Source organism: Anopheles moucheti, chromosome 3 (assembly GCF_943734755.1).
Source record: "Anopheles moucheti chromosome 3, idAnoMoucSN_F20_07, whole genome shotgun sequence".
Classification (NCBI taxonomy): domain Eukaryota; kingdom Metazoa; phylum Arthropoda; class Insecta; order Diptera; family Culicidae; genus Anopheles; species Anopheles moucheti.
In genome coordinates this window covers 85,521,838-85,786,163 of record NC_069141.1, presented here as the reverse complement: position 1 = coordinate 85,786,163, position 264,326 = coordinate 85,521,838, and the positions used below count along the sequence as shown (strand labels likewise).

General features: G+C 46.5%; 8 protein-coding genes across 11 annotated transcripts; 5 read left to right on the top strand and 3 right to left on the bottom strand.

The window, feature by feature from the left end:
- Positions 1 to 68,531: 68,531 nt before the first annotated feature.
- On the top strand, positions 68,532 to 157,871 carry LOC128301868 (putative mediator of RNA polymerase II transcription subunit 12). 4 transcript variants are annotated; one of them, XM_053038524.1, is made up of 10 exons: positions 68,532 to 68,604; positions 69,041 to 69,141; positions 75,966 to 76,305; positions 89,614 to 89,717; positions 119,965 to 120,230; positions 137,382 to 137,729; positions 137,802 to 137,894; positions 141,619 to 141,874; positions 148,577 to 148,704; positions 156,787 to 157,871. In XM_053038524.1, exons 3-10 carry the CDS (start codon positions 76,181 to 76,183, stop codon positions 156,871 to 156,873), a joined length of 1,407 nt encoding a protein of 468 aa, XP_052894484.1. In that variant the 5' UTR covers positions 68,532 to 68,604; positions 69,041 to 69,141; positions 75,966 to 76,180; the 3' UTR covers positions 156,874 to 157,871. The 4 variants fall into 4 exon arrangements, with proteins under 4 accessions (XP_052894484.1, XP_052894483.1, XP_052894482.1 ...); XM_053038523.1 differs by having other exon boundaries at positions 137,799 to 137,894; XM_053038522.1 differs by having other exon boundaries at positions 137,382 to 137,894.
- An 8,849-nt stretch (positions 157,872 to 166,720) lies between these two features.
- LOC128303359 (protein phosphatase inhibitor 2) lies at positions 166,721 to 168,537 on the bottom strand. Its single transcript, XM_053040290.1, has 4 exons — positions 168,204 to 168,537; positions 167,689 to 167,913; positions 167,459 to 167,620; positions 166,721 to 167,388 (listed from the first exon to the last, which is right to left on the bottom strand). Exons 2-4 carry the CDS (start codon positions 167,784 to 167,786, stop codon positions 166,953 to 166,955), a joined length of 696 nt encoding a protein of 231 aa, XP_052896250.1. The 5' UTR covers positions 167,787 to 167,913; positions 168,204 to 168,537; the 3' UTR covers positions 166,721 to 166,952.
- Positions 168,538 to 169,524: 987 nt separating this feature from the next.
- LOC128303073 (xylosyltransferase oxt-like) lies at positions 169,525 to 172,309 on the top strand. Its single transcript, XM_053039927.1, has 5 exons — positions 169,525 to 169,601; positions 169,671 to 169,813; positions 169,865 to 170,025; positions 170,096 to 171,472; positions 172,271 to 172,309. The coding sequence occupies exons 1-5, from the start codon at positions 169,525 to 169,527 to the stop codon at positions 172,307 to 172,309; spliced, it is 1,797 nt and encodes a 598-aa protein (XP_052895887.1).
- LOC128300403 (xylosyltransferase oxt) lies at positions 172,185 to 175,718 on the top strand. Its single transcript, XM_053036441.1, has 5 exons — positions 172,185 to 172,266; positions 172,373 to 173,257; positions 173,324 to 173,466; positions 173,522 to 173,682; positions 173,752 to 175,718. The coding sequence occupies exons 2-5, from the start codon at positions 172,626 to 172,628 to the stop codon at positions 175,624 to 175,626; spliced, it is 2,811 nt and encodes a 936-aa protein (XP_052892401.1). The 5' UTR covers positions 172,185 to 172,266; positions 172,373 to 172,625; the 3' UTR covers positions 175,627 to 175,718.
- Positions 175,719 to 175,749: 31 nt separating this feature from the next.
- On the bottom strand, positions 175,750 to 177,162 carry LOC128300404 (elongator complex protein 5). The gene is made up of 3 exons (XM_053036443.1): positions 176,927 to 177,162; positions 176,319 to 176,871; positions 175,750 to 176,249 (listed from the first exon to the last, which is right to left on the bottom strand). The coding sequence occupies exons 1-3, from the start codon at positions 177,027 to 177,029 to the stop codon at positions 176,153 to 176,155; spliced, it is 753 nt and encodes a 250-aa protein (XP_052892403.1). The 5' UTR covers positions 177,030 to 177,162; the 3' UTR covers positions 175,750 to 176,152.
- Positions 177,163 to 177,425: 263 nt separating this feature from the next.
- LOC128303700 (iron-sulfur cluster assembly scaffold protein IscU) lies at positions 177,426 to 178,181 on the top strand. Its single transcript, XM_053040749.1, has one exon. The coding sequence runs from the start codon at positions 177,543 to 177,545 to the stop codon at positions 177,993 to 177,995; it is 453 nt and encodes a 150-aa protein (XP_052896709.1). The 5' UTR covers positions 177,426 to 177,542; the 3' UTR covers positions 177,996 to 178,181.
- Positions 178,182 to 178,833: 652 nt separating this feature from the next.
- LOC128301242 (protein ecdysoneless) lies at positions 178,834 to 182,532 on the top strand. The gene is made up of 2 exons (XM_053037623.1): positions 178,834 to 179,438; positions 179,505 to 182,532. Exons 1-2 carry the CDS (start codon positions 179,168 to 179,170, stop codon positions 181,370 to 181,372), a joined length of 2,139 nt encoding a protein of 712 aa, XP_052893583.1. The 5' UTR covers positions 178,834 to 179,167; the 3' UTR covers positions 181,373 to 182,532.
- Positions 182,533 to 182,582: 50 nt separating this feature from the next.
- On the bottom strand, positions 182,583 to 261,825 carry LOC128302208 (uncharacterized). Its single transcript, XM_053038968.1, has 8 exons — positions 261,664 to 261,825; positions 243,849 to 244,000; positions 221,006 to 221,025; positions 204,866 to 204,893; positions 184,566 to 185,504; positions 184,134 to 184,493; positions 183,571 to 183,819; positions 182,583 to 183,505 (listed from the first exon to the last, which is right to left on the bottom strand). The coding sequence occupies exons 5-8, from the start codon at positions 184,598 to 184,600 to the stop codon at positions 183,232 to 183,234; spliced, it is 918 nt and encodes a 305-aa protein (XP_052894928.1). The 5' UTR covers positions 184,601 to 185,504; positions 204,866 to 204,893; positions 221,006 to 221,025; positions 243,849 to 244,000; positions 261,664 to 261,825; the 3' UTR covers positions 182,583 to 183,231.
- Between the last annotated feature and the right edge of the window lie 2,501 nt (positions 261,826 to 264,326).

Sequence of the window (264,326 nt, the reverse complement as noted above, 5' to 3'; positions counted from 1 at the left end):
AAGAATATTTCATTTCCATTCCCCTAACGAATGAACTTCATTCGTTAATTATTTCGTGCAATTATCTTCCTCACTTTAAATAAGCGACTAGAATAGGAGAATTATTTCACAAGATATGTCAACAATGCTCTTTGAAAGAAGTACGTATCTTCTTCAAGTTAGTTTGAGTGTATAATGAAGTCTTTAGTGCTGTTAAGTTCCCATTTCACATGCTTTGTTACATACCAGCTCGAAAGGATTAAGCATTTAATCACACTTGCACTTGCTTTGTTAATCTCCTGATGCTGATTTTCCCATAAGATTCTCTTGCAGCATTTTTTTCCATCTCCTACGCTATCTGCTTTTCCATCACCGGAAGCGTTTGTTGGAGTAATTAATTTTAATATCAGTTCTTTCGCCATTTCTCGGTTACCCGCTCCAGCTTTTCACCGTTTCGTTTCGTTTGACTTCGCGCTACTTGTTCGTGAGCATAATTTTTAAAATAAACTTTCTCTACACATAATCTTTCATCTGCATGGAAAAGGATCTTTAGCGAGCTTTGTATGAGCTGTTGGTTGAACATTCCACCGGTTGTAACTCTCGTGTCGAAGTAATTTCCTTATTAAAATATTAATGGTTCTTTCTACGACCCTGTGCTCTTTCATTTCACACCAGCATGCATTCCAGAGTTCAAATCGATGTGCACAATGTGCACTAAACCGATAGTGAACGGTGTTGAAGGTGTGAAAGATCGTTTCACCGCGACCATATTGCTCCGTTTAATTATCTGCTCGCGTGAACATCTTGAGCTTCAGCGCGACTGCGTTCAAAGAGAATGGTAAAACGTGTGCGGAAGGTTGAAACTTTTCAAGTATTTTTACTCATCCTGTGCTTCTGTATATTGACTTTTCCAAATGCCAAACCGCAACATCGCGAGCGGGAAGTTGCGTACGGTTAGATGCAAATGAAGTATTTCCAGATGGCATACGCTGAGGTTCCGACAGACGGTGAGGGTACTGTGTGCGACAAGAAACTTTTCCCATCATCACGTTTGATTGCCCCTTCTGCGAATTCGGCCGATGCATGTCTCCTGGCGAAACTCTCGGCAAAAGGATTGCCCGTACCCGGATCCAGCGCAAATACCTCGAATTTCAAATTATAGGAATCATACCTTCCCGTAGCATGGTAAGCAGCACCATTTCCCTTTTGTGGCCTCGCGCGGATGCGGCAGCAGTTAATAATAATTGTTGAAATTTAAAGTGACATCGAAGAAATTGCGTGGCTTGAACGGAGTGGAGGGGCACGCGGTACGCGGTGCGGAAGCTCATTTAAATTTTCCACTGGCAGCCAATGCTTGCTAACGTGTTAGAATGGTTAGTTTCCGGATCGTTGCTACTTCATTCGCACTCCTGTCGCAACCGTGTGTGAGTTAGTGGAAAATTAGAGGATTTTCCGCAAGCAGATAAGAAGAACGGACATTCTCCGTAAGCCAGTGGTGCAACGATAGGAACATTTTCCTACTCGTTTAGCGGAAATTGCCGAGTATGTCTAATGCAGTTATCGTAAACTTTCCTATTCGCACCATCGATGTGCTAACGTCCGTTATGAGTTTGTACGAGCAGATTATTAGTTATAGAGTGTGTGGAAAAGTTTCGGCAAATTAACTCTGTGACAATGAGCGCTTCATGAGTAAGTTTGCGCTGGAACGAGTATTGCGAATAAATAGTACAACTTTTCCGCTTCATAAGATTGTCCTAAAAATTGGCATAATAAGAAAATAAAACGCTTTGATCGATTATGTTCATACTCCAAAAACATTGTGAGAATTAATAACCGTAACAGAAATTAAAATTGATTTTTCACTAAACATTGTCCAAATAATAATATCGGAAAACAATATCTACTCCAGTGATAAAAAGGATCTTCTTCTTGCCACTCGATAACAAAGGCACTTCTGGTTCAAACTCAACAACGCTACTTTCGCTGAACAATAAGTTACAATGGAGCGGATCTTGAATTAAAAATCATTTCAGCACAGTCCCGGTCAAAGTCTCGAGCTTATGGCAACAGTTTCGGTATGCCGTTTAAAAATAGCTTCCTATCTCATTTTGCCCACACCTCTACTCATCGCGACTCATCCGGCGCAAGCACTCATTATCGTAGAATTTTACAACGTCGAAATTGAGTCATCAAAAAGTGTTCAAACAGCGCGCTTCGGCATCGTAGTAGGTCGGAACGGTTGGTTAGCTGGGCGCCTCCATCGTGCTCCATGGGTCAAGTCATAACGGGCAGACGGAAAGACGATGGCTACTGTTCTTTTTAAGCTGCGCTCTTGATGTGGTTTGCTTTAAAGCTTGAACGGAGAACGCGAACCACGAGAACACTTAGTGTCTGCCTGGTGTGCGAATTATGATGGAGAGCATATGGCTTTAAGGTTCACCTTTACCAAAATACTTAGCGTTTTCGTGAGTTTTGCGTGCATTTTTTGAAAAGAAAAAAGATAGCGAACCGCAAGCAAAAGACGTTCTTGTAACTGTTTTGGATTCCTAGGGAACGCTTGGTAAAAGCGGACTTTCTTTTACCGTCGTGCATTTCAGTGTAAGCTGCCACTGTTACTGAAAACGAATGGTGTCGAGTTTTGCACAGGTTCAGGGCAGTGCCAGTGAATGGAACTATGTCCAAGACGAATACTCTTTCACGTTTGATTACTGCAGATAAGTCGTAAGATGGTCATACTACCGGCTCATTGAAAGTGTACCTGCAAAGGAGCAGTAAACGAAGCGTAAAAATGCAGAAAACGATTGCTCATTCTGAGTGGTTCTTAGCATTTGGAATGGTAATGGATTGTACAGTGAACATGGGACAAATATCACCACAGTGGAACTTTTCATTTCCAATTGGCCAAATGTGACAGATATTTATTTTTTTTTAGGAAACAAGACGTTAAAACCGGAAGGAAATAATGAATTACTCTTAATTTAATGTTTGATCTGTGCTTGTATGTCCAAGGCGAAAATTGGAGCGACAACCCAACCTAACGAACATACATTTTACACAGCGGCGGATCAAACGGTAGGCGAAATATGCCTCGCCGTGTTGGGGGTGCCGATTTGCCCAACAAATTGGTGCCGATTTAGCGATTGTTGGAAATTTAACAGCAGAGTTAATTTAGCAATAAATGTAATTCAAAAGGTCAAAAATAAGATTAAAAATATCTTCTTTCGGTATATATAACATTTGTTTCTATGTGATAATTTAAATCCAGAGCAGAATATCGACTTTGAGACTTTAAAGTGTAAACGAAATTGCACCCGGATTTCCGAATGTATAGTACCAGGAGAGCATCCACGGAAGAGGTAAAAATTCCACTTTAAAAATTCCTCCCTGGGCCTCCAAGGGGATTGATACTCCACTGGTTTTACACGATGAAAACACACCGGAGTGCAGACAAGAATTCTTCAAGTGACTGTAAAGAAGTTTCAATGGTAAGGTTAAACATCATATTGTAAGTGGGGTTTGCGTTACAAGTTTTCAACACATCTTTAAACTCAAATAACCCGTCTCAAATTCAACACAAAGAAATGCACAACTCAACAACGACCCATCCACATTAGAGGAAAAATGCCCGATTCCGCTTACACTGCGGAACATTTTCATAAACAGCGTAATAAAATTATTGCACGCTTCATTTGATCCCTCGCCGCAGATAATTTCCAATCAAATTATGCTCGTTATCCTTACAGTTTTACCCGGCAGGAATTAAGCGAAAGATAATTTGTTCAACATTCGCGTCCCAGCACTTTGACAACGTTCGTTGGCAGAGTTTTATTTTTCTACCGATTTCTCAAAACCAAACCAAACCAAAAGAGGCATGGAAGGCAAAAAAAAAAAGGATAAGCCGCTAATGGGAGGGACAAAATTAAATTATTGGCCTATTTTCTTCGCGTCCGCCGTTCCCGGATTTGCTTGGTCGTTGCATGGCGTCTGCTTAAACTTTGATTATGGTTTATTATTTGATTCTTCCCCTCGGCTGCCGATGGTGTCGATGCAACGGGTGTCTATAACCGGAAGGCGTACTATTCCTGCACATTCTCCAACGGGCAGTTGGGAATTGATTCAATGTGTGTTGAGCTGATGTGAAAAATGTGACGGGTTACTGTACGGTATCAGAAATTATTTCCTTGCGATTTTCTTGCTCGTATTTAATCACCGAGTAATGGTTTCACTTCTTCGCTCCTTTGTGCCAGAAATCGGCGTACTGTTCAATGCCCCCAACTGCTGGCTGGTAGCGGCCCACCGGTATTGGTTTGGGTCGTAAAAATAAACTTTAACAGCTCTCCGGATAATTTCCCACATTTTGCCGTACGGCGCCTGCAAAACCATCCATTTCTTCTCGGGTGCTGGGATTTCGGAAGTCGGTCGGAAACTCTCGCAGGAATGTTCCCGAGGTGAGTGAGTGCAGGCTTACAGGGATGGACTAAAATTGAAAGCTGACGACAAGCTGCCCCGTGGGAAAATCACACCGAAAAGCTAGCAGCATTTTCGATCCAAGCAGGCGCACAGCTCCCGAAATCTGTAAAGCCACCCAGTCTTACAAGCATCCCTCGCCCAAAGGAAGCGTAAAAATTTGTCTGTTTTCAATTTTCCACCAGTGTCTGCGATTTGGAGAAAAGTTTAAGCAGGCCGTAGTAGAGGAAACCCAGAAAAGAAACACGGGAAACGGGAAAAATACACTGCCCTCGCTTCCGTTCGAGTTGGCGCATTCTTTGGTTCATTCTGCAAGGATATTATCCTCCTGCTGCCACGAAGCCGGGACGATCGTCTGGCTGTGTGCAATTTTCAAGATCACCGACAGCGGTTATGGGCGGAAGCACTTCCACCGTGGATTAAATCCATTTACAATGATAATAAAAATTTATTCCTCTCCTTCAGCCAGAGCCAGGTCGAAGAATTTTATGCTTTTCCTTTCGATTGTTTTCTCGCCCGGGACCAGCGGCAACACACATTAAGCCAATTTCTGTGTGCCGTGGATGGAAAATTGACGTTGAAATGCGAGCAACCGGAAGGAAACAGTAATCAGTGTGTAAGCTTTGATGGTGGGTGGACACGAAAAACCTACCTTCGTTTGGGTCAAAATTTGAAAAGCTCCCGTTGGTAGTAGGGTAAGTCGAAATGTTGAGCAATATTTATTCCGGATTTTTTTGTTGGTTGCACATGGGTAATCGTACAAGAATGATGATTAATTTGACTTTTAAACATTGCTGAGAAGGGTTATTATTGAAATAAAAAGTTGTAGCATCAATATCATTTCACTACTTCGTTAATCACAAAAGGTCGGCAAAATACCTAGTCTCAATTGGTCAAAAGTATAAAACACAATGTGTTGAAATTCTTGTTAAGAATTTTAAACAACTTATCATACCGCTTTGTCTTATCGATTGTAAATTATTTTTAATGTCGCAACTTTTTCTACGTATTATCTAAGTGGATTATGTCAAACTATTATTATTGTTTGCATGTCTCACAAAGAAAACATTGTTTTCTTAACCGTAAGTCCTGTAAACAAAAGAAAGCTCTTACAATAAACAAGCAACCTACTAGATTATAACTTACCATTTGATGGAGAGCTTTGTAAACTATATACAATCTAGACCGAGCATGTGCAAGTATCTGGTCGGATTTATTGTGGTTTTATCCGGAGTTCTTTTCCCTCCTTTCCCGTGCTTTCCAGAGCCATCATTTATTCCCTCACGGGAGCAACCCTTCCGGGTGTAAATCGAGAATTATGTATTTTCTTCACTCGCCGCTCCTCCGTTGGTGGACCGGAATTTGTGGCAAGCGCTTTCCGCTTTCCACAACCGAACGTATCATGGGTGGATTTGTGTTGTGTTTGCTTTTGTTTCGACCAACCAAACGGCTAAATCTCCTGCCCATTCGCCCTCCTACAAGTGCATTGTGAGATGGTGGACTAAAAACTTACAGCTCTTGTAAAAGCGGCGTCTGCACATGGTGGGTTATTGTATCTAGTGGAACCGCTTCATTTCTGTCCACTCGACCAACACTATAAACACACACACGAACACTCATGCACGAGCGAAGGACGGAAAAGGAGAAAAAAGTCCAGCTCAGTTAGTAAGCGTTAACAGTTTTAGGTTACCTATGGGATACATAAATAATACTTTCAGCAAACTTTTCCTGCCATCCTTCCATTTTCCCGGTAGGGGGTTGCGAGTGGGCTGGCTGGTGACGAACTCTTGTTGTTGTCTGGTGTATGAGAGCTCTCGTGTGCTCAAGAATTCAACGCAACGCTGTACGAGTGTGTAGGTACATGATTATGCATGACGATTTCCTAATTCTGTTTCACCAAAGCTACAGCTTAAACTTGCTGAACATTTTTTGTACAACCTACGTGTAAGAATTGGTGATATGGTTATGATAAGTGATTTTTCGCGTAAGAAAGAGCGTAAGAAAAAAGCTTCTGATCGTGGGATTTCTGACAATCCATGTGGTCATCACGAATACAACATAGTTGCTTAAAATTATAATACTTCAAGTGTGTTAAAACCAAACAACAAGTAAAATTGAACTGAATCTCTTCTACTCCCAATGGCACCCCCATAAATTATAGTTAAAATAATATCACTCCATCAACATCGTACACATCAAGAAGATCGTCTCCTCCATTTCGCCCTCAATCACCATATTTATGCATGTAAACCCACATTTACCAATTGAAATGGGAGGTTTTTCTTTCGCTTGGGAAAAAACACGCTTTCGTTACGTCAACCGACAGCCGCTGCATACCGTGCTTCCATCACGCGGATACGAAAGGCTACCGGGAACGGAGATGAAAATGCTACTGATGACGATGATTATGATGAAGAAACCATCATCTGCTGGGCCATTCGGTGCCTTTGCCCAGGCGCCGATGATGAGCGCCACGAAACGTAATGATGAGGTGATGAGATTGTGGTAAGTAGTGGCTATATACCGCACAACATAATGCTGGGTTTTTGTTTTATTTCTTTACCCATCGTCTCGACGTACCCCGACAAGGCACGGGCGGACATCATAAAAAAGAAGAAACTTTCTCTTACTCGCCTGGCCTCGCGGTAGTGCTGCTGCTGGCGTGGCCCAACGGATGCATGGTTCTACTCCGGGAGAATATTTTACCGCTGGGAACCATAATCCGCCAAGCAAGCACTCAACCCCGGTGGAGGTCGTTTTGTGTGTGCGTGTTTTTTTTTCCTTTTCCTGCGAAAATCACAAGCAAAGCTGCATGGTGTAGGAAACCTGCAGGTTAAGGCGGGATAACATGCAAATAAACTATCTACTCCCGGATACACGGTGAGTCTCCGGCATACGATTCAATGCGCGATAAGGTAGACGATGCTGGGGAATAATATCCACTCCGTGTAGTTTTTCGTGTTCTTGTGCATTCGTTTTGCATGCCGAGCAATTGATACAAAAAATGAAATTATTCTTAAACCACAATCAGCGACCGTGATAAGTGAATTGCTTTGAATTGGCTACTTTCCACCAGCTAGGACAATAGATCGTTTTGGCGTTAAGCGAAGGGATAATGAAAGCAGATAGGAGTAATAATTGAGATGAATTAATAGAACCAGGAGATTTTTCGATGGTGTAAAAGCTAATATGAAAGATGAACAACTGAACTGCTGCTTAGTTCTATGGAATGATAATCTATTTCATATTATTAATAATCTCTGCTCATTGAATATCAGTTTCATTGAAATACCTTTTCGTTTAATTTGCTCGACGCATCTTGACTATTTCTCCTAAAATAACCGAACATTCTTCTTCTCATTTGTGAATGAATATAAATTGGATTTTTCCCAACATGCAGATATGCAAATCTCTACCACTTACAGAATAAAACTTTTCGAAGCACTTGTCATTAGACCATATGCATTACATAGAAGATCTCTTAACATAATGGTTCATTCCAACGGCAATTCAAGTTGAATTGTAGTATGTAAAGTCTTGAGACATTTAACATAATGTACTTCGATACGTGTTTGCCTTCCGAGAAAAGCTGGGCTGACCTAAATGGCATGATATCTCCATGGTGAGCTTCTACGAAACTGAATCTATCAACAATTCAGTTCATCAAATGGGGTCCCATAATATTCACTAGCATATTATGGAACTCCCATGGCCGCAAAATATTGCGAGAAAACCCAAAAGGGAATTGAAGCACATTGTGAAAATTAATCAAATTTAATTAATTGTATGCTTATATACTTCATAACGTGCTTTAGACATTTTAACAGACACTATCATTACCTTATGACACTTACCAAACTGGTAAAACATTAAAGACTCCTCAACAATACTCGAAAGCATTAAACATATTTCATATTCATCTTCCAGATCTTCCAGGTCCAACTGCTAATCCATCCCCTTTTCATGGTTTCCCACAGTATATTTTTAAGTTTATTCACTGTTCTCTCAATATCTCCTTCGGTGGTGCATCGGTCTGGTGCATCTTAACTCTGGTGTTTAATAATGTTCATGTCTTTCTCCTTAAAACAAATTTTGATGATACTATCGTCATACAATACAATAGAAAACATTTTAGATATTAGTTATTTTAAATTCATACTTATACATTGTCATATCATATCGATCTTTCTGCTGAAAGCCATCTGACGTTATATGAATAAATTTAGTTCATTTCGTTCGTTTTCTCAAAAGAAGTAGTTAGTTTTACAGTACAGGAATTTCTTTACTACAAGCAACTCAATTTCCATTCAGCAATTTCAATAACATGAACGCAAATATGCGCTCAATTTTGAATTTATCCAAACGTCCCAACCGCTGCACAATGCAAATCGGTGCTAACACACATACACCCAGTACTGTGCACAAGGTCCAGGGATGGGAAATTTTACATATCACTTCAGCAACGAATTACATTTCACTCAATTGATTTCATTAAATGTCGCAAATAATTCACTTTACGTTGAATAAATTTCCATTCATCCATCCATCCGCATGGTTTGTATGCAGCCGCTGCTTTCGTTCGGGTAGGGTGCATCGATGCATTCGGAAATGGTGGTCCAGATCGTGGTGTAAATCATCATACAAAGGCGAAACGGTGTGTGACAGCGCAGAGAGCAAAAAGCGACCGAATAGCGAACCTTTAGCCTGGCCGTTGTGCTAATATTGGCGATTATGAATTTCAATGGGACCGTCCGTTTTATGGTCGAGAACGAGCAAACGGTACGGATGGTGATCTCTTACCATAATCAGATCATTCATTCCGCACGATTTTCATCTACACCAATGTCGGACCCGTTTTTGTGCGGCCTCAAGGCTTGGGCACAGCCATTCGCCATTGTAACGATTGGCTTTTGGCTGGAGATGTGTACAGGAAAGCGATTTAAACTATGTGCACAGGAATGTGCTGTTAAATGGTGTACAAAATAATGCGTGTATGTGGGTTAACCAGTGGTCTGTCCTACACGAGAGCTTTACTGGAAAAGCAAAATAAAATCCGAAATATGTTGGTTGTAAAATATAATTTTATTATGTAAAAATTCATTTAATCTTTACTATAAATTATCGTTTCCTTTGAAAGATGTCCCGAACCAAATCGTACAACTGCTACACAACACAGCAGCAACATTACCGACCCACAAGCTTAACGTTCACCCTCTAAGCCTTTTGTGTAAACGTCTCAGCAGGGACGAGAATCCGACAAGTGGACAGCTAAACACACGAATGCAATCGAGCATCACCTGATAACGGAGAGAGAATGGGGCCTATGGAAACAACTTAAATTACCTTTGTTAGCACAAATATACATTCGTCCAGAAATGCGTTCTGCGTTCCGATGCATGTCAAGTGTTCCCGATTGCAAGACAAACTCCCTGCGACGACGGACCATTACGTTTCTTGGTTCTGCTGATACCATTTTGCTGACACTTGAGGACATGCGACAAATGTCAATAGATGCTGCCGCAGTATCATCGTGCGTGTCTTGGGCGCGACCGTTAGGAAATTTGTCATAATTCCCCTTCAAACAAGAACCGTACCGACCGGTTGCGTTGGCAAGATAACGACCTGGCCACCGACAAAGTCTCGGAAAGTCTCGGTGCGCAAAGGGAAACCTTCGTCTTTGATGCTTACCCTGCCAACCAAAAGGAAACGACCAATTGAATGGGCCGGCAAGTGTTGACCAACGGTGGCAGACACATACCGGGACACATTCGTCGGCCTGACAGGCATCTACCCCCTTAATTGTAACAATGGTTGCATTTCTGTGTAAATTGTAGTATCGTACACTCGATAACATTGAGCGAAGACATAAGTGCAATTATGGCGAAAGTATTAAGAGTGGTCAGCATGTACGGTGAGTTGCACGGGACAGAAGTCACTCGTGTCACTACCGGACCGTGCGTTGTCGGGCAGAAAGCTACCGGAGGTCGACAGTACATGCAATTACAATAACACAAATCCAGCAACAGACGAACAAGGAAGGCCGCCCTCTGGTGGTCATGGTGCGAAGCGTTACTCTTGTGCGGGGAAAGTGTGACTTCCGACCCCAATGCAAGGTCCAGATGGGGGGTTTTGAGTTTGAACCGGACGAGCTGACAACCGACAATGCCGTCGTCACCCATGCAACGGGATGTCAGGCATCGTGCATCATCACGCCATCTGGGCGAGCGATAAGAGACTGCTACTGACTGCGCCTGCACCTGTAATAGGCTGTTAATCGAGGTGTCTGGTGCATTGTCAACTCTTCAGATTGTACCATCTTTTGCCGTGCCAAGACAAGCGCCCCATCCAAGGGATGGTTTTATTTACCTGCATTCACTTAATGTCACCCACAAGACATTGCGTTCGCTGTACGTCGTCAGTTGGGTGCGAACCTTTGCGTGTTGTGGGATTGTAGCCATGGGTCCGTCTCTGCGGTTGGAAGCTAAGTACACAGCCACAACTTAAAACAACATACCAAACCGAAGAGGATGCATCAATGGAACAATCTGCTTCTCCGCACGGTGCGGTCTGTGTGCGTATCAATGTTTACGAGCCATTTGGTTAGGGCGGGAGAGTGTGTACGAGAGGCAAAAAAGTACGCACTGTCTGTCGCAACCAGACTGTAAAAACAAAACCCATTAAAAGCACCCAGAAAAAGCACGACCCAGAACGACCGGGGCAAGTTAAAGGCCGTCGGAGTGTGTTGTGAAACTAGAAATAGTCTTAAACAAAACATGACCGTTCTCCTCCGTTACAGTGTGCGCGTCCCGAGGTGCGAACAGCAATACTTAATTCCTTGGCTATCAAACTGGAGCTACACAGTGCAATGATTTATTGTTGTACATAAAAACACCATTAACAAGACAGTGCGATGAATATTTGTAGTTGGGTGTGATTTTATGCTGCCACTGGATCTGCCTCTATTATTGTTCGAGTGTGCTTGGTTTATTTATTCAAATGGTGTATGAAAGTAAGTAGCAGAAAAAAATGAGTTTATGTTTTCAAAGTTTTCAAAAATAAGGACATTTTTTCATCATTATGCAAGTGCATTTGATCCGTGTCATTCAGCGGCGGATCAAACGGTAGGCGGAGTAGGCGGTCGCCTAGGGCCTCGCCGTGTTGGGGGCCCCAAATAACTTGTGCCGATTGTGCGATTTTTGGAAATTGAGCGGCAGAGTTAATTTATAGCACAAAATCTAATTGAAAGATAGAAAATTGATCGAAAATATCCTTGGATTTTTTTAAACTCCTTCTTCTTTATCGGCTCGACATCTTCAGAATGTTTAAGCCTACCATTTCTACTTTTTTTTTACTTTATTAACCCGTAGGATAGTCAGTGCTGCGTACGGAGGTTTGGTGGTCCAAATGAAATTTTTCCGTGGTCCTGTCTTGTGCTACCAATACACCTTCTGGCCGCCCCGTGAACCCTTATATGCCCTTTTACTTCAACCTATTCACGTATTCTATTTCTTGAACGGGATTTTTTCATCTGTTCGTAAACGATCCTACCGTTAGTTGCTAGAATAGACACCATGCTTGCTTTCACTTCCGCAATATTCGCCATCTATTGCCATTGCGATACTCGTGGTGTGGTATTGTTTTCTCTCACCGATTGAACCGTGAAAATGTCCAGCCTGCATGTTTCGAAACAGTATTGTGGTGGAGTATTGTGTTTAGTATTTCGATTGTCACAATTTCTGCAAGTTTGCAAGCCGGTAATGATGTTATAACCGACACAATCTGCCAGTGTATTACGAAATAGCTAGCATTGTCATAGAATATGAATAAAATCATATTGCAATCATTAGAACCCTCTTTTCCGTTTGATATTTCATACCTCATGGTTCTTGGAATACCATTTCTGTCTTTCTTGATTATTACTTATTCGAAGCTGGATTGTAGGTCCAGCTTATGTCCACCCATCCCAAACTGTCCAAACACTTCATCATATCCCCTTGTTGAATACTGTTCAAACTACATTGTTGTAATCTCGGTAACATTTGCATCGTTGTTAGACTGAAATTGTTCTAAATTCTAAATTCTAAATCCATACGGTTGAAGATCACCACCGCGAAATCGTAAATAGAAATAAAAAATAAACACGAAAAAAGATACTTGAAGAAATCAAGTATGCATTTATATAAAAATAATGTATTCAGTGAAGAACCTATCATAGTAGTCTTGCTAAAACATTGTCGTACGTGCTGAAAGCGGTCTGGTTTTTTTTGCATTGAAAACTCAGTTTGTTTGAGAAAAATTAGTGAGAGCTTTGTGGTGTTGCAAACCTATAATTTGCTACTGACTATCAAATACTGACTAACAACCGACCTAAACTTGGAGCATCAACCTTATTACTCGAAAATCAATCGAACGATCGAAATTCACATTAATATGTGCAGGGCCACGATAATTGACAAAATGCTGACAAATTTTTCCAATAACCAAATCAACTGGTCAACTGTGAAAACCACTATACCGTTGCCGCGCACACAATTGTTTTCAGGTTTCCGATACCAGGAGAGCATGGTTTTCCAGAGGTGTCATCTGCAGCTTGGGACAAACTTGCCCATCACAATTGCTATTACATACTATCAAACACGTGAGAACGATCGCTAATAAGTAATATCAATAAAACGGAAAACATACTTCATTTCGCTCAAACTTTCCGTCGGCTGGTACGAAATTCCATGCAAAACCAGCTGTTTTCAAATTTCTGATACCAGGAAAGCATCCATGGAAGAGGTAGCACCTTGTACAGCAATTTTGGTCGAAAAAGCCGAAAGGTATGCAATTTTTAAACACTAACTTTCCCGTTGGTCGAGTAAAATTTTGCAGCAATTTTGCTCAAAAACCGCCGAAAAGTATGCAATGTTTAAACACTAACCTTCCCGTTGGTCGTGAAAAATTTCTTCGAAAACTACCAGTTTTTGAATGTATCGTACCAGGAGAGCATCCACGGAAGAGGTAGCTCCTGGTACTGCGCCGAAAGGTATGCAATGTTAATACACTTACTTTGCAACCAATTTTCCGCCGTAAGGTATGCAATGTTTATACACTATCTTTGCAACCAATTTCCGCCGTAGGGTATGCAATGTTTATACACTAACTTTTCATACAAACCAGCTGTTTTCAGATTTCCGATACCAGGAGAGCATATTGCTCAAGAGGTAACATCTTCCATCCCCCTCCCCCCTTCCCCACAAAAATGGCGCCCAAGATGGCGGACAAGATGGCGGCCAAGATGGCGGCCAAGATGGCGGACAAGATGGCGGACAAGATGGCGGCCAAGATGGCGGCCAAGATGGCGGCCAAGATGGCGGACAAGATGGCGGACAAGATGGCGGACAAGATGGCGGACAAGATGGCGGACAAGATGGCGGACAAGATGGAGGACACAAGATGGCGGCCAAGATGGCGGACAAGATGGCGGACACAAGATGGCGGCCAAGATGGCGGACAAGATGGCGGACAAGATGGCGGACAAGATGGCGGACAAGATGGCGGCCAAGATGGTGGACATATGATGGCGGCCACGATGGCGGCCGAGATGGCGGCCAAGATGGCGGCCAAGATGGCAGCCAAGATGGCGGCCAAGATGGCGGACAAGATGGCGGACAAGATGGCGGAAACAAGATGGCGGCCAAGATGGCGGCCAAGATGGCGGCCAAGATGGCGGACAAGATGGCGGCCAAGATGGTGGACAAGATGGCAGACAAGATGGCGGACAAGATGGCGGCCAAGATGGCGGACACAAGATGGCGGCCAAGATGGCGGCCAAGATGGCGGACAAGATGGCGGACTAGGTGGCGGACACAAGATGGCGGACAAGATGGCGGACAAGATGGCGGACAAGATGGCGGACAAGATGACGGACAAGATGGCGGACAAGATGGCGGACAAGATGGCGGACAAGATGGCGGCCAAGATGGCGGACACAAGATGGCGGCCAAGATGGAGGACAAGATGGCGGACAAGATGGCGGACAAGATGACGGACAAGATGGCGGACAAGATGGCGGACAAGATGGCGGACAAGATGACGGACAAGATGGCGGACAAGATGGCGGAAACAAGATGGCGGCCAAGATGGCGGCCAAGATGGCGGCCAAGATGGCGGACAAGATGGCGGCCAAGATGGCGGCCAAGATGGCGGCCAAGATGGCGGACAAGATGGCGGCCAAGATGGCGGACAAGATGGCGGACAAGATGGCGGACAAGATGGCGGACTAGGTGGCGGACTAGGTGGCGGACACAAGATGGCGGACAAGATGGCGGACAAGATGGCGGACAAGATGGCGGCCAAGATGGCGGCCAAGATGGCGGACAAGATGGCGGACAAGATGGCGGACAAGATGGCGGACAAGATGGCGGACAAGATGGCGGCCAAGATGGCGGACACAAGATGGCGGCCAAGATGGAGGACAAGATGGCGGACAAGATGGCGGACAAGATGACGGACAAGATGGCGGACAAGATGGCGGACAAGATGGCGGACAAGATGGCGGACAAGATGGCGGACAAGATGGCGGACAAGATGGCGGACAAGATGGCGGTCAAGATGGCGGACAAGATGGCGGACAAGATGGCGGACAAGATGGAGGACACAAGATGGCGGCCAAGATGGCGGACAAGATGGCGGACACAAGATGGCGGCCAAGATGGCGGACAAGATGGCGGCCAAGATGGCGGCCAAGATGGCAGCCAAGATGGCGGCCAAGATGGCGGACAAGATGGCGGACTAGGTGGCGGACACAAGATGACGGACAAGATGGCAGCCAAGATGGCGGACAAGATGGCGGACAAGATGGAGGACACAAGATGGCGGCCAAGATGGCGGACAAGATGGCGGACTAGGTGGCGGACACAAGATGGCGGACAAGATGGCGGACAAGATGGCGGACAAGATGGCGGCCAAGATGGCGGCCAAGATGGCGGACAAGATGGCGGACAAGATGGCGGACAAGATGGCGGACAAGATGGCGGACAAGATGGCGGCCAAGATGGCGGACACAAGATGGCGGCCAAGATGGAGGACAAGATGGCGGACAAGATGGCGGACAAGATGACGGACAAGATGGCGGACAAGATGGCGGACAAGATGGCGGACAAGATGGCGGACAAGATGGCGGACAAGATGGCGGACAAGATGGCGGACAAGATGGCGGTCAAGATGGCGGACAAGATGGCGGACAAGATGGCGGACAAGATGGAGGACACAAGATGGCGGCCAAGATGGCGGACAAGATGGCGGACACAAGATGGCGGCCAAGATGGCGGACAAGATGGCGGCCAAGATGGCGGCCAAGATGGCAGCCAAGATGGCGGCCAAGATGGCGGACAAGATGGCGGACTAGGTGGCGGACACAAGATGACGGACAAGATGGCAGCCAAGATGGCGGACAAGATGGCGGACAAGATGGAGGACACAAGATGGCGGCCAAGATGGCGGACAAGATGGCGGACACAAGATGGCGGCCAAGATGGCGGACAAGATGGCGGCCAAGATGGCGGCCAAGATGGCAGCCAAGATGGCGGACAAGATGGCGGACAAGATGGCGGACTAGGTGGCGGACACAAGATGACGGACAAGATGGCAGACACAAGATGGCGGCCAAGATGGCGGACAAGATGGCGGACAAGATGGCGGACAAGATGGCGGACAAGATGGCGGACAAGATGGCGGACAAGATGGCGGTCAAGATGGCGGACAAGATGGCGGACAAGATGGCGGACAAGATGGAGGACACAAGATGGCGGCCAAGATGGCGGACAAGATGGCGGACACAAGATGGCGGCCAAGATGGCGGACAAGATGGCGGCCAAGATGGCGGCCAAGATGGCAGCCAAGATGGCGGCCAAGATGGCGGACAAGATGGCGGACAAGATGGCGGAAACAAGATGGCGGCCAAGATGGCGGCCAAGATGGCGGCCAAGATGGCGGACAAGATGGCGGCCAAGATGGTGGACAAGATGGCAGACAAGATGGTGGACAAGATGGCGGCCAAGATGGCGGACAAGATGGCGGACAAGATGGCGGACAAGATGGCGGACTAGGTGGCGGACACAAGATGGCGGACAAGATGGCGGACAAGATGGCAGACACAAGATGGCGGCCAAGATGGCGGACAAGATGGCGGACAAGATGGCGGACAAGATGGCGGACAAGATGGCGGACAAGATGGCGGCCAAGATGGCGGACACAAGATGGCAGCCAAGATGGAGGACAAGATGGCGGACAAGATGGCGGACAAGATGACGGACAAGATGGCGGACAAGATGGCGGACAAGATGGCGGACAAGATGACGGACAAGATGGCGGACAAGATGGCGGACGAGATGGTGGACACAAGATGGCGGACGAGATGGTGGACAAGATGGCGGCCAAGATGGCGGACACAAGATGGCGGCCAAGATGGCGGCCAAGATGGCGGACAAGATGGCGGACAAGATGGCGGACAAGATGGCGGCCAAGATGGTGGACACAAGATGGCGGACAAGATGGCGGACAAGATGGCGGACAAGATGGCGGCCAAGATGGCGGACACAAGATGGCGGCCAAGATGGCGGACAAGATGGCGGACAAGATGGCGGACAAGATGGCGGACAAGATGGCGGACAAGATGGCGGACAAGATGACGGACAAGATGGCGGACAAGATGGCGGACAAGATGGCGGACAAAATGGCGGACAAGATGGCGGACAAAATGGCGGCCAAGATGGCGGACAAGATGGCGGACAAGATGGCGGACAAGATGGCGGACACAAGATGGCGGCCAAGATGGCGGACAAGATGGCGGACAAGATGGCGGACAAGATGGCGGACAAAATGGCGGCCAAGATGGCGGACAAGATGGCGGACAAGATGGCGGACAAGATGGCGGCCAAGATGGCAGACAAGATGGCGGACACAAGATGGCGGCCAAGATGGCGGACAAGATGGCGGACAAGATGACGGACAAGATGGCGGACAAGATGGCGGCCAAGATGGCGGACACAAGATGGCGGCCAAGATGGCGGACAAGATGGCGGACAAGATGGCGGACAAGATGGCGGACAAGATGGCGGACAAAATGGCGGCCAAGATGGCGGACAAGATGGCGGACAAGATGGCGGCCAAGATGGCGGCCAAGATGGCGGACATGATGGCGGACAAGATGTCGGACAAGATGGCGGACAAGATGGCGGACAAGATGGCGGACAAGATGGCGGCCAAGATGGCGGCCAAGATGGCGGACGAAATGGCGGACAAGATGGCAGACACAAGATGGCGGCCAAGATGGCAGACACAAGATGGCGGACAAGATGGCGGACAAGATGGCGGACAAGATGGCGGACAAGATGGTGGACACAAGATGGCGGACAAGATGGCGGACAAGATGGCGGCCAAGATGGCGGCCAAGATGGCGAACAAGATGGCGAACAAGATGGCGGCCAAGATGGCGGCCAAGATGGCGGACAAGATGGCGGACAAGATGGCGGACAAGATGGCGGACAAGATGGCGGCCAAGATGGCGGACACAAGATGGCGGCCAAGATGGCGAACAAGATGGCGGACAAGATGGCGGACAAGATGGCGGACAAGATGGCGGACGAGATGGTGGACACAAGATGGCGGACAAGATGGCGGACAAGATGGCGGACAAGATGGCGGACAAAATGGCGGACAAGATGGCGGCCAAGATGGCGGACAAGATGGCGGCCAAGATGGCGGACAAGATGGCGGACAAGATGGCGGACACAAGATGGCGGACAAGATGGTGGACAAGATGGCGGACAAGATGGCGGACAAGATGGCGGACAAGATGGCGGACAAGATGGTGGACACAAGATGGCGGACAAGATGGCGGCCAAGATGGCGGACATGATGGCGGACAAGATGGCGGACAAGATGGCGGACAAGATGGCGGACAAGATGGCGGACAAGATGGCGGACAAGATGACGGACAAGATGGCGGACAAGATGGCGGACGAGATGGTGGACACAAGATGGCGGACAAGATGGCGGACAAGATGGCGGACAAAATGGCGGACAAGATGGCGGCCAGGATGGCGGACAAGATGGCGGACAAGATGGCGGACAAGATGGCGGACAAGATGGCGGACACAAGATGGCGGACAAGATGGTGGACAAGATGGCGGACAAGATGGCGGCCAAGATGGCGGACAAGATGGCGGACAAGATGGTGGACACAAGATGGCGGACAAGATGGCGGCCAAGATGGCGGACATGATGGCGGACAAGATGGCGGACAAGATGGCGGACAAGATGGCGGACAAGATGGCGGACAAGATGACGGACAAGATGGCGGACAAGATGGCGGACGAGATGGTGGACACAAGATGGCGGACAAGATGGCGGACAAGATGGCGGACAAGATGGCGGACAAAATGGCGGCCAAGATGGCGGACAAGATGGCGGACAAGATGGCGGACAAGATGGCGGACAAGATGGCGGACAAGATGGCGGCCAAGATGGCGGACAAGATGGCGGACGAGATGGCGGCCAAGATGGCGGACACAAGATGGCGGACAAGATGGTGGATAAGATGGCGGACAAGATGGCGGCCAAGATGGCGGACACAAGATGGCGGCCAAGATGGCGGCCAAGATGGCGTACAAAATGGCGGACAAGATGGCGGACAAAATGGCGGACAAGATGGCGGACAAGATGACGGACAAGATGGCGGACAAGATGGCGGACAAGATGGTGGACACAAGATGGTGGACAAGATGGCGGACAAGATGGCGGCCAAGATGGCGGCCAAGATGGCGGACAAGATGGCGGACAAGATGGCGGACAAGATGGCGGACAAGATGGCGGACAAGATGGCGGACAAGATGGCGGACAAGATGACGGACAAGATGGCGGACAAGATGGCGGACGAGATGGTGGACACAAGATGGCGGACAAGATGGCGGACAAAATGGCGGCCAAGATGGCGGACAAGATGGCGGACAAGATGGCGGACAAGATGGCGGACAAGATGGCGGACAAGATGGCGGACAAGATGGCGGACAAGATGGCGGACAAGATGGCGGACAAGATGGCGGCCAAGATGGCGGACAAGATGGCGGACGAGATGGCGGCCAAGATGGCGGACACAAGATGGCGGACAAGATGGTGGACAAGATGGCGGACAAGATGGCGAACAAGATGGCGGCCAAGATGGCGGACACAAGATGGCGGCCAAGATGGCGGACAAGATGGCGGCCAAGATGGCGGACAAGATGGCGGCCAAGATGGCGGACAAGATGGCGGACAAGATGGCGGACAAGATGGCGGACAAGATGGTGGACACAAGATGGCGGACAAGATGGCGGACAAGATGACGGACAAGATGGCGGACAAAATGGCGGACAAGATGGCGGCCAAGATGGCGGACAAGATGGCGGACAAGATGGCGGACAAGATGGCGAACAAGATGGCGGACAAGATGGCGGACAAGATGGCGGACGAGATGGCGGACAAGATGGCGGACAAGATGGTGGACACAAGATGGCGGACAAGATGGCGGACAAGATGGCGGACAAAATGGCGGACAAGATGGCGGACAAAATGGCGGCCAAGATGGCGGACAAGATGGCGGACAAAATGGCGGACAAGATGGCAGACACAAGATGGCGGCCAAGATGGCGGACAAGATGGCGGACAAGATGGCGGACAAGATGGCGGACAAGATGGCGGACGAGATGGCGGACAAGATGGTGGACACAAGATGGCGGACAAGATGGCGGACAAAATGGCGGACAAGATGGCGGACAAGATGGCGAACAAGATGGCGGACAAGATGGCGGACAAGATGGCGGACAAGATGGCGGACACAAGATGGCGGACAAGATGGCGGACAAGATGGCGGACAAGATGGCGGCCAAGATGGCGGACACAAGATGGCGGCCAAGATGGCGGACAAGATGGCGGACAAGATGGCGGACAAGATGGCGGACAAGATGGTGGACACAAGATGGCGGACAAGATGGCGGACAAGATGGCGGACAAAATGGCGGACAAGATGGCGGACAAAATGGCGGCCAAGATGGCGGACAAGATGGCGGACGAGATGGCGGACAAGATGGCAGACACAAGATGGCGGCCAAGATGGCGGACAAGATGGCGGACAAGATGGCGGCCAAGATGGCGGACATGATGGCGGACAAGATGGCGGACAAGATGGCGGACAAGATGGCGGACAAGATGGCGGACAAGATGGTGGACACAAGATGGTGGACACAAGATGGCGGACAAGATGGCGGCCAATATGGCGGCCAAGATGGCGGCCAAGATGGCGGACAAGATGGCGGACAAGATGGCGGACAAGATGGCGGACAAGATGGCGGACAAGATGGCGGACAAGATGGCGGACAAGATGGCGGACAAGATGGCGGACAAGATGGCGGACAAGATGACGGACAAGATGGCGGACAAGATGGCGGCCAAGATGGCGGACACAAGATGGCGGCCAAGATGGCGGACAAGATGGCGGACAAGATGGCGGACAAGATGGCGGACAAGATGGCGGACAAAATGGCGGCCAAGATGGCGGCCAAGATGGCGGACAAGATGGCGGACAAGATGGCGGACAAGATGGCGGCCAAGATGGCGGACACAAGATGGCGGCCAAGATGGCGGACAAGATGGCGGACAAGATGGCGGACAAGATGGCGGACAAGATGGCGGACAAAATGGCGGCCAAGATGGCGGACAAGATGGCGGACAAGATGACGGACAAGATGGCGGACAAGATGGCGGACAAAATGGCGGACAAGATGGCGGACAAAATGGCGGCCAAGATGGCGGACAAGATGGCGGACGAGATGGCGGACAAGATGGCAGACACAAGATGGCGGCCAAGATGGCGGACAAGATGGCGGAAAAGATGGCGGACAAGATGGCGGACAAGATGGCGGACAAGATGGTGGACACAAGATGGCGGACAAGATGGCGGACAAGATGACGGACAAGATGGCGGACAAAATGGCGGACAAGATGGCGGACGAGATGGCGGACAAAATGGCGGACAAGATGGCGGACAAGATGGCGGCCAAGATGGCGTCCAAGATGATGGCCAAGATGGCGGACGAGATGGCGGACAAGATGGCAGACACAAGATGGCGGCCAAGATGGCGGACAAGGTGGCGGACAAGATGGCGGACAAGATGGCGGACAAGATGGCGGACAAGATGGCGGACAAGATGGTGGACACAAGATGGCGGACAAGATGGCGGACAAGATGGCGGCCAAGATGGCGGACAAGATGGCGGACAAGATGGCGGACAAGATGGCGGACTAGGTGGCGGACTAGGAGGCGGACACAAGATGGCGGACAAGATGGCAGACAAGATGGCAGACACAAGATGGCGGCCAAGATGGCGGACAAGATGGCGGACAAGATGGCGGACAAGATGGCGGACAAGATGGCGGCCAAGATGGCGGACACAAGATGGCGGCCAAGATGGAGGACAAGATGGCGGACAAGATGGCGGACAAGATGACGGACAAGATGGCGGACAAGATGGCGGACAAGATGGCGGACAAGATGGCGGACAAGATGGCGGACAAGATGGCGGACAAGATGGCGGACAAGATGGCGGTCAAGATGGCGGACAAGATGGCGGACAAGATGGCGGACAAGATGGAGGACACAAGATGGCGGCCAAGATGGCGGACAAGATGGCGGACACAAGATGGCGGCCAAGATGGCAGCCAAGATGGCGGCCAAGATGGCGGACAAGATGGCGGACTAGGTGGCGGACACAAGATGACGGACAAGATGGCAGCCAAGATGGCGGACAAGATGGCGGACAAGATGGAGGACACAAGATGGCGGCCAAGATGGCGGACAAGATGGCGGACACAAGATGGCGGCCAAGATGGCGGACAAGATGGCGGCCAAGATGGCGGCCAAGATGGCAGCCAAGATGGCGGACAAGATGGCGGACAAGATGGCGGACTAGGTGGCGGACACAAGATGACGGACAAGATGGCAGACACAAGATGGCGGCCAAGATGGCGGACAAGATGGCGGACAAGATGGCGGACAAGATGGCGGACAAGATGGCGGACAAGATGGCGGACAAGATGGCGGTCAAGATGGCGGACAAGATGGCGGACAAGATGGCGGACAAGATGGAGGACACAAGATGGCGGCCAAGATGGCGGACAAGATGGCGGACACAAGATGGCGGACAAGATGGCGGCCAAGATGGCGGCCAAGATGGCAGCCAAGATGGCGGCCAAGATGGCGGACAAGATGGCGGACAAGATGGCGGAAACAAGATGGCGGCCAAGATGGCGGCCAAGATGGCGGACAAGATGGCGGCCAAGATGGTGGACAAGATGGCAGACAAGATGGCGGACAAGATGGCGGCCAAGATGGCGGACAAGATGGCGGACAAGATGGCGGACAAGATGGCGGACTAGGTGGCGGACACAAGATGGCGGACAAGATGACGGACAAGAGGGCAGACACAAGATGGCGGCCAAGATGGCGGACAAGATGGCGGACAAGATGGCGGACAAGATGGCGGACAAGATGGCGGACAAGATGGCGGCCAAGATGGCGGACACAAGATGGCGGCCAAGATGGAGGACAAGATGGCGGACAAGATGGCGGACAAGATGACGGACAAGATGGCGGACAAGATGGCGGACAAGATGGCGGACAAGATGACGGACAAGATGGCGGACAAGATGGCGGACGAGATGGTGGACACAAGATGGCGGACGAGATGGTGGACAAGATGGCGGCCAAGATGGCGGACACAAGATGGCGGCCAAGATGGCGGCCAAGATAGCGGACAAGATGGCGGACAAGATGGCGGACAAGATGGCGGCCAAGATGGTGGACACAGGATGGCGGACAAGATGGCGGACAAGATGGCGGACAAGATGGCGGCCAAGATGGCGGCCAAGATGGCGGACACAAGATGGCGGCCAAGATGGCGGTCAAGATGGCGGACAAGATGGCGGACAAGATGGCGGACAAGATGGCGGACAAGATGGCGGACAAGACGACGGACAAGATGGCGGACAAGATGGCGGACAAGATGGCGGACAAAATGGCGGACAAGATGGCGGACAAAATGGCGGCCAAGATGGCGGACAAGATGGCGGACAAGATGGCGGACAAGATGGCGGGCAAGATGACGGACAAGATGGCGGACAAGATGGCGGACGAGATGGCGGACAAGATGGCGGACAAGATGACGGACAAGATGGCGGACAAAATGGCGGACAAGATGGCGGACGAGATGGCGGACAAGATGGCAGACACAAGATGGCGGCCAAGATGGCGGACAAGATGGCGGACAAGATGGCGGACAAGATGGCGGACAAGATGGTGGACACAAGATGGCGGACAAGATGGCGGACAAGATGACGGACAAGATGGCGGACAAGATGGCGGCCAAGATGGCGGACAAGATGGCGGACAAGATGGTGGACACAAGATGGCGGACAAGATGGCGGACAAGATGGCGAACAAGATGGCGGCCAAGATGGCGGCCAAGATGGCGGACAAGATGGCGGACAAGATGGCGGACAAGATGGCGGACAAGATGGCGGCCAAGATGGCGGACACAAGATGGCGGCCAAGATGGCGGACAAGATGGCGGACAAGATGGCGGACAAGATGGAGGACACAAGATGGCGGCCAAGATGGCGGCCAAGATGGCGGACACAAGATGGCGGACAAGATGGCGGCCAAGATGGCGGACAAGATGGCGGACAAGATGGCGGACAAGATGGCGGCCAAGATGGCGGACACAAGATGGCGGCCAAGATGGCGGACAAGATGGCGGACAAGATGGCGGACAAGATGGCGGACAAGATGGCGGACAAGATGGCGGACAAGATGACGGACAAGATGGCGGACAAGATGGCGGACGAGATGGTGGACACAAGATGGCGGACAAGATGGCGGACAAGATGGCGGACAAGATGGCGGACAAAATGGCGGCCAAGATGGCGGACAAGATGGCGGACAAGATGGCGGACAAGATGGCGGACAAGATGGTGGACAAGATGGCGGACAAGATGGCGGACAAGATGACGGACAAGATGGCGGACGAGATGGCGGACAAGATGGCGGCCAAGATGGCGGACACAACATGGCGGCCAAGATGGCGGACATGATGGCGGACAAGATGGCGGACAAGATGGCGGACAAGATGACGGACAAGATGACGGACAAGATGGCGGACAAGATGGCGGACGAGATGGTGGACACAAGATGGCGGACAAGATGGCGGACAAGATGGCGGACAAAATGGCGGCCAAGATGGCGGACAAGATGGCGGACAAGATGGCGGACAAGATGGCGGACAAGATGGTGGACAAGATGGCGGACAAGATGGCGGACAAGATGGCGGACAAGATGGCGGACAAGATGGCGGACAAGATGGTGGCCAAGATGGCGGCCAAGATGGCGGCCAAGATGGCGGACAAGATGGCGGACAAGATGGCGGACAAGATGGCGGACAAGATGGCGGACAAGATGGCGGCCAAGATGGCGGACACAAGATGGCGGACAAGATGGCGGACAAGATGGCGGACAAGATGGCGGACAAGATGACGGACAAGATGGCGGACGAGATGGTGGACACAAGATGGCGGACAAGATGGCGGACAAGATGGCGGCCAAGATGGCGGACAAGATGGCGGACAAGATGGCGGACAAGATGGCGGACAAGATGGTGGACACAAGATGGTGGACAAGATGGCGGCCAAGCTGGCGGCCAAGATGGCGGACAAGATGGCGAACAAGATGGCGGCCAAGATGGCGGACAAGATGGCGGACAAGATGGCGGACAAGATGGCGGACAAGATGGCGGCCAAGATGGCGGACACAAGATGGCGCCCAAGATGGCGGACAAGATGGCGGACAAGATGGCGGACAAGATGGCGGACAAGATGGCGGACAAGATGGCGGACAAGATGGCGGACAAGATGGCGGACAAAATGGCGGACAAGATGGCGGACGAGATGGTGGACACAAGATGGCGGACAAGATGGCGGACAAGATGGCGGACAAAATGGCGGCCAAGATGGCGGACAAGATGGCGGACAAGATGGCGGACAAGATGGCGGACAAGATGGTGGACAAGATGGCGGACAAGATGGCGGACAAGATGGCGGCCAAGATGGCGGACAAGATGGCGGACAAGATGGTGGACACAAGATGGCGGACAAGATGGCGGACAAGATGGCGGACAAGATGGCGGACAAGATGGCGGACAAGATGGCGGACAAGATGGCGGACACAAGATGGCGGACAAGATGGCGGACAAGATGGCGGCCAAGATGGCGGACACAAGATGGCGGCCAAGATGGCGGACAAGATGGCGGACAAGATGGCGGACAAGATGGCGGACAAAATATGGCGGCCAAGATGGCGGACAAGATGGCGGACAAGATGGTGGCCAAGATGGCAGACACAAGATGGCGGCCAAGATGGCGGACAAGATGGCGGACAAGATGGCGGACAAGATGGCGGACAAGATGGTGGACAAGATGGTGGCCAAGATGGCAGACACAAGATGGCGGCCAAGATGGCGGACAAGATGGCGGACAAGATGGCGGACAAGATGGCGGACAAGATGGTGGACACAAGATGGTGGACAAGATGGCGGACAAGATGGCGGCCAAGATGGCGGCCAAGATGGCGGACAAGATGGCGGACAAGATGGCGGACAAGATGGCGGACAAGATGGCGGCCAAGATGACGGACAAGATGGCGGACAAGATGGCGGACAAGATGGCGGACACAAGATGGCGGCCAAGATGGCGGACAAGATGGCGGCCAAGATGGCGGACACAAGATGGCGGCCAAGATGGCGGACAAGATGGCGGACAAGATGGCGGACACAAGATGGCGGCCAAGATGGCGGCCAAGATGGCGGACAAGATGGCGGACAAGATGGTGGCCAAGATGGTGGACACAAGATGGCGGACAAGATGGCGGACAAGATGGCGGACAAGATGGCGGACACAAGATGGCAGACACAAGATGGCGGCCAAGATGGCGGACAAGATGGCGGACAAGATGGCGGACAAGATGGCGGCCAAGATGGCGGCCAAGATGGCGGACAAGATGGCGGACAAGATGGCGGACAAGATGGCGGCCAAGATGGCGGCCAAGATGGCGGACAAGATGGCGGACAAGATGGCGGACAAGATGGCGGACACAAGATGGCGGACAAGATGGCGGACAAGATGGCGGACAAGATGACGGACAAGATGGCGGACAAGATGGCGGACGAGATGGTGGACACAAGATGGCGGACAAGATGGCGGACAAGATGGCGGACAAAATATGGCGGCCAAGATGGCGGACAAAATGGCGGACACAAGATGGCGGACACAAGATGGCGGACACAAGATGGCGGCCAAGATGGCGGACAAGATGGCGGACAAGATGGCGGACAAGATGGCGGACAAGATGGCGGACTAGGTGGAGGACACAAGATGGCGGACAAGATGGCGGACAAGATGGCAGACACAAGATGGCGGCCAAGATGGCGGACAAGATGGCGGCCAAGATGGCGGCCAAGATGGCGGCCAAGATGGCGGACAAGATGGCGGACAAGATGGCGGACAAAATATGGCGGCCAAGATGGCGGACAAGATGGCGGACACAAGATGGCGGACACAAGATGGCGGCCAAGATGGCGGACAAGATGGCGGACAAGATGGCGGACAAGATGGCGGACAAGATGGCGGACAAGATGGCGGACTAAGTGGAGGACACAAGATGGCGGACAAGATGGCGGACAAGATGGCAGACACAAGATGGCGGCCAAGATGGCGGACAAGATGGCGGACAAGATGGCGGCCAAGATGGCGGCCAAGATGGCGGACAAGATGGCGGACAAGATGGCGGACAAGATGGCGGACAAGATGACGGACAAGATGGCGGACAAGATGGCGGACGAGATGGTGGACACAAGATGGCGGACAAGATGGCGGACAAGATGGCGGTCAAGATGGCGGACAAGATGGCGGCCAAGATGGTGGACAAGATGGCAGACAAGATGGCGGACAAGATGGCGGCCAAGATGGCGGACAAGATGGCGGACAAGATGGCGGACAAGATGGCGGACTAGGTGGAGGACACAAGATGGCGGACAAGATGGCGGACAAGATGGCAGACACAAGATGGCGGCCAAGATGGCGGACAAGATGGCGGACAAGATGGCGGACAAGATGGTGGACACAAGATGGCGGACAAGATGGCGGACAAGATGGTCTGCCATCTTGTCCGCCATCTCGTCCGCCATCTTGGCCGCCATCTTGTCCGCCATCTTGTCCGCCATCTTGGCCGCCATCTTGTGTCTGCCATCTTGTCCGCCATCTTGTGTCCGCCATCTTGTCCGCCATCTTGAGTCCGCCATCTTGGCCGCCATCTTGTCCGCCATCTTGTGTCCGCCATCTTGGCCGCCATCTTGTCCGCCATCTTGGCCGCCATCTAGTCCGCCATCTTGTCCGCCATCTTGTCCGCCATCTTGTTCGCCATCTTGTCCGCCATCTTGTCCGCCATTATGTCCGCCATCTTGGCCGCCATCTTGTCCGCCATCTTGTCCGCCATCTTGTGTCCACCATCTTGTCCGCCATCTTGTCCGCCATCTTGTCCGCCATCTTGTCCGCCATCTTGTCCGCCATCTTGGCCGCCATCTTGTCCGCCATCTTGTCCGCCATCTTGGCTGCCATCTTGGCCGCCATCTTGGCCGCCATCTTGTCCGCCATCTTGGCCGCCATCTTGTGTCCGCCATCTTGTCCGCCATCTTGTCCGCCATCTTGTCCACCATCTTGTCCGCCATCTTGTGTCCGCCATCTTGTCCGCCATCTTGTCCGCCATCTTGTCCGCCATCTTGGCCGCCATTTTGTCCGCCATCTTGTCCGCCATCTTGTCCGCCATCTTGTCCGCCATCTTGTCCGCCATCTTGTCCGCCATCTTGTCCGCCATCTTGTCCGCCATCTTGTCCGCCATCTTGGCCGCCATCTTGTGTCCGCCATCTTGGCCGCCATCTTGTCCGCCATCTTGTCCGCCATCTTGTCCGCCATCTTGTCCGCCATCTTGTCCACCATCTTGTCCGCCATCTTGTGTCCGCCATCTTGGCCGCCATCTCGTCCGCCATCTTGTCCGCCATCTTGGCCGCCATCTTGTCCGCCATCTTGTCCGCCATCTTGTCCACCATCTTGTCCGCCATCTTGTCCGCCATCTTGTCCGCCATCTTGTCCGCCATCTTGTCCGCCATCTTGGCCGCCATTTTGTCCGCCATCTTGTCCGCCATCTTGTCCGCCATCTTGTGTCCACCATCTCGTCCGCCATCTTGTCCGCCATCTTGTCCGTCATCTTGTCCGCCATCTTGTCCGCCATCTTGTCCGCCATCTTGTCCGCCATCTTGGCCGCCATCTTGGCCGCCATCTTGTCCGCCATCTTGTCCACCATCTTGTGTCCGCCATCTTGTCCGCCATCTTGTCCGCCATCTTGTCCGCCATCTTGTCCGTCATCTTGTCCGCCATTTTGTCCGCCATCTTGTCCGCCATCTTGTACGCCATCTTGGCCGCCATCTTGGCCGCCATCTTGTGTCCGCCATCTTGGCCGCCATCTTGTCCGCCATCTTGTTCGCCAAATTGTCCGCCATCTTGTCCACCATCTTGTCCGCCATCTTGTGTCCGCCATCTTGGCCGCCATCTCGTCCGCCATCTTGTCCGCCATCTTGGCCGCCATCTTGTCCGCCATCTTGTCCGCCATCTTGTCCGCCATCTTGTCCGCCATCTTGTCCGCCATCTTGTCCGCCATCTTGTCCGCCATCTTGGCCGCCATCTTGTGTCCGCCATCTTGTCTGCCATCTTGTCCGCCATCTTGTCCGCCATCTTGTCCGCCATCTTGTCCGCCATCTTGTCCGCCATCTTGTCCGTCATCTTGTCCGCCATCTTGTCCGCCATCTTGTCCGCCATCTTGTCCGCCATCTTGTCCGCCATCTTGTCCGCCATCATGTCCGCCATCTTGGCCGCCATCTTGTCCGCCATCTTGTGTCCACCATCTTGTCCGCCATCTTGTCCGCAATCTTGGCCGCCATCTTGTCCGCCATCTTGTCCACCATCTTGTCCGCCATCTTGTGTCCGCCATCTTGTCCGCCATCTTGTCCGCCATCTTGTCCGCCATCTTGTCCGCCATCTTGGCCGCCATCTTGTCCGCCATCTTGTCCGCCATCTTGTCCGTCATCTTGTCCGCCATTTTGTCCGCCATCTTGTCCGCCATCTTGTACGCCATCTTGGCCGCCATCTTGGCCGCCATCTTGTGTCCGCCATCTTGGCCGCCATCTAGTCCGCCATCTTGTCCGCCATCTTGTCCGCCATCTTGTTCGCCATCTTGTCCGCCATCTTGTCCGCCATTATGTCCGCCATCTTGGCCGCCATCTTGTCCGCCATCTTGTCCGCCATCTTGTGTCCACCATCTTGTCCGCCATCTTGTCCGCAATCTTGGCCGCCATCTTGTCCGCCATCTTGTCCACCATCTTGTCCGCCATCTTGTCCGTCATCTTGTCCGCCATCTTGTCCGCCATCTTGTCCGCCATCTTGGCCGCCATCTTGGCCGTCATCTTGTCCGCCATCTTGTCCGCCATCTTGTCCGCCATCTTGTCCGTCATCTTGTCCGCCATTTTGTCCGCCATCTTGTCCGCCATCTTGTACGCCATCTTGGCCGCCATCTTGGCCGCCATCTTGTGTCCGCCATCTTGGCCGCCATCTTGTCCGCCATCTTGTCCGCCATCTTGTCCGCCATCTTGTCCACCATCTTGTCCGCCATCATGTCCGCCATCTTGGCCGCCATCTTGGCCGCCATCTTGGCCGCCATCTTGTCCGCCATCTTGTCCGCCATCTTGGCCGCCATTTTGTCCGCCATCTTGTCCGCCATCTTGTCCGCCATCTTGGCCGCCATCTTGTGTCCGCCATCTTGGCCGCCATCTTGTCCGCCATCTTGTCCGTCATCTTGTCCGCCATCTTGTCCGCCATCTTGGCCGCCATCTTGTGTCCGCCATCTTGTCCGCCATCTTGGCCGCCATCTTGTCCGCCATCTTGTCCGTCATCTTGTCCGCCATCTTGGCCGCCATTTTGTCCGCCATCTTGTCCGCCATCTTGTCCGCCATCTTGTCCGCCATCTTGTCCGTCATCTTGTCCGCCATCTTGTCCGCCATCTTGTGTCCACCATCTTGTCCGCCATCTTGTCCGCCATCTTGTCCGCCATCTTGTCCGCCATCTCGTCCGCCATCTTGTCCGCCATTTTGTCCGCCATCTTGTCCGCCATCTTGTCCGCCATCTTGTCCGCCATCTCGTCCGCCATCTTGTCCGCCATCTTGTCCGTCATCTTGTCCGCCATTTTGTCCGCCATCTTGGCCGCCATCTTGTCCGCCATCTTGTCCGCCATCTTGTCCGTCATCTTGTCCGCCATCTTGTCCGCCATCTTGTGTCCACCATCTTGTCCGCCATCTTGTCCGCCATCTTGTCCGCCATCTTGTCCGCCATCTTGGCCGCCATCTTGTGTCTGCCATCTTGTCCGCCATCTCGTCCGCCATCTTGTCCGCCATCTTGGCCGCCATTTTGTCCGCCATCTTGTCCGCCATTTTGTCCGCCATCTTGTCCGCCATCTTGTCCGCCATCTTGTCCGTCATCTTGTCCGCCATCTTGTCCGTCATCTTGTCCGCCATCTTGTCCGCCATCTTGTTCGCCATCTTGTCCGCCATCTTGGCCGCCATCTTGTGTCCGCCATCTTGGCCGCCATCTTGTCCGCCATCTTGTCCGCCATCTTGTCCGCCATCTTGTGTCCACCATCTTGGCCGCCATCTTGTCCGCCATCTTGTCCGCCATCTTGTCCGCCATCTTGGCCGCCATCTTGTGTCCGCCATCTTGGCCGCCATCTTGTCCACCATCTCGTCCGCCATCTTGTGTCCACCATCTCGTCCGCCATCTTGTCCGCCATCTTGTCCGTCATCTTGTCCGCCATCTTGTCCGCCATCTTGTCCGCCATCTTGTCCGTCATCTTGTCCGCCATCTTTTCCGCCATCTTGTCCTCCATCTTGGCCGCCATCTTGTGTCCGCCATCTTGGCCGCCATTTTGTCCGCCATCTTGTCCGCCATTTTGTCCGCCATCTTGTCCGCCATCTTGTCCGCCATCTTGGCCGCCATCTTGTGTCTGCCATCTTGTCCGCCATCTTGTCCGCCATCTTGTGTCCGCCACCTAGTCCGCCATCTTGTCCGCCATCTTGTCCGCCATCTTGTCCGCCATCTTGGCCGCCATCTTGTCCGCCATCTTGTCTGCTATCTTGTCCACCATCTTGGCCGCCATCTTGTCCGCCATCTTGGCCGCCATCTTGGCCGCCATCTTGGCCGCCATCTTGTTTCCGCCATCTTGTCCGCCATCTTGTCCGCCATCTTGGCCTCCATCTTGGCTGCCATCTTGGCCGCCATCTTGGCCACCATCTCGGCCGCCATCGTGGCCGCCATCATGTGTCCACCATCTTGGCCGCCATCTTGTCCGCCATCTTGTCCGCCATCTTGTCCGCCATCTTGTCCGCCATCTTGTCCGCCATCTTGTCCGCCATCTTGGCCATCATCTTGGACGCCATCTTGGCCGCCATCTTGTCCGCCATCTTGGCCGCCATCTTGTGTCTGCCATCTTGTCCGCCATCTTGGCCGCCATCTTGTGTCCTCCATCTTGTCCGCCATCTTGGCCGCCATCTTGTCCGCCATCTTGGCCGCCATCTTGTCCGCCATCTTGTCCGCCATCTTGTCCGCCATCTTGTCCGCCATCTTGTCCGCCATCTTGTTCGCCATCTTGTCCGCCATCTTGGCCATCATCTTGGACGCCATCTTGTCCGCCATCTTGGCCGCCATCTTGTGTCTGCCATCTTGTCCGCCATCTCGTCCGCCATCTTGTCCGCCATCTTGGCCGCCATTTTGTCCGCCATCTTGTCCGCCATTTTGTCCGCCATCTTGTCCGCCATCTTGTCCGCCATCTTGTCCGTCATCTTGCCCGCCATCTTGTCCGCCATCTTGTGTCCACCATCTTGTCCGCCATCTTGTCCGCCATCTTGTCCGCCATCTTGTCCGCCATCTTGTCCGCCATCTTGGCCGCCATCTTGTGTCTGCCATCTTGTCCGCCATCTCGTCCGCCATCTTGTCCGCCATCTTGGCCGCCATTTTGTCCGCCATCTTGTCCGCCATTTTGTCCGCCATCTTGTCCGCCATCTTGTCCGCCATCTTGTCCGTCATCTTGTCCGCCATCTTGTCCGCCATCTTGTCCGCCATCTTGGCCGCCATTTTGGCCGCCATCTTGTCCGCCATCTTGTCCGCCATCTTGTCCGCCATCTTGTCCGCCATCTTGGCCGCCATCTTGTGTCCGCCATCTTGGCCGCCATCTTGTCCGCCATCTTGTCCGTCATCTTGTCCGCCATCTTGTCCGCCATCTTGTGTCCACCATCTTGTCCGCCATCTTGTCCGCCATCTTGTCCGCCATCTTGTCCGCCATCTTGTCCGCCATCTTGGCCGCCATCTTGTGTCTGCCATCTTGTCCGCCATCTCGTCCGCCATCTTGTCCGCCATTTTGTCCGCCATCTCGTCCGCCATCTTGTCCGCCATCTTGTCCGCCATCTTGTCCGTCATCTTGTCCGCCATCTTGTCCGCCATCTTGTCCGCCATCTTGTCCGCCATCTTGTCCGCCATCTTGTCCGCCATCTTGTCCGCCATCTTGTCCGCCATCTTGGCCGCCATCTTGTGTCTGCCATCTTGTCCGCCATCTCGTCCGCCATCTTGTCCGCCATCTTGGCCGCCATTTTGTCCGCCATCTTGTCCGCCATTTTGTCCGCCATCTTGTCCGTCATCTTGTCCGCCATCTTGTCCGCCATCTTGTCCGCCATCTTGTGTCCACCATCTTGTCCGCCATCTTGTCCGCCATCTTGTCCGCCATCTTGTCCGCCATCTTGGCCGCCATCTTGTGTCCGCCATCTTGTCCGCCATCTTGTCCGCCATCTTGTCCGCCATCTTGTGTCCGCCATCTTGTCCGCCATCTTGTCCGCCATCTTGTCCGCCATCTTGTTCGCCATCTTGGCCGCCATCTTGTCCGCCATTTTGTCCGCCATCTTGTCCGCCATCTTGTGTCCACCATCTTGTCCGCCATCTTGTCCGCCATCTTGTCCGCCATCTTGTCCGCCATCTTGTCCGCCATCTTTTCCGCCATCTTGTCCGCCATCTTGTCCGCCATCTCGTCCGCCATCTTGTCCGCCATTTTGTCCGCCATCTCGTCCGCCATCTTGTCCGCCATCTTGTCCGCCATCTTGTCCGTCATCTTGTCCGCCATCTTGTCCGCCATCTTGTGTCCACCATCTTGTCCGCCATCTTGTCCGTCATCTTGTCCGCCATTTTGTCCGCCATCTTGTCCGCCATCTTGTACGCCATCTTGGCCGCCATCTTGGCCGCCATCTTGTGTCCGCCATCTTGGCCGCCATCTTGTCCGCCATCTTGTTCGCCAAATTGTCCGCCATCTTGTCCACCATCTTGTCCGCCATCTTGTGTCCGCCATCTTGGCCGCCATCTCGTCCGCCATCTTGTCCGCCATCTTGGCCGCCATCTTGTCCGCCATCTTGTCCGCCATCTTGTCCGCCATCTTGTCCGCCATCTTGTCCGCCATCTTGTCCGCCATCTTGGCCGCCATCTTGTGTCCGCCATCTTGTCTGCCATCTTGTCCGCCATCTTGTCCGCCATCTTGTCCGCCATCTTGTCCGCCATCTTGTCCGCCATCTTGTCCGTCATCTTGTCCGCCATCTTGTCCGCCATCTTGTCCGCCATCTTGTCCGCCATCTTGTCCGCCATCTTGTCCGCCATCATGTCCGCCATCTTGGCCGCCATCTTGTCCGCCATCTTGTGTCCACCATCTTGTCCGCCATCTTGTCCGCAATCTTGGCCGCCATCTTGTCCGCCATCTTGTCCACCATCTTGTCCGCCATCTTGTGTCCGCCATCTTGTCCGCCATCTTGTCCGCCATCTTGTCCGCCATCTTGTCCGCCATCTTGGCCGCCATCTTGTCCGCCATCTTGTCCGCCATCTTGTCCGTCATCTTGTCCGCCATTTTGTCCGCCATCTTGTCCGCCATCTTGTACGCCATCTTGGCCGCCATCTTGGCCGCCATCTTGTGTCCGCCATCTTGGCCGCCATCTAGTCCGCCATCTTGTCCGCCATCTTGTCCGCCATCTTGTTCGCCATCTTGTCCGCCATCTTGTCCGCCATTATGTCCGCCATCTTGGCCGCCATCTTGTCCGCCATCTTGTCCGCCATCTTGTGTCCACCATCTTGTCCGCCATCTTGTCCGCAATCTTGGCCGCCATCTTGTCCGCCATCTTGTCCACCATCTTGTCCGCCATCTTGTCCGTCATCTTGTCCGCCATCTTGTCCGCCATCTTGTCCGCCATCTTGGCCGCCATCTTGGCCGCCATCTTGTCCGCCATCTTGTCCGCCATCTTGTCCGCCATCTTGTCCGTCATCTTGTCCGCCATTTTGTCCGCCATCTTGTCCGCCATCTTGTACGCCATCTTGGCCGCCATCTTGGCCGCCATCTTGTGTCCGCCATCTTGGCCGCCATCTTGTCCGCCATCTTGTCCGCCATCTTGTCCGCCATCTTGTCCACCATCTTGTCCGCCATCATGTCCGCCATCTTGGCCGCCATCTTGGCCGCCATCTTGGCCGCCATCTTGGCCGCCATCTTGTCCGCCATCTTGTCCGCCATCTTGGCCGCCATTTTGTCCGCCATCTTGTCCGCCATCTTGTCCGCCATCTTGGCCGCCATCTTGTGTCCGCCATCTTGGCCGCCATCTTGTCCGCCATCTTGTCCGTCATCTTGTCCGCCATCTTGTCCGCCATCTTGGCCGCCATCTTGTGTCCGCCATCTTGTCCGCCATCTTGGCCGCCATCTTGTCCGCCATCTTGTCCGTCATCTTGTCCGCCATCTTGGCCGCCATTTTGTCCGCCATCTTGTCCGCCATCTTGTCCGCCATCTTGTCCGCCATCTTGTCCGTCATCTTGTCCGCCATCTTGTCCGCCATCTTGTGTCCACCATCTTGTCCGCCATCTTGTCCGCCATCTTGTCCGCCATCTTGTCCGCCATCTCGTCCGCCATCTTGTCCGCCATTTTGTCCGCCATCTTGTCCGCCATCTTGTCCGCCATCTTGTCCGCCATCTCGTCCGCCATCTTGTCCGCCATCTTGTCCGTCATCTTGCCCGCCATCTTGTCCGCCATCTTGTCCGCCATCTTGGCCGCCATCTTGTGTCTGCCATCTTGTCCGCCATCTCGTCCGCCATCTTGTCCGCCATCTTGGCCGCCATTTTGTCCGCCATCTTGTCCGCCATTTTGTCCGCCATCTTGTCCGCCATCTTGTCCACCATCTTGGCCGCCATCTTGTCCGCCATCTTGTCCGCCATCTTGTCCGCCATCTTGTCCGCCATCTTGGCCGCCATTTTGTCCGCCATCTTGTCCGCCATCTTGTCCGCCATCTTGTCCGCCATCTTGTCCGCCATCTTGTCCGCCATCTTGGCCGCCATCTTGTGTCCGCCATCTTGTCCGCCATCTTGTCCGCCATCTTGTCCGTCATCTTGTCCGCCATCTTGTCCGCCATCTTGTGTCCACCATCTTGTCCGCCATCTTGTCCGCCATCTTGTCCGCCATCTTGTCCGCCATCTTGTCCGCCATCTTGGCCGCCATCTTGTGTCTGCCATTTTGTCCGCCATCTCGTCCGCCATCTTGTCCGCCATTTTGTCCGCCATCTTGGCCGCCATCTTGTCCGCCATCTTGTCCGCCATCTTGTCCGTCATCTTGTCCGCCATCTTGTCCGCCATCTTGTGTCCACCATCTTGTCCGCCATCTTGTCCGCCATCTTGTCCGCCATCTTGTCCGCCATCTTGTCCGCCATCTTGGCCGCCATCTTGTGTCTGCCATCTTGTCCGCCATCTCGTCCGCCATCTTGTCCGCCATCTTGGCCGCCATTTTGTCCGCCATCTTGTCCGCCATTTTGTCCGCCATCTTGTCCGCCATCTTGTCCGCCATCTTGTCCGTCATCTTGTCCGCCATCTTGTCCGTCATCTTGTCCGCCATCTTGTCCGCCATCTTGTCCGCCATCTTGTCCGCCATCTTGGCCGCCATCTTGTGTCCGCCATCTTGGCCGCCATCTTGTCCGCCATCTTGTCCGCCATCTTGTCCGCCATCTTGTGTCCACCATCTTGGCCGCCATCTTGTCCGCCATCTTGTCCGCCATCTTGTCCGCCATCTTGGCCGCCATCTTGTGTCCGCCATCTTGGCCGCCATCTTGTCCACCATCTCGTCCGCCATCTTGTGTCCACCATCTCGTCCGCCATCTTGTCCGCCATCTTGTCCGTCATCTTGTCCGCCATCTTGTCCGCCATCTTGTCCGCCATCTTGTCCGTCATCTTGTCCGCCATCTTTTCCGCCATCTTGTCCTCCATCTTGGCCGCCATCTTGTGTCCGCCATCTTGGCCGCCATTTTGTCCGCCATCTTGTCCGCCATTTTGTCCGCCATCTTGTCCGCCATCTTGTCCGCCATCTTGGCCGCCATCTTGTGTCTGCCATCTTGTCCGCCATCTTGTCCGCCATCTTGTGTCCGCCACCTAGTCCGCCATCTTGTCCGCCATCTTGTCCGCCATCTTGTCCGCCATCTTGGCCGCCATCTTGTCCGCCATCTTGGCCGCCATCTTGTCCACCATCTTGGCCGCCATCTTGTCCGCCATCTTGGCCGCCATCTTGGCCGCCATCTTGGCCGCCATCTTGTTTCCGCCATCTTGTCCGCCATCTTGTCCGCCATCTTGGCCGCCATCTTGGCTGCCATCTTGGCCGCCATCTTGGCCACCATCTCGGCCGCCATCGTGGCCGCCATCATGTGTCCACCATCTTGGCCGCCATCTTGTCCGCCATCTTGTCCGCCATCTTGTCCGCCATCTTGTCCGCCATCTTGTCCGCCATCTTGTCCGCCATCTTGGCCATCATCTTGGACGCCATCTTGGCCGCCATCTTGTCCGCCATCTTGGCCGCCATCTTGTGTCTGCCATCTTGTCCGCCATCTTGGCCGCCATCTTGTGTCCTCCATCTTGTCCGCCATCTTGGCCGCCATCTTGTCCGCCATCTTGGCCGCCATCTTGTCCGCCATCTTGTCCGCCATCTTGTCCGCCATCTTGTCCGCCATCTTGTCCGCCATCTTGTTCGCCATCTTGTCCGCCATCTTGGCCATCATCTTGGACGCCATCTTGTCCGCCATCTTGGCCGCCATCTTGTGTCTGCCATCTTGTCCGCCATCTCGTCCGCCATCTTGTCCGCCATCTTGGCCGCCATTTTGTCCGCCATCTTGTCCGCCATTTTGTCCGCCATCTTGTCCGCCATCTTGTCCGCCATCTTGTCCGTCATCTTGCCCGCCATCTTGTCCGCCATCTTGTGTCCACCATCTTGTCCGCCATCTTGTCCGCCATCTTGTCCGCCATCTTGTCCGCCATCTTGTCCGCCATCTTGGCCGCCATCTTGTGTCTGCCATCTTGTCCGCCATCTCGTCCGCCATCTTGTCCGCCATCTTGGCCGCCATTTTGTCCGCCATCTTGTCCGCCATTTTGTCCGCCATCTTGTCCGCCATCTTGTCCGCCATCTTGTCCGTCATCTTGTCCGCCATCTTGTCCGCCATCTTGTCCGCCATCTTGGCCGCCATTTTGGCCGCCATCTTGTCCGCCATCTTGTCCGCCATCTTGTCCGCCATCTTGTCCGCCATCTTGGCCGCCATCTTGTGTCCGCCATCTTGGCCGCCATCTTGTCCGCCATCTTGTCCGTCATCTTGTCCGCCATCTTGTCCGCCATCTTGTGTCCACCATCTTGGCCGCCATCTTGGCCGCCATCTTGTTTCCGCCATCTTGTCCGCCATCTTGTCCGCCATCTTGGCCGCCATCTTGGCTGCCATCTTGGCCGCCATCTTGGCCACCATCTCGGCCGCCATCGTGGCCGCCATCATGTGTCCACCATCTTGGCCGCCATCTTGTCCGCCATCTTGTCCGCCATCTTGTCCGCCATCTTGTCCGCCATCTTGTGTCCACCATCTTGTCCGCCATCTTGTCCGCCATCTTGTCCGCCATCTTGTCCGCCATCTTGTCCGCCATCTTGTCCGCCATCTTGGCCGCCATCTTGTGTCTGCCATCTTGTCCGCCATCTCGTCCGCCATCTTGTCCGCCATCTTGGCCGCCATTTTGTCCGCCATCTTGTCCGCCATTTTGTCCGCCATCTTGTCCGTCATCTTGTCCGCCATCTTGTCCGCCATCTTGTCCGCCATCTTGTGTCCACCATCTTGTCCGCCATCTTGTCCGCCATCTTGTCCGCCATCTTGTCCGCCATCTTGGCCGCCATCTTGTGTCCGCCATCTTGTCCGCCATCTTGTCCGCCATCTTGTCCGCCATCTTGTGTCCGCCATCTTGTCCGCCATCTTGTCCGCCATCTTGTCCGCCATCTTGTTCGCCATCTTGGCCGCCATCTTGTCCGCCATTTTGTCCGCCATCTTGTCCGCCATCTTGTGTCCACCATCTTGTCCGCCATCTTGTCCGCCATCTTGTCCGCCATCTTGTCCGCCATCTTGTCCGCCATCTTGTGTCCGCCATCTTGTCCGCCATCTTGTCCGCCATCTCGTCCGCCATCTTGTCCGCCATTTTGTCCGCCATCTCGTCCGCCATCTTGTCCGCCATCTTGTCCGCCATCTTGTCCGTCATCTTGTCCGCCATCTTGTCCGCCATCTTGTGTCCACCATCTTGTCCGCCATCTTGTCCGCCATCTTGTCCGCCATCTTGTCCGCCATCTTGTGTCTGCCATCTTGTCCGCCATCTCGTCCGCCATCTTGTCCGCCATCTTGGCCGCCATTTTGTCCGCCATCTTGTCCGCCATCTTGTCCGCCATCTTGTCCGTCATCTTGTCCGCCATCTTGTCCGCCATCTTGTGTCCACCATCTTGTCCGCCATCTTGTCCGCCATCTTGTCCGCCATCTTGTCCGCCATCTTGGCCGCCATCTTGTCCGCCATCTTGGCCGCCATCTTGTCCGCCATCTCGTCCGCCATCTTGGCCGCCATCTTGGCCGCCATCTTGGCCGCCATCTTGTCCGCCATCTTGTCCGCCATCTTGTCCGCCATCTTGTCCGCCATCTTGTCCGCCATCATGTCCGCCATCTTGGCCGCCATCTTGTCCGCCATCTTGTGTCCACCATCTTGTCCGCCATCTTGTCCGCCATCTTGGCCGCCATCTTGTCCGCCATCTTGTCCACCATCTTGTCCGCCATCTTGTGTCCGCCATCTTGTCCGCCATCTTGTCCGCCATCTTGTCCGCCATCTTGTCCGCCATCTTGTCCGCCATCTTGTCCGCCATCTTGTGTCCACCATCTCGTCCGCCATCTTGTCCGCCATCTTGTCCGTCATCTTGTCCGCCATCTTGTCCGCCATCTTGTCCGCCATCTTGTCCGCCATCTTGGCCGCCATCTTGGCCGCCATCTTGTGTCCGCCATCTTGGCCGCCATCTTGTCCGCCATCTTGTCCGCCATCTTGTCCGCCATCTTGTCCGCCATCTTGGCCGCCATCTTGTGTCCACCATCTTGTCCGCCATCTTGTCCGCCATCTTGTCCGCCATCTTGGCCGCCATCTTGTGTCTGCCATCTTGTCCGCCATCTCGTCCGCCATCTTGGCCGCCATCTTGGCCGCCATCTTGTCCGCCATCTTGTCCGCCATCTTGTCCGCCATCTTGTCCGCCATCTTGGCCGCCATCTTGTGTCCGCCATCTTGGCCGCCATCTTGTCCGCCATCTTGTCCGCCATCTTGTCCGCCATCTTGTCCGCCATCTTGGCCGCCATCTTGTCCGCCATCTTGTCCGCCATCTTGGCCGCCATCTTGTGTCCACCATCTTGTCCGCCATCTTGTCCGCCATCTTGTCCGCCATCTTGGCCGCCATCTTGTGTCTGCCATCTTGTCCGCCATCTCGTCCGCCATCTTGGCCGCCATCTTGGCCGCCATCTTGTCCGCCATCTTGTCCGCCATCTTGTCCGCCATCTTGTCCGCCATCTTGTCCGCCATCATGTCCGCCATCTTGGCCGCCATCTTATCCGCCATTTTGCGTCCGCCATGTTGTGTCCGCCATCTTGTGTCCACCATCTTGTCCGCCATCTTGTCCGCCATCTTGGCCGCCATCTTGGCCGCCATCTTGTCCACCATCTTGTCCGCCATCTTGTGTCCGCTATCTTGTCCGCCATCTTGTCCGCCATCTTGTCCGCCATCTTGTCCGCCATCTTGGCCGCCATCTTGTCCGCCATCTTGTCCGCCATCTTGTGTCCACCATCTTGTCCGCCATCTTGTCCGCCATCTTGTCCGCCATCTTGGCCGCCATCTTGTGTCTGCCATCTTGTCCGCCATCTCGTCCGCCATCTTGGCCGCCATCTTGGCCGCCATCTTGTCCGCCATCTTGTCCGCCATCTTGTCCGCCATCTTGTCCGCCATCTTGTCCGCCATCATGTCCGCCATCTTGGCCGCCATCTTATCCGCCATTTTGCGTCCGCCATGTTGTGTCCGCCATCTTGTGTCCACCATCTTGTCCGCCATCTTGTCCGCCATCTTGGCCGCCATCTTGGCCGCCATCTTGTCCACCATCTTGTCCGCCATCTTGTGTCCGCTATCTTGTCCGCCATCTTGTCCGCCATCTTGTCCGCCATCTTGTCCGCCATCTTGTCCGCCATCTTGTCCGCCATCTTGTCCGCCATCTTGGCCGCCATCTTGGCCGCCATCTTGTGTCCGCCATCTTGGCCGCCATCTTGGCCGCCATCTTGTCCGCCATCTTGTCCGCCATCTTGTCCGCCATCTTGTCCGCCATCTTGGCCGCCATCTTGTCCACCATCTTGTCCACCATCTTGTCCGCCATCTTGTGTCCGCCATCTTGTCCGCCATCTTGTCCGCCATCTTGGCCGCCATCTTGGCCGCCATCTTGTCCGCCATCTTGTGTCCACCATGTTGTCCGCCATCTTGTCCGCCATCTTGGCCGCCATCTTGTCCGCCATCTTGTCCACCATCTTGTCCGCCATCTTGTGTCCGCCATCTTGTCCGCCATCTTGTCCGCCATCTTGGCCGCCATCTTGTCCGCCATCTTGTCCGCCATCTTGTCCGCCATCTTGTCCGCCATCTTGTCCGCCATCTTGTGTCCACCATCTCGTCCGCCATCTTGTCCGCCATCTTGTCCGTCATCTTGTCCGCCATCTTGTCCGCCATCATGTCCGCCATCTTGGCCGCCATCTTGTCCGCCATCTTGTGTCCGCCATCTTGGCCGCCATCTTGTCCGCCATCTTGTCCGCCATCTTGTCCGCCATCTTGTCCGCCATCTTGTCCGCCATCTTGGCCGCCATTTTGTCCGCCATCTTGTCCGCCATCTTGTCCGCCATCTTGTGTCCACCATCTCGTCCGCCATCTTGTCCGCCATCTTGTCCGTCATCTTGTCCGCCATCTTGTCCGCCATCTTGTCCGCCATCTTGTCCGCCATCTTGGCCGCCATCTTGGCCGCCATCTTGTCCGCCATCTTGTCCACCATCTTGTGTCCGCCATCTTGTCCGCCATCTTGTCCGCCATCTTGTCCGCCATCTTGTCCGTCATCTTGTCCGCCATTTTGTCCGCCATCTTGTCCGCCATCTTGTACGCCATCTTGGCCGCCATCTTGGCCGCCATCTTGTGTCCGCCATCTTGGCCGCCATCTTGTCCGCCATCTTGTTCGCCATCTTGTCCGCCATCTTGTCCACCATCTTGTCCGCCATCTTGTGTCCGCCATCTTGGCCGCCATCTCGTCCGCCATCTTGTCCGCCATCTTGGCCGCCATCTTGTCCGCCATCTTGTCCGCCATCTTGTCCGCCATCTTGTCCGCCATCTTGTCCGCCATCTTGTCCGCCATCTTGGCCGCCATCTTGTGTCCGCCATCTTGTCTGCCATCTTGTCCGCCATCTTGTCCGCCATCTTGTCCGCCATCTTGTCCGCCATCTTGTCCGTCATCTTGTCCGCCATCTTGTCCGCCATCTTGTCCGCCATCTTGTCCGCCATCTTGTCCGCCATCTTGTCCGCCATCATGTCCGCCATCTTGGCCGCCATCTTGTCCGCCATCTTGTGTCCACCATCTTGTCCGCCATCTTGTCCGCAATCTTGGCCGCCATCTTGTCCGCCATCTTGTCCACCATCTTGTCCGCCATCTTGTGTCCGCCATCTTGTCCGCCATCTTGTCCGCCATCTTGTCCGCCATCTTGGCCGCCATCTTGGCCGCCATCTTGTCCGCCATCTTGTCCGCCATCTTGTCCGTCATCTTGTCCGCCATTTTGTCCGCCATCTTGTCCGCCATCTTGTACGCCATCTTGGCCGCCATCTTGGCCGCCATCTTGTGTCCGCCATCTTGGCCGCCATCTAGTCCGCCATCTTGTCCGCCATCTTGTCCGCCATCTTGTTCGCCATCTTGTCCGCCATCTTGTCCGCCATTATGTCCGCCATCTTGGCCGCCATCTTGTCCGCCATCTTGTCCGCCATCTTGTGTCCACCATCTTGTCCGCCATCTTGTCCGCAATCTTGGCCGCCATCTTGTCCGCCATCTTGTCCACCATCTTGTCCGCCATCTTGTCCGTCATCTTGTCCGCCATCTTGTCCGCCATCTTGTCCGCCATCTTGGCCGCCATCTTGGCCGCCATCTTGTCCGCCATCTTGTCCGCCATCTTGTCCGTCATCTTGTCCGCCATCTTGTCCGCCATCTTGTACGCCATCTTGGCCGCAATCTTGGCCGCCATCTTGTGTCCGCCATCTTGGCCGCCATCTTGTCCGCCATCTTGTCCGCCATCTTGTCCGCCATCTTGTCCACCATCTTGTCCGCCATCATGTCCGCCATCTTGGCCGCCATCTTGGCCGCCATCTTGTCCGCCATCTTGTCCGCCATCTTGGCCGCCATTTTGTCCGCCATCTTGTCCGCCATCTTGTCCGCCATCTTGTCCGCCATCTTGGCCGCCATCTTGTGTCCGCCATCTTGGCCGCCATCTTGTCCGCCATCTTGTCCGTCATCTTGTCCGCCATCTTGTCCGCCATCTTGGCCGCCATCTTGTGTCCGCCATCTTGTCCGCCATCTTGGCCGCCATCTTGTCCGCCATCTTGTCCGTCATCTTGTCCGCCATCTTGGCCGCCATTTTGTCCGCCATCTTGTCCGCCATCTTGTCCGCCATCTTGTCCGCCATCTTGTCCGTCATCTTGTCCGCCATCTTGTCCGCCATCTTGTGTCCACCATCTTGTCCGCCATCTTGTCCGCCATCTTGTCCGCCATCTTGTCCGCCATCTTGTCCGCCATCTTGTGTCTGCCATCTTGTCCGCCATCTCGTCCGCCATCTTGTCCGCCATTTTAACCGCCATCTTGTCCGCCATCTTGTCCGCCATCTTGTCCGCCATCTCGTCCGCCATCTTGTCCGCCATCTTGTCCGTCATCTTGCCCGCCATCTTGTCCGCCATCTTGTCCGCCATCTTGGCCGCCATCTTGTGTCTGCCATCTTGTCCGCCATCTCGTCCGCCATCTTGTCCGCCATCTTGGCCGCCATTTTGTCCGCCATCTTGTCCGCCATTTTGTCCGCCATCTTGTCCGCCATCTTGTCCACCATCTTGGCCGCCATCTTGTCCGCCATCTTGTCCGCCATCTTGTCCGCCATCTTGTCCGCCATCTTGGCCGCCATTTTTTCCGCCATCTTGTCCGCCATCTTGGCCGCCATCTTGTCCGCCATCTTGTCCGCCATCTTGGCCGCCATCTTGTGTCCGCCATCTTGTCCGCCATCTTGTCCGCCATCTTGTCCGTCATCTTGTCCGCCATCTTGTCCGCCATCTTGTGTCCACCATCTTGTCCGCCATCTTGTCCGCCATCTTGTCCGCCATCTTGTCCGCCATCTTGTCCGCCATCTTGGCCGCCATCTTGTGTCTGCCATCTTGTCCGCCATCTCGTCCGCCATCTTGTCCGCCATTTTGTCCGCCATCTTGGCCGCCATCTTGTCCGCCATCTTGTCCGCCATCTTGTCCGTCATCTTGTCCGCCATCTTGTCCGCCATCTTGTGTCCACCATCTTGTCCGCCATCTTGTCCGCCATCTTGTCCGCCATCTTGTCCGCCATCTTGTCCGCCATCTTGGCCGCCATCTTGTGTCTGCCATCTTGTCCGCCATCTCGTCCGCCATCTTGTCCGCCATCTTGGCCGCCATTTTGTCCGCCATCTTGTCCGCCATTTTGTCCGCCATCTTGTCCGCCATCTTGTCCGCCATCTTGTCCGTCATCTTGTCCGCCATCTTGTCCGTCATCTTGTCCGCCATCTTGTCCGCCATCTTGTCCGCCATCTTGTCCGCCATCTTGGCCGCCATCTTGTGTCCGCCATCTTGGCCGCCATCTTGTCCGCCATCTTGTCCGCCATCTTGTCCGCCATCTTGTGTCCACCATCTTGGCCGCCATCTTGTCCGCCATCTTGTCCGCCATCTTGTCCGCCATCTTGTCCGCCATCTTGGCCGCCATCTTGGCCGCCATCTTGGCCGCCATCTTGGCCGCCATCTTGTCCACCATCTCGTCCGCCATCTTGTGTCCACCATCTCGTCCGCCATCTTGTCCGCCATCTTGTCCGTCATCTTGTCCGCCATCTTGTCCGCCATCTTGTCCGCCATCTTGTCCGTCATCTTGTCCGCCATCTTGTCCGCCATCTTGTCCTCCATCTTGGCCGCCATCTTGTGTCCGCCATCTTGGCCGCCATTTTGTCCGCCATCTTGTCCGCCATTTTGTCCGCCATCTTGTCCGCCATCTTGTCCGCCATCTTGGCCGCCATCTTGTGTCTGCCATCTTGTCCGCCATCTTGTCCGCCATCTTGTGTCCGCCACCTAGTCCGCCATCTTGTCCGCCATCTTGTCCGCCATCTTGTCCGCCATCTTGGCCGCCATCTTGTCCGCCATCTTGTCTGCTATCTTGTCCACCATCTTGGCCGCCATCTTGTCCGCCATCTTGGCCGCCATCTTGGCCGCCATCTTGGCCGCCATCTTGTTTCCGCCATCTTGTCCGCCATCTTGTCCGCCATCTTGGCCGCCATCTTGGCTGCCATCTTGGCCGCCATCTTGGCCACCATCTCGGCCGCCATCGTGGCCGCCATCATGTGTCCACCATCTTGGCCGCCATCTTGTCCGCCATCTTGTCCGCCATCTTGTCCGCCATCTTGTCCGCCATCTTGTCCGCCATCTTGGCCATCATCTTGGACGCCATCTTGGCCGCCATCTTGTCCGCCATCTTGGCCGCCATCTTGTGTCTGCCATCTTGTCCGCCATCTTGGCCGCCATCTTGTGTCCTCCATCTTGTCCGCCATCTTGGCCGCCATCTTGTCCGCCATCTTGTCCGCCATCTTGACCGCCATCTTGTCCGCCATCTTGTCCGCCATCTTGTTCGCCATCTTGTCCGCCATCTTGGCCATCATCTTGGACGCCATCTTGTCCGCCATCTTGGCCGCCATCTTGTGTCTGCCATCTTGTCCGCCATCTCGTCCGCCATCTTGTCCGCCATCTTGGCCGCCATTTTGTCCGCCATCTTGTCCGCCATTTTGTCCGCCATCTTGTCCGCCATCTTGCCCGCCATCTTGTCCGTCATCTTGCCCGCCATCTTGTCCGCCATCTTGTGTCCACCATCTTGTCCGCCATCTTGTCCGCCATCTTGTCCGCCATCTTGTCCGCCATCTTGTCCGCCATCTTGGCCGCCATCTTGTGTCTGCCATCTTGTCCGCCATCTCGTCCGCCATCTTGTCCGCCATCTTGGCCGCCATTTTGTCCGCCATCTTGTCCGCCATTTTGTCCGCCATCTTGTCCGCCATCTTGTCCGCCATCTTGTCCGTCATCTTGTCCGCCATCTTGTCCGCCATCTTGTCCGCCATCTTGTCCGCCATCTTGGCCGCCATTTTGGCCGCCATCTTGTCCGCCATCTTGTCCGCCATCTTGTCCGCCATCTTGTCCGCCATCTTGGCCGCCATCTTGTGTCCGCCATCTTGGCCGCCATCTTGTCCGCCATCTTGTCCGTCATCTTGTCCGCCATCTTGTCCGCCATCTTGTGTCCACCATCTTGTCCGCCATCTTGTCCGCCATCTTGTCCGCCATCTTGTCCGCCATCTTGTCCGCCATCTTGGCCGCCATCTTGTGTCTGCCATCTTGTCCGCCATCTCGTCCGCCATCTTGTCCGCCATTTTGTCCGCCATCTCGTCCGCCATCTTGTCCGCCATCTTGTCCGCCATCTTGTCCGTCATCTTGTCCGCCATCTTGTCCGCCATCTTGTGTCCACCATCTTGTCCGCCATCTTGTCCGCCATCTTGTCCGCCATCTTGTCCGCCATCTTGTCCGCCATCTTGTCCGCCATCTTGGCCGCCATCTTGTGTCTGCCATCTTGTCCGCCATCTCGTCCGCCATCTTGTCCGCCATCTTGGCCGCCATTTTGTCCGCCATCTTGTCCGCCATTTTGTCCGCCATCTTGTCCGTCATCTTGTCCGCCATCTTGTCCGCCATCTTGTCCGCCATCTTGTGTCCACCATCTTGTCCGCCATCTTGTCCGCCATCTTGTCCGCCATCTTGTCCGCCATCTTGGCCGCCATCTTGTGTCCGCCATCTTGTCCGCCATCTTGTCCGCCATCTTGTCCGCCATCTTGTGTCCGCCATCTTGTCCGCCATCTTGTCCGCCATCTTGTCCGCCATCTTGTTCGCCATCTTGTCCGCCATCTTGTCCGCCATCTTGTCCGCCATCTTGTCCGCCATCTTTTCCGCCATCTTGTCCGCCATCTTGTCCGCCATCTCGTCCGCCATCTTGTCCGCCATTTTGTCCGCCATCTCGTCCGCCATCTTGTCCGCCATCTTGTCCGCCATCTTGTCCGTCATCTTGTCCGCCATCTTGTCCGCCATCTTGTGTCCACCATCTTGTCCGCCATCTTGTCCGCCATCTTGTCCGCCATCTTGTCCGCCATCTTGTGTCTGCCATCTTGTCCGCCATCTCGTCCGCCATCTTGTCCGCCATCTTGGCCGCCATTTTGTCCGCCATCTTGTCCGCCATCTTGTCCGCCATCTTGTCCGTCATCTTGTCCGCCATCTTGTCCGCCATCTTGTGTCCACCATCTTGTCCGCCATCTTGTCCGCCATCTTGTCCGCCATCTTGGCCGCCATCTTGTCCGCCATCTTGGCCGCCATCTTGTCCGCCATCTCGTCCGCCATCTTGGCCGCCATCTTGGCCGCCATCTTGGCCGCCATCTTGTCCGCCATCTTGTCCGCCATCTTGTCCGCCATCTTGTCCGCCATCTTGTCCGCCATCATGTCCGCCATCTTGGCCGCCATCTTGTCCGCCATCTTGTGTCCACCATCTTGTCCGCCATCTTGTCCGCCATCTTGGCCGCCATCTTGTCCGCCATCTTGTCCACCATCTTGTCCGCCATCTTGTGTCCGCCATCTTGTCCGCCATCTTGTCCGCCATCTTGTCCGCCATCTTGTCCGCCATCTTGTCCGCCATCTTGTCCGCCATCTTGTGTCCACCATCTCGTCCGCCATCTTGTCCGCCATCTTGTCCGTCATCTTGTCCGCCATCTTGTCCGCCATCTTGTCCGCCATCTTGTCCGCCATCTTGGCCGCCATCTTGTGTCCGCCATCTTGGCCGCCATCTTGTCCGCCATCTTGTCCGCCATCTTGTCCGCCATCTTGGCCGCCATCTTGTGTCCACCATCTTGTCCGCCATCTTGTCCGCCATCTTGTCCGCCATCTTGGCCGCCATCTTGTGTCTGCCATCTTGTCCGCCATCTCGTCCGCCATCTTGGCCGCCATCTTGTCCGCCATCTTGTCCGCCATCTTGTCCGCCATCTTGTCCGCCATCTTGTCCGCCATCTTGGCCGCCATCTTGTGTCCGCCATCTTGGCCGCCATCTTGTCCGCCATCTTGTCCGCCATCTTGTCCGCCATCTTGTCCGCCATCTTGGCCGCCATCTTGTGTCCACCATCTTGTCCGCCATCTTGTCCGCCATCTTGTCCGCCATCTTGGCCGCCATCTTGTGTCTGCCATCTTGTCCGCCATCTCGTCCGCCATCTTGGCCGCCATCTTGGCCGCCATCTTGTCCGCCATCTTGTCCGCCATCTTGTCCGCCATCTTGTCCGCCATCTTGTCCGCCATCATGTCCGCCATCTTGGCCGCCATCTTATCCGCCATTTTGCGTCCGCCATGTTGTGTCCGCCATCTTGTGTCCACCATCTTGTCCGCCATCTTGTCCGCCATCTTGGCCGCCATCTTGGCCGCCATCTTGTCCACCATCTTGTCCGCCATCTTGTGTCCGCTATCTTGTCCGCCATCTTGTCCGCCATCTTGTCCGCCATCTTGTCCGCCATCTTGGCCGCCATCTTGTCCGCCATCTTGTCCGCCATCTTGTGTCCACCATCTTGTCCGCCATCTTGTCCGCCATCTTGTCCGCCATCTTGTGTCTGCCATCTTGTCCGCCATCTCGTCCGCCATCTTGGCCGCCATCTTGGCCGCCATCTTGTCCGCCATCTTGTCCGCCATCTTGTCCGCCATCTTGTCCGCCATCTTGTCCGCCATCATGTCCGCCATCTTGGCCGCCATCTTATCCGCCATTTTGCGTCCGCCATGTTGTGTCCGCCATCTTGTGTCCACCATCTTGTCCGCCATCTTGTCCGCCATCTTGGCCGCCATCTTGGCCGCCATCTTGTCCACCATCTTGTCCGCCATCTTGTGTCCGCTATCTTGTCCGCCATCTTGTCCGCCATCTTGTCCGCCATCTTGTCCGCCATCTTGTCCGCCATCTTGTCCGCCATCTTGGCCGCCATCTTGGCCGCCATCTTGTGTCCGCCATCTTGGCCGCCATCTTGTCCGCCATCTTGTCCGCCATCTTGTCCGCCATCTTGTCCGCCATCTTGGCCGCCATCTTGTCCACCATCTTGTCCACCATCTTGTCCGCCATCTTGTGTCCGCCATCTTGTCCGCCATCTTGTCCGCCATCTTGGCCGCCATCTTGGCCGCCATCTTGTCCGCCATCTTGTGTCCACCATGTTGTCCGCCATCTTGTCCGCCATCTTGGCCGCCATCTTGTCCGCCATCTTGTCCACCATCTTGTCCGCCATCTTGTGTCCGCCATCTTGTCTGCCATCTTGTCCGCCATCTTGGCCGCCATCTTGTCCGCCATCTTGTCCGCCATCTTGTCCGCCATCTTGTCCGCCATCTTGTCCGCCATCTTGTGTCCACCATCTCGTCCGCCATCTTGTCCGCCATCTTGTCCGTCATCTTGTCCGCCATCTTGTCCGCCATCTTGTCCGCCATCATGTCCGCCATCTTGGCCGCCATCTTGTCCGCCATCTTGTGTCCGCCATCTTGGCCGCCATCTTGTCCGCCATCTTGTCCGCCATCTTGGCCGCCATCTTGGCCGCCATATTGGCCGCCATCTTGTCCGCCATCTTGTGTCCACCATCTTGTGTCCACCATCTTGTCCGCCATCTTGTCCGCCATCTTGTCCGCCATCTTGTCCGCCACCTTGTCCGCCATCATGTCCGCCATCTTGGCCGCCATCTTGGCCGCCATCTTGTCCGCCATCTTGTCCGCCATCTTGTGTCCACCATCTTGTCCGCCATCTTGTCCGCCATCTTGGCCGCCATCTTGGCCGCCATCTTGTCCACCATCTCGTCCGCCATCTTGTCCGCCATTTTGTCCGCCATCTTGTCCGCCATCTTGTCCGCCATCTTGGCCGCCATCTTGTCCGCCATCTTGTCCGCCATCTTGTCCGCCATCATGTCCGCCATCTTGGCCGCCATCTTGGCCGCCATCTTGGCCGCCATCTTGTCCGCCATCTTGTGTCCACCATCTTGTCCGCCATCTTGTCCGCCATCTTGGCCGCCATCTTGTCCGCCATCTTGTCCGCCATCTTGTCCGCCATCTTGTGTCCACCATCTTGTCCGCCATCTTGGCCGCCATCTTGTGTCCGCCATCTTGTCCGCCATTTTGTCCGCCATCTTGTCCGCCATCTTGTCCGCCATCTTGTCCGCCATCTTGTGTCCACCATCTCGTCCGCCATCTTGTCCGCCATCTTGTCCGCCATCTTGTCCGCCATCTTGTCCGCCATCATGTCCGCCATCTTGGCCGCCATCTTGGCCGCCATCTTGTGTCCGCCATCTTGGCCGCCATCTTGTCCGCCATCTTGTCCGCCATCTTGTCCGCCATCTTGGCCGCCATCTTGGCCGCCATCTTGTCCGCCATCTTGTGTCCACCATCTCGTCCGCCATCTTGTCCGCCATCTTGTCCGCCATCTTGTCCGCCATCTTGTCCGCCATCTCGTCCGCCATCTTGTTCGCCATCTTGGCCGCCATCTTGTCCGCCATCTTGTCCGCCATCTTGTCCGCCATCTTGTCCGCCATCTTGTCCGCCATCTTGTCCGCCATCATGTCCGCCATCTTGGCCGCCATCTTGGCCGCCATCTTGTCCGCCATCTTGTGTCCACCATCTTGTCCGCCATCTTGTCCGCCATCTTGGCCGCCATCTTGTCCGCCATCTTGTCCACCATCTTGTCCGCCATCTTGTGTCCGCCATCTTGTCCGCCATCTTGTCCGCCATCTTGTCCGCCATCTTGTCCGCCATCTTGTGTCCACCATCTTGTCCGCCATCTTGTCCGCCATCTTGGCCGCCATCTTGTCCGCCATCTTGTCCACCATCTTGTCCGCCATCTTGGCCGCCATCTTGTCCGCCATCTTGTCCACCATCTTGTCCGCCATCTTGGCCGCCATCTTGTGTCCACCATCATGTCCGCCATCTTGGCCGCCATCTTGGCCGCCATCTTGTCCACCATCTTGTCCGCCATCTTGTGTCCGCCATCTTGTCCGCCATTTTGTCCGCCATCATGTCCGCCATCTTGTCCGCCATCTTGGCCGCCATCTTGTGTCTGCCATCTTGTCCGCCATCTCGTCCGCCATCTTGGCCGCCATCTTGGCCGCCATCTTGTCCGCCATCTTGTCCGCCATCTTGTCCGCCATCTTGTGTCCGCCATCTTGTCCGCCATCTTGTCCGCCATCTTGGCCGCCATCTTGTCCGCCATTTTGTCCGCCATCATGTCCGCCATCTTGGCCGCCATCTTGGCCGCCATCTTGTCCGCCATCTTGGCCGCCATCTTGGCCGCCATCTTGTGTCCGCCATCTTGTCCGCCATCTTGTCCGCCATCTTGTGTCCACCATCTCGTCCGCCATCTCGTCCGCCATCTTGTCCGTCATCTTGTCCGCCATCTTGTCCGCCATCTTGTCCGCCATCTTGTCCGCCATCATGTCCGCCATCTTGGCCGCCATCTTGTCCGCCATCTTGTGTCCGCCATCTTGGCCGCCATCTTGTCCGCCATCTTGTCCGCCATCTTGTCCGCCATCTTGGCCGCCATCTTGGCCGCCATCTTGGCCGCCATCTTGTCCGCCATCTTGTGTCCACCATCTTGTGTCCACCATCTTGTCCGCCATCTTGTCCGCCATCTTGTCCGCCATCTTGGCCGCCATCTTGTCCGCCATCTTGTGTCCACCATCTTGTCCGCCATCTTGTCCGCCATCTTGGCCGCCATCTTGTCCGCCATCTTGTCCGCCATCTTGTCCACCATCTTGTCCGCCATCTTGTGTCCGCCATCTTGGCCGCCATCTTGTCCGCCATCTTGGCCGCCATCTTGTCCGCCATTTTGTCCGCCATCTTGTCCGCCATCTTGTCCGGCATCTTGTGTCCACCATCTCGTCCGCCATCTTGTCCGCCATCTTGTCCGTCATCTTGTCCGCCATCTTGTCCGCCATCTTGGCCGCCATCTTGTGTCCGCCATCTTGGCCGCCATCTTGTCCGCCATCTTGTCCGCCATCTTGTCCGCCATCTTGTCCGCCATCTTGTCCGCCATCTTGGCCGCCATCTTGGCCGCCATCTTGTCCGCCATCTTGTCCGCCATCTTGTCCGCCATCTTGTCCGCCATCTTGTGTCCACCATCTTGTCCGCCATCTTGTCCGCCATCTTGTCCGCCATCTTGGCCGCCATCTTGGCCGCCATCTTGTCCGCCATCTTGTCCGCCATCTTGTGTCCACCATCTTGTCCGCCATCTTGTCCGCCATCTTGGCCGCCATCTTGGCCGCCATCTTGTCCACCATCTTGTCCGCCATCTTGTGTCCGCCATCTTGTCCGCCATCTTGTCCGCCATCTTGTCCGCCATCTTGTCCGCCATCTTGTCCGCCATCTTGGCCGCCATCTTGTGTCCGCCATCTTGTCCGCCATCTTGTCCGCCATCTTGTCCGCCATCTTGTCCGCCATCTTGTCCGCCATCTTGGCCGCCATCTTGTCCGCCATCTTGTCCGCCATCTTGTCCGCCATCTTGGCCGCCATCTTGTGTCCGCCATCTTGGCCGCCATCTTGGCCGCCATCTTGGCCGCCATCTTGTGTCCGCCATCTTGGCCGCCATCTTGTCCGCCATCTTGTCCACCATCTTGTGTCCGTCATCTTGTCCGCCATCTTGTCCGCCATCTTGTGTCTGCCATCTTGTCCGCCATCTTGGCCGCCATCTTGTGTCTGCCATCTTGTCCGCCATCTCGTCCGCCATCTTGGCCGCCATCTTGGCCGCCATCTTGTCCGCCATCTTGTCCGCCATCTTGTCCGCCATCTTGTCCGCCATCTTGTCCGCCATCATGTCCGCCATCTTGGCCGCTATCTTGTCCGCCATCTTGTCCGCCATCTTGTATCCACCATGTTGTCCGCCATCTTGTCCGCCATCTTGGCCGCCATCTTGGCCGCCATCTTGTCCACCATCTTGTCCGCCATCTTGTGTCCGCCATCTTGTCCGCCATCTTGTCCGCCATCTTGGCCGCCATCTTGTCCGCCATCTTGTCCGCCATCTTGTCCGCCATCTTGTGTCCACCATCTTGTCCGCCATCTTGTCCGCCATCTTGTCCGCCATCTTGGCCGCCATCTTGGCCGCCATCTTGTCCGCCATCTTGTCCGCCATCTTGTGTCCACCATCTTGTCCGCCATCTTGGCCGCCATCTTGGCCGCCATCTTGTCCACCATCTTGTCCGCCATCTTGTGTCCGCCATCTTGTCCGCCATCTTGTCCGCCATCTTGTCCGCCATCTTGTCCGCCATCTTGTCCGCCATCTTGGCCGCCATCTTGTGTCCGCCATCTTGTCCGCCATCTTGTCCGCCATCTTGTCCGCCATCTTGTCCGCCATCTTGTCCGCCATCTTGGCCGCCATCTTGTCCGCCATCTTGTCCGCCATCTTGTCCGCCATCTTGGCCGCCATCTTGTGTCCGCCATCTTGGCCGCCATCTTGGCCGCCATCTTGGCCGCCATCTTGTGTCCGCCATCTTGGCCGCCATCTTGTCCGCCATCTTGTCCACCATCTTGTGTCCGCCATCTTGTCCGCCATCTTGTCCGCCATCTTGTCCGCCATCTTGTCCGCCATCTTGGCCGCCATCTTGTGTCTGCCATCTTGTCCGCCATCTCGTCCGCCATCTTGGCCGCCATCTTGGCCGCCATCTTGTCCGCCATCTTGTCCGCCATCTTGTCCGCCATCTTGTCCGCCATCTTGTCCGCCATCATGTCCGCCATCTTGGCCGCTATCTTGTCCGCCATCTTGTCCGCCATCTTGTATCCACCATGTTGTCCGCCATCTTGTCCGCCATCTTGGCCGCCATCTTGGCCGCCATCTTGTCCACCATCTTGTCCGCCATCTTGTGTCCGCCATCTTGTCCGCCATCTTGTCCGCCATCTTGGCCGCCATCTTGTCCGCCATTTTGTCCGCCATCATGTCCGCCATCTTGGCCGCCATCTTGGCCGCCATCTTGTCCGCCATCTTGTCCGCCATCTTGTGTCCACCATCTTGTCCGCCATCTTGTCCGCCATCTTGGCCGCCATCTTGTCCGTCATCTTGTCCGCCATCTTGTCCGCCATCTTGTCCGCCATCTTGTCCGCCATCTTGTCCGCCATCTTGGCCGCCATCTTGTGTCCGCCATCTTGGCCGCCATCTTGGCCGCCATCTTGGCCGCCATCTTGTCCGCCATCTTGGCCGCCATCTTGGCCGCCATCTTGTCCACCATCTTGTCCGCCATCTTGTGTCCGCCATCTTGTCCGCCATCTTGGCCGCCATCTTGTGTCCGCCATCTTGGCCGCCATCTTGTCCGCCATCTTGTCCACCATCTTGTGTCCGCCATCTTGTCCGCCATCTTGTCCGCCATCTTGTCCGCCATCTTGTCCGCCATCTTGGCCGCCATCTTGTGTCTGCCATCTTGTCCGCCATCTCGTCCGCCATCTTGGCCGCCATCTTGGCCGCCATCTTGTCCGCCATCTTGTCCGCCATCTTGTCCGCCATCATGTCCGCCATCTTGGCCGCTATCTTGTCCGCCATCTTGTCCGCCATCTTGTATCCACCATGTTGTCCGCCATCTTGTCCGCCATCTTGGCCGCCATCTTGGCCGCCATCTTGTCCACCATCTTGTCCGCCATCTTGTGTCCGCCATCTTGTCCGCCATCTTGTCCGCCATCTTGGCCGCCATCTTGTCCGCCATTTTGTCCGCCATCATGTCCGCCATCTTGGCCGCCATCTTGGCCGCCATCTTGGCCGCCATCTTGTGTCCGCCATCTTGGCCGCCATCTTGTCCGCCATCTTGTCCACCATCTTGTGTCCGCCATCTTGTCCGCCATCTTGTCCGCCATCTTGTCCGCCATCTTGTCCGCCATCTTTTCCGCCATCTTGTGTCTGCCATCTTGTCCGCCATCTCGTCCGCCATCTTGGCCGCCATCTTGTCCGCCATCTTGTCCGCCATCTTGTCCGCCATCTTGTCCGCCATCTTGTCCGCCATCTTGTCCGCCATCATGTCCGCCATCTTGGCCGCTATCTTGTCCGCCATCTTGTCCGCCATCTTGTATCCACCATGTTGTCCGCCATCTTGTCCGCCATCTTGGCCGCCATCTTGGCCGCCATCTTGTCCACCATCTTGTCCGCCATCTTGTGTCCGCCATCTTGTCCGCCATCTTGTCCGCCATCTTGTCCGCCATCTTGTCCGCCATCTTGTCCGCCATCTTGTCCGCCATCTTGGCCGCCATCTTGTCCGCCATCTTGTCCGCCATCTTGTCCGCCATCTTGGCCGCCATCTTGTGTCCGCCATCTTGGCCGCCATCTTGGCCGCCATCTTGGCCGCCATCTTGGCCGCCATCTTGTGTCCGCCATCTTGGCCGCCATCTTGTCCGCCATCTTGTCCACCATCTTGTGTCCGCCATCTTGTCCGCCATCTTGTCCGCCATCTTGTCCGCCATCTTGTCCGCCATCTTGGCCGCCATCTTGTGTCTGCCATCTTGTCCGCCATCTCGTCCGCCATCTTGGCCGCCATCTTGGCCGCCATCTTGTCCGCCATCTTGTCCGCCATCTTGTCCGCCATCTTGTCCGCCATCTTGTCCGCCATCATGTCCGCCATCTTGGCCGCTATCTTGTCCGCCATCTTGTCCGCCATCTTGTATCCACCATGTTGTCCGCCATCTTGTCCGCCATCTTGGCCGCCATCTTGGCCGCCATCTTGTCCACCATCTTGTCCGCCATCTTGTGTCCGCCATCTTGTCCGCCATCTTGTCCGCCATCTTGGCCGCCATCTTGTCCGCCATCTTGTCCGCCATCTTGTCCGCCATCTTGTGTCCACCATCTTGTCCGCCATCTTGTCCGCCATCTTGTCCGCCATCTTGGCCGCCATCTTGGCCGCCATCTTGTCCGCCATCTTGTCCGCCATCTTGTGTCCACCATCTTGTCCGCCATCTTGTCCGCCATCTTGGCCGCCATCTTGGCCGCCATGTTGTCCACCATCTTGTCCGCCATCTTGTGTCCGCCATCTTGTCCGCCATCTTGTCCGCCATCTTGTCCGCCATCTTGTCCGCCATCTTGTCCGCCATCTTGGCCGCCATCTTGTGTCCGCCATCTTGTCCGCCATCTTGTCCGCCATCTTGTCCGCCATCTTGTCCGCCATCTTGTCCGCCATCTTGGCCGCCATCTTGTCCGCCATCTTGTCCGCCATCTTGTCCGCCATCTTGGCCGCCATCTTGTGTCCGCCATCTTGGCCGCCATCTTGGCCGCCATCTTGGCCGCCATCTTGTGTCCGCCATCTTGGCCGCCATCTTGTCCGCCATCTTGTCCACCATCTTGTGTCCGCCATCTTGTCCGCCATCTTGTCCGCCATCTTGTCCGCCATCTTGTCCGCCATCTTGGCCGCCATCTTGTGTCTGCCATCTTGTCCGCCATCTCGTCCGCCATCTTGGCCGCCATCTTGGCCGCCATCTTGTCCGCCATCTTGTCCGCCATCTTGTCCGCCATCTTGTCCGCCATCTTGTCCGCCATCATGTCCGCCATCTTGGCCGCTATCTTGTCCGCCATCTTGTCCGCCATCTTGTATCCACCATGTTGTCCGCCATCTTGTCCGCCATCTTGGCCGCCATCTTGGCCGCCATCTTGTCCACCATCTTGTCCGCCATCTTGTGTCCGCCATCTTGTCCGCCATCTTGTCCGCCATCTTGGCCGCCATCTTGTCCGCCATTTTGTCCGCCATCATGTCCGCCATCTTGGCCGCCATCTTGGCCGCCATCTTGTCCGCCATCTTGTCCGCCATCTTGTGTCCACCATCTTGTCCGCCATCTTGTCCGCCATCTTGGCCGCCATCTTGTCCGTCATCTTGTCCGCCATCTTGTCCGCCATCTTGTCCGCCATCTTGTCCGCCATCTTGTCCGCCATCTTGGCCGCCATCTTGTGTCCGCCATCTTGGCCGCCATCTTGGCCGCCATCTTGGCCGCCATCTTGTCCGCCATCTTGGCCGCCATCTTGGCCGCCATCTTGTGTCCGCTATCTTGGCCGCCATCTTGTCCGCCATCTTGTCCACCATCTTGTGTCCACCATCTTGTCCGCCATCTTGTCCGCCATCTTGTCCGCCATCTTGTCCGCCATCTTGGCCGCCATCTTGTGTCTGCCATCTTGTCCGCCATCTCGTCCGCCATCTTGGCCGCCATCTTGTCCGCCATCTTGTCCGCCATCTTGTCCGCCATCTTGTCCGCCATCATGTCCGCCATCTTGGCCGCTATCTTGTCCGCCATCTTGTCCGCCATCTTGTCCGCCATCTTGTCCGCCATCTTGGCCGCCATCTTGTGTCTGCCATCTTGTCCGCCATCTCGTCCGCCATCTTGGCCGCCATCTTGGCCGCCATCTTGTCCGCCATCTTGTCCGCCATCTTGTCCGCCATCTTGTGTCCGCCATCTTGTCCGCCATCATGTCCGCCATCTTGGCCGCCATCTTGGCCGCCATTTTGTCCGCCATCTTGTCCGCCATCTTGTGTCCACCATCTTGTCCGCCATCTTGTCCGCCATCTTGGCCGCCATCTTGTCCGCCATCTTGTCCGCCATCTTGTGTCCGCCATCTTGTGTCCGCCATCTTGTCCGCCATCTTGTCCGCCATCTTGGCCGCCATCTTGTCCGCCATCTTGTCCGCCATCTTGTCCGCCATCTTGGCCGCCATCTTGTCCGCCATTTTGTCCGCCATCTTGTCCGTCATCTTGTCCGCCATCTTGTCCGCCATCTTGTGTCCGCCATCTTGGCCACCATCTTGTCCGCAATCTTGGCCGCCATCTTGGCCGCCATCTTGTGTCCGCCATCTTGTCCGCCATCTTGTCCGCCATCTTGGCCGCCATCTTGTGTCCGCCATCTTGGCCGCCATCTTGTCCGCCATCTTGGCCGCCATCTTGTGTCTGCCATCTTGTCCGCCATCTTGTCCGCCATCTTGTCCGCCATCTTGTCCGTCATCTTAGCCGCCATCTTGTCCGCCATCTTGTCCGCCATCTTGTCCGCCATCTTGTCCGCCATCTTGTCCGCCATCTTGTGTCCGCCATCTTGTCCGCCATCTTGTCCGCCATCTTGTCCGCCATCTTGTCCGCCATCTTGGCCGCCATCTTGTCCGCCATCTTGTCCGCCATCATGTCCGCCATCTTGGCCGCCATCTTGTCCGCCATCTTGTGTCCACCATCTTGTCCGCCATCTTGTCCGCCATCTTGGCCGCCATCTTGTCCGCCATCTTGTCCACCATCTTGTCCGCCATCTTGTGTCCGCCATCTTGTCCGCCATCTTGTCCGCCATCTTGTCCGCCATCTTGTCCGCCATCTTGTCCGCCATCTTGTGTCCACCATCTTGTCCGCCATCTTGTCCGCCATCTTGGCCGCCATCTTGGCCGCCATCTTGTGTCCGCCATCTTGTCCGCCATCTTGGCCGCCATCTTGTGTCCGCCATCTTGGCCGCCATCTTATCCGCCATTTTGTGTCCGCCATGTTGTGTCCGCCATCTTGTCCGCCATCTTGGCCGCCATCTTGGCCGCCATCTTGGCCGCCATCTTGGCCGCCATCTTGTCCGCCATCTTGTCCGCCATCTTGTCCGCCATCTTGTCCGCCATCTTGTCCGCCATCTTGTCCGCCATCTTGGCCGCCACCTTGTCCGCCATCTTGTGTCCACCATCTTGTCCGCCATCTTGGCCGCCATCTTGTGTCCGCCATCTTGTCCGCCATCTTGTCCGCCATCTTGTCCGCCATCTTGGCCGCCATCTTGTCCGCCATCTTGTCCGCCATCTTCACCGCCATCTTGGCCGCCATCTTGGCCGCCATTTTGTCCGCCATCTTGGTCGCCATCTTGGCCGCCATTTTGTCCGCCATCTTGGTCGCCATCTTGGCCGCCATCTTGTCCGCAATCTTGACCGCCATCTTGGCCGCCATCTTGTCCGCCATCTTGGCCGCCATCTTGGTCACCATTTTTTAGGGGAAGGGGGGAGGGGAATGGAAGATGTTACCTCTTGAGCAACATGCTCTCCTGGTATCGGAAATCTGAAAACAGCTGGTTTGTATGAAACGTTAGTGTATAAACATTGCATACCTTACGGCGGAAAATTGGTTGAAAAGTAAGTGTATACACATTGCATACCTTACGGCGCAATACCAGGAGCTACCTCTTCCGTGCATGCTCTTCTGGTACTATACATTCGAAAATTGGTAGTTTTTGAAGAAATTTTTCACGACCAACGGAAAAGTTAGTGTTTAAACATTGCATAACTTTCGGCGGTTTTTGAGTAATATTGCTGCAAAATTTGACTCGACCAACGGGAAAGTTAGTGTTTAAATATTGCATACTTTTCGGCGGTTTTCGACCAAAATTGCTGTACAAGGTGCGAGATGAAGGATGCTTTCCGTTTTTTTTTTATTATCGTTAGAACGGCCAGGCCGTATATCTAACGCTTATCGTTTATCTAAGCAATAGTGATGGGCAAATTTGTCCCAAGCTGCAGATGTCCGCTCTTGAAAAAAAATGATCTGCTGGTATCGGAAATCTGAAAACAATTGTGTGCGCGGCAACGGTATAGTGGTTTTCACAGTTGACCAGTTGATTTGGTCATTGGAAAAATTTGTCAGCATTTTGTCAACTCTCGTGGCCCTGCACCTAATGGATCAAAGAATGCTGTAAAACATGATCAATTGTTGAAAAAGTTTAGTAGGTAGGAGCTCATCACAGAAATCAACCGTTAATTTTTGTTCATCGCCTAAAACATCTACATGAGCGGAACAGGTTGCTAAGAAATTTCGCTGATTGTTACCGAAAAAGTAAACCGATTGGAAACTGTACCTTGGGCGAAAAAATCGTAGAAGGCGTTGGACTAATCAGGAATCATAAATGTACGTAAATCGTAGAAAATCTGATCCAAGTAGCGAATCCAAGGAGCGAATGTAAGTAGATACATACTTTCAGGCGTTTAAAAGCCAAATCATTCAAAACAAAAATGTAATACCGAAAAGCTTTTCAAAGCTGTTACCTTTGTGCAATTTCGTCACCTTTTAGTCGACAGTTTTAAGGTTGAACATTTTCAGGTTCTTTCTGAGCCGTATGGCTGTGAATAGTCGTATAATACATGCTGGGGATGAACACCATTTAGAGGCAGCTTTAATTATTATATTTTTTGGGCGATGAAATTATGGTAAATGGTGTTTTCCTTTAAAACTAATACTTAAATAAACAATCGATTAAAATGCTGCACCTTCGTACTCACCCCCGGGGGCAAACGAAAGGGAAAAAGGCTCTCAAATACATGCCTCGGAATATTTTTTACTGCTCCTGTCTACACTTCCGTACAAACTATACCTTTTTCTTCGATAATGAGTCTGCTTCAGGGCGATAACTCACTCTTCTCCACACAAAAAAGTCTATCCCCAAAGGTACCCATTACCATTTCACATTCATCAAAAACGCATAAGCGATCCGGCACGGTGCAACACACCAGCACACACATACAGAGCCATCGGTGAATGTGACACACAGTACGGGGTATTGCCCATGTGTTCACGGTACACCACGGCGTACCGTTTTCCCGACTATTGTATTTACTGCATATGTAATCAATCTCCTCATCAAACCCCAACGAGGTCACTGGATGATGACGGGTTGGCCCAACCGTTGAACGCTGACTTGTTCTTTCTTTAACCAGTTCAACCGACGGGTACCAAAGGACGTAAGGACAGCCTTTTCCACGGGAGTTTTCCGTTCGTGCATTCAATACTCCACTTTTGGTCGGTGTCGTTATTCGCTGTGCACGGACGGGTTGGTCAGATTATGCGGTGCGTTTTGGTTGGCATGTCGTCGTGCCATATAATTGAGTCATTTGAGATAACAAATGCTGTTAATGCACACTTGCAATTATTTTCTAAATAATGCATCGTTCGGTTCACCACCCCAGGCACGGTATCGGTCAACAGTTCGTTAGGGTACCGGATGACACGGGTGTCGGGTGTAAAGCTGACCGTCGAAAATGAGGAAACGAGCATAAAATTTACAAGAAACAAGTTCAACATGCATGCACCCGGACCCGCCTGCCAAAAGTTATTTATATTTCCTACCCTTTCGCGCTCGTTCTTTACTGGAAAATGTTCCGTACATTTTTCCACGAAAACTGGCAAGTATTTGCTATGCTCGCTATGTTCATCGCGCGTCAAATTTAACCAGCACATAAGTGGAATGAAAAACCACCATCGCCAAGTGGATAAGTGGATAATGTATTTAACCCTGAAACACGGAATGATTAACTTCTTCACGACGGTACTGACAGTAATGGAGGCATGTGGATGGTTATTAAAAGCGAATAAAAAGGCGCGATGACTCGTTGTCCGCTTCTAGACACATATATCTGAAGGGTTGTAAAAATTCAAGAACAAAAACACAACACAACAAAAAAGCACAAAAATGATATCCGTGTGCTCGGTTTGTATCATTTCAACTTCAACGGTTTGTAAGGAACCTTCAACATTTCGAGAATTACTCGAAACAACTAGGTATAATACATTTAAGCCACGATCATCATAGCTAAACATGGGGTATTCCATGTAGTTAAGAAAATTTACTTTAAAAACACTCATTTAATGTCAGCTTACCCGTTCCTTGGATCTGGCAAGCACTTCTACACCCGTTAATCCGTTCATTCACACTCACACATGCCATGGTCACACACACACACAAACCAAAGAACTAACCGCCATCCATTACGGAACGCTCGACCGGAAGCTTAGTGGAAAACCTCGGCTATCCAAACCCGCAGGCCCAAGAAAAGCCTTACATACCGGGCCGGGAAAGTGCAAAGTTTTCGTCTAAGCGGCACTTTCAACACGCTCCTTGAACCCAGGACAAAACAAGAAAGCCGCAAGAAAGTGTGAAGTTTCATCTCACCAAACTTCACTTTATCCTATCGCACCCGATCCGCGCAAACTCTCGGTCGCTTAAGCATGCGAAAGTTGTGTCTGTTCGCCCCTTACTTACAGCCTTGCGAATGACAACCGTCGGATGATTAGGTGTTAGTTTTTGCATCGCTGCATCCGTGCGCTGGGCATAATCTCGGCTGTGATGCACTCCCGAGCTCGTATAGGCGGCTTATCCACAGGAATGTTCCGAAGGCGGGAACTAAGTTTAACTTCTATTTTGCGTACACTAATTACCATCGTTGCGAGTGGGTGGCTGCATGGATAATGTGTGCCATTAAAAGCTTTTCGTTTGATGGAAAACACACCAAACAGCTCAGCAGTTGACGTTAAGCTGTTACGCGCGCTGCATAACTTCGGGCGGAATTTAATTGAACGGCGTTTAAGCGTTGTGCAGAAAATGAAGCGTTTCCGAGAATACGGCAAACTGCTGCAACGGAACCGAGCCGAGCGATGCCACCTAAAAGCAGTGTAATGGTTCATATTATGCTCATAATAAAAAATACAGCAAAAGCTTTCATTTTACACTTGAAGCGGCGCCTGAAGCACGGTGGGCCATGATTCTATTTCACTATATTTTAAGGAACTATAATAACTGAAACTGATGTATGTGACTTTAAACAAAATCAAAAAAAGATATGGCATTTTGAGATAGTATGTTTAAGATGTTCTCAACACTTTCGCATACGCATACTAAAGCTAGCAAACTTCAATAAACAACACATTAAATGTGAAAGCACGTGTACAATATCTCAATAGTAATGGATCATTATTTCCATTATCCCAATGCATATTGATGCACCATATTAAAAACGTTTCTGTGCAAACACTTTCCCATCAGTGCCAAACGTCGAACATGTTTCGTGAGCTCACGGTCAAAACAGCAAGCGTTAGCCTAACAACAATAATAATCGTTACATTATTATTTTCCCCGCTGCTCCGCACATTAATTATGCAAATTTTAATTTGTTTTCAGATTTATTATTGTACAAATGAAATGGCAGACTAACAACAATGCCCTCCCATTCCCTTTTCGGGCAGGATTTCATTGGAGCAAGACTATGAGGATGGTCACCCATCACCGGCAGATTTGGTGCGTTTGTTTTGATGCTGTTGACCGGTTATGAAGAGAATTGGGGTGGAAAAATCGTTGTTGGTTGCGAAAAGCGCAAAGTGAGGTGTGCCGAATTGTTTGTATGCTATTGATAAACGAACTCAAATGTATCGATTCCTATTTTTGCTATAATGATTTTAGTTAATCTAGATGTTTCTCGCCAGTTTGAATCAGACTATTATTTGAAGCTGACAAAAGCTTGATTATAACAATCATTCTCTAGAATGAAATAATATTCAAATTTTGATTCTACATATGGTACATTTTGGTTCGGAAAATGGGCCTTCATCATTGCACACATTTCAACAAAGAGCAGCGGTAGAAAAGGAACACGAAACATGCGACCAACTGTATGCCACTTTTTCCCTACTTATGAAACATACAATACGCACCACATTCTCATTATCGTCACTGTAATCACACTCACGACAAAAAGGATTTAACGGAACGTTCAGCTACAGAATGCAAAATGGCAGCTTATCAAATGACAACCATGTGCGGAACGGCGGAGAAAGGGCAATCACGGTGCTCCTTCTCGCAAACAACAAGCGCTCTGATTTCATCTCCATTTACTCGATTTTAATATTATTCTTCCTGCATCCCTGCCCACGTAACCCACCAATCTGGGTCGGTGCATGGAGTTGAATATCCTTTTTGCATAAAGTACTTTTAAAGTTCGGGGGACAGCTGGGATGGAACGAATGGTATGACATCAGATTTCGGCACAGCATATGGATCACAGGCACGGCATAAAGGAAGGAAAAGTGTAACGAATTACATCTCCCTTCCCACACACACACACACATAACCGTTCACACAAACGTTCTACAAAGGATCAGAACCTAAGTAAATATTTAACTTCTACGCTCGAAACAAAGCCAATGCCGTGCGCTTCGATGCACTCTGCGATGAAACCGCACGGGATCGGAACGTTCCCTAAAACGCTCGTTTTTCCTACCCCGACCGTGCACCCATTTCATCGAGGGTAGGGCAGCTTTCTTTTTTTTTCTTTGTTCAACACTTTAACACCAAGAAACGCTATAAGAGCATCCATTTTCCCCGTAGCCTTTTTGTTGAAAGGTTGGGGAGCCTGCTCTTGCTGGGATAAGTGAGCTCTTGTTTGGATTGTTCCTTTTTAGTTTTTTTTTGCCATAAAGTGTGTTAATTGATCTTTGATGGTAGGAAAGAAAAATAAATCAATTTTGTTTGATGCATAATTAAACAAGCATCACAAATTGACACCTTTCGGGTTGTTTGTGCACTGGACTGCGGAATAAATTAAAGGATTAAAATGTTTTATTCGCTGTTAATTCCTTAAAGAATACATCAAATCAACGCAGAACTTACTGATCGTGTCTCGTTTCAACAAGACCGATGACACTGAAATTTCGTTCTATTCTTGTTTCGTAACGACCCATTTTCTTCACCGTCTCCGCAACTACGCGGCTCTCTATATGCGTTTACCGTTTATTTTGGTTTCGAATTGAATGAGCTATTTTTACCCATTCTGTCCTGTACTGTCTGATGAACGTGCGCTAATTACGGCCGATGTCACTTCTCCCGAAGAGGATCGCACGATGAAACGTTCACTTGGTAAAACGTCATCATCGCTGAAGAATTCTACCCTTGAGACGGACGAAAATAATTAATAAAAATTGCTGCAAATTGTGCTTGTTACAACAGGCACGCTTCACCTCCGTCACGAACAGCTGAGGTGAACTCTTTCTTATGGTTCAAATTTCATGTACTGTACATACATTTTACGACCGTTTATTTGGTGTGTAAATATAGCTTGATTATAATTCCTTGGCAAACAAAACTTGTTGTTTGAGGAATGAGTGTCAGGAAAAGTTATACGTCTTTCAAAGGGGGTTTCCAGGCATTAGCACTTAATAGACAATTTTCTTTAATTTCCATCAAATGCAAATGTAGTTTGAAGAGGATATAACAATAACAATATGGCAGTCAACTGAAGACATTTCCCTGAGAATAGACAACAAAGCCCTTGAATTTGTACTAACAAAAAAAAAATATATGGATGGCTTTGTAAAACAATAATATAAACATTGTTTTAGCAATATCGATGATCAGAACAAGCGATATAATATTGTGGTCACATTAGAGTTATTTCTCACTGAAAACCCATTCACAAAAAAAACAAGTTTCGTACTCTGTAGTCTAAATAGTAATGAATTAGAAAAGTTTTAATGGAACCCACCAGCCGCTAATAATATTCCAACGAACTTTCCCACTTCAAATCCCACCACACTAACTTTCCAAGACGCTACGATAACGATGATGCCCGAGATAAGAGATGATGTAATGTGGGGTACGGCTTAATCAACAGGTTTTTAAACAGGGCGAGATTGCTTTATAAAACTCGTCATCGTACATGCTGACACGCATAGCCACCGAGGCAGCAGCAATGGATTTGCATTAGGAAAGTTTTTGGCAAACAAATATTTCCGAAAACCCGAAATAATCATTTCCTTGCTCGCTTGTGTCGTATCGAGCCCGGGCTGGCGCACCGTAACCGCAACGGAACCGTACGCTATCCGGCACGCTGGAAGAAAGTTTTGGCTCCATCGACGATGCCGGACGAACGGTTAAGCAGATCATAATAAACTGCCGATGGTCGATGATGTGGTGAAAGTTGCCGAGCTACAACTGCTGCTGCTTTGCCGCTTCGTACGGCCACGGGCCCCGAAGAAACAGATAGCATTTTGCGTACCATTTTCCACAGATCGAACTCATTTCCGAACGTTCCGTAACGGAAGTCAGCTGCAGATGCGATGGTAAACGTTTATTTTCACAAATGCGCTGGACGCAAACAATCGCAACTTTTCTCATTATCCAAAACCCGGTGGCGCTGTGGATCACGCTGTGGATCGGGCTCACAGCTGAGTTGCTTTTGGTTATTTTTATATTTGTGCAATTTTCGTCTCATTACGCATCCGCTGTGGAAGGACTGTATTGTTATTGACACTCTCACATTGCCGAGAAGAAAGAATTGTTTACAAATCTAACTTTATTATCCCTCCAGTTTTGTTCTGTACTGTAAACAAACTATCACGCGCAACAAGTTTGGGTAACAAGACTTCAAAAGATTTTTCATCATTGAAAATGCAAATTTTAAAGGCACATTAGGTGCAGTTCCTGATATAATAAACCGTCTCAATTTTCCAATCCAAATAGTGTAAATAAAATTAAAACATAGCTGTGCACAATTTTTCTTTGAAGAATCGTTTCAAAATTATCATCTTCTATCGCCTTCTCTTGCTTTCCCTTGGGAAACCACACTCATTACTCAATGGGCAACGTTTGTTGTTACCGCAGGCTGGTGAAAGGGTGGCATCAAAAACACCTGTTGTATTACGCGAGTTATTTTACCTTCGTTTCGAAATTCCATTCGGAACACCGTCCGAAACCACCGGCGAAAAATACATTTTCTCCGCCGTGCACCCCGTGTTGTGTTTGTTTAACACATCTCCCTTTCATGCGCAACGCGCTGGAGGAATGGTAGGAATGGAAGGTTGAAACAATTCACCGCTGTGCCAAAGAAAGTTCACGACCATTTTTCACCTTCCGTTCCCGTGCACACAACTACGCTCCAAAATGATCCGCATTTGACACGCATACAGACAAAAGTGGGTTTTTACTAAATATTGGCTCAAAGACTAATTCAAGTTGTGTATTTTCGCTGGTGAAACTGATCGAAAGTGACAGAGAATCTTGGATGGCAATTCTTCCTTACCGTCATCAACGCTGGTGTTTTTCGGGATTTGATTTGCTAAATATACGCATTTGATCGGTGGACACAAACGGAGAACAATTTCATTACGGAAGAAATCTATTTGCAATGATGATTCTGCTAGGTTTTATGTAAAGTGTGGAAGATTATTGATAAGTAAATCCAAAATAAGGATATGACGGCATCTCCGGAACGATGGAATAAAGGAATGGATTGTTATAACACCTTAGTTTCGTTTCATAATTAAAATAGTAAACGGTAAAACGCTTAGAAAAATAGAATAGAAAATAGAAGTAAATGCTTGTTCGTTTCACAATAATATTTTATTTATACCAGGGTTACATCTCGTCGCCGTTTGATACACATTTTACTACTATTCCTGACAGAAACACTTTTTACCAAAATTTCCTGCGATCAGAACATTTCTTCCAACAATCATAATTCACGGCCACGTCACCGTTATGTGATGCGATATGGCGCAAGTTCAAACGGCTCTACCAACACATACGATTTCGGAATCCATAGGAAAACTATCTGTCTGTAAATGCATGTTAATTTATGCTGGTGGACAAGCATTGCTGTTGGGTGATTCAATAAGTGAGGATTGCTTGTAGAATGTTAAAACTGGTATCATACTCAGAATGGTTGTCGTTCTGAGACAGTATTGAATACTCATTGCATGCCAAAACGCTTTATCTTATAACAAAAAAATATTCTCGCAAGACTTCTTACATCACCCAACATTTGGCAGCAACCGCACGATCCACAGCGCGACTGTGACGAAAGTAGTGTTGATCATTCGACCTCACCAACGCCCACATTCCCCCATTCAGAGCAAAACATCCACCACAAAAACACACACTGTAAGGTCTGGCATGATCGAAAGACGAACATATAGATTGTAACGAGCGGAAAGCAAAACCGCAAAGAAGCAACCGATCGTACAAATCCTGCCTCAACGCGATCTCGTACGCACTCTCCAAACCATTAAGGGACGCAGCGTAACGAACACACATGAGTTTGTATTGAGTGACTGCGCATGAATATTTGTATCATAATTATTTCAACCGTCGCCTGTTGGGTTGGATTGCCACACTACGATGGGGAGTAAAATAAGGGGATGCGGAAAACCCCGAGACGAACTAATTTATAGCCAAGCAGGACAGCGCTTTACGCCGTTGGTGGACCAAAGCGAGAGCAAACAATCATGCACCAACAGTGGAAAATTGTGCCATACTAGTTTGCCAGGGTTATGGTTGATGTCGGCCCGTTGTCCATCGGTAGAGCTGAAGCGTTTGTCTGGGTGGTTTGGTGATTTCCATCCGCTTTTCTTGAAGGTGCGCTGCCTGCTTATCAATCGGGTGTTTGCATGGGTAATTGAAATGGTGGAAATAAGTTCACCCGGTTCGTATTTTTTGCTTTGCAAACAGTGGTAGAAGAGGTTGGGTTGTTTTTTGCAAACAAGTGTCCGTGGAAAATGGCACATGCAAGTGTAGACCGAGCACCAGTTGAGCATGATGATGCGCGAAATTGTTCCATTTTCCAGCTTGTGCGTGTTTAAGTGTATCCCAGTGAGTGTGTTGGAATGTGCACGTGTGTGGGTGTGTGTGTGTGCGGGTGTGTGCGGTTTTGGGGAAAATTTTCCGGTCGAAAATTTTCTCCACTTGATGGTGGATACTTGAACCATCAGAGGGTAGAGCTCTTATCGCTAATAGCTCGAGAGGATTTCGTCAACGGCTAGAAGAGGATTCACAGTGAATGTTGGTGAAGTGACGAAATTTGTGTGATTCAAATATTTTCTATTTCCAGCTCAATTTTGATTGCGCTGCGGTGTGAAGTGGTGAAGATACATTATTATAAATCGTATTTGAGTGAACTGCAGCTTTTTTGCAATTACCTATAAGCAAAAGGTAAGTACGAACGAACTTTCCCCTATACAATCTGTCGCTCTTTTGTGCACTGTTCCTCACTTACTGTAGCTAACAAGACTTGTGTGCTGTCAATTTTTTCACATTCTATTCAAAATTGCGCTTAACAACCGATGGAAAGCATATCAATCTATTTATAACGGATTTCGCTCTCGAACCTACGCGCGCTAACACTGATGACCGACATGGATTCTTCTTGTCCGTGACGGCCGCACCTGCTACACCTTTTTATCCAAACTTATGTGTGCTACTGACACCAGCCGTTGCCAAAATCTCGCTCAACTCGAAGCACCAGCAACCAGCACATATTCGCGTGTGGGCCGCCTGCCGTGCTGCAGCCAACATTGGAACTCGATGGATGGACTTGCGATGCGCGTAGGTGGACAGACGACTGTTTGGTGAACTAAATTTAGTCTAACCCTACGGCCAGCACTGTCCGGGATGGGGTACAATGGAAAATCTTCACAAACTCGCTGCGGGTGAGTGAAGAAAACGAAACGATATTTAGATGTTTTGTGCTAAACATCGATCGGTATGGGGGGTAGATTGACAGATAGAAGCCAAACAATGGGGTTTGCGAGTTAGGGTGCTTTGGTATCCTAAAATAATTCCCTCATTGTTAAAATAGCTGTTGGCATATCTCCGAATTCCGATTAACTTCCATCTAGTTTCCATCAGATTTTTCGAGTTTTTGTATACGAGGGTTGATCAAATATTGATCATGTTCTCAAAGGTACTTACGATTCATTTAAAACCGACAAACTTAAGTGGAAACTTCGTTCGAATAAAGGATTTTCCTTTACCCTTAAAGCTCACAAAAACCAACAAGTATTTGTGAAACAACCAACATTGTAGTTTTTCGCCGCTGCAACTAATAATCCCTCACTCTATTAGGTTTTCACTCGCAGTGCTCCACACTCTCCCTACAAAGAACTACAAAACTTGATCACTAACATGCTTCAAATCAGGCACGAGGGACCGTACAAAACGAAGGGGAAAAACTCCATCTACCCAATTCTATCCATTTTTGTTCCGTTGCTCGCCCATCTTTGCTGCTGTTGCATCACGGGATGGCAGCGACGGCAGTTTGCCGCACGGGGAAAAAGAGCCGTACTACGAATTGAATTTAAAATCTACTTTGTCAGCGCATAAATTTCGAAATTGAACATGCTTATCCTGCACCCATGCTTCTTATCCGATCCATCATTCGGTTGGTGTCGTTGCAATTTTGCTCTTCCGGCGTTCACCGTCAGACAGGGCCGTAGAGTATTGTTAACGGTTGCGGCTCGATCTGTCCCAGCCAGCTGCATCAGTTATGAACCGTGCATTGTGTGGCTACACAGCAAGCAAAATCGTTTCAAACCTAATTTCAAAGATGCACATTGTTTGCGGAATCAGAATCCAGAAAGACGACATCTTTTATATGACAATATCAAGGCCAAAAGTATAATGTATTGTAAATTGATACAATAACGCAAGTCCTTTTGCGAATTTTAAACTATATTTTGATCTTTTTTATAGTAACTGACAGGGAGTTTGCTCACTTTATTCAATCGGATTATCATGAATAAGGATGTAATATTTCCAATTTGATGTAAAAAAAATCGAACAACACTGTAAACTACAGACACAAATTTGATTGATTTATCTAATTTACTTATCAAAATCAATCTAAAGTGCTACGCATTTCGTAACATTACATTCATGAACAACTAACACGTAAAGCTAGCATCAGATTATCACAAATCCCGCACTGTAATGATTACGGTTCGATGCGTTTGAAATGAATTGCTTCCAAATGCCTATTCCAATGAGTCATCTATGCTCGGGGTAATGCATCTAATGTATAGTCGACTGCACCGACACCTGCATCCAAATCCAGCCCCTCGACAGCCGTACTACCAGGAAATGCAAATGCCGGGCCTGGTCGCCCGCGTACACCTGGAACTTTGACGAGAAAATGCAATCAGCGACCCAATTAATCGAATTTCGAAATTTCCAAATTTGTTCCGCCGGTGTACACCTTTTGTTGCATAAATCATCCCGGGTGCTGCACGTGTCGGCTCACACCTTGAACGGTGGGGGCTGGGATGGATACACATGGGTCGCACGAACGCATTTCCCTTCCTCCCCGAAGCGATAGTGCGACCGCATGAAAAAGGAAGCTTCCAAGCGGAAGAAAGCTTAACCAGCAGTGGCACTGTCCGTTGGCGACACGAGACCGGTCGAGGAGGCTGGTGACAAGTGCCTACGGTAAGGAACGGCAAAGACCCTTGTTCGCCTTTGGTGCCAGCAGTTACAGCCCCGGGGTTTTGATAGAATCATCGAACCGGACATAACCATGGTGCACGATTCATCTCTTCATTGCGATTTTATTTCATTCTAAATTCATCTGCAACGAAGCGTGCTTAAAAGGTGGAATTCGAGCTGAGTGCAAATACTAAGCGTCTATACACGCACCAAACCACATTGAAATATTCACGCAGGACGCGCGTACATACGGGGATGAGAATGGAAAAAAACAGAAACACAAACACACACACACTCATTCGAGGTGAAATGGTAAGGGTAAAGGAGAGGTCGATGGAAATCGAGATCCATTCGGTTGATTTCGACCCATCCCCGGGAACACGCACCGAAGGTTGGCTAGCGGCGATCGTACTGTCGTGGAAATTTTGATGGAGAAAATCAGGATATCCGGTTCCAGCTGAGCCGAGAACTGATTCACCGAAACAATTCTGCCGGTCAGGCTCCCGGTACCCGTGCCGCAACCATACATATCGGAAAAACCAGCGTTCCATTCGAGCGTGTGAGTTGTGTTGTCTGGGTGTATTTCCGGCCGTGCTCGGAATTTCCCAGCACCCTGGCTGGGCGAATGCAAAACCAACCAAACTCCGAAAGCCCACAACAAATTCCGACCCGGTAGCGCACAGTCAACTGTAAACTGAAGCCGCCGGACATACACGTTGACCCCGGGCTGCCAGCAGCATACCGGTACGGTCGACGAAATTTATTATCTCCCATGTTCAATCGATAGCGTTCTCGGCACGTTGTCCCACCGGTTGAACGGAGCGGCGAGATAAATGGTAGATGCTGCAGTCGATCGGAACTCGGTTTGTGCTGTTGCTGTACTTCACGCGTCGTACGGCGTATAAAGTGGCCCAGTATGCGTACTGGCAGCGGTACAACCGTTGCAGTGCCCTGAACCGTGTAATTGTAATTGATAATCAATTTTCTAAATAAATAATTTTTCTTCTCATCTATACCAACCTGTTCCGATTGCATTTGGAGCATGGTATTGTGTAAAACAAATGGCAACGCTTAGACGATGAATGCGTATGTTTCGATAACGTGAGCAATTAAATAGATAATCCATTTGAAAAGGATTACTCAATGAAACTAAAAAAGCTGTAAAACGATAAAACAAAATTTAATACTGTTGTATCCATTTGTAATGAAATAGCTCACTTTTTACAGGCCTAGTTTAAAAACGCCTGATAGCATGTTTTCATTAGCTTTGCATGGTTTCAGGGGGTCGTACCCAATCCGAATCAGTAGCATTGCAGATGCAGATGAGGGATTTTAACAAAAATATCTTGAAGGTTATTATAGACGATAACTGTTTTGGGCATGAGTGACTGAGTAACTGAGTGCCGGAGTGTCTGAGGGTCACCTCTTGAGAGACATGCTCTCCTGGTATCGGAAATCTCAAAACAGCTGGTTTGTATGGAAAGTTAGTGTTTAAACATTGCATACCTTACGGCGCATTGCAAGTTGGTTGCAAAGTTAGTGTATTAACATTGCATACCTTACGGCGCAGTACCAGGAGCTACCTCTTCCGTGCATGCTCTCCTGGTACTATACATTCGGAAACTGGTAGTTTCCGAAGAAATTTTTCACGAAAAACGGGAAAGTTAGTGTTTAAACATTGCATACCTTTCGGCGGTTTTCGAGCAAAATTTTTTTACTAGGTGTTACCTCTTCCGTGGATGCTCTCCTGGTATCGGAAATCTGAAAACAGCTGGTAATGTATGGAATATCGTACCAGCGGACGGGAAGTTTAAGCAAGATGGAGGATGCTTTCCGTTTCATCCATCTTCCTTACACTAGCGATCGCTCACATGGGTTTGATAATATGCAATGCAATAGTGATGGGTAAATTTATTCCACACTGAAGGTGTCACCTCTTGAAAAACATGCTTTCCTGGTTTCGCAAATCTGAATACAATTGTGTTGTTCATCGCCTAAAACATCAACATTAGCGAAACAGGTTTCTAAGAAATTTCTCTGATTGTTACCGTAAAGTAAACCGATTGAAAACTGTACCTTGGGCGAAAAATCGTAGAAGCGATCGCGTTGGACTAATCAGGAATCGTAAATGTACGTAAATCGTAGAAAATGTGATCCAAGTAGTGGCGTTATGGTTCTACTTAGCGCATACAAACGTTTATATATAGACTAGCTTACTAGGCCAGTTTACAGGGCTACGCAACAGAATTCTGAGGTGTATGCAAAGGAGCTTTCTTTCCGAGACTTTGCTGGTGTTGCTAAATCATGTTTTAAGTACACCTCCCTAACATCGATAATGTCGTAGCAAAATTATAGGCCCCCCTTCAAAAGTTCCGCCCTGGGCCTCCAAGGGGATAGATCCTCCACTGGTTCTCAGAATCACAGAACCTCCCGGGTTTTCGGTCACTCACCAGTAATCAGTCAGACCACCAAGATGGAAAGCAAACAACTTTATACTTACAATAGGAAGTTTTAATTAGAAAATGGGAACGAGTTTCCAAAATATGCAATCTAATGCCTTGCAGGAACAAATTGCGGGAATTTTAGAAACCAGACCTGCACTATAAACACTTTCCTCATTACCGTTAACCTGCACAGCTTCGGTTGCATACATTCAGGCGAAAGGAAGTGGTGCATCGTGCATGCAGGGCGCTTTGCACGATTAATGGATGGGAAAACACATGCGGCCGGAAAATAATATAATACCCCAACGCCTATCTCATCGCTCTGCTTGCGAGAGGAGCATGTGTACCCATATTTTGAATTCCATCCCAGTCAGCCTTGCATTCCGAACTAGTGCAACCTACGGGAAGCGGATTGTGGTTTGTTATTTTCACCACCATCCATCCCCAGTTTTGGCACAATTCTCCCCTTTGTGTGTTATGTCTTGCCGCGAACTTTCCGACCACACACCTCGTCAATCGTATGGAAGTCTTCATCAGTTGGCCTTCGCTTTCGATATTTGTGCTACCGTTTGTGGACGGCAAACAGGAGGAAAGAGAGAAAATGAGAGAGAGAGTGAGAGAGAGAGCGATAAAGAGGGAGAAAATTATGAAACGAGAGCGTTGGTGTGAATGTTCCACCCTGGCTCAATATTCCCGTTGAAGCGAAATGAAAATCTTTTCCAACCATAATTTCGAACGCTCGTGCAAAACTTCACGAAGAATGGAAAGAGCGTGTGAGGTACGACCGGGCAGGATAATCGTATCACCTTACCCGTGTCATGGGGCTGGCACCGCATGCTTTACCCAGCGTCCACATATCGGTCACCGAGAGCCACGCTAAGCAAGCAGCTATACCGCGCCATGATTCATAATGCATTTAATTAATTTTGAAATTTAATTTCATTCATTCCATACTCTTCCCCAACCCACGCCTTCAAAAACCCACATACACGTGCTGTACCCGTCATGATCATACTTATCCCCACTGTTTCATCCGGATGGTCAGTACACGAAGGGGGCCATAGGCATGCTCCGCTTGACCCATGCATTCGTGTCTGCACATCCACTTTCTGCTCACGGAACGGTTGTGATTTTGTGGAACACGCTATATTCTAAACGAATCTGAACAATCCCATTCTACTCCTCGATTGGTTTCTTACTGTTCATCGCTCCACACCGACCACTTTCCAAAGCTGATTCGCATTCAAATCACTTCGATTCATATCGTTGGAAAATGGCGCTCTAGCTACAGTTCTTGAAAACCGTATGTGAGGATGGTACGCGCGATGGCGCTAGCCAAAAACGGGGGAGTTTCCTGCTGATTGATTTGGCTATCACGTTCAATCAATCCTTTTGGAAACATTACGATTTCATGTGAACTTTTGATCAGGAGAAATCACAACTCGTGCGGTGAATGCATCATTCCGCACTGCCCAAAATTTACGGCTTGCCGGTAACAGGCAAGATGGATGTACTCGTACTCCCTTGCTGCAAATGTTGGAGCGAATTGAAATTCCAATTAAATCATCCGGCCTATCTTCACCACGGCTCGGCAAGTGATAAAACCGCGCAAACGAATTCTTATTCAATGTCTTCCGCTTTCCTTGTAAATAGGAAATCAAAACAAACATGAGAAAGGCTTCCCCGCATCCACAAACATTATTTGAAAACTGAATGTATAATTTTTATTATCTTTAACTATGTTGGATGGGCGCAAGTACACAATACCTACAAGAAACTATTTCTGATCGAATATCTCGAATAATTGCGTTTCACAAACGTTCGACGCTTTCTTAAAAGCCCCAACCACTTTGTTAAAAATCAGCTTTCATTCTATTGTTCCTGCTGATGAAAGAGCATGTAACGATATTTTGTACTTACAGTACTAGTTTAGCACTTGCTCGTTTAATGGCCCTGTCCCTGACTTATTTTAATATTTTGCTTTTGCTTGAAAAATCCGGTTAATATTTTCACTTTGGTAATTGCGAATCGCTCAAATGGATACTCTATTACTCATATGGTTCTTTTCTCTGTTGTTGCTCCTACCTTTTGAATTCTTACGCAACATTTTAGCATCACTACCACTCTACAGCAACACGTAAACCCACCAAACCAAGGCCACGTTTCATAGAAGTGCAGCAGGTAAAAATCGATCGCCATTTGTTTAATTTGAGTACAAATCAAATTGCAACGAAGCAGTGAACAGTTAGCGTATAACCTGCATCCGATTGATTGATTCTTGCTGCTAAGAAAGTTGCCCAGCTTGTGAAGGAAGCGTTTCCACCACCATGGCGGCAATGCAGCGACGACTTGTGCACAAGCAGTTCAACTCGCCGATCAATCTGTACTCGCAGAAGAACATCCAGGAAACGCTCGATCGCGAACTGAAGCTCCTCTCGAATGGGGCCGTTGGGTAAGTGGCTACCACACTGCGCTTGGGTGCTATCGCTGCTTCCCTAACTTTTTCGCAAAACTCCCGTGCAAACCGTAAAGCTGTCGCACGAAGCAACCGTCACACTGCTGTATTTCTTCTTTCGGCGCTTTATTATTTGATGGTACGTCGGGGCGGAAGGCTGCGCATCGAAACTAAACGCAACACTCACCAGCCGAAAAGTTTTCCCTCGATTTTCCTCTCAACCTGGATTCAACATTAACAAACCAAGGAAGTAAAAAAAAACACTCACACACACAAAACTCTACCCTGGCCTGACCGACAAATATATAAATCACGTCCGGTAAATATTTTTCTTTCGGGTAAAAGAATTTTAAATTTACCGAACCATTCGGACCAGCATCCACCACATCACGACTCCCTCTCGGTCCTCGCCCTATTTTCCTCAAAATCCCTTCCCTTTGTTTGGTCCCACGGTCATCGCTGCCACACTGCTGCCATAACGTTGATTATGTTATTTTCTGGCCGCTTCCAACACAACGGAACAGCGGAACAGCTCGTATTGGGTAACCATCATCAACAACTAAAGGGAGATCCAAAAAAACACGCACACACTCTGATGGAAATAAAAAGGAAAAATGTAACACCAAAACCACCGAAAACCAATCCAACCACGAAGGAATTTTCGCATTTCACGTTCTCGAATGGTTTATGCATGGGTTGGATGGAGGCTCGGAGGTTTGCGTGAGTGTAATTTTTCACCGATTTTCCACGGTACGTGCGCCCGGAATATGCCGATGGACGATTGCGGTGCTATTGCTCTAAAGCTTAGTATTTACAAAAACAAAAAAAGGAAACAACTAAACCTGAAAGCGCCATTCACGCAGTAAAATATGGTGTGCGTTATGCGAACAATAATGCAATAAATGCAAATGACTTTATGGACGACTTTTTAATTAACGACTGTTAATAACTGATTTTCTTGTAATAGTTTTTATGCTTTTCACAGGGATTTTATCTCGGGATTTGATAAAAAATTGACAATGGTTAGACAGCAAACTAAACAAATTAAATTAAGATGTCACATAATATGTATTAACGTTCAGCATCTGACGTCAAACAAAACATTCAAGAAAAATCATCCTAGTTGCCATAGAGATCCTTAAAATAAACCAATTTATAAACGTGTGCTTCGATCTTCTAGAACAGAAAAGACACTGTACCAATCAGGAAGACAATAGTCATAACGGTGGCTAATTAAAATACAATCATAGAGAACATTCCCATCACCAGCCATTCCAGCAAAACGATTACACATTTTTATCACCACGTGGTACAAGGAACATGACGCTTTGGGCATTGAAATTACCCAACCGAAACACAGCCATCCGTCTCACAGGTCTAGCCTACCGTGCGAAGGTAGTTCGCATGAGAGTGCCCAAGAATTAGTCCACTCTTGAGTCGTGAAATAAGATTAGCTTTTCTCCATTCCCACCCGGCACCGACCACTACTGTCCACATCGATTGGGAAACGGTACTCCAAGCGCCCTGTCAATGCCTGCGCAGCGTCGAGAACGATTTCACTCACGTACTCACGACTTAATCACAGCACCATCACCAATGTTGTCATTTACTTCTGGCGTCGTGTTTACATACTTAAGCACCACCATCATCATCAACGCCATCATGGTACTGTTGCCATTATCATCCAATGGCCTTGACGTGAAGTCGGGGGGAATCAGTAGATGCTGCTGTCTAGTGACGGATGAAGAGGCATACAGGGTAAACACTTGTACCGGGACTCATCACTGTACCGACGCTAACCCTGTCCGTGGCTGTGGGAAAACAGAAGCCAACTGGCAGCGTTACCCGGTCGGGCCCGGGAAAAAAAAAACTATTCCAACTATACGGCACATCGATCCGAAACGGTTCATCGTTCGGTCGTCCTGGGAACTAGGGTTCGTCTAGCGTGCGCTCGTCTTCTGGCTCACTGATTCAATTCCCCCATTGCCCATGCGATCCAAAACTCTCCGTCCCTTTCTCAGTGCTTGGAGTCTGTAGCCACGCGCCCAACCGAGTCCACCGTGAAGCACGGCAAGCAGTGAAAAGTGCCCGAGGAAAAAAAAAAAGAAAAAGGGAAATATTTCATGTATGCTAATTAATTAGTGCTGCAATTAATTCCATTCTTGCTAATTAGATTTGAACGTGAGATGAATGGAGCCGTATTTTTTCTCGCCCCGTTGAGCGGCTGGCAGCTTCTTGTGCTGCCGGTTCTATCGTCTTATCCGAATAGCTGGCCGCCTGACTTTTGGCGTCCATTTACTTCGAAAGCAGAAGGCAAACGGTATGGTACATCGCCGGAAGTTACTCGCTCGGGCTATCATTAGCACCGTTTCCGGACGCCCGGTTGAATGGGATGCCTCTCGTGCGCTGGGGTGTGCAGGAAGGACGGGTAGCAAGAATACACGGGGTTTGATTTTTTTTCTCGCCACCTTCCGTCAGTTCACCACCACCATCAGCTATTGGAACATCCGAATCCGAGCCGATCTGCACAAACCTGCGGATAGTCGGATAGCTTTCGATGGAGTAATCCTCGCCTGCGGAACAGAATTTATGAAAAGAAAATGAATCACGGAAGGGAAAACGTACACAGACACTGGCAGACACTGTGCACTAGCGGCCGGATCCCGGGAACCAGGTCTCATCCTGATTAGGATTAATGGCTAGCGCCGGAGGAGACGCTCGTCCCATTCGCACACGGACCCGCCGGCGTACGGAAGCGGAAGAGTGACGACTCATTAATGCAAAACATTGCCGGTGCTGGGCGCACGGCCCGGAAGTGTAAATGTGAACGACGATCGTTAGTCTGTCACCGGGGGCCATTCGGGGAGGTCGGTTTTGGGGTCGTCCCTCGTCCGAGTTATTCTTTCCGATTGCAACGTGAAAATTAGCTTCTGGCTTGCCCTCCCGGATTGAACTTCCCACCGAAGGCTCGATGGACGTATCTTGATGGAACTGTGCCACGACCTCGTATATGTGTGTGCTGGGTCCGAGCGATGGGAGGAGGAAGCTGTAAACGTGGGAAAGGTTAATTAAGTTGCACACGGAAATTTAATCATTAGTCACCGAGCCAATAATGTCTTGTCCTCGGTAGATTTCCGCACGGTTCTGCCAGACAGACAATTGTAGATGTGCACGTAGTACGAATAGAATAAAAGAACAAAATGCGAACACTTCTATCGAGGTCATTACAGATGAACTTTTGGTTTATCGAATTGTATTGTGAGGCATTGTAAATAGTAGTATACGAAGCAACATTTACGAGAAGTACTATAGGCTAAGGTTCATCGTAGCTGCGTTTTACCGATTCGGAAAGGCAAACGAAACACACTCTTTCCCGTTGGCAAATAATTCATCGAGATTTTCCGTTTCCATCTCTAATTTCCGGACCAGGGCTCGCAGATGACGGAAGCTGGTAAAATGAATAAAATTAGAACTTGATCGTTTATCGTTCTCGTGAAGGAAATTGCAGATATTCTCGAGAAATAATGGATCCGGTTCGTCAAATGCACTATCAATCATGGAGAGCTCGGTTCCAAGACAGTTTCAATTATTTTTTTCCCCGGCTGGTGTTAGGAGGGAAATTATGTCACCAAGAAGGCGTAACAGGAAAGCGAGCTTATCGTAATATGGATTCGGTTCGATTGAAGCCTGTTAGGAGTGCAACTGTTCTGACTGAACGGTTTGAGATTGTCCGTTTCGGATAGTATTTTATGTGACCATAAATTGTTTTGACTTAATAAAATAAGATTTTTCCATATGGGCTAACTGTTCCACACGAATAAGAAACTTAAGTAGACAATAAATACAATTTTTAAGTATATTTTGCCTTAATCGTTCGACAATGTTTGTCTGTTCTGATCTTGAATGATGATTTCCTGTTCTTTTCCTAAGTTTCCTAATTTCTATGTGTGTCTAACCTAAGAAAGTTCTCCTGGTTTCTTTAGGCATAAGTCGAGAAGGGTTAAAAGACTCTTTAGTATTGTTCATAATTTATTCACACAGGCTGCAATTACAATGTAATATTTAGAAATATTAATTTTTATCCTTTATCTTAACTTTATGATCGTGGAAAGATCTTTTCTTGCTCGCATATGCTCTGTGTTTAATTAGCCTTATTAGAAACTTTTGCTGGATTTTCCATGTAAAATCATTGTGCAACGTGCGCTGCTCTGCTCTCCACGGCGTATTTCTTCGAATAAATAGGTTTGAAAATAATTCGTGACACTCACAATACATTGTTAGTGCAAATGACCATCAGCAATAATGGACATATTTTTGAACCAGAATTTTTATTGCACAGGAATTGTTTCCATGGAACAAATTCCTTCCATTGAGTTGTCATTATTTGCACTAAATCATCCATTTTTATCCACATGATCCGCGGGCAATGGTGCACTTAGGGGCTTCCCTTCCTTCACATCAACGACAAATTACAGACAAACGATAACAACAACCACTCTTCTGTAGGACCACCGTCACGGCAATGGGATGAAAAACAAACAGATAACATCATGCCTCGCAGTATTGTATCTTATTTTTTCGTATCGTACATGATGCGCATCACATCTGTCTCACCGCACCGGGGCATCCACCGATCCCAACCCATCAAACTGACCTATCTTTACAGATCGGTGGTGGGGTAAAAGGTTTGTTGTTTGAACAGCATCATCGTATGAATCAGCGAACAAAAAAAAAAAAGAAAACCCAATCCACTCATGTTGAGTGTGTTTTTAGCAAAGAAAACCTATCCTGAGCAAACGAGATGCAATGTGCAACGGGGATCAAACGTTAGGAAGCGGAGGATCTGCAATCGATTAGTCATGGTGCTATTATTAGATGCATACAAACAATCATGGCTGGTTTGCTTTGAGGCTAACGTCCGGGTGGCTTGGGGATTGTGGCACGTGGGCAAAGGGCATTCGAAAGCGTATTTAAAAATATCGTGCAACCAACAACCGGCAAACAAGACGGCGATGATACAAACATGGGATACATTACTCAGTGATCGGCCTTCCGGCAACGTACCATTCGAGAATAGTGAAGAATAAAGCTAAGAAAAGATTGAAAATAGAGCTGGGCATGTATGACAGGTATGTTCCTCGAGGCGTAATACCGATCGTGCCCGTGAATATTCTACTCGAACGGTGACTAAGAGGTGTCAACTGTGGACATTTGAGTGTGTGTGCAAACGATGCTCTTGAAAAACAGCTGTCCAGAGGATGTTTGACGTTAAACTTGGAGGAAAACCTTAAACAGAAACGAATAGCAAAACGTTTTTTTTTCCATTTCAAGCTACTCCTAGCCCCTCTCTAGAGAATGTACTATTTTTAAAAAGAACAGCACTCACACCTCACTGTACGCTAATTGTAGCGATTGCTATGGCCATTTCCCTATGGTATGTGACGTACTTCGCTTGACTTTTTTTTCGTTTTGCATCAAATGCACACACTGCCACACTACTCGCTAATGACTAGCAGAACACGAAGGTGCTACACCCACTGGCAGCCAAGAGCCAAGTGGTGGAGGATGTGAAAATTATGGGTGGGCAAAGACCGTTGGCAGACGATGCCTCACTCAACCGAATCACACATCTTCGACCACAGTTTCGAGCCCCAAACTGTATCGATGCGATCGCATTTTCCGCGAAACGATCCAACGAACCGGACACAAAGCAGCTGTACCGAGCGCGTAAACTCTGGAATCGGGTTTGAACACCAGTGCACTGATATATTCGAACCGATACAAGCAGAACGTCTTTCGAGTGGTTTTCTTGCCGTTTTCGTGTGCAGCGTTCAGTTAATGTTTTGTGTTTGGAAAAATTTTAAGTTAACAGTATAAAATCCTTTCTCTAGAAGGGTTTGTTTACTTTGAACAAATAATTTGAGTTCTAACGAACGTGTGGAAATACCTAAGCAGGCATAAGTTGAAGATCGCTTAAAGAAATTTAACGATCGTGGTGTCAATAAAAAGAGTTGCTCGGAAAGGACAGTGTTGTATTATCATATACATTCTGTGCAGTGTGTGTTAATCAGTGGCAGTGACAATGATGGCGTATCATCAACGAGTTTCTCAGTATCGCAGTCCTAGGAGGTAGGTTTTCCTAGGAGGTTAAATAGGCTGTCTGATTTTCGTTCGGTTTTTTGACAATGCACGAGACAATAGCAACCTGACGTGAAATAAAATCATGCTCAGTTCAATGAATGATAATTGAAATGATAAGCTGTCCTGCTGCTGTTATGTGCTTGGAAATAATCAATGCAGAAATGCATGACAGACAATTCAACTGTGGTAATATTGCTCTGAATTTTGAACGCCACACTCTGTAGAAACACGAATCTGCAGAGTCTTCGATGAATTATTTGATCGAATCGTGGAATGAAGCTCCGTGCATTTTGAATTCAGAATGAGTTCCTGGAATGGTACGAATGAAAGACTATTTGTGAATATTATTGAGGAAATTCCCAAAATTTCGGCCCAAATTAGTTTTCGGTTCGTTATACATTCAAGGTTCAACTTCGAGGATGATTTTGGAACATATGAGTCAATTGCCATTATACAGATGGCCAAGAAGCCAGATAGGCACTGGTGATTGAATTTTAATGTACAGTGTGCTGAAAATGCTTTCACAAGAAAGAAAACTGGTTCTCGAAAATAATTAAATATTGGTGAAATCAATACGGGGCAACTGCACTCTGTCAGGCAATCAGATAATATTGCTAGTACTCACATAAATCATGATTAGGCTTTGTGTGTTTTAGTGCCTAGATTTTGGCACTCAACGAAATTATAACGCGTATTGAAGGTACAGTTCTAGTTTTTTTTTATCAATTGTTTGATGCAGTATGTATAGCTCAGAGTTTATCCGTAGCAATTTGTGCTGTTTCTATCAAAGCAATGAAAATCAATTTGTTCGACGAAGACCAATGTTCATCTCTCGTATAACCCAAGTCCTTTTGGTATGCCTTGCATATCGTAAGGTAAGCAAAGATCGTAAGGTGTAGGAAGAAATTTCCACCTGAAGATCATAAGGTTTTGTAAGGTTTCTAGCATTAGAAAATTATTAGAAAAATTATTTTGGTTCATATCGGTCAGAGAAAACACTTTAAATATTTTTTATCAATTCGATGACGAAATTTAAAAAAAACACACTGATCTCGACCAATTATATTTAATGGTGCAAAGTGTAATATTCGTATCCTTGTATTTAATTAAAATACTTTATAGAAAAGTTATCAAACCACCCCAAAACTCCCTCACATATTCACAACACTAGAGCCTCAGAAAGCACCATTCCAATATCCGTTGGCATTGTTCTGCCGACTCCTAGCAAGCGTTTCAACAAAATTGGATTATGAATCGTAATTTATGAAAGCGATTTATTGTGGAAGAAAAGCCCGCCCCCGAGGACACATTCGGACGCCCAACACGGACTGTTATTATGAGTCACATTCGCACAGGTGACTTTTCCTGATTGGAATGGGAGATGACGAATTGCCGAGCTTTGAAGCAGATTTCTGATGAAAACACTGGGTACGATTCAGGAAGAATACGGTCGCTTCCTAATGACTGGCACGTGGAGGGCAAATGAAGCACAAACCTGGGTATGGCTGCAGAAGAGATTAAAATAGCTTTCATTTACATGCGGTTCAGATGAAACACTGCCGGGCCAAAGAATGTCCTTACGCGCGCAGTGATAATGTTGATGAGACCAGTTAACCGGCGTCGGTCAAACGTAGTGTGTGTCGTGGAATGGTGGACACACTATGGAAATTTGCTTTATTATGTTTATGAAGACGAATCACCACGTCCACACCGTAACACTAGCGTGATATTGTTTTCGGCCCAGTTTAGGCGTGGCCAAACAGGAACGGTATGAATTGATGGTGCAGTAAGTCGGACATTTCGAACCAACCGGTCGGTCAGCGGGCAGCAGCAGTGATGTTGCCAACTCATCGGCAACACGGAAGAATTCAATCCTAGGATTTGAATCCTTACACGCTTGCTGAAGAATACTCGCTCAACCATTCATCACACCGTTACGTTCCATTTTCCGTCCGCTCCCATGAACTGTGTTGCTGTTTGTCCTTGCCGTTCCGCAGTTCCTCCGGGGAAATCGGTTCGAAGTTAATCGCCGAAAAACAAATTACGAACTGCGTTATCATGGTAGACAATGGTATTGTTCTTTTACGAGCTATTAAAACGGAATTTATGGTACCATGCTAACCAACAACACTGGAAGCAGCCCAAAACACAAAGAACCGGTGGCTACACATGTACAGAGCGAGAAAGTGGTGCTTCTCCGGACGGATGATACCGCCCGCTTTCATTGGATATGTATGGATCGGGAATTGTATGCGTCGGACCAGAAAACTGTTAACATACTGCGACGGAGTCGGACCGTCTGGATTCAAGGATGGAACGGTAACTTGCCTGGTGTTTGGAAGGATTTTAAGATTATATTTAGCCTGATTGACTCTTGAGCTGTGAGCATTGTTTCTAGCACTTCTACACCAGATCAGCTGATGCGTAGGCATCTTGGTGTCGTAAATCGGTTGGGTCACACATGTTTTCATACTGAAGGATATCTTGGAAATGCCAGAGAAATTTTTATGGCTCATAACGGGACGTCAAACTAGTTTATTTGATCACCACGGAAGAAAGGCAAAACCCAACAAAACCACTTCACTTATGATAAAACTTTGTGATATGTTATTTCATTGTGATATTCTGAAACAATTTACAAATTATCTCGCTTTCGGGAAGGCTAGGGAACAGTAGCAGAATTTCGATTCTGGTTTCAGCACATTTTCGTGTTTTGCGCCCAAAAGGTGTGATCGTTTTATCTAACCGATTTAATTTATACGATACCATAAATGGCAGTTAAATTTGTGATCAACATTCTGGTTTTTTTAGCATTAATCACCCTGCGTAATACAATTATTTGCGATACATTAGGACGCATTAGTTACATAAACTAGAAGTTACATATTCCAGCCCATTTTTGACTAATTCACATAATTAATAAAAAAAAATATGCACTGCAGTTTTGCAGCTGTTTCACATTCATGTTCCTCGTTCTAATCGTATCAACAAGCGCTTGAACGAAGAACTTCAATGTACTATTAGCCCCTGTCAACCACAAAACATACTCACTTCCAGAGCATCTGTACACGTACCGTACGGACACTTCCCGGCACGCTGGCAACGGACTAAAGAGCTTTCAAAATGAACCATTCCGACGAAGCAAATAATTGCTCCGAGTGCGATGGTTACCGATAATACAAAAGAACCATAAGACAGCCAGACGAGAGCCAGCTCGATCGATGGACAAATTCCTGTGCATGCGGGACCCATCGGAAGTAAATCCTGGTATGATTTATTGCACGTAGACATACAGCCCTCCTTCGCTATGGTGCGACCTCCCGTCCCGAACAGCCTGTTTCGTTTCGGTGCTGGGAGTGATTAAATTGTTACCCATGCCGGCGAAGCGTGAGCCAACCCGGCATGTGGGTCATGCTGGGTTGATAAGGAAAAGTTGAAGCTGGACACGGGCCATGCAGCAAAGCGTGCGAACCTTCCTTCCTTTTCGACCATGAGTCACGAGCCTCATATCCTGCCACACATTCAGCCTGCCGGACAGTCGGTCGTGTAGAATATCTAAATGTTTATCTTGATGGATTTATATCTTCATTCAACCGTTGCATGTAATCCGTAATCGTTTCTGGTCCAGATCGGCTAGATCTCGGCTGTGGAGTGAACTCGGGTACGAATTGAAGCTGGCTAACGTGGAGTCTATACGGGTAGCGAAAACACGTACCTTGTGGCCACTGCAATGCCAGATGAAGTCGCATTATGGAGCACAGTTTTTGTAGAACTAGGCAGATGGTTGATTATTGTTTTCTCGTTCCCAAATAGCTCAGGATAAGATCGGGACGTATTGATTAATAGATTCGAGGTGAAAAGCTGTGCAGAAGAAAACAAAGAAAATTGTTAAGTTTTGGAATGAAATTCTTCTACTGTTATTGCGCCTCAAACTATCTATTAAGCAACACATCCTTTCAGCAGAAGCTTCACTTCAGCTTTGTGTGGCCTATTTCACCACCTTGTGGGAAACATTCACCTTTGCCTCATAAATCGGTCCTTCAACACAGCTCCTGCAGCGTTCTATCGTCTACCTCAAACAACGTTCGACTTCCTCGTTCGCACTTCTTTAAATGCGCCCTGGGAAGATATGCACGGCACGGCCAAGAAAATTGTCATGTTTGTAAACTAATCCGACAAGTGTCTGATAAAGATTTATCGTATCAATGATTTATAGACTGCAAAGCAAAAGCACAACGTGCCAAAAGTCCCTCCTCAAAACTTTAGTCGAGGAGGATGTGCTACGGCTGTTGCTACGACTACCGAGCCACCACCCACCGCTCCGCTCCATTCGGAAAGTTTCCACTTCGTTTTGGGGAAAACTTTTTGAATTATTCTTCACTCCTTTACGAGCGGGTTGGGTGGGGGCCTTTCGATGGGCCAAGAAGTCGAATGACTAGGACGTGGCCGGGGTATGGAAACTAGAACATACAAATACACCCCTTCACAGGCTCCTTTCATCACCGCCATTGGAATCGATTTCCAAAAGCTCGCGTATCTTCCAGCAAAGGGTACAAAAGGTAGGATACAGCTAACAGAGGGAAAATATATCACTTTACTCGAACCTCATAAGGGGTTATTTGCATATGTTGCTGTACGGTTGGAAAAGATGGCAACGAGGTTGGGGTCTTCATCTTCCACCTCCGACAGTGCTAACTTTCTCTCACTGCTCGTTGAGGCATGAGTACTGGGCGCTATACAGGAGTCAGTGGTGATCGTTATGCTGTATTAAAAATATACTAGTTTTCTTTTAAAGAAACACCCACACACTCAGACAACACGCATACCTTTCAAATCACAATCGAAGGACTGACAAGCAGTGGCAAAACTTATGACCCGAAACGGGAAGCTTTCAATCGTCACATACACACACACACGTGGGTAAACTTGGAATGTTTGAAAATACCCACCAAACCGTGGCACACACGTATGCAATAGGAACGCACGCACACAGCACGCCAAAGCAGTGTGTGCGTGAGTGTATCTTTTTGACGAAAAGAGGTGTCTTCACCGGGCTGGAAAACGAGCAAACTTTCGTCTGTAAATTAGATAAGCAAATATTTTCACCATCTTTCTTGCGGAAAACGGACCCACCATATTTCCCGTGTCCGTTTTCCCCATCCTACAATAAGGCGGGCTGGCATCCTTTACCGATTTCTTCACTCACGCTCTGCGAGACTATTTCCAGTTCAGAAGGAGTTTTCCTATGAATAAAACTTTTCCCAACTCCCACACACTCAACGACACGGCTCATAACTTGGTTCTGCTACCTGGCAGACGGAAAACCTTTACTTACCACCCAGTTCGGGCGTTCGGGAAAAGGGCTCTCTGGATCGTGAGAGCAAAAAACGTTTGTATAATTGTGTTTGGGGGAAAAGTTTTCCCAGTCCAGTTGTGTCTCAGCTTATATTACTGCTGTAATCGATCATGGATTTGTTACGCATAACTAATTGAGACGGAAAACTTGAAACACTTAAACTGCTATTGATGGATGTTACATATTTGAGTACTCTTTTCCCTGAACTGTAACAATCGTGTCCAAAACACCCATGTCACAATTCTTATAAATTGTATGAGCGCAGTGGAACGTGTGTGTGTATCTGATGCATGCTGCTACTAAATTATAGCCGACGACATGCTTCAGCCAGCTCTCAGCCTAGGCGACAAATGGTGGCTGCACCAAACTTCATCTATTTTGTAATCTAAAGATTAGAGGCCAATTTCGGCCATAAAACCACACGAACGTACAGCACGAGTCTGTGGTTATCTGTGGTCCGTTTTTCAATTTGCATCAAGGACAGTGAAGCACAACGCTACCGTCATCCCACCGGGACGTCCCATCTCGGGATGCAGAAGGGCACGTTTCCGAAAATATTTCTGGCTTGTCCTCGAGGCCGACAGCCCTCCCACGAGGGTTCCACTGCGAAGGATTGAACAATTCCTGGCAAAGCAGCCTACAGAATAAAGCCGGTTGCTGCCCCAAAAATGCCATGTGGGAAGGATTTGTCTGAAGAGTGAACCGACACCAGGCTCCAGATTTGTAATAGTCGTTGGGTGGATATTTTGGCTCGCTTTGGTTACGACCACCTCCAGGCAATCCCTTTTGCCAGTCGCCACAGCGGTGGCAGTTGGATGGGCCAAAATTTCAACCCCACAACAACAATCCCGACGCTAAAACCGTTGTGGAATTTGATTTATTTCGACTCGGTTGAGAAAATGGTCCGCACTTACAGCGCGTTTCCACGTCCACATTCTTCACGCTGGGATTTCTCGGGAACTGCACAAACGGACAATCTCGGCAAGCCGTCAACGGGAACGGTCGTCTGTTGACCTTTATCCACCCCGATCCACGAACGTTTCGTGCCTTTCGGTGGTTCTTTAATCTTTTCCAGTATTGTTTGTGATATGTTCTCTGTGGAGATGGAATTACATTGTAGATAATGTAGCTGTTTGCATTGTTGTTTACATGATACTATCGCGGAAAAGCTACACTAGATCAGGACAACGTTTCATTTAAGAAAAATAATCATTTCATCGTTGTCATAATGCCCCAAGGCACCAAATTTCCCAACTGCACAGCAACACCCTCTGTCAGAATTTAATGGAACAACAGAAACAGCTGTCAAGAAGTGTCAACGCATACTTCGATGGATCATAAATGAAATGAAAACTATCATCATTATGCTTAGAATTTCATAATCAAACACTAATTTGAATCATTTGTCTGTTATCGTTTGTCAATCTTGACCTTGCAATCGAGGATATCATTCATACGAATGGAAATGTATTTTCTTAGTGTGTATACCCATGACTCGATCAGGATACTCTACTCGTTTCTGAAGTACTAGCTTACGACCTACTGATATTAGCTCGTATCAATTTGGCAGCAATCATTGTAATGTCTTACTTAATCATTCTCATCATCAATCAATTCAGTCAAACACAAATTGATACCAAAGCATTACAGCATTGCATTGTGATACCATCAGTTCGACTATTGCTAGCACCTTAAGCGAAACTGTCACACCGTCAGCCATACGAACATCTCAATGTCATGCTCTGCAAAAGTTACCCTGAAACAAATTAGTATGCAAATTAATTGTGTGGCGTTCGCTTACCTTGCAGAATCGACTTCGATGACCCATCGACGACCAAGCCACCGAGCCTGGCCAAATCGGCCGTGCTTGCCGCCCTCGAGGAGGAGGAACGCGAAAAGTCTCGCGGCACTGGTAAGTACTCTCAAGCGACTTATCGGACATGTTCGGTTGCAACAAATTGCAACTGCTCTAACTTTCGTACGTAATAACGAAGCATTCCTCATTTCCGCGCGAAGAATTGCACGTGGAAAAGAGTGCACGGTCGTGTGCACGTTGTGGAAGTGTATGTATATAAGTTCTTGTTCATCTGTTTCAGAGTGTTTTCTCGCATTGTTTCTTAATGTTTCATCCGTTCCACCCTTTCAATACTAATTGGCAGTTACTTACCGCACATCACAATGGCTTCCGTTGTGCGAAAATGTGTCGGAATCGATCGGGCAAAGTGATATGTCTCGAATGTGAATTTAGATACAGTGGCGAAGTAACACCAATTAACATAACTCAATAGAAAGGATCACACACATGCTCACAACCGCGTCTCTATACGCTCGTTTTGGGAAGATCTCTGGTTCTACATCTTAGCGACAGACAATTTCCCTGTCTCCATTAAGCGCTGATTACGCTTTCCGTCCATTGCCAATGGACAGTTTTAAATAACTTTCCATTCGAAATCGCTCAATCCGATCACACCGGGCGCTCAATTGCGTCCGAACCGTTATCGAAAACCCATCGGTTTCGGTACCATTCGAAACCAAAAGCGAAAACTAACCATCGAACCACCTCCACCGTACGGCAGAAGATACGGATGCTCGTTATCTTATCTCGCGTTTAATTGACGGTAATTGGATACCTGCCTTCGGGCTTTCGGCTTTAGTTCGCTGAACTGGCGGTCCGGCTCGGCTCGAAGTGGGATATAATCTGCACGCTGAGAAACCGTCTTCTTCTCCTCCACATGCATACAAACGCTCCAGCAGTTCTTTACCATCCTTCGTATCCGCTTCATCTAGCAAAGTGTGAAATGGGCTGGCTGGATGGGCCCGATTTCATTTGCACCGTGCATGGGCAGATCCTGGCAACGTCAAGGATCAAACCCAACGCGTTCAGTGCGAAAACTTTCCAGCTGATACCCCCATGCGCAGTCCACCGTTTGCCGTAAGGCATTTAATCAAATACGCTGCACGACGGTCGATGAGATGATCATCAATCTGCTGCTGGTGTGGCCCTGCTGAAAAGTCCATCTGTTAAACAGCTGCCCAGCAATAGTCGGACAACCGGACGTGGAGACGGCAGTAAAGGAGCTTAAGTGTCGTCGGTTGCATCGTGCCGATCGTTGATTGATTTCACACTGTGACGTACCTTTGTTGCTTCGGGAAGTGATTAGAAACATCCCAGGACACGGGATGCATTCGATGTATATGATGTGGTTTTTACGAGTAGGTTCGGAAGCAAACGCGCCCGTTTTTTGCCAAGTTCAATCAAAGTCGATCAAAGTCAATGGCCATCAGCTGGTAATTGCACGCCCTCGGTCATGTGATCGATTTTCAAACCGTTTTCCTCGCGCGGTAACTTATGGGCCTTAATGATAACAAGAAATTTCTAAAAACATTTAAGAAATTTTTACGAGACATTTTGAAATATTTCGCATTTTATGTCAAAACTGCTCCTTTTATAAACGGGAATATAAAACAAGGCCCTGAAGTATTAGTTTCCACACTTTAAAACAAACTTTTTTGATAAGGGTGTCTTTTGCACACGATGCATTCCATCGGGGGTGATCAAATGCTAATGGTCGTCGTACTGTTTCATCACGTTTTTTCTCCAAACAACCACACACGTCCCAACTCGCCACAGTTTGATGAAGGACCCGACCGGCAATTGACAGTTACTCGATTGTTTGCGATATTGATTAAAGTTCCGGCGGTTTGGACTCCACGGTGATGAGCTTCCCACTAGAGGGACCGGCTCTGAAAGTAGTGTGTACGTTGTCTGGCTGACGGATGGGAGTTCCTGTGTCATTTCCGGCACAGTGTATCGTGCACCGGTGCTGCTTGTTGATTGATGGATTTTAGGCGTTCCTGCTGGTCTGGGTGTGTTATAAAATAGGAACAAAATGGGGAAAAAACCAGCATCTCCCGTGACTGGATGTGATACGAGTTTGAATGATGAATTTCAAAGTGAACATCAAACAGTTGGTCATCTTGGGGATATCGCTTTGGGGACAGCATCACACCGAAATGTATCAATTTGAGTGAGTTAAGTTTTTCATGTCACAAAAATAATGAACGGTTCCTTTCGAAAATATGCCATATCATCACATAGGCAAAATTAGGCTCCCAATCCGAATATAAGTCGACATTGAGCTCATGCTAATATCACCTTCTCCACTTGGGAGCTTAGCAAATGAAGCCAAGGCGTACTTAGGAAAGCGGAACCATTTTACAAAACGATCCAACGCCTTTCCGCATTTTCCACCGCGAGGTGTTAAACCGTACCGCGTGCTTGGTACGCGTTGAACCATTCATAGCATTTCTTGGCAAAGGTCGATCGCGTAATAAAAGCAGCTAAACGAAAAAAAAGGTTGACTCAATTGAACCTTATTAAACCCCTTTAATTATTTATGACCAGCAAAGAAATTGCCGCAACAACGGTGATTTTTTCTTCGTGTTTCCTTTGCTACGATTAGCACATTTTATTTTAATTGCTTCGGTGCCATAAGCAAAACCCTTTCCCGGGAGCCCATTTGGTACGGAACCGAGGCAACGATAATCCATATCCGTCCGCCCGCAAGAACGGAGCGTTACGAGCAGTGAAAAGTAATTAGAATGAAAGGCAATTCGAGAGGCATCGGGATGTTGATAAGCCGGAGCCAATCGTTCCGTGGGTATTAATCGTACGAATGAGGTCAGAGGATAAAAGTACTGCGAAGCGGTAATTATCGAACACATAGGTCGTACAGCACTACTCGTAATCCATGGCTGCATTGACTTTTCCGAGTGAGCGGAAATAATGAGACAACTGATGCATTAGTGTTATTCAGATGCCTTGTTGTGCTTCTTTTGCATTTCTGAGATTATGTTCAAATTTGAACGCCTCCTCACAACGACTGCCATGGAAAGCGTAAGTATGTGAATGGCGAAGCAAATAAATTTAAATATTAATGTTGTATAGAACCGAACAGTTTAAATAACGCAAGCGCTAGATCGTGAAATTGTTACATTCACCGCGCCACCAAACGCAAACACTTCATTGCATTTTCGTCCAGAGTCCCGAATCGTTTTCACACATTTTGCTACACTATTTATTCTACCCGAGATACGATTATCCATACCAGACACCAAGCGAGAAGATGATGCGTGAAATTGGTACAACACTTGTTAATTACTGCCAGCGCCGTTTGAGTGCCTGTTTTTTACTTAGTCAAACAGCAATGCGTGAAAAAATTGGAAATCCCAAAAGCAAATTGCACCGTTGCGAATGAGGCTGTAAACTTTCCAGAACATTCCACTCTATCAAATCGATTATCGTCGATTGATCGTCATTTTTTTTTGTAGTGGTTCAAAGAAGAGAACCAAACATCGATACACGTTATATGGGAATGGTAAGGAGTGCAAGAATGTGATTGGAATTCGTATTTTTGATACATTTCAATACAATTCCGCCATTCTGTTTACGGTTTAATTGTGTGTGATGTTACTTGATAGTAAGTGTAATTACCGATTACAACGTAATTACGAATTAGCAACAAACGTTAGCCAACATAATTGTTTCGATTCATTATTGATTTGGTTTAAGGAATGTCAATTCCTATGGCAGGCAGTGTATTAATGAAATAATCCGATTCTGAACAAAGTAGTGGTTAAATTGTTTAAAAAAAACAATACAAAAACTGTTAAATTGTTGCTTTTAGTGTTAAACATATCATTACAACGAAGAAACCAATTCTAAAGCGATTTTTTATTCTATAAATACTTTTCAAATCCAGAATTCTTTGCCTTCTGATGTTCGAAAAGCACCAGAACACTCTATCGGATTAAAAGTAATTAGCAATTCAATCTATATGCATGTTGTAAAACTCGGTAAAAATAGTGGAAGCAGGTCGAAATTGCCTATTACAAGTTATTGTACTTGATCGTAGACAACGGTAACTAAATTAGTAACCTTTTCTTTTTTAAACATATTTCATCGTGTTAGATAATTTGCAGAGACTGTAAGAGGCACAACACGTATTAAATAGAATGTTTCACTTAAAATAGTCTTATAAATTCCATAATATAGTTATTTTTACTTTTCCACGACGATGACCCCGTTACAGCACTGAATGCATTCACATCAATCATCATTGCTCATTCCCGCCCATGTCAACACTGCAAAATGGGTCAGGACCACCAAACTGAACTACATTCCTCCCTCTTCCCAGCTTGGGGATTAATTACGGGATACTAGCGTGGCGAACGTTCCTCGCCCATTGCCACACACACACGGCGTTGGGGCGTTGATGCGCAGATAATCGAGAAGGCGTCACAAACAACTGCCAGCGCAGGCAGCGCAGAGATAAAAAAAGGACTCAACGAATGCTCACTCGAATGTTCACTGTTTTGTGCGCTAACATAACGCCACGTAGGCAAAGAACCGCTAATGGGAAGGCCGAAAATGGTGGAGGAGATTTTTATCGCAAAGTTTTATACAAATCCCAGCGGGCAAACTGGTACGGTAATGGAGCAGCGGGAAACGATCATTAATTGCCCATTGGAAGGCATTTTCTGAACAATTTCACATAACTTTCATTCGAAAAGCTTTCTCCCATTGCCGGTTGCCGGGGTAAATTGAGCTTAAAATGGAATTACTCAACGAATCATTTCATGCTTTCCACAAGAGTGGTTTGAGTTCTACGCAATTCTGTGGAAGGCAAACGTTCTAATTCGCTAAACAAGCGTATGGGAATGGATGTCTCGTTTTGTTTATATTTGCTATTTGTCACCATTAGTGAGGCAAAGAAGCTAATAATTTGTACAGTAATTTACCATCGTCGTGTGTGATGACAAGTGTTTCGTGTGTTTGTACGTGTGAGTTTTTTCGTGTGTGCATAATGCGTCAGTGTACATCAGGCCGCAACGGTATGTGTTTCGCTCGGTAGTGTGCAACGTTCCTTCCAAATGGGTGAAACTGTTGATTAATTACATGTTACATATTATCGCTCTTATCTATTCTCGATCACTGCAACGTCACCAAACAGTTGGCTTTGGACGTCAAAGCCGCTCCCGGCAACCGACCCGATCGACCGGCGTCTCCTCGTCGGCAGCGACCTGTATCGACCGTGAAACCGTTCTCAAGATTAATCGCCGTCCGCTTCAGCGCCGGCACCGGTCGTGCGACAACGTTTGGCCACCACCATCACCGTCCATCGACGAACCGCACCAGCGTGATCCATCCCCGGCAGGGACGGCAGGCTCTCGGAGTGAGTTTGCCATCGACAGCCGGCGATACGGTAGCCACGATAGCATTCACTTTGACGAGCGCATCCGCCGGCAGCACAAGATTGAGCCACTTCGTACGCTCTTCGATAAGGAGAATGTCGTCCTGACGGATTGGGGCCAACGGCCTCAGTCCACCCCACTGCAGGTCAGCCATCATTCGGTGGGGCGGGATGGAGATAAAAATGATAATCATGTTTACGGAAACGATGCACCGAGTGCAACCGGGAACGATCCGTGGAACACATCCGCCGGGTCCGATAATGGTAGGACTTTGCGTGATGATGACTACCCGGAAGGATGTACCGTGTCGCAGCGTCCTGCAACTCCGCCGGTAGATTGGCCGGACAGCAATTGTGTGTCGGTGTGTGGCGGTCCTGGCGTAACATCTTCACTCACCGCTCCGACCGGTGATTATCAGGCTCGACAGGAAGTGCATCCACCCGAGCCACCGCCGAGACGGTACTATCTGCCAATGGATAAGATAGCGCGCGGAGAGCTGGAAGCAATGCTTCGCTTGTTCCAAGACACACCAATTACCACCGGACAGCATCCCGATGGATCCCGCTCACCTGCGCACGGACGGAGAAGCGCAACGCCGTCTTGCGGTGGAGCGGCGCAGCTGCATGTGCCCGAGCGAAGCAAATCCGTCCAGGGTCAGGCAGCTAGCTTACGGCAAGACGGTGTCGAATCTAAACCACCGTTAAAGCTAAAACCCTCCACCGGACGGACGACGCCACGCAGCGGTACGCTTCAACGCCATCCGACCGTGACCGACGTTAGCTGCATCGAGGCAATCGATCCGGACGGAACGCTTCACATGAGCCCGCACGAGGATGTCGATGCGGTCGAGGCGTATCACGAATTCAATTTAAATTCAAATACGGGCAGGAATTTAAATATTGATAGACACCGGGAAGCGCTGTCCGGCACACCGACCGACCGGTGCCCGCAACCACCACCGAAACAAAGTTGCACCGGTGGCCACAACTCACCGACGGTGACGTGTCCCGTCAGTGCGACAATCCCGCCAACATCGGTGACTATCGGGGCCGATCAGCTGACCACTAATTACTTCGACAAACACTCGCGCCACCCTTCAACAGTTGGCTCATCGTGCGACCAGTTCCCGGTCGCTGCTAACCGGACGCCGCCATCCGAGCCCGGGGATGGCGAATCCATTCCCAACTTTCCACTGTTGGCCGCTGGTGTAGAAATCGAACGAGCGAACCACAAATTTGACAGTAACGTCAACTGCACCAGTCACCGGTTTGCCTCGCTGGACGAGTTTCATAATTACAATGAAAAACTAATTACAGACACGGGTGGCAACGACGCGATGCTGGTACCACGCAATGGATCACCGACACCGCAGCCGGTGGACAAGCGTCGGATCACCGAAAACCGACGCCAGTCGCATTCGTCAGCATTAAATGTATCAAATCAGCCAAATCGCAATTGGATTAATTTAAATTCAAATCAAATTTATCACCAGCAACGGACATCTCCAAGGGATCCCGTCTGTCAGCGAATGTCACCAAGTCGCACCGTCGATGTCAGTACCGTCGGGCATGCCAGTGCCTACCACCAAATCACCGACCACAGCGCCCATGATGATGATCCACCGACCGGCACAGGAAGTGACCGTTCCCCGGGCCGGGAGACACATGTTACGTACGGTGACAACAACGCTACACCAGCGGACCACCACCAGAACGCTAATGATAACCTTCAAAGGCGCACCGACCAGAGGCACCAGCAGGCAGCAGTACGGGCAGACTGTAATTATGATAATAAAAGCGTTCGGAGTCATTATCGCCGTGAAGCTTCGCCCGCCGACAATGGGCCACTTCCGGTTGGCGTACCGCGCCCCCGCTATGTGACACCGTCGCCACCGCTTCCGCCCTACCCGGTGGAACCGACGATCCCATGGCGACCACGGGCACGCTCGGGAAGTTCCGGTTCGAGCGTAAAAATTAATGAGATTTTCGAATTTCCACCACCACCACCGTACCCGTGCGATTGTCCCGGTGGCGATGCGATCGAAGACGATGGTGAGCCTTCCTGCGGAATGACTGTGTACCGCACGACTGTGCGCGGTTCGGAATCGAATAGCGGCAAGGGTGTTCCCGATAGCAGCGATGACACCGGAAGGGATTATTCCACAAGTGGTAATTATCTTTCCAGTTCTCGGTAGCGCGGTAATGCGTTTTTCGGCGATCGACGCGAAGGCAGAACCATTTTCTGGAGGGAATGATTAGGGAATGTGAAAGATTATTTTGATCTGCAAACCAATATCGCGCCGCCATCAATAAGTGGTTTTGGGTGGATGATTTGTGCGTGGATGTTGGGAGCTGGGAACTCGGGGAGTCGGGGTGGTGGGAAGCAAGAAAGAAGTGCTTTAAACTTATGAAACAATTGGGTTGATGAGGTTGATTTGATAACCAGAGGTTGTAAATTGGATTGAGAGGGTATTCTTGTGTAGGTTCGAGGTGGACATTTCTTAAGGGATACGCAGTTCCGGGAATGGAACACAGCTTCAGGAAAATTCAACAGTGTTGATTTTGACGTTCGTAACGAAGAGTGCGTTCAGTCACTTAAAAATTTTCAAGACGCTGAACTTCTGGCATTGACTTGGTAGAATTTGATACGAATACGTTACAAAATGGTACAATTAGAAGTTTGTGACCATAGACAAACAACGTAAAACATAGATTGAACTGTCCAAAACATAAAATAAACATTCAGCAGTTTAAAAATATATCCATCTTATTAATACAGACATTAATTCTAGAAATCGATAGAAAGTATTTGCAAATTGCAAAAAATAATTAAAATAAATAAAAACTTTTTTGTATTTTACTAAACTTTCTACCACGCCAAAGTGTTGTTTTCGGCAAATATTTAACTCAACCAATATTTTCTCATTGCTGATTGCACAGGAATGAAACCCTTTGCCCTTGTTTATCGCATCAATCAAAACCGTATCAAATAACAGCGAACAAATTTGACCCGGAATGGAATTAGTGGCGGATAATAAACGTGCGAGCGTGAATTAAAAATGCGTCCACTGTTGATTGTGCCCGTGATTCATTCCAATAAAGCTTCACGAATGGCAAATAAAATAAAAACAACAACACAAACACAACCATGCCACACTTCCACGGCGCGATGAATGAAACACGTACAAACAAAATCAGTACGGTGGATGACCGTTTGCAGCATAAAGCAATTAAAGGACACGCGTGACTCGTACGTCCTGCGCTTACTGGTTCCCTCCTTCTTTTTTTTCTCATTGATGTCCCTTGTTTTTGTGGTGATGTTTATTACTGGGTCTGCCTCCTGTTAAGCTTTCGTACCGGAAACACACCGCAACGGACTGGTGGGTGTGGAAATTAAAAAAGTACCGCTGAATTGTTTGAAATAACAATCAAGGAATGCATTTTATGACCAGCTCGATTACCGGGGCCGCACATCAATTGAATTTTGTGCCACGGCGAGTTGTGTGTCGAAGTGTTGATGAGTGCTGAAGTGCGTATGATCGTGATGAAGTGGTGGAAATGCAGCATCCTCTATTGGAACCGAGATAAAAGTGTGCTTAAGCCCGGGGAAGATTAATCATGGTGCTTCATTTATAGAGAAGATAATAACATGTTTTTTTATGTTTCCTTTCGGGAGAATTACAGCTGTTACTTATAAAATTATTTACCCTTTGAACAATTAAAATTGATAACACCGTTCATTATAAGTAGACCGATGACGCATTAATTTACTGTCGATAATTTTAAATGTACTTTTGCAAGGAGATTTGTACGGGGAGCGTAACTGATAAAAAAGGTTTAATAATACAGAATACTGATATTTTCGCATAGAGAAAGTCTTGCAAAGAACAAAAAAAAGTAAATATTCGTTAAGCAGGTTCAGCTACAGTGCTTTAAAAAAGTCATTCTGTTACGCTTTCAAAAGCTCATTACAGTTTGCAATATGTTCTACTCCTACCAGTTATTCACTATTCGAATCACAGCTGAGATATATCATCATACTTCGAACTGCATTCTCAGTATCGCTTGATGCACTTCGTTCGATCAATTCATAGTAAAGCTTTCGATTGATTTGTAGCAAATAATGTAATGAAATGGTTTTAGCAAGAATTGTTACGGTAGCATTGTTCAATGATTGAATTTTCTGAACATCATTCATCCTCCGTCATGGTTCTGCCTCTTCGTTTTCTCTCCATTAAATTTACCGACCGCGTCACAACATCTTCCGTGCTCGAGATTAGAGATTAAAATAATTGCACCATTGCAGACCGAGTCAACCGTCCCGAAGCGCAACTATCTCCGGTTAACCTGGTAGCAACATTTACCGCAACACATCCACCGTACAGGGCTGCCAATCCGCCAATTTGCTCTCCACCGAAACTAAGTCCTGCTCGTGACGGGTACCCAGCAACGGTTGACCTTACCGGTGGTGATAATGATGTCAACGGTTTAAAGCATCCCCAAACCCAGATGGATCCAGACAGCTGCACCGCACCGGACGATGAAAGAACGCATCGGACAGAAGCGAGTCGATCGTTCCGGAATGTTTACCACTTACCTGGGGCCCATGCTGTGCCATGCACACCGACCGAACCGACACTGCACCAAAGCAGTAACGTTGATGTTGATTATTTTAAAACAAATTTCACGGATGATAAAACACCGGACGTCAAAGCAAACAGAGTGCGCAATTTCGACGAAGAACCGAATAAATACGACACCCAAACACCGCAGGACAAATCAATCGACCCCGACCGTTCGTCGCAGGAGTGTCGCCGTTACGGTGCCGAAAATAGACCGGAACGCGGCACCAGCACCGAAGACAAGCCGGTACAACCGCGCATGATTAGTTTCACCGATGGTGAGTTTATTTTTGGCCCGTTCGATGAACGGTCGCTGGAATTCGGACGATTTGAATTATTGAGCGATAAACTGGGGGCGCGAAAACCCCCCGTTGGGACCGGTGCGATGCTGACAGCAGCTGCCACTGATGAACGTCCGCGTTGGGCAACGGTTGCCGAGGAGCCCAAGATCACCGACCCGACGTACATCGGCGCCGGTGAGCGTTTGCGCCAGTCGACATTATCAACAGGCCCGCGACCAGCGCGACCAGGTGAAGCGAATGAGGTGGAAAATAGCAGACCCGAGGACGATAAATGGAAAATTGGTGCGTAAGCTAGCGCCCGGAGAGCATTACGCTTTCATCGACTCATCTTCACTGGCCTGGAATTGGGTTTTGCCATGCACACTCACACCTACTCACACACACACACGCATCGTACCCCCGTTACACAGGCGAGAAGAATAATGTTCCAGCGCTTCATACGTGTATGCTCGAGCATGAAATTCGAAATTGTGTACATTTTACGGATGACGAAATGAAGCCCGCAAAACACGCTCCACGTACACGGGAAGAACTCGTTCGGCCATTCGATTCGGGAGGCAGAAGAAAATTCCTTCGGGACCATTACATTTTCCATTTCCAAAACATGGCCCCCATCCTCGAAATGTCATCAGCGTCACCTTTTTCACCATCGGACGACACCGGACGACGGATGGAACAGTGACGATGGAACACGAGACATAAACTTCCAACAAAACACTTCACCTTTTGCGGGTGCTTCCATTTCAACCTCGGGGCAACCGAATTGCATTATGGTTTGCCCGCTGAAACGGAAAGCCCCGGATGAGCAGCTTCCTGTAGATGTGTTCTATATATATATGTTTATGTCTGTGTGAAGTGTGCGTCCGTGACTGTGTGTGTGTGTGTGGGTATGTTATGTCAGCGGTAAACCCACTCGGGATTTTGGTTTTGGAATTTCGATCCCGTCGACGTTGTTCATGTGCTGACCGGTTGACCAGTGCGACAACACAAGATCCAACACGAAACGACAACATATTTCCCGCTCCTTACTCCGGCGAGCCAAAAGGGAAATTGAAAGCTAAATATAAAACCAACCTTCAGACGACGGTTCCGATGGAATTTTGTCACAGCAGCAAAAAAAGAAAACACATACAATCTGACTTCAACATCAAAAACCGTCTAACCGCACTGAGCACCGATGAGAGATACAGCATGTTAGATAATCAAAATATTGAAAGGTGCTTACAATAGCACCCACCCAAAGCACCTCTCGACAACAATGGATTGAGGAAAAAAAACTACCAACAACACAACAATACAACGACAAGAAAGACCCTTTCAACTCTATCACTTTCATCGACATTAATTGAGTAATCATTGCCAGACGTCAGTCAACATTTGATTCTGTTTGTGCAACCTGACCGCGTGTGCATTTTCCCGCTATCACATTTCATGGCCTTCTTTGTTTGAATTTTGCATTTTTCTGGCTGACCTCGTTGTGCACACAGCTTCGCCCCGCGTCGAACGCTCCCAGTCACCCCAACTTCACCCCGAAGGCTACACCCGTTGGGCACGGTTCGAAAATGGAAATATAAGCCCGCCACCATCGGAAAATGAGCTGACCGCAGACAACCGCAAACAATCGCCCCATACCGATGTACCCTTCAAACGGCGAACGCGTGGTGAAGAAATTGAGGACATTTTTCAGCAGCTTAACCACACGCTGAAAGCAAACGCATCGAAGGACGCGACCGAATCGCGCGCTGGCGGCAGCGAAGACACGGCCACGAGAACGACGCTCGGCCAGCTGGTGGAGAATGTGCCCGTGATCGAACGCATACTGGACGATTTGCTGACCTTCTCGAAGCAGCTGCTAGAACAGAAGCACTACCTCGAGGCGAAAGAATCGATCGATGATGCAAACGCGGTAGAAGACACTGTCACAAAGCTGCCACCCGAGAATCGTGGCCCGGCACAGCGAGCGGAGATAAATGATGATAATTTAATTAATTTATTAGCCTCCGGCTATGAGGTGCACGCGCAAGACGTGGACGGGCGAAACGTCCGGAACGATAAGTCGCCCAATAGGTACCCCAGCGACCGAGGCGCTGATGAAGGACCGGGCGCCTCCATCGAAGGGGACGAAAAATTGGCAAACAATGACGCGAACAGCAATCAACCGGGTGACTTTAGCAGTGGTCCCGTTCCACTGCCCGGGGATGATTGCAGCAACCAGCGCACCCAGCAGGAAGACCTATTTACCAACGTGGCCATCTTCAACTGGAACCCGCTGGACGTCTATCAGCAGCACGGGCTGTTTATGATTGATCCCCGGTTCGCTTTGGCAGACATGCGTGCCATCTCGCCCGTACCGATGCTGCCATCGTTGCAGCCCTCAATCAAACCGCTTCCCACCGTACCGGAGGAAACGGATACTGCTGCTGCTGCTGCTGTCGCTAACGAGCACGCGATTGCTATTCACCGTTGCGCTCAAGTACCGGGCGCCTCCATCGAGAACCAATCAGCAAAAAATTACAACTCCGAGACGGAATGCGAGCGCACGAAGAGTGACGGAAATGTAAGCACTTTGCACACTGTTGCCGCAACTGCACCGAAGACGCCTGCGCTCGATTGGAAAATGGACGCTTGTCACAATTATTGTTCACCGTGTGTTGATCCCACGGCAACTGCCGGCCCATCGTCAACGGTGGACTGTCGGCCTGGTGACAATGTAGATAAGATTGTGCAAATGAATCAGGTGTTACATTTCTACGACTCCAGCCACGTTCGCTATCCCCTCGGACAGGACGCTCCGGATCAGCAAAGTCGACAGCAATGTGAACCGGCTGCCCGTTCGCCAACACTGACCAGCGTAGCAACCGGCGAAGGTACGTACCACTGATTATGGTTGGTGGATTTGTCGTACGCTGTTCGACACGATTGCAATTGTTGCAGTCTTTTGATTGCCTGTGTTAAGTCCATGGCACCCCACCCCAACCCTGTGTGTGTCCTCCTGCTGTTGCACCGATGCACCCGACAGGCAACTAGTCCGACAACAGTGTGTCAATGTGCCGTTGTGATAATATCCGATTACGTTCTGCGTAATGTGGGTGGTTAGCGGAAAAATTTATCGCACGCTGCAGCTCTCTCACGTGTACGGACAGGCGTGTGACACAATTGCTGGGTACAGTTGCGTCGCTTCGCTGGCAAACTATTTTACAAATTGTTTTGATTTATGTGTCAAAATGTAAAGATTTTGATCATTATATTATATAGCAATGCAAATCTCCTTGTGTTAAAAGTTGTGTAGTAAAAGTGCAATAAACAACTTTGTTGGATAGTTTTTAGCACAAATTGTTTTTATTTTCATACATTAATTTATTTCGACTTTCGAATCGTTTCATCAGAACATCATTTATTGCATTTTCCAACTCCTGTTTTAACAGTTTATTACGAAAATAATACTGACAAGCAATGAACAGGAAAAATTTTATTTATCAAAAAATACCAGCAAAATTAAAACGAATTCATTAAAAAAAGATAGCCATTTTCGCACTGGCCATATCACCCAGTGTCTGTAAATAGATTCGTATCATGTGGAAGCCTTATAAAGCAATAATTTCATTTACTTTTCCATGCAAATCATTCACTTTCCCGGGGTATGCATTCGCTTCCTTTCATATAATGAATTTCCGTTTTGCATTATGAACCGATTCCGAGAAACGCTGCCAGCGACGGTATTCCATTTGATTGCTCATCCATCCGAAAGTCAGTAAAACCTTATTATTCCATCTGTTAATTTCGCTATCGCTAGAAGAGGATAGAGCGAAATGGGTAGTGCAACAGTTACGCCCAGAATTAACGCGCTCCCTGAGTGGAATGAGAGAGAATGCATTTGTGCAACAAAAAATTACATACACAACACAACATTACACACGGTTGATTCTCTGATTCACGCCAAAGCACCTTTTGCACTCTGCTTCGTGACACCCGCGTGCAGTGTTCTACCATCGCTGGTCATATTTTTTCCAGCTGCGTGATTTTCACCGCCGGACAACCGTGGTTTGGTTGATACAGCACCATTTTGTTGCAGCAGACTTTTTAAGCTTGCCGTGCTGCACCATGTTAAACCCTCCTTCCTGCTTTCATTTATACATTACAGCATCATAATGCTTCATGTTGTTCGCCTCTTGGAGATTGTTTTTCTACCAATTGCACCTTCACACTGACTTTTTATCTATACATCGAACCGAACCGAACGGGGTTACTGGATAGCACTTAACGCTTGCAGTGGTTCTGCATGGTTTTACACTGGACGGGTTCATCCTCTTTTCCCGCTGGTCACCGGTTCGACTATAGCTTTGTTTTTTTTTCTCTCTCGATCATGTTTCATGCATAATACGCGATAGCACAATATTTGTATTACATTCGTGCATCCGGCCCAGTTCTCAGCGTTCGCTGTTCAGGAACTCAATCCGGAGCAACGAAGCTGAGAGCAAAAAACAGCTAGGCTCCATTTATTTATAGTTTCCACTGCCAAGCGGAATTGGCTACAAAACCACATGTGGAGCTTCGAAACAAACGTGTCTGTGAGTGGGAGTGCGGAAGTAATGGCGAAACAAAAACTACACGCCCTTTTCGACCGAGCGTTGGACTTTGTATACCATCGAACCGAGTTCCGAGTGAATCGTGACCCGAAGCGTGAAGCGTAATGATTTTTGTGTGGATGCTTTCATTTTTTCTGTCTCATAAGATGAACTTTTAAATCTCTCTGCGTTCACTTATTCATGGGAACGGTAAGGCTTGTGGTGGTAGATTGTACTGATGCAAGCAAACTACGAGTGTTTCAATGCATTCGTTATTGATTGAGTATTACTTGTTGACGCGGAATATTTCACAGTTTGCTGTAAAGTGTTTTATTTCTAGTTTAAAAACGAAAGTTACAATACTCTCTAATTGTATAACAGTCATTGCTATCAGAATATATTTGGTATTGAGAAGAGCACGTTCCTATGAACTGTAACATTTCAGAATTCCACTATGGTCATTTATCTCCTCGGAGCATCAAAGATACGAAACTATGTTTTGCTCATTTTGCATAACGATTTGATCGATAAGCAAAGCAATTCACACACAATTTACACCTGATATCCACAACCTCCCATGAGATAGAATCATCTATTAACAGTTAATCGTTCGAGGTAGTATCCAGATGGGTTTTGTAGGGGCTGGAGATTGGTAAAAATGATAAAGAGTGGTTTTGCTAAAACTAACCCCACACTCATGCAAATGCTTAAGGTTTCGTTTAAGGCATGTTGAAGAGAAATCCCTGAATACCACTCATGTTGGCCACAGCCATATTTCCAAACTCAATTTCAAATGATTTATAATAACAGATTGCTGCTTGCTAAGAATGATGTAGCTTGGGAAAAACCATCATAATGCAAATATCTTGACTAATTTTATCACAGTGAAGAAATGTCACAGAGAAATAAAAAAGGAGCCACGGTAAAACCTCTTTTGTTAGAGCATGGAAACATTTTGTTTTCTTCTTCGATGCACTTCGTTTCGTTCGTTCCCGGAACATGGAACATTGAAGCATTGAAACAAAAAACTCACGCATAAACTTTTCCAATAAGAAACCATATCGATTGTACTTTCCGTTTCCGCAACGTGCATAATTCAACATTTGTTTTGGCACTGTCACCACCACTCGGTGTTGATATACTGATGTGTGTAAAATGAAGTTAAAAAAACCCATCGACACACAATTCCTGTTTTGTTGTTGTTTCTCCCTTTGCCCTTTGAACCACGAATCTGTTTGTGCGGATTGTGCAATGGATTGGTGTTAGAGTTTTTCTGTTGACAAATAAACACATTATTTTCCGGAAATGGTGCAATTATTTATAACCCTATGTTATGAACAGTGTACGAGTTTTTCTTTGTATTTATGATCAGCAAACCACTGTAGAAAAATCTCACCAATTTTAATCCTTAGGAAAAGATCTTGATTTTCTATTAATTTTCAAATTATTTTTAATAATAAATTTAAAAATAAGAAGTCTGATTTGACGAGGATTGTTTGTAAGACTCGGTTTAATAGCAAGATAACGACTAAATAAAAAAAAATCCTCGAACTAAGTACAAAATAACAAATTAATGGTATGTTCATGATCTTAAAGAAGTTTAAAAGCATTACACAAATCATCAAATTAAAATATGAATCATTTCCCAATCAAATAAATTTCAAACGTAGAAAGCTTGTCAGTATAGTGACTAAACACAACAAATCACAAACCCAACAAGCACAATATCAAAATAAGATCATCAGTTCTTCGAAAAAGATATGACCAAAGAAGCCAATCAAAAGATTCGGGCAATCAGTGTAACGGAATGTATGATGTTAAATCAATTTTATGGTGTCATCAATATGTTTTATCGTGCATCATTATGAAAGTCACTACCACTAAATTGCATCGCTATAGTTGAAATCATCAACACATAAAGCCGATGAGGAGACGATCGAATTGGTTGGAGCAGTAGAAGAAAGCTCGTACATTACACTACAAACAATTAACAAACGATTCGTCACGACTAACTGTTAATGACGTATCTTTTCTATTTTACTTTACTAAAACACGTTTTGTGCAGCAGTTTTCTTACAGTTTCTTAACATTTCCTCGTAGTTTCATTCAAAGCATAAAGTCTTCCGCCCTAATGGAGCATCCATCGGATTGATGTTGGGCAGCTTTTATGCTCCACCAGATCTCAGTAAAAATATCAACACAGCCATAAAACTGATGAAGCGAACTCACGCAAACAGGCAGACAGACCGTCTGTCCGGCGCCCCATAAAGGCGGAAATAATATTTTCATGTTGTGCTATTTATTACCTGGAAAATGATGCACGGAAATCGTGATCGGTCGTGATACCACGGACAGAGAGATCTACCCAGCAGCAACCAGAAACCATTACCGAAGATGCTACTTTTACGAGCTGCTCTATCTCGATGCTCTACAGAAGCTCTAGCCTCTCCTCAGCGGATTGCTTGCCATTACGAAGGCACGAAAAGAAGTCTTCTCTCATGCGATAATACTAGTGATTCGTAGTTTTATTTTCAGTTTTGCTTCTAGTAAAATTATTTCCCAAATGTGCCAGCTACTTAAAGTGGAGAGTTCTCAATTTTACGCCGCAATATATCTACTTTTCCACACGTCCGAGAAACTAACAGCCCGTGTAAAACTCCTCAAAGAAACTCCATGTGGGAAGGAACGTAGCCAGCTATTTTTTATAAATCAAAAACCATTTCCTACCACGCGGTGGTCCCACGAGAAGCGAACAAGAAGTTTGGTCCGCATTGTTCTCCGTGTGCTAAGTGCGGAGTAGCATCATAAGAGGGGAACATATTGACAATGGACAAAATGTGTGCCCGGGATAGAACCGACCTGCCTTGATATTGAAAATAAAGCGACAGCTAAGTGTATCCCCACCCGGCATGCATCGAACGCGGCCAACGAAACAAGACAACCACCGAGAATGCTCTAAGTACTCTTATCACCATGGTTCAACACTTCCACCTCTTGCGCCACGGAAGTCTGCACTGGAAAACTACAATCTACTATGTCAATGATATTGGCAAAGTATACTGGTGCGAGCAAAAAAGTGAAACCCAATCCGTGTGGAAGTGGAAAATGCACTTTTGTTTATTTGACCACATCCAGTAGAAAGGGTGTTGGAAAAAGAAACTCTCGTCTTCGGTTGGTTCCAGCACTGGTTCCGGTCTACGGAGGCAAAAAAAAAGTTATTACAGCTTGAAAGTAAATCTGAGAACATTGAACACCAACAAACACCAGCTAGAGTGTGAAACACTTCAAAAACTGAGAACATTTCATATCCCTTTGCTGCAGCCGACGCAAACCCATACACACCCACAGCACACGAAGGGAAACACGAAAACAACCGCAACAGCAAAGAAAACTTTGAACCAAAAAGAACATCCGGTAGTGTGAAGCAAAGTAGGAATATTTATGATTGTGCCGGGTGTGTGCGGCGAGTTTTATCCGGCGCGTCTTTGACCATCGCGCCATGCGAACCGTTCGAATTCCACTAGTGGGATCGTAAATTGTCGTTCCATTCAACCCACGAACCAATTTTCCCTTACGTCAACAGCAGCGAAATACGCCTTCAGTGCCAGAAACCGCACACAAATCGTTCACAGATTGTCATATTTTATTATCATTTGAGCGTACTTTAACACCTTCCCACAGGAAGCGCACTTCAGCGCCCTCTAGCGTGAATGTCAAAAAATCCGCCTGAGATTGATTTCTTTTGCGTTTGATGCGATTAAAAGCGTCGTATCTACTCGCAGATCGACCGCACTTAATGCAGTTAATTTGTGAAGGGGAATTCACTCAACATCAACCATAAAAATAAAACAATCAATGGTTGTTTAATTGCCTTTAGCTCAACACTGATGCTTCACAGTTCACCAGTCGAGTCAAAGTTGGGTTGCTTCTGCTCGGACCAACGGCAACAACAAACAAGTTCGGTCCACCCGGACGAAGTGTGTCCTCTCGAAAGTACTAACTCGGCAAAACCGAGACGAGGTAATGATATAAATTAATTTCGAACAAGAGTCAACCACCTTCCCGAAAACTGTTCCCTACCTAATTCGATCTAACTTTTCATCGTTTCGCTCCACTCCAGCGAGTTCGTTTCACTCATTATCCTCCCCGTAGAGAAAAGGACGGGGCTAGGGGCGAGGGAAGTGAGGAAGAGGCCAACATCAGACACCCGAGACGGGCAGAAACACAGCAACATCGCTCCAAATTATCAGTTCACGAGCCGCTGGAAAAGCTTATTATTGGATTTGTGCGTTCGCTGAGAGGCGAGCTCCCTCCAACAGACTCGCTCGTGGTTTCTGGGAACTGCAAAAACTTCACATCATCCTCGTCATCCTGCGGAGCATGCCACGCAACAGCGTAGTCCCGATTTCACCATTCTTGGTCGGGCTTCTGCTTGTGTTGGTGGTGGTGAACGCCGTGGAAATCGATGCGGCCAGCCAAACGCTAGTGCACGGGACGGTGCACGAGGCAGGCAAAATCAACCGACCGAGTCAAGTACAAACAACCAATCAAACTCAGCCCATCTCCGCACAGGCGGCGTCTTCGGACAACCCCCCCAAGTACCAAGTACTTTCCCGCGTGTCGCGTGTTCTTCTCAGTAAGACCCTTGCCTTCACTCGATTGTTTCATTGGCTTTTAGCATTGTGCAGTGACCGTGGCATTCGTGTGATTAATAATTTCCACAAACAATCATACCGCGGCCAAGCGGGTTTCCTTCATGCATCCACCCTGGATGCCGGGTCCCTTCCATTACATGTCACACAACGACGACAGCACGGCCGGTCCTTGCACAACCGGACCTGAACTGCATCGCGCTTCACAAATACACAAATCGCACCGCTGTTTATGCTATTTGCCCAACTTTGCGAGGAACAAATATGTGAACATCGGTGCGAGGGCAACGATTGGCAAGCGATTTACTTCCTTTTTTCCACGTCTTCTAATGTACGGAATAAGTGCAAACAAAACAGGGTGCACACACACAGACACACATGAGACGTGTGTGGAAAACCCAAAGAAACGAAGCATTTTTACATCGTTCCCGGGGTTCTCACATGGTGTGGCTTTTCATCACACACACACACACACATTAGTGGTACCACGAAAAACAAACGAGCTTAGCTAATGGGCTGGCAATAGCTCGGGCAGTTCCTGTAACATCAACAACAACCACATCAGAACAAAAAGCTACCTAGCTTATTGGAAACGACCATCAAATTAATGATGGTAATTTTGCTTTTCCTTTCGCTATAAATCATCATACGAGCGTACGGGGTATGCGTGGCACACCGTGGGTTGTAAAATTCGCGGTAAGCGTTTACCACTGGGCTACTGCTACTTGGACCACGGGAGCCATTCTTCAACATTTCTAAAACGAGAATGTAATGGTGGGTTTTTTTTTTGTTACCCAGTTGTGTTGTGCTTAAAGGTAAAAACATCAAGTTTACTACCTGAATGCGGGACGGTTCTCATTTCTCCCTGTTGTAGCCAACCTATGGCAACAGCTATGTTGCTTACCTAACGACGACAACCATCGTGGTCACAACATCATGCTGCCTCAATTGCAACCCAATGGTTTGTTTCCGTGTTTGCCACCGTTTAGCCTGCCGGTACACAATGAATCAATAAACATTTCAAGTTCACCGCAGTAATTGATGGTGCACTTTTTTATCGACTTTAATAAGTTTAAAGTACGGCAGAAAGCTAACGAATTATTTTTCCATTTTTTATTTGCAGGTAAGCAAGAGACCGTGATTCACCAGAAGAGAGAAGTATTCATGCAGACAAATCACTAACACTCGCCACACACTTCGCCCATTAAATGGCCTGTTTTGTAACGAGACCACAGTATATTGCTTCCAATTACACTTAACTAATAGATAAAATCGATTGGCACTGCGTACCATTTGTCCTACATTGGACCTATTGCAGTGACCAAATGTTTGTTTACTGTGGGTACTATTAAGATAAGCATTAGTTCATACCTCAATTTCCTCATTATTTTTTTCTCGCTCACTCACTCACTCAACGCTCAACGATACACGGACGGTACAAAAACTCGACGCATGAATTATTACCATTCCGCTTTGTTTCCTAAGCATAACGGGCGAGAACGGCACGGCACGCTGATTTGACTCTGTATGAACATAACCAACACGGGGGTCCGAGATTGATCAACCGTCAATCAGTTTTCAGGGTCAATGGGTCCTGCGTTACGGTCATGAGACTAGATTTCTGTGGTCAATGGTTGGAACTTTCGTTTCTCCCCTTTAAGTGAACCGAGCCACTAAAACCGTGCCGAAAGAAACGGTTATTAAATAATACAATTACACCCACCCGCAATAAAACACCTCCCGGCTATTGCCCAGTTATGCCCAGTAATGCCTGCTACCTGATAGTGTGTTCATAAACGGGAAGTTAATTACATGCAGTGTTAATTATGTACTGATTTGTAATGACAGCTGGAACACACAGCAATAAATCACAGAACTGAGTGAGTAAAAAAATGATTACCTTTCTGAAAGTTTTACTGTATTGTAGAAAGAGTATCTCTTGCAGCAAGAAATCTATTTTGGTTTTTTGCATCATGATCGAACTAATTGTTATTTTCCTTTTATTTACTGTCTGCTTTCTTGCTTTACTTTAATATTTTTTGAGAGGCTGTATCTTGGTTCCTTTTTCTGTGGTTACATTACTTGGTTGTGCTTGCCTCCAAAAGATTTCCTACAGAAATTTGTCAGTTCTCCTTTTCACATCGTATTGGAGTTCCTGTCTATTTTATTAAAAAATGAATATTTCTCAATTCTTTCCTTGTTTCTGTTTGTTCTGTTTGTTTAAACGATAAAATAATTTTCATAGACTCTAAGTAATATAATGTCACTACTGATATAATGTCAAATAGCTGAAATCTTTCTTCCTATCATTTTACTCTTGTGCTCCACTAGACTGCCATTCAATTTCTAATAGACTTAGGGACCTTACACACAGGAGTGACTAAAAATTACATTCAATTTTTGATTTTGTCCTTGAAATGCAGCTGTTGAAAATGACTTTTCGTCGACGAATTTAACAGCCGCTGATTTTGTTGCCTGATTGCCTGTGATTCCACTGACCACTGCACAAAAGATAAGCTTTATCAAAGGTAAAGGCATGCATATACCTACATGATGAATCTCCACAATTTATGAAACCTTTAACGGGTAATTAAAATGCAAAAAACCGCGGTGAAAAGTCTCGCTGGGACGATCCGCAACCCTCTATTGCCAAGCGCACACCGCGCACAATGAAGCGATTACAACCATTCCACACATTCATCGCTAGGCATCATGTTACACGTTGCATGTACCCATTTATGCTGCTTCCATACTGCCGAACTCATTTACCCGTCCGGTTCTACCGTAATGAGAGCCCGTATTAACCAACAATGAGGTTGAAACCCCGTGGGCGTACGGGACCGTAAGGTGTACAGTGTGCCACCCACGGGGCAGAAATAATCCCAAAATAAAAATGAACATCTTTCCTACGTTAAAGCGAGTAGCGAGCGCAAACATTCATTAGCATCGATAAATTCATTGGGGGTTGGTCCGGTGGGAGCTTTCGGGCGGTTCGGGGTTTGCAAATTCTCACCGACGGTGCACAGCACTGTTGATGCCGCCTGAAAGTATGCAGTGGCATGCGATGCACATCCAGCCAGGCGCGCTGTGTAAGGAAAACCGCTGCGAGAAACGCGCATGGAATGCTGAAATGCTTGCACCTTTCCCTTGCAAATGTGCACACGTTCAGGTCCCACTGTATCTCTCTAGCAGTGCACTTTACTTTGAAATTTGCCCTTTTCAAGCACACTCATTCAGGTGCAGTAGAAAAGCATTGGGATAATTCATCCCATGCACCATAAATGGCTTCTGCCAACTTCGTGGCACATGGAGCGGCTGAGCTATACGCGCCGTAGGAGCATATTTATGACTTCGTCTTGACGGGAATGCTAGAGCTGCATTTTTCACCAGTCAGTGCCCGATTCACAACGGGGGGAACGTGCATTTTCCGTGGGATGACTACTATTTGCTTTACCATACCAGTGGGGATGCTCTGACATGCATAAACATGGGGTGTTTAGGGGAAAATTTACTGACACGACTTCATTGACTGCATAGGACGAACTATGTTGTGAAGCTTTAATTAAAAATCAAATATTCTTCCTATTGTAACATACAGTCTTTCGGTACCTTGCAGGCTTTTAAAGAAAGCATTTATTTCCAACAACATCTCTTAAACATCAGTTACGAATAGATCGAAAGCTGTAATAAAAACCCATCTTCGTGACTAGCGAAAGAATCTTACAAAAACACGACAAAAATAGCTTTATCGGTTAAGTACAAGATTTTGTCAACCCGTCACGTACCGATTCGGTATCATTCGATCCAGCAATCCACAGCATTGCAGCAGTTGCATCTTAAGCACTGTTTTTTTTTTGTACCATTCCTTCCATCCCCATTGTTCCACATGGCAGGTGGTAGCAACTGGAAAGCATTTTCGCTGAACCATGTCTTCCCAACTCTCCCCGAACGTAGTGGAAGGACTTTGAAGTGGTGCAGTACTGTCCTTTTTTTACGTCCTCAACTCCACCCAACGATACGATCGAGATTCTTCTGTTACTGCTGAAAAAGAAAATGCTAACCTTAAAAAGGTACTTCGTTTTACCACGTGGAGTGCGCATATTGAAGACAACCCCGATGCAAACGATGAAGCAAATGTGCCCGCAAGCGCTCGGAAGGAATATTTCTTTTTACGCCACATTTTAAAACCGTGCCCAACGCTCTGTACGGCTAATACGTGTCAGCTGAGATTTGCGCCATGAATGTGTCATATTTTCTTATCATATGCATCGGTTTGCAGCATGAAGAAATTGACACACGAACAGCTGTCCGGTCTAACATTACATCCGTGGTGCAAAAATGAACATGCTGGCATGCTTTTGGTTTTCAAAACGGGTCCTTTTTACATTTATCTACGTTATTGTGGTAGAGCATTTTGAGCTGAATTATGTAGTGAATTCGAAAATAATAAAAGCTCTACAAAAAACGGTATGAATTTTTTTGTTTATTTCTGCAACATTCCTTCAATAACATCTAACACTGTTTTGACGGCAAACAGAAACGGCTTGTTATGAATTGAACTTATCCAGCCGATCCGGAAGACAATTACCATTGCAATGCCATTGGAAACGATCCATTTAAAACAAACAACAATCTCCTTCCGATGGAAAGCTTTTCGGCTTCAGTGCCAATTTCCAAACCATTTTCTAATGATCTTAAGTCGTTCTCCACGTGAAATCCTCCACCTCCGCAAGGAACCACGAAAGTGCCAAACGGGGAAATGTGTCAGTGTTTGTACAGTTGCGTTTCTTGCTTCATCGGGGCAATTGCAAAACCCCGAGTGCCGACACGGTGTCACGCTTCACAAATGTGCATCGTAGTTCCTAAAGGAATTTACGCTTATGCTTCATTCGCCACAACCAATTCTATGCAGCGAGCATCAAATTGGATCGTGTTTACGGTGGCAGACGGCAAGCAGAGTCTTGCGCCGTACCACCGTAGTGTGTGCCGGTACAGCGAGTGACATTTTCCGCACTGTACCAAATTCTACCGACTAACTGTCTGGCAGGCTGCCGCCATCGGTACTACATGGCGTACGAAAAATATGCAACACGTGCGCCACCCTCCGCACTGGTGGGAGAACGCATATTCTACATATGTATGTGCATTCTGCGTCTGCACCAGCTCGGAGTTTTGCGCTCCCACCTAGCACTCACAAAATTTTACGTCAGTCTGGGAAGGGGTTTTTTTCTAGTGTTCCTTCTTTCAACCATCCCGCACAGTATTTTCGTCCCAAACTCTCAACAAACTGACAGCATCGCATCGCATTCCACTTGGCAGCGCTTTTTGCATTTATGGCAATGCGTCTGCCACGAAGCAAACCGTCCGTGGGGTTTCTTTTCGTTTTGCTTCATAAGATTTTTTTTTTATGCCATATATTTTCTCTTTATTTTCGATGCTTCTTTGACTTTTCTACCCACTAGCTTGAACGTTTAAAAGATGCCTCCAAATAACTGGCTCGTGAGCGTAACGGAACTATGGATGGCGTATAATGCATGCCATGTTGCTACGGGACGGAAAGCAGATAGTGCAGCCATGTGAAACATTGGCCGATAGCAAGTTGTTTACTCGGAAGGATACACACTACTGTGGAGTTGGAAGAATTTGTTTTACACCACATGACATAGATAAATAGTATATATAAAATATTTTAAATATTCCTTTACTACATTAAAGCAAGCTGTATAAATTATGTGATAATACAGAAACTATAGTTTTGCTAAACTTCGAACAAAATGTAAAGAAATTGATCTTTACCTTTGCCGTGCTGCGGTTGGCTGACAGACTATCGGTCAAATCACAACGAAAGTGTCGAACATGGGTGTCATATTCATCCAATCCCAGCACAGCCACTTTATCCCAGCCACGTGCAGCATGGTGGAACGATAGAGGGATCTATCATGGACACAAACCGGTGCACCGAACCGAACCGTTTCTTGCTCGCTCGAAGGTGAACGAATGTATGGTTCACAATTTTTCATCCTCCAATAAACAATTTAACGCCACACATACACACATCGGCATGAGCAGTGTTGCTCACCGTACCTAAGAATACGTTACGTGGATGGATTTATTTATATTTTTCACCTGCCCATCGAGCAGTTCTCTCCGCCCGGTAGGTCAACGACGTTTAAATAAGGCGATGATTAAACTGTATAAAAGACACATCTTGAAATTGGTCATCCATGCTGCGGATTGCCATCATGGTCACATCGTGCGCGTCAAGGTTGGTTGTTGATGATGCGACAACAAAATAAAAAAATCCTAATTGCTCATTTGCGCTAGAATAGAGGACATGATCCAAAAAAAATCGTCACTACAAAACCAAATGAAACGAAGGACATTGATGTTGAAGATCAACTGAACAAAGAGTTCCAAGGACATTTTAGAGTATGTTCAATGTTACTAAAATGTGTTCTTTGTGTACAAAGGTAGTCTACAAAGATGAAACAGATCGTATAAAACGACACATTTTTGGATGGAGTTAATCATCCCACCCATTTCTTTGTTGTGCCGTTGATGGTGATGACGAACTTATATTATATTTGCGCATCATCCACAGCAAATCATCGGTGCCGAAAAATTCGCCTCAACCTTTCCTCAAACAACAGGAACGCCATTCGTTCCGCTTCAACGTCATGATCATTCTCGTCTTTTCAACTCGTCTGACTCATTTACAGATTTTTTTCTATGCTGAAAAGAGAAACAAAGAGTTATACAGACAGAGAGAGAGAGAGAGAGAGAGACAGAGAGAGAGAGAGAGAGAAAGAGAGAGAGAGAGAGAGAGAGAGAGAGAGAGAGAGCGAGATATGGAAAAAAGTGAAGAGTGCCCAAAAAAAGAAGTTTCATTTCTGACAGCCATCGTGACGGTGACTTATGCTATTTTGCTTGTCGTTTCCATTACGCAGTGGAGGTGTTGGTCCCCCGTGTTGTTTCACGCTACCTGTATGAAGAGCAGACATCACACAAACACTACCGCGAGAAGAAAACGCGGCGTCGCTAGTGTACGATCGCGCGCGGTAGAAGATCATCCATGTGACTCAAGGATAGCAACCGTATAGTGGTAACAGGTAGCAGTAGCAAGTACCAGCCGTGGTCGATCCAAGCGTGCCGGTTGTTCAGTTTGTCGCGAAGTTTCAAGCGTTCGAGAGCGGGCGATTCTTAAACAAAGATCGGTGCGAAACGGTTCGTTGTGCGTGGTGCAATTTTCGGTACAGCAGTAGTTGCTAGCGCATAGTTTTCTTGAATTTGTTTGCACTTAAAAGAGTTTAGTGAGTGTGGTTTTTGGGTATAAAAAAGCGAGCACAAAGGTTTGTGACTTTGAAGTCCCTTTTTTGTTTGGAAATAGTGCTATTGAAAGTGGAAGTTGTGCAAATGGTTGAGATGAATCATTAATTTGATGATTCCTTTCACATTTACCAGGTTCAAGATCAACCTTCAGTTATCTTAAACATTAATTACGTTTTAATTAATAATCGCCTCAAGCTTGTCAGTGCTTTATTTCGGTGCAATCAATCAGAGAATCGTACTCAAAAGGTGGCTAGTGTGACTGTGGATCCGTTGAACTGAGAAAGAAACCAGACGTTCGAACAAGCGCGTTCTCAATTACAGCCATCCATCGTCGGCAATGGAAGGTGTGAATCATCACATAGTTTTTAAATTGGGTGATGGACTGTGTTCTTATGGAGAAATGGGAATTTAAAAATAGCATGGTTGATTGGCTAAACGAAAATTCAGCGTCACTTATAATTTCTACCTTCATCATCATCGCCTTTCCATCCGGAGAGAAAGGAAAATGAACAGTGAAACAAAACTTCCTTCACAATTCAAACAGACACACAAACACACGTACGCACAAGATGTTCCCAAAATGCATGAGCATGGCATGCAGCCGAACATTGACCGGATTGGTAGAAGCTCGTTTCTAAAATAAAACCGTAGATCTGCCTACGGGCCGTTATAGGAGTAACCTCTTTGGAATGCGGTCATAACTCCCGCTGGTACTAAGTAGAAAGGTATTAGCCGGGAGAACCATATTTTTGGATGCAGTGGCATGGCATTCACTAAGCCAAGCGTTTGGTTTCGCTGTGCTAGGCCACCAAAATGAGGTCATGGTGGATTTGCAAATTTTGTTTAGATTTTTTTTAAACAATTGCAGTTCTTGCTCTGCTATGTTTTGTCTCCCAGAGATATCGCTATGTAGTTTTCGGGATTTTTTTAAACATTTTACAATTTGTAACTAGTCGTTTGGCATACAAATATTATCATCAAAATAAATTACTAAATTAAATTTCAAGCTGAGCTTTAATAAAATTACAAATTAAAAACAAACAAATGGTTTGGAATCAGAAACATTCATAGAACCCTTTAAATCAGTATTCTGGTGACCAGTTTGCAGAAAGTAAATAAAAAATTGTAACAAACAGTGTGAAGCACCATGCGCCTCCATCATCGTTGTAACAAACAGTGTGAAACACCATGCGTCTCCATCATCGTTGCTGATCAATCTACGTCAGGTTCCCAGAATTTGCTCTGGATCTTATAACTTACGAACCTTCAATGTTGGCACGAAAAAATATCAGAAACAAGCTCATGCTCCTTCCTTAACACAACTTCCTGCCACACACACTGCCACAATGCTCGGGAACCGATTATCGTTGATTATCATCATCAGCGTCATTAAATTTGCCAAACTTGAGCCCACGGCTTCTAGCTGTCGCTGCTCTATGCCACTGGATCAGCAAATGAACGATTAATTGCCACGATAAATCGCTGGTGGGCAGAAATCATAATCCAATGATGCGGACGAAGTAACGATGACGCAGAATGTGAACGCAGGGCAAAAAGGGGAAGGTCATTAGCACAAGATTTAAAATCATTTAATTAATTCGGTTTCATTGAAAATTTACTTCCACTGGAGGTTTTGAGACTGAAGCGATGAAGATGTTTAATACAGGAGGAATGACCGACACTTTTTGTCTTCCAACGCACAACAATAGAAAGGCGAGAATATATTGTTACTTGGGGCCAATACACTCTGGTTTTTGGCATACTTTTTTCCCCAAATAAGAAGGATATGATAAATCATCATGTTCTAACAGACGAATAAAAAACCAGTTCATGTTTCAAAACTGAACCCTCACTATAAGCCAGAAACTCCATCGAAAGTGCGCGACTTGCACAAGAAAAACTTTCCTTTGGCTATCCAGTTCGAAGCTCACACGAGTGGTGCTCACAGCGCCCAAACGTAGACTGAACCAAACACACCAAACACACGGAAAAAACACGAACACACTCACAAACTGTCTTATTTTGCACTGGCCACGAATGATCTTATCGCACGAATGAAGGCTCACGGGCGCAACAAAAGGATACCGACACAAACGGAAACTTCAAAGCGGAGACGCAACTCTTCATACAGCAAATTAAGTTTTTGAAAAACTTGTTATAGAAAGTGTCTGTTTTAATTAAAATCTCATGAACCATCTCGCTGGAGAGACATGAAGTAGACTTCATGTCTAGGCATCACCCGGCTTCGCACCTACCGGCCACCGTGTTCGTTCGCTACCGCAAACACAAAAGGCTACCAAACTTCAAATTCCACGAACGAGTTTGCTCGGCATGCACTTTACACAAACGTCAACAGCAGCGAACGTTGTGGTAATTCGCGAGCAAAATGACATAAAAAAAACTCCCCACCACACTCATTCACTCCTGCGCGATAAGTCTCCGGCGGGACAGACTGGCTGATCTGGAGCGATTTGATCCCATGTGAATATATCTTTTTATCAAATACCCGACTAGATTGTTGAGAAGTGCGCTTCACTTACACTCGGATCGAGCTCTCGGGCTGCTCTGACTTTAAGGTTTGATGGTTTAAGATGATATTTGTATCCCTTCAAAAGGGAACAAAACCTCCCGCACGAAATGCCCTTCTCGGGTGGGGCGAACGGGATAAAGTCGCGGTTCGGTGGGCAATTTAGTGTTGGGCTCATCAAATAAAAAAAAGCAACCTACAACAAAAAGATAACGCTGCTGAAAGAAAAGCAGCGCACCAGTGTAGTAGCGCCTAGCATATCAGATGAAAAGTCTTTCACTCAAATCCCATTTATCTTCCAGTGAAGTAGGACGCATTTGTGGGTTGGCGCTTGGGTTGCAAACGGCATAAGGGGATTTTGTACACCCTTTTTCCCCCCCACAACGGATCGCTCTGGCAAGCTTCGGGCAAGCATGCCACGGTAAAGTATTAGTGCGGCTGAACTAGCTGGCAAGTGTCCGCCAGATAATTCTCGGATTTTTGCCATCCCACCTTCGACTTCACTCTTCCGAGCCCAGTGCGAAAGGTACAGTTTTTCACTGAGATATATCAAAGCTGTGGGCATTGAGCGAACGGGATGAGATGGATTGCACCGGGAGTCGTCCCGGGTTCCCTGGGAGGTGGGAATGAGAAATATAAAACATACACCATCGCTAACTGACATAGACACCGACATTTCAGGCGGGGTGCTGGGAAGAAATGTGCAGAAAGCAAAGAATGCGACTCGAGATGAATCGCTGTAGCAATTTAATTATTTTATACTCCACCCACGCCCTGGCCGGCTGTCGGCCGTCGGCCGAAGAATAACTACGCTCACACGTACTACAATTCTACAATCTTTTTTTGTGTGTGTTTTCTTTCTTTCCATTGCTCTTGGTGCGGCCGTTTTCCCACTTGGATCCCGGGTAGGTTTGAAGCGCGTTGCTTGGCCTCCACCAGCCGAGGGCCCTGAGTACGAGGTACATCCATCACAGCAGAAACAACACGCGGTAGGTCAGCAAATCCCGCCGCAGCAGCAACAGCAGCAGCAGCAGTTCCAGCCGCAACAATTCTACCACCAAACGAACCCTCAACATCAGCAGCAGCAGCATCAGCAGCCGGCTTATCAGCAAACGAGCTTTCCACCACAGCAGCACCCGCACCAGCCGGTGGAAAGAATCGTTCCCATTCAAAGGGTGAGTAGAGGGCAGCCGTTCACTCGCACATCCACAAGCAGTCAAATTATGTAGATTATGTGCTGTTGCGAATTATTTTAATACCGAGAAAACACACTGAAAACTCCCTCCCCGAGTGTGCTGGAAAACAAATGTTTGAATGTTTTTACACACATAAACAACATACACGCCTTAAAGTATGCAATGGTTCTTCACCTCTTCGTGATGCTGAACGGTGCCATGATCAGGATACCAGAAACTGTTTAATGTCCACAAACGGACTGCACTTTATCTATGTCTTGCTAATTAATCATCCATTTTCCGTTGTTTTTTTTCAAAAATTAATGAAAAGTTGTGTCTGAAGCGGTTAGTGAGAACATGTGTGCCACGAATGATTTTTTCGTACTAGCATCGAATTAATTTCGAACGCTGTCGCATCGCGCATTCCGAGACGGACAATAATCCGTTCATCCCTCACAAACTTGTTGCAAAACTATTGGCCAAACGATCGAAATAAGCTGCCAACAGAGCAAATGTCGATATTTCACGCGAAACGAGTGCCTTTGCAGGGGGGTGGTTGCGCGCTGTTATTGACTGAAAGTATTAAAACACTGTAAATGAGCCACTTAGCGCGTTGTTGACATACTGGCACACGGTCAAAAGATTAACCGACGAGATTCCCTCTTTCGATCGGGACAGCGTGAAGACGGGTTTATTAAGCGTCACCGACAGCGCTCTTCTAGGTCACTGCGAAAGTAGAAGAAGTGAACGAAATGGCTCCATAAATAAATTTTAAGGCCAGCGTTCTGTCAAATGGCATTATATGCGAGATGATAAATTAAACTCTTCCGAATGGGGTGTTTTTTTTTCGCGTGCAATTTCTCACTCACCAGTGCATCGAGCATGTTGTTCAGGCTAACTTGACCCGATTCGGCACACATTGACGTGTGTTAATTTACACCGGTAGCAATTTTTGCTGTCAACTAAAAATATTTCTCAGGTGAGGAAGCACTTCTTAATGTCTCATTTCACCAGCTATATTTAGTAAGAAAACTTTCATCGGTCAGTGTAAAATTTTCCTGTGCGGTGAATTGCCCCTACCAATCCACTCCGGTAACCGAAAAACAAATGCAAGCATTATGACGTATTGTGACACACACGCTCCGGAAACGGTCCGCGAGACCGCAGGAAAAATACAACCCGAATTTTGCAACAAATCGGTCGACCTCATTCAACACGGCACCATTCGTCGCCCTAACGACACCATCAACGAGCGCTCTTTTACTGCGTGCTTGACGCGTCAAATTGACAGCTGTCACAAGATTTGCTACGGCGCTGTCATTTTCGTTCCATCTTCAAGTCTGCTGCAAGCGCCACGTGTGGAACTGCCCGGCAGGAGTTAGTTGGTTGCCGCATTAGGAAAGCAGTGTATTGCACCATACTGCAGCTAGGCCACATATCGCAAGCTAGCAGCATTAAACCATTATGGTAATTTTAAATCACTTTTCTGCACTAGCGCGCAAGCGAAGACAAATTAATTGCCCTGCATCCCAGTACAACTTTTCCGGTTGACTTTTGCGCATTTTTTGTTCCTTTTCGGGCAAGCAGTAGCCGACATTATGCGCCGCCACAAATGGCACTTCCATAATTCCTTTCCAATAGCTTTTAATTGAATCTTATTTCCCCCTTCTGGGCCCTTTCGGGATCGGGCCAGAGTGTTGAAACGCTCTCGGGGGGTTTAATTATTTTTATTTCAATATTTAACTACGTCCACCGAGCAAGCCCGTTCCCCCATTTGGCTAACCTCTGGCATTCCCAAACGAATAGCCTTGGTGCCTTAAAACTAAAACGGTCACGGATTGTTTTCACTTAAAATGTGTAAATGATTGTGAAAGCTTCCACGCCCGATTTTGCTTTCGGTTATGGTTGGTTCCGTCTTATTTTTTTCCTCCTGCTCATGATTTCACAACCACCAAACGCTCCCGTGCGAGAGCGTGTTTGCTCTAATTGGCCACCAACATTTCGCAGTGCTTGGCAGTGAATGGTGGGACCCGTGGAACGGTGGGAGGTAGTTAGTGTGACGTAAATCATTTGCATCGCCATGCAGCTGTGCCCTCGTTTGCTGTTAATTTACCATCGAGGAAAATTGCATTCGGCCAAGTAGCACTAAAAGGCTATGGATGGAGGCAGCGCATGAAGTCGAATAAAAAAACCACTCGGACGTACGCTCAACCCATTCGTCCATCCATAATATTTCTGGCCCATTGCTAAAACCGGATCCTAAAGCAAACAAAAAAAAAACACAAGACTCCGAACGAAAATGGCAAACATTTTCCACACTTTTATCCTTCGCGCCGGGAAACAAAAAAACGGAACCGAACGAACCAAAGCAGCAGAACAGAAAACAACAATCAACGCGCGCAACAACAACACAGCGAACAAAAAAACGCCTCATCTCTAGCGATGTAAGTGGTGGAAACAAAAAAGTAACAACGCAAAAAAATAGGTGCCATGGATTCTCGATCAGCGCAAATGCCGCTGCATCACTTGGAATGCAAATTTGATGCATAAAGTGCACATCAAAAGTTTGCCGCTCAATGTAGTCCGGAAATGGTCGGGTCTTCCGGAACACGGATGCTGTAATCCCAGTGACACCTCCACTCATGCTGACCTGTTTTTTTGTAGGCTCCCACTCCCTCTCTCTCTCTCTCTCTCATACACACACACACACACACATATTGGAGAAGTGAATGTGGAGACAGACAAAAATTAAGTCAAAATGGAGTGGGATTCAATGCAAGTAATAGAGAATAAACGAGATTAAGCAACGCTTTCGAGTGGGAAAAAAATCCCTTGGAGTTATAAAGCGAGCAGCAAAAAAAAGGCATGCCCTAATGGTTTGTGCATGTGGTAAAAATTTACTTGTACTACCATGTTGTTGTAATGTACCAAAAAAAAAAAAAGAACACTGTGATAAATGGTTTCTATTAGTGCCAGTGGTGAAAATGAGTGTATTATTAATTGATATGTATCATGTTTCTTCTCTACTGCTATTGAAAGCACAACATACTCCATAATCACAACCACCACACATGTGCTTCTTGGAACGTTTTTCATTCTTAACACTCTTGGCTAGAAGGAAATTCCTTTACATTTTCCAATTAGTGCTCCTGAACATCAACTCCTGGTTATTCTTAGCATTTACTAGAATTTTAATAACACGCTGATACTTGCCCTCAGGTTTCTCATGCGAGATAACAGGTGGGCTGATAATTGTTTGGCCTATGACAGTAAAACACTTTTTTTTGGCCAAATTATTTTTTTTAATTCAACATACATCCCTTCAAGGGTGATACACCAATTATAGCGGTCTTTCAATTTTTGTAGTACCTTGTTTTGTAGTAGTATTTGCCCCTTGCCTCAAAAAACGTCTTTGTTTCGGTGATCACTTCTTCATCCGACGAATTTTTTTTCCCAGCGAGCATCCTTTTGCAATCTGAGAAATGGAAATTGTCATTGGGAGCCAGATCTACGAAATACGATGGGTGGCGAAGCAATCCGTAGCCTAATTCATGAATTTTTGCTATTGTTTTCACTGATTTGTGACACGGTGCGTTGCCTTGATGAAACAAAACTTTTTTTTGGCGGTTTTTTGGTGATTTCGTCCTTCAAACGCTCAAATACCTTGATATAGTAGTCGCTGTTAATGGTCTTTCCTTTCTCAAGATAATCGATGAAGATTATTATTCCTTGCGAATCCCAAAAACCTGACGCCATAACCTTGCCAGCTGATTGTTGCGTTTTCCCTCGCTTTAGAGCAGGTTCATCGCGTCCTATCCACTCGGATGACTGTCTATTGGACTTTGGAGTAAAGTGGAGAAGCCAAGACTTATCCATGGTAACATATTGACGCAAAAACTCGGATTTATTTTGCTCAAACAGCTCCAAACACTGCTCCGAATCATCAAATCGTTGTTGTTTTTAGTCAAATGTGAGCTCACGCGGCAGCCATTTTGCACAGAGCTAACGCATATCCAAATACTCGTGAACGATATGTCCAACACGTTTCTTATACATCTTAATTACATTTACAATAATTACATTGAAACATGCCTATATCAGCTTTGGCATTAGTTTAAGATAATGAAGAAAAGCTTACCAAAGCTCGATATTACCAGAAAAATTAAGTTTCAGACCTTCAATTCGAACAATATATATGTGTCAGTCGTCGGACATGTGATCCTATTCGAGGATTTTATTGACTCTTAAAACCTTTTCTAGTTCTCTTTTAAAATATTTCAAGCTAATTTAGAACGAAGTTCCAAAAATGTGTTTCAAATTAGACATTGTTTCACTCAGAGTGAGATTTCGAACTTCGGCGCCGAAAAGTAAGCAATCATTCTGCATTGATTCCTTATAGTTTTTAGTGATGCTAGAAGACTCACAACATAGTTTTGATCCAATTCGTACGTCTTAGATCATTGCGAATTTTAAAACCATCTTCCGCATAAAGTCAGGATGGTTATCATGATCAATACAATATTTAGCCTATCAGAAAGGTATGGCTTTTTATAGCAATTCATTGAATTTTACAGGCTTTTATTGGACCAAAAATTACTGTGATTTTCTAACCAACACCTTGCAGCGACAAAGGACCGTTATATTCATGCACGGCACACACCCTTTGTTATCAGCATCCTGGCAGCACCCAGCACCGGGTATGATGCACCACCGTGTACAGCAACACGGTATGCGGTATAGGCGCCACGTTGATTTTATGGTGCATGGAGTGCTTCATAAAATTTATTAGCGGATCAATCGACACACTCAGTCGGATGCGAACAGCACCTTTTTGCACCTTTTATCACACGCTCCCCTTCTCCTCCCCCACGGTGCTGCTGTGCAGGTGCCACCTAGAGCTGACCTATACGCGGTCATTTGCGGGCGTAATAAATTGGCCATTCGATCCGGAGTAATAAAATTGACACACATACCGACAGAAAAAAAATATAATATTTTCTGCTGATGATCGTCCGATACCAATCATCGGTTTGGCCATTGTTTGAGTATTTGTGTTTTCTCTCTCACTCTCTCTGTCTTATTTTCTCGAGAAGGAAATTTCGTATCCCCTTGCTTCCTTCCGCGTTCGGCACACTGAAAGGTGATGTGCCAATCAGGCAGATTTTATATTGCTATCAGGTTTTAAATTGCATGCAACCTTGGCGTAAAGGATCTTTTTATCGCCGTTTTTTGTTGTTCATGCATTTTTGCTAAGTGCACTGATATCGCGCATTGAGCGGCGGTTATGATATTCCAGCGATTAAGTGATAAAATCGGTCGGCGATAGCATGGACCAGCAATATCCATTTATGTTTGCCGCATCCAGCCAGTGCTGGGAGACGATAAAAATGCATCCTTCCCTTTGTGGCCAACCTCTTGAGATTTGACGCAACGCTAACGATAATGGCACCCGGGTTATAATGTTGATGATCGCATCGGCCCGTCTTCGTCGGTTGTGAAGCGTGGAGCGATTGTTTTGCCCCAAAAAAAGGGTCATTTTGCAAACCGGAATTGGTGGTCGAATCGAAATTGTCCACCCCTAAGCAAACGACAGACGGCGGCTAACGAACATCATCCCCCCGGGCAGTTGCGACCGTGGCCACACACAAAGGCACCCAAAATGCGGTCATGAGCTGGCGGTGATGAGTTTTGGAGGATGCAGTTATCGCTGGTTACGCCAGTTTCTTGCTCGCACCAATGTCCCACCCAGGGAACAAAAAAATTGTGGAGGTTTCCAACAGACGCCACGGTCAGGTTCATCCGGCGTGGTTTTGCAAATAAGCACTGCACACAGGTACGCCGGGCGTGTCTGCCAAACCGTTCGGACAAAAGTAAACAGGTGCAATCTGGGGATGTGGTATACGAAAATTTATGGTGCTTTGCGATTTATGGCGTGAAACAAAAATTTATGGACGACATCGCCGACCGGAACGCGATGTTGGATGGTTAGGAAAGATCCGAACGAAACGGAACAACAAAAAAACAAACACCGGGGATGAGTTTGTTTGGTTCCGTGGGTATGCATGTGCAGGTGAATTTGGAATCAATGTATTGGAAGGTTGAAAGTTTATCGTCAAACCCGTCGGTCGCACACGCCGGATAAGTTGTCATGCAATAATACACACACGCACGCGAGCGCAAACACAAATACGAGTGTGTCCCCGTCAGGCCACCGCACGCTGCACCGCTGCGTCCCGCGCACCCTATGTCCCGTGTGTCACCTGGGCTAGCGATCCTTTCGGTAAATAGATTCACGGTCCCGCGTGAGCGTCCTGGTGCATGTGCATGTGTGAAAATACGTACTTCAGGCCACAGGAGGATACTTCAAATTCAACATTTCAACGACACTCGATGCGCCTCGCAGCCGAAACGCCGGGATACGCTAGTGACAGTGTGCCGATTCCGGTTCGGCAAAGGCATGCAATAACATTTTCCAACGAACGATCCGGAAAAGCATCACACTATCGAGCGTTGCGTTGACCTCCTCACCTCCTTACCGTGGTCTGAAGCATGGCAGGATCATAAGAGACCACCGGAGGGGGTGTGTGTGTCATCACTACGTCGCCTCGCCGCGTCATTTGACATTCGACGGGTGCCTCGCGCTGGGAAAGGAAAGCGCAGAGGAGAAGTATTATTTGAGGACCAACAAGCTACGTGACATGTTGCAAGTCCCGGGTACTGACATGCACGGATACCAAACCGGTTGGCGTGCCTCACTGAATTCTGGATCGTACGTTATCTTCGCGCCTGGCAGGTAGGCAATACGCACACACCCGTTTCGATTGATCTCTTTCATGCGAGCACACTGTCGGGGTTTTTTTACGCGGCGTTGAATTCTTTTTATTTCTTCATTCTTTCACGTTGATCAAGGCATTCCATTGAATACGTTTCTCCAGAGAGAAAAGGTGTCGTTAAGGGCCAGTCTAGATTGTTCCTCCATATTGGTTGGGGCCGTCCGTACTGTTGGAAGGTATTGCGGTTGCGATAGCGAATAGGATGTACTGGAGCAGGGTTCTCATTTCTTTTGATAATTTAATTAATTCACTTGCACTGTACTGGAAAAAGAGTACTGAAATATAAACTGAGTTGAGTATAGTTACGTACAAGGGATGTCAGTATCGCTTATCCGTTCTGCTCGATATTTATTTCGTATTAAAGCGCTCGTTTATGGTTAGAATTCAACCCAGCTCGATTCCTTATGCAGCCTTTTAAAGAACACATTATGACACCCGCAAACAGTACTTAAGCACACCAATTACGAAGAAAAAAGGATTTTGCTGCACAACTATCGCAAGCAGTCCACTAAACTTACCAAAGAAGTACAGCATCCTGCTGTCGGTGCTGTACAGCAACCAGTACCATAACCACGCTTCGGTCCGATTGTCTTTAACGATTGGCTAAAAGGGGAAACTTTCGCCGCTGCAAACTTTGCAACATCCGTTCGAGTGCAGCTTATTAGCAAAGCGTACCTCGTTAAACATTCCACTGCTCCCGCTCTCGGCCGGCTGGAATAGAGCAGCACACTGTACACTGTACGAAATGATATCATTTTCCCGTTTTCGGATGGAAAAAGTTCGACAGTATTTTTGTGCCGCCTGGACGGACCACCTCCGCCACCAATCCCCCGGAACCATTCCCCTTATCGTTACCCGTTTACGGTTCCCGGAAAGGTGTCCCGTCTCGAGACATACACGCTGTCGGAAAATGGAACCATTTCCACACGTGAGCACACATTTTGCGCATGATTTACGACCCGCACACATGTGTGCCGATACTGAATTATATAAATTTTGTATGGCTAAAAGTGTGTGAGTGTGTGAAGGTCTGTGTGTGTGCAATGGTAAGTGTACTTCAAAACTCTCACTCCAAATGCGCGAACGTAAAACTGCCTCCCATCCACTTCGCTCGATAGGGCACCGGTTTTCCCACGATCTAGTTTCGGTACACGAACACCCCCTCCCCCTTCAAAACCCAATATCAGTACGCACACACGCAAACTGCACGGCACGACATGACACAAATGATAGTCACAAAAATGTCCCGTAAAATGTTTCACCGCCAGTGCGCACCAGGACGAGCAGCAAATTGGAAGCTCGTCTCGTGTTTGGGCAAACTTTCTACAGATTCGCAATGAAAAGGGATCCTTTTCGGAGGATGCACACCTTCGTAAAGCGATTCCCCCACTGAGCGTGGCCTATTTGGTAGTGGAAGCTCACCTAAATAAATTATACCCGTGGCATGGGAACGGGACGAGGGAAGGCCACACATTCTGTGGGATGATTAAAAGAGGCTGAAAACTTACGGTATTTGTAAAGCTTTAATTGGATCGAGGGTAGTAACATGGATCGAACTCATCACTTTGTTTTGAAAAGTTGAAGCACAAAATACGCCTGAAAATATGCAAACAGCATGCGCTATGATCACTATTAACAATCTGGCGAGTTTTAAATTATTGCTCAGGGACATATCTGCATAAGTTTGTAGTATTACTCCAACTATGCATGAATTACTAAGATATTTATCATGAGCTTACGATGAGCATGGGACAATCAGTTGCAGCACCAACCAGGAAGAAACAGCATATTTTCAGGCGTTTTAACCAAATGCGCACTTACACTGTAATATTATTATGATTAGAGTCATATGATTCATTTCACGGATGGCATCGGAAGCGAATGGAAGCCAAAAGGGCAACGCATTCGGGCGCCACCTTCTGAACCCACTTGAACTCGATTCCAAATCAGGGGTGGAAGTTGCTTTGCCTTTCAAAAATCTGGAATGAAATGGAACCTTTCAAGCTACTGCACCTACCGGTTGGTCCGACCCATTCAAGGATGTTTTTACACGACTCTACAGGTTTAAGGCCTATTTGAGCATCACTAGTTGCACTATTAGCGAATGATTTATATAAAGACAAATAGTGCAATTTGAACTTTGAATAATGAAGTTTAAATTGTCTTCAATTGCAACAGAATGAACAAAGAAATCGTTCACGAAAGAAGACAACTATTACACAAGCTATGCAACATAAGAGCTACTGAAACAGTTCATCGAAATAAAAATGAATCATTTCATAACTATCGTGGATATCCGCCCGCAGAATTAATCACCTTTTCCTTTCAACAACTTGTAAAACTGTCTTCATCAATCGAAGCTCCACACGGGACGCGTTCCAACACGGAGCAAAAATAACATAAATCATTTCACACATATTAAATTTGTTAACATCTTCACTCCGCCAAATTACCATGCTTTTGGCTGCTGTTTGCAAAACAATGCCACGTGAGTGGGAAACACTTTCTCCCCAACGCGGCAGCATTGGAGCACAAATTTCATCACGCAGCCCACATTGGCACATTTGGGCTAAACATATTTCATACGTGTTAGCATGTCATTTTCCTTTCCTTCAGGATGGACAGGTGCGCCGTTCAAGGAAATACATCATAATGTAAGCTATTGCCCCACAATAGCACCGCGTAGCACCGCAGCACACGGCCACATTAACACCGTCTGGCTGGAATGACATTCCGCCCGTAGATGGCTTCCATTTTCCATGGCCATGTTGTGGAAACATTTTTCCTCAGCCTCCAGAAGATGAAATTAACATCTTTGCCATTCTTCATACCGGAGCGTTATTTCGCAAAATGCCGCTCGTAAAGATCCACGGCCACTGCGGCCGGACGGTGTGGCAAGTCGGTCCACACTTGAGTTGTACGTTTCCACCACGTTTCCACCACCCAGCCATTCCACCCCCGTGGCGTCCTGAGCGAGCGATGCGTTTTACCATCACCGGTAGCATTCTTTCTCATCCACCGCACCATATAAACGTAGGCCGGAACATTTTAGGCGATCATAAAGGTACAAACATTTACAGGAGCAAACAAAAAAAAAACACACACACGTCCTTCAACAAATGTATTAACAAAGTAACACTACCACAGAACGGTTGGATTGCGGGGAAGTGGAAGGACACGAAGACCGCACTTAACGACAACGAAACAAAAGCTCGCCCATATGCACACGCTCGCCCATACACACGCATGATGTAGGTGCTATTATTTATGGTTATTTATGTGATGAGTAATTCTGCTAGGAACAAAAATTTGCCTCACTTCCCGTATGCCTTCCATCCAGGATAAAGTATGGCGATTGGCCGTGAAGTCACCAGCGAGCGGTTGCTACACGGTTGCTGCAAACATGCGTGAGGAATTTTTCACCTACATGAAGCACCCAGCGTGCTTTGGTACTGCCCACCTGGCTGCTTCTAGTGGCCACCCTAGCAAGCACACACACACACACCCGGGCGCGCTCAACATCATTAATGTGCCTTCGCGGGCGTGAAGTGCTGCTGTTTGTTGGGGCGGCCCCAGCCCGGGGGACACTATTTGAGTGATAAATTGTTAGCGATTACAAACAGCATCTCCTCGGCAACCTGATTGCAACCTGGTCAGCAGTGTAACGGTACCGATGCTGGGTAAATCAACCGCAAAACCTCCAACATCGTGATCAAACGGTCCGAATTCTCATCATCACCATCTCGAGCCCGAGTTGGTTCACGCACTGCTAGCGAATGGATTACGACATTCCTACCCAGGGCTGGAAGTCAACCAGGCGCTTGATGTGTGTGTGATGCGATGAATTAAAGGAACTGCTGCCTGAATGCGGCCACAGTAGACCACAAAACCTCCAAGCAAGCAAACTTCACCACACCAATCGCGGAAACCGTTTGTATCTACACCGGAGCATAGACCATCGTGCGTTATGCTGCGTCAAACTCGACAACCGACGGTGCTACCACGGTGGCACTCTGGCGCCCGCGAGTCTAATTAATTACCGACAATGATTATTATTGACTGTTTTGTGAGGTTTACGCAATTTAAGCGCCTTCACACACTGCATCCATCGTTCGACATCGATTGGAATAACCGCGTACACACACACACACTGGAACCTTCGATTGGATTCGAATTCTGACGGGGTACCATGCCATATCGTGAGGATTAGAACGGGTGGTGTTAGAGTTGATGCCAGAGCGAAACCTTCCGTACGTTCAACCATCAATGGTTCGAACCGGCCGAGCGCTGGATGGAAATTGTTGCCACTGTAGCGAAAGCATTTGATTAAATGCGGTAATTACGCGTCCGCCTAGCTCTCTTCCGGGGTCCTGTCACACTAACGCGTTGGGTTGGTACTTCCACATCCAATTATTGGTAGTGATGGTTGTAATTTAATTTCTATACACTTCCATTTAAATTTACATGCCCATAGAAATGGAATTATGGCTTGTATCTTACTGGTTATATGATAAGGGTTTCACCATTCAGTTTTTGCACCAGAAAGTATGCAATCATCGTACAAAAGAAGAGTTTTTGAAATTGTGTGATTTTTGTGGTAAGAGTCAACGCGTGAATAGCTGATCTGTAAACAGTCACCGTCATAAGCATCGAGCTCGGTACCAAAATTGGCATTTTGACTTTACGCTTTTCAAGGTTACCGCAATCATTCCTCCACACATCGATTTCATCGTTCGTATATTCCCATTCATCCATGAACAAACGTTAGTATCCGTAATTTTTTGGCTTGAATGTTGCCACGGCATTATGTTGCAAGCCACCATAAAAAAAGCTAACCCGTACGTGGAACGGATGAGTAGAGAAATATAAAACAGTGAAAAGCATACTGAAGTTGTTTTGGGCATCGACGGGCTAAAAAGTGGAAGCACTGCTAAAGAGAAAGTGGAACCAGTATGCGGGAAATAAACGAAATATTTTTGCGTTCTTTGAAAATGAAGCTGAAAAAACGAACCAAATATCGAAACACATGCAACACAGGCAATAAAAATCATCTGACTAACCACGAGCTACCCAAATGGGAGCCCCAAAATGGGGAGAGGTTAAAGAAGCAACTAGGAGAATGGATGGGGACTCGTTTCGGGCTCACAGCAGCAAGACTCATTCGTGGTTTTTCCGGTTTTACGATAACGTACGCTTTTCTGTCCCTCTGTTGTACTGCACAGTGCGTATCCGATGAAAAACCCGTTTCATTTTTATGCTACCATATTTATCTGTGCACTACACAAGCCCTTGAAGAGCATGATCAACTCGCACAGTGTTGTTTATTTTACTCCATGTTTCCTTTTGGTTCCGTCGAATATGAGCACTTTAAAAAGAGCGCTTTTTTTTTTGGTGGAGTGTTACTCAAGAGTAAATTGTACCATAATGAATACATTTGAAATACAAATACAAAACGAACGAAAGGGTTTTGACTAATCTAAAACCTTTTTCGAAAAATTATCTCTACAATGCCTAAAAGTATGCATTTACATTTATTTGGTACCTTTATTAAGAATGGACAGTATACCGCGAAAATGAAAATGAAGCGAGAATTTAAAATTTCAATGGGGTTATATACTATATACTGGGGACTTTTTTCGAGACTGAAGATCTTGTATAAAATAAATGACTCGATTATTCCTATTAAAGGAAGCTTATGTTATCCGGAACTCTTTGTCAGAAAAAAACTGCAATGTCTCCTTCGTATTATGAATTTTACCAAGCCAAAACACCAAAACAAAAAAATCACCATAGAATCGATGCGAATAAGAACATAAATGACTTTACGTTTTTGCAACCTTTCCGCGGCGCAAAACCCGGATCCAAAGTAAACTATCTGCCGTGTTTATTCGACCAAACAAATATTATTTTGAGCAAAACGAAATAGGTACATTGCGAAATGTAAACATCTTTTACCGTACGCCTCGTCACTGTGCGGCCACAAGCCATACGGGGATTTGAAATAAAAAGGCAAGCAGGCAACATAAACAGTAACCAGGCCAGAAATTAACGGATCTCGCCGGGCCGTGGAACCCGGCGAAGCATAGCACAGCCCATTGAACAGCTGTAATGTTTCGTTCGAGGATCGTGACGATCCGCGCTAACTGCTACACTTTCGCTCAAACATCCCAACACGTGCTGAGGCGATGTGCTTTTCTTAGGGGCGAACCGTTCGATTGGGCCACCATTTTCACGCCGGCAAACTATTTAATTCCGCTCGTTCCATCGAGCGTGATGCTGGGTAACGGTGCAAAACACAATCCAAACAGAAAACCTTCACCAGCACAGCTGGGGAGAAAGACTGGAAGAACACCCAAGCTGGTTCTTGGTATTTGGAGTGCAAAGCCGGTTCGCTCATTCGTTATAAGCGTTTACCTGGTTGGACTCGGCACTCGAGAGCTTGTATGTCGGCTTTATATCACAACACTTTTTGTGCAGCTTGTTCTCTGTATTTGCTATACTGTTGTTCTAATATTTATCAAATTATGATACAGTATGTGATAAAACCCATCGTCATCAGCACCACAATTAAGCGCCTTTGTCCCGAAATTGCTCAATCTAATGTAGATTGCGGTGCAAAGTTGTTGCAAACACTCGACAATCGACATCGGTGCAGCGGCGGATCAAACGGTAGGCGGAGTAGGCCCCTTCTTGCTGCGCTTTTCGCCTTGTCTCATTTTAAGTCCCCACGATGTCCTCCTTCCTTTCTGCATCGTTTTTAAAATTAGAGACCCCAACTATAATTCCGCCCTGGGCCTCCAAGGGGATTGATCCTTCACTGCATCGGTGGGGATGTGTTGGCAAATAATGTTGTCACACATACATGCGACGTGCATTACCATAGACTGTAGTTCTTTTTTTTACCTTACTCCTCTCATAAAACGCGAAGAAAGAAACACACATACCAGCCGAGCCGTCCTTCTCATTAGCCGAGCCGAGTTCCTTCTCAACCCACACCCACACGTTTTGGGTGATTGCACCCCCAGAAATTGTTTAATGTTGTAGCAAATTTTACCCTCCATTTAGCGAAAAACCAGCAAAAGAACCTAACCTCCCACAAGTTCCTTCCTGCTGCTTCATTCCCTGTCCCTTTCTCCGCTTATACTTCTTTTCGTTCGTTCGCATTCATCAAATCATCCTTGTGGGTGAATTTGGATAAATTTCTCAACCGTGTACGCCACGAACAAGCGCAACCACCAACAACTAAGCAGCAACTGGTTCCAGGGGGCGTGTGGACCTGCTTGGTGGGAGGCTGGCACTGGTGGCCATGATGCTATGCGAACAAAATGAAACCGTACACAAAGTTTTACGTCAAAATTTGCTCCATTAGTCTTCCTTCGTTCTCGTAGTCTCCCGCAGTTCTTGCCTCATTTCATGCATCAAATGAAGGCACTGCTGTATCGAGCGCGATAAAGAAAAATGCTTTCACACTGTCTGTGTGCGTGAAAAAGGAAAAGAAAAGCTCCCATTTCTCGTACACCTTGCAGAGTACCGAAGTACACCGGGTGGTGGAAGAAAAAACCTCCCAAAAACACTTGTGCGAAGAACAGTGTCGTAAATACTTTCTTTCTTTCTTTCCTGTTTTATTTATGCTCCCTCTCATGCGACTCCTTCTGTTTCGGCCACAGAAATATTAATTACCGCACTTGTTGTATTGTGTTTGTTTTGTTTTCGTGTTTTTTTTTGTTGTTGGTACTTTTCCTTTGTTCACTTTGTTTTTCTTTGCCCACTTGCCAGACGCGACCTGTTCCATCGTGCCGCACCGGTTCCATTTGAATGTTCGACCATTTACACCCTTCGTTACGGTTGTTTGGAATGAATGCTACTGTGGCGTTTGATTTTCCGTGTCACCTCCCACTGTGAAGGGTGAGAACTTTCCACTCCGTGTTGTTCCCACCTCGAGGGAAGCGAGACCAACGAATCCCCATAATTAACAAAATTGGCTCACATATTAAACACCTTCCCATTTCGCGAAGGTGTCCGCGACGATTGGTGGCACGGTGCTCGAATTAAATGGAATAAACAAACACACTTCCGGTGGTACAGGGTAAAGTTTCACCCTTTCACCAAGTGCGCCAAGGCACCGAGTGGCTGCAGCAGAAAAGTTGCTCCTTCGAGTTGGCTTTCCACTTTTCCTTCTCTATCTGTGTAATAATTTTTCTTTTCACCTTCTGTGTCATGTGCACATGTAAGTGGCGGAAAAACTGGAAGCGATAGGGTATCAAACCAATTGGAAAAACCTACACAACAAATTTTGACGGAAACTAACGCCAGGGAAAATATTGCACCAACAAAAACAGGAGGGAACACAGGAACAGGAATCATGATCGATGGAAAAGCCGAAAGTGAACTCGTGTGGTGTCTCGAGAAGAAGAAAAAAACGCATCACAAAAATACCATCCACCGATGGGGTGATGTGCTTTTATTTCAAGCTACGAAATTTTACACCAAACCCAAGTGGAAACTTTTTCCTCCAAAAGGAAAAACTCGACCCTGGACAGAACGAACGCCCCGCGGGAAGATTGGGGGAAACATTGGGGACCTAGGAGGAGAGTGTTTTTGCAACACGAGTCACGAGTTTCGTCCTGCAACCCGTAAGCACGACGGCAGAAATATCATACCGTCTGACTTGTGCTCTCTGCTAACCCATTCCTTGTTTTTAGTATTTTTTAGCTGACAATTATGGCGCTTTGTTGGAAAGCGACCGGGTATGGAAGGGGGAACGGTTGGTAGTTGGTACGGGTAGAATGAGGTGAACAAAAAAAAACTCTGCCACGAGTAGCCCAAATGTGAGACAATAGCCATTTATCATAACGAGTTCCACAGGAGACGGAAGGGCACAGCATTTTTGTGCCGGTTGGTTGTAAATTTGAGATGCTATGTTGGAACAGATTTTTATCATTGGGCTGACAGTTCGCTACACCATCGTCCAGCACATGCCGGTGTTGGTTTTCCCGCTGTGCTACCTCTTGTGATGGTTTTGTTCATCATTTTAGCTTATTTCTCCCATGCGAGATTGACTTTTCTCGTAGCGTTTCTTCTCGCTAGATGATCTTTTTATTTGACAATAAATGTCAATGCGCGGATCTGTTGGTTATACTATCGATCATATGTATGATATGTTATCAATACTTTTTCTACACAAATAAAACATTTTTTTAAAATATTTTTTTTTTCTAATTCGACAACTCCTCAAATCCCAACCAATTTTGCTTGAGATGATATGACAGTGAGTAAGAAATAGTGTTTATAAAGCAAAGCTATTCTCATGAATATCTTGTGTTTTGTAATGGTTAATTATCCACCAAAAATAATTATCGTTTTTCGTTCGATTTTGCGCCTAGGAGTATGCAATACTCCTTAAAAATTGGATGGATATTCCATACTAGGCAGCGTAAAGCATTCTAAACTTCCCTAAACATAAAAACTAAGCATAAAACATAAAAACACTGATTGTAAAAGACAACAAAGCTTCAAGTACTTCTCTCTTCTTTTTACTTTGTACTGCCTCTTCGTGACCCATTCACACAGGCCTAATATACAAAATTTATAGTTGAGTAAGGAAAGCGTATTTGATGATGACAATAAAAAGGTATCAATAGACTGTTTTTCTTGACCACAATGTATTATGCACTGGACGTTGCATTTATTCATCGTCTCAATTTACTTTCATTGCGTTGTCCGATAAAAGAATTATCTATAGTTGTACGATAATAGAAAATAAACAAATAATTATCTATTTTAAAACATACAGCACAAACACTTTGATCATATCATCAGCTCATTCATAACATGATACGTAATAAATGTAATCCGCCCATAATCAACAACCACAGAAAAGTGCATTTACATTACATTGATTTAGCATGAAGCTCATTGAACTGTATTTTATTTTATTTCTTTCTTTTTTCTCTTTCCCCGTGCACGTGCAACTTTCGACCATCGTTTTGCGAATGATTGTCGAATGTATATATTTACCTTCATCCCACAAACAAATGCTTCATTTTTGCAACAACAAAAACCAAAACGAAATCAACTCTCCATCTCTACCACCATCGCATCTTCTCTTATCACTCATTTCGGACGGTGTATGTGTGCGTGTGTGATGAATGTTTTGCAAAAAAATGGATGCATCGAATAAAAAAAACACACACACATCCCATCAACTTCGAACGGATTCATCCTTCTCATCCTAACCTCGAACCCGTCGCAAAATCTTGCCGGACTCCAATCGCATGTGTGGCTACCGTTCCAAAACGCCTGTGTTTATGCAAAGCAGGCTACATCGATCCAATCGCCTCTGGGCACACCAACCAAATCACCCGTTAATCAGCTCAAGTACCCGACCTACCCGGGATCTCCGCAGCCGTCAGTGCATTATCCAGCTGCTGGGCCACCCGGCGGCACTCGGGGACAGGCATCGTCCACCGTCGCTTTTAGTGGAGGCCGTGCCGTACTGCCCAATAAGCAGCAGCAGTACTACCAACAGCAGCAGCCGCGTGGTGGATACGGCCATCAAGCTGCACCACGCTCACCGGTGGTTCCCGTAGCTTCCCCGCGCTCACCGGGACTGTCTACCCTCGGCGGTAGTGGAAGCCCACGTGGCTGGGCTCACGTGTCCTCACCGGTACCGACCTACCGTCCATCGCCCCAATTCTCATCTTCACCTTCTTCACCATCTTCACCTTTCTATCAGCAGCAACAGCAGCAACAGCAGCAGTATCACCCAGGGTACGCTTCGGCCGGTCACACCGGATCGGCCCAGCCAGCCGCCTGGTACGGTGCGAGAAAGGTACATAACTACTGAACACGCTAAGGCGCGCTGAAACTGCTACCACTGCTCCTTGTCCTCGCAAATCATACCGCGCACGATCAGAAAAAAATGAAAACATCCGGTGGGTTCTGTGTACGATTTATGTTTTGTTCTTGTTTTGATTATTTGTGTTTTTTTATTGTGTTTGGTTTTTTTTCTTCTGTCTCTCTTGCTAATGTACGTCCTTCTTTCCTGTATTTGTCTACTTCACTTGTTGAACAGAATTGGATGTTTTTTTTTTCTTTAAAAAGGTGGTTAAAGTTTCAACTCGACCCTACGAAGAAACTGTTGTAAAATATTTTATGTATTTCTACGTGTTTTTATGTATTAAGCTATTCATATAGTTTTATAGTCAAATTTGATACAAATATGTGGAAGTCATATAAAAAAATTTCATCTATTACCTTACAGGATTGTTGAATATTTTCAGTGTAAAAAAAAAGTTATTTGTGTATGTCCCCGTTTCATAATCATTTTAAACTAATACTAAATTTTCATACTCCATCATGAAGCACTGACCGCTGAACAGTAATGGGTAGTCATTTAAATACACTCGAAATTGCTGCTTAAGGCTGAAACTTTTAGTGACAATGTAGTGACGATTGTAGCCAATGAACCTATATAATATGCAATTTATCCTTGGAGACAGTCCTCAAACGATCAAAAAATGATCTCTAATTGCATACTTTAAGGCTTTTTGAATCCTTAACCCAACTCAGTGAATGGGATGAACAAAATTTATATTAATAATAATAACTTGCATAATTTATTTGCTTATTGCTACTTTCCACTACTTACACTCGTCAGTCAGTTCACATGCATACCTTCAGGCGTTTTGTGTTAGGAATGCCCAGAACTTCATTATAGCTACATACCATGTTTTTTGCTCTGCTGCAGTCCATAAACACTCTACTCAAAGTTTTCATTTACAAGGACAATAAAAACCATTCGTAGGAATATGCTTAATGTTAGTGTAATTGAAAACAACAACATACACTTCCTAGAAACTCCATTTATATATTCGTTGATATGTTAGCTTTTCATTACGCAACTAAACAAACCCAAACTGAGCAAGGGGTCAAAATTAAAATTATTCCAAAACATTATTCTAATTGTCAAATCTAGAACAAAATTTCATTTTACCCTACAGCATATTAGGATCTCGTCGTAGTTTACGTTTAAAATTAATGTATTTTCATTGTACTGTGTTGCTTATCTACAGCTGCTTATCGACATATAATTTTATAATTACAAAATACCTGGAATAGAAGATTTAAACATAATCGATTACAAATTAGCACTTTGGAGTACCTGTTCATGCTTTACACGTCACTCTACGATGCCATAACCGAGCTAGTGCACTTTCTATCACACACAAAATACGCATCGGAACCATGCGATATCACCAGCAAACAAAACCACACGGCAAACGTGAAGATCGTTACTGTTCTAACACCTAACGCGCCTCGGAATGTATGCGCACATGCACACAGTGCGAATGAAAACATTATTGAGGAAAACATGCGCTCGCACCCACGGATACACTTCAAGCAGGCTGCGAAAACTGTCAACTGCCGGTATGATAGGCGATCGGCTTTCCCATACGCGTCGACATGCTTTTGGGTCACCATTACCAACCCCGTCGCGAAATGGCCAGTCTGTGAAATATGTAGCGAAAGTTCGGCGGAATTTGCAACGATGTTTGCAACCTTCCCACCCTGCACCCGTGGAACCACAACCGGTCGTGCATTTTATGCGAAAACAGTTAACGCACAAAATAGTAAAGTCCCGGCTGCCCCCAAAACACTACCGGATAAATTATGCTGTGCTTGAACGGACGCGAAACATGGCCGCGCACCCAGACGCCATCGCCAACCCATCGGATTGCCCGCACCGCTTCGAACCGCACATGATGGTGTTGTTGTTGTGACGCGTTTCATCGCGACCTTTTACCGAAACGGATCCACACGGTTCCTTTGTTTATTCCGATAACGAGATGAAACAGTAACCCCCTGTCCCCGTTCCCGTACCCGTGCGAAGCGATGAACGCAACGACCCAACCCAAACCGACCCAAATCGGTCACGGGAAAAACAAATACCGAAATCCGTTCCCGCTTTGGCAGACGCTCTCGCCCGGAGGGATTCGCCTGGCGGTTGTGCATGTGTTGGAAGCGGTTGCGTTTTTGGCAAAACATGCCATTGCCAGTGTCTCCACTATTGCTCCTTACGATGGTTCGATTCGATTGCGCACTAATGACGCACTAATCCTGCGGTGACATTCAGTGCAGGTTCTCGTTTTGCCGGTTCTGTCGGCCTCGCTACGCTCACTCAGCCCGAAGCTGCCACACGGAGGCCCAACTTCATATCGAGTATTTATCAAACATGAGGCAAATAAACACAGGCCCACATCTTGTGCGGGTCTGTTTTTCCGCAAACCACCGAAATATCTTTGGTCTCTTCTGCTGGAGCTGCAATGCAATGCCCCACGCACACAAGTGACCAATTCCGTCACAATGTTTTCACCGACGTACCGAACTGCTTTTGCATAAACTGATCAGTCATCATAGAAGTGGTCAACGCTTCAAATGTGGCTTGCAATGAGGCACTGCACCGAATGTCCAACAGCACACAGCACGACGGTCTTTTTCGACGGTGCCACCGTTGGCACTTGGTGCTTTTTTCAGCCATGAATCGAGAGTTATAGCCGGTGTGAGGGTTAATTAAACACGCGTTTTGGTGTGTGCTACATCATAGAATGTTGTCATTATGTTGCTAATATGAACGTTTAGCATCTTTAATGTAGAGCCCTTTGACGACGTTTGGCTAAATTAGGTTTAGCATCAGAAAGTTCTACAGTTTCTCGATTCTCATTTGCGAAGTATTTGAAAGTTCACTAGCATTGTGCAATGCCCTTGAAACCGGAAAGAATCTCTAGTTATAAAAAAGCACATTAAATTGCATACTTTACGGCGCAATGGAATCTTCACGTTAAAAATATTATATTAAACTTCAATACGTTGTTAACAATTAAAAATTACACTTAGAAAATTGTCAATTTGATTAGTTAATCGATTACAAAGTACTCCTTCTATTTGCTTACAAATGATTGGTTTTCAAACAATTAATTTGAAAACAATGGCTATTGAAATTCTCTCAAAAGTTATCGTCAAATTTGCTTTAAATTTAGATACTTGCAGTTACCACTCCCTCAACATATTTTGAATTTAGCTTATCGCTTTAGGTAACTGAAATTCTAAAATAATTTGAATTTCATTTATGGCTCTCTTTATTGAGCCAGTGAATTTTGGTATTTATATTGCGTAAACCATGGTTCAGATTATTGCCTTATATGCAGTGCACCCTTAAAAACAGCTCCATAGATGGAAGCAAAGGAAGCTGAATTCAATGGAATTATGTTGCTGAAAAATACTGTTTACTGCCTATAATCACAAGACATGTTACGATGGCATCCTGGGGCAGTTTGAACAACATTCCAATCCGTTGTATCGACCTACAGCAATCAGGTTATCGATTCAAGTAATGAAAGCTTGGTTGGCTTTCCTAGCAAATGCCGCACATGCCAATCAAACGCTCTAATGAAATATCCAACTCAAATGAACTTCCACAGTTCGTGGAATATAACACACAATAACTGCTGCCGAAACTTGTTAAACTAATGCATGTGCTTTCCGTTTCACTTCAGCCTGAGGCTCAACAGCAACAACCGCTAGCACCACAGTATCAGAATCCGCTCCAGCAGCAGCAGCAGCCGTACCAACCGCAGCCCACTGAAGCTTTCCAACCGCTGACGGCACAACAGCAACAACCACTGTACCAACCAGCGCAACCACAGCAGCAGTTGCCACCGACACTGATCACAACACTACGCAAAGAACCACCAATGTCTCAGGAGCCCGCTCCCGTCTATCAGACGCAACCGGTTGCTGCTATTTATCAAGGTAAGCTTCTAAGCGCTGAGAGCAGCACTCGGGAGTCTTCTGAACTTCTGACCATTCTGGCATTCTGCATTCTATTGTTTTGCCGAGGCACAAAAGACGTTACTTAACGGTTGCGAAACTCGAAAGCGCTGCACAAATGCATATCCCATTGTGTTTGAAGTGCTGTGAAACGGTGCTCGTCGTGCGGTGATAAAAAATGGAGGAAATGCTTCTATTTTAGATGACTTATCAGCTCATGCATGCACTGTTCATGAAGTGATACATCGAATGCTTCAAAATCAGAACAACGAGTTTTAAATTCATAAAGCTCCATTGCAAGAGAATCTTTCTTCGAAGGTGCTTTCGAAAATACATCACGAGAAGCTTTCAGGTGAAGGAAGTCATAACGGTTCGTTTGCTTCAGTTTTCATCATCTCATTCAAATACCAATGCTATCGACCATTGCTCCACAAGTACCTGCATGCTGGTACGAGACGGCACGGGACCACTAGAACGAAAAATCCATCGACTGTAGCAGGAAATTGCTACCATCGGAGCGATAACCACTACTGCAGCTTTCCGTTTGCAGCGAACCATAATGAATCGCGCAGATTGTTACCGATCCGGTACGGACGAGGGGGTGGATAAAAAAACAATCCAATCGATGCTTAATGATGAACCCGTTGGGGTGGAACCCATTTACACCGCTCAGGTTCTATTCTTTTTCCTCCCGTTTCCCGATGTACGCCGCACAAACGCAAACGCTCTCGTGTGCAAATACCGCAACGTTAATGATCCGGTGCATCGAGTGATGCTTGAAAAATGATTCAAAATAGAGCCTGAGCTTCGTAGGACGAGTCTTTCCTGAAGGCTTTGCCGGCCGGTATCTCATGCCCTTGAGCTAACGGTCTGCTTCCAAACGATATGGAATGTTACAGCGCCACTGCAGTGTGCGCTTTGTATATTGTGATGTTGCGAACGAAGAAGATTGATTGATTGGAAGTGAATACTGAATCGGTAAAGCTGTACAATTCTGAAAACAGTCTTGCATTGCAGACAGTTTCACCTCAAAACTATAATATACAGGAATCGCTTCATAAAAATCACTTAGTCGCCTAAATGTAGGCAATTCACCTCACCACATCACCCACTGTAAAATAAACCTAATCGATATAGTTCGAAATCGACAGACATATCAATTTCCAACAACGCTGGAAGATATTTTCTCTTAAAATTATCAACTATTCAACCATGCTGCCCACTTCAGTTGCAATAGCTGTAAAATCACTGGTATAAACAATCATCGTTTCAGTTTCACAATAACAAAACCTTTTCTCACGGTGCTTCACTCTTTTACAACGCACGCCCATCCCTATGGTCGAGTTTTCACCCGCAAGGAAAACACTTTCCCATTGTGCACGAGTTGGCCAACCCATGTGCCTTTTCCTCTAGCCCCTCGAGCGGCAGCAGGACAAACAAATCATTTTCCACAAGTCACGAATCATAATGGTCACAGGGCAGAAAACCAACACCAGCACCCGGGAGGTGGCATTCCAACGAATGGGGTATTACCCCTCGGGATATTCAATCTGCTCGCTTCGATTCACCGAAACTCGATTCGAGCAGAAATGGTCGCGCACACACACACACACACTCACGCCCACACCTACTTACACACGATGCAAACGCGCCCGGCCCGAATCAAGGTTCGAATCAAGCCTCGAGGCCATTTTTCCTATGCAATTTGTCGTTGATTATTTATAGATGTGATCGATTCCGTTCTTCTATCGATGTTTGTGCTTGTGCGGTGTTTTTTTTTTCCTTTTCCTATTTCCCAAAGCTCTTCCCCCGGCCATCACAAATGGTTCACCGGGTTTGGGAGGACTGCAACAGAATATTATAATAAATGTTCCATTCCGAAGACATACGCTTTTCGGTGGCTTGGGCCAGCCAGCTTGTAGCGCCATTGATCGAATAAGGGTTCCGCCGGGGACAACCGCCTTTGGACAACCTAAAGTCGATTTTCCAAACGCGACACGTCCACCTTGGCACGGGGAAGAATCTCGCCGCCCGGCACAACAACGATGCCAAATAGGTGATTTGATAACGAAGCAAAGTGATTCCTCCGGTGTGTATGTGTGCGGTGCTAGTGCCCTTAGCTTGATTTATGATTTTCGGAAGCTTTCCATTTTACAGTCTGCCGATTTCGTTATTGATGCCGGGATCGAAATAATGGAGCAAATGTTCCGAGAAGCTTGAGGGCTCGCAAAGGTGACGTACCTGTCCATAACGTGCTCATAAGTATCACCCGCGCATCCGACCTCCACTCCTCCCATACATACACAGCGATAAAAGCTATTTCAAGCTCACGTGCAGGACATCCACCACGAAGGGAAGAAACAATTTCGAGTCCACTCTATCTCTCTCTCTCTCTCTCTCTCTCTCTCCCTCTCTCCCTCTCTCTCTCTGTGGTTGTGTTTTGTGGTCCGAATCTAACGCGCCCCCCTAACCCACATCCATGCATCAGCGTACGTCACATAAATCAATCCCCTATTCACATAAGCTACTCGAGCTTTCGCAACACGTAAAGCGCATTTAGCACAAATAAACACCTTCATCTTGGCTACCGTCGCGCTTCCTATTATCGTACCATTTTTGGAGGGCTAGCTACACATCCGCTGCCAAATGAGCACGACACGCCTCCGACCAATCGTTTTCGCGAACGATTTCCCGTTTTGCGAACATTTCCGGCACGGGCTCATAAATAGCTAAAATAAATTCAATTTAATGATAGAAAGCTCTTTTCGCGCATCAAATATTCATCGCACCGAAGGGCCGCAAGCGTCCTATCCATACCGGCATGGTGGCAGAAGCCGATGCTATGCAAACAACGCCACCCCGTTCTCGTCGCAGTCGGCAACCGGGCTGGGCTGGGCCCCCCGTTTCTGGAGGGAGCGTAGTGATCGTTTTGCGGTCACATACCGGTGCTAGCTTATCCGTCACATTTGCACATTCAACTCACATTGCTCGCATGGCATTGGGACGCGTGAGATGTTTGCCGAAGACTACAATGAGATGTGTTTGCGAATGGGGACCAGCCAGCCAGTACGTTCGATTTGGGTGAATGTTTGTTTGGCGAAACAAATGGACTAAAAAGAACGATAGCTCCGTACAGAGGATTAAACTTCAACTTGGTTTTGTTGAATTTTGAGGTTTAATGTTGTTTAAAACTTTTTAAAATATATTAAAATGTAATTTTCTTAATGTAATGTAATTTTCTTAAATATTCTTTTCTTAAATGTGTTTTCTTTAGGATTTTGTTTTCAAAATGTAGCTCAGAAAATATGTATGTTTTACTATCGTCTAACACACTATTAGGGCTTAGGCAATCCTAAACCTTAGCAATCCTTTCAATTAGTCTAACTTCAATAAATTTTTGCGTTGTATACATGTATACAAGCCATTAAAACCCTCCGTGTCAGTTGTCTAGAAAAGTGTCGAGCATAAAGCATCCCAAACACGCACACATACCGTTCGATCCCCGTTCTTAACCGTCTGTCATCAATTCATCTTACAAAAAAAAACTACTCCCGCGCCCACGAATGCCAAGAAATATGTCAAACGCCTTAAGACGCCACGATCACTCCCATAACCCGCTACCCACCCAACAAGCTTCACCTTCACCTGCATAAGAAACGGTGTTTCATGTTACATCTGACCTCTTGGCTTACCTTTACGCTTGCCACCGCAAAGTCACACAACGTAAGTGAGTGCGAGCACATCGTAACCCTGGGTTGGCAGCACCGGCAACGTTTCAACAAAAGCACCACAAACCGAAAGGAGGAAAAAGTACATACGACATACGACACGGTTTTCCGTTTTATGCTGCTGGGCGGGCCGTGCTTTCCTTCCGTTTCGGTGCTTTAACCTAATCCCAGCCGACCTTACACGTTCCCACGAACCGTACAGCACTTGGCACCCCCCCCCCCCCACAAAAGCATCCGACCAGTACTTCTGCACCCTCGAATGAATGTACGTTCGTTGCCCCGGTAATGCAGTTCGAGTGCAATACCGATTTGCAAATGCATCGCGTGAGTGCAACCATTGAAGCATCGATGTATGCACGAACAGCACGTTTCTGCGCTTTCCCGTGCACCGCTGGGCCAATCCGTTTGTCGTCGGATGTCGGCATGTTTTGCACGCAGCACATCTTGGCAAATAGGATCTGCCCTATGCGACGTCGAGCACGTTGTTACATCACCCCTCAACGTGGTCCTCTTATCGTGGAGGCTTTCCATTCTCTTTTGGTGGTTGGAATGCTTTTGATGATGTAGATGGGCGAGAGAAACAAAAGAAGAGGTTCCTTTCAACCGGCGGGACGCATTCAAATTATGGCGCTTCCATGCGGCCTGTGCCGCTGGAAGACAAATGTTCTATCAACTGTTCGCATGCGAAAAAAAACGATTACCGATTGATGCATTACAAAATGGCGATGATTCCCATCGTCTTCAAGCGATCATCAACGTATCGCAGCATGCCTTGGAGCATGCTTGACGTGTTTCAACATTTCTTCCCCAAAACCAAACGATGCCGAATTGTTCACGCGTCAAAGGAGGCTTTTTCGCGACAATCGGATTTTCATTTTCCTGCGCTTGAGTGCTGCTGAAGTCTGCATAAATATGATCGATTTGCATTCACTCTTGCAATAGTTAAAACATTTTTGTCCCATCAACCCATCCGGTCGCTCCACTGTGTGCTGACACAAGGGGGGGAGGCGATAATGCTTACATACAACGTACGAACGATGTTCGCTTCTCGGCAACCCGGAATAAGCAAAAGTCATACACGCGTCACACACGTTTTCAATGGACGCACTGTACCGGAATGGCACGCAGTAGTACGGCAAAAACCCAATCCGTCCCGTTCTTCAGTGAGTGGCTGCGAAATCGGTTAAATCATACAAATGTAAATGAACCGATGGCTGACACATGGTTTCGGCGCTGAATGTGCGTACCAAATGGTGTACCCAAAAGTGTACAACTTTTCTTCGCTCATATTCCCATTCTTATGCTCGGGCGGGAAAGCCCCAAAAAAAAAGCCCACGGCCCACCCAGGCAATTGTAATGGCACCACCGACCGGTGCGCACCGATTTATATTGTAAAGCGAAAATTTGGTGAATTTTTATGAGCATACATCCCACTCACTCACCCCCCTCTCGCAAAAGGAAGGAAGCAAGCAGCGTTGAACAGGAGGAACAGGGTGGAAAATGTGGGGGAGAGGGGGGTGTACATACAATCTGAATGCCGGCTAACAAACATCGCTCAACACCGATGGCAGCTGCACCGAATGAAGGAAAGTTCACGAAATGGGCTCCATTTTCTTCTTTTTAAATAAAAATAAAACCCAAATACGCTGACGCGTGTCTTTTTATTCACCTTCACATTCACGCAAGTCCAACGCGCAATGGCAAATTTTGCGCATATAAACAACCGTAAAAAAATCGTCTCTTGCGCGTTTTTGTGTTACACCAAATGGAAAATTTTGGCTTGCTTTTTTTCTATTTTGGTGTTGTTTTTGCTTCCTTCGAGCGATATTCGGAGGCGTAGATTTACGATGCTAAAAATGACTTCATCGCTGGTGCCGTGGTGCTTTTCAGACTTTGTTTCGATGAATAGATCGTTTGCAGTGAAGGGAAAGCCTTTTTATTTTAGCTAATCGTACACAATCAAGTTCGTTGAGCGATACGTGTTTTATAGAATCCATTTTTTAACACATTTGTCCATTTTTAGCGATTTTCCGACGCCAGTGAGTAAAAACGGTTGAGAATAAGCTGAATGTATCATGGATTTTTTTTTGGTACATGCTGCAAACGTGCTTGATTGATAACATCCTCGGACCGATGAAACCTGCTCCAAGGCATGCCCTGAAGCCACTTGGCTCAAGTCCTGATCGATGTTTTTGAATAGAAAAAATGATTTACTAAAACTTCTGTCTTTGTTGACCAAATTATTTTCAAAAAGCTGGCCCCATGACCAGGATCCTTAAGACATTCCTTCTATGGTCGATTGTAAAATCTTTCGAAGATTTATAAAATGTAACAATCAACAAGCCCACAGTCAGTCAACGTAGGAGCTCCTCGTACTAACGCATTATCGTTAGCCAGAGGCAAAATAAAATGTAGCATTGGCAAAAATTGAAAATCGATTTTATACCCAAACAGGCCACACATTCTACATTCTGCCAGCTCGCTTTGTTTACGATAATGATATGCCATTGCTCCTAATCGCTAATGGGGAAAATTCATTTCGGCATTTTGTGCTCCCGCCCGAAAATCTCAAACTGCCAGCCAGAAACCAGGTATAAATCTTTTCTTTTCTCGCTCTCTGCTCGAAGGCGGCGACACGGCAACGGGTTGATTTTATAGTCGTGTATCCGTGTCGCCGGGTCACCGCCGGGTTGTCGACGAATAGATAATAGCATCGCGGTACTTATTGTTCATGAAATTGCAATATCATTAACGATACTTTATTGTAATTGCTTTATTTATTCTGTGTAACATATTTTGTAACCGGTAACCGTTACTGTTTGGTAACCATCAGCTTACTGTTATTCTGATGTTGTTTTCTTTTTTCTTATCTCACCCACTCTCTCTCTCTCTCTCTCTCTTTTCCATTCCCTTGTATTGCTCCTTAATACCACCCAAAAATCCATTTCAAGCACAGGAGGTAGCAATATGCGCGGAGATCAAAAGTGGCCCCCGGAGGAATACAAGCGCCAATCGGAGGTGGATAACGAAGAACGCCGTAAGCTAGCCCAGCAGCCAGCGTTTCGTCCACGCCGCCAGCAGAAGGTAAGTGAAGTGAATGGCCCCATCTAGTAAGTTTTTTTACTCCATGGAACTCATACCAGGGTATTGCCAATGTTTGCAATGCTTTAATGAATGTGCTTCCCAAGTTTTGGCACTTTTAATCGAAACGATCCAATCGTTTATCGACCCAAGAACAGAGCGCCAGCAGCGGACACACGAAACAATAAAGAACGCTTTAATGGTGTTATTAGTATTCAATTTAGTGCAACTGACTGGTCCATTCACCCCGGCAAAACAGATCATCTTTCATTTTCACCCTCGGTTGTTACGGATAAGCCGTTAAGCACGGATACAATCCAATTATCCGACATCAAATAGAACTCAACGATGCAAGAGATTCGAAGTGTGGTTAGAAACCAGACATTCATACATTTTCTTGATTAAAACCAATCAAAATCGCTCGGATTTGCCTTTGATTACGACCGATAAACAATGGAGGGTTGGAAATGGCTTTAATTAAAGTCGTTCATTTCACTTTCGATGTATTCATTTGGAGGGCAAAAGGTTGGCAATTGGTTGAACTTATTATGGGTGAAAATTTCGTTTTTGTTAAATCTACCTTCTATAGCTTGTAAAAACTACCTTGGATAAAAGTTCATTTCTATGCTCGTATCATTGAACGTGCGCTGCAACGCCAACGCCACGGTCCCCAAAAACCCGACGTATAATTTCTCCTTCAAACGATACAGTACAGCACCATCCCCCAAAAAGGGATTTGCGTGTTAATTGTAACGTTCTAATTTTACACACTCCCTCCCCGCAGGCTCAATCTGAATGAATTTTAGATTTGCACTTTAGCTTCCCCGAGGGGGACCGATCCACCTGGCCAGGCCGCAAAACGGTGCCACCGAAAAGTATTTAAAATTTCACATTTATTTAACCGACACAATCAACAGTTGGTAGACTGTGTGTTGGGATGATGAGGAGGCTGGTGCAATGAGGCAATCGTGGGACCGATGTTCCCTTTCATACCGATGGAGACGCCTGGTGTATGGATGGAGACGCCTGGTGTATGAATGGAGGCGCCTGGTGAGTCACGTGCTCTACCCCGGGTGCAATGTTTTATTACCTGTGCCGCGGTGCGGGATTACAATTGCAATTGCCATTGCTGAGTGCTTATGTATGTTTTAATTGAATTTAACCAAAGGCAAACTGGCGCTCATTAGAAGAACATGGGATGAAACGTGACCACGTTCGCGAGAGGAAGAGAGGGAGGAACTCAAATGGGGGTAGTTTAAGCTAACCCTCAGCACGGTCGTACGCAAATGCCATGCACTGTTTGCTTTGGCAATATAGAGAATCCATACGCACAAGGCTAAACGGAACCACCGCACCCGAAATGGCCAGCCGTACAAAACCATTGACACCAATGAAGGCTAGCTAATTACTGTTAAAAATAATACATCCAGGGCATTGCTGGAGGATGTTTTGGGGTAATATTGCCATAGGAAAAAACAGGTTTGATAAAACAACACCAACACACCCACCCAGATCAGGTCTAGCAAATTGGTCTCACCTTGATCGCACCCCTCATCTAATAACGTGTGTCGTCGAAAAGAACAAAGAGCGTTCAAAAATGGGTATGTGTGGGCGTGTGCAACGGTGGATAAATTTATTCGGACATTTTACACACCGCAAAACCACGCTGACAGGCACCGCAAATAATACGATTCCGGGCGCACAAATGTAAATTGTACGCCGTGTTTCTAAACCTCAGCTAAATGGTACATCTATTTTGTGGTTTGCTGCGCCTGGAACTAGCTCGATCGTTGACACCAAACGTTTCGATATGGTGGCGATATTGATTGCTAAAATATTGTATTCTTTTATGGTTTTTTTCAGCTTACATAAATAAATCCTTTTATAGATAAATAATATAATATTTGAAACAAAAAATAACCTAATAAGAAAAAATATCCACTAGCACTAACTTCCCAATCTATTCGAGCCAGTTGGCTCGTGAATAACATTCAAGCGAAGAGTGTTATCAACAGCCGCTGGAAGTAAAGAGTGCACAACGCAGCTAATAAAACACAACGATCAAAGAGATAAGATACCTACTGCTCTCACCAAACCAGCATGAAAACTCAGTGTCTGCGCAAAACCATCCACAGGCAGTTAAAGCTTTCCCCAATCTGGTGGTGGATCGTTCACTGCGAGCTCGTATGTTGCCTTCGTTCAGTAATGGGCCAAAATCAATTAGCCAAAAACCACACCATAAAACAACGCACATACACACAAGCACACCAAAGAAAAAAAAATCAAACACCCCTGTGCTTAGGATGAAGATGCAAGAGATAATGGTGGGCTTTTCGGTTCACCATACTTTTTTCCAAGGATCAAAAGCACAATAGAAGTACCATGCCGCGGGCGAAAGGGTAGCAAGACAAAACGCATCGGATTAATAAAATTTCTCTGTAAGACAGTAGCAGCTGGTATGGATGTCCAGTTGCGATGTGCTTTAATATCCGGTTTCAATTAAACGGTACGAGAAACGAGATACGAAATGTAATCCTAATTTCCTATCGTACGTTTCACGCACGCATATTACTCCTATAAATTCTAATCTTTTGCGCATAGAGACATCCAGCACAAAGTTATTTTGCTGCAAGCAAAAACAGCAAACCAATTATTGTCAACGATCATAGTAATCTTAACGCCAATAAGCCCAATTTATAATAATCTCTCAATAACAACTATAATTATGCGTATTATTGCATCATCCATTCACCGGGTGGGTTTGTTTTGTGGGTCGAAACGGATGGGCCGAAGCGAAACACATACGCGAGTAATTCACTAGTTTCTTTTCAGTAAGAATCTAATTTCAATAAGATAATCAAAAACAATTTGAAAAATATACCTATCTTCGTTCTAACATTTCTGAACGGTATAACATTTACAAAGAAAATAATAAACATTGAACGTAAATATGTACAATGTTTCCACATTCGTAAGAGAGTTACGACAAAGCGCACAGGATTCGAATTCCCTTTGTTTGCTAAACATCGTAATGATGCATCACGTGGAAGTATTCGAAAAGCTCGCTAAAGCTTATGCAATCGGTGTGCATTGTTGTGCTCCATTTATCCGTCATATATAATAACTGTGGACGGGTCCTGTTTCCGTTGGACAGTACGTACAATCAATCTCCCAGTACTTTACCATCATTATCGTTACCCTGATTATTATCATCATCAGCAGCAGTAGCGCGGAGTGCAGCATTTATGGTGTAATGTTGCACAGTACGGTGCACTGTGCCGTACTTATTGTTGTCCAGTTAGCTGTTGTTAAATTAAAGGCAACGCAGCATTAGGGCTTGTTAGATGATGGTTTGAATTTTTCGACAGACAGGAAGCTACGAACAGATAGCTTATTGTTTGTGGCGATTGCAGCAAAAGAACATGCGAGAGAATAATTTAGCTACAATGCATTTGGTTCAACTACTGCTCGTATTTCTGGTGCATCATGTTTACGGTGGTATGAAATTGAAGCTAAAATAACGAGCGCATTGTGATCCCAACCTAGTATAATAATGGTTTCGTCAGGTAATAGTGTGAATTTGAGCATTTGAAGTATATGTTCCTGATGTTGGATCTCATACATTTTAATTAACTAACTACCCAATAGAAAAAACGACATTTTAAGGTCAACCCTATATCAAACATTTTCCGACTCTCCTCTTATTCGTTCCTCTAGCCGGATGGCTCAAAAGCTGCATGCTGCGGTTGATTCAATGTTGAAATCGAATTAATCAACTTATTTTAAAATCCTTTACGACAAGTAAGGCTAGACCAGTTCAGCTTGCGTGGCGTATGGCCATTCAGAAATTTCATTAACATTATCTACCCCCATGTCTCCACTCTTCATGTAATTCGATCCACCATCGACGATCGCCATCAACTGTAGGCGTGACAAATCATCATCCGAACATGAGCAGGGCACAACGCTAACCCCGTCGCTCGTCGACACAGAAATAAAGGTCCTCCATCATTGATTAAATTCAATCACGATCGCAATGAAACGGCGCGCTGGAAACCGTCGTACGGCGTCATGATTTCTAATTACGTACATTTGGAACACGGTACGCTCGGTCCGCTGAAGGAAAGGATCAAGTCGAAAGCTTTTCATCTAACGGTAGAAAATCTCTCCACTTCATTAGAGTGCGCATGCATGGTACCGGCAAATGGAAGGATCAGCACCTACCGCACAAAAAAGCTCATACGTCCACCGACTGCAGCCGACGGAAGCCAGCTGTACTCATATATATGTATGAATAGTTTCTACCTTGACTTTTTTATCGAACGCTTCATGCTTTTTTTTGGTTCTCTGCTTATATTCCCACGCGTCCTGCTATGTTTCGGTTCCAATAATTGGATGGAACGTACGATTTTTCACCTTCTCGGGTCGCACTTTTCCACTGACCTTAATATCTGATTCGGGTCTGCTTTGCTCTGGCACACCTTATAGGGTTGTTCACCGTCAGGTTTTAAGCTGGTACTTCGTTCTTCTAAGAATTGAAAGAAAATTGAATTAAAATCAATGCTAATTGAATTCAACGGAAGCTAAGCAAAACAAAAAACTAGGAAAATGGAAGACAGCAGCGTAGTTACGATTTCGTTGAACAGCAGCCAATGGAAAAGAGCCATGGAAAATGCACATCTGAAAGGCAAAGTCGATCAAAGTCTCTTTTTTCATCGAGTGAATCCGTCGCCCGCAATGGGTCTAAGAGCAAAAATTATTTACTAGCCGAGTAGTACATTTCCTGTGGTATTATAGGTTTCCTTGAATTTTACATTTTCCGTACAAAATGGAGAAATATTGTTCAGCTCTATTCTATCTTAAAGCTCGATGAAGTTTTGATTTACTTTATTTATTATATATCGTAGTTCTTTAACTGTTTCTTAATCATTCCGGTTGTTTAAATTACGTTTCTTTTATGTTTTAACATTACCCCAACATCCCGTGAAACGTTGCAATGCCGACTGTCTACATCATATCGTTAATATTCACCTTTTTCTTAACAAATTTACAAAAATGATCTCGAAGAGCCGGGAATAGTTTCAGTTAAAAAGAAAAACGTTTAAGTTCAATGCATATTTTCTCTATGTGCAACAAAAAAATCGCTCAAAACTCCCTAACAATTAGGATCTTTAGGGTTTTTGTTTCTGCCTTCACGACGCAACGCTCGTCGACGCATTGAAAATGGTGATCAGAATGATGGCATTCAGATTGAATCGCGAAAACATTTCACTTCCTTTTTTTTTGCAAATGTCCAACGGAAGAGAAATGACAGCTGGTTTTGGAATCTAGCCGAGTGAACGCTCGCAGCTGTCGTTTGGCGGCTTATAAACCTGATGGTGAAGGTATTTCGCTCGATGCAAGCCGTTTTACTGTTTTCAGTTCTTCGGAACAGAAACGCAATATGTTGTTAATTGAGTTATATTGTCCAGAAAAAAATGTATACATTAATTGTATCAAAGATAAATTCAATTTCGATCGGGTTTTGCTAAAATTGAAAAAAACCTATTAGCAGTTTTTAATTTGTACCGCCGACCTAAAGCGTTATTATTTTATCATATTAACAATGGCCATCGGCAGAAAATATCAGCTTTGGGGGATATTGCGCAAATTGACGAGCAGTTTATGAGAAAAGCTTATCAATTTAGGTAGATCTGTATCGCGTGCACCAACCCAACCAGGCCGTGTGCTATCCTTTGGGGTTGTCATACCGTACCGTAAATTCCTAACCAAAGTGGATCGATCCCGCTGACAAGGGTATAAGAATAATGGACGGAAGATGAGGCAACGGCCACGAAAAAAAAATCACCCCTTCCCGGTACATCGCCATTCATCCCAATAGCTGTTCGTACATATGCACGCAAAAGGTGTACGAAGGTGACAAAAATCGGTGGCCGTATTGTAGTTTGACACCTTTAAGCCAAACGCGAACAAACGGGCTACCGATAGTTTCCTTTCCGTTTTTGTTACCGTCTTTTTTTTGCCTTTTTGTTACAAGCCACAACTAACGAGCCTACGAGATTATCGGGTTTGGGTTTGACATCATCCGCACACACGGGATATCCGTCGCAAACCGGGTGGAGAGCCTTCCGTTAACCAACAAAAAAAAGGAGAAAATTCAGCTCCCCAGCATAAAATGGAACGTAAAACAATACAGCCGAACCGAATAGGTGGATCTGGTGTGGTGCGAGAATGTCCTCCCTTTCAACGCATTTTCTCGATCGGTAACACGGGATGGGTTTGGCCGGTTTTTTTTTTTTGTTTTACAATATGATACTAGGCTCATCTTGGTCTGCATGGCGCACAATAAAACGAGTTGTGACAGTCGCGAAACGCATGGTAGAAAAAAACACCAAGCACCAAACACCAAAAAGCCATATTCTCAACCAACCCAACCCAATTACCCTGCAGTCTTGCCAAGCTTTTGTTTGGACATTTCCGCACAAAAAGTACACCCCACACTCGGGAAAGGATTTCAACACTATCGCGAACGTTGGCCACACCGCTGCAACCCATCCTGTTGCTGACCATGCTTCACGCGCTTCGGATGTTTGGTTCCATTTCCTCCATTTTGCAGCACCATTAACGCGCCACGCCGTCCTTAAATGGCAGCGCCGGGACGTGATAGGGCTTTCAGCGTTTCACCGTAACTGGGACAAAAAAGAACTATACCTGCTGCAGCACGAATAATTGCCCTTTCGATGGAATTAATTCGGGCAAGATTTCCGAATAATGCTGGTGGTGCAAATTAATAGGATTTATCGATCCGCAAGGAGAATGAAAGAGGTTTTCCCATGCAGCAGGGGAAATTGGTACGAAATAACCAAGCAGAGGAAGAATTAAACAATGTTGGGTGCGTGCCCATCAAATTGTATAAAAATCATATTATGCTACGAGCTCCATTACACAAACCGACAATTAAATTATACGTTTTCAGCTTTTCTTTAAACTATACCAACATGCAACGGGTAATATACTTGAAGCACTACAAGCAAAACCCATTTTACACCTCACTGCCCGATGTTGGAACAAAAGCAAACCCATAAATAAGAACGAAACGAACGTTCAAGTACTTTTAAGAATCACTCATCCGATGCAATGGCAACTCGATTATGTCTATAAACAACCCCACATGTGCCTCGTCGAAAAAAGATCTCACTTTATGCAATTGAATGCGAACGATTCCACTCCGATCGCTAAATTAATTAATCTCATAGATCGTGCAGGATGGTACAGCTGGACGTAAATAGGAAAACACGGGGGAAACAGTGTGGGAACAGGAAGCTACAACAGTTTTCTGCTTCGTTTGTTGCGAAATCATTTTTACATTCAGTTCAGTTCAAGTGTTAACTAAATAAATCACCGTTCAATTGAAGTGTGATTAGTAAATGTGAAATGGGTGTGTGAGATCAATGGGTTATCCCAATCCTGCACAAGCTGTATGGTATGGTGGGTGATATAATTGATATTTATTTTTAATCACCGAGTCCGATTGAAAACTGGTCTTGAACAGGATTATGATGTTTATGCGCTTAGGTGCTACTGTGTTACTTCGCAGGACAGAAAATTTGACACGAACGCCTGAATACGGATGAAATACGGAAGAGTTTCCAGACCGTTTGGATATCTTTCTTAGTTATGAGTTAAAAAAGTGTCAATTATTTCCGCAAACCACACGATAATTAGTAAACTAAAAAAAATGTTGAGCAATTTTACTTTAAAAAGTAAATTTAAACAGATTTAAAATTATGGAGCCGCCCAGTACTTCACTGCTGTATGCACTGGTGTCTAATGGTGACGAGGTTTACAGAGTGTACCTCTCGGAGATACAATGAAGCTTCCTCTTCAATACAAAGAAACTTGAAAGGACTAAACAGAAGAATTTGATCAAGTGAATGTAAACACATTTAACTACTACAGAGCATCACATATGTTTTTGTTTTGCGTATTCCACCAACATGCAAGAAATAATTTAAAATCCACTATCCACATCCATAACTAGTAGATTTGTTTTATTTTGTTTTTATCTATCTCTCTTATCTTCAGGATTATGCCGACTTCTTTGCGAAGAATGCACTGAACAACACGTACCCCGGCTATCGGGCCCCACCTGGAACGCAACATCACTCCTAAGCCGATGGTAACACACTCGTGATGTGCAGCATGACGTATCATCTCATCGCATCGAATAGCAGCAAAGGAGCAAAAGTAAAACAATGCGCTGTTAGCGTTAGTGTATTGGGACGTGCCACAATTGGAAACTAAAGCAAAAGCATCCTCAAAAGCTAGGGACAAAACGTGTTGGTACTGAGTTGCTCAAGAGAGAGAGAGAGTTGCTTCAATCAAAAAAAGTATTTACCAGATGTGCGAAAAATAAGTTCAAAAAGCGTTTAATTAAACTATTTCGCCTGCTTAGCGTTAATCATCTAAAACAAACAGGGCACACGTCCACAATAAAACGAAACAAAACATCACGTCACTCAACAAAACACAAGAAAACATTTTCGAAAACCACACTAAACGAAACCAAAGCAAATAGTAAGCGAAGACACAACAAAACACACCTTATACAGTTAAGATTTGCGGACAAGGAAGCAGACGAGCTAATAATAATTATCATTACCTTAACTTTTGTATCGCCAGGAGCTTAAGCAGGCTGCGCAAAGCTACTAGATTTGATTCGTTTATCGTTTATCGTTACATTAAGCAGCAGAAGATGATGCGCGTTGAGAATGGGCGCATCAGTTGCGCGGTGGCTTTGATCTTCCTGTGCCTTATCGCGTGCTTCCTGTTCTCCGTTTCTATGTGTGTTTTAATTTGGTTCAAGTATCAACCGAACGCAAATCTGCGTACGTGAGAGGGGCATAGCGCGGTAAAAGCAAAACATTTATTAAATGTGTTATTCCCCTGTTTATTTACTTCTGTTCCACTAATCCGCTTGTAACTTACAGCTTATCGCTTGAGGATGCAAAAGAAACTGAACAAAACACGAATAGTGTATAGTGTATTACGCTTGTTTTACTACGACAGCAAAACCAATGAATGCCTGTAAGCGCTTAACGCTTATGCTTGTGATGTTTTCAAAACGAAACGTACATTAATAAAGGCTTATATTCGTTACAGTACAGTAAGCTCAAACGCCTTTTGTTCGAAGGGGCGTTGGGTTGGGTACACACACACACACGAGATTGATAAGATTACGGCAACAGACAAATAATAGGGGTTGGGTACACATCAAAGCGAAAATTAACGCACCAGGTGTTCGGGGCAACGGCTCATTAAAATGGGCAGCCCATCTCGTTTGATTTTTTTCCCCCCGTTCACACAATGATGACCACGAGATAACGAGGGATGAATATGAGACACCCATAATCCGGCGGTAGGACCACACAGCAAGAGACTGCAACACGTTCACCGCGTGCATCGGGTTGCAATGGGTTAAGAGTAATTATTAATCAAATTTTAAATATATTACGAGATTTTAACGGCTTCAATCGATCGAGCAGAAGATTGAACGGACTGAGAAAAAAGGAGGAGAAAACACAGGGAACCGAGTAATTGCGAGGCCACACATGCAAAAATTATGGTACATCTGTGTATGTTTTCTTTTCTTCTTTGTCGTGTGTTTTTTTCCTTCCCCAAACCACCCACAAAAAGCGCATACCAGTTGCACCGGCACGCGAGGGAAAAGCCGTTTATTATTTATTTATTTATGCGACCCGCACCGACACCATTGTTTGTTTTACGATAGACGCATCAGCGCATATCCTGTGCTGTGTCCCACTCGTCCCGCCCGCTTCTCTGTTCTCTCTCTCTCTCTCTCGCAAAAACGAAAATCCACCTCGGTACGGAAGCTTTTGGGAAAGGATTTCACGAAACCACATTGTTACAGATTGCAAATCTGTTCGAAAAACGGATGCAACGCAAAAGAAATCTACCATTTTGATTGTTTTATTTTGTGTGGGGTGTGGAGGTGGGGTTGGGTAGTGCTATCGGTTGCTATCGCAGATAATGGTTGAAGCATTAAACCAGGCACCAGGCAACCAGAGACCCTTTAATTTGACACCCTTTAAATAAACGGAAGCTGCCGGGGGAATGAAGCTGCCGCTTTCATAACAATGCTTGAAGGATTTGTCCCGGGATTGTTTTTCGTTGTCCAAACATGTACATGGTGGATGGTGGACACAGAGTGAACCCCGGAGGAGGTTGCCTCCTTCCGCTGCTGTCAATTTTCGCAACGTTGCCCTCGTGTCGTTATTATACATTGTTTCAAATTATTAAAATTACTACTCGCAAATAGCCGCGACCCGGTGCCGGTGCGACCCATAATGACAAATAAGCGTTGACATCCCAAACCGTACAAATTGAAACGGACGCACCGTTCCGGGTCAACGAATCCTGGCGTCGGTGTGTTAACGAAAGTCAAAAGACTGACCACCGGCAGGTCCAAAAAAGCAGCGCAGCGCGTGCATAATATATCTATGGGTGTCGTAAATTTGCACTTATTGTTGATTAATTTGATACGGGGATGGAACCGAAGCGAATACCCCTTTCTCCTACTTCTTCCTCGTTCGCTCGTTGCCCGCTGCCCACATTGCAGGAAGTGGACGGAATTTGTTAGACACACCCGGAACGGATGGGTCCGGGGATAATAATAAAAAGATGACAATAATCATTATTCAAACGCATGATACGGCTGGCCGATGTGAAATCAGACACATATGCTTAATTCATAGTTTCCGCTTTATCAACAAACTTAGTCCAATTAAAATTTCTCCCTCCATCCCACACCCCACCCCAACAGAGCCCATCCATCCCACAAAGCCACAAATGAGTTTTACCCACGGCCCACGTGGGAACTAGGAACAGACCGTGCGGAGGGTTTTACGTATTTTTTGCGGATACTTTCATTGGTTTGTTGGCCACTAGCCCACAGCACGACCTCATATATCCTATGTGGGCTCTAACCACAAAATTACACTTCAACCCGGTCCGGGCTATCCAATTTTAATAAACCATATTTTTATACCAGCCCACACTCATTATCGGCTTTGGGTTTGAGGTGCTTTATTGCACTGTTTCAAACCCATCATGGTTCGCTTGGGTTGGTTTTTGTTTCGCTCCTTGGCGAGAAACCATACGGTGATGTAATGAAAGAAACATTTTTTACATCGTTTTTGTTTCAGATTTCCATCACAGGTTCAGCGTGTTTGGTAAGTATGTGAAGCAGTTTGCTGTCGTATTTACCATTCGACGACTCCGATTTTTGTTCTTAATTGAAATTTTACAATAATCAAGAGAGCTTGCTAGCCTCAGATGATAAATTTAAGAAACTTCACCGTGTCTGGAAAATAGAGTTCGTAGAACTCACATACTATAAGCTTATCCAGGCCAGGATTTAATCCTGCAATATTGTTGTAGCTCCTTTTATCCACCAGACACAGAAAAATAACATGCATTACAGTGTAACGAGGCAACTTACTATTAACATTAGATCTTATGGCCACGTTAAATAAGGGTAATGTCCGAATAGTTGATCTCGTGAAGTAATTCGTCCGACAGAACACAATTGAGTGTCAATTTTTTATTATTCTTATTTGATTTTAACTAATTTAATAGTTCCGATCCTCTACCAATTCGACATTTGTAGTTCCTCTAATACTTGAGATTTTGAGGACTAACCAAAACTAATATTAAAGGCCAGATATTCACAAGGAAAATTCATCACATACTTTAAAAAATCTTAAATGATATAGTACAGTTGGTATCATTAATACGATTTTCTACAATATTAAGTTACTTAAATCTATCACAATCACAATAAATCTCGTGTTTCTTTTAAGCGGTGTGGGCTGACCATCTCAAGCATTGTGGGCTACAATATGAAATAATGGTAGTATCATCTAAAGACACACAAAAACCAACACCCTTACACCCTTTGTTTCTAATTAAAACATCACGAGTGTCTGCCCTTTTGGTTCACCAAAAAAAAAACACTCAAACGAACCCAGCATAAATTCGCTTAACATGAATTAAGACGACCATTGTGCATATATACCCTCGTGTGCCTAACAGAACCATCATTTTCAACTGGTTTGTTCCGCTCGACACATACAAAAACCAAAATCAGCAACAGCGAGGGCGACAAAAACACTCCCCAAAACAGCCGGGGAAAAAAAGCATCTATTGCAACTCTATAATAAAATCATCGAAATCATCTGCGTACATAACATGGGTTCGTATCCTTGTTTTTTTCTTCTTTCGCCCATCGGCGTTCTGTTATTTGTTGTGTATTTTTACCCACCCATTTGTGCGCAAACCGGTTCGACGAAGCAAAGGACAAAGTAACAACATTACGAAGTGACAGACGGGCCCACGGCGTGCGTGCCGAATTTGCACACGGCGGCAGAAACAAAAATGGTCCACTCGCCCCCACTTGTTTCTCGCCACGCAGCCGAACTACGGGTGGGGGCAGAAAAAATAAACATATTCATCAGCAAATAAATATCAAATCGAGATTTCGCTTTTTGTCCCCCATGTTTCGTGTTTGTCCCCACGCGCAATAGTGAAGCGAATGTAAAAACAGCTTTCCATATTACCGGTACCTTTTTTTCTCGTTTTCATATTTTCTTTTTGCAGTTGCATTACATTTACGTTTTCCGATTTTTAAATGTTGCCCCACAACAACAAAAAAAGCGAACGACGAAATAGAAAATAAAACCAACCGCGTAGTAACCATTGGTTTATTTTGCAGGACAAAAAAAAGCAGGCTACATGCTTGGTAGCCACATTTTGAATGTGCACCAATTTATTACATTGTAAAACACTCGTCAACGCACCGTAATAACAACAACCGCTGGCAGTGCCGTTGGGAGAGTTCTGGTACAGTACGCTTCCGGTTGAATTCACCCGAACACCTACCCGTGGACCCAGAGATGGTCGAAATAGTGAAGTGAAAGTTTACCTAAAGCTGCCGACTCTTTTGTTCGCCACTGCAACCTCCCTTCGCTTTTGGCACAGCGTTGGTTGCAGTGCCGAACAAAAGCGGTGGATACAATTACGACGACGACAAAGTAAGAATAAAACGGACAATTCAATGCCGTATCGCTCAGCGATTGGTTGGTTGGTGGTGCTAATTTATATGCCTGTAAACAACTGATGACCGTTGGCACGTGATGGGTAAACAGATAGGTGAATTAATTTTTACACTCATCAACATGCAGAGTGCGGAAAGTTCCGAATGCGTCCACCATAAAGAGTTGTAAACCGTGTTTTGCACCACCATTTCCGTACTGTTGCTTTTTGTCCCAACAGCGCCTAAAATATTTATTTCCGAACTTTGAAGCAAAAATAAAACCCAACCATTTTTTCCTCTCTTTCTCTCTCTCTCTCCAGAGTAAATGGGACATTAAAAATGCCATGATATCACATTTGAGTTTTACCCACTATTCACCATGGGGGAATCAATTTTCCGCCCATTCGTTTTTATGCCAAACGTGTTCCTTCCCCCCTTTTTTGGTTTTGCTGCATACGCGAAAACCCATTGGCCATCGAAAGGGGAACGACGCAAGCGATACTTTTGTTTATTAAATTAATACACGATACAGTGCACTGTTACTCTTCCTCGCACGTTGGCCGATTTGTTCAACACCTGCACACCGCCCTTCACGGTATGACGAATGCGTTCAATCCTTACCCACCGTACGGGGGCGGGGACGGGTTAAAATATATCATTACAAAGCCTCCCCTCAATAAAAAAAACAATCCGAAACAAAAACACCCAAAGACACCACGGTGTTGTGTCGCTGGTAATGATAGAGGAATTTATTTTAACGATAATGAGTCGTCACTGCTTTCCGCATGTATGAGCACCCCGCTACGCTACATCTGGCGGGTGCAGTCGAGCGGAACGGACACTCAACCGATCCAGGCGTCGCACGCCGGGCGGCATGATTTAGTGCACGGCGTTCCATAATGCAAACTGGGCGGCACAAGCAAAATAATCCCATCCCCACCGTTGCACAATCAGATGAGTGAATACAACAACATCATTAATGCAGTAACGTCTCCCTCCCCCGCGTGTTTCTGCCCCTGCGGCCAATCCGGGATATCCGACCGGTTGACGATATCCGGACGCGCCCGGGAGTGGGAGGAAAAAAAGTACCGATCGTGCTACGAAACGAAACATCGAAATCAATTAGTTCGACAATTTCAGCAGGATTATTTTTACATTCACATGTTTATCTTGTTCCGGGACGTAGGTATTAAAATGCGTCCGAGAGTTTAACGAGAGGAGAGAAAAAAGCAGCGCCCATCCACATACATCGCCGTATTCGAATATTTCAATTTGCACCGCCGCCAATTTTCCCACCAATCAGTCGCAGCAGTTGTTGTGCCTACAATGGACCTAAAAAATAAAAACAAAAGGCATTATTATATGTAGACACAGAGCGAAAGCCATCCACCGACCATATTATTCAATTCACGATTTTAATTTATTCAAGAAATTCCTTTAACTCGTTCTCTTTCGTTTTGTCTCTCATCGCATCCACTCTATTGCTTTTTTACTGGCGCCACAAACAATATAGTATTCTTTGATTATATTGCTAATTGTTTCAATCCAATCGCAAACTATATGCATATTGATTCGATACTATTATCATTATTCAACCTACACTTTCCTTACATTTCTCTTTACCCATTTTATTAATCTCTCGTACATGGGATCGTCGCAAAACGGATTTAAAATCGGGAACAAAATTTAAAACATTTCCTCACTATTTTGGCCCAAGCAAACGGATCGTCAAGGGTGCAGTATGCTACACACGCAGCCACCAACAAAAAAAAATAGGAAGGTAAAACTACGCATTATCACTACCACGCAGCTTGAAATCAACAATCTTATGCGGTAATGGTTTGTTTAAATAATTAAATCTCACTCCATTCTTTCTCACTCTTGCGAAGAAAACTATTAATAATACATTACAAACTCATGTAGGATGCGGGGAGGTGGTGTGTGCTACCGGAAAAAAAGCTAAAACTAATCTATACTAAACGCTACGCAAGTTTGATTTTCTGTTCTTCTTTTCTAACGTTCATCCATCTACATCAAAATGGTTGGAATTGTTCGAACTTCGTTTTTTTTTTCTTCAATTTGCTATTTAACATTCGAAAAATAAATACATTTCTTTTAGTTAATGTTGTATTGGGGGTTTACATTCCCCCAGGCCAATGTAAAGCATACTAATACCTTTTTTGTGGCAAAATGAATCTGCAGTTATGCTTGCGGTGGCCGAGTTTAGAGCTTAAAACACTACCAGCAAGTCGAACTTGAACTGAATTTTTTTAAACTTTAAACAGCTTCTTCTTTTTTGTTTTGATTAGCTTCACCTTTTGAGACATTAAAATTATCCAAAAATAGTCAAATTTGACATGCAATTTAATTGAGATGTTGCGCTAGTTTTAAAATAACAGATCATGTTCTTTTGTTTTCCTAATGAGTAAAAACAGCCGCATAATAACGTTTAACCATACACTCCATTGCTTGGGTAGCAAACTACACTTTTCCTGCTTTTTTAAGCCAGTTTTTCCTGGTTTGATTTTTGATTATCTTATTACAAGGTGGTTGTTGGTTGGCATTATTTTCATCCAAATGCCCAATTGTCAACCATGTTTCAGTGTTTGTTTTCCATTTGCGGGTTTCGACCGAGTACCGATTCGCAGTTGAAAGGTATTATATTGCTTAATTTAATTGGGTTTTACGATTAGTTTTCTCTTCCTTTATCTTCATCTTTACTACTTAATTCCTTTTTTCGGTTGATTGAATTTTGGGAAACGTTTTCTAAATTTGTTTTTTTTTTCCCTCCAATGTTTGGTTTCACAATTTTGATTCCAATTTTTACCGGTACTACTAGCGAACGCCAATACGCGCCAATCATTATTAAGCAAATGAAGTTGTAAAATTATTGTTCTCTACATTAAGCGCCTATGGTTTACCAGCACCACGACAACCGGGTGTTGGTTGTGGTGGTATTTTAGTTAGTTTCTATCATTTATTCGCCGGTCCTCAGTACAAACACGTCTGTGTTGTCCGCGTTCATTCATTAAATCCCCCGCTCCATAAACACACACTGATTGATTGATTGTGCAGCAATCGGTTTCTTACCCATATCGCACACTACACAACTGCACACCTGTCCCCGTCGTACTATAGGCCGGATAAGAGATCGCTCAAAACAATGACTACTAGCACACACGATGGCGGATGTTACAAGCGGCGGAAGCAGTGGTGCATGAGCAGCAACAAGCGGCAAACCCGTTTGTGCACCGGCGTTCCTTTGAAAACCAGCCCGTTCCTATTCCCATTCTACCCACGGGTGCAGCTAGATAAAAAAACCACAGAATGTTACCAAACAGCATCGCGACACACCTGGTAGCACTGGGTTTCGTTGGTAGCAAAAGGTTCACAAGAGCGAAGGTAACAACATGGTAATGGAGGTATTTGGGTTAGTGGTTCGATTTTGGTGATGGAGGTAAACGAAAACAGAACACTCCTCCTGACTAACTTATCGGACGCGTACCTTCGCTTCGCATGCGTTACAAATCTAATCTTAGTTAGTCGTAAAATCGTATGCTTATGCATCATATTTAGAGATGGTTCTTAGCAGAAAGAAACATAATAAAAATGAACCATTGGTGCGAGGTTATTTACAACTAAATCCGAATTCGGTTACGGTGTGGACTTTCGAGTGCCGTTGTCTGGGGACCATTCAACTCTGTAACACTACTAAACTAATCCGTTCTCACCTCCCTAGCGGCTAACCAATTCTATCTACCGTTCTTCATCGCTTTTAATCGAATTCTAATCGAAAGTTAAAAAAGAACAATTCATAAATATTCTCTTCCTATCGATCTACCTAGCTAAATTCTCACTCACAAGAACGGAAACACCTACTCAGTTACCCTATTCAACCGGAAGGAAAGGAACTGATCGAACCTGTCGCACACCGGCACAGTGCTGCTGCTGCGTACCTAAATATTTCTTTTCAGCAGATAAAACAGTAACGTAAAGCAAACGATGAAGAATATCATCAAACAGATCGACACTATCATTATCAGTGCGATAACCGAGCTACGTGGGCTTTCAAAGTCGGAACTTTCCTCGAGTCTGATTGCACTCGACACTTGTGTTTACGGCGTTAAAGAGTACACGATACACGAAACAGAATTGCGTGCCAACAACAGAATTTACAGAAAAAACACCCCACACACACACACACACATACACACACATACACATAAGGGCAAAATTAATGTAGGGTGCATCAATAACAACACGCAATAGTGCGCAACAAAGAGAACAAGAAGAGAAAAAATGGGAAAATTTTGGAAAAAAAGAAAAAAGAGAATAAAACCAGATTAAAACCAGATCGAAACAGGTAGCAGAACAGTTACAAACGGGGAAAACTCCAAACAATAGCCCTTCTGGTAGCTGAAATCTAAACAAACTGGTACACAGATAAGGGAAATGTGTTTCGAAATCGTTGATTGTTGGCGACATTTTTGTTCGTTTTAGGACGTATATTAGATACCTGCACAACAATTGCTGTATTTTTTCCCACATTGTTCGATTGCTTACATTTGCCCTAACACACCTGCGCTAGATCAGATGTGAGTCACACACCTTGCCGGGGACTCATCAAACTAACGGCTAAACTAGCTGCTTCTAGTTGCTGTAAAGCAATACGGACACACACACCAGCACAGATACACCCCTTGTATCCTTGTAACGCCTACAAGAAAGGCAAAAACAGCAAAACAAGACAAAATACAGTAAAACGAAGTGGACAAGTTTTTCTCTATTCCCAGCGCGTTCTGCGTCGGTGTAACCTTGTAACAGCTCAAAAAATGGCAGATTGGCAGTCTTAGGACCTTGATTTTTTGTATCACCCCACGACGTTGCATAGCATGTATTAATGCGTGTTTGTTTGTGTGTATGCGTGTGTGTGTGTGTCTATATGGACAATCGTACGGTTTGTAAAAAACCGGACCCACCGGAAACGGCGGTGTGCACGCGATCCGGCTGTGGAAGCGTAAATGTTTCCATCCGTGACAATGGGTGCCACCCATTCATTCGTCCTCCTCCTCCACCTTCTGCCCCGCTCGACCAACACGGTACCAACACGGTTGACGATACTTACACACACACACGCCTAAACAATTTCCTCCATACCTGGTTTTAATCGTGCGGTCGGACTTTCGGCGGAGCCAACCTTATTCGCCCGGTTGCTTGCATTTCGATCGGATTCCTCTTCCTCGATCTCCATTCTCGTTTCGCCCTTACCGGCAGGTGTGCTGGATGACCCTTCTGTAGCAGCTGGGCGCGTATTGTTCGAACTTGGCTCGTCGTCCGCTTTGTTTGGATCATCATCGGCCTGCTCTTCCTCCTCCTCCTCGTCGTCCTCTTCGATAAGTTTGCGGGCCAGCTTAACTGCCTCGAACTCGTTATAGTGTGCTTTGCGGCGTCGTTCGAATTCTAGCTTACGCTTTTTCTGCTCCTCCGTGAGTTCTTCTTCTTCCTCCTCGTCGTCATCGTCCAGCTCCTCCTCGGATACGGCATCACTGCGAGCGTCTGCTGCAACGCGTAATCTAAAACATTGCGATGTGGGACCAATCTCAATGTGGGTGCGGTTCTCCAAATGCCAACCATACATCATACCTTTCCGCGAGTACTTCTGCGTCCAGTTGATCGACGTCGGCCGCTTCCACGTAGTTGAAGGGAGTTTTCGGTTCGTCCACCTTCATGTGACCGTAATCTTTATCCGGCGGATGGTACGTCTGTAGCACGTTCAGCTCATCAAATTTGGCACTTTTCCTATGCCTAAAAACGAAGGTTGTATCAGCATATTACCGTTCTCCTTAACTCACCAACCAGCACATCCTACTTACACCGATGATGCCGCCGAATGTTTGTCGAAGCTGCTCGAGGATTTGAGGATACCCTTGCAGGGCTTTTTCGCATCCGGTGAGTCCGAACTGAAGGACATTTTGCGTACTCTTGTTTCTCCGCTAATTTTGACGGCTACTTTACGGCAAGGTCAAATGTTAGGAAATGTGTTACATACACACAGACCAGGGCATACGATTGTTCGTACTGCAGTAGAGCAAAGCGATCTGGAATAGCAAAACAAAAACGTGATCAGTGAGGGTGGAACAAAGCGGATACATCGAATAATCTCATAAACCATTTCCTGTACGGTGGGGTCAATCGATTAGACAGCGCACAGCAAAAGTAACGCGTGATTAACGGCAAACATCGTTTGTTTGCGGAACAGTTAGCGGACACACATTCCTTTATCATCACATCATAACAATCGAAATCACCCCGCGTACCGTGGCCGGAACCACCCTGGATGGCTATGAGACGAGCATGGAAAGAACAGTAAACGGAACCGGATGCTTACCTAGCTTTGTAACGTGCTCTAATCCAATGTGTCCTTCACTGTCCGCCCTGTCGCACGATACGATAGAATAATCCGATTTGTTGTCCCGAGCGGAAGATTACGTCTTAATTTTAAGTTTTCGGCAACTGCACGCACTATGCCCGTGAGCTGTGTTTGCGAATGTTTGGCGAATGAAGGTAGGGCGGTGGCAAGCGAATGAAACTTTACCCGATTCTCCGTGCCTTTGCCGGAGAGTGGTGCGTTCGGCAAATATACAACCTACGAACCGTAGCGAAAAGATACCGTAGAAAATGCTTTTGTTTTTGTCGCGAAAAATTCAACTTTTCTGCACTGATAATTTTACCGAATACCAAGATGTGTACAAGGCGACAGCCGCAGGTTTGAGCATTCTGGAGAGCTTGACAGCTCGCCATTTGACAGCCTACACGTTTGACAGTGGGACCGCCCGCGGTCATACCCAGCAGTTGCATTCTACTCGATTTCTCAATGCAATCCGCTCGATTGAACGGTTCTATTTTTTTCTAAGTAGATACATATTTTAGTAAAATACATTTCTACAATACAAACAGACTGGACAAATAGTTCAATAAACAAAAGTGTAGCTACCATTCCGGCTTTTCGTTTCAGTACAACTGCAATAGAGAAACTACTATGAAGTAGGGGAAACAATGCACAATTTTCAAATATTTTAAACCAGCGCCCCAATGGACCCGAAGTGAGTCTTCAGCATACGAAGATATTCTATCATTGACGATCACGAACACGCACGCACTGTACGAAACAGCTCTTTGGAATACACCGGTCTCGAACTACTGATTTATTTACACAGCTGCGTCTCGCATCTGCTCAACAGGTAACTCGTTTTACTCACAATTTAAAACCGCAGTCTTAACCATACCTTCAATGGTTACGTTTCGTAACGATGGCTCCAGTTTTTAATCGTTTTATCAGTTTTAGGTGTATCATTTGCGCGATAGTTCTCACAAGTTCCGTGATAATTTTGCTAAGAAATTCGCATCTTTTCGATTGGTCGGTTCCAGCTAATCCCGATGCTTCCTCAATCCGAACGCTTACCAGTTCGAATGGGACAAAGCATGAGTTACCTTGCGACGTTTCAGACCCACAAGCAATCGATGCCATCACACGTGCCGTTAGTGATGAGTGTAAAATTAAGATAGCAAATGCCGCTTGCAAGAATGCCGAGGGTAAACTTACGCCGCGATCGATCGGGCATTACTGTCCACGGGGAGGTTTCGTACCGCATCGACTGGTGGGATGTTATCCAGGCAAAATCTTAACCTACAACTCCACGATTACAAAAATGCCCGACAATACTCCGAAACGCTGTGTTGATTTTTGCACCCAGCGTAATTTTCGCTTTGCGATGGTTCAAAAAGGGTAAAAAAGTTAATTCAACAGGCATTATTTTTTGCTCATATTTTTCAATCCAACCAACATTGTTTGTAGACATTTTTGCTACTGTGAAGACGAAAAACCGACTTCGAAGGAAAAACTCAACGATTTCATGTGTAGCTTTCCTTGTCCTGGAAATCCCGCACTGAACTGTGGAGGAGCGTTTGAAGCTTTAGTATACGAAACGGGTCTTGCAAGTAAGTGTGTCAACAGTGACGTTATGCTCAGCTGATTGAATCCCATTGCAGAACACCCAATACAACCGATTAAGCTGTACCCGAGCCCGAAGGATAAACCGGTTCGAGTCGCGTTTCTTCTGATATTTCACAAAAGAAATCTTCGACAAGTACACCGTTTGATTCGTGCTATTTACGACAAGAGCCACTATTACTACATTCATGTCGATCCAGTAAGTAATCGGTAGTGTTCAGACACTTTCTTTCTTTTGTTCTTCGACTTAAACATTTTATCTTTTGTAGAAGCAACACTATCTTTACCGCGAGCTTCTGAAACTGGAGAACGATTTCCCCAATATCTACGTTGCTCGTCAGCGACACTCCATCACCTGGGGATGCTTTACGCAGCTGCAGGCCCTACTGGCATCTATGCAGGACATTCTCACCATGTGGAATCCCGATTATATATTGAACATGAGCGAAAGTGATTTTCCAGTCAAACCGGTAGCAAAGTTGACCGAATTTCTAACTGCCAATCGGGGACGAAATTTCCTGCAAATGCAATCCGTCGTTTCGGTGGACAAATTTATTAATGAGTCGGGATATAGTAAGAACTTTCTGGAGTGTGATAATCGGATGTGGATTATCGGCAATCGACAACTACCGAGCGGTATAGTGACGAACGGTGGAAGTGATTGGTTTTGTCTGTCGCGAGAATTTATTCAGTACGTACTAGACGACCGGCACGACCTAGTGGCCGATGTTATGCGCATTATGGAACATACGGTTTTTGGAACGGAAAATTTTTTCCATCAAGTGCTGCCAAATTCGCCTTTCTGTCAAACGCTCTACAGCAGTGGTTTGCGCTTAATTAGCTGGGCTTACGGCGTTGGTTGTTCGGTAGCGCGAACGATCGAATGGACCGGTTGCAGTCCACTCATCATACGGCGAGACAGTTGGCCAGATATACAGAGCAACATCGCTGACGTGATCTACGCCGTTCGAAAGTTTAATCCTATCTTTGATCAAACGGTTATTCTCATGGTGGAAGAGTACGCATTTGGCAGGTATCCGTCAAATGTGCCGAACTTGAACGCATACTGGGAAAATGTGTACCATCACGAAGATGAGATCCACGACCCGAGAACGAATGCCATTTTGAACGTTGCGTATGCTTTGCTGTACGTTACTGCTCAGAGCAACGGTTACGAGCACTACGAGGTAATGAAGATATTGGAACTAACGCACTACTTCAATCGGAATGCATTTCAAGGATTTCTGATTCGCCATTTAGCACTGGTGAACGATGAACGGTTGGAGCTGGAGGTTTTTGTTAAGCCCATACACAAGTTTATTCCCAGCTGGAACTTAGACGGCAAGCTGTTAAATGTAATGTTGGCGATTTCTAACGTCATTGACGTGGTCGAAAAAAGTCCACTCGACTTCGACCAGGTTCTATCGGCCAACAAGCGGCCTATGCTCATTTTTCACCTGCCACGAAACGGCATCCAATCCAAAACCATTATTAATCACACCGTCACCGTGGATTGGATCGATCCTTATGAGCAATCGGTGGTTGAAAATTACACGATCAATGATGATCCAGATAAATTCGATCGTCATTCACTTCAAAGCACGACACTGACCATTCCTCTCGTGGAAGGCGTTTGGCGTGCACAGGTAACTTTAAATGGAACCTTCATAGGAAAAGTCGATTTTATGGTTGCTTCTCACGAAGTCATCGCGTCGCCCCGATCAAGCGCAACTGTATCCGTTTGCATTCGACCTCGTGGTCTAGTTGAGTTGTTTAAACAAACCTCTTGCAATATGAAAAACAGTGATCACGTGCTACAGAAACATGCACACCTAGCCGCAAGCGTTCAAAATTCGTTCCACGTTGAGAGTACGTGCATTATTGGTGGGGAAAAAGATCCGGAACAATACAATTTCAAATCATTTGCTGACTGTTCTGCCACCTTGTGGAGCACGCTGGCACCGGACCCGAAAAGCGATGTACGCAATCGCATTAAGCAACGGACCTAGGTTATCCAAATTGGTATAAAAATCTTTTGTAATGGAGGTGTATTTTATTCTGAAAATAAACATACATTGGAGCATTTAGAAGCGTGTATGTTGAAAAGAATAACAAATGTTTCGCGCCTGATGAGTTTGCATGACAGCTAGTAAAAAAGTGAACCAACAATTTCAACACTAAAACGTCAACCTAGTCATCTGCTCAAGCTTGCTGTCAAAATGCTTTCCGTAGACCAACCTTCGCTCCGTAGACCACTACCCATTTCGTCAACAAACCGTGTTGTCAAAACAAGCATTCTTCTTCTGCTTGTTCTGCGTCTTGTTGCATTTGCTTTTGCCCTGTTTCTTGTGCTTTTCTGGCGGTTCTCCAATCTGGAGCAAGTCACGACGACGGTTCTTAATTAGATGTAATTTGATTCTTTACACCGACCCACGTAACCGTAGGTATCGTCCAAGTTCGGTGCACGCGTCACCACTTGCTAGCTGACACATTTGTTAACACATTTTCTATCGCCCATTATTTTTTTCTTTCGTTCACTGCAGCAGTGTTACCACAGCGGGGGCTAGAAGATAACCTTTCCCAAATCGGGCAGAGATCATGTGCACCATCGGAAGGTGAATGTATTGGTTGGAATATTGCTGCGTTACAGTTCGGTAGCATTCTTCGGTAGGAGATTCGGGTTCCAATGCACGCGGCTCCGGCTCAGATATCCACGTGTAGGTGTCGTTTTGCTACAGATATAGAACTCGCTCACCGTCCGTAGCGCTGCTGGTGCTCGGTGCGGCTTGGCAGTGCAACATGCAAAAGTTCCCGCTGCGCCTACTATGGCGCTACAAGGTGTTCGTGCTGATCGGGTTTATGATCGTGGCCGCACAGATATTTCTAGCGTACAAGCTCCTGTGCATGCCACTGACGGGTAACGAAACCACGGAGGAACGGGATCTAAGCAGGCGGCTGTACGAGAAGTATGTGCAAAAATCCTCCACCGGCGCAGATGGACTGAACCTGTCCATGGGCGGGATCGAGAAACGAACGGCCGATGGAACGGGACGGCATGGACGAGATGTTAAGGAGAGCAATCCGAACCAGCACGTGCTAAGGTTGGACGAGCTCGACTTTGTGCCACCGTGTGAGCTGACACGGAAGGAAACCGTATCCGCCATCCACCGAGCCAAGAGCCAGTCGTGTAAAGCGAAAATTGTGGAGGTAGCATGTGAAATTCAGGCCGGAAAATTCTACCCCCAACGGCTGCCGAACTACTGTCCGCGAGGTGATCATTCGCCAAATCGAGCACTTGGATGCTTCCGGGATGAGAAGAACTTCCGCATCCTGTCAGGATATTACTCCACCTTCAAGACGAACAATTCGCCGGAAAAGTGCATACGATTGTGTCTACAGTCAGGCTACCCGTTTGCGGGTGTACAGTATGGGTAAGCAACCATCGTGCAGATGTGCCTCGGAGAAATATGATTCTTATCAAATGGTTCCTTTTCCAGCTACGAATGCTTTTGTGGTGACGAGCTACCAAAAGCATCGGCCAAGCTTCCCGACTCTAGCTGCAATATCAAATGTCCCGGAGATCCTAAGCAAGCCTGCGGTGGCTATTTCGCAATCAACGTTTACGAAACTGGCATACGCAGTATGTATCACTTCGAGGGAAGTAGTACTTTTTAATAAGCTTCTCATTCTTTTAGAATTTGCCGCGCAAAGCACCGAAACGGTTCCGAAGCACGCAGACGAAACGGTGCGAATTGCATTTCTGCTCACACTGAACGGACGAGCCGTTCGGCAAGTACACCGGTTGCTGAAGGCACTATACAGTCCACGGCACTATTACTACATACATATCGATGCGGTAAGCATTAGACCGTTGTTTATAAGATGGCAATGGAACTGCAGACTCACATGGTTTCTTTTTACACAGCGCCAAGAGTATCTGTACCGCGAACTGTTGAAGCTAGAACCAAAGTTCCCCAATATCCGACTGGCGCGGAAACGGTTCTCTTCCATTTGGGGCGGTGCATCGTTGCTTCAGATGCTGTTGTCCTCCATGGAGCACCTGCTGTACGAAACGGACTGGCACTGGGATTTTGTGCTCAATCTAAGCGAAAGTGATTTCCCGCTCAAAACGGTCGACCAGCTGGTTACGTTTCTAACGGCCAACCGGGGACAAAACTTCGTACGCAACCATGGCCGGGAGGTCCAACGGTTCATACAGAAGCAGGGCCTGGACATGACGTTCGTTGAGTGTGACAATCGGATGTGGCGCATCGGCGATCGGACGCTCCCGGCCGGCATTACCATCGACGGTGGTAGCGATTGGGTGTGTTTGTCGCGCGACTTTGCACGCTACGTTACGGGCGAAGGTAACGCACACCGGGACGAACTGATACGCGGCCTTTTGCGTGTGTTCCAGTACACGATTCTACCGGCGGAATCGTTTTTCCACACGGCACTGCGTAACTCGCGCTTCTGTCACACCTACACGAACAATAATCTGCACATGACAAACTGGAAGCGTCAGCTCGGTTGCAAATGCCAATACCGCCACATCGTGGACTGGTGTGGCTGTAGTCCGAACGATTTCCGCACGGAGGACTGGGAACGGTTACAGGCCAGCCAGCACAAGAAGCTCTACTTTGCCCGTAAGTTTGAAGCGATGGTTAATCAAGCGATCGTGCTGCAGCTTGAGGAATGGATCTTTGGACCGTATCCGGCTGACTATCCGAATCTGCACTCGTACTGGCACAATGTGTACCATCACGAAGACACCGGATCGTCGGGTATTGGAGCATTGCTAAACGTAGCGCACAGTTTGCTCCGGGTGAATGGACGCACCAATCCGGTTCAGCTGTACGAACCACGCCAGATACGGGAAATTACGCACTATCTCGAGCGTGACACGTACCGTGGCTTTCTGGTACGTCACGAAGCAATAGCACTTGATGGGACGGAAAACCGGATCGAGCTCGAAACATGGATATCTCCAGTCGTAACGGCAAAGGTGACCCGAAACACACCGCTCGCTCGCCGTCTGATGCACCTCGAGGTCAGTACAGACTATGACGAGAAGGAACAATTGTCGCGCAACTTTCCGCGCATCATCGGTACGAACGCGGAACCGGCACTCATTTTCCGACTCGCTGCACCGCTCGAATCGGAACGGATAAAGGGAGCGAACGCGACCAACTATTCACTCACCGTCGAGTGGATCGATCCGCTAGGGACGATCGTTGCTTCTAGTCATTTTACGATCGAAGACAGCCCGAATGGACCACCGCATAGTTTTAACCATTTTTTGAAGGGAAGCAAACTTAAGCTACCGCTAGCGGAGGGCATATGGGGCGCACGGTTACTGCAGGGAAAGGTTTTACTCGGTGCAACACGATTTCTTGTTGTTGCAGCGACTTTTCATGAGGCTAGCGAACAAGCGGCCCATGGTGATGATCATGAGCGGCACACTCATCGACAGATTATACCATTACGCCGTGGATCGAATGGTGCCAATATGGCCACTAGCAAAATCCGGCCAAAGGATGGTAAACAAAGCTCGGTAGGACATTCTGGTGATCGTCATGATCGGAACGATCACTGGCAGGATGGCGATGAGCATCCATTGCAGCTCGACAAGCTGGTGGGGCAGTTTTTTGCCATCCGAGAAACCTGCGTGGTAGTCGCTTTCGGTAAAGAAAGAAAGCAACCGGGGCTACAATTTGACGATTGTAAATCAACTAGCTGGAGCAGCTTAGCAACGGATCCAAAGAGTGATATCTACGTCGAATCAGAGACGTCCAACTAGAAGCAGCCGAAAAAAGGCTAGATTAAGCCGGTTATAGTGCCATTGTTTTGTTTTGTGTTGATTGTTATATCCCATATCCTACTTTCTTAATGTTATATTCTCAATCCTTCCATACCAAAAGGAACGCAAGTGTTCTGCCCTGTCCAGCATGCTTTTTAAAATCAGTCAATTGCTTTTACGTGCACCACGTGCAGAAGGAGAAAAGATGAAATTCTTGATACGACAAAAAGAAACAGAAAAACGATACAGAATACGTGTTCATAAACAGTCCAAACTGCCAACTGAACGATGTGAATCCGCGGAACGAAGGTAGCTACTTGGTGATGTTCAATTAAAGGAAATTGGTATCTCTAGTTAGTAATTTAGCTCATTTTCAAATGTCGCTGTCGGAACAGCCTGTTTAGGACGTATCAAACTACCAAATTATCCCGTGCAGATACTACGCGTGAATAAAAGATCGATTAAAAACAAAAAAAACGTCTCGTTCTACCTGTCCTTAGCCTGGGATGGATGTATTTCACACACTTTATATCAACAAATCATCATCGGGGTCCTCCTCGTCGAGGTCGTCTTGGGCATCGGGATGATAAAGAATTTTACCGCCTTCCGGGAGAGTTTTGAAGCTGATGATCACACGAAAACAAATTGAGTTCAAAATTAATTCTTAATTTAAACGGCACGGAAACACTTACAATTCAAATGGTAACGTTAGAGCGTTCTTTGCAGCCACCTCTTCGTCTTTTAAGTCAATTTTGAATGTGCCTAGTGTGGCAGGATTCGGTGGAGGATCCACTTCCATCGCTCCGGAGTTCTGTTTACTTGAGGCGGATCGCTTTGTCTCAAGGATAGTGAACGATTCTTTCAGTGTATCGAACTCGTAGTACTTGTTGGTAACTCCTCCGGTGGGTTTCTTTATCAGCAGGGACAAATGTGTCCTATCCTCGAATGTGATCACCGTATCGGCCATATGCTCAACGTAGGGCAAAAGAAACGTTTCCTGCAGCTTTTTCTCCACGATCCACACGAAAACGTGCTCGATGGTGGAATTTTGCTTACACTGTGCGATATATTTGAATATTTGGCTAGGTTCACATCGTCGCTCTACGTTGGATAGGATGATTAACTGGAATTTAGACGACCCGTTCAGATGCTGTACTAGCTCAGCCGGACAGGCATTATCGCCATACTGTTCCTTCAGCCAACTGCTTATCACCGTGCTAGCGTTGGGTTCAAATCCGATTTTATCTAAAAAATGAATTGTAAGTTAACTTGAACCTGAGGAAGGTCTTTCAATATCTACCGGTTATGACGATGATTTTTTGTTGAGGTAAAGCCCTAGAGCTAAGCAATTCCGCTCGATTATACTGTGTACTGTTGCTACGCCGGGCAATCGTTACCGACATGTTGGTAATGGTTGAGGCACTTGTTTGTTATTAAAATATCACTTATTTCTTGAGTTTGCAGGAGACGAACACGATATTTGCCTTGTTTTTCTCCATTCAGCCCGTGGTAGTTTGACAGCTGTTTGTATGTAAACAATGTGATTTGTGCTTTAGATGAAAAGCGTGTCGATTTTATCAGCGAACGTGACCTGATAAATCTATGAATGACGAGCAGATAAAATGATTAGATGATTCTTCATTACGAGAACCGTCTGGTTTGGTGCTAAGTTAGCTCTATAACGAAATATTAACAGCCAGGCTTCAATTTTACTGGTTCAAACTTTTGAACCCTATCATGTACACGCTCGGTGAACGATCAGCAAGCGAACACCTGATTTTTGTTATTGTCAATCGTACTGCACCACAACGCAATTGTTTGTCGAGGAGCGTGGTTGATTGTGAAAGAAGTTGCGGTGAAAACTAGGCGTCGTGTCGTTTAAATTCGTTTGTGGTTCATAAAATCAATATAACATCATGTCTCTCCCACGCAATATCGGTGCACTGTTGAAGGTTTCCCGTGCGCACAGCGTACCTTGCGCCCTGTATCACCAGAACGTCTTGGAGCACTACGAAAACCCGCGAAACGTCGGTTCGCTTGATAAGAAGGACAAGAACGTCGGTACGGGCCTGGTCGGTGCCCCGGCCTGCGGTGATGTCATGAAGCTGCAGATTAAGGTGGATGAGAATGGCAAAATCATCGACGCCAAGTTCAAGACGTTCGGATGCGGTTCGGCCATCGCTTCGAGCTCTTTGGCCACGGAGTGGGTAAAGGGCAAGACATTGGATCAGGCGGGCCAGCTGAAAAATACGGACATCGCCAAGGAGTTGTCGCTGCCGCCGGTCAAACTGCACTGCTCGATGCTGGCAGAAGATGCAATAAAGGCAGCCCTTGAGGACTACAACAAGAAACAGAAGAAAGGCGAGTAAGCCCTTGCCGGGTCCATCATGCATTCGATCCGAGTGTACGACGGAAGGAGGTGTTGTATGATAAGAAATGCTATGTATTAGTTTGTATGTTTGGACTTTCTGTATGCTTAGTCAAGAAAACTCATATAAAGATGTTGAATAAGTAATGCAATGGTGTACTGTTTCTCATTCTACCGTCTGAAATGCACATGATGAACGATGTAAACAAATTAGCAATCGGGCACCGGTAATTTCATAGTGTTTACGTAACGATAGTTAGCATGATACGCGGTTTTCCGCAAAGTGCAAGCGGCGATGGAGCGTTACATACAGAACGATGAATAATGCTAAAATGTAGTCTACTATTTCGTAATGTTGAAAAAGAATGGAAAGTGCTAGATTGAAGCGCCCTAATATAACAAAAAGATCAAAATGATTCTATCTCATCAGAAAATGTATAAAATAACAACAGAGAAAATAGTGTTTCCTGGATGCAAAGTTTATAGCACAAACAATTTATTTTTCGAATAAAATTTGATTCAGGAACTTGCACACGTAGCGCAAACTCATAGCAAATTTAGATCTGAAAACTGAGTCTTCTACGTTATCAAACCTATTAAACATTCAATACTATAATACAAAATGATTGTATAATATGATATATGAATTCTTAGCTTCAGTTCAAACGGCAAATACCTAAAATTATACCAATCAACGTTTTTATTTCGCTCCTTGTGTAAAATGCATGAAACGCCCCTTCAAATCAAAGTGTTCAATCCGCTGGTCTACACAAACGCTGCGCTCCGAACTGTCAAATCGGAAAAGGCGGTTTGTGCAAAACAAATCGTGCAAACACACCTCGAAGCGCATAATTTAGCTTTAAATTTACATAAAATGCTTGTAGTAAAATTGCATTAATCTCACAGAATAAGCGTAAAGTTCCTTGTGCTCGCTGTAAATAAACCCTACCGTTACCGGGTTAACCGACCGTTTAACCAACTCTGTGTCATAGTTTTGTAGAAGGGGAAGGCTCTTTGTGTTCGTCCCTTCATTTGCCCCACGGTAATATCGATTGAATCCGCACAGGGAAGGGCAAACACCTTGTCGGGGCGAAGGCTAACCAGGTGAGGAAGGCTAGTTGTTTGCTGGATATAGTAGCAGCGCATAAGCAGTGTTAACCGCTGATCGAAACGATGTCGCATCGTGAAATACTGCAGTCGATTCGGGAGGACGACTTCGTCGAATATTTCCTATTTCCCGCCCGTCCATCCGACCCTGTCGATGTGGAGCTGGAGAATAGTGAAAACCCGCTGGAGCCACTCCTTCTGGAGGTAAATCGGTTGGCGGACGCATTCTGCCAGCGGTACATCTGGCATCGTGATTCGTTTCGGGTGGTTCCAAGGCTACTGAACGATTCGCGGATGCTGATCGAAGCAGCCACGGGGGAGAACGGTTCAGCGAGCGGTAAGGCTGTTCGAATACTGAGAAAACGGTTCGGTAAAGTTGAACTTTGTACATTTCTATTTTTAGCGACACTACCATCTCATCTGTACGGGATTTCCCATGTCGGCGACAACATTCAAGATGAGTGGTTCATTGTCGCACTGTTGTTCCATCTGACTGAGCGTATCCCCGGGCTGGTGGCGCGTGTGGTGGATGCAGATGGAGAGTTCCTACTGATTGAAGCGGCCGAACACTTACCCCGTTGGGCAAATCCCGAAAGCTGCGAGGGAAAAGTTTTTATCTGCGATGGAACGCTGCGGCTAGTGGGATCGAATGAAGCTAACGAAGCGCAAGAATCTTTAGAGGTGAAGGATGCGCTCGAAGTGCTTAGAGGAACGGAGGGGATGAAATATTGCGTCAGCGAAGAGGTGGATCAATGCATACGCGAAAGGATTCAGGGTTTCCCGGATGAAGTTCCGGAGCATCAGCACCGTGCAACGGTTAATGTGCCCGTTGGAGTAGCGGCGGTTTTACGTGAAAATCCCCAGCTCGTGGCACCGGCAGTGTTGGCATTCTGCGGTCGAGATCCAATTGATCTGAAAGCGTGCCGTGCCATGCGATATTTTCCACCGGAGAATTGTGTGAACGTTAGTGTTACGTTCACGAAATGTTTGTATGCAATGCTTGCCCAGAGCCGCTACCTTCCGGACCGGAGAACCGGCTGGACCATCCCACTGTCTACCGATCCGGAGTATAAAGCGCATATGCTGGGCGTGAAACTGGCCTGCGGGTTCGAGATCTTAGCGTCACAGGCAAAATCCTCCCGCACCGACTGGGAAACGGACAAAGGTTGGAAGAGTTACTACGAATCGCTCAAAGCAAAAGGATACTTCCGTGATAATATAGAGGGATCGCAAGAGCACACGAAACTGCTCACCATCGCGCGCGAGTATTACGTGGACAACCGGGATTCGATGCGTACCACACCGAAGATCGGCGAAGAAATTGTTTCGATTCTGAAACGTAATGAATGGGATGTGGAGGAGCTGCGCAAAGAGGGTCTAGAGTTGCCACCGGCGGACAGTGACGATTGGATGAACATTTCACCTGAAGAGCTAGATCAACTGCTTACCAAGCGGTATGGGGCCAAGAAGCTTTTCTCGTTGAATGGTAACACGAACGCGGCAGAAACGTTTACCTCAATGGTTAGCGATTTCCTGGACCAGAAGAGTGAATTTGATGGCGTTGTTGTGGAGGAAGCAGACGAGAAGGCGGCCAAGGCAGTATTGGCTAAGCTCGATCTGGGAGCACTAAAATCACCCTCGAAACCGAAACGCACCAAAAGTAAAAACGCACACGATCGACAGACGAAAACGACACAGCAGCACAACAAACTCAAGTCATCATCGGACACGATGGCACAGGAATCACCGTTCCATCAGTCGGCAACGGTCGAGTTTGATGCGGGTGCCTTTGGAATGCACGTGCGAAATATGCTCGATTTGCTCATACCCGAGGATCGGTGGGATTCGTCCGACGAGTCGGAAATGAGTGACTACAGCCAGGATGAGTACGATCGGAACATTGAGGAAATGTCACCGACGCGAACGCATCGTGCCGTACAGAGCGAACTGAAGACGTACATGGATCATATGGATCGCGAACTTGCCGGCACTACGATTGGGAAGAGCTTTGAAACTGCCATCGATGATGAAGATGGGCCTGATGGTAAACCTTCCGCTTCGGCAGACTCGACCGCTGGTGATGATTTCGATGACATAGAGTCATTCAAACCGGTCAACATCGATATGAACACGCTGAAGAATATGATGGAAAGCTACCAGTCGCAGATCGGTGGTCCCGGTCCGGCGGCCAATCTACTCGGCTCGATGGGAGTACAGATCTCGAAAGCTTCCAAGCCAGAGAAAGGAAGCACACAGCAGACTGATGTCTAATGCCATTTAACTTTCGCTCAAGCCATGTTTAATGGGTGTGTCATCGTAAAGGTACTTCTCCCCTAGTATGACCATGTGTGGTGCGTCCTAATAATGCTTACATCACTGTCTCTCCTTTGTGCCAGTTAGGTGAATGTTTTTCTTTTGGTAAAACATTCCTCCGCTTTATAGCCTTTAAGGATTCACCTTACCACACCCGAAACACACCCTTGTGTCTACCCGTTGCGTCCAATATGCTAAAGTGCATTTTAATCATTATTAATAGAAGGGCAATTAATTAAGGGTAATTAGTGTTTTTTTGGTTTTAATGCGGATAGAATCCGTGAACCGTGTTTTTATCTCGCTAAGCGTACGCATATCCTTCCTACTTTTAAGTGAATTCGAGTTTGTAATTCGCATCCAAAACAAATCTCCTCTTTCCCTTCCAATAGATAAATCTGCATCTGGTACAGTATATGCAACCGAATCAGTTAGATAGATATGGAACAGAGTTTAGCCGAGATTAGTGTTGAATATCCGGAGAAGAACGTGAAGTTGAAGATGGGGGGAATTTAAAGGATGAACATGTTGGTGCTGAATCGTAATTGAACGTACAAAACTGTTAATGGAACAGAAGAGATAGCAGCTTTATCTAATAGGATGCGATTATTTTGTATACCACTCATTTTATGTATCAGAATAGTAATACGGTGTCAACCTAGCTGCCGAAATAGGTTGTTATCCCCGTCAGAAATTAAATCACCCTCTAAGCTGTAACGTACACTACTTACCGTACTGCTGACGGAACAAAAACAGAGTATAATGATATTACTTCCCTCAACGGCACACTGCATGATTCTTATTCAAGTTTGTACTCCTGAAGGTATGCAATCATACATGCTTTAAATCGTCACTTTCCTCAAGATGGCTTAAAAGTGTCAAAATCGATTCCAAACAAAATATGACCCAAAAATTAGCGATTGCATACATCCAGGCGTTTCGGACCGAACAGGTTCCCGTCGTGGTGAAGTAATACATTCAAAAGCAGACGAATGTATGCTTGTATGCGAATAAGCCAAACTTACATCATCAAACAGTCTCCATTAGACATGAAACACGAATTTTGTACGTCTACACATGCAGCGGAAAGTAATAAAACATTATGCCATACGCTCCCCGTACATAATATTAAAAACATTCATTTCTTTATTACATTAAGTTATTACTTGGATTATTTACACAGAGTACTGTTACGGGATGCGGAAATTCATGTTCGTGGAGAGAAAGGAATAAGGAGTTGGGAACTTAAAGTTGGCTTTCTCGCCATTAATTATTGCCAATTAATCGATTACCTCGGACACTTAACTGCGGCTGTATTTATGCGTCTAATCAGGTTACGATTATTGCTGTAGCTTGCAAGTAAAAATTCCCTATCACTATTTAAAGTTATATTGTTGTCCCTTTTCGTTTCTCGCTGATTGCTTTTCATTCCGCTCATAAACTCTATTCGGAAGTGAAATGTAACAAAACAATCCGTTCGTGGGCACACACATGAATAGATCGCCATCGTTTTTTTGCTACATTTTAGCGAAATCATTTAATTTAAATGGTTAGTAACTTGGTTTACGAAGTGGACGGATGCGGGAGAGTGAAAGGATACACGGTTGCAAATGTTAACGTATTTCATATTGCCTGTTTTTTTTAAATGACTGAAGTAATATATCTTTTAATACAATCATCAGCCGATCAAACGTTAGTTCTTGTGCTTAATGTAACTTTCTTGCATAAAAAATCCTTTCACGATTATAAACTGAAGCGCTCGCGGTCTCTCAGCTTCATCTATCCTCTGGACTGTTTTAAAAACCCGCACCCTTGGCGCATTAGTACCGGGTAATGTCACGATCGGAGTATTTGCCGCTCATTTTGCTAACCGAAAACCTATCCGAGTATCGGTCGCGCTCATCGAACCGATCCGTTTTGTAGTCGATCTCCTGCGGCGTGTAGCCGATGCTCTTCTGCCAATGCTTCGTCCAGTACAGGTCCTCATTCTTCAGCTGGGACGGTGTTTTCGCATCCCGACACACGATCACACAGTAGATCATGCTGCCGATCAGTGTACCGAAACCGAAGATCAGGAACACCACACCCAAGATCCTGCGGGAAGATGATGGATCGATTAGATCACCGAGCAGAACACTCACACGCAGCAAAACACTTACCAAACAAACAATGGCTCCATAAACTGCATTACTATGATGAATCCAAGCGTGATGAGTATCAGCCCAAGGTTCAGCAGTAGCATCAGACAGCAGACACCCTTCACGTTCGGGCAGAATGGGTTCGGTGCGGACATAGCCTCCACCTTGGCACCGTGTCGTCGTGAGCTGCGGCCAGTTTTCGCCGTGCTGGCAACACTGTACACGCTTCGTGGTCCGCGGGATTGATGCGTACGGTGGGCACTGTAACGACTGCAGAACGGAAAACCGGTAAGAGCCGCTTCTTATTAATAAATATCCACCACTAGAAAGCTCTTCACACGTATGCTTTGTGAAATATAGCGGTGGTATTATTTAACATCTCTTCATAGCAATTTGTTTACAGTGGTACTAATTTTACGTAATAAAAAAATAGTCCTCATTAGTCTATCGAAAGTAATACGGCTTGGAAGACGAACCATCTTTTCGGACTAATGCTGGACGAAATAGAATTCCGCATAAACTTTTAATGTAAACGACAAATTAATCCTCATTTTGAGACCACGAAAGCCTCCAAACCTTATTACCTTATTTCCGACGGTGCCTTATAGGCCGCGGATGTGACGTAGATGTCGCTGCCAGTTTCACCGCCATGATCGTAACTGAGCGCCGACGGCGCCCTTGGTGGAGCTCGCGTCGGTGGACTAGAAAGGGGTCGGGGTCCTCCATTGCTGTTGTTCTGGTACTTGTGTTCCGAGCGGGACTTCCGAGCCGGTGCCGTCGGAGGTGTTGCCCGCTCGTTCGCAACTGTGTACTCGGACAGGGTCCGTTCCGATGGGGCCCGTTGGCTGTCCTCACCGTCGGTGGAGTATCCTCGGTTTGCCTGGGCGTACGGAAGATCCACCGTATCACGGCCATGCGTTGCCACATAGTGGTTACCCTTAACCCTGGGATGGACAATAGCAGAGTGTTACATTTAGGATGGCAGATATTCAAGCAACAACTGCCCACAAACTTACTTCTTCACGGTACGTTCGTGAATGTTCTTCAACATGTTGACCAAGGCTCGCAAGATGTACGCCGTGGGGAGAATGGGACCGATGTTTGGTAAGCTAGATAGACTGAAGAGCCTTAAACTAAAAAACCACTGCTTAATTTACACGCCAACGTTGGGGATCTTCAGGCACTTCAGGATGTTGCAATACACGTGAGCGTCAGTAAGAGCACTGTCACACTGGACGACGGACCTCGCTCCAATTTGACCCAATAATACGCACCAAACACCGTTTAGGTCACTATTTTTTGTTTCTAATGCCACTCACTCACTTCTGCGGGGTTTTCTCTGGGCTTGATGAGCTTTTTTTCCGTTGTTCGATTGTTTCTGTGGAGCTTTCGGTGGTCGTTTCGCTTTGTGAATTAAATCTTCTCTTCTTTTTTCTTCACTTTGCATCACCACCGGCAAACAACAGAATCATCCAGTAAATGGTGATTAAAAACGTGAATATAACTTAAATAAAACCACGCGCGCACACACGTACGATCGTGTTGAAACACACTTGGCGGGTTCGGGTTTTTTGTTTGTTCGTTGCAGAAACACAGCACGATCCCAGGAAATTATGCGCTACACGATCTTCCTATTCATGCCGGGCAGCATCATTATGGTCAGCGTGATCTGCAGCTTCATTACCATCATCGTAACGCTCCATCATCATCATCATCATCCGCAGCAGCCCTGTCGTCATTATCGGGGGAATTTGGTTTTATTTGGGGGAATAGAAGTTCGCAACTCGCAGGGGGTCACACTCTCGCTGTCGTCATCGGAATTTGGAGTCAGTTCTGTTGCGGTTTGGCGGGTCCGGTTCGCGTTAGAGGATGTGCTGCTCCGTTTCACCCATCACACAACAACAACAGACACGATCGCACCGGGCGCTGGCGGGAATTTCCGATTTAAATTCGTGCTGAAAGTGAAAAGCAGACGCAAAGGTTACAAAATTGTTGCCCCACAGCCAGAAAAAAATGGGGAAAAAAGAATGGATGGAAACGGTTGCGGGACGGATGAATTGATGAGCAAATTGGCTCCCACCCGGCGGGTTCGTGGAACGGTAACGGTGATGGAACACGCAGCATTCGGAATACGATTGTTCGGGGTTGAAGATGAGCCAAACGTTTCTATAATGAGCGGATTGTGATTTACCCCAAAAGTAGCAAATGGCCGAAAATTGGCGTGCACCAGTCCTGGTCCCGGTAAGTGTGGTAGCAAACGATGGGTAGTAAACCCGTGTTCGTGCCATGATCGCGGTGGTTAGAGAAATATCATCGAACAATTTGCATCATCCGTATAATTAGCTTTATGGTTGGCGGTTTGGCGTTGCGTTTTTTTTCTCTCCAATAATGTAACATGGCACGCTCCCGCAGTGCCTGGGAAAGCAGTGTCTGGCTTATTGGAATGGTCGTGTGAACAAAAAAACCAACAGATTCTATCGTCTTAGCGTTAAACTTGTGATTAAAAACGAACTGTTTTGCATGGCAATTAAAAGTGAAATGGAAAATGTTTTCTGTTTGGAGCTTGCTGAATAAACAGCAATTATCAAAACCTATTCTTTAATAGTAAAACCAAGAAAGGGATAAAACCCTCCCCATCCCAACTGGGCAAGGAGGATGATTAATTTTAGAACCTCCATCCAGTAAATTAAAAACCAAACGAGGTAAATTACTGTGAGGCTTCTTCGGCTTTTCTCCTGGCAAGAGAAAAGATTCATCGTTCGTGATTCATCACCGCACAACGGCGTAACGCAAGTGACAAATGAACTTATCATAAATGATTGCTTGCTCTTCCGTAATTAAACAACGTCTTCATCACATTGAAAGCGGAACCATTTGCATGATTGATGTCTAGAAGCGATAAATGAAGGTGAAAAGCTGACGGTATCGCGTAGAGCATGCCTTGTGGACACTGGTAGAAAACGTCTTAACAATATGATTGTTTAACGTTGTGTCTTTTTATGATAGCTTTATCTACTCGAACCCTGCATTGGGACTATTAGATAGGTTTATCTTCATTTTATTCTACTATACAACCGCGACAGACGTCACCAACTCTGTCTAATAGACGGCGAACAGAGGTTTAAATTATTAACAAACGTATTGTCGGCCTTTAAACAAACAGAATTGACACCATATTCTTCCCAATCTTCCCAGAACTTGCTCTCCACTTGCTACGAGAAATTCATGTCAAGGAGACCCAAAAATGGGCATACCAACGAGGTTGCAATGACACACAGAAGAAGCTTGGACCATTCGTACTCCAGATGGGATATTTGGACCAAACTTCAATGTACGAATCAAACAGATCCGTCCCAACCTAGCAGCATTCTCAAGGCAGGTTCTGTAATTCGAATAGTCCTCATAATGTAATTGGAATGTTAACACCAAATTTGTACTAACACCCAAGTCACGAATGGTGATGATCCGATTAAGTGTTTTTGGCCCATTTACAATAATGGCTTTTTCGTACAGGGGCAGCAGTCGATCGTTCAAACGATTTGATGCCAGATGTAGAGTGCGTTTCGCTCAGTTAATCTGGCTCACGGCAACTCGTAACAGAGCTGATGTCATTCTAGCGCACGAGGAATTGATTTCTGGAGCTTAATATTTGACTAAAAGACTTGCTATTTGGACGTAGTTCAGGATAGTTGCATAATTTCATTAAACCCTTTTCTATCAGTACAAGAATGCGAACACACGAAAAGACGACAATTTCTCCAATGTCTTAAAAGTCCAACTTGCCACAGTACGTCCCAATCAATCGCTTACAATCGAAACGAAAGATAAATTGAGGAGTGGAAATGGAGAAAATCTCTTCCCTTTGTTTCACCCTCGTCGAACAGCGTGGAAACCTTTTCACGTTTCCTAATGGGTGGGACGATCCAGCCGGTAGGCTACGCTGACTTCAAAAGCGTTGTACGCCACCGAGCAGAGGAAAATAAAGGGAGTAAGGAGAAAAAAAAAAACGGCAAGAAACGGGAAATAAATAAGGCAATATCAGGCAAACTAATAGTGGTGGCACACCTTCGCCTGTCCGTTAATCGAACCTGTTGCGAATCTCCGCTCGAACTCCGTCCGACATCCCGGGGGCCACACCGTCACGACCGCTACAATAAGGTGGTTCCCCGTTAGGGTAGGTCAGCCCGTCATCGGTTGGCCGTCGTAAGCGCCATCCTCCCCGCCCCGTCCCGGCGGGTACAGCAACAGGTACCTTCTGTCGGGTGGTTCATTCACACGATCCGCAACCTTCACTGGCAGCGACGGCACCCAAACGCCGATCGCAAGAACGGCAACCGCACAAATGTTGAAATATATGACACAGTCAAAAGAGTAATTGGTTTCGGAGTGTGCACCAGCCAGGTCGTGACCATCGCGCACCGGGTCGCGCTTTGTTTCACGTTCTACGGCGGCCGGTGATATCATCCGACAAATCCCGTCCCGTACGGTCTGCAGGACACGCTGTGTTTGTCTTATGGACACGCCTGCCGCACTGCAGACCGTGGGCAGCAGCAGACCGTAATGGAGTGTGTAGTAGCGGTAGCTAAAGGTGTGAAATTGGACGAGGTGCTTTCCCTGCCCGAACGATTGCGAACGCTGAGTAGAACATTTTTCATTGAAAAACTTGCAAAATGCAACGGAAAGAACGAGCCGCATCTCAGGGTGCATCTCAGGTCCGAACGATATTTTCTGGCTTCGAAGAGCTGGCGGAAAGCAATCAATAAGATGCTTCTCGGCTGATCTCATCGCGACCGCTGCTACGCCAGAACCGGGGAGTGGCCCACCAGTGGTCTGGGGGCAAAAATTCGTGGGAAATTGTGTGCCAGCCCAGCCATATTTCTGTGTCGCGCGCGTTGTTGGAGGGCGTTTATTGAGTTGTTCGCTCGGAGGGCCCAGATTATACCGAGAGTCAGCACGGGGCTGGCCTTATTGTTGGGCTCTCAGCAGGGGTTTTGTCAATACGTACCAATGCCGCTGCTATTCTTGCCCTTCGGAAGATCTCATTTGAGGTCCCTCCATCTCTCGGCCGTCTTTCAACATCAAGGGGTTGTAGCAGGACTGGGAGACGACACCGATGACAGCTAGCACTCCACTGATGTAATATTTACGAACCAGCCCGCGATATGGGATTATTGATGGCTTTCTAGTTGGTGTGTTCTTGATGATGAGAAGCAGAATCAGTGACTATCAACAACTTCATCCATCAGAAGTTTAAGTTGTTTGTCGCCGGATGAGTTGTTCACTTGGTTTTTTTGTTTGTTTTGCGAATAATCTATCGCTGGCTTGACGGAGTGTACAGCCAGTGATCAGAAGCGAATAGAATGCGCGACACTTCAACTTCCAGCACTTAAGCCCCGAGACAATCTCATACATGCGAAATGAAAACGCTCACCCCTAAAAAGCACATTTGTTTTCTGGCACGATCCGCACTGTCAACACGATCGAGACGCTAGCCACAGACTGACTCACGCGCAAAATCGAACCAGCCCTGCCTAACAAGCGACACCACGGACAAAATGTCCACTTCCTTGCACAAATCTAAGCAACAGCGAAAAGAAAAAAAAAACCACCCCAAAACACTACTAATCAAACAAACGTCTTCATGCAGACATCGCCGTTTGCGGTTGGCTGGAAAAGGAGGAAACTCTTCGCACGCCGTTAAAAACACACCAAAAAACACATCCGGGCCTAACCGTTCTAGCTGGCGAAGCAAGGCGATGATCGGCGGTAACAAACCCAGGTGAGACATTGGGTGCCTCCGTGGTTCGCTAATGATCGATCGGTACTGATTAATTCATATCGTAGCGTGCCATTTTCGATTGCTGAACTGCGCGTCGTGAACTTACGGTGCGCGGTATGCGAAAACTTCCGCCATGGAGCGCGGCGACCACATGGAAGCGGTGTATATCAGGTGTTGGTGGCCTTGAAAGGACACGGCAGGTTCGGCCCTTTCTTCGTTTTGCAAAATTGTAACGCTCGTGTGCGGTTATTCAAGTTGCCAAGGACGCGCACGATCACCGGACCGCTGTCACCTTAGGGGATACCCGGGACTGGGCTTCCGTTGCACAATAATCGGGCAACATAATCTTAAGCACTCGGTGCTTTTATTTCATGCTTCTTCCTGTATGGCGGTAAGCACTTGTCCTTATTTTTAAACCTCAACCCGTCCCTATGTAACGAGATGTGCACGAGAGACAATCCGAGATTCGCTCTGCCACAACCGGGCAGTGGCAAATAAATGCTAGCGAAAAGCAGCGAACCCTGCAAGTGCTCCGGGAAAAGGAACCATTATCAACTCGATTAGCTTCAATTTCCATTAATTATAATTTTTTAAGCCAGCGGGCAAAATTGCCGCCAACTGATCGCGGCCGCTTTGGAGATGTCTTTTATCTGCCATCGTACCATGGCGGCAAGCACACCGGTACCGGTACCGGGGAGCTGCAGTTCGGATCGGAAGAATTTTTACGACGGTTGTGGCAAAACGGGTGCCCAACTAGAGCCCAACCAACACCCCGAAGGCAACAACTGAAACGACAGCGAGAATGATGTCTATCCGTGCTCCCGCTTCGTCCACTATTTGCGGATCGTCTAATGGATTCCCGTGGCCGGAATGGGCGCAGGGTCCTCAATGCCCGCACCGGGAAGGAAACAATTACATCCGAATGGGAGTTCGCTTCAAGAAGCGCCTCCGAGACCACGGTTTTACAATCGGAAACGCAATCAGTGCGCACGGTGTCTACTTTGTGTCTACGTGTGGGAGACCAGCAGGCAGAGCCCACGGTATGAACGGTGCGCACGGAAATCGAGAAACGTGTAGAAGGTTGTAACCGCTTCCTTTGGGGAAAAAGGAACGCCCGAAAGCGTACGATCGAAAACAATCGGTTTTAATCCCGGGTCTCTGGCTCCCCTCCCGCTTTGGCCCGAAGGGTTTCGCAGATGGAGAAAAATATCACCCAGTGCGGTGTGTATGTTCGGAAGCGATTGGCACGTCGAACCTGCGCTGCTGCTATCTTTGGCGATGATTATAACGAGCTTGCCTCTTCTCAATGCGGCCTCACTCCCCACTGGAACGATAAGAACATGGCCGCAAGGAATGTCAAGTGCCCGCCCAGCGTAGTGTGCGACCATCACTCCAGAAAGGGAAGCGGTGCGGTTTCTTCCCATTCTTGGGAAGATGTTCACTCGAACGGGTGAGATCTTGTAAAATGACAGATAATTGATGTGCGCACCGTGGTTGGGTGCTGTTCTAAGCATAGACACGCCACCCAAACCCCGGCTTGGTGCTTGGTGTCGGTGCGGAAAAAGGAAAAGGCAATCCATTCAAGGCGCGCACTATCGCCGACTTCAAACAAACGTCCGCGAAAGGGCCACCATAAAACCGGGCCGGGACACCGGGGTAGTCCGGGCTGACCTTGCGTCTCGCCTTGTACACCTTCGGCGCAAGCACACAACTCGCCAGACAGCGGTAGTGCATAGCTGACAATAATTTTACCATCAGCATCACCATCATAATCATCAATTGGGTGAGATGCGCATCCACTGGCCGTTGATTGCGGAACATACGTGTGTTACTTGCCACTTTAATGTCTTTATAACACACACGCAGTACGACTCGGGAACTCAAGGAGTTTGGTAATGCAAAGCAAACAACACACGGATGGATGACGGTTGACGCACGCCAGTCGCAGCCTCTCGAAACCCGCCAACAAAGCTGGCGGGAAGACACAAAACAGCACACAAAATCCAAACATCAAACGCATCGCACAAAGGCTTACATTATTAGAAGCAGTAGAAACGGATCGCTTAATTATGGGTGGTAAAAAGAAATGGCTGGTCAGGACAAATATAGCATAGGTCTCGTCAACCGGACCAAGTTTTACGACCATGATGCAACCGGTCAGACTTCAAGGGGTTCGTCCGGTTGCGGTGGCAAAATTTACTGCCAGTACCATAAATCCGACCCAGCAAGCTCGTCTAGCTTGCGGCAGTAGGAACTTCTCTGTTGGTAAATATTTGCCTATTATAATCTTTGCCGATAGGGCAACGTTGTTTGCGGTAGCTCAGTGGGGTGCGCTGGTGAGAGAGAAGTGTGGATGCCAACTGCACTAAAATCTTAAAGTTCTTGCATTAATTAATCTCCTATCTCCTTTGAGTTTAGAAGTAAAATAAACACATCATGAGCATGCTACAGCATGTCTTCTCAATTGAAATATGGCTTTGAGTGAGTTACTTAATTAACTTCATTGTTTAACAGCTACCAGCTAATATGTCGAAAATTGTTCCAACGTCACAATCCCTGCATCAAAATAGAAAACCCTTTATTGAGTTGAAATGTAATCAAACGAGTAATTTTTAATTTTGCTTTCGAATTAAAAAAAAAAAACCATCCATTTGTCATTGTATTACACGCGTACGGTGATGTGTCACTTAAAGCAACATCAAAAGGCACAATGAAGTATAAAATGCCATGACAACTTGATTAAATCCGATACATCGATGAATAATTCTGTGTGTGAATAAACATCAAGCCAGTGATCAAGGTGAGTGCGATTGAAACACACAACTGGTGAAGAAAACAAAATTGATGGACCAAAAATGGACATCAGCTAAAAACAAAAAAGCTTCTTTCCTTCCAAATGTGCAACCGAGCGAATAAATGTCGCATCGAACCGTAGCGCGAATCGCGAGCACTTCCTTTTTTTCCCCAAAGCAAATCACTGACCGTGTCCATCAGAGCAGTCCTTCTTCGACGGACACGAAAACGCAAACGGTCTTCCGGGCAAGACGTGCTGTGATTTCTGCAACCGTGTCCGATAAAACAAATGACATTTCGCTCGTGGAAATTGTCCATCAATTACACACACTGGGTTCGCCGAGGACCGGGTGGTACAGGGCCGCGAGATTAGGAAGAATTTATCATGCTCATGTTCATAAATTGAATGTGATGGAAAATTTGCTTGTCGTTTGCGTAAAACAACCCGGTACCGAGACTGAACCGGAGGCAGCCCCAGTCTCCATCGTACGTGTGCGATGGCGTCCGTGATGGTTTTGGGACCCATGGTAAACCACACCTGGTTCGGGAGTTCGGTGGGCCCTTCCATGTGGGGGTGGGCGACTCGCGCGGAGGTTTATAATAAAAACGCTAGATTGGACGTTTGGACGTGTCCTATTTACTCCGGGGGAAGGAGTGTCTTTCCAGTAGGGGTAACGCGTCTGTACATGACCAATCCCAGTGTTTTCCCGTTTTTTTTCTTTTTCGGCCGGTAAAGAACCACCCTTGGAGTGGAACGGGAAGGATAGTAAAATGTAAAATTTATTCACTTTATCTCTACGACTCGGAACACTGAGATGGCTTTCGCTCCAGCGGTGTTGTTTGCTCCCAACACCGGTACGGTCGTGGCAAACTCGGTCAGCGTGTGCTTATGGGGCACGACAGTACTGGCCCGATGGCGTGTGAGAGCCGATCCATTAAAAGGTCAGTTCACTCGGTCGTCTCGCTTGGCGATTCGCGCCATGACACCTTCCATACATACACACCCTCCAACACCTTCGGTGCGCGTCTCAATAGCAGCACGTATAGGTTTGATCTGATTTACTCCACCGGGGGGGGGAGGTTGAACATCCCTTTGCCTCCCCTATCCTTCTCCACCCTCAGGGGTGAACTTTTTTGCTTGCGCCACAATGGCAGGTACGAAAGCGAAAAGCTTCCTTCGGGCGCTAAAGAACACCCCTTGAAAAATAAATGGGCCGACCTTCCGTGTGCGGCTATAAATTAATGACGTCGCGCTTCGTCCTTTGTTTCGTCCTGTGTTTACTCCTGCACCTCCCTCACCCGCCCCCCGTTCCAGCGACTACGCTCAGCCAGGGATTTGGGTGCACTTATGCCTCCATTACGAGCGCCGGCCCTGTTAACCGAACCCGTCTGGTTGTACCATCATCAATTCCGGCGTAAAAGGCAGGTACCATGGTGCAGGATATCAGGTACCAGAAACTAGGTTCATCGTGGTTCGATGCACCGGTATACTGCCCCGGCCACGATGCAGCACACATTTCTCTCACCGACCAGGGGGAAACAATTTTTCACCGCCCGGTTTTCGCTTCCTTCCGCAAAGTCGCTCATGGTTCATGGTTCAAGCCGTCGACGAAAAAGCCCGCGCCCTGCACGGAGGAGTTCACCGTGAAGAAACGGATGAGAATAAATCGCGCAAAAATGGTAACAAATTGTGCACCATAAGCTAAACTGGAAGGTGCTGAAGGAAGCTGTCCGGGATAGTTTCTGTGTGTGTGTGTGTCGTAATTACATGGCCGAGCGGATGATGGGAAGGAAAAAAACTTGTTGAATACTTTGACAAACTAACTTCTTTCACCTACCCCTATTCTACGGCGATGCTTTATTAGTGGTTATAAGGACAAAAGAAAAGTTATTACCGGGGCACCACCAAGAAAGGACGTTCCACTTCGTAATCAGCAAAACTAAATTAATAACGGAAGCGTAAACTGGAACGTGTGTTTTACAGCCAACAACGATGTAAATGGTATTGCTTGCAAATGTGTGACCACTTCTCTTTGTACAGCACGGAATGTGAAAGTTAGCTCCGAATTTTGGTTTTTTGTTTGCAAAGCCTTACATTTGCCTACTAAAAGTAATTTTCCTAATGGTTCTGGTGCGTGTTGGACAGCATGTTGGAAACCGGCATGTTGCACCAAACCCGATACCCGATTGTTTCTGGGATCAGCACATTCGGATTAGCTTTCGCACAACTTTAATCCCCTCTTGCCGTCGTTACAAATTTGTATAGCGATAGCGAATGCCTGTTAGCCATCCTGATCTGCTACACAAAGCTTTGCGACACACTACTGCAAAAAAGGACGGAATTCATGCTGGTGCAGTGTCACACAGCTCTATCGCCCCCAAAACGCCGGTGCCGATGTTAGTGAAATGCATTTAAATTGGTGTCTTTTTTCCCCATCCGTATTCGCCTCGTTTTGCATAAGGAAAAGCGAAAATGTTTGTAACTGGAGAAAGTAAGATAAAAAGAGAAAGAGAGAGAGAAAAATACATCCCCTTCTCTATGGGAGCGAGTTGGGGGTGGAAGGGCTTTTGTAGAATTAATGTTGTTCTGTCTTACTACGCCGGGCCGGAAAGCTTCCTCGCTTGCAGGAAAAGCTTCTTTTGTCTTACCCGCCTGCAGCGGCTCGGAAAAATGGTAAAGACAACAAATTAAAGTCAACATTACGGTTCTTCTCCGCAACCCCACCCCTTGGTATCGTATCCATGCACAGCACGAACAATTTACTGAGCAAGGGACAGTTAATTAGTTAATTGTCTCAGTACTGCCACCAAGCTGTCCAGTTTGGGCTCCGCAAGCCTGCAGCAGCGAGCTATGCTTTCGTTCCTGTTTTTTTCTTCCTTCCCTGGAGGAAGTGGAGCTTACGATGCGCGGCTACCATGGTTACCATTGCCAACCGAAACCTTTACCCACGAGGATGATGGTTTTGGGCTGGGTGGAGCTCTCACCCTCGGGAGATTCCAAGCGAGCCTGTGACAGAGAGTTGAATTATGAGATCACAACAGTGCCCAGTGTCCAGCGTGCGTTGTTGCCGCAGTAAAACCATACCCGACCGGGCGCTGTGTTCGGTCAAGTTTTAATAATAAACTGTTGCCCCCGTGGACGGTTAACTGGGCTGCGAAAGCAAATGGGACACGGGGACGAACGTCGACAAACTTCCGTCGTAAATCATTCTTCCAGCGTTATGCCATAAGCGTCATGTTTGGCCAGAGCCAGTCCCAGGATCGGTGCTGTTGAACGCGGCAGAAACATGCAGCGATTTGTTTGCCAACTCGGTACGGGTAGAATGGACGTCGGTGTCTTTTGGATGATCCGGTGTCGCTCCGGATGAAGGGTTCTGTATGCTGGTTGTCAGGTTGACCAACGCGGGCACAGCAATTGGTCATAATGGTGGTGATCGAGATGATCGCTCCCAAACCCCGATCGGCCGAGATCGGGCTATGATTGAACCCAACTCCCTGGGACACCGTGACTATGTGTGCAATATTTTATTCCTGGTCACGGCACCAGGTGCGCCACCGCCTCGAAGGTGCATGATTTATTGAATGATGCATGCTAATGGTACTGCAGTTCAAGTACTACGCTCCTCGGCTTTGGGATGCCTGGACAGTGGAAAATGATGGCGTGTTATTCTACACGACGTGGCAGGGTGATATTAACATGGCGGAGTACATATTGTGTACGTGTTCTTTTTTGTTTGTTTTCTCTGTGGCGTTTGTGGGAACAGCATGTGTTCCAGTTAAAGGGTTCATTGGACAAGTAAAGGTGCTCTATCTTTCTGCCGTGATGACCAAAACATCGGTAAAGTATACGAAATTCATTCAATTTCGCTTTCAAACTAGTCGCAATATTGCGATTAGTATTTTTGTTCTATTTCAGACATTTAAACTACGTTGGTTTGTTGTACAATTCAATTATTTTATAAGAATATGAGCTTGTTCCCCCGAAAATAATAATTTGTGGATATTTGGGGCTCTATCAATTCGATCTAACGTTAAAGATTATGGTGGATGTCCGAAGTTGAAGGACGCACAAGACATGAAGGCATTTCAGTAAAGGTTTGTAAAACCCTGTGGCGTAACACACTCGTCAATACGAATGCAAGTGTATCATAAATGCTCTCTGAAGAAAAGTAAAAGATCTTCATTAATACTATTAAGAAAATTTCAATAAATGCAAGAAGACTAATAATAATTAACAATGGAAAACGAGCTGGTTAAGAGCTTTTTAAAGGCTCGAATTGTCATAGCCTGCTTGGACTATTAGAACATTGTTGTTTGCAAAAGTGACATACCAAAAACGTGTACCAAAATAACGTGCGTTGCTTTTAGAATTTCATAGCAAAATCCCTTTTTTATCGAGCGTTATTAACAATTGGAGGAACATCTGGGAATTAACATCAAATTCCGACCTCTGTTAAAGCTGAAAGCAATTCTTAACTGATAGAAGCTTGTCTCGCTTCTCATTAAAATGTGTCTTTCAATGTAACTCATTATCTGTGTTCAAAGTATTCCAACGAAATTGTCTATTGTGAGTGGAAAAGGATTACAATTTTGGTAACAGTAACCATTAATTTGCAACACTTTTTGCACGTCGAACGACATTTCGCTTTACGAACAAAAGCGTATCATGCCTAAATTTCACCCGAAACTGTTCACAAAAGATGCACCATTTTGAGACAAAGAAATGTTTCTTCTGCCGGCAAATGACTTCCCAAGTGCACTCTAGGCGGAATAATGGAGAGTGCAGTTTGTTGGTTCGTTTGAAGTTGTTCTTCGCTGTGTGTGGCACATCTGAGGCCATACGGTAGCGGTGATGGAGAATTAAGAACCATTAGAAGTTACTGTGACTTGGTAGCGCCAACTACATTGGCCATTACTTCTTTCAAACGAAACATACATGAGCTGCACATAAAGGCCTTGCTCTGCCTCTCAGTCTCTCTTTCGTCTCCATTGCTCCGGTCCATTCAGTTCCGTTCGGTTCGGTGCTCAATTAAAATGCAACGTTCGTTGTACGGGCAGCAGTAACCAGAGCGACCGCAGAAATACGTTGGCCCCAAAAATAATGACCAACCGGAGGTGGGTAAAACGATTCCACCATGCCGTTCGGTGGTGCATCCGGCAACTGTGGAAGCGGCTTTCCCTATGGACGTTTTCACTTTTTCCAGCCACTCTGCGTCCCTGCGCCCCACGCCCTGGTTTTTGTGGTTTCGGCAACTTAATTGGTGTTAAGTTGCAATTCTGCCAATTTCGTACGAAATGAAAACATGCTCGATCGTACGGAATGAGCCTCAGGAAGAGAGTACCATGGATGGAAATCTGTTACGGGAGGACTGGAGGACATACCCTCCCCGAATGGGATGGTGTAGTTCAAAAGAGTTGCATATCCTGTCGGTACAGATAAAGCTGCTGGGACATAGTTACCTTGGCAATGTGTGTAGATAAACTGAATGAGTAGTAGCACACAAAAAATGCTTTGAAAAAGAGCAGTCGGGAATGGGATTCCTAAAGTTCTGACTGTCCAGCAAAAGGAGTAATGCGAGTTGTCCAGTTCAGTGTTTGCTTTTGTAATGCGAACTAGAACTCTTGGATGTAACCTTTTGATGATTGGTTGTTAAATACGATGGAGATTACAGGGATTAGATGGGATTGCCGGAAGCATGCGGAAAGAATAATCATTATGTGTTGAAGGCATGATAGCTTGGTAAAAGCTCTCTGTGTTCTTTTAGCTTGAACATTGGGGTTCTTTTAATTAAGCTTGACAAAGGAGACTTTATTAAACAACTTTAAAATATTATTCTCAATATTTCTCACTCTCTTGTGCATAGCATTGTGATTTCGAAACCATTTCGAAGCTTTTCGGGGCCATCTTCATGGTAGGAAAATTGTGAACTTGCCAAAACCGACCAATTTGGCCTAGTTACTTAGCAAACGGTCACCAACTAACTACGTCTAATAGCAATGTACCCTCCGTACCGAGCAGATATTAAAGCTCTGATTATAAAATATCAACCAATATCTGTCTCAACGCTGTCTGCCAACCGGCAACCAGCTCGTCTTCGTCAGGTGAAGGCACCAATCGTTTCTCGGCGGCCGGATAATGGTAAGAACAATTTCGAACAAATTGCCCCGCAAATAGTTCATCCGATGGCCTTTCGAGATACGTGCCCCTTAGGGAGATGGCGGATGGAAAATGCGAACTTCTGAGCGAAAGGGACTGACTGGGGGCGTTGCGATGTTTTATGTACCCCTGTTTGCGTTCCTCCACTCGCAGCATTCCGTTTTCCATCGCCTTTTAATAATTTTGTCTTCATCTTACCGTTTGACATTCTGACCCAGTGTCAGACGGGCTGTAGGGCGCGCCCAAATTTTTCCTTCCCTTTCCGTTGATGATTTGCGAACTCGGAAAGAACGAGCGAGAAACAATGATAGCACGAAAAGATCAGACCACTTTTCTCGAGGTGTTCCAGTTATTTTTCTGGTGCGGTCGGGATTTGCAAGGATTTCTGTGAGCAAAATGCGAAATACATTGCTCCATTTCGCAAAAGCCGTTTTCGTGACGTGATGGCGTTCGAACAGGTTGTAAACGCGCCGTGAGATAAGATAATGACAGCGCCACTTGATATCCAGGTGTCTGGAATATTCCGGCACTCCTTTTTGGAAGCGGGGAGGGGGGCCGGAAAAAAGGGTTGAAGCAGAATGAAGCGATGACTTCCTTCACTGTTGGACGTGCTTTGTACTGTTTGTAAGAAAACAAAAATAAAGGGCCAACCGCAAGGGGGGCGGCTTTGGAGAGGTGTTTGGCACCACTTTTCACTTAATGATATTTTCATGCTTAAACTTGAGGTATGACGATGATGATGGTGATGATGATAAGATCTTGTTGCTTGTTTAGACAAAAAGAGGTTGTAACGAGGAGCAACGTCGCATTTTCACTTCTTGTTCATTTAGGTTTTTCACGAAGCCAATCAATCTAAACCGTCTAACCGAGTGCAAGTGCTTTTCCCAACGTAAGCGTGAAATGTGCTCTAAATTTATAATTCAATAAACCCAATTTCCTTAATGGTTTGGCGAAATGAAACTTTCCGGATTATGATCTGTTATCGGTTAGAGATTTATGCGGTGGAAATTGCTGTTGCGATTGGTGAATCATGTTTGCATGCAAGTGGCCGTAAAGAGTGACAAGCGTTTAAGCTCCGTTTTTCCCCTCTGACAAACACACAAATCCATGAAGCAGGGTTGGGATTTTAGCTTTGCTTTTTACCGCTTCTCACCCGACACAGGAAACACGCTTAGCAGATGTTTAAATCAAACAAAAATATTTGCACAACCCAGCGACTGGAGGGACCGGCGGGACGCCCGGTCCTATTCGTTTGTTGCAGAAAAAAGTGGGTCACAAATTTGCATTTTAAACTGATAAAAACTTTTCGATTCCAACTAATTATGCGGCCCGAAAATCGAAATCCAAACCAGGGGGAAAGACAAACAAAGCCCTCCCAAAAAAGAATGGCGGTCTCTGTCTGTCTTGTGCGGATGATCGGCAGATCATCGTATAGTTAGCCGTCTCTGAACGAAACCGTGGGAAATTGTTGGTTGTGCGTGTGTGTGTGTTTGATTTCCTTCGGGGCAGTACCGGCTTCCGACACAACAGCATTCTGGACGGCGCTTGTACTGGAGTTGTTTTTATTTTCCCTTAAACCCGGCCAGAGAAAGAAAACACCAAACTTCACTTTCCGCACTTCGCTTTCTAGCGGCGTTACAACGGAACAAAGTAAAACATTTCATCTCACAGCACAATTGTTTCACATTGTCGGTTCCTTCGTAGGGCGAATGGGTGGGAGGGGGGGGGGGGGGGGGGATGTGAGTAAAAATATGCTGTACCTCTTTGGTCAAATTTTCCACGGCAAGGTGGGGCCCGTTCCAGCCCATTTACGGCTCATTCTAGCCATTTCTCGAACGGTACGGAACAATACTGAGGGCTCTGAAGCTAAACAAAAGACGGAGAAATAATACAACTGGATCAACTTAAAAATGCGTCAGCCACCGGACAAATACGAAAACGCACAAAAACAACGCGAACAACGGCAAGAAAATGTCGGGAAAGTCAATGGTGTTTTTGTTTTGGTTTTGTTCGCAAGAATCAGAAACGAAGCTGGAGTTAAGAAGCGTAAAGAAGGGCGAGTCCGGGGGGTAGAAAAGCCGTAGGTGGAAAAGCAATGGAAACTGGAGCACAAAACTGACACCGTACGGATCCGGTGGCCGAAAGCGGTCCACCTACAAAAGCGAAACGCGAACGGTTGACCGACATGTTGTTGCCGGCCCAAAAACTCGTACACGCCATACACACCCCCACACAAAGCCCTTGAAAGGGAAACGATGGTCAGGGCACAATAAGAAAGAAAACAAAACAGTGCAGTTCTCTCACGAAATGCGTCATAAGCGCAAGACACACGGGACACATGAAAGGAAACGTACACAGGCAGACGGTGGAGGAAAAAAAAACAAGCTAAACAGAACGATAAAAAACCAACAATGTCTACATATACTTTACGAGTGAACTTCACATCACATTCATACGTTTTATGTTGAGGGTCGCCATTGTTAATCAGTCACGCCGCCATCGATCGTGAGGCGTCGTAAGGGGGTAGCGTGGTGGGTGGGTGGGTGGTTGTTTTTCCTTTTGTTTTCACACTGACCACCATCAAGAAGAGGTTGTAAAACAGTGCTTTCGCACCGTCATCGGCCTAAGATGACGGTTGCTTTTAATTCTTTCCACCTTCCCGTGGCGTGGAGTGCGTATACGTTAGCGCACACTTCTAAACGTGCATCTGGGAATCCCACAAAGAAGCAGTATGATCCGTCTCTTATTGCTCGGATGGTTCAAATTTGAAATTAATTTTAAAACAAACGTTAAACAGGAATTATCAAACACGAGGTTACAATATTAAGTACATTAATTAACGAAATTTAATAATTAAATAATTAAGACCAAAGTTTTATGTTGCTTCTTCTGTCATTGCAGATCTATTTTTAGGACATCCTTTATCTGTCCAATTAGATTAGATCTAGTATTCATGGTGTAATTGACGACATGGACGACATTCTCAAAATGATGATCGGCTATCCATCTTTCTAGCCAAATTCATATCCAAATGCATAACGGAATATTCCTGCTTCAAGTCCAGGTTTGAACCCAGCCCAGACGTGACGTGTGAATCTAGCGATATAAGTAATAAAATTACTATATTTCACACCTTCTTCTGAATACTTTCACCGTACTCGTCAGCATTTGCCTTGCGTGAAGAAAGTCACAGTAACATCCCCTAAATCTCCATGCCCTTGAATTTAAATCATTCCTCTGGATAAGTAGACAAGGTACGATTAATTGCTTATGATTTTATCTAAGCGCGTGTTGTTTATATTTCCAAATACAAACAGACAAGCCACAGAAACAAAGTAGCCAAAGCATAAAATCAAAACGTCCGATCATTATTATTTAGAGCTGTCAAAAAACAATTTTTTTCTTCTAAAATATAACCGTTGAACCGTACAGCGACCCTGTGCGGTTGCAAAATGTTTGCATCATAAATAATGCTTTGTGCAAAAGTTGTGCTTTGCTATCGCGAAAAAACGGGAGCGAGGACACCAAACGGAACGTCAGGTCGCCGATAAGGTGGCCATTATTCTGACACAAGCGAAGAAGATTCATTTGTGGGGAGGTATTTTTTTTCTTGCCCATTCTTCAATTCTCCCGTGGAATGTCCCGTCACTGTCAGCCGATTTTCATGCATAAAACTTAAGCTAAAGAAGAAGGGCCCTCTCGGAAGGGCTGTGTGAAGGAAGACTTGCTGATACCGAACGACATGGCACCGCAGCCCGCCAAGATGTGCCATTATTCGTAACTCCCAAGTGTCCAATGTGGCACGGATCAGCGTGTAGCTGAAGAAAGAAAATCACAAACAAAGGAAGAAGCACATCATTCGTCATTAGTAATCATCGATTCGGTTCGTTCCGATTAGCTTTCCGGCTTGATCGGTGGGAGGGTTCGAAGGGAGGGATGGTTCGAGGGGGTTGTCTGGTGTCAGAAAGGGTTGCAGTCAGCAACAGGCGCCACCGGATCGGAACCATTCAATCATTAAATCCACCGGTCGCTGTTCGTGGTAGCAGGTCGTGCGGAACCGTCAAGACCCTTCTTGGGACTTTGCGCCCCGTGTAACGGTGGTGACGACGTACGTGTGCCGTGTTTGTGTGTGAGAAGCGTGGGAGAGGATGCTCCAATAGCGGCACAATATAACAACGGACATTATCCGCACACGATTGAGCCGCTGCGACAAGTGTGTAATTCAATCTCGCTTTACTTTTAGATGACAGGCAGCAGCAGGCCGCCATTCCTAGAGCTGGCCACGCGTAATGCTGGTGACGCATGTTTCTGTGGCAAGGCAAAACACACCAACGCATTTCGGGTGGCATATTGCATGGAAATGTGCGCAAAAAAAACCCCAACTGTGGTTTGGAGTTCCACGGGACTTTAGCGGATAAATCGGGACGTGACATTCGATCGGTGGCGAGGTATGGCCGGGGAACCGAGAAGAACAGGAATTCGTTTTGGTTGAGCTTGTAGCTACAAGGTACAAGTGTAAATGAAGGCTTTAGTACATTCGGCCGGAATCAGACCATGACGATGAGAGAGGGCGAGAGGGCACGGGCAAGACCGCGGTCAGGACGTGAACTATCGCCCTGCTGAGTCGTTACAAGAACAACAAACGCAATCAAGCCACACACTCTTTCTCTGGCGCGCCGTATGGAATTTGATTGTTTTTTCATGTCGATTTTGTTGTCTGCATCCTTTCCTTTCTGCCCCACAATTTCTCCAACGGTGGACAGATGTTCCGGATTTCGCGAGTGTTTGCGCGCGAGTGTGTGTGTGCGCAAAATGGAGTGGTTCTCGATCCGGGTGGTCTTCCGTCTGGAAGCAGCGGGACAAAGTCAACACGATCCGGTACGCATCTTCTGAAGTGTTCTCCTTCGATTAGGTGACGCCGTCATTTGTTGTGATTGTGTGCGGGGAAAGGATGAGTGAGGCTACACATCCGGCACCCGGAAATCGATCTAGCTCAATACACGGGGTTTCCTTTTCACGCTTATAGGACACCAGCAGCGAGCCGCGTATCGAATAGGAACAGCGTTGTAATCGAACATTCGAACATCGGTCACACCAACAGCAGTGGCGTCTAATGACTTTCCTATCCCATCAGCAGCCAGTCCTGCTCCAGAAAAACGCCAATTTCCATCTCCCAATACAACACATTTGCATAGCAATAGGAGGTTTCCCTACGGTTCCAGTACACTACCCACTAGGCAGATGGTGGTTCGGTAATCATTACACGCCATTGGCTTCTCATATTCCTGGCGCCTCCAGTCTGGGCCGTTTAAATTCAGGACGCATTAGCAAATGTGGGATATGGAAACGAAAGCACTGGAACAGGTTGTCTTCATTTGGAGCATCCGCCACCCCGTGTGTTCGCCCCTGGGGTGGACCATTTTTCCTCATGCAAAATCAACCCCATGCCTCCATCGATAGGAGATCGACATTCGATCGATTTCCGTCCGGGACCTCACACGGATCGGAATTGGCCGGGCACGGCACAAAAGGGATGCATGGGTTATACTACCTTAGCCGGAGCGGAGTGGAATTATCATAATTATGCGAAAACCCAATCCACTGCCCGTCAGACGCCCCTTTTTTGGTGGCATTTCTTGTTTAGAATTTCGAGGATGTGCTTAGCTCGCAAATCAACGCGCAGAAGAGGATCTTTCGCATACTGAAAAGGGCCATTTAATTGGTGTCGTGCTGTGTTTGCGCTTCGTAAAACACGCCAACGTGCCAAGCATTATTTATGAGCGCAAAGTGGTGTAGCTGTTTTTGGCGTAGAAGAAAAACGCACCAACGGTTCACAGAACGTTGTGTCCCGACGTCGGGACATGTTCCCATTTCAATGTGGCTAAATATTGATCCGCCCGATAAGGAATTCAATTTACCGAATGTTGCGGCGAATAAAATCAATTAAATTTTACGATCGGGATAGATTTTCTAAATTATTGGTTCATAGGACACATCATGCCATTCCATCGAGTCCGTCTATCGAATCGATGAATGAGAAATTAACACCACGATCATCTTGGAACGTTAAAGCGTACCCCTTTTTCGGGGATGAAAACTGCATTTTTATGATACAGATCAGGGGGGTTGGCAGTTTGTCTAAATTCCCATCATTTGCTATGCTAATGGGCCATTAAATAGCAAAGACAGGTTTTTTTTTATACCGCCAAGCTTTTATTCCTTAGAAAACCACGCTAAGGCACAATTTTTATCGGAAAGTTTCTATCGCAAAACAAGTTTGTTTTAATTTCGAAGCCTAACGAAATCATTAGGTTTTGATAATGCGTGAGCACATTTCGGAAACCACGCCGCTGCCAGATGCAGATGGGTTGGAACTTGTTTCGTTAAGTTTGAACATGATGAAGACAAAACCGTGGGATATCACACCCTTTATCATAAAGCTGTCTTTGGCTGAGCATTATGCAGTTTTGAATTACTCTCCGAAAACCAGTTGTAGTGAATGACTTTTCATGGAAGGCATGAAAAGCTGCTAGGTTCAGCCTATCTTTTTACACAAATGCAACCATTTTTGTTGGAAAATTACTTACCAATTGGATTTCCGCAGTTTAATTTTATCTGCAATTTGAGAAATAAATAAAATTAGATGAATTTTATCAAATTTATGCTTTTTAATTAGTATTTGTGATTCATTTTATGATCGATGATGAAGATAGTTGAGCAAATATTAAGACATTTCTTAGGATTAGGATTAGGATTAGGACATCAGGATTAGGAACGTAGGTTAGTTGTAGTCAAATGACGTGTAGATTGCAGTTGTCCCTCTTTAGTTTTAGTAAATAAGTTGAAAAAACTAAATTTTGAATCTTCAACTTATCAGCCGTATCTGCCAAACTGTTACACGAATTAAGCCGAATCCATGACTAGAGTTCACTCCGATACCCTTCCGGATATCAAGATTAAACGGATTAATTATTGCAGCGAAAAGGGATATTTTTTATCCACCTAGAACATCCAATACATAATACAGATTGACAGTGCACGGTTCACTTTTCAAGCTCGATTAAACTGTTCAACCCGATTCCTATCGCACCAAGAGTCGATATAAATCAACATCCGCTTTCCCTTGCTTCCAACGATCGCTGCTAATCGTGACACAAACCTCAAATAGAGATATACGTTTGGACATAAAACATGTACGAACGGCAAACAAATTAACTGTGATCCATTCACAGCATCAAACGTCATAATGAACCGAAAATTCCATCGCAGAGCCAATGCGGCCACAGTTCATTTGTGGGGCGGATTGGTGGGCTCTGGTATGCTGTGGGTAGTTTTATTTTTATCCCAGGCAGAAAAGTAGATGCAAAAGCAAATTCATTCACCATTGGAATGTCAGGTTTGATTGTGATGCGTACAGCGCGTTTGGAGGGATGAAGATTAAATTAATTTAAATATCATCCGAATCTCTCTCCCCCTCTGATAAAAATCCCGCACGGTACAACGGATTCAAAACATTGGCTCGTTGTTGGGCCATACTGATGCTACTTTGTCGTACTACGAAAAAAAAAGCTCCATTTCGACCCTTCAACCGTGGGGTTTATGGATAGTGGTCGTGGCAGCATCGACTCTCGAAATATCAAAAGTCAATCAGCACCAGCTTATGGCCAAACGGCTCGTGAACCTGTCACCCGACCGGGCGGTTAATGAAGATTGAAAGACGCGCTTCAGGGAGGCGCGCGGTTCGCGGGAGACGATTGAGCTGCCCATCATCCGATTATTATGCTACAGATTGGACAGTACTGTCCGAGTGCGAGTGAGCTGACGCCCGGCGGACGAGTTCATTAGGGGATGCGACTCCCTCTCCCATTTTGGGGCTCCGATGTGAGAGGTTGATTATCGAGGTGCGCTCCACCTCGGAATGGCATAAATCGTGAAGTAACATAAAAGTTGATCGTGTAAGGAGAAACAAAACTCGAAAATCAACCCCACCGAAAACCCGTTTATGGTGTGACCAGGCCGCCCGGAGGGTCAAGAAGAAGCGTTCGTCACGAGCATCATGGGTCGGAGCGGTAAAAATCGCGGCAAATCGGTGTCATGACGAATTGCATGCAGCAGCTCGAAGCCGGTCAGTTCGTTCGTGCCTGGCACTCAGCTGCACTTGCACTTTTTGTTCGCTTGACTTTTCATTGCATTTTGGCTCAGTTCGCCAAGCGGGCTGGGTACGATAAGGCATCAGGTCGGTGGAGGGAAAATCGAAATTTAAAACTCAACATGCACCATTTCGGGCCGTCCCAGAACCGGCCAGAATCGTGCAGCGAAGCATCGCCGTCAGATGCAATCATTAATAAATGCGTACAAGAGGCAGTGGTCTGGCATCGGGACGGTTTGCCATTTTACCTTCATCATCGCACCGGCGAAAGGAACATCCGAACTAACTGGGACACTGGACTTGTTCCATGAAGCATGCCGAGCCTGCCGTTCTTTCCCTCTCTATCGCTTTAGCTGTTCAGAACGCAAACGGCGAGAAGGAAGATTTTGTTTACTTTTTCCCTATCTGCGGCGACAGGTTTCCGGACAGCACGCTTTGCTGGGCAGCAGATCGACGCCTCCCCAAGCCGCGTCGCAACTGCACAGGAAGGTGGTGCATCATCGGGCTTTGCTTTTTGGACGAAATGTGTGTCAGAAGCGCCGATTTGCGGGAATCGGTGTCATGGTGGCAGGGGCGGAAGGAGTCGCAGTACAAGAACGATAAATCGACAATCCTGCCTGCCCTCGCTCGGTCAACGTGATGCTGCACGGAAGTAGGTTCGATAACGGAGATTCACAATCGATTCGTTTGCTGTACCGGAGCGCTGGTTCCGTTTTAGCGTTGTTGAGGCTGGGCCAGTGGCAGTACTTGGCCGCAGGAGTGCTTCACAGGTTGAATTGCTTGCACGCAAGGACCGAGTGGAAGTGTTTCGGATGGTTCCAGCAACCAGTTCCGAACCGCACGCATCGATCGAAATCGATCGATTAGGTTGTGGGGAAATGGACGGGTACCCCGGCCAGGTTCCTAACTGGACCTCTGGTTACGGGACAAGCGAAGAAATGACCTGGAATTGCATCTCCTTAATGAAGATTAACATATTTGCGTGAGGGACGTAAACCGTTTTTGCCAATAATTGAGACATGGCGGGTGAGGACGTATCGGTCACGAGCTGGTGGTGCGTTTACCCTTACGCATAACATTTCCGTTCAATTGGGGTTGTAATGGAAAAAGACATCATCCAGCCTTATGTGATTGCATATCAAGTTTGCAACCGGTTAAAACGGTTTCATAGCAGTTCTTCACCGTGAGTCATAGTGCTGAACAATTCTTTTGTATTTAAAACTAAAGGACCTTTAATATACGTTCCTGTCAGACTTTGTGTTGTTTATTTTGAAGAAATATCATCATCTTTTTTAATAACGAATATTCTTTATTTGAAGCACCAAGCCGTATAACTTACCACGAATGACAGAGTTGGAGCATAGTAAAAAGGTTGAAATAGAAAGTGTTGAAACATCATACACTTAGCGTGAAAAACAACCCTTCAATCGACCCCTATTAGTGATGCAGTTCAGCATTACTTCGAGTGGCAAAAAAGCAGCATCCTCTTCATCGTACTTCACCTGTTGCGAGATCGATTTATAGAAAACACCAGCATGAAATACGATGCCCGAGGCGATTTCACCTGATTTCAGTCATTTCAAGTTGCGAGCCGAAGGTCAACAGTGACCGGAGGATTCGATTCGAAGCAACGCATTCCAACGCTTCATTAATCAGTTCATTATGGGTTGACCAATACCACGCTCAATGCGATGCTTCGCTCAACCGATTCGGTTGGGTGTTAAATTATTTTCACTGTTGATTGCAAATATTTGATAAAACTGTTTCGTTCGCACAGTGAGCTAAAGAAAACGGCAGCTGTGGCTGTGGTAGAAATAGTTTTCCCCCCATCGGACGTGGCCATTAATCATTCACCAATTGCTCTTAATGTCAATTGACAAGTTTACCCGTGCTGCTCTTCTTAATATTGCCTCGTAAACACACTTTCCCGCGTTCGTTCACATCCTGCCCCGTTTAGTTTGGTCACGTGCTACTGTTCCGTTTGTTGAGCGAGCAACACTTTCCCATCCGAAAACATACAAACGGCAAAAAAACAAAGTGAAAAGGTAATGTAAACCCTACGCACTTGACCGGCTTGATCTGTCCGGGGCCGATCGATCGAGCGCACCACCCCATCACGGGAGGAAATTTAAAATTCACCACAACGCACATGGCCCAATTCGGGACGGAATGGTGGCGGCCGGGTTGAGGTGGTTGCGCTTTCGATTGGGCTTGTATCTCATTACTGCGCTGCGTTGATTTAATTCTTCTCGCTTCACCATTCGCGACTCGTTTCGTATTGTCCAGTAGGGAGGAGAAGTTTTCTGCGTATGTGTGATGATTTCATCTTGCTGCCTTTTTCCTTGAACCGTTGCTGCACCGATCGGTTTTGGGGTTGTTTTAGAGAGGGCAGTCGAAAACAAAGCTTAAACATACACGTCTTCCTTCCACAAAACCAACGGATATTACTCATATTTCCCCTGCTCACGAAACAACGCACGAGAGGCACACGCAGAACCAAAGCCAATTCATCCAGCGGAAATTCATTACTAGCTTCTACTGCCCCATCGCGTAGCCTTCGTATATGGATCGTACACATCCTCGTCGCGAAGGAAAGGAGGAAGTTCATTAGCTGGTACAGTGGCCCAGCTCCAGCTCGATAGGCCAAGGTTTGCGCGAATTCAAGGCTACAGCTTCCAGTATTTCTTCGGCATATTTATCATTCAGTTCGAGGACCACCCACCAGAGGGACGAGATGCAGGGCTTTCAAATTCAGGGTCAGGGGCTAACGAGTTTATTGTTTCGATGATGGAAATTAAAAGTAACAACGAACAAAAAAGAAAACTGGAACAACTATTTCTCAAAGATCAACCGATCGAGATGCATCACTTACATCCCCTCTCCACAACAAAAATACGCAAAAGAAACCGAAAAAAAGCTTAACTCCAAATCGGGATTCATTAGCGGAGGGTGAACGATTTCGGTTTCCTGCCATTTCCACTTAATCGTTCGCCCACAAATCAGCGGAAAATGATTTACAGCTAATTTGGGACCCCCTTCACCTTGGTCAGCATTTTGGGGGATTTTCGCTTCGCTCTTTCTCTTTTTGTAAGGGGACGAGAGGAACATTATGTCGCGCTGTCCGGAGCTCATGATGGGTTCGCAGCTCTTTCTAAATAGTTCACGAAAAGCGTCCAATTTCCTTGCATCGTTTGGCACTGTGGGTCGCTTTCTTTGTGAGCGGGTAGTACAATGAATTAAAACGAAGAAAAAAAAAACACTTTCCATGGTTGGATATTTTCCTTTCCCTTCTTTTGTTTTACTTCGCCCGAACCACAACACCCGCGGTGATATCTTTATGGTGCTTTATGTTATTTGGCACGCGAATGTGTCCGGGTTTATCCATCCCCCCGGGTGGAGGGGACAAAGCATAAGACAATGGGTTTGCTATTTTGTAGGAATTTTGTCGGAATTGTTAATTTTAATTTTTTACCATTTTTACGCTCTTTTCTTCGGAGGGCGAACCGATCGATGCTATCTTTATCTTAGCGGGCGTCCAGCGAAAAAAAAAATGCCGGACCCAACGGTCCGGGTTTTAGCGACGTTGGCAAATTGATTTCGAACAGACGAAATGGGGGCACCACGAAAAAACGAAACAAGATGGATTCAATACCCATGGCTCGCAGGAAAGCTCGAATGAGTGAGAGACCGACAAAATGTGTCCCAAGCGGTGGTGCCGTTTTTTGAGTGATTTGTTGGACAATGATGTTCGGAATGTTCGGTGGCTCCCGGAATCCTTGTCCCGTTCGGGCATTCGGCATGCCTATCACACGCACCACGATGACAGCGATGGCTAGGGGAGGTAATATTTTACGAAATATTTGAATATTCAAATGTCCAACACCGATCGCCGTCGGTTGAGCTCGAAGGCACACGGGAGAGCCTGCCGATCGTGCAGGATACCGGACAGGAAACGGTCGGTGAATTCCGTGGAACCAACCACCACAACCGGGCCATTAAACGCTCCGGTTCAGGTTAATTGCCAATCAAAATGCCATTGCCAAGTGGCAAATTACGATAGGCCCCCAAAATTTTGCGCGAAAGTTCGTAAACGCTCGACAGTTGACCATCGGGGCACAATTGATGGGCTGCCGGAAGCTCGTAAAAAATTCATCCTTTCTTCGGTGTTTCATCGTTCGCGCGGCTGTTTTGATGGCCGCCCGGAGACGTTCATGGAAAGGAAGAACATTTGGCCGTTTGGAGCATTAATTTAACATGCTAATTATGAGCCCCGGCGTTTCATTCCTTGCACGTGCTGCTTGCCATGCTGCCGTACAACAGGGTGAAACGAGTGCCCGTTTGGTGCAACATGACCCTTAAACGCTCTTAAAACAATGAACTGAGATTTAATAAAGCAGTATTCATCCGCAAGAAGAAAAACAACACTCTTCCTGCTTCAACCCCAATAAAGGCAGGGAGGAAGTAAAATCTGATTCGGAACAAATCCTCCATCACTTACTTTTTTTTTGCTATTGTTTTTTGCCACCTAGAAAGTTTTCCAGATTTCACTCGCTAGAGGATACCATCGAAGGTATTAGGAGCGTTTAATATCCAGTTACCGAACGGGCACGGGTGGACTTAAACGAAACTACTTCCAGGCTACGTCCATCGTGCTATGCGATACGAATTCGAGGGATTTGCTGCAAGTTTTTCTTCATAAACTGTGCTCACGCGCCATCCAAGGTTAGCAACCGTGGCCGGAGTGGTCCGAGAAAATCTCTGCACTGAGCTAAGCTTTCCGATATTAGTTCCGAGACGGATGAGAAGTACGGTTTTCCCGGGCATTTTGTTCGAGCTAGCGTTCCAGTGCTTGCTGCAAAATCGGATCGTACAATAAATCTTTGTGTACTTCTTTTCGCTGGAGGCAATCTAGCCGCTCTAGATTGGAACTTTGTTTTGAGTGATCCGTCCACAGCGGACATTGTCAATACACCTCTACCATTGATTTGCCATCCAGCTCAAATGGAGTAAAGCTGTTAGTTTTACTTTCTTCCATCAGTTTGAACTACCATTTTCAAGCAGGCATAACCATTTCTTACCACTCCACGAAAAAGTCCTTGAAGCGATCAGAAGTAGTTGTAATTGTAGCGCCTGGCGGGAAAATTGTCCGTCTTCCGGTGAGCTGACGTTTTCCATCCGCCCCGGGCGTAGATATCGCATTGCTTGTTTGCTTTCGCTGTCCGATTACTACGCCATTTGGCTTGATCGTTCTTCCCTTTGACCGCGTTGTGGCGCGTCATGTGGCCTTATTCCGTCCTACAAGGGAACACACGAATCCCTCAGGGAAGAAGCTTTGCAGACGGGGCGGGAAATTCAATTATCATAAACCGAGGCAGTTTTGGGTTAGCTTGTCTGGTCGCATTCGAGCTACAGCTTCGGGCAAAGCTTATCCGCTTTTTGAGATGAAAATTAAAGAGAAAAAAAGGCACGCTTACTTTAGGCCGCGAAGCACTACCGAAGCTTAACCTTGACATCATTGTCAAAGTCGGTTAGGATAATTATGTTGCGTGACAGTATCCCTTAGGGAGTACCGTTGTCAGCGGAAGTTACCGGCCCAACAACAATCGGAACGGCAAACAGATGGGGTGCAAAGTGTTCGTTGAAGAATTAGCACTTTACTTGATTGATAATGCGCTTCAGCCTTTGGTCTGCGCTAAAAGTTAATTGATTTAATCGCTTGGTGCTAACAAATAGATTTTGATGAGAGTTTTAAATCTCAAAAAAAGTGTAACAGAAGTAATTAACGTACCTTTCATAGCTATGAAGCTAATTTTCAAGGTAAACTTAAAGTGCAATTCACGCGATCCTTATGAAAAATATTTAAACACTGACGAGTGAAGGGAAGCTCATTCGATTTAACTTTGAAATCAATTTGAGCGCTAATCAATCTAAATTTGGTTCATTGTGCTGAACACGCACAATGAATTCGTGCTTGACTATTTTTTGGTATTTATATTTTTTCTATCATCCATCATAATTATCGATTACTCCGAACCTTCATGGCACATGGATAGTGATTTGTGTAATTCAAGAATATAATTGTAATGGAGTACAATTATCTATGGCCGATTGTATTGTACGACTAATCACGTTTGTTTTTCATTATTACAAAGCACATAAAATAGTGTTATCAGTCATTTTTGATGCAATATCTCTGCCAACTAAGCTAATTAAGTAAATAAACCATCATAGATGATATGAAACAGAATTCTAAGCAGCCGTCTTCAGCTAACTAATCACCCGTCTCAATGTTAACTGCCAGTTAAACAGATAAACAGGCAAAGTTTTTCCTTTTTCCTTCGCCACAGACTAATTTACTTGAAAAAATAAGCAACTTACCCTTGACGAGCCAATGACGATTGGAAGGCGACCGGTCACCAAAGCCGCCTGACAACTTTGTTATTCGAGTGTCAAAGATGCGAACCTCGTTCCGCCCCGAGCACACGAAGTTTTCAGTAAGTGGGCAAGAAAAAGTATCCCCGCAAAGTGCGTCGTAAATCAGACACACACACAGAAAGAGCGGGATCGCGTAACCGGCAGCAAAGGCTCGACCCAAAAGCTTCGGTAATGCGAGTCGAGTGCGCTTACTTTTGCACGCTTGGAATGATTGTTATTAGAAAATGACGAGAAAGTCAACAAACGCACGGCCATCTCGGTCATCATCTCGGGCGGCGCAAGGGCGCAACCGGACACTGCTGGACGGACCTTCATTTACCACCCTTGTGTGTGTACGATGTGACACAAAGACAAAGCGTAGTAGCCTCTGACAACCTTCAATAGAGGCAAAAACAAAGATTGCATCTACGTACCGTGCTGGGAAGGGGAAAAAACTATGAGCATTGGCCCAAATTGTGACGTGTTGCCGTCCGTACTTGTGTTTGGTAGCGCGCTCGGCATCGATAAACGACACCAGAATAAAGATGAGATGGACGAGCGCTTGTGAGCAGTGCCTTCCAATAACTAATTAGTGCGGACTACCAAGTGATCCTCGCACGTCAGCAGCTATGTGGCGCACGAGCCACAAACACGGATGGCAAACTTTCGCAGCAATCGGCGAGCGTGTACCGGAGCCGGAAAATTATGACAAATCATTATAAATCGGAGCTTGGCCGTTCTCGAAAAGCGAACCTCAACGAAGCATGTTTACCGAGCATATGTCTTTATTAGAAACGGCTCCGTGACTTGCGTGGTGATGATTGGGAGACAACCGGGCGGAAAAGTGACACCAAAGCTCACTTCGTCGGTGGTCGTTGGCCCATTCCGCGTAAAGCGTTGATGGAAAATTGAACCACCTCCATTTGACATTCGTTAGCCTGCCACAACCCTTGTGTGGCGCACGATGACACCCTTCTCTGCGCGTTAAGGGCCACCATAAATCATGCAACTTTATGCATTGCTTCTGTCGCACTGTCCCATCGGAGATGTGGCTAGGCAGCGGATTATTATATCCATACGGTATTTATTTTGCTCTTCGCCTCGTACGTTATCATCTTCATTTGGGTGTTATTTTGCATCTTTTCCTCCTTTCACAGAGTTGAACGTCAGTTGTGACGTTACGTGAAAGCTGGGAGAAAATTCGAACGAACGGTGAAGTTAAACTGAAAAGTTGAACCTTTTGGAACTTTTTCAACTTTAGATCTTGTTTTGGGATGCTGCGGTCACGATACGAAGTTCATTCGATAGGAAAAACTTCCTATTGTCTTAGAAACGGATAACAATAGCTGTTTCTGGTACGATTGACAATGTTCGGCAGTGTGTTGGAACCGATGCGTAACCGTTTTTCCGGTTCATGTCGATAGCGTAATGGGAAAGAAACAAATCGCGAGCTTTTTACCACTCAAGACATACGCGGAGCACGAGAAAAGGATACAACGGCGCGTTGATAAAGGGGTTGAATTTAACACTTTCCTTGTACCTTTGCCACCCTTTAGAACAATATTGCTTCCCTCCCCGCAACGGAAGGGACCTCATTACTGTTCATCATTGGAAAACCACTGGCATTGGAATAAAGGGCGGCACCACGATTCATGCATGCAAACGTCAAAGTTAGTGCCTGCGGTTTTAGCTCACCCCTTGACGCCGTGCTGCGGAAATGGGGAGGGTGGGCCGCTGTAATGACGCGGTGCAACCGCAGGCTGACGCGTACGAGCGGCGTTCGGAGCATCATGACGACAGGCTGCTCCGACTCATGGCAGGTAGTTACGTACTGATGGGAAAACGTGCAGGTGAGTTGATCGAAAAAGCCGCGAGCCTGTGGCACGAGCTGCCATCGCTCCTTACTGGCTAATGGATGGATTTGCTCGGGGCTAGATATTTTGCGTTTAATAACAATAATCGTAAATATTCCATCGAAACATAGTAAGTAATGTTCACTCGCAGGTCATGCCACCACGTGGGGATTGTTGTAAACGTGCCCTGGGTGAAGCTTCGATGACTTTAGACGAGGATATACGATGATCGGCATCGAAAATAAGTGAATAAATTTATGTGGCTTTACTTACGTTTCGGGACCTCATATTAGTTGATTGAATTAAATGGCAACATTTTACAGTAGGTGGTGTTACAAAATGGATAAATAAAAGGACAAATTCATAGGTTTTGAAATTAAAGTGGGATTAGTTACAGATAGTCTATAGTGATAGTGACGGTATGCTTTCAAGAAACTTCACTCAAACTCAAACACACTGGAAAATGCAATAAAAATAACATCAAAAGATGTTTATAACCCCAATATTATATTGGCATTAATCGTTATTTAAGAGTACTGCAACGATCGCATCGTGGCGTGACTAAACTATGCAAGTACTTCTCTTACTTACAAGCCCGATCCCATTGTAATTGAATTGAACAGTCAAACATTTCAGGGATTACGACGACATTAGTGTGTGGTCTAAATGTCACTCCAGGTGAAGGTGGCTTTCCTGCAGGACAGCAACAAGTGGCAAGTTGAAGCAAAAGGACGCGATCCAATTACGCATTACTTATTAATATCTAAAGCCTCCCGGTACGTCCGGTCCGTCCCTGTGTTCGATCAATGTTTTCCACGTGCCGACGTAATCTAGCAACCGTAAACCAAACAACATCGACCATCGTTTGTTAAGCGGAAAGTGGTCACCATGTACGGGAAGCATCGTATGCAACGAAATCACACACTCCAACGTCGGCAAATTATTATGTTTTTGTTCCTTTTTTTATGTCAATAACATTTCTATAATCGACATCGGGCTTTAAAAGGGGTGGCATGTTGCGAAAGTGGTCGGGGGTGTATGCATGGGGAAGATGGACCCCGATGGACAATAAAACGATATGTTTATTTATTTTTTAATCCCGATATTATCGACCCGATGGTTCACCCTGTTCAACGCGCGAGGGTAGTTTATGGAATGAATAGGGCTGCATAGAAGGATTAACGTCATTCCGTTTACTTTATGTGTTTATGGGGACTGTCGAATGGAAACGTGCTTTGAGTATCGTTCCGTTAATTTTTTATTCTGTCATTCCTTTTGAACTGTTCAAGCTGTTATGGAAGGACATAAATGGAAGAATAATGAGGATAAGCCTGGGATAAGGGAGCAATTAATAAGAGCAAAAATTGCGTACACACACACGCGCGCATGCAGCAGATAACGGACAAATAAGAGAGACGGGTGGTCAGATTGAATTTTTAATGCAATCAAAACAAAACTCCACAAGCAAAACTGACGACAATAATATTTCGCACACTTTCCACGCTCATACAACACATGGCAAGTAGTACAATACAGAGCTGTGACATCACTTTACCACTCCCTGCTGATGTCAGCCGTCGTAAAAGAGGCAGCAAAAAGAGGTCAGTTTGCTGTTGGAAACCAGCATAAACGCTCAAGCACGCATATTCAAACCGGTCCCAAACCCAAATCAAATCAGATTCCTCAAAAAGTACACGGACATTTGTATTTCATTGTGCGAGATTTAATTCGAACCCTGATTCTGTGGTTCGCCTGGAGAGCTGTATTAAAATTTCATTTTAGGCCATCTTATCCAACTTTGCAAAGTTAAAGCATCCACTCGTAGGGGGGTGGGGTTTTACGCTTGCTTCAGAAGCTCCACTGTCTAGTACTTCCTACAGGACAAAGGCAGCATAAACGATTCGCCAAAACCTTTCATCGCTATTGTGCAGGGGCATCGGTGTGCTGATGCTAATGTCCAGCCACATCTCACCTTACCGGCAGCTCGCCAAAGATTCCGTATGCCCTATCGTTTATTCAACCGACTCGGTTCAGATTAATCCACCCTTCCGGTAGCGCTACCGGGAGGGAAAAGAAAGCGACCGGCCGACGGTGCCGTGTCGCGAAAAGGATGCACTTTAATTCGGTGCTACCGCCATCTGTGGCCGGACTGTAATTTACCTGTTAAGCCGTCATCAACCCTGTCCGCAGAAACCGTACCGGGATTTGGAACTTTCAAGGGTGGAGTGAGCGCTTGCTGTGAGTTTTGCTGTGCGGTTGCAGCACGGAGCACAAGTCGAAAACCCGTCCGTAACCGGTCCGATAGTGTAGCGTTGGATAAGCTTTGGAGCGTATCACCGGGTGGGGGCGTTATGATGGCGTGGCGTACGCTCGGTTCGTTTTCTGCCTGTCAAATGCAAAAACCCTATTGCTGCCAGTTCCGCCTGGAGCGCCGTTGGAGTATGCATTGAAGTGTTGTGCTCGTGTGCCAGCTGCTGTTGCTGTATTACACCGCAGATGGTATCCCGCAAGGAGGTAATCGCCGGGTTTCGGTTGGCATCGGAACCTTCGTCCGGTACACATGGGTTCGATGCGCACGGTACAAAGTAGAGCAAAGATAAGCTTAAACGGGGACAGACAACTGGCTGTCGGGGAATGTTCCGGAATGTGCACGCAGCAGGAACATTCCTCCTAGGACTTGCCCGATGTGGGTTGGTATGAGCAGAGGCACCAAAAGAGAGCCGGGAATAGCAGAAAGTTTGAGGTAGCTCTCTCGCAAGTAGGCTAATCCGAAAGGAAATTAAATTGTTTCACCATTAGCAGAAAGCTCCAATCGCATCGCCGATAATTACTTAATTCAAACGAATAAAGGTATAAAAATACTTATTCCTATAACTTTTAGTTTAGTTTAATGCTTATCAAACTCCACATTAAGCCTAATGCAAGTAGTTTCCATTTCGGAAAGGAATTCTACCTATCCTTTCTATGCACCAAACCATCCTAAATGCGCTACGCACAAGTTTGTCGGAGAATTTGTTTGCCTTCCCGATTAAGGGCGGAAGTTTTCCACGCCGGTTACACAGGCTACCCGTTTGGAAAATAGCGGAAACACGAGATGACGCGCCAACACAACCCGTCAGCAGTAATGCAACACGAAACCTGTGAAACCTCGCATACGATAGCATCGAAAAGCTGATGATGAGGCAAAACAGCATACGTCGATAGCTAAGTTGAAATGTTGATGGCATAAAGGGCAAAACCCGGCACGGAAGCGCAAATGTTCATGAGCGCATTTAAACGAAACGAACGCGTCCACCGGTTTGCCACCCGGTTGACGTGCCCCGTTTAATGTGCTACACCTGTTGGGCCCATTAGTAAGTCGGTTTAAGTGCAGGCAGTGTCCATTATGGGCTTCCTCCGTACGATGAGAAGCTGGTTAGAACTAGTTTAAAGCTAGAACGGTGCGTCTTTGATCGCGATCTTGGATCTCGTGCCGGTATGGATGGAGTTGAATGACGATCCAGATTTTACGAGGCAAGTGACACAATATCTTATCTCACTTCATAGGAACTCATACGGTGGCTACTTAGGCGGGAACTAGTACCGTTAACGAAAGTTGTAAATGCTGTCAGTTTTAATTATAAAGGAAAATTTTATTGGCGTTGTGCTGTTGGAATTTGTTTTGAAGTTGCAAAAAATTGCGAAAAATAGATTTTATTACCTGCAAATGGTTTCTTTGGCTAGTCCTATTTTTCCTACATTTAACAAGTCCGACTTTCTTGTTGGCTACCTTCTGGCCCCGTTCCTGTTGCTTTCGAGACAAACATTAATTTCTTTTCTTCCTTGGGATTGCTGGTTGTGTGTGCGCTCATGTAAATTGGAGAAGATCGTGATAAGCGTTAGGTGTAATCGGATGTCACATTCCGTTAACACTACCCACTACCCACCACTAACTATCCCAGCTGGTGCCGTGCCACTGAGCGGATGAGGGTACAGCCGCTGAGACCTTACGCCCCCGGAGATGAGTTTGGATTCCGCGGATGATGAAGATTGGCGATGAGTTTGCAAAAGAGCGATTAACAGCTTCGCCCAGCTGGCAGAATGTGCAGCTGCTGGTCTGGTTTGCAATATGATGAATGATGGACAAGAATCATTCACTCAGCAAAGGTTCATCCTCACAGGAATGGGGTGCCGTTAGACGCTGCGCAGTACAACTCTTGAAAAGACGAAGGTTAAGATTAAGACCTTCGGCTTCGCTTTCTCATGGTGGGAGGTACGGAATCCAGCAACAATTCTCGCTCCGGGTCGCGCACTGAAAAGCTAAAAAGGTGTTACGGGTGTTACACCTCGCGTAAAAAGGAAAGAGAAACAAACAACCAACAACACCAGCTGGAAAAACTGAACAGCTACAAACGCCGGTACGGTTACATATCGGAAACGCGTGTGAAGCCATGAATCAGCTGAGCCGTGTGGAATTTTCTCCAACGCCATTGGAATACAAATCGAATCCAGCCAGCAGCAGCACCGCCCAGCACAAAGCGTGGCACAAAGAATGTGGCACAAAACAGGGGGGCAAGAAACACACGGAAACAACATGGAAAGCAAAACCGTCTCGCACCTTTTGTTGGGAAACCGTTCGGTTTGATTGATTGATTGATGCTTACCGATTTCTTCTAATAACATTTTACAAATACCACCCTCTTCGGTTGTGGCTTCCCTCTTGAAGCTCTTTTCTTTTTGGGCGAGCAAGCACAAAACGTCGATTGAAATGGGAAAGAAAGGGAACCCAAAGAATAAAAATAAAATAAAATAGGCAAGCTCGCTGATTTGAGACAAACAAACCGCCGGTACCGGGGCTGGGGATGCTGTTACAGTGAGAGAGAAGAAAAAAGTGGGAGGACATTTGCAAGCGGGCGCAATCGATACCGCTTGCTTACCTCCGGGGCGGGTTGAGTAGTATTAATTTCGCGAAACATAGGTAAAATGAGCGTGTGGGCAAGGCAAAACGATGGTTAAGGGGTTTCTCCTTTTCGCGAAATCAATAATATCGTCAAACAACAATCATCAGCGTTGGCATGTGTATTATGTTCAATTAACTGTTAATTCTTTATGATCCTTTTGTGCTATTGCTGTTGCCTCTTTGGTTGCGGTTTTTGTTGATGTTTGCCGCCCCGTTTTTTTTTTATTTTTGGCGTGGATTTCGTTTTGTTCTGTGCGCCTTGCCAACAAACCAATACCGATGGAGCGAGAGCATTTTAAATTGATTAATTTGTGAGCTGTTTGTATGATTGGGTTATGATTAAGTTTGCACAAGGAGTGGAAAGGAATATTGCAACTGAAAGATAAGTGCAGACGTTATTATTGCTCGTTTAGCTTATTATTTGAAATTTAAAACTACTTTTATTGCAATGCTTTCTTGAAGATACCATAACAGTTGTATGTACTGCTGAAGATATCAAGCATTGATCTGTCGCCATTTGTGTTTCACAATCCAAAACCAATCCCATCGTGTGCGTGTGTGTTTAAAGTAATAACACTCCTAGCAAACGATTTATTGAGTAGAATTTGTTAGAGCCCTTTTTTCTTCCCTTGTGGCCTACTTTTGCCCACCTTTCCGTATCCGTCAGCGGCGCTGGAAACGTGACGTGCGTATTGCAACTTGCACGCGTGATTCGTATGATACGCAATATTTAAATTCTTACAGCGGCAAGCGCTCTACTCCCGGTGGACAACTGCTCCATCGGCCTGCTTCGGTTGCTTTAATGTGATTGCTCACACATCACTCGTTCGACCAATGTGTTAGGTTGGACGAAGATCAATCCAAGCAATCAAACGTTCAATTTCATGCAAATCATCCATTTAATGTCAACCATTTTCCAACCCTAAAGGATTGTTACGGGTGTTTTATGTTATTTAGCACGATTTACAGAAACTCAAACATTAAGGTTATTAGTGTATTATTCACCGTATGTTGAAGAGGTGGATAATCTTCCTCGTTCTTATGTGCATAATCTTTCTCTGAATATCCTTTTTTTGGGGGATTTCGTAAGGGGTCTTTATTGGACCCAAAAAAGAAATCCTTTTCTCTCCCCCGTTGCTGATAAGATCCTTCTTCGTGCACTCGTTGGAGTCCTCGTTCCATCGAGAGTTCAGAACTAAGGTCGAAAGAATTGCTGTATTGGACCAAAATGCTATCGATTCGTCCATAAGGTGAGTTCTATGGCTAATTAATCAATAAATAGAATATTTTCCAATTTCTTCACATATCATTAACTAACAAGATTCTCTTTCCATATATTACTCTCCATATTTTCTTCAACGAATCAACTCACCTTCGTATAGGATGGACAATCTGAAATGAAAAAAAGTAAAGCAATTGTTAAAAAATATTCAACTTCTTTAAAAACTCAGTAAATATATGATATTATTCTACTCATTATTAGAAACTTTACATGATAAATATGTAGTTATTTCTCCTACTAACGGACACTTTGTTGCGATATTTTTAATCTCCTCGACAAGTTGTCAGCACGGATAAGTGGTACAAAATTACAAAATGTAGTGATAAAAGGGTGCACAAAACGTTTATTCATGCAGACGTAGTCACGCATATAGATTGCAATTTGCATACATTTCACACATGTTGCACCGGGCGATGATGTGTCCCGCTTAGTGGCAGCTAACACGGAGGATGGTGAAGAATGTTTTTCTGCATTTTTGCGTGTGTTTGCCTTCTATTGACGATGCTGAGGTATTTATGTTTCGCTGTTTTTATGACACAGTGTTTCGTGACACTTTGACACCGGCCGTACACAATGGGAAGTGTGTATTGAATATCAATGAGGTAACGATACGCATTATTACAGATGAAAAAATGAATAAATATTGTTCATTTACTGTTGCTAAATCGTATCCGTGCGTTGGCTAAATGCGTTTAAAAAGAAATTTTACCTACTGAAGAGAAGAGAAAGTAGGACGAGTTTGCAGAAAGAAAAACGTCACGTTGCTGATTATTTGTCTGCAGCGGACAGCAGGTGGGCATTGCTCATTTTAAAAAAGTACACTCCACACGAACAACAACGCCAATGTTGTTTTCCTTTCGAAATAACGTTTTTCTTGGAACGAAAGATGCCCTCGGAATAAGATTTCACACTTCCGTGCCCGTGTTCAGCGAGCATACAGTTTTCCCGCTCGTTATGCGCGCTTGTGTGTGTGTGTGACTGACCGACCTAACTTATGTGTGCCCCTTTGCAGAAAACGAGCACACCACCTTTGGCCATTTTCATGTTTCCTCTTTACCCCGCACGCCCTCCCGAACACCGCACCATGGGAAAAGAGCGGGCTATAATAATGTTTGCATAACCGACCCTTTATGGTCATGCAAATCCGGAAGCAGCACCGTTGACTCCCTCGTCGAGAACTTAAGTGATTCTGCCTGTACGGGCTCGAGTGGATGGCCGAGGCCTTCCGCCATAAATTCTCCACCACGGTGACAGAGTTCACCGTGCGCCAACCGTCCAACACTTTACTCCGCGTGCAAATGTGCGTGGCGGTTAATGAGCTGTAAATGGTTTTTGTTTCATGGCGCGTCTCATAAGACTCGCGTGGTTCGGTTCGGGAAGCTGTTTGGTGTGCGCGTAAAATGGCGCCTTCGACCAACAAAAACCCCGTCCTCATGGCGTCCCCATGGCGGATGTCAGCTGGGTGTCCCAGATGGATAAATGGGTGGATAAGTGCAGCACAACAGTGTTTGACACGCACGGCAACTACGGTTCTTTATCGGGTGATTTGTAAGGCTTGGCCACAAGAGGTTCCTGCTAACTCGCGTAAGCGCTAAAAGGCACATTCGAAAGAGGCTCCTTATGGCACGTCTGCGGTGATACACGTACGTTCCGACCCGGGGTTCCGGGATTCCGTTGATGGATGGTAAACGGGAGAAACTCATGTGCAGATGATTTACACGTGACACCCGGGTGATTTCCACTGTTTTTCCATTGCCAGCGCTGAATGGAAGTTGGAGTGGTTATTTGCTTACAGCTTTTGTATTTACGGCCTACTAGATGTTGTTCTCAATGTTTTTGTTTGCTTTGGTTGAACGGAGGCTCTTGTCTTTTGTTCAAACTCTATACTAGCGTACTGTAAATGAACACGCAAATGGTGAGTGCCGATTAAAGCACATTTAAAACATCTGTTAAAGGTGTTTGCTTGGATAGATAGAATAGATTGATCATGTACTGTGAGATATGGTGCGGACACTAAAATATCCTAAGATGTTTATAAAATTCTACATCCTATTGCTCGACTCATTAAAAGATAACTGATAAGATTAATTAAATGCTTATTGATAATTGATTTAATTGATTAAACCTAAAAAAGCAACAAGAAAATTGCTAATCTAGAAAAACCACATGATTCATATGTGGAAATTGACAGGAAAAACGTGCAACCCATTGCACATGCAACATTCAATCGATAACAACGGTCACTTCCAACAACAAAACAACAACGAAAATCACTTCCGGGCCAGATGGTCTCACTTTATCGCCCTCACACACCTGTACTAAGTGTGCTTTGGCCTAGCCACTAGGGTTCGGTTTTGTGCCTTAATGGCGGCTAAAAAAAAAGGCAGGAAGAAACTTGTTGCTGCGGGCACTGTACCAACGCACCGTGGTACGCAAATCAGCCCGTTGTTCCGTGTGAAAAACGATCACGATGGAGGCTCATTGGGGGTAAATATTTGTGCTGTAATTCAGCGCTAGTGGCTTATCATCAAACACTCACACTTTTCAATTGCAGCGTTGCGTCGTAGGTGGGAAACCTGTTGTAGGCCGTCTGTGGTAAAGTGGATATCTCGATGACTAGCACGCAAAACGGTGGCGATGTATCGGAAAAACGGTTCTACTCGCGCTGTGTGTATTGGACCACTTTCGAAACGATGGTATCAATGACCGTCGCTGATAAGGCACGATAGGCCACTTCCGATATGGGAGTGCTTACAGCGATGAACATATGTAACACCGCCGCGTGTAAACACATTCTGAGCCATGAGTGAGCTTTCTCTCTCGGGCTAGTAAACTCCGGAACATTATACTGGTTTATAAGGTCAATTGTAGTTATCATCCCGTCGCTCGCAATCAACCCTAGACGAAGGGCAAAGTTTCCTCGAGGTGAAAAAGAAATTCCGGCATGTATCCCACAAAACCCGGTCGCAAACATGTGCCATAAAGACAACTTGATGCATCACCTAAAGATCACATCACGTTGACATGAAACCGCACCCATCGCCGCGTCATCCCTTGCATCCCTTGTGGATCTTTATCGGCGGCCATAACGCACGTCAACGTGTTAGCGTGTTCGCGGGAATAAAAACATCATCTCGCACGAAGGGCACGCGTTGGGCTGGACCCCGGGAACCTCCCCGATTAGAGAGATGACGTGGCGCACAGCCTCCACACGCTGACGCTGTGTGAATGAGATTGTACCGATGGCACATCCGCCCCGGCCGATTGGAAGGTGATGAAAGTCATCCATCCATTCGCCCCATGGCCCAATACCCGTTCGTCTTATCTGGCGGCCTTTTACCACACGCCACGGTGTACGTGTATCGAACCGTTTCTCACGATAAAAAAAAACTTCTCACTCACGTGTTTATGGCGCAATAACTTACAAGCCTGCGTCAACAAGTCACGGACATGGACGGGCACAGAGGGCTGAGCATCGCCAGATACCGAAATCCGGAAACTTTTTCTTTCCGCATCAGAGATCCACCAGGTGAGAAGAGGCCTGGGCTCGCGCCAGTATCGTAAGCATTAAAATCAACCGATTCGAGTGGAACGAAATGGTGCGGCTTCCTGGTCCGTTTTAAGCTGATTATAGCGTGAGCCCTTCGTAGGTGGGTGGAGATCTCACCAAAGAGCCTGTGTTTGAATCGCTGATATGATGCAGTAACCGCACGTCACCGCACAGTGTCTCATAAAAAAACAGGGTGTCCGAGGTACTCTGACATTGATACAACATTACTGCCGGAACTGACATTCTGTGGCACTGTGTGTGCCCTCATGTACGGTGTATGTGCATCGTTGATTTCTCTTTCTGTTCTTCGCCTCGCGGGGCCCTGATGGGGATGATGGAATCGCCTTGGAGTCGTTTACAGAATGCTTAGACCACTTTTTTTCTTCTTGTCCAAACACGCTTCCCAACAGTAACGTGATGGAGAGCGATCTTACCTGTTCTCGGAGGGATGCAGTGCCGTTCGCATCAACGGCTAAATATAGGTCAGTAAGTTAATGCTAGCAATCGCGCCGGGATAAGATGGAAGGACTCGGTCGGTCCCCCGCGCTTCCCGCGCATTGCATTCGGAAAATTCCTAAATCCATCGAGACGGGCGCAAAACAAAAAGCAAAACAACGGCAAAAAATGGGTTCATATTAGTGGTGCCGTTGCTTTTTCGCCATCGCTACCATTTGCCGTCACTTAATCTTACCCATTAATGCGATGGCAGCGGGCAGCGGTGAATGATACAGCATCCGAGCGTTAAAATGGAGCAAAATGTGATTCGTGCATGGAAAAATGCGATTCGGAGCGAGAAAACTAATAGGTGGCAATTTGTTTCATAAATCGAGGTGCGGTTTTGTTGTTGTGTGTGTTGTTGCTATTGTATCCATCCTTATTCCTCTGGGGAAGCGGGCCAGCTACACGGCCACGAACACCGAAAACACACCGCACGATCATAACATCTTCCTTCCTTCCTTCCTTCCTTTCTACTCCTCCAGAAGCGTTTTGCGGGCGAAGGCTCACGTTTTGTGTGGTCAGTCAGTGGTTTTGGAATGGAATTTCGAATCGGAATGGAATGTACACTTCCATCAAATCGTGTGAAGCCCTTTAACTATGCTGCCTGGGGTCTTCTTGCTGATATTTTCCAGATGACATTTATTTGTGCCCTGTTTTTTACCTTCTTGCCAAAAGGACACAAAGGTACATGAATGGATGTTATCGATATCGATGTGATGTTTGGTTCAGATTTGCAGAAATAAATCATTCGGGACACAGAAAAAAGACGAGTAAAGATTAATGGCGGTTCAGGGGTAAAAGGAGCGACAGAGTAGGGACAGGCGGACAATGGGACCGCATGACGGTTGGGGGTTTGTTTTTTATGTTGCAATGGAGCCAAGGGTCAGTAAGTGAGACATAGTAATATGGTAGCCTTCTCAGCGAGACGATTGATTCTCGTATCGGGTGAGAGTAAATATCATTATGTTGATAAATGTTGCCATGTTGTTACTTCCAAAACGTGACCCCATTTGTTTGGCGACAATATCATACGTTTAACATTTACAAAAGTTTCCATAAATTGTGTCATTTATTTTACTTTCTTTTGCAGGTTGGCATAGTGGTGCATGATGGGCAGTGGTGTTTATGCTACCCTTTTATCTCGCGTTGCCAGTTGACATACATTCAGCTATAATAATTTAACCGGTTCAGAGGTAAAGCGTGAAGTAATCGGTTTAACAGCCACCAAATTCCACCTTAATTGCAGCCAGCCACTTTACACCATCGCTGCCATCTTTCCAACGCAGTACGAGCATGTCTTTAAAGAATTTATAAAATGAGCTAAAATTATAGCTACTCGGTTCCACTTTGCTGACACAAACACGTTTTGAACACGAGATGGTTGAAAAACGTGTTAAAAAGGTGTAATTTTTCGTACTCGGTGAAAGCAATATTACGTTACAATCCAGCGAACTTTCGCATTTACTTTCATGTGACATAAGTAAAGGGACATAGTTCCGTCACTCGCTATCGGTGCGCTTATTTGTCAACAGCACATAATAATTGACACTGTTCGTACGTTGAGTTACAATAAATTCAATTAATGTCCCAAGCGCTTGAAATTGAATTTGTATGAATTGAGTTTTAATTGACTGATTTGACATGAAACGATGTGGGAATTGTGTTATGTTTCCCTTCATTCCGTTTTTTTTTCTAACTGCTACGCTTGATGGGCTAATATTTACTTTCGACGTGTACATTGTCCCCTACACTGTCTCGTAAGCTTTGATAGAAAAAATGTAATTTTCCGTTCTGTGATGTACTTTTGTGATAAACAGTTCGTTTTTACTATCCCGAAGCTCCGTTCCGTTCCCCGAGCAGTACTGCCATCGCGGTACGGCACACAAAAGCTCTTTCTTCCCAGCTTCGTTTCCTATCGGTATCCGAAAGGAAAGCACATTTCATGACAACGTTAAATAAAGTACATTCAAGACACCACGGTATGGCAGGTTTTGTGATTTTACCTTTCTTCTGCTGCTCTCAAAAAATATGTATGGCCCCCCAAAAAAAAAACCATTTCTTTCCACCCGAGCACATAACGCGCTCGTCCCGGTGCACAGCGTTTGAAAAATGGAAAAATTGTCCTCAAAATCCACCCACCCATCCAGTGGTGCGGGCCAGCGGCCATTGCCCAACGGGTGGGTCAAGAAAGAAATAAAAATACAGCCAAGCAACCAAGTACGACGACAGTGAGAGCGACAAACACAGATGGAGAAGTAACGAGAGACATGTGAAACAAACAAAAAAGTAGCTACCGTTCGTTTGGGGGTTCGGTTTCGGATATGACAATGAAAAGTGAAATCGGTTCAATGGACGGTTACGATCGCTACATAACGCCTGGAAGAAAGAAGCACGTCACCCCCTCTTTAGTTGAGGGTTGGGAGGTGTGAGAGTAAGCTCGAAACATAACCTCACCAAGCAGCATAAAGAGACAAAGAAAGTAAGTCGAGCAGACACGAAATGCAAGTGTGCTGCTTCTGGTGGCAGTGAGGCATGCGATCAATGAGGATTGTGATGGTGGTGATAAAGGGTTTTTTTCTGAGGGTGCTTTTACACTTCAAAATTTTCAATTAGCTACGTCAAATTAATTTGTTACTAAAATTACACACTCCTCACTACATCTGTTTGTTAGCCAATTGGGATGAAGTTGTGCGCTTAAAGCATTGCATCAAAATTTGTGTGGAAAACAAACAGTAAAGTACTCGAAAATCTTTATCAATATAATATTGAGGAAACATATTGTGCAGCGCCAATCAACCCCACAAATCTTGGCGAAGAAAAGCACGGACGCGATTCCCTTAACGCTGTTGACCCCTTTTGACACAGAGAACACCTGGTTGTTGAACATGAATTATGATTTTTTCAAGTTTTTTCCCATAGTTCACTAATTCACCATATTTGTACGCACTGAATTTCTTTCCGTTACAAATTACAATTGGATATAAATCCAATAATAAATAAATTCTTCTGAATCACTAGAACATCTTGGATTTTATTGTACGGTTCTCAAGACGTCGAAAGGTTTTATCAGTGTAGGACTACGGCTGTTATCCCTACTGATAGTATGAATCTTCTCAAGATTTCATTTTTTACGGTACTATACCTCCTGGTTAAGGAGGTAGAGGACGTGGAGGAGCACTTCCCTCATTTAGGCAAGGAAAGAGGTCTGCAGCGGTGGTCAACACCAGAACAACGAAAGCGGCGATAGCGTACTCGACTAGTTGCTTTAACATCTTGATGAGATGCACAGTAAAACGTTTTTGACTGGTGAACGACTCTACGGTTCTCGTTTTATACGGTGGCCATTCTATTGCTCAACTATCCAAACGTGGAATTATCTTGGAATTTTGTAACAGCAACACTAGACAAATAACAAACAAACAAGTGCAAACAACGGCGATTTGTGTATGTTGGAAATAATGTGGCAATCAAACTTTTTGTCAACAACTCAGATATGTTTTGAACATAGTGGCTACCTATTTCGTATAAGAAAACACGAATATAGAGCGCATATAGATTTGTTCTCACAGATGTTTCTAACGCTTTTTTTATTTAGATGGCAATTTCATAACACCAGATGCGGTAAATATGGCGCTATATTCTCGAAAACACAACATAGGCATTTTCATATGTAACCTTGCAAGTAGGACAAGTAGTAGAACACGTCACGTTAAATCGATCAGTCATAAAGAGTCGAAGTAAGACACTGCGTCGAGTTGTGTGTTAAAAGTGATCCTTGTCTTCAACTTCTTGCATTCGTATATCTTATTTTGTCGAGTTGCCTTTCAGGATTTACGAAGCGGTTCAATCGTAAACTTTAAATCCTTTAACTTTAATCCTCACGTTGCTGTATGATAGACGCAGTGGATTCATCATTAACTGCACATTCTGTCAGTTGAGTAGACCAGTTTAACACAAGCTAGTAAAAGTGCATCTGAACTACTAAAAACGAATAATTTCTTCCTTCCACTGCTATGGAGTGCACTTCTCACTACATTTGTTTGTTAGCCAATTGGGATGAAATTGTGCGCTTCAAAATTTGTCTGAAAAACAGACAGTAAAGTACTCGAAAATCTTTATCAATAAGCTATCGAGGAAACATATTGTGCATTGAAATGAACAGCATTAAAATAGTAATAATGAAATGAAATGAAAGTAATGAAGTAAGCGAGGCAAAAAATCTGGAAGATATGTTTCGATCATAGGACTTAAACTGCTGACCCATCGCATAAAGTCAAGTAAATGGCCCGAAACTCCAGAGTCGTGGAATATATAAAAAAAATCCTCAAATCCGAACCAAACTAGCTTCGAAGCAAAGATGACAGACACACTCCACGTTCAAAACGGAACGTAACGTGTCACGGTACAGTAATAACCATAACAACAAATTATTTCCTAATCCTCCTTTATCCGCACCGGTATATTGCCTCCGGTTTATGATAATGAGCGCCAATACATAAAGATTTTTCCCGATTGATTTCTCGCTCGAACTGCGATTTATGGCCGGTAGGTTAGACGCTCAAAGGAGACACTTTAGATATGAGATTGTCATCCACGTCGAAAGCGTACTGTGGGCGGTTACTTTCGTTTGTTATCGCCCGCGTTTGCCTTCACTGTGGCGGAGCTTACTTAGCATAATGCTCACCACTTCCCTGTCGGTCCGCTGGGTACGCGCCTTAACGATTCGTAAATCCCGCCGATTGTGACGGCTACAAAGATTTTCGCGCCCACACGATAGTAGATAGTTGATTAATGCCTCCCTCGGTTTTGGCTGAATGCTGGGCGGTTTTCGGTGAAAGGGATGTCTTTTCTTCCGCTTTTCCTTTCTGTCTCTAACGATAAGATAATTGGATGCCACTATCGATAGGATCGGCTGGATATAAAGGGTCGAAAACATGCGGGTGGTGAAGGTTTTGTTGAAAAGTGTGTTATTAACGTGTCAAATTTAAACACATCGCACCCCGGTTGTGCTGCTGGTAGGGCGATACCAGTCGCGTAAGATAATGGATGGAGCTTTATGAATGAAGCAAGCTTATTTTTGCCCGCTTCGGTGTGATTCGTGTGAATTGTGATTGCTGATAATGACACCGGGTAGCGTCGGCGTAGAATGGTTGAGAATAGTGAAAAGGAAAGGAAATTGAGATCCAATTAAAGCAATTAGAAGATTCAGAAGACTTTTTTTATGATACCTAAACATTATTTACTAGTGCGTTTCGAGCGCTGGTAACCAATATCGTAGGAGCAGGAGCAGGAAAATAGAGCTGTTGGAGTGTCGTAGACTTTTAATTTGTTTCATTTTAATGGGATTACTGATTCTTTTGCTTTTTGCGTTCAACTTTCAAATATATGTTCGGTCACGATATGTAGAACGGTCAGCGAAGCGGTAAGTGATATCAACTACATCAAACACTTCTGGCTTCTTGGCCAGCTGTACATACACGAAAATAAAAGCTCCTCAGATTCCGAGACATAGATAGATGAACCTTTCGTTGCATCGGTAGCTGCAAAGCACTATTTTCTATCCCCAATCGCAAACAGCTCATCAGCGCCAATCAACCCCACAGACCTTCGGCGAAGAAAAGCACAAGAAGGCGATTCCCTTAACGCTGTTGACCCCTTTTGACCGTTATCTAGATGCATCATCGCACGTACCGAAAGCGCCACCATAGCAAACACAATAAAAAGCACCGCTTGGCGCTACTTTGGCCGCTTCTCCCTGGCGCTTGCATAGCTCTTGGCTGGGGCGATAGAATCCAAAGGGTGCCGATTGATTAATGACTTCAATTCCCACCGGATTGATATCTGGCCCGGCTAGTCGGGGTTGGGTTGGACGCGGTGTAAACCATCCCAACGTGTGCCCGCACCTCAGATTTTGATCACACAACTGATGCAGCAATCTTGGTCAGCCCTACAGAAGCCGTTAAATGGAAGCGGAGGTCTAGGGGAGAGTCAGATTGACTCGGGAGTTACTCGGAGAGTTTGATCGTCATTGTGTTTGGTGTGCAGATCTTTGGGTCATGCAACTTTTGTGAGATCTCGATTCGATCTTAATTCTTGATGGCGTGAATGGGACGTAAGCAAGATGTAGTGAGATATCTTTAGCAGTGATATTAGAGCTAGAGAGGATAAGTGTCAAACTGTCTGTGGACGTACATCTGATAAAGATGAATGAAGTTCCGATAGAGATGTGGCTCAGCAAACACCTGGTTGTTGAACATGAATTTAGATTTTTTCATCTTTTTTTTCCCATAGTTCACTAACTCACCATATTTGTACGCACTGAATTTATTTTCGTTATAAATTACAATTGCATATAAATGCAGTTTTGAATGAGTTCTTCTGGACCACAAGAATATCAAGGATTTTATTGTACGGTTCTCAAGACGTCGAAAGGTTTTATCAGTGTAGGCAACAACTACGGTTGTTATCCCAACTGATGGTATGAATCTTCTCAAGATTTCAGTTTTTACGGTGGTGGCAATAGGTTACCTCCTGGTGGAGGTGGTGGAGGTGGTGGAGGAGGTGGAGCACTTCCCTCATTTAGGCAAGGAAAGAGGTCCGCAGCGATGGTAAACAACAGTACAACGAAAGCGGCGGTAGCGTACTCGACCAGTTGCTTTAACATCTTGATGAGTTGCACAGTAACACGTTTTTGACTGGTGAACGACTTTACGGTTAACGTTTTATACGGTGGCAATACTTCCCGCTCTGTTGCTTCAACAATCCAAAAAATCGTGGATTTTTTTGGAGCCTTGGTGCAACAGCACCAGACAAATAGCAAACAAACAAATGTAAACAACAGCGTGCGTCTTGGTGACATTAAAAATTGTACATGCTCAGATATGTTTTTAAATAGTGTCTACCTATTTCGTACACGGAACACGAATATATGGCGCATATAGATTTGTTTTCACAGATGTTCTATTAACACCAGACACGGTAAACATGACGCGACATTCTCGGAAATATTAAAAGAAAACATAGACATTCTCATTCTCATAAACATCCAGATAGTAGGAGAAGTAGTAGAACACGTCGCGTTAAATCGATCAGTCATTAAGAATCGAAGTGAGACGCTGCGTCGAGTTGTGTGTTAAAAGTGATCCCTGTCTTCAACTTCTTGTATTATATATCTTCCTTTGTCGAGTTGCTTTTCAGGATGTACGAAGAGGTTTAATTGTAAACTTTAAAAAATCCTCACGTTGTGTGTATGATAGACGCAGTGGATTCATCATTAACTGCAAATTCTGTCAGTTGAATAGACCAGTTTACTGCAAGCCAGTACTAGTGTGTCTGAACTAATAATAACGAATAATTTCTTCCATCCGTTGCTATGGAGTTTGTTCAAAACATCCTTCCAAGAAGTCCGGCAAAGCAATCCTTTTCGGTCTGGTTAATATTCCGTTCAAGCTCTTCAAGCGTACAGGTTGCGTACGGGTATCGTGCAAGGGCTGTACAAACTAATCAACCAGCCGAATGCAGAAATCAAATCAGCAAACCAAAAGCAACAATCCTTGTGTCTCCCGTGCCGTCCCATGTGACCATAGCAACCAAGGGTAGAAACAAACCAGACGGATTCCTTTTCGGTCGGCTCTTCTGAAAAGTCACCCGAATGTGCTTCCCCTTTTTTGTCTCCTTGTAGTACCTCTTCTGGTACATTGTAGCGCAAGTTAGACCGGAGTGTGTGTCTGTGTATGAAGTGCTGGAACGTGCCTTTTGACGGGTCGCCTTGTGTCATCTCGTGCCCTGCGTGGCCCTCGAGCATGGAGAAATGACTCTTCAGCGCTCGAGTATTATGCAAATAGCTTAACATGAATAACATGCAGCTCATGAAAAGAAGTTCTTTTCATTAAAGTGAAGGTATGTTGCCATTATGGCAGACGGTGTAAAAGAAAAGAGCAGCGTCGGGATGGTTTTTTTCTGCTTTGTTGGTATTCCGGTACACGTAAGGATGAGCTTAGAAGTATATTTTCTATGTTTGACCAACAAACTGGGCCTGCTAGCCAGCACCGGCGTAATCGAAAAGACGGGAAAGCAATTTTAAAGTTAATATTATGTCATCCCTTTGCATGCTGATGCGACGATGGAAGGTAAAAGTTCTAGTGTTCATCGTGAAAAAAGTTCGTAAACGTTGTCGCAGTTTTAATGGGATTCTGGCACTTCTGTTTCGCTTCACCAAAGACGTTATCGATGTAAGAAGTTTTCAAATAAACATGAATAATAACCACTTGGTGCTATAGTGGTACGGTGATGCGGTATTAAACGGTTCGATGGTCCGTCCACCTATCTGATTTTACTATCGAAATAACATTAACATCTCTTGGGAAATTGTTTCCATCGCCAACCCGGCTTGATCTGTTTTGTTAAGCGCTTCGGGGGGGAAACCGACACGAAGCATACAATTAATTGATCAGGGAATTGTGGGAGATCGCGCTTAATAAGCTTGATTAGCTTGTCACAATTTGATTAACCTCATGTTGGCTTCGTAGGACAGTGCTCGTTGTTAATGGTCACATCTCAGATACACCATGTGATGTGGGGAAAATAATAAAGTATGTCACGTAAAACTGAAAAATAAAACTGCTGTATGTGATAGAGCTGGACACAACGACCCTAGTTTGGATTGGAAAATTAATAAAAATTAATACACTGGTACCGTCTGATTTAATGTTCTGAAAGAAAAAACGTTCAGGTGCCGTGACCAGGATCCAGAATTACGTTCACTAAAAGTCAATTGTACATACGAAAAAAAAAATCTCTTTACAGATTGTAGCCAACTTTGCACCCAATCGTGTTATAAACGATAGATAAATGGAGCTCTGCTGCTCATTGGTGTCCTGTTGAAACACCTGTAGGGCGCAAAGTAATAACAAGAACTCGAAAGCTCTGAACAAAATAGAAAAAAAAACGAAAATCACACCACTAGGATGATAAAGTACCGACTGAGTCAGACTGTTGGATCGTGTCCGGAACGAAACCGTTGTACCGAGTCGCTCCGGCATATTTCATCCCCTGCTTTGCGGTCACCCAGCACACTGACCATCATCATTTGCGCTGTAATTGAGCCAAAGTACACCAGCACCGCCCCGGAGGAACTGCGAGGTGCTGCACCATCAGCCCGGGATTCGGTCCCACCCCGAAACGACAAGCGACAACTTGTTCCCACATAATTTTTAATCAAATCCGCCGGAGCATATTTCATGCTCAGTGTCGGGAAGGGTTGAGCCGGCGGGAAGTTTACTTCGTTGGGCTAGCCTTTCCGAGCCAATTTAGCATTCTGTCGTCTGGCGCTGTACTTTCTTGGCTTGGAACGATTTGGGAAGTTTTCTTAGAAAGGTATGCAAGAGGGTGTGTTTTTCCGCGAAATCTATTGGACTTCTAAAAGGCAGAGATCAGAAGAGCTGCTATATCGCATTGCAAATGGCCCGTGTGGTTGCCCTGTCCCCTCCTGTCATCAATCGGCGTGCGGAAACTTTCACTGCACTGTGGAAACCTGCTGTGTGATCGGTTCACTCCACTGGAAGCTGTACTTCCATCCTGCACGAGAAGAAAGACATCTTTACCATTGCCGTAATGATGAACCGACATGGTAATTTTATCGGGTTGGTAACTGAGAAACTGGCTGTCCAGATGCGCGTCGCGGCAACTTCATCATAATTTTGCCGTGTGCGGTGCGGTGTTTTCCGAATGCGGTGCGAACAGATGACGGTACCGAAATTAGGTTAACTTCGTGCAAAAAGCTCAAAGGAAAGGCGAAACCCACTAAGAGTCCTTTAATCAATTACAATCAAGCTCGAATCCGGCAGATCGGTGGCGAGTGATTGTGGCCGAGCGGTAAGGCAGGGCACCAGTTTCCAGATAATCTTGAACCCAGGGCTGGATGATGGAGGGGGATAACAACCGACCGGCTCGACAATTCGGCCAGTGGGTTAATGCTGCAGATTAGTCCATTTTAAAGGCGAGGTGTTGGTGTTGAACATAATAACTCATTTGTTCGTGCTTTTATGACAGCCGTTAAGAGATAGCATCGAGCAAACTCCGGGCTCTTTTACGGCCCTGGAGGTCACACACATTGTAATTACTTTGCCACCCCAACAGCCGACGTGATAGATGAAGTTATAAAATTACGACCGTGAATCGCAAAATAGCAAAGAAAGGTTTGAAAGTGACATGTGTGATTCGGCGAAATGTTTCATCCCGAGGTCCTGACTCCAGTTTTGTTACAATTGCAGCACAATTGTACGCGTCAATAGAATCGTTGCGCAGCTCGATGCGTACACAATTGTTTAGCAAAGTTTTTTTTCTCCATCGCACACAATTGTGCACAATAAAGTAATTATCTTGTGATTTTTTTGTGTGTAAGCGTGTTCTGTTTCTCTTTCTAATAGCAGATACATTGCAGCGATTTTCGACCGATTGCAGTCGCAAGGTGTTTCACAACAAACGTCCCACAATCAAAAGCTCGTGCTCGGCGCAATGATGATGATGATGACGGTGATTGGCGCGGTGATGTACGCTGTACGGTAACAATGGCAGTAAAACCTTCACCATCCGCTCGGTTTGATATAAACGGTAACAATAGAAATAAAGCAATCGGACAAAATTGCTCGTCTCACCATTATTTCATCATTTAATGCACTGTCTTAAGGCTACTCGTCAAGAGTGGGTTTTTTGGAGGGTTTCGTTCCGGTGGTTCGCCGTCCGATGCTCACAATTCGGAATGCAGAATGATAAATTATGTGACTCTCCGGGCGGACAATAGGTGGTTGTCCTTTGACCGAGGAGGTCACAATTTTGCATTTGATTGTGCGCTGCATTAAGTTACACCGGTGACAATCTTGGCTTGTTAGACAATTTAAAGCACTTATTTATTTAATTTGAATGTTATATTTTATATTTTGCTTGATCCATTATTTCGAACATGCAATTTATCAATAGGAATATCACAAATATAATGACCATAATGAATAATGAAATTAAAGCCAACGTTTTAAAACGAAATTAAAATAAAATACTCATTAACCTTTATTATTTTGCCACACAAGAATCAATCGCTGCCATTTCGCTGCCATCTTTCTGCCCAATCCCTCATAACAGCAGCTTTTGTTGAAGAAAGCGGATTCAATTAGCGGAAAGCCCGTAGCACCGGAAATCGTGCCGCTAATAAGAGCACATTGTCGTGAGCTTTAAATTATAATCCGGCTCGTTCACTTTCAGCACCTCACGATCACGCTGCTGTAGGTCAGGCATCTCGTGTCAGCCCGGGTTCCGGGTCAGGTTAATCAGCTTCAGAGCGACATGCACACCGTCGTACGAAACGGACGAAGATGAATCGGACGCTGCTTGATGAGCAGTTGGTCGACCAGTTCGCCGACTGACCGCGTGACCGAGGACCATTTTCATCTCTTTTAGCTCCAGTTTAGTCACCTGACGACGACGGCTGACGATGACCTGATGAAAGAGGAAGATTCCACTCCCGGGCATGGTGATTACCAAATTAATAGCTCTATCCAATCCTTCCTTTCCCAGCGGGTGGAGAAAGATTTTCTTTCGCTCACTCCGGCCCAAGCGCGTGGTCTGCAGTTGGGAGGTCGTCGCAAACGATTGACACCTTAGCGCGAGCGGCCACGGGGCTCCACCGGGCGAGGGCGAGTGGTCATTAAGGTATCATAACATATCTTCGGAGCTGCACAAGTTTCAGCTCCCCGATTAGTCGCGGCGCCAGAGAAAGTGGTCCGTTGCGGGTGAGCTAAGGCTACGCCCCGTTGGAAAACGTAATCAACACTTTTGACGAATTTCAGCATAAGCACGAACGCAAAAGAAACGACACAAATAGAATCTCTCTTGAACGTGCCGAAGCACGAAAGCACGAGTGCTGTGTGCTAATTAATAATCAAACGTTGGCCGATGATTAATTGTCGATTAGTGTAGATTTTGCCCGCGTGAGACTCTGACCGACATTCGTGGGATCGCCGATGATGGAGGAGGTCACAAACAAGATGACGGTTTATGATACCGACGCTGGATTTAATTGTATGTCAGCACCCAGAGTCGGTCCGGTGGACGATGTTTGGGGGTAGTTTCTAAAGCCCGTGAACTCCTCAATCGATTTCAATCATCAAAACTTTAGAAACGTGTTTTTCGATTTCTTTCTTGCTATTCGCGCAATGATCAACAAAAAAGGTGCAAAATTCACATGCGCCAGTATCGAAGGGGTGATCTGTGTAGCTCGTGAGGTAACTGCGGGGATGCCTTGATATCTGATCCGATGTCTCCGTTGTCCGCAGCTTTGCAGAACAACCTTTATCACGACTCTCGGCAGGAGAACCAAAACCCGAAGGAATGGCTCCATGTGTCCCAACAGCATGTGTTTCTTGAGCAGGTTTTTGGGTCTCTGTGTGTGTGTGTCATACCACTTCCGTGGAATGTAAGGGTCTAGGTCTAGGTTTCGCTAAATTAAGAGGTAGAAGGTAGAAAAACAGCACACAGTAGATGAAGCTTCCCAGCAGGAAGCTTTTTCTCCAATCGAAACCCTTGTACCATGGTGGTCCTTGGGTTTTGTTTTTAATTTACACCTGTGAGCCTGTGCGTCGCTTAGGTTGTGTTTCATTTTTCAAACGTCGTTTTGTGACATGAATGACCAGCCAGAAAAGAGGCTATTGGGTAGGCCTACCTGAACATGGTTCAACATGATTGGGGTGAGAATTTATACGTATATTAGAGTCAACGAAAAGACAAGGGACATGAGTTTTCACGCCCCTAAGCTGTAAGTTTCGCGTATCATTGAGAGTTAGTTTTTCAAATTCTCATTTTATTGAAAAAACAGATTTTTCCTAATGCCATAATCTGGAGTTTAAAAAATGCCGGATATTCTTTTCGTACTGCTTATCTGTTTTGGTAAAGTTGTTTATACACATTCAATGGAGTCGCATGTGAGATGAGCTAAAGTAGGTATTATACAGAGATCTATCAATAATTTTAATACAATATTTAGTTTATAGGAATGTAAAACTTATAAGCAAAATTTAGAAGAAACCCATTAATTCCCGCTCTCTTCCTATTGTTAATATCATTATATATTTATTAATTATCTTTCGAGATCGACTATTTTAAATGAATCTGTATAAAAAATGTATAATATTTGTCCATCTATAGAAGACCCTTACATTTTATTGTTGTGGAAACCTGCATGTTTCAATTTGTCATGGCGCGTGTGAAAATGTGTTCTGCTTTTTTCTGCGTATGCTCCTTTCTATTCGCCATACAATACGTGAGCTATATGGAATTGAAAACCCATTTTCACCTGGCGTACACGTACATGTGACTTAGCGGTGCTTTCTTTGTGCTTTGGAATATGATTAATGAAAGAACTGATGCTGTTTCGTGCATAACGGTAGAGCCTCATGTCACTAATCACTTACATCGATTCGAGCGGAGGTATTTTTTCACACGAAAGCAGTGGTCCATTGTTGCGCTAAACGTTCATTTACGCGTTATTAATAATTACTTACCGAATTCCGACGAAATGCCCAACGGGTCAAAAGGCCTTTCAAGGGATGACTTCGTTTTTTTTCGCTTTAAAAAGCGTTTCTCCCAAGAAGGGAAGAAAAAAAACGCAGGCCAACAGTAGTTAATCGGCTTCGGTTTTGTTCACTTTTCGTATTTGTCTCGAAGGTTTGGTTTGTTGCGCACATTAGACTTACAGCCATGACTCGCCATAACCGATCAAAGCCATAATCCAACACATAAATGAGTCCACTCTCATCTCCGCAACTCATAAAGCGGAAGTTTACGATGCTGGTCAATGTGTCCGTTTTAGCTTGCTTCTGTCTTTTTTGTCCTATTTCGTTATTTGTTATTTTTGCTTAAGCCATCGCCGGAGACCACCCAAAGAATAATTCTGTCGAATGCCTCCGCCGTCGCTATAGCAACGGAGCTATTTTTTCTTCACCTAACCAAACGTCACAACGGTAGCCCGCAGTTTTAATTTGAAATCGGCTTAATAGTTGAACAACGAACGGCAATCACATCGACATTAGGAAAAGTCATCCTCCAGGGTAAGGATAAGGACACACGGATGCAAAAAGGGTGTAGGTCCATTAACAGCTGGATTCCTCCGTTCGTTTCCTTACGGGCAGGTTTAGATTATAATCCAAGCATTGGGCTTTTTTCTTTGCTGTTACATTGCTCTACTTTAGAGCGAGTGCTGGTGGAAGCCCGCCATCACCCACCGGCTTAATCCAACCGGCTTGTTTCAATTAACGTTCTTAAAATTGACTTACCTTCCTTCCCAGCAAACGTTGCATGAGTAAAAAGTTTGTGCTTGATCTTTCGTGCTTTTTTTGTTTCAAAACCCGATGTGCGTGTACGCTTCTCAAACTCACAGACAGCGGAATGAGCCGACCGACGCATGGCTAACGATTTAATTAGAATAAATTCCGCGGGCAACAAAAATAAAAGCCTCTTCTTTGCTGCTGCATTTTGATGCTGCTCACACAAATTCCTTACGGTGGCTAATATGGTATTTATCTTTTCTTACTTCCCTGTGGTTTGCACCGTCGGAAGATGAAAGCATAAAGTGTCTGTACACACCGTTGCAACGCGGAAACCGAGCGGAGTCTGAGGGGTTGGGTTGGCCAAAGGAATAAGCGCGTTTGGCGCTACCGCGCCAATGCTTCAAACTTGACGCCTTAAATGGGTAGAGTTCGTTCGCTTCTTTTAACGGGCTAATTTAAATGTTCATCCCGGTGGATAAATAAAACCACAGCTGGGGGCCTCATTTGTGCGAAACAAAACAAAATAAAAACGCACAAGGGTGAAAGAAAAGGGTCATAAACAAGTAGACGTCTTTTATTAGGAAGATTTTTTTTGCTTAACAGAGTTTTGGTTTTAAACTAGTGAACAATATTGTTCGTCAGCTTCAAAGTAAATCATAACGGTGCTGTATCGAAACGTAACTGACACAAATCGACAGCAATGGAATGCTAACAACGGTATGTTCCGTTTCGCTGTATTTTATGTTCTTTTTTACGCTTGCACGTGAGCTATCCAAACCGATGATTTAAATTGTTTCTAAATCATGCTGTATTTTTTTGGTGCACTTTCTTGCAAGAGTCATGTTGGGAAGATTTAGCAGACAAAACATTATAAAAACAAGCTTAAACAAAAACGGCCTCTCACAGGCATAACTTACAGGTAGTCTAGCACCGTGTTTCCCATGCGAGAAACGATTCAATAGAAGAAAAGCACAGCGAATCCGAACGTAAAATCGTAAAGAAAATCGTTCGTTCGTTCGCTTAGGCCGGCTTTGTGGTTTCGCGGTGGTACGAACGGAGCTGCATCTTGATGTCGATGCACCGTTAATTAGCGAACGGATTCTTGTAGTACGATCCGGGAGAAGATTGTTTTTAGCCTCGTTTTTTGTGCCTCGATTTTTCGCCCTTCAAACGATCGCTCTCCGCGTTTGGTTTCATTCTTGCACCGGACCGCTTTGGCCGGTAAACGGTGTGCAGTGGCTGTTTGTTGGTTCGATTTAGCTGGTTTAGGCTTCCGAATGTTGGCAGTACCCGGCAGGCAGCAAGATAGTCACGATTCCAGACTCAATAAAATATCGATTATATCGAGGCTTAGAGTAGTGCTTGTTCCTTTTTTTATTAATTTCACTTTTTGCTGCACCGTTCGGTTCCCTTTCGGTTTTTATGGCGTTCGGATTGGATTGGTGCAATTCCCAGGCAAATTATGGTGTGTAGGAAAGCTACGGAAGGAACGGTTGGAGTTGTGTTTTGTTTAATGTTTTCATGTTTATGATGAAAAACTCGGCGAACTTAGCGGGGATTGTTGTAGTTTTTTTCTTCTGTTCATTGCATTAGGTTCTGATGGGAAATGGTCGAAACGACAACATCTGATTATTGTCACCGCGAGGAACCGATTATCTAGATGCGATTGTTATCCCGATGTGGTCTATCATTTGATTTCTGTAAAGGACACCCACTGCAACGTATCTTGCAAAGATCATGTTGCCAGTGTTTCTTCGTTGTTTGTTTGATTTGTCTGATTACATCTCTGCATTATGTATGTTAGCTAGTTCTTATCTTAGTGTGCTAGGTATAACATAAGCAATGGAGAAAAAACCCTTCTAAGTTATTTTAATAAAACTCCATTTAATAATTAAAATAGTTCGATAATTTTAAACAAATATATTTGAATTGAATGTCTTTTCTGCTTGTGCCTAATAAACTACCACCGAAAGGTCTATTTTAAATTATTCTTCCCTAAACGACTATATTCACAAAATAAACCACACAGCTTAACAATCTCGTAAGCATCGGGCCCAACCCGACCGATCATCGTTCCGAACAGCTGAATGAATGTCTAACCATTTCCCATTATTATGCAAATCGCAAATCATAAGCCAGATGAACCGAAACGACCGCACGGGCTGGGGAATCGAAATAGTTGTATACATAATGATTGCATGTGAAATATGGTAGCCGAACTGAATTATGACACAAAAGCTCCCGATTGGTATGGCACGGTTGGGATGGGAGGGAGAAACTAATTTGCTTTTCCGATTGTTGTCGGCTATCTTAATGGGTCTTGAAAATCAGTTCCCCCATTGCGATAAGAATGCTATAACTTCTAGGCTTACGATGTTTTGGTATGAATTAGAGGTAAATCTATAATGTTTGTCCTGTTCTACTAGCTTCAGCGGGGATGGGTTAGCGTTTTGGACATTAATAAAGGAACGATTATCATATTAATGTGCGTTTATACGGTCGCTCTTATACGTGCATCACGAACAACAGGTGCCCGAAAGTAGGACAAAAGGAAGTGCACCAATAGTATGGGCAACCAATTTATTATTATTGCTTCGTACAAAACGCCGAAAAGAAAAACACACAACCACTCTCGCAACACATATGAATTCCGTCTCTAAAGTTCACGGAATGTCAAATTTCATTAATCAGATGTAAAGCAGGGTTTCGGGAAAGCGTTACGGAAGTATACTTTTATGGGAGAAATTCCTCACGGCTTACGCCCAGCGTATAAGTTTGACCTTTTCGGACTAAACCTTCAAAACCATCGCCGGTGCGTGGTGGGTGTCGTAAAAAAATCGAAACAATTTTTCAACCGTCCTTAACCTTTAACACACGCTGATGTTTCATGCCCATCGTCGAAATTCCCACCGAGGGTCATCGAAAGCGGATGAACTTAAAAAGTGCAATAAATGGTACGGTATTTAAGCATAAAGTGTTTCTTTTCTTCTACGTCTTCACTCACTTCTCCCATGTTTCGGTGGGTCAGGGGGTGATTTTTAAACTTTCCTAAAAAAAAACCCATCGACCAACGGATGGATGCTTAAATTACCAAATTAACTGTCAATTAAAAGTCGCAGATGCTGGGAGGCGATCGGGAAGCGCGCCGTGGGGGAAAGTGCATGAAATGTGCGAGCGAGATGGTAGCGTTCCGAAAACAAATTAAAGATCGATTAGCGATACAATCACCTAATAGCTTCATTAATTAGCATAACGATGGTATCAATACCGAAGTGGAGTGGTGTGATGCATCTTACGGTTAGTTCTCCCGTTTTTTTTTTCGGCGAAGATTTGATATTTCATCTACTTGCGCCGGTACGTCCATTCCCTTAAGAGCTTTAAGTTTTAAGTACCGGAGCAGAGTAGGCGTAGGTAAATGTTCCATCCCCTCTGCTTGTCCGGACAGAGTCTTCAAGCCTCGCGTAACCTTCTGCCGTTTTGGACATGATCGAATCAGGTTTGGTGTTTGCAACCGACCAATAATTGGTCGTTAACGTTCACTTTCCAGCATCTTCAGCGCGAAAGCATCTTGAGCTGCACGCGGTAATAATGATGGAATCGATACATGGGAAATAGTTGACATTCCACGAAGTAGCCGGCGATTGGCATTCTTTTATTATTCGTATCGAAGATGAATGGGATAAGAGTTGCAGTCTGCAAATGGCGCTCACCAGTAGCCAGTAAGTGAATGAAGAGAAAAAAGGTGCTTATTGAGTATCTCCACTTTGGGTCAACTCGTTTGCGGTGTTTTACCATGGCGGAAGGAACAAAAGATATTCCCGTCTACAAGACAGTGGCAATGATTAATGAGAGGCGTGCTTCGGATGCAAACTATTGATCATTTCAAGGGTTCTTGAATGCAGGTCGAGATTCTGTTTTTTTTTTCCGGTGGAAGTGGTTTAAAAGTCTGTAAGTGTGACTAGCTGTAAGTAGCATTAATCAATTTACATCGCATCGGGATCGTTTGAAGCTGAACTGTTGATGTGCGTTGGGCTTAGAGTTCCGAAAAGCTGTCACCGAATCTGACGATGGAACAGCTACGATGAATCAGTCGCAGTAGGCATTGTCTTCTGAAATATTTCTTGTTATTTCTCCATTTAAGCAACAATACATCACGTGGTAATTTAAGTAGAATTCAATTGCCCAGAAAAGAACTACTCAACCTTTGTAATGCACGTCTAATTTGGTGTGACAACTATTGTGGCTCCTGTCGCATAAATGTCACACCGAACAACTTAAACACATGGGGAATTGCGCGAGATTTTAACTAATCCCCAACGCTCCATTTCCCTTAAAGAGTGCAGCGCTTAAAGCTGGAATCCAACCATTCATATCAAATACCTATTGGGGAGTTGTTAATCAGAGGCTTCATTATGCCTCACAACGCCTTCATCAACCTTAGCATTAGTTAATAGACTACGAATTCTTCCATTCAGCTTCGGCTGTGATCATCCTCTTTTGATTGTAATGATGCCGGTTGGGAGAATAAATTATGCTCGTACAGAGACGGAATGGCTAGAATTAACCTTACCAGTAGTGTATCCTTCCGTTGCGCCTTCCACTCGTCCCGGTGCTTAATATAACGTGGCTGTTAATGCGGCTCAGGAACGGCTTCAGATTCCACAAATAAAGCGACGTATGAATGGTTGCGTGCGTTACGATGTATCGCGGACGAAGGGAAAGCTGGAACGAGAGCAGACGGCGTATGGAAAGATAAGCAACATTTCTAACAATCAGCTCCGTATCGTTACGTTTGGAAGTGTGGGGTGGTTGTAGAAAGTGAAAGAATCGGAGAAGAATGCACGTCATTTATGTTTACATAAGATTTGTACGCGTTTTGTGTGATGATCTTCACGCAAGTTGATGATGGGGAACCCGTACGATGGCGTGCCAGTCATGGCGTTCGAAGCATTTAGCTGGCTTACGTCATATCGGTACGAAGCGTTCATTATCGTAAAGCAATCAGTCTGTCACGAAATGGTGCCGAAAACGTTTTTGCAATGGTTGATTTGGTTTAAGTTAGTTGAGAATAGTTCGTCTCTAGTTTGCATAAAAAAACTTAAACAGACAAAAAGCTCGCATATTATTGTTCACACCACATCCGAACTGTAGAAACTATTTGTTTCCATTTCATGCTCTAACGACATTTTTCACACGGTTATGATTACTATAAAATCCCACCCATAGTATTCAGTCATCGTAAAACAACGGTGGAATCGAGCATGCTATGATTATTCCTTTGCCACATTGCGCCTCAATTTCATTGTCGCTTGCCATTATCGAGCATCCGGCAACTCAAATCTAGTACTAGTATATATCCTCGTAATCGAAACTCTATAGTAAAGCTGACCAAATTACATCCCTGCCTTTACAACGAGCGCCAACTCCAACACGGAAACGAACACAATCGTAGAAGAAAAAATGCGCCAGTAATGCAGTTCGGCGGAACAAAACCGAAAGCAAACCAAACATAAGTAAAGCAATAAAAAAGCCACTACTTCTCCACATACCATATCATCGATAGCGATCGCGGTACATGGTTCATAAAATGTTTATGGTGGTACCATATATCATTCGCCATCATATGGGCCGTACAGAGTTTGTTCCTTTTTTATTATGATTTTGTGCGCAATGGTGCGGTGTTGGCGGACGATGACGGAGGCGGTTGGCCGGGCCGGCCCATGTCCTGAATGTGGTGCGTTCCCATGTGCAACATATCCTCAATTTGCCGGGGCACGTTCAATTTTCTTTTCCATTCTCACGGTCCGCCTGAATGAAGTCACAATCGCGCTTGCGGGTGGTTGTCGGTTTGCTTTCTGTCCGTGGCAACCAGAATTCCCGGAAGTGACCGATAATGCTACCGGTCGGGTGAAGGAAAAGCGCTAGGGCAGCTTTTAGCCGGACATTCATTTGATATCGTGAATTGGAGAAAGCCGGATAACTTTATCAACTGAGGATTGATAAGGTACAGGATTTTCGTCACGTTTTTAAGCTGGTTATATCCTCACATAATAGACCCTCTGTCCCTCTTGGAAAATTATGTTGGAAGTTGTATTAGAATAATATAAAAAGAACGAATTCGAAGCACAACTATACAACAGAGTAGTATCCCTAAACTTATCATTGTAAATGTACATTGTATTCAACTAAACAACCATCTACGGGACTGCGACGCTGATTACTCTATTGTGGCTCCATTGAAGCAAACCAAATAAATTCTATAGTATTACATTGAAACCGTTCGCTGTGCACTGTGCGCCCTCATATGGCCCGGTTGATGCTTTCCACGAAAGCGCATTAGTTTCGATTGGTCGGAAATGGGCCACGAAAATCCCATTCCCCCACGTGGAAGAGTGGTGATCCAAAAAATCACTCATCCTGCATCCTTCAGCCGTGTGTCGCCAACAGTCCGGGCCAAACAAATGGCATGCAATCGTCCGGACGAAATCCATCGCAACGACTCCGGCGTGAAGGCCGCTTGCAAGCAATGGGTGGCCCCATCCAAGTTCATTGGATAGGTTTAGGCTTTGGCTTTATGTTCCGAATGGATTTCTTATTTCTCTAACCGTCCGCATCATGACACGAACCGATTGGGCCCATCGACCGTGCTCATGAAGTGAATCCGTCCACTGGACAATGGACGAGGTTCGTGGGCGAATTATTGTGTGTACGTTTCGGTTGTAACTTCCTTTTGGACGGACCGCGGAGAATCATGGTGGACTGCTGTTCGCCACGCAAGGGGCATATTTTCTTTCACTCCCTCTCCTTGTCGCCAGCTCCCTTTCCCACCCGCTGCCCTTTTGGGGGCCAATGTCGATCGATTCGATGGCTTTGGTTCAACAGTAATCTGCAAACATAAACCACCACCGGTTGCCCCGAGGGTGGGGTCGCGGTCGTATCCACCAGATTTGTGACCTTCAACGTTTGAGCTTGATGTAGTAGTGGCATCGGATGGGGGTAGTGTGCTGTTTGTTCGGGATCAACTCGATTGATGGATGGTCGATTTTCACGCCCTGCGGGCACTTTCGGTTCGCAGCGTTCGGTTAGCAACCTGGAGTGATTTAAAACCGCGAACGATTTTCCTTGAACTTGATAAAATGATGCGATCGGAACAGACACGTCTTAAGATGCATTGGAGCTGCGTGGCGCTTGTCGGGGATGATATAAACCTTTCGTTGCGAGATGTGGTTTGATTGAAGATTGTGGAGTTGCCGTTAACCTTCGTTCGCTCTGCTTTGTGCAAACAAAGTTACTGAGGGTTCTGAACGCAACAAGAGGTGTAAATTTTTAAAGCTGGATTTAAACAGGAATGAATACTATTTATATGTAAACTACTTTAAGCACAAAGTAATTCATTTGAAGTGCCCAACTCTCTGTTGAAAATACATTCGCTACAATTAAAAATTATATTATTCCCCTGTACTATATTTTTATTAGCAGAGTATAAAATTATGACAAAACTTCCATAAATTACCTCACATGCCTATCAATAACACAGCGACGCAACGGGTCAACTGGTCAGATCCGGCCATAAAACAAGCGATAGGATGCTTCAACCGGGAGGTGTATTGCACAGCCTATCGTTCGCTTACTTTATTTCAGCTCCGTACAACGTCGTTTACCTTTTATAGCTTTTCAACCAGAAGCGTATTGCGTGTTTTACACCATAGCAGGCAGGTCTTCGATGGAGCCATTTTTGGAGCTAGAATTGTTAAGGTGTGGAGGGTTGATTTCATCTCCTACGCCCAAAATATGGTTCGGCACTCGGTGAACCCGTCTCCAGTTAGTGAAGGGAATGTGTTTTTCCTTTCATCTGTAGAGGAGAACCCAACTTCATCTGAACGTATTGTCCGAAACGAATGGGAAAAGCCAGTAATCTGAACTGTTTTTTTTTCTTCTCTTTTGGTCAATGTATGTTACCTTCATGACATGTCAAATGCTGCTTGGCTATATTGAGTCTTTTTTAGATGGGGAAAACAGAGGTCATACCGTTGTGGGAGTCGTAGCCGTACAACTCGACCCTCCTGTTGGTTGTAGTTAAAAACGACGACTATGGAAATGAACGTTTACTTTTCAGTGATCGATCCGTATCCGCATGAGCCAGTATCGAACGCTGTGCGTCCGTGTGTCCGGTGCCAATCAGTTCAGGTGAGTCCTTGTAATACTGGGCCAACCGAAGGCCACGCATGGACGAGGGAAAGTGATCTGTGTTTGGATTGATGTTATGTTCACGATCGTTTTTACTATCGATTGGGCACCGATTGAACGATGGCCCTTCACAGTGGCCATTTGCCCACACGCATCAAGTTCATGGGCTATGATTGAAAAATCTTGTCGTTTGATAGTTGGCCTTACGGGCCATTGTGTTGCTACATTCCATTGCACAATAAACTGAATCGCTGCACTTCCGTGTGATGTTGTAGAGTGCTTTAAAAACATGTACATGGTTGATAAAGTACGAGTGACAAGCTCGTGTGATGTTGCTGAATGGAATGACTTTGCTAGGATACGCGTACGCCATCCTCCAATCCGTGAGGAAATGCAGACAGAGAGAGAGAAAATGCCAGCACCAAATGGCCATTAGAGCGATTATTTTCCATCAGCTTTCGTGTACATGCATTATTCAATACGGTGCTCACTCCGCGTTCCATTTGGATTTTGGCGCCGACTGGGAGCTTTTCGGTGCGGCGCGCACTATCCCTTAAATCCCTTAGCCGTGCTGTTAAACGCTTAATTATTCGAGACGAGATTAGCAGATATGAGGCTGCGCAACAAACGGACGGGTTTTGGGTGCGTGACACCATCAATCATTGTGCTGATTTCTTCCCTGGCAAAAAACCACCCCTGACACACTGACTCACGGCCATTAATCCGAAAGACAGAACCTCGACGTGTTTCGTTTAGTTCTGCATGTCGGTTTCGCTTTTCGGGGCTTTTATTCTTCTTGTTTTTGGCGAGTGAAATTGAAACCGTGCACAAGTGGGGCTGAAATAGTCGAAATGATTCTCTTGTTGCCGTTTCGGTGTGATGCTCTGGTTGGCGGAGCGAAAAGGGGGAAACGATTAACCTAAAAGGCGTCCCTAAAAATATGACCCGCACAGTGGCGCCTGCTGCTTTAAATGGATCGGTTTAATATTGGCACGATTAAGTACATACGAACGATGATTTATTTGTTTGCTATTTATGTATAAATTTCATTTTTAATTATAAAAAATTCTGGCACTGAATTCGTTTCGACTCCTCATAAAATCCTTTACAAACAAGAGCACATGATTTCGACCGAAACGATCACAACGAAAATGAGATCAATTCTCATTCCACGAAAACCACCGTCCCAACGGTCGAAGCACGATCGTTTAAGGCGAAAGAAATGTTACGAAGAAATGTCAAGTAAAAACGCTCGATCCGATCAACCGTTTCGTTGAAGGTTAATGTAAAGGGCGGATTGAAATGAAACGAAAAAAAAAAATAAACGTGATGATGTTTATCAGCAAGCGGAACACTTACATAAACTATTTCATCATTTTGGGCATCCATTTTGATCTATTCCTAACAGTCAACTGTGCGGTGGACGATGAAAGCATCGCAGGTAATGGAGAAGTTTAACTTTAAATAACTTGTCACAGCAGCGTATCATGAGCCTGAAAGGGCCCGAAATAAAAAAGCGGGTTTGGACGCCCTTTCAAAATATTGAACTGGCCTACAACCCGTTTTTTTTCATTCGATATGATAGTCAACGGAACAGCAATGGAAAGTTCGATCAATCAAGATGTTACCGAGATTAGGGGCACGATCGTTGACACATTTCAGCCTCAATTACATGCGTCTAATTGAAAGGTTGTTTTCCTGATTTTTTTTATTATCGTGTCCCATTGCTGTGTGTGCGCCATTGATCGGATTTAGCTTGATATGGGTTGACCACACAGCTATCGTTTCGATTTCAATGCATTTGATAGCGAAGGCGCCTCTCGGCGCTTGGCTTTTGTTCCCTTCACGTCAGATTGGGTGCAATCATTTGCAGCCGCCACCTCCCCGGCAAAGCGTTCTGGAGCTGCACGGAGGTCGAAGAATTGAAATGGAAGGGATAAATATGACCGCATTCCGAATTCGAAAGCTTTCACTCAAATTAAAACCAGTTCACTGCACGTCTTACTGTTTGATGGTTTGGTTTTGTTTCATGTGTATGGGTGGCAGTACTGAGGGCTGCAAGTGAGTTCTCCCTCGCCGGATGGAAGGATCTGTTGCTGCGCACTGCCCAACACAATGGAGGTGCATTTAAACGTGCTAATTACAAATGGTGGCGACACCGAGCCCCAAAGCTCGTGCTAGGTGTTATTATGGTGTAGATTAATGCTGCCGACATCGGAATCGGAATTGCGATATGAGGACTCGCGATTTTCCGCATTTATATGGTACAGCCGTACAGCGCTCCTACCATTCGCCGCAAGGGCTTGGTATACGTTGAGCGCAAGGTGCAAATGGCCGCCGTCGATGGCGAGCTTTCAAGGGTTAGGGCTTAGGGTTGCAATTAAGCTTCGTACCAGTCATGTCATTGCCAAGTTTGCGCGTCGCGGCATCGGACCTGATTTAATTATAATGTACCTTTTAGCAGCACTGTGATCAGCACCGAGAAGGGTAGTTTTTAACAACCGAAGAGTTAACAGGTGGATGTGGAATGTAGCTATGAATTGAATCTCAACATCCTGCTCTGTTGATGAATGTACTCAACCAAAAGGAAGTATGCGCTTCAAATGAAGGCAAATTTAACTACTCATTGGACGTATGGGCACTGTCTTGCATGGGATGGCGCTAAACGTGAATAAAAAGAATTAATAATTTACAATTCTGTTAAGAAGGGCAAAGGAAAACACAAAGTTTGAATACTAAACGACGAAAGTTCAGAATTTTTTTTTAATTCAAATTGCGCATAATTTTTTATATCTTGGCACACATTGAAATGTTCCCCTTAAATTTTCAGTAAAGAAACATCAGTTTAGTGCGAATAGATGATTTACACATAAATAAAGCATTTCATTTAGTTGAGCGACATCCCTGACGTAACCATCTCAATTAAAGTAATTGCCCTTAGAAAACGCATAAACGAAAACAATACACTCACCCACCAGTTCCACATAATTAAAATCAACTTTCTTTGTGATTCGGTAACACTTAGCACTATCGCACTCTGACGTAATCGTTTCACATCGAGTCTTTGGTCCGTCGTGCTACTAATAATGAGGTGATGATTTATGCTCTCGAGCAAACGTTCCGCCAACTGTGCCACCAGCCATCATCCCAACCTCAACCAAGCACAATGAGAGATTTTGCGGAAGACAAGTGATGAAGGGCAAACACGAAGGAAAAGCTGAGCTAAAAACTCCGCACACACTGAACGCCCAGGGTGTGTGTGTGTATTTGTTTGTTGTGGCGCGATGAAGTGGCTCATGATTAAGCAGTTATGCCGCTGATCGACTCGTTTCTCTCGGCGTTATGTTTTTTTTTGCATAACTACTCCGGGAGCATTAATCTTGTCGCCTCGCTGGCACGAGTGTGTGTGTGTGTGTGCATGTTGGGATTTGTGCCCTAAAGCGGAGCTCACGCGTCATCGCGTTCAGGGTTTGTGGACTCATTTTCTTTTCATCTATCAAAGTGTGCGCTGAGTGGTTTTGTTGATGGGGAGGTGTTGATCGGTTTGATAGGAAGCATTTGTTCTACGTGCGATTCACTGACCCTGCCTGTGAGTATGATTACACAACAAGCAGGGAAGCATTTAGATTGATGAAGTGTTTCCTATGGATATGGTGAACATGTTTGGGTTGAGTTTATTTGGGACATGCAGTGCACGTTTGTTGGTATGTTTCGATAATGGAAATAGTATGTAAATGAGGTACAAGAAGCCTTGAGTCTGATGTTCGGAGCTCCGAAGAACACTATTAGCCGTTAAAGCAAAAGTAACTACATACTAATGATCTTGCTTTGTCAGCAGGTAACGCGCACTCTAACGGAACCCGTTGCGCTCGTCATACCACAGACGACATAATGCATAAATCCTGTTGCACTTTGACGATCGGTTGAGCCTGATCTTGAGTTAGCACCTTCAAAACGATTGCCTGAAACAGGTTATAGTTTTGTAATGTTGAACGGTCAATGATTGGCTTTTCTACCACTCAATACAGGTTCTTAAACAGGAAACATCATTCTACACTCGCTTTGATTGTTTTTTACTCTTTTACCATTGTGTTCTTTGTAAAAGACCCACTACATACATTTAATTCGATTAGTTTTCTGCCACGCACACCAGAATTCGATTAAAAAGAATCGAAAAGTCGTGATTTCCTGTTCAAAATTCTTCACGCAGAGTGACCATCTGTTGCACAAAATACCAGAACAGCGCGTAACCAGAATCCGAACCCACAGCCCACAGTCACAAAAAAAAAAAACAAAAACCGTGGGATGAACAACTTCCCACCGAATCGTACATTTTATTCAAAACCTTCCATTTCGAACGACTCGCGATTGCAGTTCGAGCTGGCAGCACCTTCTCTTTCAACCCACCAGCGATCGGTTTTCTAACTCAACAGCGTACCAACCGAACCAGCGCTTGATCCACTCCAAAGCCATATCTAATGACATTTCGAACGACCTTCGGGCAGAGGAATTTCCTCACGCTCCGAATCTCTAACGATCGTGGTACACACAGCTCGTGCACAGAGGGGCAGAATGGTGGGGACAGCCAAGCGAACCGTAGTTCTGACGGTTTCTGATTCGCTCGGGACCTGCTGCCTAACTATCCCGGTGTCTAGACGCACGCTTGAACCGAGTTGACGAGGTAGAGTGTTGCAAAGCAAAAACTACCTCGGAGACTAATAAATCGTTTCCCTCTGTCCGGGGCGAGATTGTTTAGGTGGCAAAAGGTGTTAGATCGCGTCCACAACACACACACGCCACACTAGCTGCGTAGGTTTCGAATGACACCAGCGCTCCGGTGTGTGCAGGCGGGAACAAATGGAAAAGAAATATTGCTTCTAACTACCGGCTGGTCAAACTTGCTGGGTTTTTGTCTGTGTACACAACCTGCTCAGCGTGCGATTGTTATAAAGGGGCACCTCGGTTCTTGTAAGGAGATGAACAAGATCCGTCCGCCAAGTATGTATGCACGATGAGGATTAGTCGAAGGTGAAATCAATGCCAACGTGTTACGAGCAACCTGTAATAATACATCCGTTGCACCTTCATTTCATTGTGATCAGCAGCAGCAGCATGAACTGATCTTTGTAATTCCATTCTAATTGGGGAGTGTGCGCCACGGTTGCGAGTAGCCAATCAATTGCTTGTTTATGTAAGTGCTTCTTTCGTGACTTGTTTTTTCGAGATAGTTTTTGTGGTTTTGTGGACTTGCAATGGCTTTGTAAACTTTCACTTTGCTCTGCTTCCAATTCACATTGAACTTTATGCAGCTAATTTAGTAGAGCAGGTATATTCGTTCGGTTTACTTTTAGAACTTGGAATACAACCAGGACAATACATCAAATCCCTCCTTTGTAGTGGATTATTAAATTGAGTATTTCTGCAGGAGTATAATTACATGAAGGTTAAGATCTTTCAACCCAAAACACCTCCATAACCTGTACGATAATTCATCCGTACAATATTATCAAAGCGAGTTTTCACTTTTCGCACTGGCTCCACGGTGGAGCTCGTGCCGCATAGCAACATTCTTCCCGTTTCACTTTCTTGCGAGTGGAAAAAAAAACTCCACCAGATGCAACAATGAACAAACAATGGAATGGAGATGGGTCCGGTGGCTCCGAATTCCACCACCCCGTACGAAAAAGGGAATAGAACCAGCCACAGAAAGGGAACGTGAAAAGAAAACCAAACAACCAAACTTCGTTTCATTTTCCCGTCCGTCAGGAGCATTACCGAGAGCGGGAACCGAGAGCTTTGAAAGCGTCGAGCATGCCAACGAGCCAAAGTGCAAACACCAAATGTGGAAATCGTGCCCGATATGCGGGAGGGCTACCGAAGAGAAGGAGAGAGACAGAACGGACGAACTAGATCAGACTAGAATCAGCTGTATGGGGCGCTTTATGGTGCGGTATCGATTACCGTTGCGAGTCGTGATGTGGTACCGTGGAAGCGGAATGCACATGTTACCAGTGCTCGTTACCTAGTTTTGCATCGTAAACAGGCAGATCAAAGCAAGACTTTGAATGTTTCTCGCACATGCAGTCTACCCTCGGAATTCCTCACCGACGGGGCGACATGGCTATGTTTGTTTTCCTTACGAGCATTAACAAGAAGATCAATAGGACAGTGTTTGTGTGTGTGTGTGTGTGTGTGTGTGTTTTGAGAGTTCAAAAGAGTGCAAAGAAAGACCGGCGACTGGAGTTTGGAAGGATGGAAAACGAAACAAATAAAAAAATGAAAGCACAACTCCTTGGCGCTGCAGTATGATGCTTACAGTAAAAGACTCTCCAGTACGCACGGGTTGGTTTCCGGGCAGAGAGTTGTGGAGAGGGTTTAGGATAACCCGGGTTGGAAACATGTCCAAAGCAACATACTTGTTGCAAGTTTAAGTACATTCGGCTATGGCACTGTTGCGATACACATCGCCCCACTGTATGAACAGGGAAAGCGTTGCAGAAATTACACCAATAGGTCTAATATGCATCGCTTTTTTTTTGGTCTGACAGAAAGTGCTAGCGAAGACAGGAACGGGTGAACTTACCGTTAGTCACACACGGTCACAGACAGACGAATGTTTGTACCAGGAAATGTGGGGAATGAAAATCTATACTCAACGCTGCCGTTTTCTTCACCTATTTTTCCCTGATCTGAAGCTATAGGGCACTGGGAAAGTTGTTCCTCCAAACAACACACGTTGCTAATGTATTCAGGCGCATTGCAGACCCTTCTGTCGGGGGACGATTAGATTAAGCGAAAAACCTACATAATCCACTCCCGTACCCGCGTGCGTGTGGGATGCGGATTAAATATTATACATCTTCTCTTCCTCCCTCTCCTTCTCAAGAGGTAGGAGCAGCCAGTTTTGGGATTGGGATTAGAAGATTGTCGCCTGCATAAAGGGGAACCTGTTTTTCTTTCGACCCAACTCAACACAACCCCTCCGTGTGCCGCATGATGCTGGTACTGCAGCAGTGATAAGTGCCCACCGGCTTAGTACAACTTTTACTTCAACTTTTCATCCCTTTCCGCTCCACGCCCGCTCCGGGCAATGTGCAGAGGCGTGCGCCCGCCGAGTGCATCGCTGTTTTCGCTGCAGCGCCCGTCGCAAACGAATTCGCTCGGAAGCACTACTAACTAGAAAAACCACTTTCGCGACGGTACAAAATTTTAAGGGAGAGGAAAAATAAGGTACTACTACCGTCCGCCTCGTCCGTTCTCTTGCTCGCTCCGTATCAATGCGCGAGTTTCGCTTTATTGCGATTGCGCGCGTGTTTGCATTGATGCGCACCGTGAGGAAGATTTCGTTGGCGAGTTGCGTTTAGCGCCAAGCGACGAACCTCACACGGCAAAGCAGTTCGCGCTGGGAAAGGAATTCACCAATGGGATGGTGATTTGTGGCCGCCGATTCGCTGACAGGGTGAAAAGAATTTTCCATTTATCATGGACGTTTGACAAGACTGGTGGTTAACGTTGCAGACAGCGGGCACATTTCTAAGCTTCCTCCCCCGTACGCCGTTGCATGTAACCTTCGCGGAATGAGAGTTATGCTGCTTCGTTCCTACCGAACAACCCTTCACCCCGAAGAGAGTGTGAATATCAATTTGCATATCAAAACAGCAAACGGGAAATTTAAATGAAAGTGCATGATCACACGCGTTCTCAGCGACCGTGATCATCGTTGTTTGTTTGCCCGGTTTTTAGGCCATTAGAAACAAAAAAAAAATACAACACATTACTAAAATAACTCTTCCCGCCAAATGTCACACTTGCACCTAGCGGTAGGACAAAACAAATGACCCTTACACTGAAGGGTGCTTTGTACCGTGCTGTAACGAACCGTCTCCAGATGGTCCGCTATCGTACGATCTAGCGAACGAAGTCCTCTAAACGCCGGCGGTGTAGCATGAAAGTAAAAACAAAACCGTCACGCGTTTCATGTGCATACATTAGTGTGGGGCGTCTGGTTTCGTGGCTTCGAAGGCGTTTGAAGACGATTAAGCGTCCCGGTTTTTGGGTTGGGTTGTTTAGATGACTCACCATCATCGCTACCGTTGGTCTTTCCAGGGCAGTAAGCAACTGTGATGAAAACAAAGTTTCGTGATCATATGGAAGCTTATGTCGACCTTAGGATTTGCTTTCGATTTCTAGTTCTCTTGTTGCGTTTGCGCTGTAGTTTGTAATTTCAGGAAGAAGTTATTTAGAAGAAGTTTATTCTATAATTGTTCGATGGCCCTTTATAGTGGTGTAGCTGATGGCGGCGTCGGTCTCGGAGGAAATATGCAAGCTTTATTTCTCGCTGGAATAGTTAATAGTCTCGCTGGAATAGTTAAGTTATAATAGAGAACTTTATTGAAAACATGCCTTTAATGATACGAAGCACAACCAAGCAAATAAGGGAAGGATTGTTCCAAGGGGTTGTTGACTTCAATAAGAATGAATGGTAGCCTTTTGCGGACGACTGACAAAACCACCATTAAATCCGTTGCCATTTGTAACAACAATATAACAAGTACACTCTAAACCGGATACATCTTTGGTACGCCCAGGCAAAATAAACTTGAGTGAGTTTGTCCAGATGGCAGGGTTTGCGCCAGGTACCAGTCAACCCGTGGTAGGCGTACACCGCGGATGTAACGAACTGCGCCAACACAACCCGAAATGTGACAATTTTGCGGCACAAAACTCGTTTGTCTTACGGCACGAAGCTTTGCCAAAGATCAATCCTGCTGACTCCACCTCGCGCTAAAGGCAAAAAGCCGAATTGAACTCTGCTTCCGATGACGTAAGCCATGGACAGTTTGGCGTAAAAGTTCCACTTTCCTTTTGCACCCCGTTCCACCAATGATCTTGCAGCCGGCAAGATCATCTCATCGATTATTTGATCTGACTCGTCCGGGTTGTTGTTGATCGAAGTTTTGGTAACAGCAAACATTGTGGAGCACGATTGTGTAACAATAATTTTGAGAAGAAAACAACGAAACTTCACCGTACTGTTATTAACTCCCGAACCGATTCGGGTTCGGATGGATGTATTTTTAGTGTTCATCACGCCTATCTTTAAGCCCACTGCCGCCTTTCGTCCATCAAGATTAAGTAATCTTCCGTTTTCACAACCACCAATCGGTGGATTGGTTCTTCGCGTGCTTGTTTTTTCCTTCTCTTTCTTGTGCGCTCGTGATCCGGAATTGTCCAGAGTATTGGCACAGCGTAGTCGCACCATTTTTGGCAGTGAAGGAAACGCGAATTATTATGCACGATGATGACGCACGACTCGAGGACGGGGTTGTCGATCGTGTTGTGGATTTGTGGTTCACGGTTAATGGCGAGTGGATGAAGCAGACGCACTATCAACGCTATCCCGATTGGGTTTGTCCTTCCAGTTGCGGAGCGCCCTTTTATGGTTTCGTTCAATGAAGATTGAATAAATTACAACAGCGACACCACGGAAGCGGAAATCAGCCATTTCTTAAGGCAATAATGGATGGCCGTGTTTTCGCCGTGAACGAAAGTGACAGACAGCTCGTGGTTGTGCATTGCCCTACCTATCTGGCCACGTGTTTTGGCTGTGTGTAGCAATTTGTTTCTCCGCAATCAAGTAATCACTGTTGGAAGGGTTCTTTCGTGGAGCTTCTCTCGTCTAAAATCAGTTGCGTGGAACTTTACCCGCAGTCGCCCAGAGGGTGTGAAGTGTGAGTGCATAAATTATCTTTCAGCACGTGCGCACGGGTCTTTAAACAAGGCAACGGAGAAAAAAAGGGGGAACTCAAACATCACGCAAGAAGCATCTCGATTTGACCATTGTTTCACCCATTTGTATCCACCCCATTGAGTGAGGGGGTTCTTGCTGTGTTGCATAATGGAACAATGTAAACGCTGGTAGAGCAGAGGTTGTTATGCCCTTGCGCTGAAGAGCCGGCGCACTTGACGTGGGCAACAAGCGCCCTGCTAGATGACAGTTACCGAGTGGTCCCATCATACCGCCACGGAACAATGGCATCGATAATGAAAATTATAATGCGGTCCAAACTCGTAAATGATGTCCACTTGCATAAAACGGCACAAACGGCCCCGGCGGAGTTAACCTGAATTAATGCGGTTCGGCTTATATGTTTCACCGTGTACGTAGTAAGCCACTCCGGCGGGGGGTTTGTCGGTCACATTAAGAACGACGCTTTATTAAGGGCTTAACGTTTCCGGGGGGGAAAGAAAAGGGCTGGTGGAGACGGGATTTGATGTTAATTAAAGAAAATGTGTTATTGCCTGGGCACAAAATTACAACGGTATGCGCCACCGTATGTCCACCCGTTGACATAGGGAAGGAACGAATTGACAACGGTTGTCGGTATTATGTTTTAAGCTTCCCTTTTTCTCCATTCTCGCTCGGTGTAGCTCTGGAACCCGCCGTTCGAGCCCATTTAGACACAATTATGAATTTAGCTTAATAGACCGCTCCCGGATTGTTGCTGCTGCCTGTGTTGTAAAACGGAGTTTAATTGTGTCACTGAAGTACTGGTGAACTACCGTTCCGTTGGCGTAGCGATACAGTTCTTGCAGAATGTTGGCACTTGGGAAGCTTCTCAGTGATTAATATTCCGCACCATGTCGGGCAAGCACATTACAAAAGCATCTTCTTGAGCTACTTGCAGTTCGCCTCCGGAAGCATCGCCAAGAAGCACACAGAAAAGAAGCATCATCTTAACCGCAACCGCACAGTGCAGCAGGAGTGATGGCTGACGAGAGTGTCATCGTGGGCACCCGCGCAACCCCACTCACTTGCGGACCTTTCGAAGAAGCAGCGGTAAGACTCGTTACAGTATTTATAGATTTCAAGGTCTCTCGCGCAGTGCTACGCAGCGCCTAGCCTTCAGGCAGTTTCCGTTTTGGCTCACCGTTTGGGGCCCGTGGGTTGGAGAGTAGGTTTAGGTTGGCAGCTGTTCGCACTCGGCACTGGCACAAGGGCGGGCTGCCTTGGTATGGCATTGAAACAAAATATGACAAAACCCCGCGTCGAAACACACCCGTACACCCGCATACGCGCGCGATCGATTCGTCGTGGTTTACGATTGATTTGTTATGCAAATTGGAATGTAGTCACGGTGCGGCGCCGGTGACGGACATGATACTCAGCGGCAGAAGGTGTGGTAGCGTTTCTGACGCACCTTCCGCACGTTTGGTCTCTTACGGGAAAGGTGGGAAGGAGTCTTCTCTTATGAACGATATGGCATCATAATCGAACGTTCGGTGAAACGCTCACGCACAAATATTGCCCTTCCAACTTGTCGTTGGCAAACTGCCGGAACGAATGATCTTCTGTTTTTCTTTCCATCCATCTGCTGCCCTCTCCTTCTCCGGCTCGTACTCGTACAACCTTTCACATCGGTGTCAAGAAAGATGTGTATGACATAATCATTAGGGGGGGTTTGTGATTTTGGGGAAGTTTCGAAGCGGGCCTAACCCGAATGTGCTCCGTACCTCGATACGGTTTTGGGCTCTACGAGGGCAAACCTTTCGACCTACAAACACTCAGCCCCGTGACAGGTTACGCAAATGAGGCTAAACCGTTTGACACCGATTTTCCGTATCGCAGGGGTGTGACTTTTGAATATTACGATAATGTTTTTGTGAGCATTGGTGGAAACTTTTACTAAATTAACCTGAAAGTACTGCAAACAATTATCCATCATATTGAATAATTTATGTTAATTTGATCTTAGTGTGGACTGGATGATTTTCATTCGACATTGTTTAATTTAACAATTTTTCCTCTTCACTACTTGTTAGAAAAAGGACAAAGTTAGCATACGTTGTTTACTTTAAGAAATTTTTATTCCGATAATAAAGCACTTTCCAGAGAGTGAAGAAATAAATCAAAACTTTACTGTCAGTTAAGCCTTTTTATATGGGTTTACATTAAGGAAATATTTATTTTACACCACCATCTATCTTAAGCTGAGCTCAACGCAATGAGATTCAAGCACTTCCATTGCCTTTTGTTCGATTCAACGATCTGATGTCATGATCAAGGATTTACTCGACGATGGTGCTTGGTATAAATCGAAATTCACAACAACCCGGGGCTGATGTCATCGTTGTATACCTGGCCCTGCTTGGTGTGGTTGAATTAATGCACTGAATTTTCATTCCACTGATTGAATCCGCCACCACACTGCGTATGTCAAGATCGGTCAATGACATTGGTTGATTATGGTAACGTGTAGGTATTTATGGATTTTTTGGGTTTCTCTTCGTAAGTTCCATTTGATGTGATTTAGATCGCAGTTGATGTTGCTGAGTTAAGTACAACAATGTACTACAGCGAAATTTACTGTCCATTAATCATTCTTCCTTAAGGAACAGTTGGTGCTCGTGTGCCATCAAACCCCGTTAATCGATTTTGTTCTGTTCGAAACGAACCAAGTATTAGTTTTGATTGATTTTCCAAAACGACCCAGATGCCCATAACTTCCGTTCGCGTTTTGCCGCCCGTATGAACCGTGGGAGATTGTTTTAGCTACAGGGCGGCACGTTTGTTTGCGTTCGGCACGGTTGCGAATGTTTAACGCCTCTCAGCTCGCAGTCTGTCTGTCGTTTCATCACGCAGCGCAACGCTCTACCGGCAGATGCTAAAACCGTCGGCTCGATTGTTCTTTTCGGTAGAAGGTGGCGCAACTCACGGTTCAATTCGGCTGAAACCGCCCACAGGCACCGCATTTTGCTGCACAAATGAATCACCTGTTTCGTCATGTGATCTTCACCGTAGTTCTTTTCTTCGATCGAGCTTCTTCATAGCCACACCATCGACAGCACACCAGTTTACTGGGTCGATCGTGTCTGTCGTGACACGGTCCTTTTCATTCCAGTCTGTGCGATTGTTCTGGTTTTGCTTCCGTACCGTGTGGAAGACCAGCACAACCAAACAAACTTCGCACAAAAGCATCAAAATATCTACGCCACAATAATATGACAGCGATAGTTTTGTTTCCACCGTTACCGCAACACCGTAATTACGCACGTTTACTCCCTCCCGGAACAAAAGACTTCAACGCCCCGGTAAGCTAGGAACCTCACAACGGCGAACCCGATCGTGGCTCTCCGCGTTCTGTCATGCATGAGCGGGGTTGTGTGTACCAGCACCTGTCTGTGTTTTTTTCCAAACGTCCAAAACGGTAAGCTTGAACGATTGATGTGACTATTCACAGTGTGACTCCGTTTCGAAATCGATCGGCTGTAAATGATCATTACAATTATGTATTGGACTGGTTGTAGGAAAATAAAGAAACCAATCAAACTCAGGTTCGGGCAAAGTGGAAAGGCTACCGGTGGTTTTTAGTTTTGGAGGGACAGTATAGAAACCACAACCGGTACAGATGGCTACAAATGTTTGTGGTTTTGTAGCGACATTTCGGTTGCTCGTAGAAGTTTCTTTGTTTCAATTCTAGTGTGGCTTCTGATGTGGTATAATTAGCGTTTTATATATCCGTTGAGAATCATTCTTATCGTGAGCTAAATTATATCTTCTATGTGCTCCTTTTGTGCTTGAATACCTCAATTTTTACAATTAAATAGCTTTAATGACATAAATAATTGTTGAGGTGAGCAGACTTATCTTTGAAAAATATTTTATTCTTGGCAAGAAATATAAGAGCGCTTATGTTTAATAATAAGCACATGTTTCTGGAACTTGGAAATTGAAACAGTAGTATGTAATTTGCATGCAAAAGCAAATGCTCATAAAATTAGCATAATCACTGATTGTTAACCGTATCGTGTGTGCGTGTGTGATTATATTTTAAGAAGCAAAAACACATTTTCGGTCATTGTCACTGCAAGGTGGTCCGGTAGCGTATACGCAACCCGCATGCTACACCTCAGCAAACCGGTGACCAAATCGCTTGGCTGCACATCCCAAGATGCAGCGGCGGCTGATGTTATGCCGCGATCGTGTATAACAGTTTTTTTAACTGTGAAAGGACCGTGACAGATTCCTGTTGTTTTGTTTGCCAAACACAATTATGAGCCTTTGTCACGACAGTGCTGTTTTGCGGAATTTTCAGCATTAAACTGTGCTACAGCTAAAGCTGCGCTTATAACATAATTCGTTTCCTTCCCTCCCTGGGTGGACATTCGTTTCTGGTCTTCTTCTACCACTGGCTTACCTTGAAGGCGCGTCCGACAAACCCAGCAAGATGACTTTATCCTTTTGTGGTTCGCTGTATTGTGCTTCGCCTTATTTGGACAGTTGACCACCACCAGCGATCGCTGTGCACGAACGTTGCCGCAGTGGAAAGATTGCAGCAAACGACGAATAAAAAACAACTCAGAACGATCAACCCTTCGGGGGGGAGTGATAAAATATTCAATCTCCAAACACGAAAACCAGTTTGCTGTCACTAACACAGCGTGGAGTGTGACTTCTTTTCGCACACGGCACGTTTGCGGGAAGGTTTCGGTTGTTGCTTCACCTGTTAATTTGGAACTTTATGATACAAAAACGATCGGAACATTATGCAAAATGATGCTGGGATGAGATTACGCACTTTTAACACCACCGGCACACCTACAGGCACATAAATACGTTCACACTCACACAATGTGGCAGCTTGTTTCTTCGCACTCGCTCTCCGGAGGTGGGAATTTTGCATAAATATGCTGATCTTTTTTTGTTTGCTTCACGAACCCACTTTCACATCTTTGTCACCTCCATCGATCCAACCGGTTGGAGTTGCGAAAATAGCACTTACGCACTTACCAACACGCGCGCACCGTTTGTCAGTATTTTGTTTACAATACAGTTCACAGCATTAATTCAAAATACCACCAAACGATACCGAAAACGACACAAACAACACTATCCACCGATCACAGGCACAACAATTCTATTAAAACACCCTAAACGGGATGGGAAATGAAGGTAAAGAACGATGAAATAAGGTTGAATACAAAGTATTGCTGATGCTGCCACTCTGCTGTTTCTTCTGCTTCTTATGCATTTTTCTTCCCCATTTGATCGAAAGTGTCTTTGCACGGTCATTCTTTGCGGTGGATGGAAAAAAACACCATCGGCCGTATCCCCTTCTACCCACTGAGGCACTGAGCAGGTGAGAAGATAGAGACGCGACCGAATTCTTGCGCATTTTTACATGTTTCATCTCGCCGCATTCAACCGTCCGATCCGGGGATTTTCAGTGGCTACTTGATGTACGGTGGAGAATGGCGACGTGATCCTCTCGCTTATGCGCACAAACACACTCACACACAAACACACAGAGTAATAATCGGACGGTCTGTACCGTCCATAGCCAAAAAGGTTACGTAAGGTTTTGTCTTTTTTTTCGTTCCCTCCACGCGTACACAAGTGCTTGCGATGGGTGCCTGAGATGGCCACGAAACGGTGATGTGCAATACTGTTTGTAGCCAGCAAAGTTTTTTCTCTTCCCCCAGCTTTCTTAGCATCACCAAATGCAATGCCAAAGCGGTTTGTTGTTACCTTACCGGCTGGGCGGACCGTGGAGCCAATAACACAGCGCCGTTACCGAACCGCTCGCGGTTCGTCTATCGATCGGCCGCAAAGATGCGCCCAGAAGCGCCAAAAGGAAATCGAAAATGAACACTGAGAAAAGTCGAAAGGTAAAAGCGAAATCGATCAAGATCGGCACGAATGTCGGGCGGAAAAATTATGAACGATGTAATTTATCGGGGCTCCATTTGCTGTGGAGCGGCTTTGGAGGGCGCGGGAATTTCGGAATGGAAGATGGTTTGGGAATCGTAATCAAATTACCCCGTACTGTCACGAAACGGGACCTGCTACGGTTGTTTGAATGATGATGCGTTCGATCGCTTTATTTCCCATCCCGAGATCGATTCTCACTAATAACCGGGACACCACCGGAAATGAGTTTAGGAACCACCTGTTTCAATCGTACTGTTCCGCGGAATCAATCTCCGGTGCAACTTTGATTGCAATAATGCGCATTTTTATACGCTTTAACCTTTAGTCACCCACTAACACATCAGCACTGATAATGAACTATAAATGATTATGATCGATGACGCGATCGCCTGCACGATCGACCCGATACGCCATTTCCTACACAGTTTACACACATTTGCACCAGCGAACGGCACACAGCATCCATCGTTACTGCATTGCAAAAATGTGTGTAACTTGTCACAGTGCGTTAAGGTTTCCCTTTTACCGAGCACACGTGCACTATTTTGCTCCGTTGCAAAACGAAAGACTTGCGCGGTGGTATAGGCGCGAAAGCGGCTACACTTACTACCTGTAGGAATGTTTTGATGCTTACAATGCCGTCACCACCAACGGAGAGCACAACGGCATTCGGAATTACCGCGCACGCGATGGCGAAACCGTCTCGGATCGAGTGAGTTTCAAACCAGTACTGAGGCGCGCTGGTTCGTTCTGCTAGTGCCAGACCCCGCGGTTGGTACGATCGCGTGAGTTCAGTGGTCGTCAATGAGCGGTCGAGCTCATGTTGGTTTTTGAGTGTTCGATTTTCAATAAACTGTGATTCTAGAGATAGTTTGTTTTAGAACGAATAGACGAAATTTTTTATCAACATCATATTTATTATACGGTTTATTTATAAATTTGGCACCTAATGTTTCAATTCATTTTGTTAAAATAAGAAGAAATTTCGTAGTCTGTGAAATCAAATTAAATTATAATTTACAAATAAATTTAACAAATTACGTTGCATGTTTGGTTGCTAATTTTATACGAATTATTTGTTTTAATCTCACAAACTCAAAATACTCTGTTACTTAATGTTTTATTGTTCTTTATTTTATTCTTAAAGAA

What these genes read in the sequence shown, in the direction of transcription:
- LOC128301868 (XM_053038522.1), top strand. Translation starts at nt 76,181, where the DNA reads ATGGCGGCAATGCAGCGACGACTTGTGCACAAGCAGTTCAACTCGCCG. An exon ending in GAATCGTTCCCATTCAAAGG is followed by an intron (nt 120,231 to 137,381) that starts GTGAGTAGAGGG and finishes TATGCAAAGCAG; the next exon opens with GCTACATCGATCCAATCGCC. An exon ending in GTCCACGCCGCCAGCAGAAG is followed by an intron (nt 148,705 to 156,786) that starts GTAAGTGAAGTG and finishes TCTTATCTTCAG; the next exon opens with GATTATGCCGACTTCTTTGC.
- LOC128303359 (XM_053040290.1), bottom strand. Translation starts at nt 167,786, where the DNA reads ATGTCCTTCAGTTCGGACTCACCGGATGCGAAAAAGCCCTGCAAGGGT. An exon ending in CATTCGGCGGCATCATCGGT is followed by an intron (nt 167,621 to 167,688) that starts GTAAGTAGGATG and finishes CTTCGTTTTTAG; the next exon opens with GCATAGGAAAAGTGCCAAAT. An exon ending in GCAGAAGTACTCGCGGAAAG is followed by an intron (nt 167,389 to 167,458) that starts GTATGATGTATG and finishes GCAATGTTTTAG; the next exon opens with ATTACGCGTTGCAGCAGACG.
- LOC128303073 (XM_053039927.1), top strand. Translation starts at nt 169,525, where the DNA reads ATGCCCGACAATACTCCGAAACGCTGTGTTGATTTTTGCACCCAGCGT. An exon ending in TTTGCGATGGTTCAAAAAGG is followed by an intron (nt 169,602 to 169,670) that starts GTAAAAAAGTTA and finishes CATTGTTTGTAG; the next exon opens with ACATTTTTGCTACTGTGAAG. An exon ending in ACTACATTCATGTCGATCCA is followed by an intron (nt 170,026 to 170,095) that starts GTAAGTAATCGG and finishes TATCTTTTGTAG; the next exon opens with AAGCAACACTATCTTTACCG.
- LOC128300403 (XM_053036441.1), top strand. Translation starts at nt 172,626, where the DNA reads ATGCAAAAGTTCCCGCTGCGCCTACTATGGCGCTACAAGGTGTTCGTG. An exon ending in TTTGCGGGTGTACAGTATGG is followed by an intron (nt 173,258 to 173,323) that starts GTAAGCAACCAT and finishes TTCCTTTTCCAG; the next exon opens with CTACGAATGCTTTTGTGGTG. An exon ending in ACTACATACATATCGATGCG is followed by an intron (nt 173,683 to 173,751) that starts GTAAGCATTAGA and finishes CTTTTTACACAG; the next exon opens with CGCCAAGAGTATCTGTACCG.
- LOC128300404 (XM_053036443.1), bottom strand. Translation starts at nt 177,029, where the DNA reads ATGTCGGTAACGATTGCCCGGCGTAGCAACAGTACACAGTATAATCGA. An exon ending in AAAAATCATCGTCATAACCG is followed by an intron (nt 176,872 to 176,926) that starts GTAGATATTGAA and finishes TTCATTTTTTAG; the next exon opens with ATAAAATCGGATTTGAACCC. An exon ending in CTAACGTTACCATTTGAATT is followed by an intron (nt 176,250 to 176,318) that starts GTAAGTGTTTCC and finishes TGTGATCATCAG; the next exon opens with CTTCAAAACTCTCCCGGAAG.
- LOC128303700 (XM_053040749.1), top strand. Translation starts at nt 177,543, where the DNA reads ATGTCTCTCCCACGCAATATCGGTGCACTGTTGAAGGTTTCCCGTGCG.
- LOC128301242 (XM_053037623.1), top strand. Translation starts at nt 179,168, where the DNA reads ATGTCGCATCGTGAAATACTGCAGTCGATTCGGGAGGACGACTTCGTC. An exon ending in GGAGAACGGTTCAGCGAGCG is followed by an intron (nt 179,439 to 179,504) that starts GTAAGGCTGTTC and finishes TTCTATTTTTAG; the next exon opens with CGACACTACCATCTCATCTG.
- LOC128302208 (XM_053038968.1), bottom strand. Translation starts at nt 184,600, where the DNA reads ATGTTGAAGAACATTCACGAACGTACCGTGAAGAA. An exon ending in CACGAACGTACCGTGAAGAA is followed by an intron (nt 184,494 to 184,565) that starts GTAAGTTTGTGG and finishes TGTCCATCCCAG; the next exon opens with GGTTAAGGGTAACCACTATG. An exon ending in AAGGCACCGTCGGAAATAAG is followed by an intron (nt 183,820 to 184,133) that starts GTAATAAGGTTT and finishes TCCGTTCTGCAG; the next exon opens with TCGTTACAGTGCCCACCGTA.